Genomic DNA, 215,875 nt, shown 5'->3' with positions numbered 1-215,875 from the left:
ATTATTATTTTTTTATGCCATAGTATACTATGGCATTTTTTATGATGTTCTTTATTGGCATAGAAGATGTTAACCAAGATGATGAAGATGATTTGGACGACGAGCAGCTGGATGAGATGGTACTGATCTCGGACTGAAACTGAGGCTCTTCATATTTGACTGTAGCTCAAAGCTCCAGTCGTCCATTCAGATCAACTGACTGTGGAGCTGAACATCAGACTGACTTCAGCAAATGCTTTTTACGGAAAAAGTGTATTTTTGTGTCCGTGTGGGAAAGATGCTGCTGCTCCATGACTGTCCAGAAGATGGTGCTAAACTCTCAAAGATGGAAACTTTGATATTTTATGGCACATTATATTATGACATTGATTTTTTTTTTTTGCATACTGTACTAAGACATTTTTATGACATACTATCTTACTTTTTATAACATGACATCATTGGGTGCTATACTATGACATTTTATGGCATTCTATAATATATTTTTATGACATACTATATTATCCTTGTTTTTATGGCATACTATACTATGACATTTTTATGGCATACTATGACATGCATATTATGACTTTTATAACGTTTTTATGACACTGAATTATTACTAAAACTTTTAATATTTTTTTATTTTCCATGACTTTTTTATGACATACTATGAATAAAGACGTCGTGGTATAGTATGTCTAAAATGTCATACTATAGGATGTTTTAAAAAGTCACAGTAAAGTAAGTCGAAAAAAAGATATAAAAAGGTCAAAGTATAGCTTATCAACAAAAGTTTAAAAAAGTCATAATCTAACGAAAAAATGAATGAATGAACGACAACAAAAAAATGTTTTATTTACTTTGAATGTACAATTATTTTGCACTAACCACATAACGGTTGTCTGTGTTTGCATTAGGTACATTCTTGGAATACAATTTGCAATGTGCAAATACTCTTGGCACTTTATTCTATTCTAATTATTTATTTATTCCGTTATTCTTTTATCTCCTCTCGTTTTTATTCTTGTATTCATTGTTTTTATTGCGAAGATTTTTAATTTTTAATCTTGTACTTTTATTGTTCTGCACCTCCCCATATGCCACCTACTGTGTTCCCTCTGTCAATGATGATTGTGCAGTATGAATGTGTGTATATGTTTCGGTGGACTGCAGAAACTGAATTGCCCTTCGGGGATAAATAAAGCTCTCTGTATCTGTATCTGTATAAAAAATGCAACAAAAAAAAAGTCTAGTATTTTAAAAAAAAATATAGTTATAGGAAAAAAGTTAAAGTACAGTATGTCGAACAGTGAAAGAGGCATACAATTTAAAGTCATAGTATAGTATGTAGAAAAAATAAAAAAAGTCATGATATGTCGAAAAAGTAAAAAAGAAAGTCATAGTATAGTATTTTGTAAAAAGTCATAAAAAGTCATAGTTTAGCATGTCAAAATTAAAAGTCATAATCTGTTCAAAAAGAGAAAAGAAGTCTTATTATTTTATGTAAAAAAAGAAGCATAGAACGGCCATAGTAAAGTATCATATGTTGAAAAACGTTTTAAAAAGTCATAGTATGGTATGTCGAAAAGTCAAAAAAGTAATAGTATAGTAAATTGAAAAAAAAATCTAAAAAGTATAGTATGTTGAAGTAAGTCAGAGTATGTTGAGAAAAAAAAACAGTCATAAAAAGTCATAGTATAATATGTAAAAAAAAAAAAAAAAAAGAAGTCTTAGTATAGTATACCGAGTATAACGAGTCATAAAAAAAGAGTCATAGTAAAGTATGTAAAATGTGCATTATATTCCATTATATTTATATATTTTGAATTGTCACCTCAATTATGTTTTTCTCTATATAAATAAAGACATTTCCACCATAAATTGGTGCATAAAAATTCACCAGAATGCGGGAAATGAAGTGTTTGATGCTCAAAATCCCCCCCAATGCTGAAATGACTATTGCACTATTGCAACTTGTGCACTGGAGAAGAAATGACAACGTGTAGGCCTATTCACCTGCAAGATGTCTTGCAAAGTTCTTGGTCTCAATTATTTTATAACCAAATTGAAGTGATCCTTATCGGAAATGTTGATTACTGTTTTTTCCAAACTCAAATTGATATCGGCCTCAAACCTCCAGTATCAGTCGGGCTCTGCTTGTAAAAGGCCTGCTAAATTATTGTGTTTAAATGTCCCTTTAAAAATCATATAATTTGGCCTCTCCATCCACAACACACTTTACATGAAGCATTCTCCTTTATTTATTTTTCATGCAATCACTCTTAATTTAATTTCTGTTCATTCTTGGTACCAGGACTCCTCAGTTTTATAACAGTCTCATCTCATCATTAATTCTCAGTTGCATTCTGTGACCCTGAGTTAAAAAGCGTGTTGATGTTTGTATACATCTGACTGCAGAGAGATGTGGATTATTGATTACAAGTATACTCCATTGCATATATTAATTATAAAATATATATTATTTCTGTCATTTAACTATCCTCAAACTTAAATAATCAATTATCATATAAAATGCTGGCAGACATGGTTCACATAGATCAGGGGTCAGCAACCTTTACTGTCAAAAGAGCCATGTTAGGCAAAAAATAAAAATAAAAATCTGTCTGGAGCCACAAAACATTTGTGATGAAGGTAACACAGTTTATAGTCTAAGTATATAGTATATAAGTCTAATGCAGTGAGGGCCAAAGTGCAATGTACTACGGAGTATTAGGGCCACATTGAGGGAAAAAAACATCTGAGATTTACAGAATAAAGTCACAATATTACAAGAAAAAAGTCATAACATTCCGAGAATAAAGTCATAACTTAAAGGGACTGTTTGTAACTTTTTACACGTATAAATCTACCGGGTCGGTGTCCCATGCGCGCTCCCATATGCGCGCTCGCATGTGGCTGCGCTGTTCAGACTGCTTGCCTTCACTCACACAATGCGTGTGTTCTCGCTCCACCTCACGTTCATGGGCGCACACTACACACTGCAGGAGAGTTAGTTTAGCTCTGAGAATATCTAGTGAATGTACAGTGGACGTTTGTGCAGAATTAAATGCTGCAGCTCCTCCAGACCAACAGAGGTTTCCCGTGTCTTGTAAAGTGACGGGGCTCCGCAGCGATAAACGTTATCGTCTCCGACCGGGTGCCGGTGTCTCCCCTGTTCCCTCCGGCCGAGGTCAGGAGGCTGAAGCAGGAAAAGCCAACACTAGGATCAGCAGTGATTCATGGAGAGACCTTCGTCTGGTCAGCTAACATTACTGCCAAGCAGGTGAAATATAGAGTGATATTGTGGTTTTTAGCTGACGTGTGTCGCCTCACTGTTTTGAGCGATGCTCGTTCATGTCTATGTAGAGCGAGCACAAGCGCGAGCCCGATGCTGACTTTCGTTGACTTAACGGCCACAGGTGTCGCTGTTAACAAGCATTTCTGATTTTACAAATAGTCCCTTTAACGAGAAAAAAAGTCGTAATATTACGAAAATAAAGTCAACTTTACGAGGAAAAAAGAAAATAACACATAAAATTACTACTTTATAATATTATGACTTTATTCACTAAATCTCAAATTTATTTTTTTCCCTCAATGTGGCCCTAATACTTCGTAGACCTACAACAATGATAAATAAAAATGAAAATGTAAACAAAAAACAGTTATTCATTTCCATTTTTAAAAATCCACAGGGAGCCAGTGGAGAGGGGCTAAAGAGCCGCAGGTTGCTGTAACCCCTGGTCTATAGATCATGAGTTCAGAGTCTCCATCCTGCAGACATGGTTCACACAGATCATCATGGACTCAGAGTCTCCATCCTGGACCTGCGGACCACCGTGGACACCCTCCTCCTCCTCACAGTCGCCCTCAAGGTGACGCCCTCGTTCACTTTAAACCTCGCGATGCCTCCCGTCTCGTCCAGCTTCTTGGCGCTGCAGCAGGGCGTCGGCACCTTCACAGTGTTGCCGAACTTGGAGTAGTCCACCGCGTACATGCCGTCCTCCTCTGACACCGTGGGCACGAAGCGCTGCCCCCACAGGATCTCCTCCGACACGTAGGAGGTCCTGGCCTGCATGGTGATGCCCGTGGTCTCCACGACCCCCTCCAGCACCGCGATCACCTCAATATCGTCATGCTGCAGATCAAACGCAGACAGCTCATACAGAGGACTGTCTTTATCCATCACATGGCAGATGATGAGAGGAGACACTAAGAAGACCCCATTAGTCCCCACTGGATTATCCATGTGTACATCGACCTGATCCAGAGGCACCACCTCGCCCTCCTCCGTGGTGGACTTCCTCACCACCTGCAGCCTCACGGTGGCGCTGATGATCATGCTCTTCCTCAGATCCCCGAGGCGCATCATGAAGCACAGCTTGTTGTTGCGCACGGAGATCACCGCGTGCTTGCTGAAGATGAGCGTCTCCGCGCGCCGATTGGCCTGCGCCGTCTTCATGAAGATGCACCCGAGCATGATGGCGTTGATGACCAAACCCACAATGTTCTGCACGATCAGGATGATGATGGCGGAGACGCACTCCTCCGTGATCATGCGAGCCCCGAAACCGATGGTCACCTGGACCTCTATAGAGAAGAGGAAGGCCGAGGAGAAGGAGTGGATGTCGGTTACGCACGGGATGAAGTCGTCGTTTCCTCTCTGGTCCAGGTCTCCGTGCGCAAACGCAACGAGCCACCAGATCATGCCGAAGAGGAGCCAGCTGCATAAGAAGGACATGGTGAAGATGATGAGCGTGTGGAGCCATTTTAAGTCCACCAGAGTGGTGAAGACGTCCTGCAGGAATCGACCCTGTTCTCGGATGTTTGTGTGCGCAACGTTGCAGGTGCCGTTTTTGGAGACGAAGCGAGCTTTCCTCGGTTTGGCCTTGAACAGCTTCGGCTGCAGGACACCTTCAGCCAGACGTGTGAGCAGGTAATCCTCAGGAATGAGTCCTTTCCTGGACAACATAGCGCTCCCATGCTATGGATCCTTTGCAGGTATACTGAGTCGTCTCTGTGCCTCTGCTGGAAGATGATTTTCCTCTTTTCCCGGTGTCTTTTTTCCTCACCGATCGGTCAGCTCTCCTCTCATCAGCAGCTGCAGGATAGAAGAGTCTTGTTGTGCGTTTTCTGGAGGTATGTGCGCTCCTCACGTTGCCTCCAGATCAGGCGCTCAACACAACCACCAAGTCCTAGGAGAGGAAATTCTTCTTCCAGCTCCGCAGCTGCTGCAGTCACTCAAACAAACCACCCACCGACCGACCGATCCACCCGGCATTAGATGCACCACACCGACCAGTCCCATGAATAGTGAATCGTGAAATTCAGTGAGATGTAAAAATGTTGATGCAAGAGCATAATGCACCTCTGAGCTGAGTTTTTTTTTATCACCTTTGGATGCAGTGGCACCGCCCCCACCCTGAGCCAGACAGACACACACAAAAACATTACTACTACTATTACTATTAATAATAAATTATACAAATTGTCAATATTTGTGTGTTTATAATATGGAATGCACCCAGTAATATGTGTACAATATGATAGAAAATCATCTGTGCAAAATATATTACAGTTAGAGTAATATAACAATATATTATAGTTACAGTTTTACCGAACAGTTTCTTTCCCTGGGCCATACGGACACTGAACAAACAATAAATCTGTGCAATATTAATACACTGAATGTGAATACATTTGTCTGTGCAATATATCCATGATGCAATATACACCTCAAGTGCAACTACCTTTGTTTACATTTTATTTATTACATCTACCCTACCTATTTTACAAGTGCAATTACCTCTGTTTACATTACATCTATTTTTTATATTTTATATTTCTAGTGTAACACTTCTGTTTATATTTATTTATTACATCTACTTTACCTGTTTTATTTGCTTTATAACTGTGTGTGTGTTTTACCTGTTATATTTTGTATCTGCCTCGTTTTGTCTTGTCAAGTATTTGTTTTAAAGCACTGACCAGAAGTGGCAACTGTGAATCTCGTTGTATTTAATACAATGACAATACAACTTTCTATTCTTTCTATTCTATATGGTTTTCCTGCACATCCCCTGTCTCTCCTCAGAACATGGAAATACTCAAAGTACAAGTACCTCAAAATTGTACTTAAGTACAGTATTTGAGTAAATGTACTTAGTTACTTTCCACCACTGAGTACATGTTATACTGTTGTGTTTTTCTAAGCACTGCTCCTGTTGGAATAAAATAATTGTTTATTATTTTAATAATTAATAACTATAATAATTATTTAACTGAAAAGTAGTCATGTGTTTTTGTTACCTTCACTTTTTTGCATTAAATCATACCGGGATGTTTGCTGAAATTGATTGAATGTGGCACCACAGCCCTATAGAAACATTTCCACCAGCTGCCACTGTTTGGATGAGAAGGTAGGCTTTAGTGGTGCAGTTGGCTCTGCTCTGCTGACTCCAGCACTTCACTAGAGCTCAGTAACGTGAGATGGAGACGTTGTGAGGTGGAGAGGTAGTTCTCCTCCTCCCTCCCTACACTATCTCTGTGGTGCCCTTCCTGGGATTTTCAATGAGAATGCAGGAGTGGGTCTATTATACACATTAAGCCTAAAGGCCACAGGCAGCTGAATATATACTGTAATGTGTTAAATATAGGGCACTCTACAGTAAATCATCTCCAGGCTGTTTGCTATAAACTTCACTTTACATGATTAAAGAGAGGGCATATATACATTTATATATATATGTATATGCAGGTATGTAAGTATGTATATATTTAACTTATTTATTTAATTATTTTCCCCATTATTTAGACAGATTGTGCGCAGCTAAATGTGACCCTGATTTGATTGATTTTTTAATTTCATTTAATCTTTATTTATTTTCTCTTTTCTTTGAATGCAGGAGTGGGCCCATTACGCATTAAGCCTAAAAGGCTACAGGCAGCTGAATATATAATGGGTTAAATATAGGGCACTTTACAGTAAATCATCTCCAGGCTGTTTGCTATAAACTTCACTTTACATGATTAAAGAGAGGGCCCCTTTTCATTTACACACAGTCCTGGGATTTAACATTCGCTGGGCTCCTTCTCATTTCCATACCACCCATGGAAACTTTATTTTATTGCTCCTCTGGTCTCCATATAACTTTCTAATGTCACATGTCAGTTCTGGCTGCAGCAGGCACAGACGCGCATCTCACTGTGACACCCCTGAGTTTATGATTATCACTATGCTGTGTTTCTGGCTCTTTGCCTCGTCTTTCTGGACAGCATCATGTATTCCTCAGCTCGTTTTAAACCTGCAATCCCCTGATGACTCATTTGTTTGGAACAGGTCATAAAGTCTCACTCACACAAGCACATCCCAGTCCTTATATTCCCACCCAAACAAACCCCAACAACACATGTTAATGATAATTTATGTTTTTATTAACAAAGAATTAACTATTTGTATGTACAAATATTATACATTCGTGATTAAAAAATAAAAGGAATATATCTTCCAAGGGACAATTGCACTTTGAATGTCTTCCTTTAATGCTTCCTGTCTTCTTGTGCTACTTGTCTGCTCGCACGAAGGAGGTGAAGACGCTGTCCTCCTTTTCCAGCAGAGCCTGGGGTCTGTCGTACTCCAGGATGATCCCCCGCTTCATCACAATCACCAGGTCTGCATTCAGGATGGTGTGGACGCGATGCTGTGTGGCGGAGGGGAAGAAAAGCAGTCACTACATTGACACTAAATGAGTCTTTCGAAACAAATATCAATGCTTTATCACACAAATGTAATTTTTACACGGATAAGTACAATATACATGTAATAAAACTGTTGAGTTAAAGTAGGAGATGAAATAACAGGTTCTGGGTCAGGAAAATGTTCCTCCACAGTAAAAATACCAGAGCCTTTTCAAGTCATCACAGGCTTCTGGCTGTTCTTCCTTTTTCTTGATTCAGTTCACCTGAGATGTCTGAAGTGAATTCCTAATATTCATCCATGAATATTAAAATGTCATAACATTTTAAATGTCATAACAAGTTAATATTCATGGATGATCTTTTCGATTACTTTATCATAAAATAAGAATAAGAATCCAGAGGCAAAATTGTCCTGAAATGTGGCATCTGCTCTGATTTCCCGTCACCTACTTTTCTTTCTTACCTTTTTAATTTTTCAGCATAATGCTTCAGATATATTTTTTTGTCCACGCTGCATCTGTTTGCTGCTTTGCATCACTTTACAAGAACTGCATCAGCAGTGTAGGACGAAGGTCAGCGCTCTCAAGGGGGAAATGGGAGAGCTGCGTGCTTTACTGTAATAGGCCTGGCACGGTGTGGGGGAGATACTCACTGCTATAGTAACTACTGTTCGGTCAGCAAAAGCCGTCATCACCACTTTCTGCAGGATGCTCTCCTGTAAGGACAGAGGCAAGGGGAGAGGAGGAGGTTGACTTACTTTCATGTTGACCGAGAATCAAGGACAAAAACAGAAGTACACGTGGGAGACAAAGTCAAATAAAGAGTCATTTTAACAGTTAACATGTTCCTTTGTACTGTTCGACCCCGTTGAGGCTTATTTTTCAAACTGTCACCTCTCTTGTTCCTCATCTTGGTGACCCTGATTAAACGCTCGACCGTGTTTCCCTCGAGGGCAGTGCAGCTACGTTATTGTAAGCTAGAAATGTCGCTCTTTGTGACCGATCATTCAGGAGAGGGGCTTAAGTATAAGAACACTGATTGCTCTCAGGCTCAGAGTATTTTTTTCTGCGTCACGCACAAGTCCTCCACTCCAGCTTTCTTTTTATCCTCCTCTTATTTAAAAAGGCATCAGTTAAAGGTGCAAACCCATGACCCAAACCCACCATCACTGCCATAATGACAGATTTAAACAACTACATCTAAATTATTATATCAAAATTTGAGAGACACAAAATGCCGATTTTCTACCTAGAACTTTCAACTCTTCAATTACATGTCAAGACATCTTTCGATTTTAAAAGGTCAAAAACACAGACTGGGTCTTTGGGCTAAGTGGTTTTCTCTTTGTTTCAGGCCTACAGATGAAAACGACCTCGTGAACTTTGCTTCACCCCTCACACTGAGTAAACCTCTTGTCTTCACCATCTCCTCCATTTCAGTTTCTGTAATTTTCTTCACAAAAAGGGGAAATATGAAGGGATCATATTTCCCCTTTTTCTGCTAATTCCCTCTGCATGCCTTTCTACCACCTTACAGTGATCTGGTAACCAAAACACACTGACCGTTGCCATGTCGATGGACGCAGTGGCTTCGTCCATGATGAGGATGCTGCTCTTCCTGACGAAGGCTCTGGCCAGACAGAACAGCTGTCTCTGACCCTGACTGAAGTTTTCTCCTCCCTCCGTCACCATGGCATCTGAAAAAATATATATAAAAAGAATACATCAAATAAAATGCGTAAATGCGTAGTTTTCATATTTATGTACATTCATATACAGTAAACAGATTTTAAATCAGAGGCTTTTTTATACATAACATTACAATGTCACTACACTATTATTTTAGCTAAATGAGAGGGCAAAGTAAATTGGCCATTAACTCTTGGCTTACAGATCAATATTTTATTGATTTCCCATTCACAGCCCCGTGTTACAAATGAGGTCAAGTCATAAAATGACATCTGAAAAACTAAACTGCTCTCCAGTGATCTACAGTTTGTAGATAGTTTTAAATATTTGTCTCTTATTCTACCAGAGTAGTGAGTGGTTTCTCTGTTGTTTTATAAAGAAGTGTAGAGGATGACGGAGTCATAAAGAACTGAGAGATAAACTGCAAACCAGCAGCAGCTAAAGTAAGATACGGTGCAGAGAGGAGGCCCCATGGCATGCATCAGCATACCACACATTCATCATGTATGTAGGTTACGTCTGTTGAAGTGGAACACGGCTCTCAGCTAATATCTGATCTGATGCTGAGTCCGCTGCAGTCTGCAACTGTCGTCGACTGAATCTGTGTCCGGTGTTCTGAAGTAAGTAAGTAAGTAAGTGGTCTGTTAAGTTTCGTTGCCCGTTTTAAATGATACGTATCCTCAATATGAAAGATGTTAAAATGTGCCCACTCTGTGCTGCAGGAAAGGGGCTCATGTGTTTGTGATTTTCTCACCCAGGCCTCCTGGGAGGGTTTTAACAACAGGCTTTAGCTGAGCGATATCCAGAGCCTCCCAGAGCATCTCATCTGTAGCCTTCATCTCTGGATCCAGGTTGAACCTACACACACACACACACAAAAACATGCATAAACACAGATATAAGCACATACACACATATTAATACACTTTTGGGGGACTTTATTAGATACATAATGTATCCTCAACCTAAACCCTCAATAAACCTCCTTCTCTTTATTCAACACTAAAATGTCATCATGATCTCGATCTATTTGAAGTAGTGTCGCTTTATGAAATTGACGCTTATTACTCCCCAATCTCTCTCTTTCCAAATATGTAAATAAACTTTACACTTAAGAACTTTTATGTTATTTGTCTTACAGAAATACCCCAAACTACAGTCGGACAGCATGACACAGCTTCTCTAAATGTATCCTCATCTGTTCTTCTCCAGCATGACAACATGAAGCTTTTATGGTCACTGCCGCTGAAGTCTAAAAATAAGCCCCTCCTGTGGAGTTTTCAGAGGAATGTCCTCTTATCTACAAACCCTCAGCTCTACTCATGCTTCAGATAAGTGTCTTTGAAGTGTGTCACAGTTTGCCAGCTGGCCCTGTTACTGGAATCGCTCTGTATTTTCTCCCTTCTCCTAAAACTCGATTATGACCAAATCTAAACCTCTACGACGAGTCGCCCTGCTGGGAAAACTAATGGTGAAGTGAAGTTCATCGTACCGGATGGCGCCGCTGAACAGGATGGGATCTTGAAGGATGATGGACAAGCGAGACCGGAGGGTTTGCAGAGGCAGCTTGGCGATGTCGATGTCATCGATCACAATCCTCCCTGTGAAGGAGAAAAAAAATAATGAACCGCATGCAAACACACATCACACATTACTTTACAAAGTGCAGTGAAGTATTTTCTTGCTAGTGTTGCATGTAGAAACCGTCTCATAGTTTTTGAATAGTTATTTTAATGAACTACAATTCACATTACAATGAGTTCAATGTAAGCGTTGATGTTTTACTGTACCCTCAAACATGTCCACCATGCGGAAGAAGGCCAAGGAGAAAGAGGATTTGCCGCTGCCCGTCCTGCCACAGATCCCCACCTGGAAACAACAAACAAGTCCAAATCATCATTATTCATTTATCATATTTTCTGGCATTTGCGTTTTGTTTCGCAGGTTTCCTCAGTTTGGCTACCTTCTGCCCATGGTTGATGTGTGCGTTGACATTTTTGAGGACGGGCTTCAGCGTGGTGTCGTATCGGACACTCAGATTCTGGATCTTGATCTCTCCCTCTCGAGGCCAGCCATCAGGGACCTGAGAGTCAGCTGAGACAGACACAGAAACATCCATGGATTTTAGCTTTCACCTTTTTAACCCGTCGATATAATAGTGTATAATTTTCATCTCCAAATTTGTGATCATTGGTATCGGATTAAGATTCTTTAAATTATGTTTAAATTGATTAGTAATGCATTCTAATGCTAAAAAGCCACTGGCCTCTTTGCAAAATCCTTTTTGGCTGAAAGGAAACCTGCATGTGAGATAGATTACTTGGGGATATAAAGGCATCAACTGATAAAAGTGGGATAAAGATACATTACTCGTGAGCATTATGATACCTTAGTTTGACAATGATGAATGTGGAGTAAATGTAACTTTAAACTTCATCCTGAGTGAGGAAGAAATCACAACAAGACTAGCTCGAAACCTAGAACGTGGCTGGACCGTGTACACCGTGACAGTTAGTAGTACTATACTGAAGGCCTTTCCTTTCCTAAGGGGAGTCTCTTTACAGCCAGCTGAGGCAGCAGGTATCTGTTCTATCTGCCGTCTCTAACCGGAGAGATGATGTCACTGTAGAGCCACTATTACGCAGAGCAGATTCGCTGCTCCACATTTTTAATTATATGTCTGTGATGAGCGACATGATGTGATAGAGATTGTTCGGGTTCAAAACTAAACTTTAAATCATAATTTCAGCCTCAAGTCCCAGACGACAATACGTTTTCTCTGAGGTAAAATTTCGACAGGATTCCCAAACTGTCAGTGTATCATGACGGGGATAGCCCTGTGATTAAAGGGGGTGAAAGTAATAGATGTGATTGGCCATGATTGTCACAATCTCCAATGCACCCACCTATAATAATAGAGTCTTTCTGATCCCACCTTGTGTGCCACGGGAACCTGGCCACAAAATAACCAAAAGTACACACTCCTGACCCACTTGGCAGGGTGCACCTGCTGTAATCTGGCCGCACCGCTGGGTTCATGAAAATAGAGGCCGCGGTGTCCTCTTGTGTGCACAGAGCGACAACTATGTGGAGGTAAAGAGATAAAAACAAACTCTGTGCAGAGAAAGTACTGACAGCTGCTGATTCAGGACAGAGAGTATGAACATCTGGAACATGAGGCATAATTAATAAAATGTTGAATAAAACACCACACACTAAGTGGTAGACTAATCATTTTCAGATATGTCAGCTATTTACTCTGAACATTAATATGTACGTATCCAGGGTGAAAAGTTGAAATTGCTTGAGTCTCACGCAGCAGCAACAACAACCACTTATGTATTGATCAGTGGATCAGATGATTAATGGTGGAGGCAAAGATGCAGCTGAAACACCGTCGGGCCTATTTATTTTGAAAGCGCCCAATGGGGAAACTCCAACACTCGACTGACCAATTGTGTAACTTCATCACTCACTCAGTGACTCAGTCAGTCAGTCAATGACAGACGTTCTTATTTACGAAGCAAGTCTGTCCCGCCTTGCTGCGGTCCAGCCAAAAACCTCAGACAAGAAACCAGATCTGATTTTTGTTGTGCACCTGTTGAATCGCTGAAAGGCAGTTTAAATTAAGAAGGAACTGTGAGTGTGTTGCTGCACTCACTGAGCAGTCCCTCGTAATTCTCTGGTTCAGTCTTGAGCAGGCCGTTAATTCTCTTCACTGAGCCAAGCTGTACCTCGATGTCTGCCAGGTTACGCACCATCCAGTTCATGTAGTTGGATACCTGATACATGGAGGGGGGAGGAGGAGGAGGAGGAGAGGGAAGTTGGGTAAATGTCACTGTAGCCACACACTTCATTAGCTTTATGACACATCTAGAAGAATTTTCTCAACGTTGAATTCTTCAGATTATCTGATAATGTTAATTCACCAAATTTGAGGACACATTGTTTTTACTGGACAGAAACGATATATTTAGAAACAACCAAGTTTTACAATCATCTTGTATTGTATAGTTTATATTAATTCGTTACCATTTTTTTAAATAAGCAGAACTTTTTAAACAGATTTCAGTTGTTTTTTACATTATGACACACATTATTTAAAAGTTGTTGTATTTTCTGTTGCAAGAAAAGAAAATCCAAATTAGTCGTTCTCTTTATAAATCTCTCCATCTGTCTCCCACCAAAGAGTGTTTGTGTTGTAAGTGGTATTTTTAAAACGTATGATTTTTTTTTTTATATTCAATATAATCAGAAAAAGTCTTCTTTATAATTAAAACCCAAAGTAATGAGTTGTGAATATAGTAAAACGTGAAAAATATAGTTAAAGGGCAGAACAAAACACTTTATTCTATATTGGCAAATGATTATAAAGTTTGGAAAAGTTTGGTGATCACATAGAATATGCAAAATTTGCAGCTAAAATGTGTAAAATCACCTGTATTGTCCTTAAAGAGTGCAGGTAAACAAGCAACAAAACACACACACACACACACACACACACACACACACACACACACAGTCTCACCATGAGTGCATACGTCAGTCCCAGACCCACCAGACCGGGAGACAGGTTGTCGTAGAGAGAGTTAGCGATGGAGGCTACAGCTGCCACCAACACCACACAGGCTCCAATATACTCCTACAGAGAGAGAGACAATGTCAACTTACAACAGGAGGTTAATACATCGCTGAATAATTAAAAAAGGTAAATAAAATAAAAGCAGATCCATTATTTTAGATCAGTTTATTGTCAACACACATAAGAAAGACAGACATGTTGCCCAAAAGCCCTGTGTGTTTTCTTATGCATCTGTGCACATGAACCCATAAATATCTGAAGGTTAACTCCTCTGCTGCTGTGAAACACGAGAAGCCAGATGAGCTGCGAGCCGCATGCAGTCGATACATAAAACATCACATGAACACAGAGTGTGAGGTTAATAAAGCAATGAAAAATTTCAGTTTTTCAGGATCCCAACAGAGGGAGCCAGCAACATCAACAAAAATGTGAACCAGCTGCTGTCTGACAAACAGTCAAACAGTAAACAGGACTGATCTGAATGTTAAAGCAGTAAACAGGGGACGGATCATTACCATGCGGACTTCCAGCCAACGGTTGGCTGCTGTGAGGAAGAGAGAGGCGATGTTGTTGGCGTCTGTGAACTGCAGTAGCCTCTGTCTGAACCTGGGCTCATACCTGCCGATGGAAAAAGACACGTCTCATTTCCATTTGTGCTCTTATGTCCCGAGACCCGACCTGCCTGACTGGCTCACAGTCAGCCTTAACTAATGCTAATATATTTCATGAATTATTAAACTTTTGGACTTTTGAATGATAGATATATTATTATCATTATAGGAAGTTAAATAGTATTTAAATAATATATTTATAATAAAAGTCTTTATGGAAATGATCATTTGAAAAGAAAATTAGTCTAAATTGCTCTGAAAATATCAGGTTTTTGAAATAAGTTAAGCATTTCAACAATATCTGACTACGCAGACAACATATTAAACATATTAAACTCCAGACAGGTTGGAAGACAATGAATGTGAAAACAGCCTTCTAGTGTCGAACTCTGCACATACATCATTCTGCACAGTGAAGCTCCAACATCCAAGCGAAGTAACAAGAAGCACATTTTTGAGAGTTTATATCCCTCTTAATGTTGAGCATTAATCCTCTACTTATATTGCTATAGTGGTGCTGTAATGCTATAATTGGATCTGTTAGTAATTATTACCTGAGGGCCCTTATAGTGGTGAGACCTTCCACTGTCTCAGAGAAGTGGCAGAGTAAAGGGAGTTGGGTGCTGTCCTCCAGCTGCTGCAGGTCCCTGACCGGAAGACAGAGGACACAGTGGAGAGGGAAATATCAACTGAAGCAAAGTTCAAATAATATCAAAGGTCGTAAGGTTGGCATGGAGAGGACAGCATAACTATGCGGTTGAACAGTGGTACAGACACAGAGAACAGTTGAATCAAATGAAATATCACTTCACTGGCTTCACTGGGACACACATCCCACTCTCAGCCACGTTCATTGGTTTGGGTTTATGCATTTCAGCATGTGTTCAATATTTATGGGAAATTAAAGCAATAGAGCGCTGGTGAAAACAGGGACCTAAAAGACAAATCTCACATCCAGTAAATAAATAAATCTAATTTAATTCACCAAAAACTCTGTGCCTTGTGGGGAATCTGTTAACTCTAATAGGGGACTCTGGCCCTGTTCAGACCTGGCATGATTAACAAACATCCAGGTAGACAGTAGACAGCTCTAGGTACAGGTGTGAACGCACTCAAGATGCATTGAGGACGCATTGAGATCCAATCACTCAGACATCATTTGGAGGTGGTCTGGGCCACATATGGCCACACAGTTTGTACGAAAACTCAACTGACGTCCTGCTTAGATCCGCGGGTCTCTGCACTCCTCATGTGAATAGACAGGCAGACATGAGCCTCGCAGCATGGAAACACATTAATATAATGTACCCAAATTCATGAATAGGTAGGACATCACTACTGACATTCCTGTAATATTACGTTGCGACGTCTGCTGTATTAGCCATATATTTACTACTACTATTTTCAGATAGAGCGGGGAAGTGAGATCCGATCACAAGTGGTCACTCAAGACGCATTCTAATGCCAGGTGTGAACAGACGTACTTAGATTTGTCCAGTTGTGATCGGATCACCCAAGACGCAGGGCCTCTGTCTCAAATATCAAATCATTTTTCCCACCATTTTATTTATTTAACTGTTCTATTATATTTCCGTTTAATGATTTAAATGCCATTTCAAAGCCTTCTCCACACTCCCAGGTATATAATTATGGTGGAGAAACACATACTACCTCTTACTTCAATGAAATGTTAAAATATTTTTGGGCCGAAAAAGTCAAATTCAAATATGTTGAGTCATAAAATAATACCAGAATCAGCATTTAAAACCCTCTCCTGTGTTATTTGTGTGTAACTGTAGAACGTAAACTCCTCTTCCATCGCAAAAACCCCCACGTTCCCACCGAGAACATGACCTTGGTGTGATGATGAAAACATACAGTGAACAACACGTCTCTGATATCCGTCCCTTCTACTCACCTGGAGGCCACACGGAAGTATTTCTGGATGAAGTAGCAGGCGACAGCCAGCGGCAGGAGGGCGATGAGGAAGACGGGGGTCACGTAGCAGATGACGCCCAGAGCGGACACACACAGCAGGGTGGAGCGGGAGAGGCACTCCAGGGTGGTGGGGATGTGCTGGTCGATTGTGTTTGTGTCTGTGGAAAACCTGTTGAGGATGCTGCCGAGCGGAGTCGTCTCAAACAGCCTGGAGGGATGACAACATTTAATTTACCCTCAGAATCCAGTTTACTGTATATCCAATAATTTCATTTAAAAAAAGTTTTATTTTCCAAGCTTACATTCTTCCTATAATATACTAAATCCTTAAAGACCATCATTATATTTTAGAGATTTCCACATCTTGACAACAAGACAATAATATTCAACATGAATCTGCTCAGACGTGCTGTGCAGTCAGCTGGTTGAATTCATTATTTCATGTGAGATACATCTGTTTATTCAGCTGTGCACGTGAGTGTATATATAGTACATGCAGGTGTGTCATGTGCATGTGAGCGTCTTAATGTAAGTGATGTCGCCATGGTTTTGCGTAAGGAAAGCAGATGGTGCTCTGAGTAATGGGGCGAAAAAAGGTGCTTTTAACCGTGTTACCTTGTTTAAATGATCTGTTTCAGCACACACACACAGTATCAGCGAGCAAACATCTCTCTGTCTCCTTCACACGTCACAAGGCAGACACACACACACAAACACACACTGAGTGTCAAACCTCATGGGGGCCAGAATGATCTTGTTGAGCAGGTCGTGGTGGAGCTCCTTAGCCACTTTGAGGCCGGTCCACTCCACAGCTACGGAGGTGGCCAGACACAGGACGATACCCAGGCAGCACAGCACGCTGAACACCGACAGATACCACGAGTGACTGAAGACACAGCCCTACAGAGAAAGAGAGAGAGACAGGGTTAATAAAGACATGACTGCAGCTTTGTGTGAGTGTGTGTGTTTGAGAAAGTGAGAGTAAGCAGGGTTTGCTTGCACTGTAATTATAAGCATAATTAAACTCTGAGGCTGTTAAAAACAATCTATCTAATGTGACAAAAGCCAGTGAAGCTTAAAGGCCCTGACACACCAGACGGTAGTCCAATTTTGGGCCGTCGGTGAGCGTCTGTCCGCCTAGGTTTTGCAGTGTGTCCCGCACCATCGGCTCTAGTCTGCCCGTGTCAGAGGCTTTTTGGCCAATTCAGCATATAGAATCGGCCACGAAGCCCATCGGTGAGAGAAATCACTCTGATTGGCTGTTCAGCTTAAGAGAATCAGTGCACGAGAAGAGAAACGGAAGTGAGGAAAGCAAGCAAATGAGTAAAGTCAAGAGGAAAAACACAGAAGGCTCTTCTCATTTTTTATCTTCATCTCATCTTCTCGTTCCAATACACGGATAGTTTCACAACAACATGGCCATCTGGAATGAAGTGGTGAGTGAGAGTGGTGTAGGCAAACTCATGTACGTATCATATCGTACGTATGTATATCTGCAGTCCTCGATCTTCTGGTTTCCCTTTTTAAATGACAAATACAGAATACTGCCGCCTGCTGGTAGGGAGAGCTATTTCCTCTCACGAAGGCACAAAACGTATGTGGTAGTCGGCTGTGGTCTTTGCAGTGCGTTCAAGTACAACTTTTTGGCCAAGACACAGGCGACGTGTGGCGATATAACAGTCGGCCTTTGCTGCCGCTACTTATTTGATGTCGGTTTGGTGTGTCTGGGCTGTTACAGTAAAAGCTGATCTGGCAAAGCTTTTGTTTAGAGATGTTGTTCTCTCCTGAGCTCTCTCTATTTTCTCCTCAATTTACCAACTATGTTTTTTTGTGCTTTCATTGATACTGACTCAAACTTTTCTACTGACATTCATGGTGTCAGACATTCAAATACAACCAGTTAAAATCCAATTTGGATTAAATGGGTCCAAATTCAATTAAAAAACGTTTTTCAATCAGGACACTGACGTCAGTTTTAACCATCTATGACAGCATGAAAGGCATTTTATTTTGGCGGCGGCTGTGTGACGTTCATGTGATGCTCTGGAACAAATCTGAGCATCCAACATTCAATGAACATGAACCACAGAGAACTCCTCCTGAGGTGGAGGGAGTTAAATCGAAGACGACAGGTGATGTACAAGTGAGGAGCGGTAAGCACCCCACTAGAAACATCAAGAATTAATTTCCACTTGTGTAATCCTCTTTTTGTGCCTTTATTTTCAGACTTTAAGAAAGACAGAAACTCTGCAAATTATCTGTCAACTGTATGTGCCTTTACAGTGAAAATTTGGTTTCAAACCCACTGTCTGTGCTGTCAGGAAGCAGCCTGGCAGTTACATGCAACAGGACATCTGAGTGTCCCCACATGGATTAGTCTACAGGACACCACAGATTAGATAAGTCTGGCAAATGCACACCGAAGCTCAGCCAAACAACGTGTCCTTGGCATTCAATCGACAATCTGCACTTAACTGTACATGTCTGCGTGGGTGTGGAAAAGAAAGAGAGAAGCGAAGGAGAGACTACGGCACTGTTCGTATTGGACAGGAGGTAAAAGTGCACTTCCAACTGCTGTCCCCCAAACCCCAGTTGACTCCGTCTTCAGCCTCTGCATGACTGTGTGAAATGTGATTTGGTGTAACAATTCACAGGACGTGCGCACACAAGCAAAACTAAGACAGACACAAACACACACGACTATTAATAATAGAGCTGCTTCACTGGTCCTGGAACATGATAAGCTGCCAACAGCTGGTGTGGCCCCAACGTGTGACCGACGCAGCTTAACCTTCGCCGGTATAGATATTTTGTCTCTGAGCACGAGTGTGTTTGCAACTCTCTGCTCTCTCTGAATGTGTGTATGCTTTTTGTGTGTGTGAGTGCCAGTTAGACACTATATTGGGGAAGAGGTCGCTGATGAAAGACGAGCTTTAAAGTGAATAGAGGTTAAAGAAGTTCGTGGAGGTGACAAATTTTCTTTCACACTTCAGGATAAGGGTTTATTTCAGGTCGTATCAGTTGTGACTAAAAGCCTCAGAGATCATAGTTATATGATTTCTGCAGGTATTTTGAACAATCTACGTGAATCAAACATCTGCAGCTTTACATTTCCCAGCAGCACTTTCTCTGAGACTCAAACAATGCATCCTTGTCTCTCTCACATGCAGATGAGTCGGAGCTGCGGTTGCTTCAGGGTGCGTTAGCGAACGGTCCATCTGCAGCTGGCAGTGTATGTGTTTGTGTTTTAGGTCAGCTCCGCTCAACTGAGATTCACAGGAGAATTCGTGAGAAAACTGTTATGTAATTTCACTACAGCATGGACACAAAAAAAAGATATGATCAACTGTTTACTACTTCTCTATACATGAGTTTGTTTAAAATAAGGGCGGCAATCATTATTTTCAATATCGATTAAATTGCAGATTATATTTGCAATTTAGCGATAATCGTTTGATCTATAAAATGTCCGAAAATTGTTTAAAAATTACAATTTCCTGAAGCCCACAGTGATTAAATTGCTTGTTTTGTCCGACTAACAGTTTAAAAACCTAAAAATATCCAGTTTACTACCACATAAGACAATGTTTCACATCCTTTTTGACTTGTGACCCCTTCAAAATAGAAGTGTCAGAAGTCCATGAGTCACAAGTTTTGACCTACAAACTTCTTAAATAGTGTCTTTTTCATACATTTTCAAGGCCCACAAATCCAAAACTATCCAACATTTACAAAAAATGCAAAGATAAGAGATAGGAATTCAAATTTGTGTTGTAAAACTTAGCTTCTTTTTCCTTCTTTATCTCGTGGACTCCTCAGATAAGGCACAGAGGAAGAAAAGCAGTAAAGCCTCATTGAGAAGCTACAACTAGAGAATGTGTGGCTATTTTAGGGGAAAAATTACTTAAACTGTTTATCTATGCCCCCGTAAAGGCAGTGACAATAAAGCAGGAAAACACTTCATGACACTAAAACCTGCTGATCAACACAAAAACAAAGAGCATTTTGACAGGACAACAACAAATCATCTAGTCGCTCACCTGGACGACGGTACAGTTCCGAGTTGTCTTGTCCCCGATGACGCGTGATGTCCAGTGTGCCAGCCAGTAGTCGATGGCGACCATGAGGGAGTGTTTGAGGAGCTGTGACAGGAGGAGCACGGTGAGCAGGAGGACCCCGGCGGAGGACAGGTAGGTGCCACAGGAGCGCCAGGGGATGGTGGCACGGTGACGCATTACCTGCGACATGTTGTCGTCATCGTCGCTCTCCAGTGATTCCTCTGGGATCAAAACAAAGACGAGTCAAAGTGATTAAGAGTCTTGGTTCAGTATATTTAAGTGTGAATTATAGATTGATGCATTTTATAATACATGACTGTGCTTAACATAAAAGACTATTTCTGTATTGAACTGTGGTCTCCTCTGCTGTGACTCACTGCTCATATGCTCTCTGACATTTCTGACGTTCCTCTTCCTACCCTCCTTCCTAGATATTTCATTATCTTCGTATTCTCTCTCTGTCCTTTTTCTGTCATCATTTCTAATACATTTCTCAGATGTGTCTGAAGAACCATTACTAGCACAGGACATGAAGAGAAGAGAATAAGAGAGAAAGAGGGCCAAAGGAGAGGAGAAACCACAGAGAAAGTGTGCTACAGGCTACAGCATCCACATTAATGTTCTTAAACACCAAGCAAATTGGTCATTCTCATGAATGGCGTGTTTTTCTGGGTCAACAGAGCAGCCATGACACACTGACTGGGATTGAGGAGCAAATGCTAACGAGCTCCCGCCTCCTCCCATCCCCTGATGTAAATATATCATATCACATCATGCAGCAAGCTTTGGAGCACGAGGCTGCATGTGGGGAGTCTACAAATCGTTGGCAGAGAGGAAGCAGGAAGGTAGAGGAGGGAAGGAAAGTGAGATGATGACTGGCAGGGCAAAACAGACTACTGCTACCATCATCAATCATGCCGGCATTAAGTAGTTCTTGAGGAGCAGGATTGACAGATGTTTGGGGAAAATGATGGATGGTGGGAGAAGCTGCGAGTCGCTTGCAACGTCACGATGCCACAGACGTTTTTTTTCTTTCAGTCCATGCTTTCTGGCCACACCTGCTCGATCGAACATGAGGGCGGCACCTTGTGCTGGAGACATCGCACAAGTCCACTCAGGGGTGCCACCAGCACACGGGAGACAACACAGAAAACAGATAAAGAGTACAGCCACTGCACCTTAGCACCTCCCACTACAGCTGCACATTCAACAGCAGAGATAAAGGATCAGATTCAGTGTTTAGCCACAGCAGGGGGATGCTAGAGAGGAGATGGTGTCAAACTGTATCTGGTTGCTGAGAAAGCCTAAAGAGAAGCCAAGACATGAAACACCAGACCCAGCGAATTCGTATTCATTCAAATCATTGCAGCATGTGTTAGCATTAAAGATAAGCTGATGAGCTTAAGATTTAATGTAATGTAATGTAAGAGGTGCTGCTCCTCAGCAAATAGATGCAACAGGAAAAGGGAAATCATACTCCGCCTTTATTATTATCACACACGTACTCATTATAATAAGACCGAAATCAGTAAAGGACTGACTGCAGTCATACATACGTGTAATCAAGCTGTTGTTTCCTGTGATTGCTCACCTTCCTCGTCCTCTTCAGTCCTGGCGGCGTCTCTGGAGTACATGGCCCTCCGCAGGTTTTTCCTCTCCATATCTGTCATACTCGCTGCATCCGTCTCCTGGAGGAGACATAAAGATAAACACGTGATTCTTCCCAGAATACTAAAGACTACAATCTGGTGAGACATTAAGCAAACATCCAGGTAATTAAACTGTCATTCCAAGCAGCACTGGCTCATTAACACTTTGAATGTGCAGTCATTAATCACCGTCTCAAACTCCTGGTCCTGTCTGTGCATCAGGGTTTTCCACTGCTCAAAGAGGTCCGGCTCAGAGTTCTGGATGTCTTTCAGAGTCCCTTCAGTCTGGATAGTGCCATCTTTCATGGCAATGATCTAATAAAAAACACATACACACAAAGGTGGAGAAGAAAAGAGGAAATACAATATTTTAGTATTAGCTGACACTGGAAATCAATCTTTATGCTCTCCGGGATCTTTCTGAGATAAACTGTCTGCATCCCAAATGAAATGTTTTCATAATGAATAATACAACAGCATCATAAATGGACAATCTTATCTATTACTGTCACTATTAAAGAGAAAACGAGTCTGTAAAGCTGCAGTTTATCCAGAGCCAAGATAAACACTGAAGTGTTACCCAGTCTGCGTGTGGTAGATACTGAAGTTTGTGTGTGACCAACACCACCGTCCTCTTCTCCTTTTTCAGGAGCTTGAGGATGCCGTCCTGCATCAGATGGTCACTCAGATGGATGTCTAAGGCAGAGAATGGGTCATCCTAAAAATATATATAAACAGACATTAATAAGTATTTATTAGGAATACAATTTCTCTATAACATTAAATATGTAGGACTTAATACGCAAAAAAAATCAAAGTTACAGTTTGGAAATAAACATACTTAGTTGTTATTTGTTAAGAGTTTAGTAGTTTAGTAGACAATAACTCAGTGTATTTGCTTCATTAGGACTGTCTGGGTGTGGTTTGATTAGATTTGACTGACAGCTGTCTGATTGGTGCACAGAAGTATATGACTTTGATTGATTGTTTCATTCATATTTCACGCAAGAATGCCCAAAATTTGCTGGTTCCAGCTTTTAAATGTGAGGATTTGCTGTATTTCTTTGTCATATATGACAGTAAATTGAATATCTTACAGCTTCAGACTTTAGTCAGACAGAACAAGCAAATTGACAACATCACTGTGGCCTCTGAGAGATTATGAATAGCATTTCTTCCCACTATTTTTTAAACATTTAATAGACTAAACGATTAATCAAGAATATAATCTGCAGATTCATCAATAATGAGGTCCTAGTTACAACAATTTAATGCAAAGTGATTATTAATAACCGAGAGGCGGTAAAATCCAGCATGAGCTGACATTTTCAATCTGTCAGTTGAAAGTTGCATTGAGCTTCTCGGCCCTGCAGCTGAGCTTAAGAGAGCGTGTTGCTATTTTTGTCACGTAGGAAGGCATCAGAAATAGAATCACTTCAGGAGTCTTCAGGTAAAACTGCACAAACAATGTTTCACTGTGAATACCAATACACTGTCTGCTAACAAGGTTAATTAAAGGTGCAATCCAACAACTGAAATCATACTTTCAATCGAAGATCCGTGCGTGAAGACGAAAACTCACCAGAAAGACCACGTGAGTCTGTTGGTACAAGGCTCTGGCTACGCTGATGCGCTGTTTCTGTCCCCCTGACAGTATGATACCCTGCACCAGAGGGCGGAAAACTTCATTACAAGGTTTTACTACAAAGAGGCCTGAACAACATGATTACATCCACAAATGCATGAGGCACTTGCCCCAAGAGTAACAAAGGAGATTACGGTTTATTTCCCGCATTACTGGTGCATGAATGAAATCCAACATGACAGTGCTGTAGCTGAACAAGGTCAGTCCAACTCCCTATACGCTACACACAAACATCAAATCCTGCACAGTAATGATGACAAATGATTCTGCAATACAGTGAGCCACAGTGGGAGCTATGGCCAGATCTGGAAAATAACAAGACGCCAGAGGAATTCAAAGAAAATCGATGATTTTACTGCGACACTGACCCGCTCCCCAATCTCTGTCTGGTCCCCCTGTGGAAGGATGTCGATGTCAGGCTGAAGAGAGCAGGCCTCGATGACAGCTTGGTACCTGGCGGGCAGTAGAGACAGAGACAGAATACAAATGAGGACAGAGATCAGCTGCTAACACCAGCCAAAAGGAAACTATGGGCATGTTCATTATCAACCTCTTGGCTAATAATATAGACAGTAAATGATACATACTGAATCTCATATATAACTAGCTGTTATCTATGCATAACACAACCCACAAGCGTCTGAACAGAGCCACGGACACTGAAAATGAAAAGAAAAAAATTAGTTTCAGCAGCCTCTTGAAAGATTGTGCCCTGAGCGTTCAATCAGACTCGCTTCAACAGACGGACAGAATAAAGAGATGAGAGGCAGATTCAGAGACCACAGAGACACCCTGGGAACAAAGCTCAGTGCTGCATCAGTCACTCATTCATGTTCAGATTTTAAATGAATCGCATGTTGTTCATTAAAATGTATCATCATTTCTCAAGTTACCCACCACAGTAGAAACAAACACATGACACATGACAGGTTGACGGTTCTGTAATCAATGGAGCTTTGTGAACATTGCAACCTAACATAATAGTGTCATGGCCCAGAAAAAGTGGATTAATCCTGTTTTAAATAGTCTGCATAATTTATCTGATGAGTTTTTAATGAACATATTAATGAAGGGGATGTGACCTACTGTATTCTTAATCTGAATCTAACAAATCACAATGGTCCATGCATAGATTTATGAATCCACAGTGTGTCAAATGATGGTTTTGTTTCAAATATAAGAACCAGTCAAATCTCTTGCAACAACATGGCTACGGTTTACAGTACTGAATGTCTTATAATCAGGACACTAGTGTTGTAGTACTCGAGACCGGTCTCAAGACCACTTTTTGAAGGTCTTGGATTTGTCTCAACCTTATTTTTACTCGGTCTTGTCTCGGTCTCAGGCAAAGAGGACTCAGGATTTTTATTTCAAGACCGGTCAAGACCACGACAGCAGAGATATCACTAAATTGCCTGTGCATTGTCTGATTTATTTGTCAACGTCATTCCTGTGATTGCTCATAGAAAACAAAGGAAAATTCACACACATAAAATTCACCTCTATTTCTCATGGTACACTTATATACACACACACACATATATATCTGTCAATAAAAGTGGAATTTGTCTTTGTTTTCTGTGGGTGATTTTATGGGAATGTGGATCTTTCAGATCCATTTGAGGAGTGCCTAGGACATGTTCCACATTTTATTGTAAGTGTGTTATGCAGTGTGGGACTCGCACTGGTCTGGTCTTGGTCGCAACTCCATCGCGCCCTGCCTTGGTCTTGTCTAGGTCTCGTTACACCCTGGTCTCGGTCATGACTTGGTCTTGGTTTAGGTGGTCTTGACTACAACACTGCAGGACACTGTAAGACACACCTTAAGCCAAAAGTCACTGGAAAATGACAAGTTAATAATAAAGTTAAATATTGTGTTAACAAGAGTTTACAGCCATGCCAGCAGCTGTGTGAGGCTCTACTTTGTGTGCTGTGCTTTGATCTGAATGTTAATGTCAGCATGTTAACATGCTCACAATGACAATGCTAATAATGTTATTTTGAAAGACTGTGGAAAAGCCAAGCTATAAACATGGTCACTCATGAAGGCAGTTGTACCTCCGAAGCCAGAAATGATGCATCATGGCAGGAGCAGACAAAATATACATTATCAACTTTAAAGATTTAAATAACTTAATTTGTGCTAATTAATGAGTGATGCAGCAGCAAACATGGGCGATTAAACAGCTTCGACCCTACAGCATCCTTTTTTTTTAAAACACCTGATGCTGCTGCCCTAAAGTGAGTCAGCTTCTCTGAATATTGCCAGGAATTAAACAGACAGCAGGACTGGACGGGGGTAGAAAGAGAGAAAGGGATGTGTGAAGAGAAAGACAGAGGAGACAGCGTGGAGAGGCGGCGCAGGTTGGGTAAACATCTCCACAGCAACAAACCACAGCGGCCCATTAGATGTAGTATATGAAAACAGTCCATTAGACCCAGAGAGAGCCAGGTCACAACCATAAATCCAAGCAACTGACCGTTCAGAGAGACCATTTGTTGTGAGGATGAAAATTGTGATCGTGTGCGACTGATTTGAGTGTGTCATTAAAAGAGATTGTGTGTGTTTTTGATTTGCTCCCGCAGGCGAAACAAACAGCATATGTTGTTGAGCCAGGCGTGAGTGAAACTGTAGACACTCTGCATAGCGAAAAGACACCTTCAGCCAAGACAAATCCTGGCTCGAGGTGTCTCTGTGTCAAAACAGGTTATTTGGGAAGTCACAAGGTGTTGTTTTGTTTTTTTACTGGACTCAAAGTGTGGACTTAATCAGACGTCAACACATCCAAATTACCACAGTGGCCTCAGGGAGCAGCAAGGTTACTGACTCTATTTTGGCTTAATAGCTTGGCCTGACAACACATTGATTACTGTGTTACAATTAAAGGAGAATGTCCTTAGAGGCTAAACACAGGCTTAGACAGCTAGTTTTAATGTGATTATCACAGTGACAGCACTGAAGCATCAAAATGAAATTCAGTAATCAATGTAGGGAAGACAGCTTTCACACAGTCGCTACTAATACAAGACTACAGTCTGAAAAGTGTTGTCCACAAACATACAAATCAAGAGAAACCTAAAAAGATTAGAACAAGAGTTTGCATTGAAAACAGGATGTTGGAATGCAACCTTGACAAATCAACTAATTACAGGAGCATGTCTGTGTTCCCTAGGATCAGTACCTCCACCGGTACCATGCCATTGTTCCAACGGCCCATTATTATGAAACCCAACGGTCCGAAAAATGTCCAATTGGACTTAAAGCCCATTTGTCCGACAGCCTGTTATCCCGAAAACAAATTTCCATTGTTTCGAAAGCCCATTGCTCCGAAAATACAACAAACAGAAGCGCATGGCTAATTATTAAGCAGAATGGCGTCACCAGACCTTTACATGACCCACCCTACTCTACCTCTGATTGGCTTACCATGATATTCTTACCCTAAACAATCTGATTCCTCATGCCTAAACCTAACCAACCCAACCAACGAAGGCAACAAGTAATAGCCAGACTGTCTGTCCGTTATTGGATATAGTTAGCGCAAAATCTCAAAAAGTTATCAACAGATCTTTACATGGGCCAAGGATGATGCTGAAGGAACATATGCCTGACCTCCCACTACGTTGAGTTGCCAGTTTATCAAGTACACCTAGGTAAAACTAATGCAGTCAGCCAAAAAATCCGTCCTTTGACCTGCCGTTTGTCATCTTTTCTTCAAGGAACATTCAAGAATAGTTGTCTGTAGGCAGCTCGCATTTCTGCATTGATTAAAAACACTTAGTTGAAATGTCTCTTTCCTCCTCTTGCTGCACCTCCATCATCACTTTGCTCACTTTTATGTGTGCATAATGAATTAAATGTATTACTGGTTGTTGTGCCCTGGTGGCCTCTGGGTTTACAGCACCAACAGCCCCTGTTTGAGTCAGCTAAGGACCTTTGATGTATGTTGTTTCCCACCTCTCTCTAATTTCTTGTCATCTCGTTAGTGTCATAAAATAAAATCATAAAATTACCCAGAAAACTTGGACAAAAAATGATCTCTGCTTAAGTCACATCTGTTTCCACTAATTGCAGAGTGCAACACACTCTCATCCTTCATACCATCATTGTTAAACCACTGGTTTGGTGCAGGGATGAGGTCTTACCTTGGTTTGATCATGGGCATCTCAAAGGTGATGTTCTCCACCACTGTCGCATTCAACAGCCAGGGCTTCTGGGAAGCGTAGGCCACAGCGCCTCTCTTCCTACCAGAGGTTTTAAAACACACACAGAAGTGTCAATCAATCAATAATCTGCTCTCTATGTTTCAATTTGACTTCTTAATCAGTCTTTTGTTTCAGACAAAGGTTAAGAAACTGTTTAACCTCTGGATCACGGTGACTCCTCAGCCTCAGAGGCTGGTGATGCATGATAATAACTTCAGTACATAAAGAGCTGGTCCAGAGATCATTAGAGACTGTGGTGTGTTTGTGAAGTCAATATGCAGCTGAGGGTCGGGGGTAAATATGTGAGCAAAGGGAATATCTTGTTCTCTATTATCTTATCAGCGGCTTTCTAGATAAGCATGAGGATTTCTGCTCTGCTGATAATGATGATGCGTTTCCATGAAGACCGCCATACTGTTGTCTGAGCTCACCTGATTTCTCCGTCACCTGCTGCATCTCTGTCTGTGGGACTGCAGAGAAAGTGTCAAACACACACACACAAAAACCCATTAAATAAGCAATACTGTTTCCTCTGAGATAAACTGATTATTCACTCCATCTCCGTCCTGTAATGATTAACAGAAAACAAACACACACACAATAACCCGTATACTCTTCCCTCACTATTGCCATCATGTCACAGGCCAAACACTAACAGGCCACCCACTGCCCTACATGAACACATCTATCATTAGCTGTGATCTTATCCTCCCTAAAAATAACCCCCACCCCCACCCCCTCCCACTCCCAATTTTTCTTCCTGTAATTTGCTGATATGGAAATCAGCATAAACTCGTTTGGACTCTGACGCATTCGGTTCTCACAGGATCTGATTCCTCGGGCTTAGATTAGTACGTCAACACGGGGTCTGTGGCCGCCGGGATGTTTGTTGCTGTTCGCTGGTATCCTGTTCATCTAGTGTATGTCTCTCTCTGTAAGCTGCGCTATAACTGTAAAGGCAGGGTGTTTGAGGTGAGAAGAGAATGATTTGTGCATACTTGCTGAAACTGTATACACACTAAACTTCCCAAAAATATGTAAATGTTTTTCTATTTTTAGAAACTTGCAGACTTATCAAATAACCAGAAAGACTGATCTGACTTTCTGTTTTGTAGAGAGGAACTGGGGCTTGTAAATAATTAAAAGGGACTGCTGAGGCCTTCTAATGCCACGCTGATTGTCCAGGGAAATAAAGGGAAGTTCAATGAAATTACTTGATTCCTTCACTCTCCATTTTCACTGGCTAGTATGTTTGGTGACACACATACGTGCCATTCTGCCTTCCTGACTAGACAGCGGTGTCTAACCCTGATTTTGTCCGAAGCTTTTCTCGCCGCCAGTCACAAAGCAAAGAGACAGGGTGGGCTAAAAATACTCAAGTCACCAGAAAAAAATCCCAGTGAGCTGAGGATTTGTTTTCTAGATTTCAATCACGTAGATGATAAATACTGTGGATGAATAATTTTATAATTTATTGTGAGTGACGAGTAATACATAGCTGGAAATGATTGAGGGAGTAGGCTTTTACTTTAGGCTTTTTATGTTATGGAGCCCTGAAAGTTGCATGTGGGCAAGACCACTATAATAAATACTATATATTATGTTAAGTTTTAAAGTTTTCATCCCATGTCATGTTTCAGTTATATTTATTATATTTTGATTTAGTTTCATGCATCATTCATCATTTATTGTTTTGTTTTTTTGTACTGGGTATATATATAGTATTTGGAAGTATGTTAGTATGATAAAATAAAACCAACCCTGAACAGTGCTATTATTTATCAAATCTGAGCTCTGAAATGACTTAAGTGCAAAAATTAAAATAATTATTCCAAGTAACATGACATTGTTTATGGGATGATGATGTACTTGAGAAAACTGTTTTATTAAATTAATTGACATAGCAGTATTCTGTTTACACTGCACACTGTCTTTATTCACTGTGTCCCGACTATAGAAACAAACATATGTGCCGTCCTATACTGTTATTTCAGCAGACAGTTCTTGGTTCTGTGGACACACCCTTATAGAATAATGCTATCAATAGACAAGGAGCTAAAAGTTTCCTATTTTATCTGTCTAGTTAGACAGAAAGAGCCAGTGACAAGACACCAGCTGTCAAATGCTCGGTTGACATACTGTTGCCATACGCAGGGCGACATGGATGCCTTAGTGTGTGTGTGTTTAATTCCAGAGTGAAAAAAACAGTGAATGACAAGGCCAGTTGAGTTACAAATAGAAACAATAAATCACAATTAATCCAATGCGCTAAAATAACCCCACTATTTGCGTTGACTTAACCAGTGATGATTATGAACTGTCAACGGAGCTTTATTTATAACAAGGATTTATAGTGTCTGTCCACTATCCTTTGTGTGAAACAGCTGAATCAAATGTCTTTCCTCTCATCAAAAATAGTGTACTGCAGTATGTTTGCACTTCCAAGCTGCAAGTATCTTTTAATGTATTTGACTTTTGTCTCAGATCTTCAAGCGTGAAATTGTCCTTTAAGGCACGATTAAAATATATATGATGGTACTGGTTTATTTTAAGGTTTGGGTGCTTGGGCTTTTTTCGTCTTCACTCATTTTTCATTTAATGTATATACCTGTATGTATATGATAAATCCAATAAAAAAGTTTAAGTTTACTCTGACTTACCTTTCATCTCCCTCAGAGTCAAAGTTTGGCAGGCTGCAGAAAATGGAAACAAAATATATAAATGGAAGTTTATTTAACAATTCTGCAATTGTTCCTCATCAAAAGTTGTAAAAATACAATGTAAACTCCCAGATGCCAGGGGATATTTATGAAGGCTGGTTATGTCATTTGAAAAGGCCTTAAAAAACAAATAAACTCTTATTTTTAGAATTAAATGTGTCAAAGTGTACACACATACAATACATCCACACACACATGCACATAACCATTCACATTCAGACTCCTACATCTAAAATTCATTAAGATCTGATTGGCTGTTTTGAGCTTTGCACATGCTCAGTAGAAGCTGCGGTGTATTTTTAGTTTTGCTAAGTTGACACCTCTTTCATCCTGAGAAGGTGACTCCCAGAGAGCAAGAGCTGATTTACAGCAGTTTAGTGCAGCAGCTGTTAGAAAGTGAACTGGTGGCTGACATTCAAGAAGCTCTGACATGCCACATACATACATGCAAACACCCGTGTGTACTGACTGTGTTAAAGACATTGCAGTGAACGGTGTCAGCAACTCTATACAGCAGGTGTTAAACTGAAAAGATCTATAAAACAAGCAATTAAGAATAAGTGAAAATTAAAAAAAATGATGTAACATATTAAAACATAATGTACATTTTTGTATTTAGCTGTATGTTTATTTATTTATTTTATTTTATTTATTTATTGTTTTACATATATTCAATATTTGTTATAAAGTAAAATAAAGAAACTTACGTGATTACTTGCAAAATTATAACACAAATTTTTAAGTAAATTGTTTTTCTTTGTAATTTTATTTTTAATTTAAACAACATGGGGGGAAAAAAGAAGTGAACAGATAAGACAAGTGAGGCTAATAAGCCATATACTGTAAGCTCATGTAGTGGACCTCTTCCTAAATTAAGTAAAATAAAAATCCATTTAAATAAAAAGGAAAACAAGAGATTAAAAAAATAATTATATATAGTTTGAAATTATAGCGAGCTGTTAATAATATGTACGTTGGCTTTCCATATCCGTTCACCAAGATATCTCAAGGAATACCGGCTGTGCCTGGTTTTCTACAAAGGAAGGATCTGTCTTGTATTAAAAAAATAAATTTGAGAATTAAGCTTGAAGAAGTTAGAAGTTACGAAGATGATAAGATGGCAAGTGGCAAGAGTATAAATACATAATATGGGCAATTTGGAAAACGAATGCTTTTTCAAGAAGTTCTGAAGTGAGAAATGTGGTGAGATTACAACATAAAAATCAACATGTCAAATATCAGTTTTCTTGTAAATGTTATCAGGGCTAAACTGAGCAGTTTCTAACAACACACAACGGAAAACACCCCTTGAGAAAATGACCTCATCAGCCCTCATGACCTAATGACACTCGAAAAACACTGAAGACTGAATGGACGACTGATTGTTTTTATCATGCAGCCATCGTAAAACAGAGTAATCATGCTCATAGCTTTCATCTCTGACTGAAGCACCGAGGACTATTTCCCCCTTCACGTCAATCAACACCTCAAGGTCACGTTAGAGGAGAATTCATGAGGGAGTCGTACAAGAACGAGTTTCTATCTGCAGCGAAAAAAACTCAAGTCTAATCATCAAAGCCAGGCTGAGGAACTTCCCACAGTTTCTAACTGTCCTTTAATTGACTTAAACGTCCATTTAAAACTTCAAGTCCCACAATGATGACCGGGAGTAATGGTGCATGTTCATTGTGATGACCACGCCTGATAGTGACTGATAATGATGCTGTCAACAAACATTAATTTTAGTCTCTTAAAGAAGGTCTTTTCTTCACTTGTTTTTCTTGTTTTTTAGTTCAATAACTGAAACCCAGCTACAAACAATATAAAGTAAAGTGCTCGTTTCCCACTCTGGTTTGGGACACAGGGTCAACCAGTTGATGTGTTGCAGTTAATCACTTCAGCAGGTACAGTTTATGTGCCAACCCCGCTATTCAACTGGCTACAGTATGCTGGCAAGTTTTGAGACTCGGGACCTTTCTGCACACAAGACATCCAACCTGCACTGCTTTGACTGGATACTGAGGTCAAGCTACAAATAGTCATCCACTTTAATGAGAGAGACGCTCCCTGCTCTATGCCATATTTGGAGTGAGAGAGCAGGTGGGTGAGGAAGAGTGGTGGTTGGGGGGTCCCATCGATGGAAATGACGGATTGTGTTTGGAAAATACAGCGTTGGTAAACACGTCACCCCACCAAAAAGGAAGATGCCGTCCATCATGAGCTGTAATTTAACCCACTAACAAGTTTTATCTCATCAAAAACGAATCAAAAGCCAGCGACTAACACAGCGAATAGAGACACTAACAGCATAAAGCACAACTTGTTCCTGATGATGTTGTCATACTGCTGTGGTATGGTATCAATGTTACATACTGCCCTAAAGTTCAAGGAAAAGCAAAGAAAAGAAGTGACTACACTGACGAAAAACTTGATCTTGATCTTGGAAACATTAGTTGACCGAACAGTGGACCTTGTGGTGAGATTGTTTTGTCAACTGCTGTTTCCAAAAGGTCAATTTCAACGTTAAAGACCAACTTCGACAAGAAGTCCTTAAAGTGCTCAGAAAAATGGAAGGTCCTCGAAAACTGGGCAATTCAATCTGCTGAGATCATATGATATGTGTCAAGTAACCAAAATAGTTCTCATTACTTGATTATGACGACATGAACAGCTGATCAGTGACAGCTGAACCACAAATCATTGTTAAACGAATCAAACACTCTTCTGATTAGTCATGCTGCTGTTTACTTCTGTCAGGCACATACAAGCCTCATTGATCCTCTATTTGCTTTATGTGCATTTCTTATCTCAGTGATTTGTATCTGCTGGTTTTTGTTCTGCGCTGAATCTGTTGCACACTTGCAGACCCTCCCAGATACAACGTTTCATCCATGTGTAGCTCTAAATGATCCTGACTGAAACACAGCACAACGATAACAACAACTTACATAGTGGGAACATAAAGACAAACTCCTCTTAATGTGTCTGAGTGCTTCAGGAGGGTACAGTCTAAATGACAAGTCCTCCTTAGTCTCTCCCCGGGACACATGATAAGTGAGAGGGTTCAGCACCCAGCAGGGTCTACAGTCCAGCCTGATATCAGAGGGCGTGCCAGCCCGGCCCTGGCATCAGGACAGAAGGAGGAACTGTGTGTGTGTGTGTGTGTTTGACTGCCAGGGACACCACGAGAAACAAGTAGGGGGTTACTAAACTTTGTTGACATATGGAGACTGATATCGGCGCTATGCTGGGGAGGTGATGAGATACTCAGATGCAGGAGATAGAGGCTAATGACTCCCAGAATGCATTGGGTGTGATATGTGTATTCAGTTTCCGCTGAGCTATTTCAAATGTGCTCTGCAGAGGTTACATCAGAGCAGAGAAATTATTTAGTACAACAGTCCACACACAAATAATCACTATCATAATCACAAAATGTACTGAACTATCCACATTACGTTGATAATTAATATAAATTAAAATGTAAATTCAAGTATCAATGCACAATTAATCATAACACCCATAGACAATCATGCACCTTGCTACCATAGCAATATCCACCTGACTTGCTCTAATGTACAGTGAACTACACTGTAGTATATTAACATTTTTTGGGGCATTTCTGCTAAATTTTGATAGTGAGAGAGACAGACAGGAAAGGCATGGGAGAAAGAGGGGATGACATGGGCTGGACTCAAACCCAGGCCACTGCGGTACCAACTCAGCCTTAATAGTACGCGCTCTACCCAGTGAGTCATGACATGTGACTAAAGTTGCATATCTAAATCGCATAAACTGAGTGGAAGAAAAGCCGCTTGGCAAAAGCTCTGAAACAAACTGTAAGTTACCTTTCAGAATAGAATATACTGTATAAATACAGTATATATATATATAAAACTGCTCGTAACTCAGAAATTTACCACCTGTTACAAGAGGTCCAAAGTAGAGATTGCTTTGCTTTGAGGAGTTTCCAGCTATAAAGGTGTGAAATCACTGATTTGGCAAGCACTTTTGTCCAAAGTGACTTACAACAAGTGCATTCAACCTCTACAGAAATATGAACTAGATGTAGTCCAAAACTTTAGGAGAGTTTCTTAATGGAAATGAGACGTTTGAAGTTAGCGTGGCGTGCTTAGGTGTCTTCTGTAAACGGTGGGTTTCTGGCCTGCAGCCACAGCAAGTCTGTTGGGATGTTTCCCCATCTGCATTTGACTAAATTTGGGTCAGTGGTGCATGAAAGGATCCTCACCTTCCACCACACTCTATCTATCAGCCATAAAAGCTGCAATATCAGCTCTATTTCACTGACCTACAAATCAATTTGTTATATTGCCATGTCATGTTAAGAGGTCTGATTTTGATGCTAATTGCGATTCCTTGTCAGGGACGTAGAGTTTATCGCTGCAAGAACACATAAATAAAAGCTCCCTGACATACCAATTACCAGAGAGGTTTAAAAAGCATGAGTTAGAGTATGAGGAAGAAAAACCTGCCATGATATTGACCAGGATGGTCCGAGTCTCCATGAGGAGCACCTCTTCAAATTAACCTTTCACCTCTAGATTGAATTTCATTACGAGAATGAACTGTATAACATGCGGTACATGGATTTCTCTGAGGGCACATGCATCTTATTGCTCTGTAATTGAATGGATGGGGAGGTGGTTAATATACTGGGGCGACTGCTGTTTAGATACTGTTATGTTAATAACACCAGCACTTCCCTGTTGAAGGGAAACCCTCAAACACAGAGTGCGTCATTTCATTTAGGCACAGGAGACACTTAATAACACTAAATATCAGATAATTAGGACAAACACTGATTAGCGTCATCCTCCTGCACCATCTAGCAACTTGATGTCTAGAGGATGATCGCAATTATTTTCAAAGAGGACCTTGTTTTCTTAGTTTAATTAGAGCTACATAGAGTACCTCTCAGTCTCTCCGGCTGATGAGACAATCCTCTAAATCTAAAAAGAGATTAAAATGCTTTAACTGAAGTATCAGAGTTGACTGACATAGACAGAAAACAGTGAATGTATAACTGACCTGTTCCAGCTGACTGCTCCTGATACTCTCTGCATCTCTCCCAGCGCTGCCAGCAACAGGGACGATTTTCCGCAACCCACCTGGCCCACAATCATAGTCATCTTACCTGAGAGGTTTGAGAGGCAATGACGTAAACAGGTAAGTAACAGAAGGAGACGAATAAGGAGAGGAATTGAGGAGGCTGATTGTGCATCACACTGCCTGATGCTCACCAAAAGGAATCTTGATGTCCACATTAGAAAGTGTTGGTGGTCCATCAGTCCAGGTGAAATAACCGCTAGTTATCTGAGGAAAGCAGAGCACAGACTCAAACTGAGATTAACACGCTCTTTAACAAGTAAACAGTAAACATGCCATCCATCCAAAATGGTGCAGAGTGAGGCAATAAGAAGTAAATGTGACCTCATTCCTTTTCCCTTAATGCAGGGGAAGGAGAGTACTGGTGCGAATCACTCGTATGATTGACATACAGAGAATTAATTGAGCAGGCGAATCACTGCAGTTTGAAATTGTCCAGAGCTAGAAAGATAATTCTCCTGCATTAATAACAAATGTCGATAGTGCAAGTCAGTGCAACGTTGAAAACAGCAGCGCCAAGAAATTATTCAAATCATTCCAAGTTTTGTCAAAATGTGATCTGCGATTCGGCGGTATGACGTACAGACTGTGTTGTGATGATGAAACCTCAGGCCAATTATTTCAAATCTGAAAAGGCTGTTGAAGAGCAATCAGTCTCCATTCAGAAAAGTCAGAGATACTGTGGATGGGATTTATCTGTTACGTAAAAATAGGCACAGTATGTACTGTATACACTACAGTATATATATAACACTATGTAGATGTAGGTCTGGGCATTCATCCAAAGTCCAAGCATTGTTCTTCTTTTAACTTGTCAATCTCCATTTCACACCCATGACTATATATGTATGATATGAGATATGGTTTTAATTTGCTGTCTTTAAATACCAGAAAAGAACTTATTCTGTAGGTTCATATTCATTTTCAAATGCATTCATCTTAAATAACCAATTTACCTGAAGCCTTTTTACAGCCATAAACCTCAGTGTATTTATTAACACTCTCTGACCAGCTTTGCCTTTCTGTTCCCTCAGGCTCCACAGAGAGGCGTAAAAAGCTCTGTGTTTTCAGGCTCCCTTTTGATTGGAATAATTTACAATTACACTTTTAATCTATAACATCTTTTGGATTATTCCAAACCAGCAGAGGGTGGAAAACGTAACAGGAAAACTATAAAACATCATTCACTGATTTTTGTTCTTCATAGCATAGAAATCTCTAAAGGTCATAACAAAACCTGGAGAGAGAGTCTGTTTGTCCCCATTAACTCAGTCTGTGTAATTTGAAAAGATTGACCTTTAACAAAAGGTAAAATGTTCACAATTGTGAAGACCATTCTAACTGCTACATCACCACATCAGCTTTGATAAAACCTGGAGGAATATTGCATCTTGTTTCTGACCAGATGGCATCTGGTGGAGGATGACACACTCTGTCCGTCTGTCTCTCTCTCACCTTGATACAGATGTCTTGGTCCACGTCCTGGAAGGGTATGTCGCCCTCATGGTCCCCCTGTGAGCTGTAGTTGTTCCAGTCATCCCTCGGGGGGCGCTTCCGGTTCACCACCTTCAGGGGCTTGAGGTGTCGGGACAAAGACGAGGAAGAGGAGGAGGATGAAGGGAAAGGTTTAGAGGATGACTAGAGGAGGGTTGTATAACATCACGCACAAAGGGGTAAATGGGGATATTAATAGGAAGACAATAAGGTGGAGGAAGAAAACAACATTCACAGCAAAGTGAGACAGTCTGGACGCAGAGGCAGGGGAGATAGTCAGGTTGCGATTGGCGGAGGGGGGGGGGTCTATATATCCCTGTACTTTGCTGAATTATTTTAACCCCCTGTGGGATAAAAAGGTATCACAGTTATTAATGCTACTTCATCAATAGACCTAAAGCTAAAATAAAAATGTATATAAGTAAAGCGCTGCATCTGAGAACTGTCTATAGTGCAAACAACAGTAACATCAGAAATGGACTTTCACTGTCAGCGCTCGTGCTTGTGTGTCAAGAGAAGACACCACGTCTAGGCTACATGATGAACGTCTCAACGCTGAAAAGTCTACTGTTCATCTCAGTCAATGGACCAGGGGTTGGTCCAGAGATTTGCAGAGATGTGGGTAAAAGACGGGGCGACACATGATGAACCCTCCACAGGAAAGCAGAAAAGGAAGACAGAAGTCGTCATCAAAGCAGACTGACAAGTACGCATATACTGTAGCCTATTTATTTTATGTTGATGGCACGGTGTGCTATTCCTTTTAGTGATTATTTTCTAAATATTGAAGTTCATAAACGTTTTGGTACACCTGGCTGAGTGGTGCTATCCATGGTACTGAAAAGGGAATTTCAATCTGCCATGTTAAATTAGCATTTAACCTTTTTTGTTGTTGTTGTGTATGATCACATCCCCTATGTGTCCACATTAGGAAAGGACAAGGCAAGAGAGTGAAAACATTGCGCTACTTGATTACTTATATTTTAAAAATAGATTGAAATAGCATGTTTTATATCTATATAGGCCCACTGTGGTTTATGATTAATTGTCATGAATAAAAACGTTTCAAAAACATCCCTGGAAACAGACGTTGTCTACCTTGTTGCCTAAATCAAGCCAACCCCAAAAAACGTGTGCACATGTACTTACCACAGCCTGGTATCTATTTTGGTTGTGATTGCTGGAGCCAGAGGTTAACATCGCTCTGGGCTCCTGTTCCTCTCCAATCTCATCACTTGAGAAAAACTCGCTGAGCTTCTGAACGCTAAAGATTAAACAGAAAGAAACAGAGAAATCAAGTCACTAAATGATGAAAACTAAAAATGAATCTGTATAATAAATTCAAAGCATACTAATGGATCATTTATGCTGTATTCAACTACCACAGTAAACACACACAAGCAACACAGACTTTGAATGAGATCACTTTAATTCATGTAGCATCCCTGCTGTTTGCTGTCACATCGTTCATTCAGTGAAACAAATTGGAAAATCTATGGGACATGGTTCACTAACAACAAGCTTTCAATTTCTCTCCCTGTCACAGACGCTCACATAACTCTACATCTCTGAGCTAAATCACCTAATTTCTACTTCACTACCCAAATGAGAACAAATGCTCCCCTGATACAGGTAATCTAAATCTGATTACTAAATCTGTGCTAAATGTCAGATCTGACACTGGGACTCCTTTCCTTCAGTTTACTATCCATAAGTCTCATGGATTAAGACATCCAGTATACAGTAGAGAAGTACAGGTAACATGTCACAGTAAATCCTGTGTGTTAGAGCATATACACTGCTGTGACATCACTATGATGGATATTATCACAAGAGCATTATGAAATGAGAATGAGTTTTGAAACATGAAAAGTTTCAGTCCAAGAAGAATAACTGATACTTATTCACCACCAAATGACAACTCTAAATATATTTAAAGTTGCACAATGACTTTGCATTTACAACATTGCCTAATTAGCCTCTTCTCCCACAACAGAGACATTTTCTCATGTTGAGGTGTGAAGATAAACTGAATATAAACTGTAAGCTTTTTTTATTCCTGGTGTCTAACAAAGTGTGTCAGATCACAGAGTCCCAAAATAGACATCTCAAAGGATCACAGGCAGCTTCCGCATTCAAGAAAGAAAAGCCACTCTAGTTAAAATCAGGTGCTTATTGTACACCAGCACAGTTGTATTAGCTGGCCTCCTAAAGGCCCATACAGAAAATGTGTGATGTCAGTTTAATCATCCCCACTCATTACACTCCTGACCTGTGATCATTTTCACAGACGTAAAGACGGAGATGATGGGATTTAAAGTGACATGCTCTCATTGCCTGTACAGTCAAAGGAAAAGAGTTCTGCTTCATTGACTATGAGACATCCTTCGAAGACAGTTTTTTTTAAGCAGTGAATTAATTTATAATTGATTTTGTTAATAATCCACATGTAGAGATTATACATCTAGAAGCCTTAATAACCACCTCAGGTTATTCACCAAACAGCCAAATGTTGAAAATTACTTTTTTTTTCTTCTTTGTCTCATTTTCCTGTCAAATTATATATGGAAAGCGAATACTTAAATTCTTTTGCGCTTGTATACTCACTCGTAGCTCAGGGGAACCATTTCAATGTTCAGTACAGTATGTTGTGTTTTTCATTTTCTATTGTGCCTTTTTATGAACACTTAACCTTTAAGAGTGGTGAAAGTTTACCTTAGAAAACTAGGTCTGCTGTACGCTGGATACCTGGCCGTCATTCTCAAGTTACTTGTTTTCTACCTAAAATGTATCAAGACATCTTGTGCAGTTTAGCACTCCTCTCTGCAGATATAAGCAGTGATGTAGTGGTCGTTGATGGGGTGTAATACATGTAGGTACATAAGTAGGTTACCGAAGAGGATATGGTTATATTCTCCTATATATTCCAATGGCTTTTTGGCCGATAGGTGGGTATACTGTACTGTAAACCGCCAGAAAAAGGAGTGCGTATACCCCATATACCTACATATACCCTCCACTACACTGTGCATCAACTTCACCACATGGAGAGTTCTTGACTTGTGCATCCTCAGTAACGGAGGGAGAGAGATCTGTAACTCTGCAGCAGCCTAATCACAACAGATGTCTTGACTGCCAAGCTTATTGAAAATAAACAGGCACAACGTTCCAGTGCCAGAGACAAGTGCACTAAAACAACAGAGAAATGAAGCACTTCGTTACATGAAGAAAGGTCGATCCAATAATGGCTGCAAGAAAAGGTCAAGCATTTCATCTAATAATGTGACTTTTCACTACTCTATTTATTGTCAGTAGTGTTTCTGTTATCGTAGTTAACATCTCCTTCCGCAAGACTATTTCATAACCAATAAACATTCAAAAACAAAAACAAACCAGTCTTTCCTAGTTCAGATAATGAAACTGCATTCTTTGTCATTTATTTAAAAAAAAAAATCTGCATGAAGATAATAAATCGGACATTGCACTATTTTAGTTTCTCACCTAACGAGAGCCTTGACGGTTGAGCGCACCACGCTGGAGAGCAGGAAGAGCGGCGTGACCAGGATGTGGAAAAGGGACAGAGAGGCAAAGGCCACAGCTGGGGACAGATCAGCGTCCTCAGAGATGTGAACATGAACCACAAACGTCTGCAGAATGAGAGGGAGGACAGAATGACTGAGGTTAGTCTCATGGATTTAGATACTTAAACCGTTGAACTGTTTGAGTGGCTGATAGTCTCTCGAGGCCCGTTCAAGGAGAAACAGAAATCCCTCTCTGGTTGTCAGCATCAAGATGCTGTTGAACTTGAGATGTCCTATTAAGTTTGAGGAGCACGATAACATCGAATCAAAGACGAATCACTTGTCTACGTCTGTCGTTTAGAATCGCCCCTCTCCTTGGTATCTGTCGGACTTTTTTAATTTGTCACCGCTCAAGTCTACAACCATGAAGGACTTCTATAAATACAGACAGGATTTAGTGTGATGCTGTCAGAGTGTCACTGTGAAATGTCACCGGACGCTGGCACTGTCTCTGCTCTGTCTTTCACACAGTGGGAAGTCAACAGGATGCTCTCCGCTCAGTAGTTATCGGCTCGGTTTTTAACTAGACACAACTATAAGCATCTTCGAGCATATTGGATAATTTACATTTAGGTGAATTAATGGTAGAGCTAATATAAACTCACCGTCAACACAGCTGCGATAGGAATAGCTGCATTCATGAAAACTGAAAGCAGAAAAGAAACAGACAGGAGAATGTGAAGGCATGTTATAGGACTTCAACCAGTGAAAATAAACAATGTAAAGTAGAGAAGAACTATTTTTTTCTATTGCTACGGTACATTCTCACAAAAAAGCAGTAGTTCATCCACGTCAACTCAGATATTCTGTTAACATTTTGTTTTGTTTTCTAAGGTTCATTTAAATTGAATGATTACATATGGGATGAGAATATTCAACATTTTTCGATTTCATAAACCTTTTTGTAACCAATTAGACAGACTCATAAATACAAGACTTGTTTCTCCTGTTAGATCAGCAGTCTGCAAGTTCATACCAGGGCTGCAACTAACCATTATTTTCTAGATTAATCAAGGAATCGTTTGGTCTATAAAATGTCTGAAAAATACTGAAAAATATCCATCCCAGTTTCTCAAAGTCCACGGTGATGTCTTTAAATGTCTTGTTTTGTCAGGCCAAAACCCAAAGATATTCTGTTTAATATGATATAAAACAGAGAAAAGCAGGAACTCTCCATGTTTGAGAGGCCAAAAACATGATTTTCTGCCATTTTTGAATGAAAAATGACGTCAAAGGATTAGTTTGTAGGATTTAGTGACATCTAGTAGTGAGGTTACAGATTGCAATCAACTGAATACCCCTCTGCTCACCCATTCCTTTTCAAGCGTGTCATAGAACTACGGTGGCCTGCAGGTAATGTAAAAATGTGATAGGCTCTCTCTAGAGCCAGTGTTTGGTTTGTCCGTTCTGTGCTACTGTAGAAACATGGTGGAGCGACATGGCGGACTCCGTGAAGAGGACCCGCTCCCTATGTAGATATGAAGGGCTCATTCTAAGCTAACGAACACACAACAAATCTCACATGATTATACACTAATGAAAACATATGAACATTATATTCCATTTCTGCCAATAAATCCACCTAAATCCTACACACTGGACCTTTAACAATGAATTATTTATTTACAGAGATTATTTTTTCAGTCGATAAGTTGTAGCTCTAGAGCATACTAGGTAATAACAACAGACCCGTGTAAGGACAATTTTCCTTTTTTCTTCCAATTATTTTCTGTGATTCCGCCATTGTCGACTATGCAGTTAATTCAAAATGTCATGAAATATTATCTAAGAAATGAATGGATGTCAAGATAAAAACAAGCTGTTCCTGCAGTGACAGTTTAGTCTCAGCTTTGAATTATTGGTGAATAAATCTTGGCTCCTATTACTGTCATGAAATTGTTTTGTTCCATTATTCCCTCTCGGCAGGGAGGAAATTATGATCGCTTGACGCTTACTCCTCTTAAATCTGCAATTATTGAATTTAGATCGGACACAGTCTATTACAGGACTGGAGCCATGCAGACTGTAGCAGCTGTTCACCTGGAAGAAGATAAGGTAGCAATCTTTAGAAAACAAATAAGTATTGAGTGACCATTGTGCAGCTACATCTTTGGTAGTGTAAATGGGAAATTTTAGCCGTAAATAATTAATTAGTTACCTTTACATCCAGTTATTTTTACACTTATGTGTTGAATTATAAATGTTGACTGGAAATTGTGGGGTTCAATAAAGTTGGAACTACAATAGAAACACACTGGTCAAGTAAATAGTGAAGTAGCGTAAAGCTATGTGCCTTCCTGTGGATGTTTTTTCTGAGGAAGAAACATTTAATTTTGTGCATTATTTCATGAAGTTCAAATGTGAAGGAGCAAAGTTCAGTGTGTGTAGAGGAAGCAAAATGCCTTACTGGATATGGATGAGTAAAGAGCGAAGGCCTTCAGGCTGGTGAGCTCTTTGCCCCTGGTCCCCTCCACACTGTCACAGAAGATGTGTTCCCAGGCGTACAGCTTCAGCAGCTTGATGCCCCGCAGCAGCTCGTTGGTCTTCTTTAGACGTTCACTGGAGTATTCCTGCAAGTGGAAAAAAAAAGACTTTGATTAAACAGCCATGAAGAGGAGCAGCCAGAGGGCAACATGAGCGTAATCACCTCTACTTCCTGGGTTCAATTGCCGATTCAAACATCTAAGCTATCAAAAAAAAGTGTTTTTCTCTGGTATAACATCATGCTCTATCAAGGACTGAAGGAAACAGTGTCATTACGTTTAACTGGGCTTATTGAATAGCTGCTTTGTAGCAGTGGGCTTGAGGCAAACTGAGTATACCTTGTGTGATATCTTGTGTCAAGGAGATAAATAATTATGTTTTGAGGTGTTTGTGTGTGTGTGTGTGTGTGTGTGTGTGTGTGTGTGTGTGTGTGTGTGTGTGTGTGTGTGTGTGTGTGTGTGTGTGTGTGTGTGTGTGTGTGTGTGTGTGCGCGCGCGTGCGTGCGTGTGTGCGTGTGTGAGAGATAGAGAGACAAAATGAGAGAGCGAGAGAGAGAGAGAGACAGAGAGAGAGAGAGAGAAGCATGTAATGTCACGATTCAACACCATCATTACATCCACTTCATTACCTGGTAAGATGTGGACAAACCAATATTGACCAAATCTGTTTGCAAAGTTTCTGCATGATCTCTTTGAAACAGACGCAGCTCAGAGCCCACACACATTGAAGACACTGTTTGCATTTCATTTCAACATCTGAATAGATTGTTGGTAACCACACACGGTGGAATAACATGTTTCTGTTAATGCTCATTGCAAAGTAAACCAAAGTATTGTACAAATTGAAGTTTTGACCTGATGACGGTGTAGCAAATTGCATGGTATTCCATCCTATAGAAATTTCACTCTGAACAACAAATGTCAACCTCATCGTGGTACTAGATGAAAAGTCAGGGATTACCAAAGTCCAATTTCATACTCAGGGGCTCATGAATGTCTGTACCAAAAAATGTGTCAATCCATTCAGTAGATGTTGAGCTATTTTATAAGAAAACTGAAAAATCGGACCTGCCGGTGGTAGCTGAAAATTCAGGAGAATCAAGCAAGCAAGCAACAAGCAAAGTCATTAGGATACATCCTCTGGTCACCCTGATTGTATGTACAAAATTTCTTACAAATCCATGCGATATTTTTCTAAAAAACATCTTGGCGTTAGTAAGTGGGTGACCAAAGTCAGCGGGCTTCATCCTCTAGGGACCGTGAATGTCTGTACAACAGTTCATGGCAATGCATTCAATAGTTATTGAGATATTTCAGTCTGGACCAAAGTGGTGGACTGACCGCACAACTGCCTGCTGTTGGATTTATTATGTACAAGAAAGCTTACAATAACCTGACTGTTGGATTTGTTATGAATAGAGTGATTGTGAGGAAAAGGGAGGTGGCAGGTGCTGTTTTCTTTTGCAAGGTCAAGGAGAGGACGGAGCCAGAAGGAGATAACGAAGAAGAAGACATGCAGCAGAAACATCACGTGCCATAACTCATGAATATTAATATTGTGTAAACCATAAAACGCTGGATCAGGGATAGCTCGGGGTTCAGACTTCACGAACTGACCCATGCACTGTATGTTGTCAGGGACACGTAGACTGGATCCAGATATCTGTATACTCTTTTATTTTACTTATGCAACATTGATTGTTCGGAATAAATTGTATTATTATGCTTTAACCCGTCTGTTTGGAAAATCTCTTTGTCACACAAGATTAACCAGCACGTAACTGGGCCTTGACCTCTCGGAGGTAGGAGGCCAGTTCCTTCACTGCCCGGCCAGCAGACATTGCCATCCAAAGCCGCTAGCAAAGAGCCAATAAATGTTACTCACCAGGGTGGTCTTTTGTGTTTGGGAAAGCTTTGTGGCCACAAAGTATTGTACAGGAGCTAACACAGCGATGACGGTCGCTCCAATCAAGGCACTGATTCCCAAGAGGTAGTAGAGCAGGATCACTCCCACAATTATCTGAGAGTTGAGGATAAAAAAGAAAGAAAATATATATATTAACCTTGTGGAGAGAAAAATAAGAAATACAAGGTTTCCAAAGAGGCGGTCTTCAGTTACACAACGCTCCCCACTGACCGTCTGAAAACCATACCACCACAGTGCACCGCTTTGTGAGAAGCAGTGACCTTGAGCATACATGCAAGAATACGTCACGCAAGGGACATACAGCTTAAAACCCTCATTTCTGCAGCCTTTGAAGAGACATTATTTAACTGGATGTACACACTGACATTCATAATAAATAATAATAATACATTTTATTTAGTGGCGCCTTTCTGGACACCCAAGGACACCTTACAAGAATCAATTAAAACATAGACAGATAAAACAATATAAAAACAACAGGACATGACAGAGACATATTTGTACAGACACATATGATGGGTGCGGATGAGTACTAGAGAGAGTATGCCAGTTTAAACAGGTGGGTTTTGAGGAGGGATTTGAATGATGTGATATTGTCAGACTCCAATCAAGGCACTGACATACATGCTTACATGTGAAGGAAAAAGCAAAGCAGCACATCTTTTACAAGGTTCTGGATTTCAAATACACAACTCTTTAATCCAACATCACTAAATTGAACAATGAATTACGAATGATCAAATTGAAAGCTTTTTTCATCCTCTACATATATTAACTCTCTCTCTCTTCTCTCTCTGTCCAACAACAGAGATGAGTCACGTCTCCACCTGTCCTTGGCTCCTAGCCAGCCAACCCACCGTCTTTGGCATCACACTGAACACATGCCTGATTCAGGAATCCCCAGGACACAGAGAACCAGATGGAGATGGATGACATTTCACACACCCTCTCTCTCCTTCATCTGTCACAGTATAATGCATGCCACTGGGGACGAGGTGAGTGATGGATTGAAGAACAGCAGGATGTGATTTCAGTTCCTTTTTAATAACTCTATTAAAACTAACACCTTTTTACAGAGGCTGGCTGCCTCTTAGGTATGAGTCTTATGTAACCATGGCATTTACATGGCAATGTTAAGTTATGGAGCCACCAACCCCCATGCGGTTTCAGTCAGCTTCTCACATAAATCACACCTGACTTAAGCGTGTGGTTGTAAAACTAGAATAGAATGATTTTATTGTCATTGCAAACATTTTTCTGTACAATAAAATTTGCTGTGCAGCTCTCAAAACGGTGCATGCAACATTCGTCACGTGCATAAACGTTCACACGCACGCACGCCTGCCATAGTAATACAAAGAAAGCTTCAAACTGCATACAGTAACATACAGTATCTTCACTCTCTCTAATTTGCCATACTGCTTCCTAACTGCAGTATTTCCCTCAGCACCTCATGTCTAAAAAACAATGCTAGCGGCTATATTTAGGCAGAGTTGTGCTTTGAGTTAAATGTTAACAATGTTTCTGTAATTGGTGATTATCTCACCTACAAGCGATTCCATAAGCAGCTTTAAACCCTTTATTTCCTGATTAACTGCAGCAGATTAAAATGTAAAGAATGCCTAAACCTGACAGGCTTGGGAAATTGGAGACACTGAAATAAATTTGAGCAAAAGAGTCGTGTGTTTCGTTTACACAGTATGTGAGCTAAATAAGCTGGTAGCTCCAGTCTACTGAGCCTTTGATACATAAAAGACCTTTTTCACAGCAGACAGATTGGCTTGTCATAGCAGGAAAAAAAGAAGTGGAAGAGACAACATTAGAAACAGCTGCATTACATTTAGGTGAGCTAGTTCCAGGATCCTGGTATTGCGCATGTTGCCTCACTGGCTTACTGTGACACTTGATGGAATTTAGCCATCGTTAATGAAATTTGTTTTACCTGTGCTGCTGTGACAAAAAAAAGATCTGTTTACTTCACTAATGAAGAAGATTTGCTTTAACAGGTTCTAAATCAGCAGGTCACCTGATATACATTATGCCAACATTGAATTACAAAAGCGTTGTACGACTATTTGCCGTCAAAAATATCATGTGACTGATTGTGTTTCTATGTCTAAATCATCTCCATTTCCCTCTCTAAATGACAACAACATGAAATGAACGTGTTCTTAAAAGTCTTGCGGTCAATCAGTATTCAAAAGGTTTCAAAATCCTCATATTCTCAGTCATCTTTGCCACAGTTACGGTTGTTGTTCTTCCGAGTCGTGCCAGCTATCTCTGGTTTCTCTGAGCTTTGATTTCCATGCACCTCCACTGACATGAAGTGTAAATAAATGAACAATATGCAGCAGCAGCAGGTAAACGTAAATGTGGCAATGTGTGTAACAAATGTATTTCTATTTCAGGCAAAATTGGTTTCACATTTGATATGGATGAAATGATAGAGGCCAGAGGGAAGAAAGAAACAGCGGGTAAATATGACAAGAGAATATCTCGAATAGAGCAGAAGGAATAGAGAAAAAGGAACAAAATAAACTCCAGTTTCAAAGACAAAGCTGTATATCCAGCAGGTTTCCTGGGACGCTGCATTTCCTTGAGAAACTAACTGACCTCCAGGGTTTGCTGAAATATTATTTTTATGATTTACAGGGATGTCTGGTTTCACCTCTAAATTCTCCTGAGGACTTAATACTAAATGAATAATAACATTGCTTATACAGTACTACTGTGTGCTATGAATTACACAATCCATTTATAGGACAGCTTTACGAAGCCGGAAGGTCACAGGCGTGCAATCGACTGCACACATTTGCAGTGTATCTTTTCTAACTCCCACAGGGGCTATAACACCTGACGCTTCTTTCTCAGCCTTCACATCTCTGTGTACAATCCTTTATTCCCCACATGATCGTAAAGTGAGCTTTGCTTCATGAGGCTGATGCATGCCATGATATACAGTATATGCAGCACAACACAACACAACAATCCAGTGTAAAAAATGCAGAGCAACAAACACCTTTGAAAACACAAAAATAAAATAGTAGGGCTGCAACTAACAATTATTTTCACTGTCAATTAATCAGTGGATTATTTTCTTGATTAATCGATTCGTTGTTTGGTTGATAAAATGTCAGAAAATGGTGAAACATGTTGATCAGTGTTTCCCAAAGCCCAAGACTGACCACAACTCAAAGAAGTTTACTGTCATAGAGGAATAAAGAAACCAAAAATATTCACATTTAAGAAGCTGGAATCAGAGAATTTTGACTTTTTCTTCTTTAAAAAAATTACTCAAACTGATCAATCAATTAACAAAATAGTTGGCCATTAATTTAATAATTGACAACTAATCCATTAATTGTTGCAGCTATATAAAATACATAAACAAGACATAGAATCAACATAAAAACAGGGATAGAACACCATAGTTAATGTAAAAAAATAATAATAAATAAGATTAAAAAAATTAAAAATAAGATAGAATAGAATACATAACATAAGATAGAAAATAAAACCCACTGAATAATAATAATATAAAAATAAATAATAAATATTTGCAGCATGCACATATACATCAATAAACACTGCAGCAAAATACAACAAAAGAGCAATGCAATAACAGAAAGACAGCAAATGGGAAAAATAACAAAATTATACTACACAATGCATTGTAACGCAATGTAAACTTGATTCATAGTTGTGCGTTAAGGGATTACGGCGTAGCTACGAAGCCTACGCATGTTGCTGACGTGCGCTGCCTACTTGAAAAGGTAACTACAAGTCGGGGCTACAGCTCTTACAGAGATAACACATGAGAACGCAAGATTACTTAATAGAGTAAACAAACATGTTTCTTACCTGTACTGGCATTGCCCACAGGTTGGGACAGAGGAAGAAGAACCACATGAGCTGGTTGGTATCTATGGCAACCAGGTTGCAGATCTGAGCAACAGTTAACTCGCCCATTGACATGTTGGAGGTGCACAGACGCATGACCTTGTTGTAGATTTTGGTCTGGTGAGAAGACAACCACATTCACCACCATGTGGACAAACAGTAGAGAGTCAATAATAATGTTTTGGTAAAAAGTCATGTGTTACATGGAGTATGTGCTGTACCTGTATGGCCCCGCGCAGGTTGATGCCTGTTTCAATAGCCACATAGTAGGAGGCCTGGAGGAAGGTCCTCTGCAGGAGCAGGGCGAAGAAGAGCAGCACAGCCAGCACGTACGCGTTCTCTAGAAACTCCTTGGAGGAAATGAAATAGATCCCCAGCAACCTCATCTGGAAGCACAGACAGGTAGGGAGAGGGAAGGTAGAGGTATCGATCAGTTTATCATTGTTAGATGGGAAGGGACCTTGGCAAGGTCAGTCACACAAGCTGAACTCTGCAGGATTGGATTCAGCTCTGTCAGTGACGACTTTCAACTAAGATTGTTCCTGTTCACTTCAAAAGTCGAGGGTATCCATTTAAAATGCATCATTTCCATTTCACAGCAGGCGACAACATCGCATGTGAAACTCAATAAAACTGAAGCGAAGTGGAGCCCTCAGAGTATCACACAGCAGCAGATATGTGGAGTCTAAGCTGGAAACCAAATGTGAATGTGTTTCAGCTACAAGACACGGCTAAGGTATCTCCTGCAAAGATTAATTAATTCTGCATCAGGGAGAGATCATTCACTCAGGAGAGATTACAAATTATTGATTAGAAATGTGCCTCAACTCCACTCATCCTTGAAATGTATCTGGTCTCTTTCTTATCCTACTGCCGAAAGCAGAATTCTGAGTCTATCTATAAGACCCAGAAACAGTATCCTGCTACCAATTGCTGTCACTAATAGGCCTATTTTCAGTCTTCTCTCCAAACTGACACCGTCGAGAGTCTTTACTTTGAATGCTTGGCAAGTCTTTTAACCATTTTCCAATTAACTTTTAATATTCCACTGGCTCGCGTGGATGGGAATTTCAAACGAATAATGGAAGAGTTATTCTTACAGAAGGATGCCTGAGTGGCCGTCTGATACGGCCGTCTGGGCTGTGTGGAATCTAAGAAACCGAGACAGCCCCGCCAGCAATAAGCCTCATTAATATTTGATGAGGATTAAATTAGTACACCATTGGGGGCAGGTGTACCTGGGAGAGAGGGCATCATAAACGTCTCTCGGGACCTTTGAGAGGCAGGTGGAAGCCACGTGACGTGTCTGTCAGGTCTACTGAAGCTGTGTTTGTTTCTGAATCCTTATCCTTGTTTATTTCTGACAACATCTACATGCTTTCTCAGGAAGAGTTAACCTTCCCCCAGAATTTCAGTCTGTGCTCATCTCACTGGTTTGAAGTGGACGTTTGCTTATACCGTCAGCACTCTCAGTCAAATCTGATCAAACCACACACAGTTCGGATGAAGCTCTGAATAGATAATAACTCAAATTAACCTTTTTACCCAAACTTTGCTTTTAGTGCTGCCTATTTAGTCATAAGTGTAATGTTATACACAAAAGATTTGAAACCAAGTTTTTAGGGTCTTTAAGACAGAACGTAGGGATCCATTAATGGGGCAAAAAGACTGAAGACTGGTTTATCTTTGCAAAGAAAACAATATAAAGATTGACTGCAAGATTTCGGTGAAACATCCTAAACTTAACCAGAAAATGAATCAAAGATGAGACAGAGTTGTTTCATTTTTCAACTTTAAAACATGGTGTGATATGGCAGCACAAACAAAATGTAAAATCTGTATTTCACTTCTCTATTACAATGTGTTCAAATATTCCAAACTCAAGTTTTACTTACTAGCTCTGGAGCTTATGACTGTATCTCACAGCCTTCTTCAGGGAATGGGGTGTATTTCAGATGTTACCACAAATCACAAGCAATAAAGAAGGTGATGATGTTGATGATGATGTTGTGACGAGTGAAAATAAGTAACCAATTCAACAGCCACATTTGCTCATGAACCATAGAGTTTTATTCCCTCTGTTATGTTATTCTATGCTACCCTATTGTGTGCATGGCAGTGTGGTTGACCCCTCACCGGCTGCTGACTGGTGCGGTTGTCCTTGCTGATGTGGTGGACGATGCCGGAGATGCAGAGAGGGCCGGCGAAGCCCAGCAGGTCGGCCAGGAAGCGGAATGTGATGCTGAGGATGAGAGGTCGGCCGAATGCTTTCCTCAAAGCCTGCCAGATCAACTTTGGGCTCTGGGGTGTTGTCCCTTGAGGCCTCTGGGGGAAGATAAAAAGAGAGGGGACAGATGTGGAAATATATCAGCATGCTGAGTGAATACGTTGAGGAGGATTTGCTGAATACAGCTAATCAGCAGTGACTGAATAAGGATGTCGTCTACTTTAAAGGATTTAGACTCTTAAAATCTAAATCACAAACATAAATCATCAGCTATCAGAACATTCACACTGTTCACACATTAGTGTAATGAAGAAGGCTGCTGTTGAAGCGAGGAGTAAACTGGTTTGTTACCAACATATTATGAACAGTCATTTCTCTGTGGAGCTGTACTGGCAGCACAACAAAAGAAAAGGAAGCAAGGTTAGACAATACAGGCTGCTAATAGAGCAAGAGAAAGTGATTTCTTGAACATAAAAGCTGAATCGACACCATTAACTCAAGAGTCGCTCCACCACTGCAACAGAAACCGGCAAAATTAGGTCAAGTTAGGGCTGCCATCCTCCCCGCTGCTGCTGCATCATTGGATGTGGTGATTAATGGTGAGTTTCACAGTGGAGCTCAGTCAGGCATGTTTAACTGCTCTATAACTAATGATGCCGGATGAGGATTAAACAGCAAATGAAAACAAGCTTTTAAAATGACTTGAAATGACAAAAGAAAATGTCAAGTCATTAGAAATCACTTTGAGAATTCAATTGATATTTTTCAAGGCAGACTGGAGGAGCTACTGATCTTAATTTATATTGATTTATAACATTCAAAATATATTAATTTCACAAACAACCCAACAGCCTGGTTCAGTGAGTTAGCAATGATCAGAGGAAAACATCTGGACTGTCACGGTGCAGTAAACACTCCCAGAACATTTCCACTGTGTGTGTGTGAGATTCACAGAACTGTGAGAACAGACGTGACTGTCGTCATGTGTCTCTATATTTCCATTAGAGCTCATGTTGAACCTTCATACGAAACATGTGTCACTGCGCGCGTCACACACAAACAAACACACACCCACACATCCTTTCTTTCTACCTTGGGTTCAAACGAGAAGGAAGGAGGACGTTTCTTCTCACACACGCAGAGTGAAACTAGCTTCCCATGAAGTGCAGTGCTTTCACCCCCACAGGGGTCGGGATGTCGCCTCGTTCACAGTAAAATAGGAATGACCCGCCGCCTCCGGGCTCTCCTCTTAATGCCCGACCCCCACCACCACCCCCCCCACCTCTCCACTGGGATCTCTCAATCCCTCTCATCCCTCGCTTCTGCCGGAAGGAAGTGGGGTTGCGTTCACACCGGACGCACATGCAGCAGTGACGAATCTCTGTGACCTCCCAAACACTGGAAAACAATGACCCTGTACAGTAGGCCCTTCACCTCCGACCCCTGACACGTGCTCCAAAAGTGAGACGGAGAGGGAGATAGGCAAAAAGAGGGAGAGAGGAAAGAAGGAGAAACGATATGTAGCACGGCAACATCCCCAGTTCAGACTGAATTAATAAGACTGGAGCAACACACCGTCTTGGGACGAGAGCAGTGTGGAAATAGACAGAAGGGACAAAAGCAGTTTCATGTTCAATTCTCTACCAAACATCTACATTATTTATGAATTTTGAAGAGCTGTACTGCAAACTAGCCCATGTATCAATTTTGCAAAAGAAGAGGAGGAACTGAAAATTGTAAATACTTAATCTTATAGGAGGAAGCGTTGTTTGATTGTCAAAATAGTAGCTATTATATTGGTACATTTATAAATGAGTATATGCTTATGAGAGCATATGGGGATACACTCAGTGAAAAACCTTTTTTTAAGTCTTTTTTATTGTGCTGCATTGTATCACTTTTGTCCAAAGCGACTTAGATTTCATTTCATTTCATCAAACCATCAAATCCTTGTTGCTTCCATCCATCCACCCACTTTCTACTATATACCAGCTTAGAGTCGTAGGGGGCTCAAGTATTCCAGCATGCAATGGCTGAGAGCCTGAGGTAATCCCAAAATGGGAAGTCTATCATGATTTACAGTGTCCAGTTCACTAAATCTACATGTCTTTTAACTGTAAGAGGAAACCCACAAAGACACAGCGACAACATCCAAACACCACCCAGAAAGGCCCGAACTGGCCGGGCAGCTGTGCTAACCACTGACCCACTGTGGCACAAAAGGTGTCTAATATTTTTCTCCACCTCCATTACATTCATGGAGGGCAAACATATTAAAAACATCTCATAGCATACAGTAAAACAAACCAAAACACCACCACCAAAAACAGCAGCCTTACAAATCATAAGCGTAAAGTTTAATCAGCACCTCTCTGACACAGCACCAACAAAAATGTTTCACAAAAGTAGTTTTAAAGGTATGAAGTGGAGGAACCATATTCAATTTGTGAAGTGGAAATGTGTTTTTCCAAATAACAGACATCTTAATAGAACTGAGATGTGTGCATGTTTGAAGGCACGTGACATTTCAGTGTTTACACTACTGACTAATCATCTCTGTGACGTCTGGATACGTTTTAATGGTCCCAGTGCAGGGCTGCGTCATCACAGGACAGAGATCAGCGTCTTTTATGAGAACAGCTGTATCAAAAAACCTACTGTAAGATTCCCATATCACTTCATGCACATATAGGACTGACCAACAAATAGCAAATTCAACATTACAAACAACATTTATTAAGACAGTTAAACTATCAACTGGGCTCAAAGTGAAGTGAAGTGAAGTGGGGCACAACAAGGCTTGAGCTGCACTCTAAGCTCTTACATAAATACTTACTGTATATTCTTATTTGTGTCTGTGAGTGGGAGATCCAAGTTGATTTATTGATGAATCACCACATTCAGAACGAGACAGCACTTTTCTCCTATTTCGTAATCTGGTTTGCCCGTTGCTTAAAATAACACCAGGACCCTTCACATGCAGACATTTGCTTTGTCATTTGTGTACAAAATAATTTACCATTTCACTTCTCACAGAAAATAGAAGTCATGGGAGGAACAGCCCAATATTATCGCTCACTTTCTCCAGATTTTCTTTCCAACATACAGACCATCTTCTACCACTTTCTGTTGCTATCTGCACCAGTGCCTGATACATCCACGATTATTTATTCAGCACCAATGACGCAAGAAGCAGAGTGAAGCCTTTGATTTCTACCACATCAGTTACAGGATCTCAGATCTAAAATTACTCCCACATTTAAAATGATCTGAAGAAAATGTTATAATGGCTGTTTTTATACATTCTGTATATTACAGACTGAAGAGGAGCCCTTCAGTTTCTTTGCAAATGCACATGGTGGAAAATGGCACAGCATAGTCAAGAAACATTTAGTGATGTGATATGTCTAATATACATTGTATTGGTTGAGCTGTGTGTTCTATGAGGCCTTTTCACACTGGTCTATGGGCTAAAATGATTCAAGCACTAAGCGGTAATCCCATGTTGCCCAAGAAGAAGAGATTACCAACACTAAACCAGTCAGTCGATGCACTAACCTTTTGGTTTTCGAAGGCCTTGCGTAGCTTTATGTAGTTGGTGAGGGCTCTCATGGCGATGGGCAGCTTGCCGATGACCTTGAGGTCGATGGGTCGTCTGTGAGCGGCGGTGATGAAGGTGTTCATCCACCAGTAGGTGGCTTTGGACAACAGGTTGACGAAGGGCTGCAGGAAACGAACACCCAGGTCCTGGAGGTCCTCGGGGGGCTTCACCTCTGTGGGATTGGCGAAACACATGTAGCGCTGTGAGAAAAGGAAGGACAGAAAGACAAGTTTGATTTAGTATTCGACTCACTGTGTCGTCTGCAGTGGCCTGAAAATAAAGGCTGAATATAAACACATGCAAACGCTGATTAGACATCCAGTGAAACAGAAACATCAGCTCAACTGTGACAACATCTAGAGATAATAATTATAATGTCCTCCATAACTGCATATTAGAGCTACAACACAGTGGATATGACAGTTGAACACACTCTTATTAGTAGGATTAATTAAAGCTGCTGAAAGATAAATTGTCTCTAGTGTGTATTAATTACAGGTTGTCTGGTGTCACTGTGGCAATTGCTGAATCACGGCAAAGCTTGACATTACATATGTTCTCCTTTCACAACCATTAGGCTGAACAGAATAGAAATAACAACAGAATAGAAGAAATAGAAAATAATAGATGTGGTGCAGTGAAATTAAGCTTCACAAAATATCATATGAAGACAGTGAAACAGAGTCGACGCTTGTTTTTAAGCTTTATGGAAACTAGGTCAGTGACTGGCAGATGAATCAAAGAACACGTCCAAATACTGGTTACTATTTATACACACAAACACAAATTATATTTATTTCATTATACTGTAAGCCTCATAATATTCTGTTTCTGTGGTTTTGTTTTAAAATGGGTCCAGATAAGAATAATATACACCAATTATGTTTTGCAAATTCATGTTTTGAAGTGTATTAATTAGTTAAATTTGATTGAACAATTGAAGGATTAGCAGTTTGCAGCAATGTCAAGAGAGGATTATTGAAATCCACTTAAGTGACATTGAATTATAACAATGCATTTACAAAGCAAAACATTTTTTGATCATATAACCAAAGAAATCCTATGAAAGAGCTAATTTAAAATGTACTGCTCAAAGAATTACACATCCAGTAAAAAAGGTTTAGAGCGTGTGCCTCAACAGACTGAGTGCAGGGCATGATGGGAGAACCCCTTTCTTTGCTGTTCACCCAGGGGAGTCAGATCCAATGACAGACGCGTGCTCAGTGCAGAGGTTAACCGTGACAAAAGACACTCTAAATTGCCCAGAGGAAAAGAGGAAAAAAAGAGTCTGAAATTTTCTCGTTCCTGTTCAGAAAGGGTTAGATGACAAAAATGTCAAAAACTGAATAATCAAAAGATGTGGCCGTGATTGGTTTGTTCTGCAATCAATAGAATACAGCCAGATAAATGAAAAGTTTCCTCAGCTCTCAAAATCAGTTTTAAAGATAGTGTTGATCACATTTCAGCCGCAGTTTAGCGTGGCAGCAAGCTGGCACACCTTTGAACCACGTACAGTATGAGCCAGATGGCAGCCTGAGGCTCTTATTGTCGGTTTCATAAAGCTGAGAGGATCTGGCTTTCATGTTGTTATCTTTATTTTTTATTCTGTCCTTCCTTTTTATGTTTTTTTCTATTTTTCTTGCCTTATTTTTGCCTTTAACATAAAAATTATGCTCAAATTATAACATGACAAACTGCAGCCCAACAGGCAACAACAGCTGTCAGTGTGTCAGTGTGCTGACTTGACTATGACTTGCCCCAAACTACATGTGATTATCATAAAGTGGGCATGTCTGTAAAGGGGAAACTCGTGGGTACTCATAGAACCCATTTTCATTCACAGATCTTGAGGTCAGAGGTCAAGGGACCCCTTTGAAAATAATGTAAAGTGGTCACGCACATAAAAGTCTGTTCATTGTAGCTCCCTTTAAGTGCAATTTATTGGCACATCTTAATAGGTGAAGTTTCAAGCACAAGCTCTTCTTCAGATTAAGGTCTGACGTTTTCTTCTACGTTTTTCACCCCTCTGAAAATAGCCATGACAGTTTTCATCGCCAAAATTTTGCATACGTTTTTAGCGTTATTGAGCCTCCTTCACGACAAGCGAGTATGCCAATGGATTCCTTAGGTTTTCAAGTTTTATATCATACCAGTATCTTCACTCTAGCTTTAAATCTGAGACGCGCTACAACCTAAAAATTGCAAGTTGCATTAATGTTTTAAAGAAATTAGTGGCATTAAAACGAATTTGCGTTAACGGGTTATTCCTTCACTATGAATTGCTACATTCACCACTATGACACGCACCAACATAAACATTAATTTCCAAACAATTCAACATGTGTGACAAGGAAAAATAAACATGTAGTTTCATTGCATCCAACCTATTTTTATCTTACCCTGGGCAGCTTTACTGATCCCTGACCACTGGAGCCATTTGGATTTCAGAATAAAAGAAGAAAGAGGTGACTAAAGCTAAAAACCTTCAACAATCAGATGGCTACACACAACTTCACACATGAAACAAAACACACACACACACAGACTCACCCTTCCCAGGATGACTCTGATCTCCACAGCTAGTAGGAGTCCATACAGCAGCACCAGCAGTCCGGTGAGGCAGTAGCGTAGCTGCCTTGGGCCGATGCCATGCTCGGTGTACTTGGCAAACTTAGTGGTCTTCATGATGAAGGCCAGCACCCAGTAGATCAGCAGGGCTGAGGAAATTTAGCAGGGATCGGAAAAAGACAGTAAATCACTGGACAAGCCAAAAGGATAAATAACCCGACTGCGGACATGTTATTTTAGAGCTGGCGTTTAATAATGTTTGTCAGTTTGTTTGAAACTATATAGCCATGGCTTAATTCATGTTTTTTACTGAGTAATATTTTCTGTGTAGGCATCATTTCATTTCCTGTTTTAGACCTTTTAACTATACTGTGTGCTCTCTATTAATTATACAGTAAGTGCTTTCCTCTTCTACTCCTTTTCTTTCCGTTTTTCATCCTCCTCTTCTCCCTTTCCTCCTCTCCTCAGATGTCAACAGCAACACCTCAGCGATGTGTGTCTAACAGCTTTCAAGGTCAACTTTAATCCAGTAAATAGCAAGTAAGTCAATTGTCTTCACTCCATGTAGATCTTTTGATCTTTAGTCAGTTTAAGATGTTTAATGGGGCAAATATTGAGAGATTGATTGTGATAAAAGATGAGAAAGCTGTCAGGGAACGATTACACTGCAGGGTAATAAGATCATCCACTCGGACTGTTATACAGAGTTTACTTCTTTATTATGAAGAGCATCTATACCGTGACAATAGTGGCAGCGTGCAGGTCAATGGTAGAGTCTCGATACATAAGATTAATTTCTGTTCATGCAATGATGAGCCCAGCGCCGCTCCACCAACTTCCATCAAGAAACTGACTGTGATATGGCTCAGCGCCGTGATGGGAGTAGCGAGTAAAGCATTGACAGCTGAACTCTAGATGAGTTAATGATGCGTGCGGAGAGTATTAACAGTCGAAGAGAAGCAACCGGGTGATCATTACAGGGGCAAACATGGGATGGAAGCTAATGGACTAAGGTGAAGGGTGATATTGATGTGAAATAATGTTAACTGATGCATTTCACAATAATTGGGTGAGATACAGAACTATAAAGAGATATCACTGGTTAACAGCTGAATAAGAAGAATACAGTGTATGTCCTAATGTATCTCTTAATTAACATGAAAACACTATATTGTTGCTATGGGGATGTTTTATTATAGTGTATTAATTATCACAGGTCGTAAAGGGTTACGATGAAAATAATCACAAGCAAGGAATTTATTTTTGTTGAAAATACAGAAAACTGTGCAGATCTTTCACCAGAAACTAATTTTCCTAATGAAAAGGGATAATTAATATCCACCCACAGCAGAACAATTACACTAGATGATAATGCCCTCAATCATTTTACAATCTTGTCTGATTGTAATGAACCATTCATCTGTAAACGGTTGCACTGACTCAATTAATAATTATATCATCCTTAAGGGGCTTATGTAATTTGAATCTGCTGTTGTTCTGACACTACGAGGTAAAATAGATGACAAGGGTCAGTTTTATATTACATAGTTTGGAGGGCTGTGCCAAATAGTTTGAAGCTTCATTCATAACGTTGACGGTAAAATTCTAAATCAACATTTAAATGCTGCGCAGCTTTGTTTTGTTTTTTGTATTGTTTTTTTGTATGTCTGTTCATTCTGTTTAAACTTTAAACACGGTATTTCTGAACAGTTGCTAATAAAGATTGGGTTACACTAATATTATTAGCATTATACTATTTGTAGAATTAGATTACAGTGATGGTTGCATAGGATTGTTTCCGACTTGTGTGATCCAGACATTTCCAATCACTCCAGAGTGCTGTAAAGTCCAAAACTCAAAATGTCTTGAAAAAAGATAGATGTATTCATTTCCAAAACTCACAACATTTCTTTATGTAATTAAACGTAATTTGGCATTTAGCATTTAAAAAACAACATTTTCACTGCGGTCAAAAAACTGTTTGCTAAAACCTTAATAAAATATAAATCATTAAAAAACAAAACTGTTTGCTCTCCTGCTTGCCGCACACAAAGGGAGTTATGTAACTGTTTTAACGGAGTGGTCTAGCAGCAATGTAACAGCACCATAATTTACATTTGTATAACCACAATAGCAAAAGATCTATTTTCTCCAGCTTTTTTTTCGGGTTATCATGTCATAAAATATAACAACAGACATAAAAGCTTCTTTTGAAAACCTCAATAGAAAAATGACATTCGGTACAGACCTAATAGTTTGCTTCATCCAGGCTTTGCAAGCCCTGATCACTATCCAGCAATGTTTTCACAAGACTTAATCAAATTTTGATGCAACAATAAGGGGGAGTGTGAATGATTAATAAACAAAGAATAGCTGAATTTAAGAATACTGTACCTATTAGTAGTTTGGGGAAGTTGGAGGTCTCGATGTTGTGATAGTAGACAATAGAGGTGATGCCAGCCATGAAGGCCAGAGCTGCGGGCATGTACAGGTGAAGATGGAGGGACTGACTGAACCTGCAAATGAAAACCAGATAAAAGAAGAAAAGGCTTAGAGTCAGCACAAAATTATTCTCACAACTGTGAAAGGCTCTTTCAGCAACAGCGCTGAAGTCAGTGTGAAAAGACCAGTGAAGTGGAGAGCAGATGGAGAGCTCCTCTATTCACTTCAGTAACAATTACTCACATGCAGTTACCCTCCACAGTCTGCAGAAACGGCTGATAAACAGTAATCCTGAGTGTTTACTGGATCCTGTTATATGCATCACTACATTAGACAACAACAGGACTTGTAGCCCAGGCAGAGAGAAGGAGAGGGTAACAGATAACAAGGAGATGGGAGATTTAAAGAGAGAAAGGGCAGAGATGGATTATCTGTCAAGCCGTGTCTCTCTGGGTTTCTTCATGCCTAAAACCTGTGATTGGCAGGTGAACTCTCTGACATTTACCTCAGTGACAAAAGGTTTATAAACTGCTGCTGAGTTAGAAGGTAGAGGAGGATAAAACATATTGGAAAATATATATATAATAATAACATATTTAGTAAAGAATATGGTCGGAAAACCGCTGTAACAACATTATAACATAACAGATGCCTGCACAACAAAAAAACATACTTGCTTTCCTTTTTTTTTGCTTCTATGTTAATTTTTTACGTCAATATAAAGTAAATCAATTATAAACTAACTGTGCATATACTATAGAAAAAAAACAAATATATATATATTTAGTCCTGTTTGAAATTGGGTTAATCTGAAGAGCCTGGTTGCATGGTAGTTGGAGATGAAGGTGAGAAATAGTGAAGTGTTAATTGCAATTAATTGTAATCCCCTGCCATCCCAGGTGTCAAATAGTGTTAGATTAGGTGGCTAGTAAACCACCGTCACCCAACAATGAAGCAGCACACTCCAAATAACACCAAATAAAATGCAGTATGGCTCATTATTACATTGTAGCATAAATACACTCTCAAAGTTATTGTAAAGTGTTTTACATAAAACTTTTAAAGGTGAGTAAATAATAATAATATTTGAACAATTAAATCATCAGCGTCAGAGGACAAAGACATCCCCTACACTTGCAGGTTAGATTAGTTAGTGTGTCAAACATACCCATCGGAGACAATGCCCTCTGCAATCTCACAGACGAGGACGAAGAGCAAGACGAAGGTGAGGAGCCAGCGCAGGTTGTGACCAGGGAAGTGAAGCCAGGTGCTGTGGTGGATGTGGACCTTTGAACTCTGGCTGCCCCAGCCTCAAACAGGAGACAGGAAATACAAGTTTTAAATAAAAAACGCATCAGAGGTGTATTACTTTGACCATACAGTCAGAGACAGTAAAATAAAAGAAGGACTTCAGTAGACCAGTCAGAAATGTAAAGTTGTTTTTTTCTTGACTCAGTTATCAGCGAGTAGCTGTACATTTGCACTAAAAAAACAACTCAAAAACAGTCTTGATTTAGTGCTTTCTACTCCCAGTGCCACCTTGAACATCATGAGCGACATGACAGTGCTCTCATAATCACTTTCATCACATCGCTCGATGCTTGGCAGGTAAGCCAATGACAGTGGCCAGATGGCTGCTGTTCTTAAAACCTCAAGTCAATTATTTTAGCTCTTATTGTGTCTACAGCTTCTTTGTCCTTTGTTCTTTGTCCCTTCCCTTCACTTTGCCAGGTGTTTGTCTCAACTCAGACTATAATATAACAATGATTCAGTCATCAAAGTGCAATTTATGTCATTAATGTAAGTCATAAAACACATCTCTGCAAACAAGATTATGTTAATGACTCCTCTCTTGTTGGCACCTTAGCTGTTGGACCGTTTGTCTCTCTGAGAAGCGTTGGCACAGGCTGGAAATCGCACACACACAACACACACACACACACACACACACACACACACACACACACACACACACACACTCATATTCATTTGGCCAACAGCAGCTTATTAGGAAAGTGGGATGTTCAGGGTTGTTGGTTTGACAGTACAGAAGACTGAGGTTAGAGCTGAAATGATTAGTCGATTGACAGAAAATGAATTGGCAACTACTTTGAATAGGCAATTAATTGTTGTCAAGTGTCATTTTTTTGGCAAAATGCCGAGGATTTGCTGGTTCCAGCTTCTCACATGTGAAGATTTTATGGTTTTCTTTGTCTTATGTGATATTAAATTAAACATCTGTGGGTTCTGGACTGCTGGCTGGACAAAAACAGACATTTGAATACGTCAACTTGTGCTCTGGGAAGCTGTGATGGACATTTTTCACCATTTTCTCACATTTTATAGGTTGAATAATTAATTGATTAATTGAAAAAAAAAATTAACAGATCAATTGATAGTGAAAATAATTATCAGTTGCAACCCTAAGTGAGGTACAATAATCCTCTTCTCTGACTGTAAAGCAAACTGCCGTATGAAGGTGTTGTGGTGCATGAATCCACAGAATCCTGGTTACCTTGATGTGACTATTATTCATGAGCCAGCACTGTAAAGAGCAACACATTACAGTATATAGCTGCAGGGCAGAATGGGGCGCAGAATACAATTTGTAAAGGTGGACAGACCCCTGAGGTTTTTTCTTTGGTGACAAAGTTGTTAGTGAAAGCAGTGCAGCTCAAGGTGACAGAAGAGAGAGAGAAATCACTGTAGCTTCCAGCTTCCAGCTTCCAGCTTCCAGCCAGATCATCTTGGGTTATCCTCTAACAACAGACTCACACTGCCTATTAGTGAGGGCTTTTGCCTTTCCACTTTCAGTCTGCTAATTAGCATAATTTAATTGAATTTCTTTGCTATTGTTAAAGAAGGAAAATGTTTTAAAAATGAGAAACATTTATGGAGGCAACGTCAACAGGGTTTCTAGGAACATCTCACCTTGTGAATGAGACAAAATAAGAGTAATAGTCTGCAGCCATAGCGTTTCTGTGAACTATGTTAAAGGGACTATTTGTAACTTTCAGAAATGCTTCTTAACAGCGACACCTGTGGCCGTGAAATCAACGAAAGTCAGCGTCGAGCTCGCGCTTGCTCGCTCTAAATATACCTGGACGAGCATCGCTCAAAACAGTGAGGCGACACACGTCAGCTAAAACCACAATATCACTCTATATTTCAGCTGCTCGGCAGTAATGTTAGCTGACCAGACGAAAGTCTCTCCATGAACATGATTTAGATCTGATCTTAGTGTTGGCTTTTCCTGCATCAGCGCAGGCTGAGGCAGCGGGGCTCTGCAGCGTGTCTCCCTGCTCTCTCCGCCCGCAGCCGGAGAGAGCAGGGAGACACCGGCACCCGGTCGGTAACGAGACGATAACGTTACTAGCTGAGGAGCCCCGTCACTTCACAAGACACGGAAAACCTCTGTTGGTCTGGAGGAGCTGCAGCATTTATTTCTGCTCAAACGTCCACTGTACATTCACTAGATATTCTCAGAGCTAAACTAACTCTTCTGCAGTGAGGAGTGAGCGCGCGTTCACGTCTAGAGGTGGAGCGAGCTGAGAACGCGCGCGCTCTCTGAGTGAAGGCAGGCAGGCAGAGGAGGAAAGGCAGCGGCCACACGCAAACGCGCATATGCGAGCGCGCATGTGTGGCGACCCGCTACATTTATACGCTTAAAAAGTTAGAAATAGTCCCTTTAACATGCTGATGGTTAGCAGGTATAATGTTTACCATGTTTATTATCTTAGTTTAGTGTCTTAGCATGCTAACATTTGCTAATTAGCAATACACACAGAGAACAGCGGCTGATGGGAAAGTCATTTAGCAGATATTTGGTCAAAAAAACAAAGTATTGGGCCAATAGAAAGTATGACCTGATGACAGCACTAAAAAAGTAAAAGTTAAGGAAGTTGCGAAAATTCACGCTAAGGGAAACATGAATGTCTGTACCAAACTGCATGGCAATCCATCTGATGTTGTTGAGATATTTCAGTCTGGACAGACCGACACTGCCATCCACAGAGCCAAGCCGCTAGCATGGCTAAAGAGTCATCTAACGTCATCTAACATAATATATATAACACATAACATAGTGACAGAAATAACACTGAAATTTGAAGTGTGGGAGAATATCCTACTACAAGTTAGTTAGTTAATGCCTCTGTGTGTTAAATATAATCAGATATATAGGTTGCATATTCAATGAACAACAGAGCCACTGTCAAACCAGTTGTATGAAGTGACAATGTGTTGCTCCTGCTTGAAAAAAGGCACACATGGTGAGTGCATACACCGTGACGTGAGAGGGTAGATGATGAAGTCGGAGCATGTGTGACTGTAAGCAGCAGCAGCAGTGTGTGCTGGTCTGATATACACCGATGATGACACTAATGGAATGGCCAGCAGCCAGGAAGGAGAGCGACGTTGGTGTAACCTAATATCAGCGTAATGGCATCTGGTTGCCTCTGTACATTCATCAGAGGAGTCACATTTGCTTGCAGCTCAAGAAATATGTCCTGCCTTACCTCGACCTACTTTACTCAAGAGACTCATAATTCTAATATTGTCTATGGGATAGCCAGCGCTTGCAGAGAACGTGTTTTAACTCAGTCGAACTAGCTCATTCATAAAATAAAAGTTAAGTGTATTAAAGTGTGTAGGGCAGATAGAGAGCATGTTGAAGCCCATCAGTCTTACAACAGATCCTCAGAGAGTTGTGCTGATATATCATCTCTGTGTGTGTGTGTGTGTGTGTGTGTGTGTGTGTGTGTGTGTGTGTGTGTATGTGTGCGTGTGTGTGTGTGTGTGTGTGGGCAGGGAGGTGTGTTGCGAAGAGGCTGAGCATCTCACCTCCCAGCGACACTCACCGATGAAGAGGATGGGGAAGGTGATGAAGAGGAGGAAGACATGTGGCACCACATTGAGCGCGTCCAGGAAACAGCCATTGTTCAGAACCCCCCCATCTACGTTGTAGGCCACCGACTTGTTCTCGTTCCCACAGAACGCCAAGGGCATGGTGGAACCGGGACTCTGCAGGGAACCGGCCGGAGGAAGAGGAGGAGGAGAAGGAGGAGGAGGAGGGGAGGAGGACCAGAGACAAAGGAGAGACAGAGAGATTTTAAATAGAGACTCTCAGAGCATGTCGTCTGTTTCAAAGGGAGCACTGATGGCGTCTTCAGTAGAGATAATTCCCAAAGTGATCTCCTTCCTGCTCTCTCTCGAATCTCAAATCCAGCTCCCAAATATCGGATCCAATGAAAAAGAGAGAGGGAGGGAAGGAAGGAGGGAGATGGGGGTCAGAGGCAGTCACGGTCCAGAACAGCGGTAACAGCTCTCTCTTCTCTCCGGCAGACTAAGCTGCCATGCTGGTGAGAAACATCTGCATCCCGTCTGCCCGCAGCCCTCAGACATCCTCTAAAACTGAAGCTTCCCTCGGCGCTGCACAGCTCCACTGGAATGCATTCACACACACACACACCAAGCACACACACACAGCTAGAGCAGCGGTTGCATTCTGCAGTGCGCCTGCTATTCCTGTCTCTTTGAAAACCAGAGCTCGAAGTCGACCTTGGAGAACAAGAGCAGACGGGGAAGAGTGTGCAGGCGAGCTGGAGGACTGAGAGCCACTGACTGAAGGTAGGGGGGCGAAGGCAGGAGGGAGCAGTGAATGATGAAGAAAGAGAGCGAGAGAGAGAGAGGAGAGAGGAGAGAGGAGAGAGGAGAGAGATGGGGGGGGTATAGCTGCTGAATGAGCAGTACAAACGTCATGAAGAAGGTACGTGTGAAGCATGAGCAAGCGCTCTAATCTAAATCCCAACACCACGTTTTCAGGAATTACATAACTCTACCCCTCAGTTGTTTATTACTTGAGTTCACATTATACCTACAAGAGAAAGAGCACACCGGTGACAGAATATGCTGCACACATAAAAAAAAAAGAAAATAGACATAAAATATTAACAGATTCCTGGAGCGGATGCATTGTGCGTCCGTCCGGTCCTGCAGGGAGTGATACAGCTGCAGCCAATGGCAGCTGTTTTGCTCAGAGGGATCAGCAAAGAGCCACATGGGAGCAGATTTTGATAATCCATGTATCAACAGGAACAGACTCGTGGCCTTTTTCTCACTGGTTGAAATGATTTATGTTTAATGTAATCCACGCCACGGTGACCTTTACATAATAACAACAGGGAGATACGCTTAAATGTAAAGGAGCAGTTTACATGATTGTTTACACACACAGATATGTGCTGAGGTAACATAAGAATACAGTAAAAGATAATGTATTCAACACTTCTTGTTGTAAGTGGTTATCAAAATGTGATCCTGTGCTTGCAATACCACACTTATAAGAGCAATAAAAATGCTCTTGATGGGGACCAACTTTAAAGAGACATTCATTTTTTTCCCCCATTTAAATGCCTGTTTGACTGCAGGTTTGCATTCTGCATTAGACGTAATGTCTCAGAGAGACATGCTGCTGTCATAGCTCCTGATATGATATAATGTTATGTAGTATGTTTATTTCATTTTTTCCTAAAAATGACTAGCGATGCTGTTTACTTTTCCATTACAGTCCACTGTAGTAGTCTGACTTTATCTTCATGTTAGGAAAAACATGAAATGTTGGATTGTTCGTGTGAATGCTGCCATATGTCTTTGCAAGCTTTTTCTCGGTGGGGTTTGCAAACCTGCAGACAGATTAAGCTTTTCACTGCATGCACATAGCTTTGTCCAGATTTCTCTTTTAGGGTTGAAGGAGTAGCCTACTGAGGGAAAAGAAAAACACAATTGTTATCTTTTGACAGGCCGTCGTAGAGAAAATAAGCAGTTCTGATATACATTGAAGGTCAATGTACACCCATGTCCTCTCACTTCCTGTCACACGTTAATTATCTTCTTACTCTGAAGACCATACTGACACCAGCTGACAGTAAACAGATATGGGATTTTTAATAAATGAAGCCAATAAGAGGGGTGATTCCAAAAACAACTGGAATCTGCTTATCCAAATGGCACAGCATAGCACGACTAACCAGATGTGTTGTCAGCAGGGGTTTCACCAACATAAATGAGAATGGATTTCATCTTGGAATCAGCATCTCAACTACAGGTAACAGCTCTATCATGCACTGTGTCTGTTCTACTATCTTTTTATTACAGCTGGGAAAACTGGCTGAGCTATAGTCCTGTGGTGGCCTACATCACAGATAAGCACTGTCCATCAGTGGATTGCCTGGGGAGAGTTGAAGCTTCAGTGTGTGTGTAGAAACAAAGAAAGAGGAAAAGCAGCGGCCTCTCACAGAGACCCTCAGAAAGGGAAGAGGTTAGTATAGCTGAGGGGCTTACAGCAAAGATGAAGAACAATGCATTCTTAAAATCGATAAATGTCAGAACAGACTCTGCCATTGTAGCACAGATGCAGACAGATGTCAGCTAAATATAACAGGCTTGGCTATGTATGTGTGTGTTATGCACTGTGGTGATTTTGTTTGTGGGAGTAAAGTGAGGGAAAGAGGTGAATGATTATATGCCGGCTTAATCACTCTGAGAATGACATAATCTTGCGGTTGTCTAACATCAGATTTAGCACTACACGGTACCAATCACAGCTGTGGAGGCACTGGTCTTTATATGTAAGGCATTGATGTATGTATATACTTATATTAATATTAATATTTTTAATATCTTTTAATCATGACTTTTATAGTGCTTCCTGTATTGTAATGTATTATATGTAATGTGTTGTTGCTGTTTTTTCTTTTTTCTTATCTGGACCTAGAGTCTGCAATAAAGTTTGAATTGAATTGAATTGAATTGAATGATGTATCATGCATTGATCTATGTAAATCCAGGTATCTCTCGGCCTATTCAAAGAATGAAAATGCCCTCCATCTGGCTGTGACAATGTGTTACCACACTGTACTTTAACAGCGCAATATTTCACACTCTCCCATAACTCGCCCCTAAGAAATGCATGAATCCCAGTAATGCATGATCCCATTACAGCACACACACAGGGATTCCTTAACTAACTGTGACCTAAAATGACTTGTAACATCATTAGATAGGATAGGCCTTAATCTGCATCCAGCTTAGATCTGTAAAATGATGTATGCAAATGAAAACATCTATGTCTATGTATCATTAAACATTTTTAAATATAAAATGAAAGCTTTAGGAGCAGACTCTATGGCATGCCAATGTTTTTAGCCCCCTTGTTGTACAGCTGACTCCCAGAAAAGTTCCTTTTTGACCCCCCATTTGTTTTAAGATAGTTGTTTTAATGCAAATTTGAGTGCTTTAGTGTTTGTGAATTGTATTTTATCTCTATTTGTGTCTGCGTCTGCAACTTTGTGTTCTTGCTGCTGACCGTCTTGGCCAGGTCTCCCTTGGAAAAGAGGTTCTTAATCTCAATGGGACTAACCTGATTAAATAAAGGTTAAATAAAATTAAAAACAATTAAATTAAAAAAATTAAAATGTCCTCAGTTGGTATTTATATACAATTATGTGTGCGTAATTGAGAAATACTTCCAAGATGTCAACACCTTATAATGCTGTGCATGTGCAGGAAATGCAAAGCAGTTCATGTCTTTTCCAAAGTGAGAGTATCGATCATGAATCCCAGTGATGTATAATCCCATTACAGCACACACAGGGATTCCTTAACTAACTGTGACCTAAAAATTACTTGTAACATCATTAGATATAGGATAGGCCTTAATCTGCGTGCAGCTTAGATCTGCAAAATGATGTATGCAAATGAAAACATTTATGTCCTCGGTGGGTATTTATATATATATTATGTGTATGTGTAATTGAGAAATACTTCAAAATGTCAACACCTTATAATGCTGTGCATGAAATGCAAAGCAGTGCACAGTGAGAGTATCGATCAGTGTGAGACACCAGGTGACACAACCAACCAACCACCAGCAGCACCAGCAGCACTTACCGGTTTATATCGTGAGATCATCTCTTCAATACTGTCACATCCGTCGCTCGGATGTTAAGAACAGAAAGGTGGTAAAAATCTCCCAGACTGCAGGTCTCTCATGTGTCCACAGAGCAGCCGACTTCTTGATGTCCCACTTTGTGTTTGAGCGTCTAACAGCAGGCGGTGTTGTAAGGGTGGAGGAGGAAGAGGAGCTGTCCACGGTGCTGAACCGAGTACCGAGGAGGAGGAGGAGGAGGAAGAGGAGGGCAGATGTTCCACCCATGGCCACCTTTGGTGTCTGTCATGAACCGTCGACCGGCGGGTCACAGTATCAACCAAACACACCAACAGCTGGTCGATGCGACGTTGAAACGCGCAGCAGACAGCAGTCACGTACATGTCATCATGTAAAGCGGTTATATAACACAGATGTGGTGGGATGCTGCACAGCAGAGCAACACACGTGTAACATTACATGATGGATTTCTTTTTTTTTATTTAAGATTAACTAAAATGTACATTTATCACAATTCACTCCAGATTATAAATCTAATTTAAGCCTATTTACTGACATTCAGGTTTATTCAAAGTAGAATTCTAAACACAGCTGGACTCTCTCTAGCTTGGTATTCAAAAACTAGCAAACTTGCAAGTCTAGTATAGCTTCCCTTCTAAACCTGGACAGGTAATGCAAGTATGTGTAATTATTATTGTTAGATTTGACTTAATTGTTGTTATAATGCTAGTTTTAAGATATCTGTGTAACCTAATTCACAATGGTAAATTTACATTTACCACAATTCACTCCTGCACTCTGATTATAAATCTAATTTAAGCATATATTTACTGAGATTCAGGTTTATTAAAAGCAGAATTATAAACACAGCTGGACTCTCTCTAGCTTGGTATTCAAGAAGGAGCACTGTATTGCCCCCTGTGGACATTTAATTACAAAACTGTATGGCTCCCCAACATAAAGAATGGAGTTCTACTCTCTATGTACAGTATTTGTTTATGGCAATGCTCAGCAAAAAAACAAAAGAGACTTATAATATACCCTTCTGGAGTTATTAACCATGGATGGTAGGCTATATCTTATAAAGAATGCTGCTCCAGAATAGTTCACACAATTATTTATGTTCTTTAGGGAAACAAACTGGAAATAACCAATTAACAAGGACCTATTATGCTTCCCCTCTTTCCTTTAGTGCGTTATATAGTTTTTTTTTGTGTGCATGTAAAAGGTCTGCAAAGTTACAAAGCCCAAAGTCCACGCCAAAGGGAGTTACTCAGCCCCACAGAAACACTGCTCCTGAACTGCCTGAAACACCTCGCTTGAAGTCTTGCTTTTTCTTCCGTAACGTGGTGATGTCACCAAGTAACACATTTGCATAATATCCGCCTGGCGGCTGTTTCGGCACACTTCCTAAGACAAAGCTAGTTAGAGCGGAGCTGGAGCGCAGTCTGAAGAGTTTGATTCGGTTGATCAATCACAACAGTGGGCCAGCTGACCAATCAGGAGCTAAAACAGAGCGTTTCAGACAGAGGGTGAAAAGAGGTGCTGTAGCACAGCCGGTTTGAGAAAAATAAAGCGTTTTTTGAACATTAAAGGATGTAAACATGTTCTAGTAGAAACCTACAATACACATACGTATGCAACTGAAAATAAGCATATAGGTCCTCTTTAAAAATAAAAGCCAAATTGACAATAGTCTATTTCTATTTCACTAGCTAGCTACCAGAAGTTAGCTTATTTAGCTATTAACAAACTTGCAAGTCTAGCTAACTTCCCTTCTGAGCCTGGACAGTTAATGCAATAATGTGTGATTATTATTGTTATATTTTACTTATTTGTTGTTATAATGCTAGTTTTAAGGTATCTCTGTAACCTAATTCACGATGGTAAATTTACATTTACCACAATTCACGCATGAACTCTGATTATACATCTGATTTAAGCCTATTTACTGAGATTCTGGTTCATTATAAGCAGAATTATAAACACAGCTGGGACTCCCTCACTCAGTATAGCTTGGTATTCAAGAAGGAGCTCTATTGCCCCCTGTGGACATTTAATTACAAAACTACATGGCTCCCCTTGGCTCCAGTGAATGAGCAGATGCAGAGCAGGTGAAAACAGCAGATAGAGAAGGTGAAGGACGTGATGCATGTGAGCAACATTATTACCTCAAGCTCCTTGATTTAAAACAATTAGAAAAAATCCTATGGCAGAGCCTGGCTGCCAAACTAGAGAGTAAATGAGGACCTATAAAAGCACACAAATCTACACATTAACTTATATCTTGTCTTTCAAGATGAAAAAAAGCAAAGCAGAGGGAGCAGACAATCTGTATGCACAACAGAATCTCAAATCTGTGATCATGAGCAGTCCTTTATTGGGGCTTTGAAAATTCAGATTGCAGAGCTGCTATTGATTACAGTTTGCTTGTTTTAATTTGCCCTTCATTGTTATACTGACAGATGAGACACATATCTGAAGGAACAATCAGCGTGGCCGTGCGGATCTAAATGAGGTCAACCTCATACGGGCTTGACAGAGGTGAGGAAGATTACTGGAGACAACTGAATATTGACCGGATTAACAAAAGAAGACAGTGGGGATACGTGTCGACTGTAAGGTGTCAATATCTTGATACATGACACAGAGGTTATAGTAATGCTGAGTAAAAACAAAAGACCATCTTCAGTGTGACGGTGAATCCTGAAGGAATCATCAACAATAAAAAGCTTCTTCATTAGTGTGGTTTTCTTGGCGGGCTGTTGATGAGACTAGAAGAACGTTCTGCAGGAGGAGAAAAAATAATTAATAAGCAACATGTAAGATAACCATGGCAGTAGCACCAAATAAAAGATGTTAAACCTGCATGAGGAAACGATTTTTTTATACCGTGCTTACTTCAGTCACTGCACATTAAACACAACAGACCAAGACACATGCAGGTGAGTTTTAGAAACATAAGATAATTAGGGCTTAAAGGGGAAATACGCCCATTTTAAAAATTCATACATGTTATTCTTATGGTCTAAGACAGTCCAAAAAATATTAGTAAACATGAACAACTGTCTCCCAAATCCAAAAACTAGAGTCTGACTGAGAGCACCCAGGGAAATGTTCTCAGTATATATATTTTCTGTTTCACAACTGACAACACTAAAGTGAATAAAGCTCATTTGGATATAAAAAAGAAAACAAACATTCAGTGGGTCCACAAAATCAGTCTCCATTCATTGTCTATGGAGCAGCTCCACATTTTATACCCTATGACATCACACATTTGAGACTTACTTCTCTGGTTTCTGGCTTTGAGAGAGAGCAGCTCATGTTCACAAATATTGATCGAACTTTCCTAGGCCATGGAAATAACTTATTTAAACTTTATCATGTCAACTTAGAGAATAACCCTGATCAAACACTGGGTTCATGTGAATTTTTACTGTAGCAGAGGAGGAATCCTCCCTACAGACCACCCGCTGTCACTTAGTGCCTATGTATGTCAGAATATCTAACAGTCCTGAGGAACAACATCAATCAGACCAACTGCTGAAGGCTGACAGGAGTCCTAGGAAGCCTGCTTCTATCAGCGGCCATGACCTGACGACCCAGAACAATACCACAGAGGCCACACCTGTACATATGTGTTTATATACGGCTCACTGGGTCAGGACTTGGCAGATATATGGTGGGAAGGGTCACTGATTGCATTAGCTGTAAATGTCTTCACTAGAATAGCATGGCTGTTTAGTTGTAGAGCATGTGTTTCAGCAATAAAGAAACATCGCCTCGAGGCATTTTTCAAACAGAAAAACTGCATACTGTATATGCTACATACATTAACTAACACACTAGCTTTTCTTTTAATAACCAAGCTGTAACAGCAATGCATAAATCTGACAGTTTGACAAAGATGAGGGGAAACAAATACCAAAATGCTCTGCTTGTTTCTTCTGATTGACAGGGAGACTGTCACATGTGCTCAAGAACAGAGAACGGGGCCAAACAAAAACAAATGCCACACCAAACATCCCCTCTGAGACGTGCAGTGAGGAGGAGGAGGTTTGAAGACTAAGTTGATTACCGGGACGAGGGTGAGGTAGGAGGAGAGGGAGCGCTAGTGCTGAAGTAGGTAGCCGTGTCTGTACAGTGTTGCATTGCCTTCAAACACCTTTCTGTTCACAGTGGGACTGACTGATGCTGACTTAGGGCTGCATACATGCACACACAGACACACAAGCCACACAGTCACAATACTGTACACTACTGGGCCAGTTAAATTAGATTATGGCCAAAATTATCACAAAAATGCACCAGATGTGCATTTGAATAACAGTATATATGAAAAATACATTATTATATACACGTTTGGACTAGAACATAAATAATGATCAGGAATGCTTACACTTCATCTTCATAGTCTTTCGGAGGGGAAACAGTAATCACAACATCGATCCAGTCCTAAAGGTAAAAACAAAATTACTTTCATTTTGCACTTGACTGAAACAATAAAAAATATGAAGCCTGACTGGATCTGCAAATTAGAGTGTGAAGCACAATCAATCAATCAAGGTGGATGGGATTTAAGTACAATCAATTAAACACCCTGCTATTGTAGCTACTAGTGTAAACAATAATGTATGTAATGTGTGTAAAGTATGGCATTTAGTTTTCCTCTGATCTGTGTCCTACCCCTCCACTATTCCAGGCCCGAGCCAGAGAGTTTTGTCCCTCAGTCAATGTGGCATCAATCAGGATCTTCCCATTCACAGCCATTAGTTCATCTCCGGGTACAACGCCACCTATAAACAGACACATCAGAGATGGTTCACTGTCAAACATGTTTATTCACAACAGTGACACACAGAGAGCAAGTGCCAACTGCAGAGATAAATATAGACTGCGTGAAGAGGCACACAAAAATCTCTCCATCGACTAAAGTAAACAAGTAAACCATGAACATGTTGTCCCCCACAGTGATGCAGTGTTGTAGTGGGGAAATTCATCTAAACGGCTACATCTGTCTCAATGGTATGCACTAGAGGGAAAGTCAACAAGCATGTGTCATTCATTGGCACATTCATATATAAAATGTTTTCACTAATATTTGATTTGCAGTGTTCATCTAACTAAAATGGAAGGAGTCTCACTGTCTGTCTCACTGTCTGTCTCACTGTCTGTCTGTCTGCCTGTCGTTCGATTTTCTCGACAACAGTTCTTCCGATCGACTTCACCCTTGGCGGGTTTAGTGATCGAGGACCCTTTTTTTCTGTATGATGTCACCGCTGTGTACAAGCACGCTGGCTGGGCCAGAGGCATGATGGGATTCACATCACTGCGCATATTCAGTCGGTCCCATAAACCTGTAAGTAACCCGAAAGCTAGAAAACATTATTGGCGTATGCGCCAGGCGAGCAATTCTGATTGGACTGAATAGGCGCCATCTTGGAGTCCGGTATCCAGTTCTATAATACATCCATAGGTAGTACAGCTCGCTCTGCGTCGCTCACTACATTAACTGTTACACCGCCGAACTGCATGCTGGGTACAGCTCGCTCTCTGTTGATGTTCGTGTGAGCTTTTGCACCCAAATGACGTGTATACTCTAGCACTGCTAGGGGACGCAACTATGTCATGGCAGGTGTATTGCTCAGGACCCAAGGAAGCAAAGTATCGAGTATGAAGTTGTTTGGATGAGCGGTTCTCGAGAAAGCTGCAAGCAGCAATACCGGAGGCCAAGCATTCAGCTTGTTCTGAACAGGCACGTTTGGAACGGGCACTGATTTAGTGGATATAATTTTTCTGGCAACAAGTAACAAACAGACCGGATCAAGCAAAATATAAGAAAAACATTGTATTTCTCTTCAGGGTCCTTTCCATAATGTTGTCAGACACTTATAATAACAATCTGGAAACACAAGCACTTTTAGTGGATTGTATTATATTGACGGTGTGGAACTGCCCTGAGCGATTACATTACAGCTTGTTTAGCAGCTGCCGTCTGCAGCGTTCTCACTCAATACTGGACCACTTTAAAAAATTGCTTTCCCCATTAGTCACTTAGACAAAATAACATGGTAAAATAAAAGGAAAATCCAGGTTTAAAAAAATACCAAAGTTACCCTTTAAGTAAATATTTGAAAATAAAAAATGAACTGACCGTGCTTATCAGCAGCGCCACCTTCATACACAGAAGATATCACCAACTTTCCCAAGGGAGAGTCTGCACCTCCCTCCAGAACAATGTCAAGCTGCCCAATCTTAAGAACAATGAACAAAAGCATCAACACCATCAGTCATGTTTTAGAAATCTAATTTAAAAGTGATATGTGAGATTCCTCTTGTCAATAAGTGAGTTATCTGAAGTGAAGGCAGAAGATGCAGTCAGTACCTTTTTGATTCTCAGCAGTCTCACATCTCGCCCGTCAATCTGGTCCGAGGAGAACTATTAACAAAGAAAGGATTGAAGAGGAGGAAAACAAAAAACAACACTGCAGTTGCTAAGTAAGTAGTAAAACAATAAACAGAGATACCAACATAAAGAATGTCTGTCTACTCCCTGAAAATGTGCTCAGCAAAAAACAAGAGACGTATAATATACCCTTTGGGAGTTATTAACCATGGTAAGCTATAACTTATAAAGAGAGGCTGCTCCAGAATAGTTTACCTCAGGAGAGTTCTTCATGTTCTTTAGGTAAACAAACTGGAAATAGACAATTAAAGGGGACCTATTGTGCTTTTGTGCTTTTACCCTTTCCTTAAATGTGTTATATAGGTTTTTGTGCATGTAAAAAGTCTGCAAAGTCACAAAGCGGACAGCAAAGGGAGTTACTCTCCCCCACAGAAACACTGCTCCTGAACTACCTGAAACGCCTCGCTTGAAGTCCTGGCTTTTGTTCTGTAACGTGGTGATGTCACCAAGTAACACATCTGCATAATACCTACCTAGCGGTTTATTTGGCACATACTCAAAAAAAAACTGAAAGGGGTGGGGGGGCGGGGGGACATCAAAAGTTCTAGTAGAAACCCAAAATACATGTACAGTATGCACCTGAAAATAAGCATTATAGGTCCTCTTAATTGACTAGTTTGACTCACTAGCTAGCTACCAGAAGTTAGCTTGTTTAGCTATCAATAAACACGCAAGTCTAGCTAACTTCCCTTCTGAACCCTGAGAGTTAATGCAATTATGTGTAATTATTTTGTATTGTTTTAACTCTTAAAGTTGTCTTGCAATGCTAGTTTTAAGGTATCCCTGGTGTAACATAATTCACAATGGCTGCCATGGGAATAACATATTTTGTAACCTTTAGAAACATTAGCTGTTTTGGTTCATTGATCCTAGCATTTCTAGTTAGCAGGAGCTAAGACCTGTTAGCTAAATACTACTTTCTATTCCATTATCTTAAACTGCCAAATATGTGTTGCATGTTCTGCATTGTTGTAGTGCTAAGAAGAACAGGCATACAATACCATGGAGTAGGGATCAAAACCTTCCTCGTATTTCTGAAATCCCTGAAAGAGAATCAACATGCAGTTCATTAAAACTGATCAATACATCAATGGTGGACACAATGAAACAAAAGAAAATCTCTAAGAAATCTCTGTGAATGTCAGCGGTGTATCAAGATTTCCTTTGACAACCAGTTCTATGTTAAAGTTTTAATACCGTCCTGAACAAACGGAAACCATGGAGACCCCAGAGCCAATTATTAAAAAAGCACAGTGGCTTTCAAAGCCTCACACTTTAATTCAATAATGACAAGAATAATTAAAGGGAACAAGCGCACGCACAGAAAATCATTCCTAATCATTCCTACAAAAGTCGACAGCCATTTAATTTCAGGGGAAGGAAACAGAACAAAGGACGTCGCATTTATCCAGCTACCATGACTCAGAGAGACATTTTCTCCCTGCAGAATAAACACACATTAATCTAACTCTTCGTTTCCTGTTGTTTTGCTCAACATTGGACATAAAGAATGAACCCAATTGTAATATACGTTTTTATTTGTTGTGTCTGGAGGCAGCAGTTGAAATCAGCCCAAACAAATCTTACTGATGCGCTATTTGGAATAATAGATACAGTAAATCTAATGAGACTGATGTTCTCGGTCTCTAAGCAAAGTGCAGAAACAAGAAAAGGTAAAATAGCCACCTTCTTTTCTTTTAGTAATGCACGCTGGACCAACCAACATAGAGAGAGACAGATTACAACCACTTAGAGGACAATCCTTTACGTACAAACCATCTGTTGCCAGTAAAGATCAAAACCAATAACAGTAGACTGTAACATACATTCCCACACTGCATGTTCACAGTACTGTTGTGTGCTCCAAATCAATAAAAGTGCACTCATGCAAAAGCTATACCTAAAGGAAGTGATGCAGCCAGAAAGAGACAAAATAAAGGAAGACAACCATGAGGAAACCTGGTGTGTGAGAACACGGAGGCAAAGTACTTTCTGTACTTTGCCTCCATGTTCATGAGAACATGAGAAAAAAGCACTCAGGATTATAACAATAAATCAATAGAGGTGGCGATAGGTATGGATTACTTGTCGTCTGCTGTTTGATTTAAAAGACGAGTTGAAAGGCACCATTCGTTTCAGCATTTCCTGAGGCTGAAACACAAAACCAGGTAGCAGCTTTTAACGAACAAATAAAAACAAAAACAACCCTCACTCCTATGCTGTAATTATTTTCTATATACATACCATACATGTTAAAGAGTAACTAGCAGTGTTTTACAACCCTCTCTGGTTGAACGTTTAAAGTGTGCTTTGCCTCTGAACACACCCAGCAACAGTGATGGCCGTGGTCAGAAGTGTGCTCTATTGCACCTGCTGTAACCACAGTGATGCCACGGTGTACTGACGCACCATGGAGTACACCTATACAACACTGCAGCAAGGTGAGAAGTTAAACCACTGGAGGGTGAGTCAACCACGCTATACAACTGTAGGCAAAGACAATTCTTTCTAACAATATATAAAAAGTCATATATATCATAAAAATGTGAAGAATTTTGGTCCAATTGACAAAGTTACAAAACTAAGATCAATATTGTGATTAAATGTTGAGACTGGCTACTATATTTTTTATCATTGTCAAGACATCCCATGAAAAGACCAAAACCAATAATGTAGTAGTCCAGTAGTTTCATTTTTAAAAAAGGCTAAAAAATGTTCTTTAACAGCTGGACACTAGTTTTTAACAAACATTACTCAAACAATAGAAAATAGTGCATTTGTTGGAGAGTATTTTCAGTCCGTGTTTAAATTATTTTTCAACCAGGACCCATGTTTTTGTGTCTAAGTGACGATTGGGACAACACCTTTTGAAACTGGTCCAATATTGAGAGAGAGCACTGCAGCCGTTAAACAAGCTGTAATGGAATCATTTGGGGCAACCTGGTACCGTCCTTTTACGTCCACTAAAAGTGATTGTTTTTGCCACTGACAGGCTTGGATTGTTATTATAAGTATCTGACGACAGACAACAGTGGAAACATGAGTGAGAGTGGAGAGAGGAGTGCCACAGGACATCGGTGATGTCAGAGTTTGTTGTGTTGGACTAGAGAAAGCTAAGTGTTATCTAAAAGATTTTCAATGTCATAGCTGAGCAAGACTTCTCAGAGCGACACACACAACACACAACAAACAGATCGGAACAAGCAAAAGGTAAGAATTTCATTTCTTTGTAGGTTCCTTTCCATAATGTTGTCAGACACTAATAATAACAATCTGAACCTGTCAGTGGCAAAAACAAGCACTTTTAGTGGATGTAAACTGACGGTACCAGGTTGCCCCAAATGATTACATTACAGCTTGTTTAGCGGCTGCAGCATTCTCCCTCAATACTGGACCAATTCCAAAAAGTGTTGTCTCCATTAGTCACTTAGACATAATGGGATAATAGGATAACAGGATGATGTATTGACTCAAATGCTCATGTTGATTGTCACGAAGGAACATGTCTGCATCTGTTTAATAGTTTTTGCACAACATATGGAAGTCCAATAGAGGAATAAGTTATGTCAGGCTTGTTAGTAGATCAGTTCAATGTTGGTTTTGGTCTTTTCATGGAATTTGTTGACAATAAGAAAACTAAATACTATTAACAGCCTTATCCTTTAAGTTCTTTGGCCCTTTTCTCCAGGCCGATGAAAAACAATGACCAACAGAAATCCTTTGTAAATACTACAGCATATGGTACACCACAGTCTCTGGGAAAATAAAGCATTTAGCAGCATTTTTTTATGTTAATTTTTCAATTCAGCTTATGAAAAACAACATGTAATATTGTATTTATAAACATCAATAGCATAGCTGTGTGCTGCAGCAGTGTAGTCCACTCTGACGATTAGGGTAAAACATGTCAGGGGAAAGTGAATGATTTATGGCGCCCCCTGCTTCAGCTATTACAGTCAAGGTGCCTCTCAGCGGAGCATTTCTCCTCCAGCTGCAGAAGTGCTGCCGAACTGAAAGTAGAAGTGTGTGGTTGTGCTCTCAGGTGCTATTAATGTGATGCAGAGGGTTACTGGAACTGGAAAGGGTTTCTCTAAAGTAAATGCTGTTTGAAAAATAGTCAATATGCCCAGTTTCATTGGAGCTTTTTGACAAGAAGGGGAAATGGCTCCCCTGTGTGATCTAATAACTGCAGATTGGCTTTCTGCGAAACAGCTGGAGAGTCTGGAAGACTTGAAAAAAGAGGCAGAGATGAGTCTCTCACCCAGATGATGGCTTCCTGTGTCAGGTGTCTGAATCCTTTAGGACCCTATTACGCTGAATGAGGGAGGATTTATACAGGGAGCTGGTGATTGCAGTGTGGTGTGTTTCATACCAGGACATCAGAACGGAGTGCAGATCTGAGTGGATCTGGTCGGTGGGTCTGGGACTGCGGCAGCATGACAGGTTTAGACATGACGGGGGCCATCTGACGCCTCTGGTTGGGGGGACTAGGAGCTAGTTGCTATTGGGGAAAGACCATGTTTCCATGCAACAGCTGAGCATAGGTTTGGATTTATACAGTATGTCCCATTCAATAAGTCATTTTACAACAAAAAGCATCTTATTTTGATAAGATTTCACAAAATGTATAAAGCTCATCATTTTTACGAAAAATGGAAGGGGTGTTTGTAAAACTTGAAATCAGATTTTTACAGAAATACACTCACCAATGGGGTGCTTGAGGTGGAAATATGGCTGGCATGGGAGGTATTTCTCATTACCTGAACCACAGTGAAATAAAATTAATCTTTCAGCCCCCTGGCACATACGGAGCAGAGAGCACTGCAGGAATATCACCCAATATCACCCAGACTCACTCCTATCTCCTCAGATATCAAAGCATGGCATGAGGTTTCAAACGCATTCAATGCATAACCCATTGGATGAAATGCAAATGTTCAAACAAACGCGAGCACATGCATTCTTCTTAAAAAATCAGCTCCTCTCATGAGCAATCCACATGCTGCTTTCATCAGCACCCCACACAATGCAACACTCCTTTCAGTATAACAATCCACACAGCTACAAGGCAAAGCACACATCAATAACAAGAAACTGCATCTCTGCATGCCATTCCCTCAGCGAGAAGTAAATTGGAAATCAATGACTGCACAAGTCAGTCATGCTAATGCGGAGTCTCGCTCTCTCTTCATGCATAAAACATACTAATACATAAAACAGAACATGCACATAAACATAAGCATTACAGAGAGTCCTGCCGCCTTGAAAATGCAAAACTCTCTGAGCGCTCTACATATTTCTTTAAACTGCTGATGCAACGTTTTATAGATGGAAAAAAAGAATCGTTGCCATCTATCAGATCAACAAAGCAATTATACAAAGAGGAAAAGCCAATCCAACACATCATCTCTCTAACCTTTGGACTAGAGGGGTAGGACATTTCACTGGTGTTGGACGAGTAAAGCCCTCCTCTTGGCAGGTAGCCGCCTGTCTCCCACTCGCTCCTGTGCTCTGGTGGACTGGGAGGGTGTTGGAGGTGATGGTGCTGATGCTGGCGGTACCCGCTGAGGGCTCCTACTCGGTCTCCTGAGTGTTGTGGGGGTGGGGGCGGAGGGGGAGGCGGAGGAGGTGGTGGAGGAGGGGGTGGTGGTGGAGGAGGCCGCGGAGCAGGCTGAGGGGAGGATGGAGGCCTCGACGACTGATGCGGAGGAGGATAGTGGGAGGAAGGTGAGCGAGGGGGTTGTGGTTGGGTAGGCTGAGGGTGAGGCCTGCGCCCCTTGTTGGTCAAGGTAGACGGGGCAGAGGGAGGTTTTCTAGCGTTGGGTTGTGAAGGTGGCCGCCGCTGAGGGGGCGCTCGAGAGGGGGGAGGGGTGTAGTTTGGTATCGTGGGGTTCATCTTGGGCAAGGGTGGAGGGAGAGGCAAGGGAGGGGGAGGCTGGCTAGTGCTGGCCTGGGTGGGGGCCAGTCTCTTCAGAGGGCCCCTCAGGCTCTGATCCACATCATCCAGGTTAATGTCATCCAGATCAGTGGTGGCCAGGTGGAGGCCGCCAGCGAAACGCTTCACCTTGGGCGCCAAAGCAGGAGAGCGCGGCGGGGAGAGCTTAAAGTCACAATGACATGAAAAATTATTTGTTTCATCTCGTGTCAATTCTTCTGTTGACCTTTTAAACAATTCAGGAGGCAATCCATAAATTCTTTCATGCAGATTATTGTCTCATTCCCTGTTGGTCTTTTATTCTACATGGACATGTTGTCGCTTTATGACAAATGATCTGCGGCTACCTGATGAAGATCATTTGTGCCAAAACATTGTCATGTCCATGAATAAAAATGGGAATGGGATAATAGAGCATGGGTATTTTTTGTCTATTTGTGGTATTTCACAATTTATATTCAAAAATTCATAATTTTACACCCCTCTTGTACTTTCCTACTAATTTCTTGCTGAAAAATAAGTTATTTTTAGTGGTATGAGCAGATGAAAATAAAATGTCCAACTACGCACTCACCACATGCTTCATATAAATCATGCAACTTAACATTTGAAGTGAAAAAGTAACAAAATGGCATTCATAGTGGTGTGAACCCCACCTTGCTGAATTCTAATGGCTTGGAAGAAATGCTTTCTGAACTGTCACCAGCTAAAAATTGCGGGAAGGAGTTGCCTCAATGCTATTATCATCAATGCAATGCTACTTATTAGAGCCCTATTCATCTCTCGCAACAGTAAAAAAAATGGCTTATAACATAGCTCTCTGAGTGCAGAGAGGTTTGGACAGAGGAGGTCTCACTCTGTACCTCTGGGGATTCATTCTCCACACTGGATATCTGCTCCAACCGAGTCTGACAAAGACGCTCCACCCAGTGTTGCACTTTCTCCGACTCCTCGAGGTCTTCCCTCTCCGTCTCTGAGACCTGGCACAGAGGCAGAGCCGGGCAGCGTCAGACAAAAGGAATTAGCCCTTTACACACATTCACATGCTCAGCTTGACACCCTGAAAGTTAACGCTGCCATAAAGTACATTATAAATATCAAATGGTTGGATCCACATTGTCACTTTGTTCAGTATTTAAGAACCACTCCCCTTTTCGTACCTCCTGAACCAGCCGATTGATCTTCAGTTGCTTCTCTCGTTCATGCATCTCTTCCTTCTCCTTGGCGAGTTTCAGCTCAAACTCCATCTCCTTCTTGTTCTTTCTCTGCTCCTGCAGTGTGTCCGTGTTGGACACTTTCTTCTTTTTCCTCTTCTTTTCTCCTTTCTGATGTATCATCGGTTAGTCAAAATAATAAAAGCAGGGGACAGACAAATCTGCCACTCCAAACCACACGGCATGACATGCAGAACTAGCTAGTGACACCAGGCTGTGTATGATGGATAAAAGCCCAGCAAACAACAAGAAGTTTTATAAATATTTCTAAGAACAAAAGCTCTGATCTTGAATATGTAACAGCCACTTTGTTATGATGACATAAGGTTATCTTTCCTTTATAGCCACTCTTACACCACACTGTACTCAGGCAGCTGACAGTACCTTGCGGAGTGACGGCAGTTTTCCCTCATATCGATAAAACCAGCCAAATGCTGAGGACGGAGATGAACACAGGTGACTCTCACAAGTTTGTTAAATAAGATCCAATGTCTAACACAGTCTCAGCAAACTCCAAGCAGTGCATCTATTTAAATAAAACAAATACAACATCACACTAAAGAACCACAACACAGCACTCAAAGAGAAAAATGAGAAAAAAAGATTAAGCCTGCTCCATTCAGGCACTCTGAATAACTACATTGAAAACCAAAGATGCTAACTGCGTTTTAGTGATGCAAAACAGACAACTTTCAAAAACTTGTTTTTGGTTGTGTATCATTAATTTTCAGCAGCATCTTACAAAGAAATGCAACTGATTGAAATGATACTGAGCGCTCTCTAATGGTTACATTTTGGTTGTCAAAGGAAATCTAGCACCAGTCTGTGTGTACGCCAGTTTGCACGAACATCCTCCCGACAACAGCTGTGACAATGGCAGCTGAGGTGCCAGACTCACTTGTCTATCCTGTTCTTCCTCCTTGTCTTCCTCTGTGAGGGAGCTGGCTTCATCAGCTTTAGAAGAGGCCATAAAAAGCAGCACAGCACACAGAAGTGACAGGAAGAGACACAAAGAGCGTGCGGAAGAGAGGAGGAGAGATGAGGTGAAACCCAGGCAAGAGTAACTTCTACAACTCTATAGTTTCAGAGGAAAAGTAAATACGTAGGTTCAGGAGTAAATAGAGTGTTCATGCATTTGAAGACGAAGACGCTTTCAGGTATCCTTACGAGAACTCTTGGCCTTGGAGGTTTTTGTGTCATGTGGGCCGGGTGATGGGCTCTTTGGGGTGCGGGGGCTCTTAGGGCTCTTGGGCCTGTCTTTGGCTCCCCAGTCCTCCTCCCACTCTCTGCTGTGCTTCTTCTCCACCGCCTCAATCCTACAGAGGACGACAAAACACATGAGAGATGTCAGATATTTTATACGTGCCAAAACAATACTGAATTTGCACTTTATGGACATTAAAGAGAGGACCTATTATGCTTATTTTCAGGTGCATACTTCCAAACACTTTACTTTTCTCATACAGGCTGTGCTGCAGCACTTCTTTTCACCCTCTGTCTGAAACGCTCTGTTTGAAGAAAGGGCGGGCTTCAATTAATGTGTTTCAGGCAGTTCAGGAGCAGTGTTTCTGTGGGGGAGAGTAACTCCCTTTGGTGTGGACTTTGGGCTTTGTAACTTTGCAGATCTTTTACATGCACAAACAAACTATATTACACACTAAAGGAAAGGGGAAAAGCACAAAAGCATAATAAGTCCTCTTTAAAAATGCAATATTAGTTGTATACTTCTCCATCTCCTTTTTATAGCGCTCCTCTTCCTCTGCAGCTTTCTGAGAGATCTCCATCTTTCTCCTGTTAAACACATAATAAATATACAAAATAAATCTCTGTCCACTCAACATGCTATAGCACGGGGCTATAAATATCCAGTTTATGGCTGCAATTGAGAGTGTCAGCCCTGCAACATGTAATATGCAATCCCATTATTCATCCCCAGATATTGCTAGCATCAAAGCACTGAGAAAACGAAAAGAAGAGTCTGTCCTCTCAATTTACAAACGCCTGTGAACATAAATCTATAAAGTGATGTAACAACACAACAATATAAGGTCCTCAGTGAGATGGAAAAATCAATGTAAATCCTGTTTACTTTCTTCACACCAAATATATGTATGTTCATGAAATATATGCCTAGTTGACAGGGAAATTATCTTCACACATGTAGAGTACTCGGTTTGTCTATTGTGTTGTGTTGTAAGGACGTCATGCAATGACCTGGATGCATTTGAGGCTTTTGAATTTGGGGTGACAGGAAAGGTTTGATCTACAAAGGTAAAGGAAAGAACCAGGCTATTGTAAATCCAGAATATGGCACTGACTGACTAAACACGTTGGAGGCTGCCTCTAAAATGCACAGTCGGATTTCTGTAAAACATCAAAGTAATGTCAGTCAAAGCCTTTGATATTGGGTGAGGACTTGCTATTCGCCAAGTTAATTAGACAAACTGAGTCTTGCAGCTGAAATTGGATTTTTATGTTGAGCTTTGTCAAAATGTCAGCTAATTTCCAAGAACTTGCTTCTAGTCAGTAAAGCAATTTTTTATCAGTTAGTGTTCTCAATTTCAGGGTGAGGATTTAGTTATTTGTTGGGCAGCCAGAGTTGAAGCTACTTCACTTGCAGAGCTTCTTTGGAGAAGTAGAGCATGAATTCTAATTGTGCAAGTGTGTGTGTGTGTGTGTGTGTGTGTGTGTGTGTGTGTGTGTGTGTGTGTGTGTGTGTGTGTGTGTGTGTGTGTGTGTGTGTGTGTGTGTGTGTGTGTGTGTGTGTGTGTGTGTGTGTGTGTATACATCAAATGATTTCCTAACTGGTCAAAAATGAAAGAAAACTGTCGTTGAAATAAATATGGTTTCTCTTTTTATATTATTTTGTAATTGTGCTATGATTTAGGATTGTGTGACAATAATTTTAAAAACTGAATTAGATCAAAATTGCACTACCATGGAGACTACTTCTTACATTTCAAGATTAGATAGACGATATACCTCACATACATCACGACACAAACACTAAAACATCTGTCTCGTGTACAGGTACAACAAGACAGCTGTCATTCTTCTGCCATACAACAAGAACAGCTTGTTGTACGCCTCCGCCAGCCAGTCAAGTTGCAGTTTGCATCCATGTCTGTCCAAAATGTCATCACTTCATTATTATATCAGACATTTGTGTGAAATCGTCAAAATTAGCATATGAGTTCTTGAGTTATGGCCAAAAACGTGTTTTGTGAGGTCACAGTGATCTTGACCTTTACCCTTTTACCACCAAAATCTAATCAGGTCATCCTCAAATCAAATTTGAAGAAATTCCCTCCAAGCGTTCCTGAGATATCGCATTCAGGAGAATGGGATGGACGGACAGACGTATGGATGGACAGAAAAAGAAGGGTAGATTTCAAGAAGAGGAAAGTTTTGTGCTGTTCACTCACTGCTTCTCCTTCTCCTGCTGCTCTTTAATGATTTTGTTGGTCTCCAGTGCCACCCTCTTCTGGTGCATCAGCTCCTGCCTGTCCAGCTCCCTGCGGGCCTCCACTGCCAGACGCTCCTCGTCTGTCATGAACAGATCTTTGCCCTGAGAGGGTGACAACAGCCAGAGACGACAATCAGAGAAAGACTTTGTGTACAGCAGGGGTCCAAAAACTTTTTTGGGCTCTGGACACCAACAGGCATGCCCAAATAAGTCTCCGTCCCCAACCAGGGAGAGAGGAGACATGTCTGTTTTTGTCCTCTTTGAAGCCTCGTTCGCAACCTAAGAATAATTGATCGACAGTGGGTGAGCATTTCTATAATTAGTACATAATTACTATATATATGCAGGTACAAAAACATATAAAAAAGATACTAGAAAAGAAATACTGTACTGTAGATAGTCCCAAATATTTTCTGTTGCAGGGCTCCCTGTTTATGTAGATGCACATAAATAAATGCATCAGACAGCCATCAAGGAAAACAGTAAATAAGAGGGGACTGCTTGTCTCGGTTACACAGTCTCGCCGTCACTGAGTCCCGAGGGCAAACAACCTGCCGAGTGACTTGATGGATGATAAATGTTGCTCCTGCAGGCACAGGCTCGTGATGTGATGTCTCCAAAATAAAACACACATTAATCTATGGGGTGCAGGAATGCACCCAAAAAGGGTTTGTGTTCCCACATCCATAACAGATAAATCCCTTCACTGATTTACCTTCTGAGAGAAATACATTTCCTCATAAGTGGATTCAAAGGTAATGGCGCAGATTTTATCTGTGTCTCAGGTTTTTCCTCATCTACATATTATCATGTGATCCCGATCACAATATGCAAAACAATTCAAGGCATTTTATATATTCCATTTTGTTTGCCTATCACCACTATGTCATGATTATAACTTAACTTTACTATGCATTTCTTCTTGACTCATTAAGAGACATTTTATCTCCCAGAGACTTGGAAATCTCTGGGAATCCCTTTAAATGTAAATACTCTACCTGTTGAAACACATAGGTGTCACTTTATCTAGGATTATTAATTTTAAAGGGTTGAGTGTCTCATATACAGATGTGATCATATATACTGTATCTTAAAGTCAGTGATGCATTATGTTGTGTCTTTGAGTGAATTCAACAATATTCACAAGAGTTATATGAGAAAAAAGCACAAGAATTATGAGTTGAACTGCAAAAGACAATGTAGTATTGATTATAGTATTATCTATAATATATTATTATTTTTCATTAAACATAATGCAGCTAGAGTGTACTTACAGCTCCGGTCAGAACAGTAATCGTCAGACTCCTGCTGCTCTTCAGGACTCTCACAGCCTGGGAATGTGATAACAGAAAACTTCAAATAATGCCCCTTTATTTTCAAAGATATATTTCATGAATAAAATTAAGGGCGATACAACAACAGTCTCTTAGAAAGACAAGGCCTGTGTGACGTATGTGTTATGTGTATTTATCAGGGTGTCATATTACAACCAAATCCTGGTAAATACTGCAGGCTTTGTTTTCTCCATCAGACACACAGGCAAAAGAAAAACAACAGTCCATGAGGGATTTCTTTTCTACTGCAAAACCATTTGGCTGGTTAAACGCTAATTTGGCGGTGGATCTGCAGCTCAGTGAGCTGAGCGTAGAACAAACACTGCCAGTGGCACAGTTAAAACAGATGGCGCTGTGGGTGCTTTGGATAAAAAGGACAAAATGTATAAAATTGTAAATCTATGTTTAAATAAAAATGACTTTAGACTCTAGCTGCCATTATTGCAAGTGGACAATTAATTAAAAATTCACCTCTTTGTGGTCTGCATTGGTGAAATCCACCCCGTTCACCTCCACAATCTGGTCTCCAATCTACATTTTGGGATAAGACATAGATGTAGTTCACAGCAGTACATGAGTATACGAGTGTCACACTTTCATAGAGGTGTTCTGGTCATTCTGAGCACCTCAAGTCCAACTTCTGCAGAAAGGGAGCCTGGCTTGACGTTACTGATATAGATACCAGGTTTCTGGGTTGGACCACTGGAGATGCTGATGCCCATACCCTTGGTACCCACGAGGCTGAGGAAAACCTTCTTCTCCTTGATTTCTTTGCCTCCAATGGACGCCAAGCCTGCAATGCTGCTTTTTTTCTCCTGCAGCAGTTACAGAAAGTTCATAAGCTGTCTGCTGATGTGATGCAACCTTTGAAACTGAAAAACAACTTGAAGCAAAACAACTAAATCTGTCTCCTACCCCTGACTCAGACACAAACTGGTCGACAAACTGCCACTTGAGAGGTTCATCTGATGAGCTGGAGAAACGAAAGGAAGCGAATGAGAATACAGAGATCTATGCAATGTCATCTCAGCACATTAACTCTCCATTTCACCATTCAATCAGGAGCTAGAAACTATATTACCAAATTACAATTATCTTACCTTTTCACTGGGATCATCCCCACATCTGCACATATGGAAAAACAACAAATAAAATCAAATGAATGATGCCATTGATGATAAACAATATTAATTTTGATGCACATCAATCATACTACTGGAAAATGAGTGTGTGTGTGTGACGTACGCCTGACTTTGAGTGACACAATCTTCTTGGTCTTGATGAGACTGATGACCTCCTCGTGGATACAGGAGGAGATGGAGTATCCATTGATGCGCACAATCTCATCGCCAACCTGTGAATCAAGACAGGATGGGATGTTATGGATGACACCTTCACTTTCAATATGTCAAGTGCACATACACATCATCAAGAGATGGAGTTATTGCTACACTAACAATTTACATCCCTGTCTGTTGAATATACAAGCCACAAAATGACTTATTGATCTGATCTGTCATCTATTTACATTTGGATGTTTTAGCCGTTTAAATAACTGAGCTTAGCTATCACAGGTATATGCCAATGTCTCCTGTCATGTACAATACACACACAGAAATAGACATATGCATTATATACACATGTCAGTTTTATCTGTTCTGTTGTTTTTTATCCTGATTCAGTTTTATCAATTCATTTGTTTGGCTGTTTTAAACTAGATTTAAAAGCCTGCCCACGGGCGGGGACGCAAATTAGCCTCAGCTAGACACCCTACTTACAGTACATCTGTTGCATTGCTTATCTATATGTAGCAATGTTCATCTGTATAAATAAAATAAATAATAACTAAGGAAATACATTTTAAGCTAACCTACTCAATATGTCTTTTAGCAGGTAATAATGCTTTGTACTACAATATTCCTTTGAATGTAGAATCATTTTAATAAAAGTATTTATTTTCCCCCTAACATTTCCATAAGTACCAGTAGTAATGCTGCCATGTTTTACATTGACTGCGTCTCTCTGTGTTTTGTCCAGATATCAGACAGGACACTAACCTCACCTTGGATGTAGTTACAAAGTGTATTGCACATCTGTCATAATACACAATGAATCACAGTGTCTGTATCTGTATTAATACATACTAAACCGGACATTAACTTTTTCTTTCATGACAGAAGTTGTTAATTGTATTTAATGTCCATCTGGGTGAAACTGGACCATCAGTGACAGACATGCAAGCTCTGTGAGAGTTTAAAAACATGGTGCTTTACCCCACCTAGTGGATTATTGCATTATGACTGACATATAAGACACATGGCCTTAGAAAATGAATTTGACCCACTCCACAGACACAACAATGGGTCCCTTGCCTTCATATTAATAAATACACTGGTTGGTATGGCATGTTATATACAAAAACACACTAATGAAATACAATATATATGTATGCACATTTATACCATGTAACTGAATAAAAACAGTGTTGGTATACTTTAAACAAAACTAATATGATTAAAAGAACTACTGCTACTATCATGGCAAATAATTATTCTACATACGAATAGCTCTTTATTTGGTACTTTAACTAAATAAAGGTTAAATAATTTTTTTTTTTAAATAATACAAATCAGCATTTCGTGTTTTAGGAGTGTAAACACACACAGCAATATAAAAAGAAATGAAAAAAAAAAATGGAAACATCACAGTTAAATCATACGAATATACCTGAAGGCCGACATTCCCGGCCTGACCGTCTTTGACAATCTGAGATATATAGAGACCGCTGCCAAACTCCAGCCCTCCTCTGACACTCAGACCCAGTCCATCACGGTGTGTCCGATCCAAACGCACCTCTTTCAGCTTCCTGCACAATCAGGAGAGAGAGGAAGATATAAAAACAGGATGTATGAGCCAGGTAACATTTAAAAAGGGAGAAGGGGGATGGTTTCAGTATGGAAACCAGGAGACTACAGAGAGCATGGGGATGCTCAGGGATATTATGGTATAGAATCATCTTTGTAGGGTGTTTACATTAGGTAGGTACATACGTATGTGATACAGACCAGATATACACCAGTACCAGGACATGAGTCTATGCTGTACTCACCGTGACCTCTTTGGGGTGAGCAGGTCGTACTCCACCTGGTGTTTGAGTGGGATGAGAGGTCGGATGGCATCAAACAAGGGCAAGCGCCTTGGTTCGTTGATGACCAGCTTCAGGTCCCCCACCAACACTATCAAATCCATCGACCTGAAAGAGGAGAGGGCCACAACTATGTTGTTATGTTTTGTATGTTTTTTATTAAATACAATGACTTTACCTTATGGGAAGATACTATATAATATAAGGTCCCCTGGTCAAGTCCAAGTGACTACAAGAAATAGGGTTTGTAGTAGAAATACAGTTTGTACTGCAGTTTACTATAACAAGAATAAGGAAATGAAAATGTTTTGTTATCTGCCAATAAATGCCAGTATGATAACCTAGAATTGAGAATGAATTGAACATGGGGTAGACAAAAACCTGACAATATAATGAAATCCGATATAACACTGGAAATTTTCTTTGCTCGTTTTATTCATTTGTTTATTACTATCTGATGATGTTTTTCTGTAAATGAAGTCAAATCAACACATCACAAGAGCACTGCACTATAGAGTTTTAGGTTCCCAAAGGTGCTGTTTCAGAGGCTTTTCTACCCTGACGAGAATGTAATTCTGGAGGAAAAATTCAATACTTGCATTGTTTTTAGTATGCACATAGCCAGGCTTTATGATACCGACTGGTCAGATTTAGAGATACTGAATGTGATATTAACTGTAGTCTAAAGTACAAGTAATAATAATGGCCTTCAGAAGATCTTATCAGAGTACTCCACTGATTTAGCATTGCACTCCTATAACCGGACTTATGGTGGACATTTTTTTTGTGTGTGTCAAAATTGATGCAACAGAACCAGACATATTGTCTTTTTTATCCCATACATTCTTCTTCCTTGTCAAAACCTGGTGTCTACATTACCCACAATGCAACTCAACCACTGACAGTTTGGTCAGGTATGTTAAGTTAGCCTCAAGCAGAGATGAGGAGCGGGCTCCTGCGGTCTGGTAACTTCTTTCTAACTCCACAGCCCCAAGTGTTTTACTTTTTCTAATTTGTAGTCTTCAGACTAGGCTTGCTGTGGTTACACAGTGTTCGGGCATACACCGATTACATGACTTGCCCACCGTCCCCACTGTCGTTTTGCTTATTTTTATAGAAATAAAACCCATTTAGTTAATTTTCACATATCAGCGCTGTGTTATCAACACAAAGTCGGACGACAGACGCTACAAACTGAAAGCGAAGTGAAATCACACACGGGATAAGAGAGAGTTGACAGACAAGGCGATGGCGGAGGATTTGGTGTCAAAGCGAAAAGCAAAAGCGCTTATTTGGCAACATTTCGGATTTAATACCCAATGCTATAAGGGAACCATAACGTTAATGAGGCAAGCGCTGTGAGGAGGATGGAGCGGTCACAGCCAGTGTGCAGGTCGCAGCAGCGCCGGGTGGAAACCTGCGACCCCACAGGGAAAGTTCGACCAGAAGATCAAAGTAAGCACTCTATAGATGTTGAGCGTCGTCTTTTCTTGTAAAATGTCCAGTATAATCAGTAACACCGGTATTGTCACAAGTTTATTAACCGGTGGGAAAATGTCCTCACCGTGACATCTCAAGTGACTCAAGTGACTCATGCTGACTCAAGTGACATCATTTGTTGAGGCAATTTATCAGACTTCCCACAGCTTCCTGTGGAGCCACAAAAGGCTTTATACAACTTTTTTCACATATACAATAGTACTCCCCAAGACCTGTAAACAGACTTTGATGTGTCAAATTTGATGGAGTTCCCCTTTAATATTCAATTCTAAACTACAGTAAAGTATATAACTATAATATCTAAATGCTGATGGAAAAAAACAAACCAATCATCTTTCTTTCACAATTCATAAGGAAGTCAAAAGGCAACTAGAACAGCAATTAAAGCAGCAAATTAAAAGCTACTGTGTAAAATCTGTCCACCTGGCCTCCTCTTTAAATTATTAACAAGTGTCTTTCAGCCCTGTTTGGACGATGGACATAAAAAGAGCTTTTGTGGATAACTGGCCAGGCTTGTCGGAGCACAGTGGAAACTGATCAGAGGCTTAACCGGTGGAGCCACAGAGATCTGGCTTTGTACAAAGATTAATTGAAACCTAGACTTGCAGCCCCCCCGACCTAGACCCTCTGAGACCAGTCTGTTATCAGAAACCCTGACGGAGCACACAGTTTAAACTGGAGGTCTGTATGAATCAGAAATGGGTGTGAAAAGATAAGGAGCTTTTGAAAACTAATCATGAACATTTTAAAAGTTGGTGAGGTGTTAGTAGAAGTTAAAAGACATCATTTCACCTGCAGCTAACATGGAACAAGAAGACATTGCAGCAAATGAGAGCAAAAGTAGCCGTTTATCTACCGTCTTTTTCATATTTGTATATGCTGAATACCACATATTGAAACACGGGCTTCATTAATAGCACTTTATCAGTTCTGGTTCAAAGTGTAGTTATTTAAGGACACAATGTATTCAATAACCATCAACATTTTATTCATATAGGAACATAGAGGTGTGAATATGCAGATGCGTGCATGACAGAGACAATTCAAAAATGCAACTTTCTCACAGACACACGCACACTTAAACCACAGTGAACAGTGACAGATGGTACTCACTGGTGATACATGCGGAGGACGTCATACAGGTAATCCTTCTCTGCTTCATTTTCAATCAGCAACTCCACCTACAAGAAAGGACAAACATCTGGTGTCATCCTTCGTCTCACCGCTGAATCAGAAGAGATGTCAGGCAACGAGCACACACTGTACCTCTCTCCTGTGGTCCTGTCAACACCACAGGGGGGTGAGCCATCAGTGTGTGCCTGTGTGTGTTTAGGAGTTATACAAACCTGATGGTGGCTCAGCTGCAGCAGAAGGGTTTTGAGGAAACGCTTAGGCCAATCGCTGATATAACACATTTCACTCTTCGTCTGACTAAATCTGTCTTAAACTAAAAGCTGCGCGCTTCAAATCCAACCTGAGTTGCTTTTTTTTTTTATCAGATTGGTAGTTCAAAGAACGCTTTGGGGATGATGAGGCTCCTTGGACTAAAGCAGGTATAATGGGCAACCCTACCCTAACCATCACACCACTGGGAGGGAATAATGGCAGTACAGCTGAAGAGAGGCTGCAGTAGGAAGGTCAGCAGTGTCATCTTACATCTCAGACACAAAACAGAGGTGAACATTCACACCCAACATTCACGCACGCACACGCACACACACACACACACACACACACACACACACACACACACACACACACACACACACACACACACACACACACACACACACACACACACACCTCTTCTAAAGCAGTGGGTACTCAAGTCTTATAGAGAGCAAAAACTCATATGAACATGCACATTCAGACACTTCTGTACCATATTATGTAGGGATTAAAGCATTGGTAGATTGTTTAAGACTCACTATAGTTATCATAAATGTAAGACTGCACTACATGGACTCTGCTGTGAGGTCGCTGTGGGTGTGTGTGTGTGACGTGGTCTTTATGACTGTCATAAATGTCTCTAGCGAAGCACAGTCAGCCACTCCCGCAGCCTGAACTGCATGCAGACTTTGGCACCATAAACCAATAAGGTAAGAGATCATTGGTCAGTCAGATAGCCATTTTAAAAGTGTACGGTCTAGTTTAGAAGTTCAGATTGTTTTCACAGAATAAAATATATAACTTTGTACATAGATTGCAGCACATACAATAAACCCCCAGAGGAAAAAAAACACCTGATATAAATTGACAAAACCGATAATAATGCAATTCTTCTGTGAATGTACAATGAAACTACGCACACACTCAACCATACAGAGATACAGTGACTATGATAATGTCCCAAAAAGAAACAAAGCCTGATTGTGCCCTGTTGGCCCCTCAGCCTCTAATTAAACTCGCAAATTGTCCCATCTCTTCCGCTCAGCTGCTCATCTCTGACACGGTCTACATTATCTTATGCTAAGATGCCCTTTGAGAGGAGCCAGCAATATGTGACACTGCCTGCCTGTCTGCCTGCCTGTCTGCCTCCATGCAGCACAGATGGCTGTGTGATGATCCCTACATGCTCTGTGGGCTGAAACAGCCTGAACATATCATGTTCCCTTCCACTCTTATTGTTTCACTCATAGTTACCTATTCAGGCTGTTATGTGCCAACACCAAGCACAAAACATAGTATAATGTGTGCTTAATTTATGGAGCTACATACCATGGATTCAAATTATTTAACTCAGCTGTATGGTGTTTACCTGAGCCAGAGCAGTCATGGGACAGATACAGAAAGGATGTCCTCTATTAGAACAGACTTTAGCTTTAAAAGGACAATAGATAGTCCAAATTATGCTCATAAAACACCATCTAACAGAACAGTTGTGGGAACTTTAAGACCAAAAACACTATGAAATTAATTTCATCCTAGACAATCCAAGAAAATAAGTTATTTCAGTTGAATGAAAACTCATCCATTAGCAACTCTAATAGTTTTGTCTATTATAGTTTTAGCTACAGTTCATGATAGGCTTATTTGTTTATTTTATTTTTGTTTTGCACAATTTAAGACTATACAACATAACAAAAAATAAATTAATAATATACAGTGCAGGAAGAGGCTAAAAAAAAACACTGGGCTTATCTGAAGCCTCCACCTAGAGACAAGATTAATATAAAGAAATAATATGACTACATAATAGTGATAACAAAACAATTAGGACAAGATATATAGGCTAGTTATGAAAGGTTACATTATACTTTAACCCTGAAGCCAGCCTACAACTGCCATACAACTTCTAATTTGTGTTAAACTTGCTTTTTGATTTACTCTTAAATTACATTTTGAGTGATTTTAGCAAACTGTTTCTTTATCATGAGGCCTAACTAGCTGTTAACTGTTATGTCACTGAAAGAGACACCTGAGACAGGTAGGTGACAACCAGGTAGGAACACAAAGGTTTTTAAAACGCTATTTAATATAAATTTAAATCAATATAAGAAGAAAACAATGTTTGTTTCTTACCTTGTGCCTGAATTCCCGAGCAACTTTGCGCTCCATCGCTGAGAGACAGTAGAGAGATAGTAGCAGACGCACCAACGTGAGATCTCAGGTTGACTGGAGACTGGACTGACGTCAGCACGTCAAGCTAGTCCTAGTACAATTACAGCTTCCAGTTAAGATTTTCAGATTAAGACCACAATTAACGAGGATAAAATAGGTTGGGTAATGAATACGACTAAGCTGAATATTTACAAAAACTATTCTACTCTCAAGTAAATATGCCATTTTTTTTATATAACGATACTTCTTGTTTCCCACACATTTCAAATTCAGACTTTTATTTTGAAGGGATAAACACTTACTTTCTGTTTTTCAGCAAACTTGTCCCACTAAATCAGGGGTTCTCAGCCTTTTCGTAACTTGAGGCCCACGTCTGATTGTTAAAATAATTTCAAGGACCACTTTCCCCAATAAATGACAAACTGGGCTATAAGTATGTGTTATATGCCACAGTCAGGTGTAATGACCCACATAAATATTCAGCTTACCCTCACACATCACTGCCTGACATTATGAATCCAAACTATTCAGGGGCATATTTCCTCTCGACACGCTTTGGAGCTTTTACTGATGCAGGGTTGTCTCCAACATCACTTTTCGTTTAAAAAAACGCTCCATTTTGTGTCACTGTATCCGAGACATTTATGTCTGTAAAGGGGAGACTTGTGGGTACCATAGAACCCATTTTCATTCACATATCTTGAGGTCATTAGTCAAGGGACCCCTTTGAAAATGGCCATGACCGGTTTTCCTCACCAAAATTTAGCGTAACTTTGAAGTGTTATTTAGCCTCCTTCCCGAAAAGCTAGCATGGCATGGTTGGGACCGATGGATTCCTTAGGATTTTTAGTTTCATATCATTCCAGTATCCTTTACTCTACAGTAGCTTTAAAACCCGCCCGCTACAACCTCTGAAAAAACAGAACAGCGGCCGTCGGATTTTGAAGAGGTTGATCTAACCATTTGGCAGTACCTCCCGGCCCACTAGGTGGGGCTCTGAGGCCCAGCAGTGGGTCCCGGACCAGTGGTTGAGAATAGCTGCACTAAATGATGTGTTACCCATCATTCATTGGGACACTTGAATAGAACAGATCACACCTGTGCTTTTCCTGCTATGACAATTCAAGATGTCTGCTGTGAAGAAGCCTGTTTGCAGAATTCATTCTGTAAATAACTGTGGGTGCTCGTTCATTTAAAATCATTGTAGCAAAACATATTTATTAGTCCAAAAGTACAAAATAGAAATAACATTCACTCTAAGTTTCAGTAATAAGCACAGTAGCACAAACATATGGGATAAATCTCATATAGATCGTCCTCTATAGGCAGACAGGAGACACCACAGTCCAGTCCTCAGCTAAACCTCAGCTCGTTTTCCAGTCCATAGATCTTTGCCTTCAGCGCCAGCAGCTCACCCTGAACCTTCTTTGTCCTGCTGTTGGTCTGGCGTACCTCATGCAGGATGGCTAAGTCCTGGTTGGGCCCAATATTCAGAGTAGCCTGAAACAGTGGATACATATACACCTGGTTAAACAATTTAAATGTTAACTATGATATCAACGGTATGCAAGGCTGGAGGCGACAATTGTGAAACTATTTATTTAGTTTTCTTTAATAAAAGGTAATAATTTATGATCTGTTCACATCACATATTTTCTTTGAAAGAGCTCAAAACATGCGTGTTGTGTTGAAATCACAATATAATATATATTCTCCTGATCAAGACAAACAAAAATCAAGACATTAGTAGACTATTCAGAAAGTCTTTTTACCTTAAGGAGTTGTTTTTCGACATCTTTGAATTTCTGTCTGAGGTGCTTCAGGTCCGTCTTGAAGCCCTCCACCTCCATGGCCCTCCTCTTCTCCAGCGCCTCGTAGCGCTGAGTCATCAGCTGGAGACGCCTGGCCATTTTGTCCGAACGGTCCTGCACACAAACGGATTTGGTACGATGAAAAACATCAGTAACAAGAAACTTGGGGATCGCTATAAAATATGAACAATCAACCAGAGATGTGCATGAGTATAGTCCAACCATAGTACCTTAAATAATTCCCTGCCCACATCCCCTTCCTCTCTGATTTGGGACAGTTCTGTCTCCAGCGTAATGCACTGCTCTCTGTACATCTCTGCCAGACGGTGGGCTTGCTTCAGATCCTCCTGCATTGCCTGATGATGATTCATTTAAAGAAAAAGGTAAATTAAAAAAACTCCAACAAACACCTCAAAGCAATAAGAGCTTGTTTAAAAAGGGATAATTTAGCAGGAACGATTTCTTTTAAGTTTTTAGTTCTTCTTTTGGGATATAAAAAAAAAAATATATATATAAATTATGTTACTTTTAGTTCCTCCTTGTGTGTCTGCTGTAACTCTGGCTGAGGCCGGGTGAGGAGCAGGGCTGTGCTGCTGCTGGGCTGCCACGTTGGGCCCGTCTTCCTCAGACGGTTGTGGCAAGAGTCCAGCTCCTTCAGCAGCCGGTCTTTCTCCACCATCCAACCTTTCTCATTAGCCCGTGTGGCAAACTTTAGCTGTAAGAAATCTCTGGTGCTCTCATACAAAAGGTTCTGGGTTCGCTGGAGCCTGAGGTGTCAAATGTGAGAGAAAGGGCGAGTTATACATTGAGATGAGGCTGAAGACTGTACTTATTAACATTTAAAGTGATGAGTATGATTCCAGAAAGAAGAAAAACAAGTCACGATCCGCCTTTCACAACGTGAAAAAGGGTTGAAAGAGCATCATTCCTACAATACAGTCAGCTGTAGCACAGTAGTCGTGAACGACTAAGAACGCAGACTCACTTGTCAGTCAGAACTGTGACTCGCTCCTGATCTCTCTGTCGTTGTGCCTGTCCCTCTTCTGTTTGAATCCTTCGATCCTCCAGCAGAGACTCTACCTGCTCTTTAACCAGACGGGTTTGTTCCCCCATCTGAGCCTGCAGAGCCTCCACCTGCAAACATGAGCCACAAAAATAATAGCTTGGTGCCATAGACTGTATATAAAGATGGAAGACATGACAGCTCCCCAAAAGTGAAGTCAAATCATCTGGATCTCCCCCTGGTGGCTGGCTGCAGTATAGGTCATAAATCCCACCCCCTCCATGTTAGAGTGTGGGACATGAGACAAACTAAAAGTCAAAGTACACATCAAATAACATTTTCCCAAATACGGTTTCTGTAATTTTAGGTAGTTCTTATCACACTGATGTATGTTCAAGTGTTCATTTTTCTGATAAGTTTGGTTTTAATTAGTAATTTGATGCTATAAAAAGGGGGTGAGACGTCATGATTGACAGCTGCTCTGGGTGAAGTAGTTGCGGAGCCGGAGGCTCGGGAATTGTAAAGAGAGGAGATGTAACTTTAACTTTCCATAACCGTCACAAGTCTGTGTAATAGAACACGTGTCAATTTGATCATGAATGTAGTTATAGAGATATTATGGTTAGTTGTTGTGTCTTTCAAACTAAACGGCTACCGTGGTGCTAATGTAGCAGTTGGGTGGCTCAGGCGAACAAGCTGCGGCCATGCTCGGCTCGTGATTGGCCCGGGCGGATGTGTGGGCGGGACCTTGATACCTACTGCGCAGACTCTGGCTCCAATATATATATATATACAGTCTATGGTTGGTACACTCATCAGCAAAGCCATGGAGACAGGAGAAGGGGGAAAAAAATTCAGTCCCTTGTTAAACATATGCATTCAGAAAGTGGACACCTAGACCTACCTGTAGTAACAACGTCCGTTTGTCGTTCTTGTATTGTTCCAGGCTCTCTCCATTTACCCCGTCTGCTGATTTTGTTTTCCTGCTGCTCTCTGCTTAAACAGACATAAAATCAGAATGGCACAGTCTGTCTGGAGCAACTAAGCTTACTGTGCTTGAGTTTGACTAAACAGAAAACATTACCAGATCAGATACTGTCATTATTCAGGTTTGCTTAAACACGTTAACAGTGTTGACATCTTGATTAAAGAACACAACAAACAACAAATAATCATATTCACATCTTTCTTAAGTCATTTGACACAATTCAAATAATATTAAATGTGGAAAAGACATTTGCAAACCTTTCCTGGTCGCAACAGGTCTTAACTTTGTTGGCCTGAGATTGAGATTTTCTTCCGAACAGGATTCAGCCTTCTTCTGTCTGACAGTAACCTGAAATACGGTCAACACATCACATATAGCCGTCTTCAAAACATTGATTTTTTTTCTTCGCCTTTTTTTGCAGTCACAGACTTAATCACAGTGGAATAAAACTGTTTTTTTGTCATCCCACAAAAAAGACGAAAAAAAACTTATAGTATTTATATGTCACTGTGTCATTCAAATATGCAGGCAAAAGCTTGTGGAGACATCTGGAGCCGCTGTTAGAGGTGTAGCTAAGTCATGTGGTCAAGTAAGCAGCCAGAAAACATAAAATCTCAATTTATGTAAATAGAGATTTAACATGCCAATTTACATGCCCTCTTACAGCACAAGTTATTGTTAGAAATAACAAGCGATGAGCATTCCTTCGTCAGTTTGCTTATACATGTAAGTGGAACAAAATTGAGTAATGACCCTCACTGAAAATTGTGTTTGAAAATGTAGGAAATGACATTGTAATTATGTTATGGTTAGTCAAACTTTTTCACTGCAGATATTTTGGAAAAATACAGGTGGAAATAATCAACAATGGCTCTGTTCCATTTAGGCGTGCCATCCAATGCAGTATTTATTAAGGCACCTGTGTTTGACAGGTCAAGACGTCTGCTGTGAGAAAGGTCTATGATGAAATAAACATGTGTACCTTGTGAGGAGGTTCCCGATGGAAATATGTGATCTCTTCTACATCAGGACCCACCAGGGCAAGAAGGTGCTGGATTTTCTTCCTGTCCTCCAACTCTCTGTACAACAGTGAATTAGGTTAGATCGCTCGTATGTACAGAAGTGCAAAGAAAAAAAGAATAATGGTAATACAATACTGAAGAGTGAGACAGATATTAAAGGCCCTGCGCACCAACACTAGTGTTTTCTTTTACTCTGGCTGATTACACCTCGGTCAATCAAGAACAGTTTGTATATGCCTACGCAGTCTGTAAGGGCTTTAAATCATCAGAAATAATATGCAGCAGTATGTCCAATGGCAGCCAATCATATAGCCCAGTAACCTATTAACATCTAATAGGCCTTTTTTATATGACAGGCATTTACACTTGTCATATCAGGAAAAGCACAGGTATAACTACTATGGTTGCAAAATTTCAGGAATATTCAAGGTGGAACTAATAACTACTAACATTAATGTTACATTTAAGTGTCCCAGTAAGCCCTGTCAGTGATCAAACCCTAATTATTAATGATATTAATAACACCTGTGCTTTTCCTGCTATCACATGTTAAAATATCTGCTGGATTCATTATCAACCGTGCACCCACCTGATCTTTAGTCGGTCATTTTCTGCATACAGCCGAAGAGACTGTTCTCTCTCTTGGAAAAGGTAGACCTGCATGTCACTCAGAGCGTTTTGCAGCTCCGTAATCTCTCCCTCACGCTGTCGTACCTCCCAGTGTAGTTTATGCTGAGGTATAATAATTCCAGGACGGAGAGAAGATCAGTTAAAAAAAAAAAAGGTGAATATACTCCGTCATACCTGAAAAGCAGCATCACATACAAAGCAATCACATACGACTCCTGGCTTTGTCTCACCTGGTCCTCTGCGATGCTTTTGTACTTTTCCAGCATCTGCAGCAGCTCCTCATGTTCTCCGTCAAACTGGGCGATCTTCTGTCTGTAGAACTCCAGTAGCTCCCTTGAGGGGCGCAGGTACGCCAGCCGCTCATTGATGGGGGGAAGTGGGGAGTCAGGTTCTCGACCAGGGGTACGCATGTTGGCTCTGTGGTAAGAAAAGAAAAGACTTTACTAAGACTCAACTATAAGGCCTGTGGTATCTTTTAACATATAACATTATATTCTGTGCATGTACAGTACATGTCTGCAGCGAATTTTAGAAACAGCAAACAATTTAAATGAATGATTACCCAGGCATTAAAACCCACTTAAGGAGTGAGACTAAATCCATGTGGGATAAGACTTAGGACTTTAACAGTGGGGGACCAGACTGAGAAAATAAGTCTAAGCATCATTCAGGGAGATTAGTTAAAAGCTTTAGCATCTTTCTCACAATGGACACTCTCAGTGCTACAGTAACATTTCCCTGTTGATTATGTGGTCCTACCTGTGTGGTGTAGCATCTTTTGTTGGCGATCCCATCCCAGCACACAACACTGAAAACAAAAGTGGAAAAAAATAGTGTCGCTCAGCAATATTGCAAAATGGTTTGTTGTTGCAGGTCCAACACTCACCGATTTCCTACGGCCAACTCTGTAACAAGAAGCCAGCAGATAAAGCTTTGCAAATTCAATAAGAGATGGAATATACATGTTAATACAGAGATGTCAGCTTGGGGAGCACCTGTGAGAAATCATTATTAACTGAATACGGAGATATTTACAGCAAAACCTCTGTCCAAGACTGTTGTCAAACATGCCAATACTCAAGAGGTGTTGGGATACGGGTTAGGATATCCAAGGTAACAGAAAGTTAGTAAAAATGTAAAAGGAAAATGTGATACACACTGTCTTGAATTTCCCTCGGGATCAATAATCTATGTAAGAATATATACAATATAATATATATATAATAAATATTGTTATTTCTAAACCGAAACTAAAAACCCATCTATTTAGTCTGGCTTTTATGTAGTGTTTTATAATTTTATGGTTTTATTGTTTATACTTATTTTATTTATCATCATCGTTATAGTGTTTATTTTACTATATTTTCTTTAATCAACATAATATTGTTGATCATTATCTCTTTTATTCTATTTTATTAAAATTTCATTATTTTTATAAAATCTGCTTATTTTGTGTAGTTCCATAATTTTGTATTTATTTATTTATATTGTTATTTTTATTTTCCTTGTATTTTTATTTATCTTTTATTATCTTAAATACCCATCTTTTATTGCTCTCTTATTCAATGAACTTTTATATTGGTTGTTTTGGTGTTGCATTAGTCTCTAAATCCACTTTTAACATTCTACATTTTTGTCTGTACAGAACTTTGAATTGCATTTGACTTGTTTGAAAGGTTCTATATACATAAAGCTTGATTGATTGATTGATTGATATCTATAAGGAAAGTATCCACTTTGTATTTCAGTTGCCATGGGTTATCTACTATTAAGTAATAAGTCTACTATTCTTATAAGTATAACACACTTTAACTCTGACACATGTTCAGCTAAAAGACTGTTCTCAGTTGTAGCAGAATGAAGTTGTACTTCACGAGTAAAACAAATTCACAATGTCCATTATTATCGTTGCAAAGCAGATATGCTCCACCAGACTGTCTGTCTCTCATGATATGTATATTTACAGATGTAACTTCAGATTCTGCGAAAATAAAGGAAGCACATGAATAAATACAACAACGTGGCTATAGTAAATGTATCTCTGGCGTTTTCTGGCTGACATATTAATACATGTTACATACCCAGAGTCTGTAAGCCCTGAACTCCTCGGGGTCTGGGCAGCTTGTTGTTGATGATGTGATCGTTGCTATCACGCTTTTGAACCCCGGACGTTACCGCCTCTTCTTCTTCTTCGTGGTAAGTTGTTGTTGTTATTTTCCGTTGTTGTGCCCTCCAGCGGCCGGCCGGGCTGCTGTACTGTGTGAGTGGTGAAGTGTCATGAAAACATTAATAACACAGGCAAATATAAGATGGTAAGGGATAATTATTTATATTATATTATATATATTAGGGTTAGGGTTATATATATATATTATATTATTATATTATATTAGTATACTGCAGTTATTAATGTATTATGATTATTGTTACCCGGACATGACCCTCTTCGTTCTTGTTCACAAATGTAGTAACATGTTTATTGTATTTATCAACTATATATTTTATTTTTTATCAACAATTTTATTATTGTTTTTATTATGTATTAACTAATAAATATTTTTTTATTTTATTGTTGTTTTATTATTATTTATTAATATCACCTCATTGCTTTACACTGAAAATATACTGTATTATGACATTCAATTCAAACTTTATTGCAGACTCAAGGGCCAGATAAGAAAAAAAGAAAAAAACAACAACAACAATGCATTACATACATTACAATACAGGAAGCACTATAAAAAGTCATGATTAAAAGATATTAAAAATATTAATATTAATATAAATATATACATACATCAATGCCATACATCTTACAGAAAGTCTAAATTGTGTTTTTGTGAAAATGAAAATGAAAATTAAATTTTTTTCTAAAAAACTAAAAAATTAAAATTTAAGTTTCAGTTAAGAGAGGATTAGGTTTCATTTCTATATATACTCCCATCATAAACAAACCTACAGTGTTTCCGGTAGATAACCGGCTCTGAAATATAAAACAGAAAGGACAAAGGCAATGAAGGAGAAAATTAGTAAATAAATGAATTCATTAAAAAATTAAATGAAATGAAGGCAGATTAAATTAAGTATATTCACAAATGTAGTAACATTTGTTTTTATAAAAAAAATAGTTTATATTATTTATCAACTATATATTTTATTTTTTATCAACAATTGAATTATTGTTTTTATTATGTATTAACTAATACATTATTGTTATTGTTGTTGTTATTATTATTATCGTTGTTTTATTATTATTTATTAATATCACCTCATTACTTTACACTGAAAATATACTGTATTATGACATTCAATTCAAACTTTATTGCAGACTCAAGGTCCACATAATAAAAAGGAAAAATAAAACCAATACATTACATATAATACATAACAATACAGGAAGCTCTATAAAAAGTCATGATTAAATATTAATATTAATATATACATACATCAATGCCATACATCTTACAGAAAGTCTAAATTGTGTTTATAATGTTGAAAATTAAAATTTAAGTTTCAGTTAAGAGAGGATTAGGTTTCATTTCTATATAAATCCCATCATAAACAAACCTACAGTGATTCCGGTAGATAACCGGCTCTGAAATATAAAACAGAAAGGACAAAGGCAATGAAGGAGAAAATGAGTAAATAAATGAATTCATTAAAAAATGAAATGAAATGAAGGCAGATTAAATTAAGTATGTTCACAAATGTAGTAACATTTGTTTTTATAAAAAAATATTGTATATATCAACTTTATATTATACTTTTTACTAACAATGTTATTATTGTTTTTATTATATATTAACTAATACATTATTATTATTGTTGTCTTATTATTATTTATTAATATCACATCATTACTTTATACTGAAAATATACTGTATTATGACATCTTACAGAAAGACTAAATTGTGTTTATAATGTTGAAAATGAAAATGTAAGTTCCAGTTAAGAGAGGTTATATATATTTATTATATATTATAGGTTTCATTTCTACATAAACTCCCATCATAAACAAACCTACAGTGTTTCCGGTAGAGAACCGGCTCTGCGCATGCGCGTTCACCAGAGGTTGCAGACTGTCGGTCAGTGTGTAACGTTACTGAATAATGGCAGCAGCTACTCTAACTACACTATCAGCCATGAGGAGATAACGCTGAGCCCATTTCACTCTCACTGTTACCATGACCCATTTCTACAGTCGCAGGTAGCCGGTTACCGTTAACTCAGCTTCAAGTAGCTCAGCTCTGAGCTTTTACTGTCTCTTGTTTACCAGCCCGGCTTTTACTCACAAAGTGCCCGCAGACATGCAGAGAATAAGGTCTCTGAAAACCGCCTGGCAGCTGCTGAAATCCAGCTGTGAGGAAGCAGCAAAACAAGTCAACATCTCGCCTTCGACCTCACGAAATTACAGCCATGTAAGTACATGCAAACTTTATTTACATTAAGATAGAGGTGAATGAAGACAAAGTTAAAGGTCCCATAGCATGCTCATTTTCAGGTTCATACTTGTATTTTGTGTTTCTCCTAGAACATGTTTACATGCTGTAATGTTAAAAAAAACAACTTTATTTTCCTCATACTGTCTGCCTGAATATGCCTGTATTTACCCTCTTTCTGAAACGCTCTGTTTGACGGAATTGCAACAGAATTGCGTTGCTAGGCAACAGCTTGGGTCCATGTGTACTTCCTGTCAGCCGATGACATTCACATACACTGCAACAGGAAATAAACTGGGACACATTTAGTATGTTTACATTTAAAACTGTGTAAAGGGTCTAAATATTGTATATTCGTGACATCACGAATGGGCAGAAATCCTGACAGCTCATTTCAAATGTAGAGTTTCTGAATACGGGCTGTGTGTATTTCCCTGTGGATTGAGTGTTTCGATACTTTCACAGTGTTTATATAACACTTAAACCTGCTTCAAAATAATAAAAAAACATGAAAATCTCAGTTTTTTTATAATATGGGACCTTTAAGAAAAAGACATGCGCTTTTCATCTGTTGTGCTTATTTGTTTGCCAATTGCAAAGCTAAAATGGAAAGAAAACACATTGAACACCATGTTGAAGCTAATTACAGCACACACACACGGATGATGATTACTGTGGTGTTAAGCACATCTCACATTTACAACACCAGTTATTACTATCATCATCAATGAGTTCTCTGCTCCAATAAAACTGTGGTGGTGTGTAATTTATATACTCTGAGGACAAAGTCTCACGCAGTTCCCTGTGTGTGAAGTGACGAGATTATGACGAGAACTCAGTCTGTAGTGTCACAGCAAGTTAATGAACAACCGCATGTTTTCACACTGCACATGCCACCACTCTCTGGCTCCCAGCTCCCTCCTCAGGGCTCCAGCTCCTTCGGGCTCCTCTTTGACATTGATGGGGTGCTGGTTCGAGGCAGGACGCCGATCCCTGCAGCCAAGCAGTGCTTCAAGAACCTGGTGGACCGCCATGGGAAATACAAGGTGCCTGTGGTGTTCGTCACCAACGCTGGGAACTGCATGAGGCAGACCAAAGCTGAGTTTCTGTCACATCTGCTTGAGGTGGAGGTAAAATGAATGAACACTCAATATCTTTTTGTAAATGTCCTCAGCGTGCTTTGTCTTGTGTTTTTTTTCTTCTTCTTCTCTGACATCAACCTTTAATTCTCAGGTGTCTCCAGACCAGGTGATGCTGTCCCACAGTCCTTTGCGAATGTTCACCCAGTTCCACAAAATGCGCGTGCTGGTGTCGGGACAGGGTCCCGTGGAGGAGGTCGCACACAAGTATCCTGTCTTAAATCTGGGACTCCCTCTGGATGTTGACCTCAAAAGTGTGCACGTTCTGTTTATTCAGTGTATTTCTGTTCATGTGCCACGTAGTTATCAGTATGTAATCTTTGTACCCTTTGATGTCTGACTGTCTCCGTGAGGCCCTTTCACCGATTTCTTTCTTTTTTTTAGGGATTGGAGTGAGTTTCTTTTTCTTTTTCTCCTGTGGGGTTTGTCATTAGTTCAAATTCAACACCAAATCTCAGAATAACCTAGTGGTTAACACCTGAACATATAAAGAAATATAGTAAGGAAACAAATTATAGAATGAAAAATCCCCATTGCAAGCAGGTGGTATCTGTGATTCTTTAGTTAGACAGAAGTGTTTCCTTCATATGTGTTTTTTGGCTCATAACTCATCTGTTTGACTTTAACACACCAAACTTCAGCCTGGGCTTTCAGGATGTCGTTACAATAGATATGCTCAGGGAGGCATATCCTCTTCTAGATGTCGTTGATCACAACAGAAGACCCAAAGATAGTGTAAGCAGTATCAATATTGAAGCCAGTTCTTGTTCAGTTACGGATGAGCGAGACATCTAATCAATTGTGTGTATTGTCCTACAGATTCCCTCCACCAAAGGCTTACCGCCAATAGACGGTATGTTTCCACACAGTGTTTATATTTGTATTGAACACAGGTATGGCTGTCTTTTTATGTTATTTCCTTCTTCGCATGTTTGTTCCTCCAGCTGTCATCCTATTTGGTGAGCCAATCAGATGGGAGACCAACCTTCAGCTCATCGTCGACGTGCTCCTGACAAACGGGAAACAAGACAGCGCCTGGAGTTCGATGCGGTACCCTCACATCCCGGTCTTGGCCTGTAATATGGACCTGCTGTGGATGGCCGAGGCGAAGAATCCCAGGTACTGTGTGCGTGCGTGCGTGCGTGCGTGCGTGCGTGTCAAAAATACACACCCTGAAACATTATTAAAAGTGTTAATATTATACTAAATGTCCCTGTGTCACAGGTTTGGTCACGGTATGTTCCTGGTGTGCCTAGAGAGCCTGTACAAGAAGGTCACCGGCAATGAGCTGAAGTACGAGGCTCTGATCGGTAAACCCAGCGTGGTGACGTATAACTACGCTGAGCTGCTGATTAGACAGCAGGCTGAGAGACTTGGCTGGACCACACCTGTGAAAACGCTGTATGCTATAGGGTGAGTCACTCAGTCGTCTCTTGACTTTCGACCCACATTTGACACTTCAAGACACACAAGAATCATGCTGTTTTGTCCCTTTGTCTGACACAATAACTTTAATTTGAAGAAAGAGCTCCTTTTAATGTGCCGTCACTGACTCCATCTCCTTTTACAGCGATAACCCCATGGCTGACATATACGGTGCCAACCTGTACAACCACTACCTGCGGGCTTCTCACCGCACCAAGGCCCAGATGCAGGCTAAGAGCGGCGGAGTAGGAGTAGATGCCTTGCCAGAAACTGTTGATGATGGCCCAAAAATGACATCAGCGGAACTAGGTGGAGCGTCAGGTGTGTACGGGGCGGAGGAGGACCTCCCCGAGGGCTGCAGCTCCATCCTGGTGTGCACAGGAGTGTACAGCAGAGAGCAGCAGGAGCTGCCCGCGGACCCGGCGCATACCGTCTCAGAGCAGCGCATCTTCCACGGCCACAGGGACTTCCGCTTTGACCCCAGCCTCACGCAGCCGTCCTTCGTGGTGGAGGACGTGAAGGAGGCGGTGGAGCTGGTGTTTCAGCAGGAAGGCTGGCCTCTGGAGTAGGATGAGTGGTTCGCAAACTCACAGCCGTCCAGTAAACAGCTCTAACTGGTAGCAGCAGAAGCTTTATGAGCGTTTGTTTTTTTACTAATATATGGCCCTGATTATCACAGAGGAGATGTAGCTGTTTCACGTCAAAGTGCCATAGAATCAGCTGCAAAAAGCAACAATATGCAGTTTTAACACCCAATGGAAAGTTACACCCATTTTAAGTCAGTCATGCATGGTAATGTCTTACAGACTGCTGCAGTATTTTTTTCATTTAATGAACACACATCAGTTTCTAATCGCCCTACAGTACCTACTACTTCCTCTTTACTGTATGTCAAGGACTCAAGTTCTTTTTTTCATGGATTGTTAAAAAGTCTACATGTTGAGTTACATGCATTTTTTCTGCACTCAGACTTTTATCTAGTATCTGTAAGTTCAGGGATGACAGACATAGTTCAAACATAGTTACACCTTAAACTGGATCAGATTGATTCAGAAAGAATGAGCCCTGTATAAAGACACATCTTCTGGTTCATCTGTGACACAGCGTATTGTCTAGAGACAAAGATGGATTTGATTCTTTGCACAACCGTCTACCTAACTGGGTCATCTTGCCTTTCCAAAATATACACCCCAACCCCCAGCGGGTCTTAACTAGACCAGTCCTGCTGTTTGTTTTTACTGCTATCATATTTCAGCTTGATTTGTTTTTAAGATAGGGTGAATGCGTAACCACTAATGCTGATGAGATTAAGTTGCCAGGTTTCAGTTTAGTACCTCATTTGGTCTCAAACAAGAGCACGGTACTGTTATTTTAGTATTGTTTTGTAGAATTGAAAAGTCCCAGTTTCAACAGAAATGAAAAAGGTGCTATTTTTCTGTCAAATGGTTAAAGTAATTAGAACTTTATGAATGGTTAATGTGAATGTTTGTAATCAAAGACTTTTGTGGCAGAAAAAGGTACCTAAAGTTGCAGCACCACTGAAATGTTCACACTGTCCTGGTGTGTTATATATTTGTAGCAGATATGACAAAGAAGGATTTGCAAGTGAATAAATTGTAGGTTAAAACTGTGGAAATGTGCTGAAAGAGCCGTACTGAATGAAAGAACAATTAAAAAGGACGAAAGACACACAAAGTTGCTTGTCGAGTGAAATCATTCTGTATGCTGTATCACATTCAGCAGCAGTTATCCTCAGATGAAAATATAACAAAAAACGTTTGATAAGCAACCACCATTTATACCTGTGTTACTGATACTACAAACTATAAATATTAAATGTCAAAATATGTACAAAACGTTCACACACACAATGCAATGTAGTTTCTCCTAAACAAGTCTTAAACAACACATCATCCCTGCTTCAGTCCGCTCAGCAGCCACACCTTTTATCTGAAGACGAACCGCCATGGACCGGGTGGGAGCTGCTATTCAACATAAATTGAGGTGAGTCTTCAGAAATCTCGTCTACGATGGTCATGCCGTTGCGTGCCAGCAGCTCCCGGGCCATGAGGACGAAGGCCGCCTCCACGTTCTGGGCCTCCTTGGCCGAGGTTTCCAGAGCGGCCAGCGCACCTTTGTTTTCTGCCAGAGTGCACGCGTCCTCGAACAACACCTGCCTCTGAGCCTGAAGGTCTGACTTATTACCTGCAAGGTTGAACAGAGCAGGAAGTGAAATAAGTTGTCAATCTCTATCATTGTAATCTGACATTTTCTCTATTTAATGTTTTGTCGATCAAATGAGAGAAAATTGTGGAAATTATTTCTCAATCTACCACAATTTTTCACAATTACCCAGATCCCAATGTCTTGTATTGATATTGCTTGTTTTCTCCGACCAACAGTACAAACCCCAAAAGATTGCTATCATATATGACAAAGAAAAGTATCAAATCCTCACATTTGAGAAGCTGGAATCAGATAATGTTCAGCATTTTTGCTTGAAAAATTACTTAAAGGGGAATTACACCCATTTTCAAAATTCATACTTGTTACTCCTGTGGTCTAAGACAGTCCAAAAATATCAATAAACATGAACAACTCTCTCATATCCCAAAACTAGAGCGCTAAAACTCAAACTTGTGATGTCATAGTCTGGAGCTGCTCCATAGACAATAAATGGGGAGAGATGTTCTAGATGACACTGAGAGCATCCAGGGAAATGTTCTGGGTACATTTTGTTTTTCACAACTGACAACACTACAATAGAATAAAGATCATTTGGGTATAAAAAAGAAAAACATTTTGTGGGTCCACAAAATCAGTCTCTCATTCTTTGTCTATGGAGCAGCTCCAGACTTTATACTCTATGACATCACAAGATTGCGACTTACTTCTCTGGTGTCTGGCTTTGAAAGAGAGCAGCTCATGTTAAAAAATATTGATTGAACTTTCCTAGCCCATGGAAATAACATATTGGAATTCTTAATTTAGGTGGTGTTCCCCTTGAAATGATTGTTTATCAAAACGGTATATTGTTCTGTCGATTGACATCATTTAATCCACTGATTGTTTCAGCTCATCAAACCAACAGTCCAACACCCCAAGATATTCAGTTTACTAATCATATAAAAGCTGAAACCAGAGAATGATTGGAGTTTTTGGTTGACAAATTATCAAAATAGTTGTACATTATCAGATGAAAAAAGGTTGGGAATCACTGGTGTATTGTGTCCTACAGTCTAGGAATATGTTTTGGGGTTTACTGACCAATATAAAACCAACTTATTCTCACTCTACTACTCACCAATGAGGATCAGGACCACGCTGGCCGCCCCAAACTGCTCCACCTCCCTGATCCAGTGAGTGACGGATTCAAACGTGGTGCGGCGTGTGATGTCATAGGCCACTATGGCCCCGTGGGCACTGCGGTAATAGCTTTGAGTTATGGTGCGGAAACGCTCCTGTCCTGCTGTGTCCCACACCTGCATCTGCAATGACAACACAAAACTCAATCCAATGTGACTTAAATGATTGTTCTTTTGCTTCAAAAACACTCTTCAGAAGTTATTCAGACGTGCTGTGAACTCTGAGTCATTGTGCCAAAACTCATTAGCATAACAAAACATCCATGCAGTTAACGAATTAACACACCCAGAAAGCTAACACATAGATGATGTCATCTGAAGGAGGCAGTCAGCCACTCTTTAGAGGAAAAAAATACTGATCAACTGAAGCAAGCAAAGGGAGTATTTACTTTGAGATAAGAGACACATCTCACATCAAAATATACCCATGATCAAATTAAGTGATCCCTAATGTATGTGGGAATGATTGTGCATCATAAGCTGTGATCCAGGAATGTGTTTGAGCAAAACTCAACTTCTAAAAGCATGAAAAGAGCAGAGTGCATGTCACCTACCTTCACTTTCTTGCCATCGATGTCCAGGGTGCGAACAGTGAAGTCGACCCCGATGGTGTTTTGCTGTTTCTCGATGAATATGCCGGACTTGAACCTCTGGACCACGCAGGTCTTCCCCACATCTGAGTCCCCAACCAGGATGATTTTGAAAAGAAAGTCGAAAGAGTCCTCAATCTCCGGCCCTGCAGACTGCATGGTGAAGGGAGGAATATATACACAGAAAAAACAACACACACACACACACACACACTGATGCTGAAACACTAGATCCAAGATCTCTGTGCCTCTATGCAACAGAACTGGTTCCTTCCAAGTTGTGTCAATAAAAACGCAGACTATTTACAGACACAGCAGTCACATCCTTGTCAGAAAAAAAAGGGGCTAATCAGGTTTATACCAGCAGTATATAAGAGTTCATGTGGCTCCAGCTGAATATGTGATCCACAGGTGAAGTTGTCCCAGTCAGATTAAAAAAAAAACACTAAATATATGAATAATCTCACTGTTGAATCCAGTTTTTACTCCAACAGCTTGCCTCTTCTGTCATTTTTAACCTCATTCACAAACTCTACTCAGGATTCAAATTCCCTTTTTCCTGTAAGTATGTCAGCATCCAAAAGTTGTGTTTCTTCATCCTGTGCTTGTTTCCATGTCTATCGGACACATTCTTGAAGTCTTAAACACACGTTTACTCTGCACTGCTGCCCTTTAGACTGTCACTCTCTCTGCCCTCTACACCGCTCCCCCCTCACTTTCAGTCTGAGATATTATAGACACGCCTCCTACCTGTCTTGGTAGGTGTGACCTCCAACTGCCGGCCCACCTGCACCACTGCATCTTGGGATGTGAGTTTTCTATTCAGGCTCTGCAGTAGGACACAATACCTGGAAGAGGCAGAAATAAAACTCAATGACCTGAAACATCGCTTATTAACAAAAGTAATGGCTCAGGCATGTGGATGGGATAGATTTAGACATACTGAGCTCTCTGGTTTTATAACTAACTGGTTATGACTTACCATTTTAGTTAGAGGTACACAGAGAGCCGAAGTGCTGGAGGCTGACTTTGAACAGAATAGCATATCTTTATGAAGACAGGTTCTGCTTACAAGGCTCAGTGTGCAAATATCCCTGAGCAAACACTTAAACCACTCCTGCAAATTTCACATCTCCTGACAGAAAGTAAACACTTGACATGTGTCTTAACAGCTGTCCTTTGGACCCCAGAATGTTTTTTGTACATTTTAAAAACGCCCTACACTGTTATCCCCCTGGCTGACTACTGTCAACTAACACATTCCACAGCACTCAACAACAGACGGGGGGTTAAGCATAGCGTAAGCACTGACAAAACACGACAGACACATTGAAAGGATGCAGTTAAAGACAGGATAATCTAACATAATTAAAATCATTTTACCTCAGGCTGCATACATTGATATCACAGTGAGATGTTAACACAGAATGAGGATACTGCTCTGAATCTGAATCAGTCTCTCTCTTTCTCTCTCCACCCCCTCACTTGTTCTGTCGTCATCTCAGCCCATAGAAGAACAAGGCACAGCTGGACACAGAACAATGTGTGAGTGTGAGGGGCACTTTACCAAGCTGGGTCTATCTTTGGCCGTGACCACCAGCCACCTTCTTTCTGCTGTGTGGTTGTGTGTGGTTGATGCCTTATTGAATGTAATGAATGAAATGTGGTTTTGTTGACCATATAGTGATGGCACAAATAAGACAATAATAACAGGGAAAAATAACTTTGACAATGTCCCTTTTATCCAAATAGAAAATTGATTAAATTTACAGGATAAAACATAAATAATCTCCAGGGTCCAATCCCAATGTCCCCCCTAAAGCCTTCAGCCCTGAACCCTCAGGGACTTGACTGATGTCACCTGGTAAATGGTTGAGTGTGAGACGCTACAAGAGCTTGAAATAGTATAAATATGAATGGGACAGCTGTTTGTGACATATCATGTTACCTTGACGATGGCAATGATGGGTTTTTATTTTACGTTTTTTAAAGCCAAATTTGAACGTCTTCCAGGCTCTTGCCTTACGAGACGAGAGGTAGCCTAATTGTCAAATATTCAATTTACTTGTTTTTGCCAAAGTCAAAATTTTAAAAATGGTTGATTAATAAACCAGGTGTGTAATGATGATACGATGATAGTCTACTGCTTTCATTCCTCTGATTTCATGTGTTTTTTATGTACCAACTTAAATCCTAAATGTTACTATTTTTGTGTAGGCTAATTTATTGTGCCATGTTGAACACCTGTGTGCCGTCCTCTTTTTCACCCTTTTTTTAACAGCCTCCGGGCTTCCCCTGGTAACCCTGTGTTTAAATGTCACAAAGCTAAGAATTGTGGGTAATTCTCTCAGGCAAAGTCTGCAGAAATGCAGACTTACGGAAAGTGTTCATAAAGGGCTCAAACTGTCTGCGTGAGAGCCCTCATGCAACTGACGATTTGACAGTGGGACAGCCCTTAACCCTCACAGACTTTGGGGGAACGCTCCTCAAAGTCTGTGAGTCTGAGTGAGGATATTGGGATTGGGCCCAGTTTTTTTAAATGTCTAGCTTTGACAACATTTATGCTAGACATTATTATGGTATGAAAGCTGACATAAGCATCAGGATAAATTATAAACATCTTTGTAAAATCATGTACAATTCCCAAACATCAGACATCCTTACGTACAAACTAATTTGTGCTTGTGCATTATTACAAAAATCGCTCCAGTGTACAACAGTATAACAAACCAAAATAAAGATATGGTAGCTTAATTACCACATCCATAATAGTGAACAGAAATACTTATGTGATTCAGTAGAGTCTCAGTTCAGGATCTGTGGTGGAGTGGATGAGTGGTGATGAAATCATATTAGAGCCGTAACTAAGCTACCGTGTCAGTCACAGACGTCGGTCTGCCGTGTCATCTCCTCTGCAGCAACTGTGAGTTTCTCAGTCTAAACGCGGTGCTGGGGCTTTGTTGGCATTTCCTTTGTTTCTGAGATTTCTTGCCAGCTGTCTTATTCAGTGGCGTTTCTGGAGGAGGGACGTGAATCGGCTTCCATGGGACTGGATTGCAGAAGCTGGGTGATGGGTAGGAATTGTCGTAGGGACCTGGAAGTAATCAAAGCAATACAATACTGATATATAACAAATACAGTGTATATCAGCTGGGCAAATAAAACTAATAAGCTACAATCACATTTGGTGCAGTCTGAAACTAACATAAACACAGTTATATTGCTACTATTATAGATTTTATCAATTATATGGTGTCAAAAATTGATAAGCCTAGTTAATAATTCCCATATGACCTTACTTGTTGGGTAGCACGGTGATTTGGGACTCGCTCTGCTTTTTTCATTGGCATTTGCCAGCCAGTCCTTAAACTTCTCCTGTGCCCTCTTGTGGCGCTCTTTCTCCTGCTCCTCCTTCAGGGCAGCTTCCTCCTATCAAAATAAAAGTCTCTATCAGAATCTCTCCAGTTCTGTTTGTCAATAATAACATTTAACTTTAAAATATTATCATTAAAAGCAGAAAAATAAAAAAAGATGCACACTTTCTCCTTCTTTTCCATTTCTATTTTTTCTTGATTCTTCTTTTGTAGCCAGTCTTTGTACTTTTGTTGAGCTCTCTGTTCAGTCACCCTCCGTTTCTCCCGCAGCCTCTGCATCTCCTCCTCCTCTTTGCTCAGTTTCAGAAGTTGCTCTTGCTTCTCCTGGGTTTGTAAGAAGAAAATAAATAACAGACTGTCAGCATTGGATAGGGTAGCATTATTAGTGTAGCAGTACTGTGTACAAAGTTCTGACAAATTACAACTAATCTGCTGTGGTGCTTTGTGTGGTTTCACTGAGTTTAAAGTAACAGTCGTACCTGTTCTCTTTTCACTTTTAGCCATTCTTGGATCTTTTCTTCGATTTTGATCTTTTTCTGTTCCAGCTTCCTTTCTTGTTGTTCTTTTTTTTCCTTCCGTAACCGCTCCTAATTCAAGAGATATAAAATGTTCTACTGTGAGATTCTGATCGCATGCAATAATAAAGTATGTTTGGTAGTAAGAAAATTATATATATATATATATATATATATATATATATATATATACACACGACTTTTGTACGACATAATACATTACATCATACAGTGCATTAACAGGGCAGCATGTTGGTCATGTGTTTGGAATTTAATTGAAGCAACTGCAGCTAGCAGTGACCACTTTCTTTATTCTAAGTTTAAAATCATCAAAAGAGATAAGGGTCTTAAGTTTAAGCTTGGCCTGCAGATCATTCCAGGACAAAGGACCATAGTGGAACAGGCTTGTTTTTTCCAGCTTCTGTACTGGTAGAAGGCACTTTAAACTGAACCCATTTATGTGACCTAAGATTATAACTGTTTTGGAGAAATATAAACTTCCGGCTAATTTAGAATGAAGTGGAAAAACTATGACTAGCCTTATAGAAACATACAAAAAGCAAAAGAAACGTAGGAAAGTAACCACTGCTGTAGTTATACAGTGACATAAATGATAATTAACTTGCCTCCTCTGCTTGTTTTTCCAATTTTAAACGGTCTTCTTTGGCTTTGTTCACCAGCCACAGTTCCCATGCACTGAGAGTAGATGAGCCTGCACGCTCCACAGCTGCATTAAACATCTGCACTGAAGGTGTTCTTGGTAGCTCACATCTATAACAAAAACAAATGTACAATTATACAAGTGCTCCACAAACAGACTCAGGAAATCTTTTGTCCCTCGAGCCATCAAACTGGACAACACCTCTCTAGGGAGGGGGGACAAAGGAGGACGGTCTGCAGGACAGATAATAATGCACTATACTCACTTTTAACAGTCTCTTCTGCACTATATTCACTTTTTTAATAGTCGTGTATCACAGCTGTTACCCTGCACTATATTCAGTTTTAACAGTTTTCTTCATCTCCTTGTATTTTTATATCTGGTATATTTTTTTTTGTACTTTACACTAACTTTTTTACTGCCTTTTTACTAACATGTTTTGCACTATGGAACTGTGATGCTGGAAACTTGAATTTCCCTCGGGCTTAATGAAGTTACTATCTATCTATCTATCTATCTATATTTTGTCTGTCTGAATCATGCAGTCTGTGGTCTTTGACTCAGATCAGAGAGTATCTTCTGCAGTACCTGTCTGGTGAAACGCTGAGTCTGGAGGTGTCGCTCTGCCTGGGTGAAGTCTGCTGAGCTGGACTGGGCTCCAGCAGATCTTCATCGCTGTCAAAGCTGTCATGATAGATGGGAGAAAGCAGAGAGAATGTATCTTCGTCGTCGGATAGGACACCGTTGTCCAAGCCCTTGGATGTGTGCAGGTCTTTCCCTTGGCTCACTTTGACAGGGGTCGAGCTGAAGCCCTTGGACGCAGAGGTAGGACAGTCCGGCATCCTCCCTCCAGACATTACTAGCCGATGTCTGCTTCGACAAACACACAAAGTCCACACATGAGAATGTTTTCCATAAGTTATGTCAGAGTTTTGCTATTGTCAAATACACCTATGAAGCTTTTCAGTGACGAACAATACACAAACATAACGCTAAGATAAGATAGCATAAGATATTCCTTTATTAGTCCCGCAGTTGGGAGATTGCACTGAACAGAATGAACGCTGGAACAAGAGAGTACCTTTTAACAAAACCTCAGGATAAAAAAAACGTTTTCACTCAGAAATGTTTGGTGTGACCAAAATATCTATTAAAATAAGATCAAATAAATGATTTTAAAGAATCTGCAAAAATATTGTAACACCTACAACCCCTAAATAAGTAAAGCTAAATCATCTTCTAAATGTCCATCCTTTAGCATCTTACAAGCTAGTATGACAAAATGAATCAGTGGCCTTGCTTATGACTTTTAATAAGATTGTTTTCTGTAGGCCTAAATATTATTCAGATGTTTAAAAGTGTATAGACCTACTGTATATGATTATAAATCCAATTAAAGTATTCCTAATTGGAGGTAAAATTGTAATCAAGTTGAAATTTAGGAGATTCAAGAGATATTGTCTCTAACAAGAACAATTGCAGCTGCAACACCAATCAGATGCCAAGTCATTCAGATATATAATAAATAACCATTTGAAAGTACCAAACATAAACTACAATATGAACATAAAAGTACCAAAATGTATGACGTTAAATAACTTAATAAATATAATACATAATAAGAAAGACAGCCAATGTAAAAGAAGCAAATAGGCTAAGATAAGATAAGATAAGATATTCCTTTATTAGTCCCGTAGTGGGGAAATTTGCAGTGTACAGCAGCAAAGGGGATAGTGCAAAAAACAAGATGCATCAGCTAACACAGTAAAAAAAGAGCTAAACAAAGTGTAACACAATATGAACCATTTAAATAGAAGGAAGTATAAAAATAGGAGCAGTATATACAGTACTGACAATAAACAGACTATTATCTAAATTGCACAAGTGGAAAATGATATTGCACAGTGAGAATGAAATGAAACTCCACCTGAACATATCAGTAGTAACTCATGCTGATGTCAACAGCTGGCTGTGACGGTTAGCAGAGTGGAGCTAACGTTAGCACTCACAGCTAACAGCAGCTAGCGGTGGTTAGCTTGACTGTTAGCTAACGTGCTACAGAAGTTTAATGCTGAGTATTATGCTAGTTAACTTCACGGTGCATGTGTGCAGTGTCTCTATCTAACTCTGGAAGAACTGTGACCGCTTCGTAACCCACCTTTGTGCGTTTATTTGAAGAAAGGTCGATCTGTTGTGCTCTTCTCTTTAACCAACGCTGGAACTGGTTTGCTAACAACTTCTTTTCCCATGATACACCACGCCCCCACGCTGCAACCAACTGAACGCTGCCTCTGTAACCATGGTGACGCGTGACGCTTTGCCAACATCATTAGTGATTAGATGTTCATGGACATTTATATGGTTATTGAATGTGTACGTCATCTACATCAAAATATATTATTATTATTTTATTTTTTTTAATTATATTTTTTTTTCAAAGAAGATGTCACAAAATGACAGAAAATGTATTTTTTGTAAATATTATATTTGGCCTACTAACTAACATATACATATAAGTGCGATTATCCCTATTCTATTACACTTAGTGGTAGGCTGCTCCACCCAAAGTGTGTGAAGGAGCGTTATCACAGGTCCTTCCTTCCAGCAGCTGTCAGACTCCATAACCAGCACTGCTCCCAGTAGACCACTTACACCACATAGCCTACACACCCAAAACTGACAATAACTGCACTAAACTGTATAATGACTGTGCAATATCATTATCATTATTACTACTCAGGTGTAATTCATTCATACCGTGCAATATTTTCAGGTGGAATTTCATTTCATTCTCACTGTGCAATATCATTTTCCACTTGTGCAATTTTTTAATAGTCTGTTTAGTGTCAATACTGTATATACTGCTCCTATTTTATACTATTTAAATGGTTCATAATTTGTTACACTTTGTTTAGCTCTTTTTTTTTACTGTGTTAGCTGATGCTTCTTGTTTTTTGCACTATCCCCTTTGCTGCTGTACACTGCAAATGTCCCCACTGCGGGACTAATAAAGGAATATCTTATCTTATCTTATCTTATCTTATCTTATCTTATCTTAGCCTACTTGCTTCTTTTACATTGGCTGTCTTTCTTATTATGTATTATATTTATTAAGTTATTTAACATCATACATTTTGGTACTTTTATGTTGTTAGTTTATATTGTAGTTTATGTTTGGTACTTTCAAATGGTTATTTATTATATATCTGAATGACTTGGCATCTGATTGGTGTTGCAGCTGCAATTGTTCTTGTTAGAGACAATATCTCTTGAATCTCTTAATTTTCAACTTGATTACAATTTTACCTCCAATTAGGAATACTTTAATTGGATTTATAATCATATACAGTAGGTCTATACACTTTTAAACATCTGAATAATATTTAGGCCTACAGAAAACAATCTTATTAAAAGTCATAAGCAAGGCCACTGATTCATTTTGTCATACTAGCTTGTAAGATCCTAAAGGATGGACATTTAGAAGATGATTTAGCTTTACTTATTTAAGGGTTGTTGGTGTTACAATATCTATGCAGATTCTTTAAAATCATTTATTTGATCTTATTTTAATAGATATTTTGGTCACACCAAACATTTCTGAGTGAAAAAGTTTTTTTATCCTAGGGTTTTGTGAAAAGGTACTCTTTTATTCCAGCGTTATTCTGTTCAGTGCTTGTCTGGGCTGTGCTTTATGGTTGTGCTTCAGACAATGAGTTTACTCCCTATACTGCAAAAACAGGCAGCTATTGTTTATCTAGCAGCTCTGATCCAGTTGGAGTTAACCTGCCTGTGCACTCTGTCTCACTCCCACTTAACATTATCAGTCTAATTACCAGCAGGCGCTCCAGTATGAGCTCGTACACTGATGGGCTGCTTTCACAAAGGGATGTGGCATTTTGTGAGTGTTTGTAAATACCTGCAGCGTTAAATTAATTTATTGTCTTGTTTTATGTCTTTTCATGCGAAAGCCCACTGATTAGGCAAGATCATGTGTCCCCGAGTTCTTGATTATCATTTAATCTATGACTTTGTTCATTGCAAAGAATTATTGAGTTTCAAATAAACAGGATTTTTTTTAAATAAAAGTTTTAAAACAAGTGCCAACAGTGTACAGCTAGATTACAGTAACTCTGTATCAGTGATGGAAGAAGCTCTCTGATTTTTTACTTGAGTAAAATTAGCAATACCACAGTCTAGGAATACTCAGTTACAAGTAAAAGCCCTGCATTCAAAGCTTTAGTAAAAGAAATATTAGCATCTAACAGACTTAAAGTATCAAAAGTAAAGTACTCATGCAGAATGTCCTATTTCAGAATAATGTATGTTAATTGATTATAATTAATGATGCATTTATGTGTAAGCATTATTTTGATGTTGCAGCTGGTAAAGGTGTTGCGGATTTTAACTACTTTACATACTGCTGGGTAGCTTGATCTATAGATAATAATTTATTTGTTTATTATATTTTGTATTAGTAATTGGAATCTGCAAAGTAACTAGTAACTAAAGTTGTCAAATAAATAAAGCTGAGTAAAAAGTAATTTCCCTCTGAAATGTAGACGTATAAAGTAGCAAAAAATGGAAATACTACCTCAAAATTGCACTACAGTATTTGGAGAAATGTACTTAGTTAGCCTACTCTCCACCACTGCTCTGCATAAGTCATTAATGAAAAAAACAACCACCACATTTCTGTATTTGCCGGTAATATAAATGTTTCTGGGACTCTCTCTACATCCATCATCCCTCCTGGATACAGCTTTGTATGTGTCAGATCTTGCGAGGCGTCCACAGTTCTGGGTAAGATTATGACACAGGAGGATGATCAGCCACCAGCACGTGCAGAATGCAGGTAGGTGTGTCTGGTCCTACGTGTCTCCAGAGTCACACCAGGGTGAGGGATTCCAGCTCTGGCCTCTACTGGTCCTGTCCTCGAAGGTCTGGAGTTCTCATTCAGAGCTCTGCGTGGTCCAGTACTGACTGCATCCAGCCAACCCAGCAGCCCAGCAGCCAGCTCGCTGGCCAGGTGGTATGGTGACAGGAGACCTCCAGAGACTGCCAGAGGGCAGACGCCAATCGCGTCGACTCTCCCAGGCCCCCCGTCCGGACCGTGGACCGCCACCACCAAGGAAGTCCCGCAAGAAGCTCCAAGTTATCATCTGTGTGCTGCTGGTGGAGCTGTTTGAGAGATTCACTTTCTTTGGGATTGTATGCAACACGATTCTCTTCTGCACTGTGAAGCTCGGCTATGATAACTACCTGGCTGCGACAGTCAACCTTTGCTTCGTAGGAGCCAGCACCCTGACCCCGGTTCTGGTCGGGTGGTTTGCAGAGACCTGCCTGGGAAGGACCAAGGTGCTTTACTTGTGTGCTTTCCTTCATTTCTTTGGTAAGACACAATTAAAGCTTTATATGTTGTCTGATGTGATGACATTTGTTATATGGGACTTGTTAAAAGAATGATTCAGTATCTTGGACAGTATATTTCTGCTATAATGTAAGATTAGATGTAATAATGTAATGTGGAGTCAAATCTGAGAGTTTAAAAGACAAGTTATATCTGAATATGTGAAATGAACAAGAAAGGTGCACTAATATATGACACATTATGAATCTTAACCTTTAGTGTGACCTCATTTCAAGAGCGTTAGTAATTCATTATGGTGCTTAGTCACGGCCCTGCTTCCGTGAAGTCACACTCTTGTTCGAAATCTAGCTGCCATGACCTTTGTTTATCACTGTGCTTTCTAGGCACAGCCATGCTGCCCGTGGTGGCATTCCCGTTCGAAGACTTCTACATTGACACTCATCACATGACGCACCAGCTGGAACCTCGGGAGCAGCAGATCTTGTTCTACACCGGCCTCCTGGCTGCTGCGCTGGGCATCGGCGGCATCCGGGCCATCCTCTGTCCCATGGGAGCCTACAGCCTGCAGTGCTACAATCAGCACCAGCTCCTGTCCTTCTTCAACTGGTGGGTGGGGTTGCCATCTGAAATCAGTCATTCTCTTGGTTAGCCAATGATCAAACTCCAAACAGTCCATTGATATTGTTACTATGTTCAGTTTCATCATCATTTAAGAAGTCTTCCTAATGATGTTCTTTAAAGTTACGTTATCAAAGGAGTTAATTTGACATATTAAGTGGTGTGGTTGCAGATTGCAACCAACTGAGTACCCCTCCGTTCACTCCTCCCTTTCCAATACTATGGCAACGTGAGCCGGCGAATGCAAAACCGTGGTAACGCCACTACTTTAGGAAATCAGAAACCACGGTTTTGCACTCTGCGGCTCACGTTAGAAAATGTCAATGTAGAAACATGTCGGAACAACTTGGCAGACTCCTTTAAGAGGTTCCGCTCCCTATGTAGATATGAAGGGCTCATTCTAAGCTAACAAAAACACAACAATTCTTAGTTCCAGATGATTATACACATGAAAACATAGTTATGAATATTATATTCCATTTTTGCTAATTGATACCCGAAATGTTCCATACTGTTCCTTTAAAATGACCTAATGATGGTGCTAGATGAAAGGTCAGAGGGTCACCAAAGTTATTACAATTCATCCTTAGAGGAACATGAATGTTTGTACCAAATTTCATGAGAATCCTTTCAATAGAGATATTTCCTTGAACCATGAATGCCTGTACACAATTTCATGTCAATTCATACAGTAGTTGTTGAGATATTTTAATCTGTATTTAAGTGGCGGACTGACCGTCAAACCAAATTACCATCCCTGGAGGCACGCCGCTAGCGTGGCTAAAAAATAACATGTAGAAGTTAATGGAAATAATGTTTCCATCTACTCATAAGTTATTTGGTGACATCTGCAATCAGTATGCTCATGAAGGAAGTGAGTGTGATATTTGTTTTATTTATGTTTAGGTTCTACTGGTTGGTCAACCTGAATTCCACCGTGGTGTTTCTGGGTATCGCTTACATCCAGCAGTCTGTGGGCAAAAATCTGGGCTTCCTCATCCCCTTCACCTCTGTGCTGCTGGCTCTAATCGCCATTCACATGATGCGGAACAATCTCACCTATAAACCCAAGAAAGGTAAGATACTGTACTTAAAAAAGAGACATAAAATGATTCAGTTATTATAGGCCTAGACACACTACATACAGTACTTGTTTGTACTTGTAAATACACTGTATACACACCACATTATGTATAACGAATCACACCAAATAAACACTTCTGCCTTTGTGTGTCTGTCATGCTACAGGTGGATCATTATTGACCACACTGGGAGTTTTCTTGAACTCTCTCAAAATGTGCTGCCTCCACTCTCGTCACCTGAGTGGAGATGTGGGATCTTGGTTAGACCGGGCCAAGGAGAACAACGGTGGCCGTTACAGCGAAACACATGTAGAAAATGTCAAAGTCCTGGCCAAGCTCTTCCCTCTGTATGGCCTTCAGCTGCTCTACAAAGCCTGCATCACACAGGCAGGTGCAGGTCATTGGGAATATAGTGGGCCTTTATTATAAAGCATGAAAAAAGGACCATGTCCATGTTTTTATCATGTGCAGGGAGGCTAAGAATATGTTTCCCTTACAGATTCCCTCAGGTTACTACATACAGACGATGAACTCAAACCTTCACCTGAACAACCTCCTGTTGCCCATCGGCGCCATGAATGTGATCAGCATCCTGCCTCTGCTGCTCTTAGCCCCGCTGATCGAGTGTGTGACCACTTGCTACCTCTCCATGGAAAAAGTCCCTCTGGCACCTGCAAAAGTCATCAGTGAGTATTTCTATGTTGCACATCCCCACTAGTGCACACATATGATTCTAATGCCTCTCTCATCCTCCCTCTTTCCTCCCGTAATGATTCTGCAGCCCCCTCTCTCATCACCCCTCCCTGTCCATCCTCCCCTTCCAGCTCTGGGCCACGCGTGTGCCACCCTGTCGGTCCTGGTGGCAGGTTTGTCTGAGATGCAGAGGAGATCGTACCCTCTGGTGGAGCAGACCCTGTCCGGAAAAGTTCTGCAGGTGTCGTCCATGCCGTGTTTCCATCTGGCTCCTCAGTACATCCTGCTCGGTCTCGCGGAGGCTCTCGTCACTCCTGCATGTGAGTGTCAGACTTAAGGTCTCCATGATTTTACCTGATGCAGGTCTCATATGGTGCATATTGCCCAAAAATTTCTGATTTATCAAATTAGCACGTACCTGCTGACACAAAAAGCCAAGACAGGGTCACAAATATGCATCAAATATTCAGCAGGAAAGATGATCATACATTCCTACTTTCACTTCCTCGGACAGGTTCCCTTATATCTTTCCAGCTGACCCCGAGCCACATCAGAGGGATCTCCCTGCACTTCCTCACTCTGTCCTACGGAGGGGGCTGCTTTCTGGGAGCCTTCGTCGTTCAGTTGGTGTACTTTCTCTCTGGAGGTAAAATGAGTACAAAAAGTGCATTGCAATGTTTTCTTCCAATAACAAACAATAGTGACACTGGAATCTTATTGAAAAACACACATGATTTTTTGATGCTGACATGACCACATTGACACTTGTTTACAGGTAACTTCTACCCAAACACATTGCACGATGGGAATCTGGAGAGATTCTTCTTCCTCATGGCCACACTGATGGCTGTTAATACCCTCGTGTTTTGGAGAATATCTAACAGGTACAGTATTATCTCTAACCACCTGGACTACAAGGTGGAATACAGGTTACAATTAGATCATTCATTTTGAATAATGAACATTCATTCTCACTCTCACTGATGTTGTCCAGGTACATAGACCTGACTGTGCAGGGTAAAGCACTGACCATCAGCCCGCTGACTGAGAAGCTGCTGCGTTACAAGGCCTGCCTGCGGTTCTACGACACCGTGGATTGCTCCTACACAAACGCCTCCATTGAATCTATTTTATGAGTTTTCATTATTATCTCTACTGTTGGTGGCGCTGGCGCTGCATGTTATTATGTCAAAATCTGTGACTTGGGAAATTGTGGGCTGAACTATATAAATCGAGTATGTGGAAAGTACATAAGTATGCTGTTTTTCATAATATAACAGAATGTGTGACCATCAATTTGACTTATGTCAGTGTGGCCTGTATGTGAGTGAATTATGTTGAGATCAATTTGCAAATTAAAATTAGAATAGAAAATGTAAATGATAGCAGATTAAATCAAATAAATGAGAGATGTATCATTAGCAAAGTCCTTTATTTGAGTCTATCAAGCTTAAGCATAAACACTCTGCTTGATTGTTTTGTTTGATTGTAAAAATACAGAATAAGCGTAGTGATATTTACAATCATCAAGGATTAAAACACAAGAAACCCTTAATGGCTTATTTCCATTGTGGTGCTCCAACATACAACAAGCAACACAACAAAGACATGAAACCCTGACACAAGACAAAACACAGTCTACTGTACATGTCCCAAGCTCGTTTCATTATGTAAATTACATGTTACTGAGAAACTTTGAAATTGTGATTGATTTTAGGCTTGAAAGAAGATTATTCCACTTTACAGCATAAAGAACAGCGGGTTTATATGAAATATGGTTTAACCATCAGAGATTTATGAAACAATATAAAGTCTGTTGAACTACCTGATGTAAAATAGTTGTCTCTTTTATTAGTGAAATTACCGCCTCACGGTTGTATGTCTCCGCCAACCAGTCAAGTTGCAGTTTACATCCATGTCTGTCCAAAATGTCATCACTTCATCATTTTATCCTGTTAGACATTTGTGTGAAATTGTCATAATTAGCATATGAATTCTTGAATTATGGCCAAAAACGTGTTTTGTGAGGTCACAGTGACTTTGACCTTGATCGGCAATATATATATATATTGCGTTCATGAGAATGGACCTACGTGTGGAACGGACTTACATACAGACGGCAATCTGAGAACATAATGCCTCCGGCCACGGCTGTCGCCAGCACGGAGGCATAAAAAGAAAATACAACAATTGAACATGGTAAGTTTTTAGCAACATTTAAGAGAAGCCAAAATATAATAGAAGTAGTTTCCATTTTCCACTCTTTGATTCATAATCAAGATTCTCGGTACAAATGACCCATATATTACATGTTGCCTGATAATGTCTCTCTAAATCATGCACACACAAATATGCATAATTTTGCATATGTTCCTACTCTTGTGCTTTTTTTCCATCCCTGAATCATAAATGACAGGAAGTCCTGCGGCTAACGTTTGTTAATATAGACTGGTTGGGGCGGCTGGGGCTCAGAGGTACAGAGGGTCATCCATCACTCGGGTTCGATCCCCGGCTCCTCCAGTCCACATGTTGAACTGTCCTTGGACAAGATTCTGAACCCCAAATTGCTCCCGAAGGCTGAGCCATCGGTGTGTGAATGAGTATTTAGATTAGATCCTGACGGGCAGGTTGGCACCTTGCCTCTGCCATCAGTGTGTGAATGTGTGTGTGAATGGGTGAATACTGACATGTAGTGTAAAGCACTTTGAGTGGTCGGAAGACTAGAAAGGGGCTATATAAATGCAAGTCCATTTCCCATTGGCTTAGATGTTACGTATTTTCAGTGTTGAACCTAAATCAACAGAAAAGCCAGGATAGAGAGGTTCAGTGAAGGTGGTCTGGATTTGATGCAGCCGTGTCAAACAATCAGAGTCAGAAACACTGTAGAAGCAAAGTGTTCCCGCTTCATAATCCAGGTGTATGCCCACTCTGCGGGAGAGAACCGGAGGAATCTGGCCTCTGTGAAGATTATCGTGCCAAAACGTGCAGCCGGAAGAAGAGCAGGTTAATTTCCAGGAGAGCTCATTGTGGCCAAAGCAGCAACGATTGCCTGTACCCTTCCTTTCAATGCCTTTGTATGACACGGCCAAATCCACAACGCCACCATCCCACTCCACCTCCCAGTAGTGGCTGCCCTGGAGGCCCTCTTTGCACAGAGCCTGGTGATAGAAGGTGAATCTGTCGGGGTGGTCAGGGTGAGCCTGGTCCCTGTCACCCCACGATATCTCACGGTTTCTGTCAGACAAGCAGAGATATGCAGCTACTGTGTTGGGATCCACCTCTAATGTGGAGTCTGCAGGGAAAGATAAAACACTTGTTTAGCTGGTGAAGCTGATATTCGTGCAAAGTGAATTAACATCATGCTTACTCTTATATTCGGTCAAAAAGTATTTCCTTGATGTTTCCTCAAGCCACCTTGGCTTTTTTGACACTGTGATGAAAAGAAACAAAGACTGATCAGTCCATCCATACAATAACAGGAAATAAACAGACCGGACTAATTTTAAGGTTTAGAGATCCCAAACTGGTCATACTTACACAGATTTTTTTCAGAATGACTGAATAATTCTTTCTTTTCTTTGTTGCACATATTTCTCAGTTTATCTGTCTGTTCAGTGGCAAACTCTGTCAGCTGGTCAAGTTTTTGATGGGAGTCTGTGAAGACAGGGAGGCCACCCAGGGCCTGGAAACCCTGCACAGGGCGAACAAATACATTGTGTGACTAAAACCATTTCAAATTTAGCAGCAAAAATGAGATACAAAGTAGTGTATACTTCCCAAAGACTCTAAACATGTCATCACCTGCAGAAACTGAATGGGGTCCTCTGTTAGTGAAAGCTGGTCGAGTTCATCCTCACTCCTCCTCAGCTCCAACACTTCACGCTCCAGCTGCCTGAGATGACTGTTGGTCCAGTCCACTCCGGCTTTCTCTGCTTCTCCAACTTTCTCCCTCATCTCAGAGCGCTTTCTCTCCACAGAGTGGATGAATATACGGACGCTTTCCACGCACTGTTGCTCAAAGTCATCACACGCCTCCCACGCAGCATCCTTGTATAGGAAACATGCACCATTTTTCCTGTTATGACTGATGGCATTTTGAGTTACAGCATATAGTCCAGGGCTACTTTACACTTCCTGCTATCACTCTGCAACATATGATAAGTAATGGATTTTTTAAAAGGGTTTTATACATTTTTAAAACATGTCAAACATTTGAAATTCAACTTTTTTTATAGTCTTTAATACCCCTAACCTGGGGGTCCTGGCCCCCACTAGGGGTCGCCAAAGCTTCACAGGGGGGTTCGCTAGGCCTTATTGACTTTAGGAGGTGTAAGACAACTTCTTAAAAAAATATATAGTTGGCCTACATCTCAACATTTCATTCATTTATGTGAAGAAAAAATTAATAATTAATTTAGTTAAGTTTGGACTATTATTTAAAAGGACTGTTTGTAACTTTAAACGTATAAATGTACCGGGTCGGGACACATGCGTGCTCGCCTATGCGCGCTCGCCTTTGCGCGCTCGCGTGTGCTCCGCTGCCTGCCTGCCTTCACTGACACAGCACGCGCGCGTTCTCACGTACTCGCTCCACCTCTATACGTGAACGCGCGCTCACTACACACTGCAGAAGACTTCGTAGCTCTGAGAATATCTAGTGAATGGACAGTGGATGTTTGTGCAGAAATAAATGCTGCAGCTCCTCCAGACCAACAGAGGTTTTCCGTGTCTTGTGGGATCCGCAGAGAAAAACGTTGTTGTCTCGTTACCGACCGGGTGCCGGTGTCTTCCCTGATCTCTCCGGCTGCGGGCGGAGACGACAACGTTACTCGCTGCGGAGCTCCGCTGCCTCAGCCTGCGCTGAAGCAGGAAAAGTCAACACTAGTATCAGCACTGATTCATGGAGAGACCTTCGTCTGGTCAGCTAACATTACTGCCAAGCAGGTGAAATATAGATTGATATTGTGGTTTTAGCTGACGTGTGTCGCCTCACTGTTTTGAGCGACGCTCGTTCAGGTATATTTAGAGCGAGCAAGCGCGAGCCATACGCTGACTTTCGTTGAATTAACGGCCACAGGTGTCGCTGTTAACAAGCATTTCTGAAAGTTACAAATAGTCCCTTTAACATATACATTTTAAAAAATCTCACAGGACACGGGGAAGACCTGAATATAAGCTTTATTAACTGAGCCTTCCCTCTCTGCTAGACAGCCTCACCCTGCATTCGAAAATTACGCAGTTAAAACAATAACAGAGCTAATAAAACAAAGGCCAAGCATCAGGGAGAAGAAAATACTGAATTTGTCAAAAAAAAAGCTTATATTAATATGAATGATTGTTAAAAACTAAAAAAAAAAAATATATAATACAGACAAATAATTGTGTTAAAAGTTCCTGAAAGTAATAGGAAAAATCATCTCTGATGCTGAAATATTCACAGGAAATAATCTGCTCAAAATTAATCCCAAATTACTCATTATTGTGTTCACTATGTGGATCAATTGAACAGTTTATCAGTTTTTCTGTACTGTTACTGTTAGACATTGAATAAATAAAAAAAAAATAAAAAAAAAAATATATATATATATTTAGATGTTTCCCTCTGTTCCCAGTCTTTAAACTAAGCTAATCTAACCAGCCCCTGTTTGTAGCTTCATATTTAACAGACACATGAGAGTGGTATCAACTTTATTATCTAACTTTTGGCAAGAACACAAGCTCATGTGATTTAAAGAGGACCTATCATGCTTATTTCCAGGTTCATACTTGTATTTAGGGTTTCTACTAAAACATGTTTGCATTCTTCAATGTTAAAAAAATGCTTTATTTTTCTCATACCAGCTGTGCTGCAGCACCACGTTTCACCCTCTGTCTGAAACGCTATGTTTGAGCTCATGACCCGTCCTCTCGGAAAGCCCAGTCTGCTCCGATTGGTCAACCGAACCAAACTCTTCAGACTCCGCTCCAGCTCCACTCTAGTTTGGTTTGAGGGCATGCCAAACCACCCGCTAGGCAGATATTATGCTAATGTGTTACTTGGTGACATCACCACGTTATGGAAGAAAAGGCGTGACTAAGAGCGAGGCGTTTCAGCAGTTCAAGAGCAGTGTTTCTGTGGGGGAGAGGAACTCCTTTTGGCGTGGACTTTGGGCTTTGTAACTTTGCAGACCTTTTACATGCACAAAAAAACTATATAACACACTAATGGAAAGGGAAGAAGCACAAAAGCAGAACAGGTCCTCTTTAAGAAGTCACAAACCAACTACTTTGGGAATCACTGATCAAGATCACCCCAGGCTGTTTTTCTTCATTTCATTTTCAGCATTCCTTTCAGTGTCTGAGGCTAAACATTTTTAGCATTATGTCTTTGCTGTCACACACTTTATGCTCCCTGCATGAAACAACTGTTGCCCAACACAGTTTACACCCTTTTCGTCTTTTCTTCGTTTGTTAACAAACTAGGCACTTTGATTGTCTTGTATCAACATTTTGAAAATAAAGATTGATGAATAATAGAAAAAGTACTTGTATGTGCACTCACTCTTATAGAGCCTGCAGCCTGCCTCAGCTCTGCCATTTTCCTCTCTGAATTCAACACTCGGTCTGATATTTCCTGTTTAGTCCCCTCCAGCCGTTTCTGTTGAAACACAAATCCAGGAGAACCTCAGTGACATTAAAAGGACGGGGGACAAATAACTTCAGCATAGGGGCTGAACTGAATTACCTGCATTTCACACTTCTCTGCTGCCACTGCCACTGCGTCGTGACCTTTGTGCTCATCCACCACACACAGCAGGCATATGAACTGCTGATCAGTGCGACAGTAAATCTCCAGGAGTCTGTTATGACGGCCACAGATGCTGTCTTTGATCCTTGCAGTGGCATGTATCAGATTGTGCTTTTTTAATGGTGGCACCTCAAAGTGAGGCTTCAGGTGAGTCTCACAGTAAGAGGCCAAACACACAAGGCAGAACATGCAAGCTTTTTGTTTTCTCCCTGTGCAGGCGTCACATGGCACATCACCAGGTGCAGCATAGGTGTCTTCAGCAGCAGCAGCAGCAGCAGCATTTAGACTGTTTGTCCTCTTGTGTTCCTCCAACACGGCAGCCAGGAGTGTGTTTCTCTTCAGATCAGGCCTCGGGGTGAAAGTCTGCCTGCACTGAGGGCAGCTGAAACTCCTTCCACTGTCATTATGTACATCCCAGAAGGCATTGATGCATTTGATACAGTAACTGTGTCCACAGGCCGTCGTCCCAGGATCATCCAGTAACTGTAGACAGATGGAGCATTCGAACAATTCATGACTGTCAGCCATTTTCTTCCCACTCAGACTGACGGAGTTAGTTTCATTTTCTCTAAAGGAGGAGGAGGAGGAGGAGTGGCTTGTTGGCAGCTTGTTTTCAGTGGCACAGTCAAACATTGCACAACACTGCAAGTGGAGGTTTCAAATTCTACTTGAGTCTCTTGAGTCAAAGTACTCGACTTTAGTTGAGATTTTTAATCACACATTAGAGTAGACTTAAAAAATGTAAGCTACTCTAATGGATTAAATGAGTTCTGCAATGAGGTCGTACATTGTGAAGAATCCACAGAAAATTATCTTACTCTGTAGCCCCCCCCCTCAGCTCTACAGAGCACTTTGGCGTCTTTCAGCTGATTGTTTTGGTTCAACTGCCTGCAACTTTACTGTTTTGGTTCACTTTCACCGCTCTCATGAGCTTAAACCTGCAGTAGGCAGAATGTTAATAGTAATATAATGATAATAACAATCTTTCAGCATATTGTAATTCAAGTGATCTGAGAGAAAACTAGACTTCTGCACCTCCTCATGGCTCTGTTTTCAGGCTTTAAAAAATCTGGCCCGTGATGGGAGACTTTGGACAATCACAGGTCATTTCAGAGAGAGAGCTTTCCTGCGTTCCTATTGGCTGTGCTCTGGCTGGTGGGCGGTGCTTGGCATTTCCTCAACTGATCTCAACATGGCTGCCAGGTCACAAACGTTCTCATTTTACAGCTACATCAATGCATCCCTACATAAATATATCATAATAATGTCAGAATTAACTAGAGAGATTAGATGTAAAATTTTACAGTGACAACAGTAAACATGAAATGGCATAAACGACTCACTCAGCACACTAAGGAACAAAGGACAAAGGGAAACAGCAGTCATGTGTGACCTCCAGCAGTCATGTGACCTCCACTTTCAATAACATATTACTGCACTTTGTCAGATTGCCACATTGAAGAACTCTGAAAAGCAGCAATATTTTATGTACCATGTAACCCCCAAATAGTTTAATGTATTAATAATTACATTGTGTTTGTTTTGTTTCATCTCAGCCTTTGGTTTGCTGTAGTGAAGGTCATCAGGATTGTTTGGTACTGTGTTTACTGAGGGGATTATACTTGTACTACTTGATCAACATGTCCAGCCTTGGATGAATAACATCCATGCTGTTATCACAGCCGTCTTATTTTCATTGCTAGAAAAAGAGAGAACCACTCCTTAGTTAATGAGAATAGGCACTCCGTTTTTATATGACATTAAACAATAATGTTACACAGTTTTATGGTATACAGATGTGTCTCTGCACAGCAAATCCTGATGTGATTTAGTTTTCAACACTCAGTTGGTCACACAAGGTGGCCATGGCCCCTTTAGCTCCAACTACAGACAAGTTTCAGTATCTTGAAATGAGGCAGGTCACTCTAGTAGTATCCAGAAAACCAGCAGGATTCAGTGTCTCTCCTTGAGGACTGTTAGTTTAGATTCTAGCAGATGTATCACAGACTTTTACATGTGGTCCCTGCTCTTTATGAAAAGTGTTTTCTATACAGATAATGACAAGGTGGGCCCGTGACTAGTTCACTCCTACATGGTGTTATTCTCTCTTCTACCAGCATTGGCTCAACTGGCCAGTGACCTCTACTGGCTCGTCAGGGTATTGATCAACACTCTCTCAATAGGAGCCCTGATTGTTGTGAATTGCACATCCATAATCACTTAGACCCTTTTAAATTACAGCCCAATGTTGAATACACATGTTAAATAGCGAATGCAATCCTGAAATCTATCCAATGCTCATTGTTTTGTATCATCTCAAGGCCATTTTCAATACATTATCAGAAATTAGACTTTATTTTATCAATGATTTCTCTGGTTGTTGTTTTTCCAAATTAAAGTGGAAAAGAAACTAAAGCTGTGACTAAAGCTGTAATGTATATTTTTGCCTTACACTTTACAATACACTTATAATAAAGTACACATTTTCATAAATAAACTGAAATACCATTGTAAGTATTGCAGAATTAGTATGTTTATTTGTATTAGATTAAAAATACATGTTAAATATACATAAATTAAGCACAAAAATACAAGTATACTGGTAATAGCTTTAATACACTGGAGTCATTTTTACATTATACTACTTTTTGACCTGGGCATGTTGTGGCCTCATTTTGGCAAATATCTTCAGGGAGATAACCCTCATCATCTCTGCTAGGAGATCATGTATTCGGTTTTGTGTGTGCATCTCTGTGTCTGTCCACGGCTAATCTCGCATACTGCTGACCCATCAGCCTGATATTTTTGTGTTAATTTATGACTGTATGCTCAAAGAGCGCTCATGGTTGCAGTGATTCAGTTTTTTGTGTACATGACATGTATATCAAGAAAGACAACAGTGACTGAAGCAAAAGATCTTTTTTAATTCAAAATGAATCTTGACATAGTACACCATCAATTCATAATTTGACACTCACCAATAAGAGTCACCAAGAAGGAACCCGCTTTTTGTGACAAGGTACATAAGGCTTGGTCACATTGAAACTCACTGAGAACTAGAGGGGGGAAAAGAAAACGACTGCAAACTGGTAAGACACACATTATTACATCCAAACAATAATCATTTTCCCAGTCCTCATATTGTTGTATATTGCACAGTGCAGTTGCTACATGTCAAACTAGTGTAGCATTTAAGAATAAAATAAAATCAAAGAATTAAAATCATAAAGCCACACAGATCTACACATATTTAGAACAGTAACAGTTTCAATTAGGCAATCATGTCTACATATTTGTGTCTAAATACAATTAATAATTGTCAACCCGATAATTAGATGGTACAAAATCTGCCTAAAATGCGTCTTAGGAGTCAAATTTCGCACAATTTATTTCTCAGCCCAGGACCCAAATGAGATGTTCAGACCCATGCTTGTTGAGTTGGTAACCTTGTCATGCGAGGGCCCTGTACAACTAGGCCTTCATTTTTGAGAGCAGACTATATCCTAAACTCTGAAATATTGATGAACATAGACTGGACCCAATCCTTGTTTATTGCCATATCCCAAAAAAAAATATCCTCCTAATGTTTTAGACGTATTCAAACAGTCGTAAGGCCTGCCTTGTTACTTAAGGCTCTGTGTGCTTGTTGAGCTCTAGATCTGGGATTGTGTGAACTTCTGGTGTCTTCGATGATGCAACTGTCAAGGCTGCATGGTGGCGAGATTATCTATCATAATCAATCTACCCAAAGTGACGGGGGATTACGGCGTGGGTTCATCTCATCACAGGTGCTGAGCTGACAGAAAGAATAGAGCCATATGAGAATCAACGAGAGGCTGCATAACAGGGTTAAAAAAAAAAAAGTTAAATACAGATTACTGTGCCACGACACACACACCTATCAATTATAATTCTAGGCTGTACTGCAAGCTAAACAGTGCATCCTCTCGTTAGTCTTAGCATCGCCAACACAGTAGCATATTAGACGAGTACACAAAATACACCAAAATGCTGAAGCAACATAGCAAAACCATTACAATGTAATACATTAAGTAGAGTAGCACCATGACAAAAAAATATGTGCTCAGTTTCTCGTCTCGTTTCTCAATTTTACTAGATACCAAATTATTTGGCTGGACCGCAGAGGGCCAGCCCTACAAACGCAAAAGTCTGTCGCTGAGTGAAAAAGTGGGTGATGAAGTTACACGATTGGTCGGCCAAGTGTTAGAGTTTCCTCATTGGCCGTTGCTCTTTCAAAATGAAAAGGCGGGACCAGTCCTTTATGCAAATGAGCCCGTCCAGCACGACACAAAACTTGGACTTGAAACTAGGCGATCTAGTTCTAAAATAAAACGAGATTCAGCAGTGGCATTGCCTGTTTCTCTCTTAAAAAGTTTTCAGAAGTAGAATTTGTTGGATTGTTTGACGGATTAAGAGAAAGTTTACGAGCAGGCCACCATTTTGTGTAAACTGTTTGAAACGGCAAGCAGAAAACCAGGAACCAATCAGGTGCTTTCCACGATATGGTACTACAGATGCACCGATACCGGATCGAATATTCGGCCAAAACTGACTCAGATAGCTGGATCAGATATCGGAGACAATGGGGCAGATCTATTAAATTCAGTCCAGCCATACTCGGTTTTGAAAGAGTCTTGTCAGATTTTCCCCCCATAACAAATTGTTATATCATATCGCTTTTTATATCCCAATACGTTCTTATTTCATAAAAATAATGCATCTTGGTTCAACGTTGTTATAGGATCTTGTAAAAAAGGAGAGAAGTTTCTTGTTTTAATTAGCATATGAATTCTTGAATTATGGCCAAAAAGGTGTTTTGTGAGATCACAGTGACTTTGACCTTGACCGCCAAAATATATATATATATATATATATATATATATATATATATATATATTGCGTTCATGAGAATGGACCTACGTGCGGAATGGACTTACATACAGACGGCAATCTAAGAACATAATGCCTCCGGCCACGGCTGTCGCCAGCACGGAGGCATAAAAAGAAAATACAACAATTGAACATGGTAAGTTTTTAGCAACATTTAAGAGAAGCCAAAATATAATAGAAGTAGTTTCCATTTTCCACTCTTTGATTCATAATCAAGATTCTCAGTACAAAATGACCCATATACTACATGTTGCCTAATAATGTCTCTCTAAATCATGCACACACAAATATGCATAACTTTGCATATGTTCCTACTCTTGTGCTTTTTTTCCATCCCCGAATCATAAATGACAGGAAGTCCTGCGGCTAACGTGTGTTAATATAGACTGGCTGGGGCGGCTGTGACAAGAGGTAGAGAGGGTCATCCATCAATCGGGTTCGATCCCCGGCTCCTCCAATCCACATGTTGAACTGTCCTTGGACAAGATACTGAACCCCAAATTGCTCCCGAAGGCTGAGCCATCGGTGTGTGAATGAGTATTTAGATTAGATCCTGATGGGCAGGTTGGCACCTTGTATGGCAGCCTCTGCCATCAGTGTGTGAATGGGTGAATGCTGACATGTAGTGTAAAGCACTTTGAGTGGTCGAAAGACTAGAAAGGGGCTATATAAATGCAAGTCCATTTACCATTGGCTTAGATTTTATGTATTTTCAGTGTTGAACCTAAATCAACAGAAAAGCCAGGATAGAGAGGTTCAGTGAAGGTGGTCTGGATTTGATGCAGCCGTGTCAAATGATCAGAGTCAGAGACACTGTAGAAGCAAAGTGTTCCCGCTTTGTAATCCAGGTGTATGCCCACTCTGCGGGAGAGAACCGAAGGAATCTGGCCTTTGTGAAGATTATTGTGCCAAAACGTGCAGCCGGAAGAAGAGCAGGTTAATTTCCAGGAGAGCTCATTGTGGCCAAAGCAGCAACGTTTACCTGAACCCTTCCTATTAATGCCTTTGTATGACACGGCCAAATCCACAACGCCACCATCCCACTCCACCTCCCAGTAGCGGCTGCCCTTGAGGCCCTCTCTGCACAGAGCCTGGTGATAGAAGGTGAATCTGTCGGGGTGGTCAGGGTGAGCCTGGTCCCTGTCACCCCACGATATCTTATGGTTTCGGTCAGACAAGCAAAGATGTTTAGCTACTGTGTTGGGATCCACCTCCACTCTGAAGTCTGCAGGGAAAGATAAAACACTTGTTTAGCTGGTGAAGCTGATATTTGTGCAAAGTGAATTAACATCATGCTTACTCTTATATTTGGTCAAAAAGTATTTCCTTGATGTTTCTTCACGCAACCTTGGCTTTTTTGACACTGTGATGAAAAGAAACAAACACTGATCATTCCGTCTACACAGTAACTGGAAATACAGTATACAGACCAGACTAATTATAAGGTTTAGAGATCCCAAACTGGTCATACTTACACATATTTTCTTCAGAATGACTGAATAATTCTTTCTTTTCTTTGTTGCACATATTTCGCAGTTTATCTGTCTGTGCAGTGGCAAACTCTGTCAGCTGGTCAAGTCTTTGATGGGAGTCTGTGAAGACAGGGAGGCCACCCAGGGCCTGGAAACCCTGCACAGGGCGAACAAATACATTGTGTGACTAAAACCATTTCAAATTTAGCAGCAAAAATTAGATACAAAGTAGTGTATACTTCCCAAAGACTCTAAACATGTCATCACCTGCAGAAACTGAATGGGGTCCTCTGTTAGTGAAAGCTGGTCGAGTTCATCCTCTCTCCTCCTCAGCTCCAGCACTTCACGCTCCAGCTGCCTGAGATGACTGTTGGTCCAGTCCACTCCGGCTTTCTCTGCTTCTCCAACTTTCTCCCTCATCTCAGAGCGCTTTCTCTTCACAGAGTGGATGAATATAGGGACGCTTTCCACACACTGTTGCTCAAAGTCATCACACGCCTCCCACGCAGCATCCTTGTATAGGAAACATGCACCATTTGTCATGTTATGACCGATGGCATTTTGAGTAAGAGCATATTTACAACAGTCCAGGGCTACTTTACACTTCCTGCTATCACTCTGCAACATATGATAGGTAATGGATTTTTTTAAAGGGTTTTATACATTTTTAAAACATGTCAAACATCTGAAATTCAACTTTTTTTATAGTCTTTGATAGTGGTCTCTAGCACTGGTTCCCAACCTGGGGGTCCTGGGCCCCACTAGGGGTCGCCAAAGCTTCACAGGGGGGGTCGCAAGGCCTTCTTGACTTTAGGAGGTGTAAGACAACTTCTTAAAAAAATATATAGTTGGCCTACATCTCAATGTTTCATTCATTTATGCGAAGAAAACAAAATTAAATTGTTGTTTTTTTAAAGTTTGGACTATTACTTAAGATATAAATTTTCAAAAATCTCACAGGATAAGGACACGGTGAAGACCTAAATATAAACTTTATTAACAGAGCCTTCCCTCTCTGCTAAACAGTCTCATCCTGCATTCGAAAATTACTAAAACAATAACAGAGCTAATAAAACAAGGGAGAAGAAAATACTGAATTTGTCAAAAAAAGAAGCCTATATTAAATATGAATGATTGTTAAAAACTAAAAAAAATAAATATATAATACAGACAAATAATTGTGTTAAAAGTTCCTGAAAGTAATAGGAAAAATCATCTCTGATGCTGAAATATTCACAGGAAATAATCTGCTCAAAATTAATCCAAAATTAGTCATTATTGTGTTCACTATGTGGATCAATTGTACAGTTTATCAGTTTTTCTGTACTGTTACTGTTAGACATTGAATAAATATATATATATATATATATATATATATATATATATATATATTTAGATGTTTCCCTCTGTTCCCAGTCTTTAAGCTAAGCTAATCTAACCAGCCCCTGTTTGTAGCTTCATATTTAACAGAAACACAGGAGAGTGGTATCAACTTTATTATCTAACTTTTGGCAAGAACACAAGCTCATGTGCTTTAAAGAGGACCTATCATGCTTATTTTCAGGTTCATACTTGTATTTAGGGTTTCTACTAAAACATGTTTGCATTCTTCAATGTTAAAAAAACGCTTTATTTTTCTCATACCAGCTGTGCTGCAGCACCACGTTTCACCCTCTGTCTGAAACGCTATGTTTGAGCTCATGACCCGCCCTCTCGGAAAGCCCAGTCTGCTCCGATTGGTCAACCGAACCAAACTCTTCAGACTCCACTCCAGCTCCACTCTAGTTTTGTTTGAGGGTGTGCCAACCTAGCCACTAAGCAGATATTATGCTAATGTGTTACTTGGTGACATCACCACATTACAGAGGAAAAGGCGAGACTTCAAGCAAGGAGTTTCAGCAGTTCAAGAGCAGTGTTTCTGTGGGGGAGAGTAACTCCTTTTGGCATGGACTTTGGGCTTTGTAACTTTGCAGACCTTTTACATGCACAAAAAACTATATATCACACTAAAGGAAAGGGAAGAAGCACAAAAGCATAACAGGTCCTCTTTAAGAAGTCACAAGCCAACTACTTTGGGAATCACTGGTCAAGATTACCCCAGCCTGTTTCCTTCATTTCATTTTCAGCATTCCTTTCAGTGTCTGAGGCTCAACATTTTTAGCATTATGTCTTTGCCGTCAGACACTTTATGCCCACGATGAGACTGGAAACTCCCCTGCAGGAAACAACTACACCCTTTTCCTCTTTTCTTTGTCTGTTAACAAACTAGGCACTTTGATTGTCTTGTATCAACATTTTGAAAATAAAGATTGATGAATAATAGAAAAAGTACTTGTATGTGCACTCACTCTTATAGAGCCTGCAGCCTGCCTCAGCTCTGCCATTTTCCTCTCTGAATTCAGCACTCGGTCTGCTATTTCCTGTTTAGTCCCCTCCAGCCGTTTCTGTTGAAACACAAATCCAGGAGAACCTCAGTGACATTAAAAGGACGGGTGACAAATAACTTCAGCATAGGGGCTGAACTGAATTACCTGCATTTCACACTTCTCTGCTGCCACTGCCACTGCGTCGTGACCTTTGTGCTCATCCACCACACACAGCAGGCATATGAACTGCTGATCAGTGCGACAGTAAATCTCCAGGAGTCTGTTATGACGGCCACAGATGCTGTCTTTGATCCTTGCAGAGGCTTGTATCAGATTGTGTTTTTTTAATGTTGGCACCTCAAAGTGAGGCTTCAGGTGAGTCTCACAGTAAGAGGCCAAACACACGAGGCAGAACATGCAAGCTTTTTTTTTTCTCCCTGTGCAGGCGTCACATGGCACATCACCAGGTACAGCATAGGTGTCTTCAGCAGCAGCAGCAGCAGCAGCAGCATTTAGACTGTTTGTCTTCTTGTGTTCTTCCAACACGGCGGCCAGGAGTGTGTTTCTCTTCAGATCAGGCCTCGGGGTGAAAGTCTGCCTGCACTGAGGGCAGCTGAAACTCCTTCCGCTGTCATTATTTACATCCCAGAAGGCATTGATGCATTTGATACAGTAACTGTGTCCACAGGCCGTCGTCCCAGGATCATCCAGTAAATGTAGACAGATGGAGCAGTCGAACAATTCATGACTGTGAGCCATTTTCTTCCCGCTCAGACTGACGGAGTTAGTTTCATTTTCTCTGAAGGAGGAGGAGGAGGAGGAGTGGCTTGTTGGCAGCTTGTTTTCAGTGGCACAGATGTGCTGACTGGTCTGTGTGAGTTTCAGTGTCCAACAAAGTACTCAACCCCACTATCAGAGTCAAACATTAACTGCAAGTGGAGGTTTCAAATTCTACTTCAGTCAAAGTACTCGACTTTAGTTGAGATTTTTTAATCACAAATTGGAGTAGACTTGCTTAAAAAAATGTAAGCTACTCTAATGGATTAGAAAAGTTCTGCAATGAGCTTGTACATTGTGATGAATCTACAAAACATTATCTAACTCTAAAATCCCCCTCAGCTCCACAGAGCACTTTAGCATCTTTCAGCTGATTGTTTTGATTCAACTGCCTGCAACTTTACTGTTTTGGTTCACTTTCACCGCTCTCATGAGCTTAAACCTGCAGTAGGCAGAATGTTAATAGTAATATAATGATAATAACAATCTTTCAGCATATTGTAATTCAAGTGATCTGAGAGAAAACTAGACTTCTGCACCTCCTCATGGCTCTGTTTTCAGGCTTTAAAAAATCTGGCCCGTGATGGGAGACTTTGGACAATCACAGGTCATTTCAGAGAGAGAGCTTTCCTGCGTTCCTATTGGCTGTGCTCTGGCTGGTGGGCGGTGCTTGGCATTTCCTCAACTGATCTCAACATGGCTGCCAGGTCACAAACGTTCTCATTTTACAGCTACATCAATGCATCCCTACATAAATATATCATAATAATGTCAGAATTAACTAGAGAGATTAGATGTAAAATTTTACAGTGATAACAGTAAACATAAAATGGCATAAACGACTCACTCAGCACACTAAGGAACAAAGGACAAAGGGAAACAGCAGTCATGTGACCTCCACTTTCAACAACATATTACTGCACTTTGTCAGATTGCCACATTGAAGAACACTGAAAAGCAGCAATATTTGATGTACCATCTAACTCCCAAATAGTTTAATGTATTGATAATTACATTGTGTTTGTTTTGTTTCATCTCAGCCTTTGGTTTGCTGTAGTGAAGGTCATCAGGATTGTTTGGTACTGTGTTTACTGAGGGGATTATAATTTTACTACTTGATCAACATGTCCAGCCTTGGATGAATAACATCCATGCTGTTATCACAGCCGTCTTATTTTCATTGCTAGAAAAAGAGAGAACCACTCCTTAGTTAATGAGAATAGGCACTCTGTTTTTATATGACATTAAACAATAATGTTACACAGTTTTATGGTATACAGATGTGTCTCTGCACAGCAAATCCTGATGTGATTCCGTTTTCAACACTCAGTTGGTCACACAAGGTGGCCATGGCCCCTTTAGCTCCAACTACAGACAAGTTTCAGTATCTTGAAATGAGGCAGGTCACTCTAGTAGTATCCAGAAAACCAGCAGGATTCAGTGTCTCTCCTTGAGGACTGTTAGTTTAGATTCTAGCAGATGTATCACAGACTTTTACATATGGTCCCTGCTCTTTATGAAAAGTGTTTTCTATACAGATAATGACAAGGTGGGCGCATGACTAGTTCACTCCTACATGGTGTTATTCTCTCTTCTACCAGCACTGGCTCAACTGTCCAGTGACCTCCACTGGCTTGCCAGGGTATTGATCAACACTCTCTCAATAGGAGCACTGATTGTTGTGAATTGCACATCCATAATCACTTAGCCCTTTTAAATTACAGCCCAATGTTGAATAAACATCTTAAATAGCAAATGCAATCCTGAAATCTATCCAATGCTCATTGTTTTGTATCATATCAAGGCCATTTTCAATACATTATCAGAAATTAGACTTTATTTTATCAATGATTTCTCTGGTTGTTGTTTTTCCAAATTAAAGTGGAAAAGAAACTAGAAAATTTCGCAAGAAATTTTGACCAGTGTGCCTGGTGCTGGGGGGGGGGGGGTCTGAGGACCATAGTGAGGTTATAAGAAGGGGGATGATAGGCCCAATAAAGTCCCAAGTCTTGTGACCTGTTTAAACTTTGAATCATTTTTCTACGTTAAAGTATGGCGACTCCGTATGGCCCTAAAGAGGAGTGTTTTTGAGCTCTCTTCACGTCAATTTGCCATTCATTCCTATGGAGCAAATAAATTGCGCTTTTGCGCGATTTTTTAGGGAGCTGCTACGCCAATCTCTTTGAAAAGTCATAGCACACCATTCCCGATCATTCCGTCACTGGTTGCCATGGTGATTGGGGGGCCGTGATGGGTGTTTAGTTTCCTGTTGTCATACAGTAGGAGTTGAGGGCTTTTATTTTGAAAACTAGGTGAATACCTAGTTTCCTGTTATCATACAATGAGAGTTGGGGGCTTTTAATCACAGGTGTAATTAATAACATTTATTATGGCCCTGATCCATTGAAGCCTGGTTTAGAGCATGCTGGCTCACTGAAATGGCTGATACAGTAAATAGAGTGTATGTGCGTGTGTATGTGTGTGTTAGTCAGCCTGCTCTGAATGGCTAATGTGAATCACCTGGCTAGCAGCAATCAAACGTTGCCGTGGTGATGGCCACTGGTAAGCACCCTCAGTCAGACAACTTAAAATAGGAGTTAACCAGAGACGTACATGTCATAAAAGTACTTCTAAGACAAAAAACGTTGCTCCTATAGCTTAGATCCTTTATGAGACGAGTTACGACTCTCTGATGAACAGATGGTGTGAAATTTGTGTTGGTAGTGTCAAAAATGTGACCTCGGTGGCAGTTTCGAAAAGTAGTAATTTTTTTCTCTGATCCAAAAAATTCTGTGAAATTTAATATTGGCCCCTATGGGAGCGTAGCCTGGAGTTGCTCTCACATTCAGGCATGTTTCGCCAAATGTGTTAGTCCAACTGATTCCATAGCTACATGACTGCGACCGGCACAAAATTTCCTACAAGTTGATGTATTAATTGTGTATGAGGAGTGGAAGTTGTGGGCTAAGGAGCAATTTGTTCGGATCATTTTCAAAAGATTTTAAAGCTGTGCTCCACTCTAGCTCTGACATCACACGCTCTAGCCTTTAACGACCCACGCAATACACACCCATTATAAAATCTGAAATGGTCTGAAAATTTCACAAAACATAAATCGCGATTTCGTGAGAACCGTGGCAGTTATGAAAATGTCCATTTGGCCCGGTAAATTCCCAAGTCTCGTGACCCGTTTAAACTTTTAATCACGTTTCTACGTTAAAGTATGGCGAATCTGTATGGCCCCAAAGATTAGTGTTTTTTGAGCTCTCTTCACGTCGATTTTCCATTCATTCCTATGGAGCCAAAAATCACACTTTCGCGGTTGGGATCGCAAGTAATCAACAACTGCTTCAGTTTGGACTCTTGTTTCCGCTACGGATTACGAATAATTTCTCTCTTGATTTACAATTGTGGTTAGTATTCATTCAATCAAACATTACAGCAGTGGTTGTTGCAGACACACCTGGTGGAGATCTGCACTCCACTGAGGGCACTTTTCCAGTTGATAAATGTTTCAATATTACCAACATACTTGTTGGTTGAGTCCTTGGCCTCTACTGATGCGTTGGTTGCTTGTTGGTTCACAATCAAACAGTAATACCAGTACATGACACGTATATATCAATAAAGACAACAGTGACTGAAGCAAAAGATCTTTTTTAATTCAAAGTGAATCTTGACATAGTACACCATCAATTCATAATTTGACACTCACCAATAAGAGTCACCAAGAAGGAACCCGCTTTTTGTGACAAGGTACATAAGGCTTGGTCACATTGAAACTCACTGAGAACTAGAGGGGGGAAAAGAAAACGACTGCAAACTGGTAAGACACACATTATTACATCCAAACAATAATCATTTTCCCAGTCCTCATATTGTTGTATATTGCACAGTGCAGTTGCTACATGTCAAACTAGTGTAGCATTTAAGAATAAAATAAAATCAAAGAATTAAAATCATAAAGCCACACAGATCTACACATATTTAGAACAGTAACAGTTTCAATTAGGCAATCATGTCTACATATTTGTGTCTAAATACAATTAATAATTGTCAACCCGATAATTAGATGGTACAAAATCTACCTAAAACGTGTCTTAGGAGTCAAATTTCGCACAATTTATTTCGCAGCCCAGGACCCAAATGAGATGTTCAGACCCATGCTTGTTGAGTTGGTAACCTTGTCATGCGAGGGCCCTGTACAACTAGGCCTTCATTTTTGAGAGCAGACTATATCCTAAACTCTGAAATATTGATGAACATAGACTGGACCCAATCCTTGTTTATTGCCATATCCCAAAAAAAAATATCCTCCTAATGTTTTAGACGTATTCAAACAGTCGTAAGGCCTGCTTTGTTACTTAAGGCTCTGTGTGCTTGTTGAGCTCTAGATCTGGGATTGTGTGAACTTCTGGTGTCTTCGATGATGCAACTGTCAAGGCTGCATGGTGGCGAGATTATCTATCATAATCAATCTACCCAAAGTGACGGGGGATTACGGCGTGGGTTCATCTCATCACAGGTGCTGAGCTGACAGAAAGAATAGAGCCATATGAGAATCAACGAGAGGCTGCATAACAGGGTTAAAAAAAAAAAAGTTAAATACAGATTACTGTGCCACGACACACACACCTATCAATTATAATTCTAGGCTGTACTGCAAGCTAAACAGTGCATCCTCTCGTTAGTCTTAGCATCGCCAACACAGTAGCATATTAGACGAGTACACAAAATACACCAAAATGCTTAAGCAACATAGCAAAACCATTACAATGTAATACATTAAGTAGAGTAGCACCATGACAAAAAAATATGTGCTCAGTTTCTCGTCTCGTTTCTCAATTTTACTAGATACCAAATTATTTGGCTGGACCGCAGAGGGCCAGCCCTACAAACGCAAAAGTCTGTTGCTGAGTGAAAAAGTGAGTGATGAAGTTACACGATTGGTCGGCCGAGTGTTAGAGTTTCCTCATTGGCCGTTGCTCTTTCAAAATGAAAAGGCGGGAACAGTCCTTTATGCAAATGAGCCCGTCCAGCACGACACAAAACTTGGACTTGAAACTAGGCGATCTAGTTCTAAAATAAAACAAGATTCAGCAGTGGCATTGCCTGTTTCTCTCTTAAAAAGTTTTCAGAAGTAGAATTTGTTGGATTGTTTGACGGAATAAGAGAAAGTTTACGAGCAGGCCACAATTTTTGTTTAAACTGTTTGAAACGGCAAGCAGAAAACCAGGAACCAATCAGGTGCTTTCCACGATATGGTACTAGAGATGCACCGATACCGGATCTTATATTTGGCCAAAACTGACCCAGATAGCTGGATCGGATATCGGAGACAATGGGGCACATCTATTAAATTCACTCCAGCCATACTCCCCCCATAACAAATTGTTATATCATATAGCTTTTTATATCCCAATACGTTCTTATTTCATAAAAATAATGCATCTTGGTTCAACGCTGTTATAGGATCTTGTAAAAAAGTAGAGAAGTTTCTTGTTCTAACAAGAAACTGAGCACGTTTCTTTGTTATGGTGGCAGCAATACGCTGTCGTAGATGAGGATGGGACAACTTTGGACCTAAACTTTGAATACGATTGCTGAATAAAGCATTTTGAAAGAACCCCTGACCAAAATACACGATGATATCTACCTATGGTAATAGCTGCATACAAAGAACTATCAACATCCCAATCACAAGATGAGAGAAAACGCTGTGTAGCCATCAGAAATGCAACAAATAACTCTTTTGCAAACCAAAAACGGATGTTTCGAGCTCCACAAATACATTCACGTTGTGAGAATAAAGCTTTGCATTTGTGTGTATTCAGGCCCTATGTTTTTGAGTACTGCACGGTGTTCTTGGTGAGCGCAAGATAACCTTCCCTGACTTGTACTTTCTTAGGATTCTGTAAAAAAAAAAAAAAAAGAGATATTGTTTCCAGACCTCATCTTAGTCTAACAAACAAACAAACAACTTTGGGGTTTCGTGGTGTGAAAATAGGAGCTGATCCCCTCAGAGGGAACTAGTCTACAAATGTCCGACTGCTTTGATGTCAATGCAAGACGTCATCTGTCAGCCACGTGTTTGAAGAAAGGCACTAGTTGTACAGTACTAAGAGTTGCAAATACAGTCCGATAACGGAAATAAAAGCCATGTCATCAGAAGAAAAACGATAATACATCAACAACACACCGGTTACAGAATCCAACAGTGAACCCAGCCTACGTCTGAAATACTGATGCTAAATGCACACGCACAAAAACACACACACACACACCAAAAAGCAACAGAATGGAAAAAAAACAACAAAAAACTTCCATTACAGCAGTTTACAATCACTTCAAAACAACAAAGCCAATATACAGAGGCACTAGCATATAGGAATAGCATTCAATATACTACATAAGAAAAACCCACTTCTATTGTATCTAGTCAGCAGAACTACAATACAAAAGAGAGACTGCAGGCTAGAACTATTATTCCTCTAAATTCACAGCTACGAAGTGGCAGATAATCAGTACATAGCAGCTTATTATCTATACATTCCAAATACAATTTGCCAAACATAGCTCAGAAAAATAAAACCTTAACCTCATTATTTTTTTAAAATAGAGATCTCACAATATATTCCAATGTCGATAACTGCAACAGTATGCTGGAGGTGAAAAAGGAGAAATAGTATTGACCGTGCTTCAGAAATGATTAATGAACAGTCTTTGGTGCTGATTGGGAGGAAAATACCAGCTGATATGACGACAGGTAAAGACGCAGCTTCTACTACACACTGGAAATCAAAAACACAAAACCAAAATCAAGGCTATGCATCCACCCTGAAGGAATGTATCAAAACTGACGACAGGCTTCAATACATGGACAAAAAGGTTCGTTTCACACGGATATCTGAAACAATTACCGATACATCTCTAACACTCAATAGCCCAGCAATATTACTGTAAGTTGATAGGTTATCTCAAAACACTGAGAAGCATTTAAAAGTAAAAACAAATTTTTTTTTTTTTAAGTCTATGCCACTCCCAAAACATAAAATGCAAGTCTAGGCTAAATGCAAAAAAATAATAAAAACACAGCAACCCAGAGGCTATCTAGATTGTATTGCAGTTACAGTAAACAGTGACAATACTGTTATGAATTAAGTACTATAGTGAATAGAAATCGATTATCAAAATATCAAATCACTCTTTATGTACATAAAAAGCTCATTCAGTCAAAGCCCTAAATGTGCAGCCTCTAGCTAAAGTAAATCCATACTCGGAGTTAGAAAGCAAAATGAAGTCCGACATTTGCAAAACATAACCACAAGCGGTATTTATCCAATAAGCCCATCATATTCAGAGTCTGAAGGTTAAGTGCTGCAAGCCCATTTAAAATGTACAATCTATAAGCTCCTGAAGTAACGTCGTAGACTCTGGTTTTAAGGCACTAAGCGATGGCAGCAGTAAAGTCTGCCTCGAACAAAGACGGGAGCGTTCGATCCTGGTTAATACGGACTGGGATGGCTTAACAAACAGATCAGACGGGCTAGCACGTGCTACAAGGCAACAGAGATAAAGGGTAGGGGAGGCCGAGCGCCCTGACAGCAACAACAACAAATGATTTCCCGCCTCTAATTAGATCATATTCTCTGAACGCTACTCGAACGACAAACGACAGGAGGTAATTTGCAGAGGACACATTCTTAATTAAAATGTCCTTATCGTCATACTTTGTGAATTCATTCACTCTCTCTCTTATAAAGCTTTGTTGTTTTAATCTATCTCTTGTTTCCTCCGTTGGTGGACATGATTTCGCCGGAAGTCTTTCAGAGCTAAAGTTGCTCTGACAATCAAACACGATCATTGACTTTTGACTTCAGATTACAGAGGCTGTGAATTTCTTTGTCCTAGAAACACCATAAAACATCATCTTCAACATTGTTACTTTTGTTTTTCCTTTCTCAATCCCCATATGATAAATTATTATCCATCCATTTTTCCTCCTCTTCATCATCACAAGTGTCCGTTTTGTGCTCTGCTGCTAGCTCTACCTGCCCAGGTCGCAGCCCCACTCCATTTCCCGTTGGCCTTCCTCACCAGAAGGTACTGCTGAGGCCCCGTCCTGCTCCTCAGATATAAGAGAACTGGGGGTGGTGGCTGAGCTTGGTGGGGCTCAGAGGGAAGCCTGTGTAGGCGGCCGGGGAGGCCATGTAAGGGTGAGGAGGGGGGAAGGGAGGCTTGAACTGGTGGGGGTGGTGGGCGAAGCCAGGCTGATGGTGCGGGTGGACGGTCGGGGAGGGGAGGAGCCTGTGCGGGTGGGGAGCGGGGTGTCCAGGGTGGTGGGGGTGGGTGCTGATGCCCAGGGTCACCTGGTGAACTATAGCGCCTCCTTGGGGGTGGGAGAGACCGTAGGTGTGCTGGAGGAGAGGGGGAGGAGGGGGGCGAGAGGGCAGGATGGGGTGGGGGTGGTGAGCGGCGGAGAGGGGGCCGCTGGGAGGGTAGGACAGCAGGGTATGCGTGGGCAGGCCTTGGTTGTGTGCGTGCTGGGCAGCCGAAGTGTGCGTGGGGCTGCTGTGCGGCAGGTGTGTGAAGGTGTGTGTGTGGACAGTAGGGGGGATGTAGGCGTGCGGTCGCAGCGGCCCATAGTTGCCGTTCCACTCTTTGTTGCTGTGGTTTGAACCGTACGGCTGCACCTGAGAAAGAGAACAGACAAGCTCAATGTTGAACACCCAGGTTCTACACAATCTGTTAAAGGAATAGTTCGACATTTTGGGAAATGCTTATTGGCTTTCTTGCTGAGAGTTAGATGAGAAGATTGATACCACTCATGCATTATAAAGAGAAGGTGAACTGACCTGTCCAAAGCCCAGAGGGTGCTGCTGCCCTGTCAATTTCTGCTGCCGGGACTGGAAGGGGGCGGATGGGAGGAGGGGGAAAGAGGAGTGAGTGCTCTGTTGTCCTACGAAGCTGCAGCGCCCTTTGGACCGGGACCAGGACTCTGAGACTGGAACAGAGAGAAGACAGAAGTGAGTCAGGCAAGTCGGACATATATATTGCAAAAAAAGAGATGACAGGTTTAGTCCATATGGCCTGCAAAACTAAAGACAGTGAAGAAGACCAAAAACTAGAAAGACTTCAAACAACAAACAGGCATGCACAAAAGAGAGGAAATGGATTCAGATACTTTTGTTAAATACAGATAATATGAAAGGTGTTTTGTCAAGACATACATTCCCAGTTTGAACTTAAGTCCAGGATTTGCATGGGAAAATGTTTGTCACCAAGGATTTTACAATTGATCACCATTGACTACTAAAAGAAATACCTCAGCTTACTGGGGAATAAAGATTGTATACGCCCAGGTCACATTTAGTAATATAGACATGGAACTCTTTAAGCAACACTGTATTGTATTACATGACCCTGAAAGTGTAGTTGCTTGAATAAAGCCAATGTGTAGAACTTCACATTGCAAAATGAATTATAAATAGGACAACTTTACTTGGCAGATGAAGGCTAAACGGACTAAAAAGCAGCATTAGATGTGACGGGTCCTAGCTGGTCCCAAAAGTCTGAGCACACTACCTCAAACTAAATATTTGTAGATACTTGAGAAATGTAAATATGAGTTTGAAAAAAAATTTAAAAAAAATACTAGAATTCAGCAAAGATCCAAATTGATCTCCTGAGTGCTGATGAGAGACAATCAATGTAGCGGCACCAATCTACAGCTAAATTGAACATTTCTGAGGGGGCTGTGCAATGCACAGTCGAAAGATTTCCACAAACTAAATTTGCATTCAAAGCAAAAGCAGGTAAACCTGAAGGGACAACAATATCTGAAGACTATCAAGCTAATCTTTATGAGACGCAGCAGCATCTGCATCAAAAATATGAACAAAAACAGCCTGTTTATTTAAGTACAGTTAAAAGATAACTGGAAAAGCTCAGGTTTAGTAGTTAAAGGAGCAATATGTAGCCCTGACAGGTAGCGTTTAAAATGGTTAACAGCGGCCCAAATTCAAAACATTGGAGCCTTTGAGGAGCACTGACTACGACTACGTTGTCGCGGGGGTATAATAATCATCAAACATGTCTTTCACTTATTAAAAGTTCCCATTAAACACAGCATCATAAAAATATCCATATATAAAATCCATAAAGTTGGGAGAAGAGAAAGAAAGATTGTTGGCACTCAGAAAAGGCTCCTGAGGAGCAAAGTTGCTCCGTGGGCTCTGATCTGTATCAGTTTGAAATTCACTCCACCATTTATAAAAATTAACATCCGGGGAGAACAAAAAGGTGAAACTGATATCAGATCAGTTGCCTTCGGGCAACGTTTGCTCCATGGAAAGAACCAGCAGAGAAAGCATAGGCTCTGACTCAACACCAAATCAAATGCATCCACCTTTCCCTCCACTCAGAGGAACCAAGACGTGTTCAGAAAGTATGTTTCCTCTACTGTGGTTGAAGTAAACTCTCCTTCTTCTACTGTATAAAACATCTGGATCACTGATGCAGGCATAACATGCAGGTGTTGTCAAGTAAGGCGGATTTTGTTTTAGATATTCAAGCTGCAGTTAAGGTATTCATTTGAACGGTTGGTGAGTTACTTAAGGGATCACAAGGAAAGAAACCTAAATTATTTCACTCAATGCTCAAAATCCACCATCAGGTAGGGTGACTGTTCAGAGGAGGAGAGCTTCCATCATTTTACATTAACAAATTTCAAATGATGCACATATGTACACATATCTAAAGGACACTGTTTATAACCCTATCTATCTGAGCATGTTAGTAGGTGAGGAACGAACACAGCAGCTTTGCATTTGTCTCTTTATTCCTTAGAAACTTTCCCTGAAGAAATCTACTGCTTCGGTGGAGGGAAAGCCATAAAAGAGGACTCTCAGGCAATGTTAGCTATGTTAGCATTGCCTGCTATGGATGCATCTGTGAGGTATTGGTACAACGTGGCCACTTCTCTGTTGGTGTCTCTTGATCACCTGTTAAAGCCTCTATGACCCACTAGGGGGCGGTAAGCCCCTACTGCTTCCATATGACCTGCAAAGCAGACACCACCAAAGCACAGGTGACAGACCACATGACGGGCGGCAAGATGAGGACATATTTATGAGAATAAAAACTTTGTGGGTGTTAGAACACAAACAACATTTTCATGACAGCATCAATTTGTCTTAGCTTGTAATGAAATAAATTGGTTAAAACCAAACAAACACACTCATTTTCTTCTCACCTACAAAACCCATCGTATGTACAGACCTGCCAAGCCTGGGAAAGTATTTTGAGTACCAAATCGGCGACCTAGATACGTCAGATGCAAATTACTGTAAATAAATTGCATACATCAGTCCCACAGGATTTTATGAGGCTGTGGTGGTTGGGCCTGGGACTCTTCCCGGAAGAAAAGGTTGTACATTTTAAAGTTAAACATCAATCTGGTGCACTTTGATGGCAAAAATAAGAGGCTAGATCTATAAAGAACCAAATTGGGAGGCTTCTTGTAGCAACTTCTAGGTCCACACAGTGTGGCATGACTGACATTAAAAGTTATTGTACGTGGTAAACTGTCATTGGTCCTTTTTTATTAATAGAGATCTTATTGGTAGGAGAAGAAACAAACAATCATCCCATGTCGGTCCATTGGTCCGGCAATATTTTTTATCCATTACTTAGGGGTTTAAAAAAAGGAAGAAAAAAAAGACAACTGGCCTCTTTTTGCGTACCTTAAAGTCATAACTCGCGCCAGCGTACTTTGATGTTAAAATCAAAATGTTTGCTATGCAAAATGCGTACAGGTTGGCAGGTCTGCATGTTTAATAAATAGAAGTCATACAGTACATAAAAACAGGAATATTTGTTTCCTGTTGGAAAGGTAAACATTTCCACTGACCTGTTCTCTGAACACGCTCCTCTGTCCCTTGACTGTTGTTGTTCTGCACTCTCATTGGTGGAACCACCATGGTCCTCACGCCGCGGGGACTCCTGCCCTGCACTGCAGGGGAAGGCAGTGGTGCTACCATGGCAGCCAAAGGTGGGCGGTTGTTGTGGTTATTGTTGTCGAGGTAACGGTAGGGACTGTTGCCACACGGGGAGGTTGATGTGTCAGACGTGGGGGAGCCTTCCACTGTGTCACAGCCACTCTCGTGGCCGTCGTCCTCGGACATGCTGAATACGGAGGAGAAATAACATTAAGATGACTGGAACTTAGGAGTGGATTTGTCTTTGTAGTTATACACTTTCACAAGCGATTACCTGTTGGGTCTCTTGCATGGTGAGACGGAGGGGCTGGACTGAAGTGAGTTGGAGGCAAAAGAACTGGTGCTGAGGCTGCTGTCAGGGCTGCTGAGGGAACACACTCTCTCCATTGACACACTGGTGTTTCTGCATGCCTCACACACACACTCCTCTTTACACCTACGGAGGTCAAAATTAGGGTTAGCATTTCTGAGGCTCATGATAGGAAAATTAACTCACTCGATTAATCCACTCATGGATAACTGAAGTTTTAGATCAATAATCTGTATTCCAGATTTTTCTTAAAGCAGACACTGCCTGTTACTAGGGGTGGGACAATAACAACAAACAAAAAAAAAATCGATTCACCTATGTATTGCAATTATTTTTTTTTACGATTTTGAAATATTTTTTTAATGCCAAAATTGATATACAGTATTTGCTTCATTTGTTTCTATGTGGAGGCAGAAGGAAGTTACCCCTTTTATTATTTTAGTCTGAGTAATGTGACGTCATATCCGTTCCGTATCCGTCAACCAAAACAAACCAGCCAGCCACCATGAGCCGAAACGAAAAGTAGAAAACGTCGGAGGGTCCACGTGGATATGACCTGTACCGTCACATTTTAAATCGAAAATGGTAAACACTACACATCCAGTAAAGTAAGGAAACACTTTGGGTTTTCACACATCATGGTTAAAGTTGCATGCTAACTCTGTCATGGACAGGAAACATTATCATAACGTAACGTGCGGTCAAGCCGGTCGTCACTCGCATCTCTGTGGTCAAATCGGCCGACGCTACAACCCAAAAATCAAAGAATAAAAGACATTTCCCTCACAAATTAGTGGCATTTTCTTTTTAATGTATAAGGGACATGTAATGTTTTATACCTCTGGTGAATATAATCCAATCAATCTTATTTCCATATATGTATTTTGTTTATACGGTTCCCTTTGTTAACACCTTATTTTGAAAACCAGACGTAGTTACACGTGTATATTTCCACTAACTTCGCCAAGTCCGTCGCTAGCTCTCCGTCAGCTCCGTTCCATTTATACATCCATGGTCAGCTCCATCGGGGATGTTTGAATGCATTTAACATAAATGTCAGTATACGGGTGCCCTGCAGTTGTAGTGTCGACCGATTTAAACAGAGATGAGTGACGGCTGGCTTGACCACACGTTACCGCAATACGTTAACGTTTCCTGTCCATGACAGAGTTAGCATGCAGCTTTAGCCATCATGTCTAGCGCTGCTTTTCCTGTCGATGTGTGAAACCCAAAGTGTTTCCATACTTCACTGTATGTGTAGTGTTTACCACTTTGACTTTAAAATGTGAGGGTGCAGATCATATCCAAGTGGACTCTATTTTATCGTTTTGGCTCACTGCGGTTTGTTTTGGTTGACGGATACAGAACACATATGATGTCACATTACTCAGACTACAACAATAAAAGCGGTAACTTCCTTCTACCTCTGCATAGACTCAAATGAAGCAGATATATCGATTCTAGCTTTAAAAAAATCGATTTCAAAAGTGTATAAAAAACAAAACGCAATACATTAGTGAATCCATTTTTTCCTCACCCTTAATGTTGAACAGGTTGATTTTGAAAATCCCATTTCTATTATCTCTGATGCAACTCACCCGCTCAGACGACACCTCGGAGGGTCTTCCTCCTCTTCGTCCTCTCCGTCAGTCAGTTCACTGCGGATGCTGATCACACTGGGAGCAGGGCTTGGTGTGTCACCCATCAGAACCGCCACATCTCGCTGTTGCTGACTGGACAGGTCCAGCTGGCTGTTACCATTTGGCACCGCCTCTTTGAAGCAGCTCACTTCCTCGTCTGCATCATTCTCCTCTTCATCTGTGTTTTGAACTTCCGGTTGCCTGGTTGCCACCGGAGGCACCTCCCTCCGAGGCTGCTCTCTTCGTGCCACTGCCTGTCCAACAACATTGGCCACCATGGGGGTCCGATTTGTTGATATGTAGATGTTGCTGGGGTGGGACAGGTTCCTTTTAACAGAACAGGTGATATATTACATATCAATAAAATGATATAGCAAAACAGTTTAATTTCACTAAGGAGCAGAATCTCACCTGTTGTGACTGTATCTGTTCCTTTTATTGGCTGGCTGGGGCCACACAACATGAGCTATGCCAATGTTGATTGGCTGATGGGCAGAGAGGGCTGGCATCTGATTAGTCAGGAGAGGTTGTTGCATCAGTGAAGTGTAGTGGCTGCTGTGGGGACACAATTGCCTGTTAAAAGCTATCAAAATAAAACACTAAAAAGAAGTGCAAGAGAAACTTCATGCAGCCTTATACTTACTACAAATATGTGATAGGAATAGACGACATGCTATGTTCTGATGGAAGCAAACAAAACTCTCGACTCATAACAAGACTTCTAAAATAGTATTGCAATCACAACTTTATATGAAATGTGCAGTTTTTAGCAGTTTAGCTGTGTTAGGCCCTGATCAGGCAGAGTGCGTTTTAGCAGCTTGGGGCGGCTTTTTGTAATAGTTTTCAATAAGAGTGAAGCGTTTTGCGTGCTGCTTTTGCATTGCTGAGCACCTCACGTTTATTAGATTAGATTAGATTCTTTATAAGCCACATGACCAAAGGCTGGTGGAATTAGTTTTTTCTACAGTATGTCAGAGGTGATGAGTAGGATGTGCGGGGTTGGAGATGATCTTCTTTGCTCGTTTTACAGTTCTGTGAGTACGTAGAAATTTTGGATGCCTTGTTAACAATACGCTGTAGTTTTTTCCGTGTTTGACTGCCCGTGCTGCCGTACCATACTGTGAGAGAGGATGTGATGATGGACTCAACGATGAATGAGTAGAACAGAACAAGACGTTGTTGCTTGACACGGTGTATTCTAAGCGTTTTTTAAAAATGAAGGAAGTATTGTCGTTGTTGGACTTTTGCAATGATGTGTTGCCTGCTCTGTGCACCTCGCGTTTTCACAGGAACGCCCTGAAAGCCTCGGGTTAAAAAAAATTCAACGTCATTACGGGTTTTTTCTCATTGTGGTGACTTTTGCTGGATACCCAGAGCTATTTGATTTCACCAACCGTAGTTATCATGATCTGAACAGAAAACAGAAGGCCTGAAGGCAAATTAATGCAAAGCTGTTTTCATTAATAAAAACTGTACCATTACCTATTAGGTAGCGTACAGTTCAGGGTTTGTGTTAAGGTAATGTTAGTACTTATTTGGTGGTTGTCTAGCAACAATAATAAAAAATAAAAAAGACGCAGCAAACAGCAAAAAAGGCTTTGTCTGATCGGGCAACAAAAAGGCAGTGTGTTGCGCCTCATGTTTTCCACCTGCAAAACGCACTCTGTGTCAGGGCCTTGAAATATTTCTTGGTCAACATTACATCGAAGAAATCTTGTTGCGACAGAAAGCCGACAGTAACCCAGTTACTTTAGTGCACGCACACTGAATGCAACACAAAGAATTCTGACTAGTGGAAGTAAAACAGGGAATTTTCCAGACTTTAAGTTTAGGTGACTCACCCCCAGTTGCTGAGTCTCTGTGGGCAGCCTGTGGTGTCGTTGGTGAGGGAGGACGGGGGTGGAGGAGGGGGGTGAGAGGGAGGAGGACCCACTGGAGTCATCTGTTGCCAGGCAGATGGGACAAGGAGCTGCTGCCCCCGGCTAGACCAGGCCTGCTACAGAGTCAACAGGAAAATCAGGAGTATTATTCAATCATCTGTTGATCCCCATAGCTGTGATCTGTATCAACTCCCCCATAGCTAGGCCTGATACCTGTTAGGGCTCAGAGGTTGACTAGGATACACAAGCTATTCAGAATCCATGTTCGGGTCTTACCTGAGCAATTACACCAGGTCTCACTGGTAAGGGCTGTATGGGAGGGGCCTGAGTTACCATGGGAACAGAATACCCTGCTGGTTGGTTAAGGTTACCTTTGAAAAAAAACACAAAACATCTGTCATTCATGCAGCTCAATAAGGCTGTGTCGAAATGCAATAGAATCTTGGTGAAGCTATTTGCACCACTCATTTACAGTTCAGCACTTTATATTAGAAATGATTGGGTAAAGACCCTTCTCATAACAATGTAAAACATTTTAAATATGCAATCTGTGAAATTAAATTTCTTAAATTACTAAATAAAATGTGTTATGCAATCATTGTAAGCAGTGTGCAGTCTGCATACCTTGCATGGTTGGAGGACAAAGAAGAAGGGCAGGTGGGAAGGAGTCGGTGCACCCAAACTGACCATTCGCAGTTGTTATCGCTATCCCAGGATGCAACACTGAGGGAGCTGACTGGTTTAAAGCCTGCATTAGAAAATAGTTCAAGGAGGCAGTGGCAGAGAGGACAATGAAATGAAAGAAACAGAGATGGAGAGGCAGGCAGAGAAGAGAATATAGAGAAGAAAGGGAAAATGTGAAAAGAGGAGTCAGAAGAAATGAAGCGAATGAAGAGAGAGGAAATGAAAGTACAGACATGGAAAGAAGATTAGCGATAATTCTTGAGCACAATGATGGAGTCACATGTGAAAGAAACACAAAGACCAATATTCTGAGATTATATGTTACAGCACCTTCTCCCCTGAAGAGGGCAACATTAGGTCATCAGTACAGAAACATTAAAGACTGGACATATTTATAGGCATTTATTTATGTTCTCTGTCCTGACAAAAAAAGGGCTGTAACCAAGAAACAACATGTAGTGGCATCATTTTCAACTGAAATGATCCAGCCACTACCATGCTGAATGACAGAGGTGTAATGTTTTTAGAAGCAAAATGGCATTAAAAAGAACTGACTGGTGTCTGTAAATCCAGATCTCAGTCAAACTGATGTTAGGGCTGTCAAATTAAACGAGATAATAACGCGTTGACACAAATTTGTTTGATTTCTTCAGCGAATTAACGCAACAACAGCTAGAGTGAAGATACTGGTACCATATGAAACTACAAAACCGAAGGAATCCAATGGTACCATCCATGTCATACTAGCTTGTCGTGAAGGAGGCTAAATAACGCTCCAAACGTACGCAACATTTTGGCGAGGAAAAACTTGTATGGCCATTTTCAAAGGGGTCCCTTGACCTCTGACCTCAAGATATGTGAATGAAAATGGGTTCTATGGGTACCCACGAGTCTCCCCTTTACAGACATGCCCACTTTATGATAATCACATGCAGTTTGTGGCAAGTCATAGTCAAATCAGCACACTGACAGCTGTTGTTGCCTGTTGGGCTTGAGTTTGCCATGTTATGATTTGAGCATATTTTTTATTCTAAATGCAGTACCTGTGAGGGTTTCTAGACAATATTTGGTAATTGTTTTGTGTTATTAATTGATTTCCAATAATAAATATGTACATACATTTGCATAAAGCAAGCATATTTGCCCACTCCCATGTTGATAAGGGTATTAATCAATTGACAACCCTAACTGATATAAATGATTACTGGTGCAATGGAAAATACAATACAAGAGGTAAAACACGCCCTGGTCCAGTAAGACAGAAAACGTACTACTGTAGCAGCAAGCACACACGGCTACAGTATCTCACCTGAGTGTGGACTGGTATGTTGCTGTAGCCTAGAGGGAGGCCAGAGGAGACAGTGGGGGCTACAGGGGGTCTTGAGAAATGAATGGTGTTCTGATTCAGAGCATCAAAAACTGCATTGGTGGGCCGACTGTGGCACATATCCATGATGCGGAAAGACAACTGCACTCTGGAGAGAACAAGAGGAGATGTAGTGGGGTGAGGAGGAAAATTGTAGGACTGGAGTTCAAACTACAGTCAACAATAATTAATTTATGCCATCCCTTTGTACACTGCTAGTTACTACAGGTGCCTTACTGGTTACTGTGTGGGTAGTCCAGCAGATGAGTCATAGTGAGGAAGGGGTGATTGAGGACGCTGGAGGGAACGGTCCTGTCCTCGGCATCGATCAGCAGCATGCTCTTCAGTAGAGACACAAACTCCCTCCTGTCAGCCTTGTCTGCTTGCATGTCACTGGTATCAGGACTCAGCACCAAGTTCACCTGATAGATGGGAGCAGAGAGAACACATTGCATATGAGAACCACAATCAATTAAAAAAAAAACAGGAGTAATTGAACATATCAGCTGATATGATTGTTATATATATATGTATGGTACGCAGAAGTCATTTGGTCTGGTTGGACTCACGTGTGCTATGTCATCCAGACAGGTGAAGATGTACTTTCTGGCCTCTTTGGATTTAAGTCCCGTCTCTTTCTCGTGCTCTTCTGTTGTCTGGAGGAGGAACAGAAACATTAAGATTAAACAATCTCCAGTATGGAGGTGCAGTGTTTAAAGATTTTTGTATAAACATGTTTTTTGCATCTGTGTTGAAAGCTACCGCTGTTTATATGATAAGGAATGAAAGGTCAAAGTATTACACAAAAAAAACACAGGCAAACCATGTGTTTCCATGTAAATCTGTGTGGTCAGAGTGTTGGGTTTTTGCTGGGAAGTACATGGACAGATAAACATTAGGCTCACATTCATTTCAAATTTATTTAAGAGTGAGCTCAGAAGGTAGTCTAAACACAGTTTCACATGTCCTAGAGGTTTCCTCAGGGCGTGCTGGCTTCATCTTGTTTTGAAAAGCTTATGCATCTGTTTCCCATTGGTAATGTACTACTTCATACTTTTTTTCCTGGCTGCAAGGACTGACTTTCAGCTTACCAGTTAATCTGTGTCCCCACCACCACAGGAAACTGTGAGTGTTGATGATGTGTGGTTGATGGGAGGATGTGGACTTTGTGTTTGCGTGATAACATGCATGTTACATGAGTGTATATTTGTGTGCAGGTACTTTTATTTTCCAGGAGGCGTAGGGAGAGTTGGACTCTTTGGAGAAGAAACGAGAGGTCTTGGTCCCCTTGTTGAGCAGCTGCTCGGCAGGCAAGCCCTGAGTCTGAGAGATGTACCGGATCTGAGCAGAGAGGAAGAGAGAGCAGAAACAGGAGTGGAAAATTAATAGGAAAAATTTAAAAAAAATTCAAGTATAGAGAAATGACAGAGGAAAGTAATGAAAGAATACATGGGACAATGTGGAAAAAGAGAAATGTGTGCTTACTTATGTTATATTCTGCAACTTGGATTTTGTCTGGGCTGGTCTATAAGCTGCTTGTTATCTAATACGACATGGTAACATCCCTGCACTTCAACCTTTACTGCACTGCCAAACTGACATAGATGGAGCACTTCACAGGCTGATGCAGCAAACAAGCCACACACACAGAAGTCAGAGGTTGTTGACACTTGTGTGCAAAATTTTAAAAAAAGTATATCACGCACTGAAGATTCAGTTTATGATAAGAGCTTTCACACCCTGCATTACTTAGAAAAAGTAGTCCTTCCTGAACGCAGCCACAGACACGCCACTTGAGACTAAATTCATGCTTAACCTACACAAGTATACTCAAAGCCTCATCTTCAATTTCTTCTTATTTGAATTTTAAGTGACAGATTAAAATGTGATGGATTGATGTAAATCTTATGACCAGAGAGTAGGGTTGGATGATGGGACGAATATATATCAGCTTTTGGCGATTGGCTGAGTACATCACCAGTTGCTCTTTTTGGGTGATTATTGGGGCGATGTTTGTCATATTATGTTGTTAATTTAGTGGTTTGCCTGTGAGAATGAGAGCCGCTCAGCTCAGCCACTGTTAAGCAGCTCAGTGCGTATAGCCAGTTGTTGGGCTGCCTCAAGAAAACATTCAGAAAATACAAGAATGTAGTAGTAACCCTCAAAGTCATCCATTAATTAAAGGGGTTTGGGATTTTTTTGACCAGTATGAATTTCTCATATGATTATGGGTCATGCCTTTCTTATTTGTCGATATTTAATTTTAATTTTTTTATTATTTCATTGTTTTAAACACTCAGCATTATTACTGATTATTTTCTTTAATATAATATACCTACAAATATGACTCCCCTGCCAAATTAAGCCCAGTTTCCTCCGCAAGAACTTTCTCCCAGAACTAAGAACCTTTTGAGGAAGTCATTGCGTTTCGACCGCAGGGGCCAGGGTCTAAATTAAGTTCCGGGGCCATTTTATGGGGGCCTTTTCACCCCCCTAAAAAGGCCCTGGTCAGGGGGTAGTACTTTTTGAAAGTACCAGAACTTTTGGGGTGGAGTTTGCAGGGATGACCATGAAACACACAAACAGCCCACTGCTTCAACAGCTTCAACTCGTGTACGCTTCATTCATAAACAAGGAAGTACTCTAGTATTTAGGAGTGAACATTTCTCTCGTCACATGTCATGTTGCTTTTTCATACGTCAGCAGACTAATTTGCCTAATCTTCACAGGTCTTTAGAACGCAGACAACAGTGGGCTGAAGGAACCTTTTAGTTCCTTGAAAAGTAGTTTCCGGGACTAAAAGTTCTGGGAACTTTTGGTAGAAACCCGACTTTTGTGTCATGTTTTACATGCAAGATCCACCTTTTACTGCCGTTATTCATCATCTGTGATGTGAAAACATCAGATGTCCACACAGTAAGAGAAATATGTCATGGTTTAATTATAAAATCCTAGCACAGCACGGAGAGTCTCTCATGCCGGGCTGCTGACAGAGCTGTCAGCCAAACACTCAGTCACACCGAACGGCAATAGAAGAAGTTGTACCAGCCTCTGGTTCAAAAGTAGTTTAGCCGACTTCATTAATAGTCAGCACCAGAGCTGAGAGCATCAGAGCAGCCAACAGACACAGGTCGCACTGCCCTGCCTCATGCTGTTCGGCATCGCGCTGCCTTCTGATTCCATCACCCTTCTCTATTTCCATCACAGGGTTGTGGTTGGGTCATTTTGGGATATGACTTGGTTTGTAAAGTCTACAGAGCTTGCCATGTTGTTATTCTGCATTGCTCTGTACAATGAGCAGGGTTGGAAATTAACACCAGCCACCAGCCAAATGCTGGTAAAATATACAAGTGAAAAAAACAATGGTCATCTATGGAGTGGCTGGTAGATTTTGTAATCTACTAGCCACAGTGGCAGGTGGACAAAAAAGTCTATTTCCAACAGTGACAATGACGCAAAAAAGAAGAATGATTAGACAGTCGTTTCGTGGCTTCTTTAGGGGCAGTTATTTTCCCTCACACTCACAACTCTTTTCTTTCTCACCTGACACACAGACAGTAAAATCCATCACACAAAGACAGTTTGTTGTAGTTAACTAAAAAATATGATACAACTGAATCATGCAGATTCATTAGATTCATTGTTTTTACTGGGGGCTCCAAACATGGCTCTGATGTAGAACTACATCATGTGAGTTGGTTTACCTCACTGACCATAAAAAACTTATTTAAACCATTTTGTTTGTTTTTCAGTTCACCAAAGATTTAAAATATGACGCGTTGATGATTAAAAAAGGAGTGGTTTCCAGCACCGTTTGATTTGCAAGTTATAACATATACTTATTCATTTCACAGGACGTACCAGATATGTGCCAACTTTTCGCAAGAATTCATTCAGCTCTCTGGCCTGCCCTGTTTTTATTACCCCTATAAAAAATGTATGATGCCTAACAACATCAGGCAAAGTGACTGCCGATGAAAACTAGCCTTTCAGCTAACTCGGGTACATTTACATTTGTTTGAATGTTGATTAACGTGCATTGTCCTCTTTCAAATAAAAACAGAATTACCACCTTGCGGTTGTATGCCTCCGCCAACCAGTCAAGTTGCAGTTCACATCCATGTTGGTCCAAAATGTAATCACTTCATCATTTTATTTTTATTAGACATTTCTGTGAAATTGTCAAAATTAGCATATGAATTCTTGAGTTATGGCCAAAAATGTGTTTTGTGAGGTCACAGTGACCTTTGACCACCAAAATCTAATCAGGTCATGCTTGAGCCCAAATGGACGTTCGTGCCAAATTTGAAGAAATTCCCCCCAGGCTTTCCATGAGATATCGTGTTCACGAGAATCGAACGGACTTGAGGTCACAGTGACCTTTGACCTCCAAAATCGAATCAATTCATACATGAGTCCAAGTTGACGTTTGTGCCATATTTGAAGACGGACGGTCGGACAACCCAAAAACATAACTCGCTGGCGCGGAGGCATATATATAATAATTTCGTGACACTCAAGAAATCCCATGACCAATGGAAATCCTACAGTGATACAGGATATAGGAGTTTAACAGCCTGTATGTGTGTGTGCATGAGTGCACGTTTCTACGGCCCAGAACAAACACACTGACTGGCCAGAACCTGCTGATGGTGCACTGAACACTCACCACAGTGTGTGTGTGTGTGTGTGTGTGTGTGTGTGTGTGTGTGTGTGTGTGTGTGTGTGTGTGTGTCTACCATCAGGCTTATGCTTATAAATACATTTTGCTGTGTAGAGTGGAACTGCAGTGAGCCTTGGCATAGCACAGCATACTTTTCGGGGCTCGATATGCACGCGTGAGTGTGCGTCCTGGCATGGCCCAGTGGTACAACAGAGCGGTCATTGCTCAGTGAAGCTCTATCAGCCACTATCTCTGACTGATGACTGTCCAAACTGCTAGCTGCTGCTGGATGCACAAGTGACACCTAACTATAAACCCTCCAAAAACATACATACATGCATACGCATTAAACAGGGTCTCACCCGACAAGCCATCAACTCTTTAAAAAATGTAATGAACAAGAATGTTTGGTAATGGCGTGTACTATCGAAGTACAGCCAATCTCAAACATTTGGTTTGGCAAAGAAGCCCAAATAAGTTAGCTTGGAGGACTTTGTAGGTTTCCATAAAAGGTCAAATCTAATTTCCTCCAAACATAATAAATGTTGAGACACGACAATACCAGAGTGTCCAAGTTTTTCTTTTCCCAAATTTCTAAACTCATACACTGTAAACATGATGGGCTTAATTCCAGTCTTCACAGAGTTGCTTATGGTCAAACACAGAGTAATCCTGTACTGGTCTGTGAATGTGTTGTGTGCCTTTTCCCATGCTCCCTCTCCCTCGCCGGGGGACTCCATTTAAAGTCCCAGTTGTGTAGTTTAGACCGCTCGACCCTGTGGGAAGATCATCACACGTTGCCAAGAACAATTTCCTGATTCACTCAGCTCAGATTAGCATTAGGTGGATTTCATGCTGGATTTGTTGGACTTCACTCATACGGCAAGAGAGAGATCAGGGAGCAACAACAAATACAGGTTTAACTAGATAATGAAGATACGGTTGAGTTTTGGCTGCTGGCAAAGCAGAGAGAAGAATTATACACAATAAATGTGTATTCTGTAATCTCTGAAAAATGATATTTCTTTGTTTATTTTGTCCTCTTTACGCCGTTGGTGGGAGAGAGGGATAGATCTTGATCCCTCCTTCCCTCCCTTTGAGAGTGTGAGTGTGTGTGTGTGTGTGTGTGTGTGGGATACAGTAGCTGGTAGCTGTTGCGTGTGAAGAATGTTACCTGGTCGTACTCCAGTGCTCCAGGGTAGAGGGGCCAGCCCAGAAAGAGCTCAGCTATTACACAGCCCAGTGACCACATGTCTATGGCCTCGCAAAATGGCAGGCCCAAAATAATCTCTGGAGCCCTACGGAGAGAAAAGAGAAGCAGAAATAGGTTACTTTTTGGGAGTTGGTCACTAGGGTTTGGTACCGTTCATATTTGGACTGATACGGTACCTTTTTTTGGTACTTTACTCTCTCTATAATAACAAATTTCAGTTGTAAAAAAAATGAGTACAAACTTTTCAATTTCAACATTGTTTTTTTCATTTACAACATTTTTCACACCACACAAAATAACCTCCTCCCTCTTCCCTACCAAAAACCCGTTCCTACAATGTCCAGCCTGTCACCAGGGCATAGCGTGAGAACTAGGGCTGTCAATCGATTAAAATGTTTAATCGCAAGTGATTGTCCATAGTTAATCGCACATATTTTATCTGTTCAAAATGCACCTTAAAGGAAGTTTTGTCAAGTATTTAATACTCTTAACAACATTGTAATGGACAAATATGCTTGCTTCATGCAAATGGATGTATACATTTATTTTTGTAAATTAATTAACAACATAAAACACTGACAACCATTGTCCAGAAACCCTCACAGGTACTGCATTTAGCATAAAAAATATGCTCAAATCAAGAAAAGAAACAAAAAACATATCAAGCCAACAGGCAACAACAGCTGTCAGTGTGTCAGTGTGCTGACTTGACTATGACTTGCCTCAAACTGCATGTGATTATCATAAAGTGGGCATGTCTGTAAAGGGGAGACTCGTGGGTACCCATAGAACCCATTTACATTCACCTATCTTGAGGTCAGAGGTCAAGGGATCTCTTTGAAAATGGCCATGCCAGTTTTTCCTCACCAAAATTTAGCGCAAGTTTGGAGCATTATTTAGCCTCCTTCATGACAAGCTAGTGTGACATGGTTGGTACCACTGGATTCCTTCCTCTAGTTTCATATGATGCCAGTATCTTCACTCTAGCTTTAAAAATGCATTAAAGACATTAGTGGCATTAAAACGAATTTGCGTTAACGCGTTATTATCACGTTAATTTCGACAGCCCTAGTACCAACAGCAGAAGCGTTCCAGGTTGGTACTGGCCTGGGTGAAAATGCATAATACATTTTTCTGGTATTTCAGTGTGCATTTTAAGCACCATACTGACAAAACATCTATTTTAGGTGGCATTCATGCAACAGATTAAATTATCTGTAAAAATTCTTTGTAATATTTATCATATGACTAACTTGAAACCTTGAGAAACCGTTTGTGATTTAAATTAAATCATGTTGATGAAGAAATAACTGTATTTCCCCCCCCATCTATAGAGGTATAAATTTGTCTAGGTCATAGATGGTGCTTTCTGTAGGCAGAGAGGGCAGATGGGGCCTCGTGCATTTATTTTGGAACTGGCATGTTTAATTATATCATGGCTAAGGCATTTTGAAAACTCTGAATAGATGCCACATATTTCCACTAATCTCATCATTTTAGGGTAGGTTTTACATTTTATATGACCCTATTTCACTTCTTAAATTACATTTAGTTTAAAGGAAAGTGAGCTCAGTTCATTTTAAGATTACCACAAAGCACGGCACATAACAGTCTCTAGCCAACACATTACAGTCTCATCAACAACAGGTTTTTCAGGTGTCACAAACTGAACATTACAGCCATATGACGTGCATGCAGTGTTGCTTTAACAAAGAACTAAATCCTTTCCAATGAATGGACTTTGCCACTTGCACAATTCAAATGGGACTAGTAATCTTGCAGCAGTAGTGCAAGGCGACGTATGAAAACAATGGGCTATTAAGCCGGGACACAGCAGCTGAGCAACAGTGCTGCAAATAGTAACCACTGCTGTGACGACCACAGGGGAAATGACTGTTGCCAAGCAACAACCGGACGCAAGACCATAATGTAACAGTATTACAGGGCGATAAATGGGGCCATCGCTCACCGTTCTATGTGTGTGTGTTTCCATGTGTGCATGTATGAATGTGTGTAAACAACACACAATTGCAGATATCAAGTCCATCACATTTACAGCACAGCCCATGCTTTCTGCCCTCCGTGGCCTGGAGGAGGAAATTACACTTTGCCATTTCCTATTGCTCCTTCAAGAGGAAGAAGTCCAGTTATGCAACACCAAACAGTGTCTCAAACATTTACAGAACACTCCTGCAAAGTGGGGAGTAAGAAACTGTTTATGGTGTTCTTACGTTTATATAAATTTTAAGTGTTAGGATAAACAGAGGTGGAATTGCCCAGAGACAAAGATCACAAAAAAAACTTTGTTTGGCAACACAGGAGCCTTAAGCAAGGACTAAGGCCAGTTAAAATACATTTAAACACTCTTATCAAAGGAAAATTATATAAAACAAATTCACAATGAAAGCGCAAAGAAAAAATAAATATAATGGCATGGGTGAACAAACTACACAATGACAATGCAAAATAACAAAATAAGGGGAAACTACAGCCACAGCTGTCAGCTCTGCTTAACTCGCGTTGCACAAACTAAAGATAACCTGGGGCCAAGTTAGTGCTGACTTAAGAAGAGGAAACAGAGATAGGGAGGTTCTGGTTTTAACTGTACTTTGCTTTAACATCCATGGCCTCTGGAATTGCTTAATGTTTGGGATACGAAAACAGAGATATGGGAACAAGAAGTTTTACAGTAACATTTGAGATTCTTCTGTCGAAAACTTTTTTTTTTTTGTAGCTATAAAGTTTGGAGAGTGTTAAAACATTATTTTTGACAGTAAAAACAAATGAAGAATTTTGACTTCACATTGATATTATGGGGGGGAGCTTTCCAGAGAAGTAACAGCTCATCACATACACATATAACACACCCACAGGTGTTTGGCAGCCAGACCAGCTTCCAGAACGAACTGTTCACACTGGAGCGCAGCAGTTACAAACACTGTGGACTGTATGGAACACACGCATGCTGCGTACAGACAATAACTATGGATGCACACACTTCAGGAACGTACATATCTAAGTGTGTGTTCAACATGATGAGATTGGACTCGTTACAGGAGATGTGAACCCAGTGCTTCAACACCTGTGGACACATATGAGACACATCCCACTGCATTACTAGGGCGTGGGACAGCAGATCAAGTTACATGAGAGTGAACACGCATGCTCAACAAAAACAAGAGCAACACAGACTGAAAGCAAAGATCACCGGAAAGACACCACTAGAATATCAAACACAAGTAGGATGCGATTTCTTTCTCTTACATTTTCAAAATGCTCGCACAAAGTCCTTACTTGTTAAAAGGATGGCAACACAAATTAAAAGTAAAATATTTGTTTACAAAATTAAATTCTTATTAGAAGGAAAGACGAGAGAGAGAAGGGGGTTGGATAACTGTGTTTCCTCATGTTAAACTGTGGCTCTGGACAACATCAGTTTCACTTTTTTGTATACCTGCTGGTTTGTACCACAGTAGCAACTACTGTTTCTGTGGTCCGAATCAAGAAAACAATTAAACTGACTGGATGCGTGAACAAAGCATGACAGGCAGTGGTATATCAGAAAAAGAAAAAACTAAGTAAGGTTAAGCCAGGACAAAACTATAAACACCATGCAATTATTTCAGTTGATAAGAAAAAGCCTTTAGGTAAGGAACAGGGAATTTAGCAACATGAATGCACCACTTAATGTGAGTGATCATGTATTATTCATTATGCATGTACAAGTCGAGTATGAGTACGGGGTCCACCGCCATTCATGGCTTCCCTATTGACCTTCAGAACAAACTAGGACAGACAACATTAATCCACAAACATTGGACATGTCTTTTTCACCGTTTTACTTCCCCAAACCAGTGAAAAGGTCACCAGTTGTGTTAAAACCACTCATCTTCTAGAAGTTTTTTTTCAACTGTGGAGTGAAACTGACAGTGTGAGCCGGTCAGCAAAACTCAACATATGGATGCTTTTTAGAGAGGAGGCCCGGGGCTACGTGTCAGGGCCTAGTACTCAGGATTCAAATTTCCTGCTCCTTCCAAAGAGTACTTAGCAAAACACATATCTGAATATCTACCTCACCAGGCTAGTGAGAGTGTAGGGGAATGAGATTGACAGCTTGTTGTCCTGTGGTTGATGAAAAGGAAATGCTTTGCCCTTGGAAACAAGCGTGGGCGTCATTAAACATTGTCACCTGCCACTAACTTCCACATGCCAACAATTCCACAATGTCCACCGCTGCTATGTTTACACAAGCACAGCGCGCTAGCTCAGATATAAACAAATGGTTACATACAAGCTTAAACAAAAGCAGTCTGTATGTAGTCTAACTTTTTAGCTTAGTATAACAATTTTAAGATACGTGGCAAACTAAGTTTAGCTTAGTTTGCCACGTATCTTAAAATTCTTGTAAACTAATCTGCTGGCTGAGACAAAGCAGCCCCTCCTCCCTCTACCAGCGGTACCTGCAAGCAGTGATTCACATCATCAGAGGGAAGATGACAGGACAGGAGGAAGGACTGATGCTTATGATATCTGTGTTCTTCATTCTTTCTTAACTTCACTCAGGAATATTATTTATTTTATCAACATTTTATATTAGTTTCCAGTAAAATATGATTGCGTTTATATAGTGATTTGCTGTTGTAAACATTACTGTTGTTGCTCTGGAAACGCTTAGTTACATTTAAAATATAAATAAATTCTAATCCTGTTGTGAATTTATTATTTTTTTCAGTAATATATTAAGACGTAATTATTTAGTGATGAAAAAGAACCGGTAAGAGTATCGATAAATAACCAAACTCTCAAAAACAGTAGTTGTATCAATAAAATTCTAACGATACCCATCCCTACACAATCCTCTTTGTGTTTCATCGGAATATCTACGTCGAATAGTTGAACAAATGTGTATGTACTATTACAATGCGACTAGTGTAAAACACCTCTGCGACAAAGAAATCACACCACGATGAAGGAAGCCTAACACAACCTGCCCAAATCTGTAAGCATGCTAAGATGATAGCCATCTTTCCTTCCACCTGATCTGCTCAGCTGAATTATTCACATAGCCCAGTGCTCCATTTTCATTGTGGGAGCTGGTTTTACGTCACCAGCCCCCGCAGGACAGCACAGTCACCTCACCAGGCCCCGCTGTGTCATGCTGCCATGGCAACAACACATTAGAGCATGACAAGCATTGAACAGCTTCTGCCAGAGACTTCTATCCACAGAGTTCTGCTTATAAAATCAACAAAGTTCAAGTACGTATTCATTACAAAGCATCATCCCGATGACTAAGCAAGATTTGCTGTAGGTGAATAAAGACACCCAGGGCCCACTATAGCAGAAGTTTAGATTCTGTTTGCATTGCTGTGGACTATCAAGGTCCATTCAGGGCCACGGACAAGTTAGATGGACAAAATTGTTCACGGTTTCATTCGAAGTTATGTGGAATGCATCTTTATATGGATCTATAGAAATATACAACTTATGACGGTACAAAACCCGACTAGCATGAATAAGCATTCACTTGAGGACACTTCAAGCTGCAAACACTACAATTACTGGACATGCTACCACCTAGGGGTGTAAGAAAATAATAATATGAGTATCGTGATATTATTTTCTTACACCCCTAGGTGGTAGCATGTCCAGTAATTGTAGTGTTTGCAACTTTTAATAAATCGCAATGTATCGCCTTGCTTACTGTTTTTTCGCAATACATTGAATCGTTACCCCTGTATCATGATACGTATCGTATCGTCAGATTCTTCAATACTCAGCCACAAATCCAAACCAAATACTGAGTGAACTTGCTTAAAAATGAATGCTGATGCCAAAAGCCCATCTTTTTAGTGAATAGCAACCTCAAATCTTTGTAGAAAAAGTTTAGTGTACTAAACATGCATTCCTTCTTTAAAACATACCAACCAAGCTACTCATTGCAAGTGGCGGTATGCTACAGAATAATACTGAATGGGAATGTACTGTGAGTAACTGAGGCAAGTAGCACTAGCAGCGCTGCACACTGGCTAGGGATGTAAGAAAATATTCTCAAAACCACACTACTTACTGTATATGAGTTTACAAAATATACAAAGCTAAACTGAGTCAATACTTTATTTCATTTGCAAAGATATGCGGCATCTCAGTGTGTGCCCTCTCAAAGTAGTGCTATGATTTTGGATGTTACAGTGATAAATGCAAATCCCACTGTTCTGATTGCGTAATTTTTTTTTACTTTTTTAACTCAGATTCTAAAACATATGGTGGTGTGATCTTTATACTGAGTTTTCCTAAAATTAGATTAAAAAAAAAAAAATCCCAATGCATCACCTTGCTTACAGTATCGCAATATATTCATTAATATATGGCTGTTAAAAATTCCAAGTTTAAATGGACAACATTGGCACAGAAACTATTGAATCATCTGAGTGGGCTATATGCACACCCTTTATTAGTATTCATAATCAAGTCAATGCTAGTGGCGTATGTCTCATCAATGTTTGTTATATGCTAATGGTTAAAAGGCCCAATCTGCTAATTTTTTGAGCATCAGGCAATTAGCATTTTGAGAGTCTCTCGTGTGATCTCCCTTTAAAATATGGGTGTGTTTTATTCTACAAGTTGCCCATGCTGGTAAACAAACCTTTACCAGCATCAGAAAATATTAACAACTTGGATTCTAATGTTGTCTGTGCATTAAAACAAGTTCAGTTACAGTGTGTGTGGGAGTGGATATAAACCTGTATTTATAACCTGTATTTATTGTGCCTTTAATGTAAGCGTTAAGACGACCTCAATTTTACGGCCCTTAGGGTTTTCTTTATGTCTTTAAAAACTGACTTTTGCATTAAAGCCACACTGCTGGCAATGCTACTACCTATGGTTCTGGAAAATCCAGGGAAAACCCCAGAGCTGTAAAAAAAAAACCTCCTCCTACTCACTGTGGTGAGGCCAGCATTTCTTTACAACTTCACCGTGGCAACAATACAGTACAGCCATTATGCAATATGAGCACTGGAGATGAGGAGACACTTTGTCCTGCAAACCACTCTCCTGATAACCTGATGTACAAACAAAACGACACACACACCGCTCTGGGACTCGTATTACATAACCATATAGATAGGAAAAACAGTACAGTGCAGTGAAAAACAGTGTGGTGACATCTCCATATGAATACAGACATTTACCTATCCCGGCCTTCCAACGCATGATGCACTAAGTAAACTATGAATGCGTATACTACCAGCTGTCATCAGGGCTAAACTGACTCCCACACACAAACACACGGTGGAAGGGAGGTAGAATGGCAAGCAAATAAAGATAAAAGGCTGGTGGAAGTGCTCGTGTCCCATTATAAACAAAATAGTCACTGTGTCTGTAATCTTTGAATAACCTTGCAACCCAATGGCCTTCCATTATTTGGCAAAAGGCACAAAATATATTTTTTGCAAAGAAAAACTTCAGAAGAATAGATTGAATCTGTTGCACACTGCTGGTGGCCACAGAAAACTAAGGTTGATGTTATACTACTAGGGCTGTCAAAGTTAATGTGATAATAACGCACAAATTTCTCTAACGCATTAACGCAACTTACGATTTTCAGGTTGTAGTGGGCTCAGTTTTACAGCTAGAGTGACGATATGTGAATGAGGCTAAATAACGCTCCAAACTTGCACAAAATTTTGGCGAGGAAAAACTGTCATGGCCATTTTCAACGGGGTCCCTTGACCTCTGACCTCAAGATATGTGAATGAAAATGGGTTCTATGGGTACCCACGAGTCTCCCCTTTACAGACATCCCCACTTTATGATAATCACATGCAGTTTCAAGTCGTAGTCAAGTCAGCACACTGACACACTGACAGCTGTTGTTGCCTGTTGGGCTTGAGTTTTTTTTGTTTCTTTTCTTGATTTGAGCATATCTTTTATCCTGAATGCAGTACCTGTGAGGGTTTCTGGACGGTATTTGTCATTGTTTTGTGTTGTTAATGGATTTCCAATAATGAATATATACATACATTTGCATAAAGCAAGCATATTTGCTCCACTCCCATGTTGATAAGAGTATTAAATACTTGACAAATCTCCCTTTAAGGTACATTTTGAACAGATTAAAAAAATGTGTGATTAATTTGCATTAATCATTATTAACTATGGACAATCATGCGATTAAATTCTATAATCAACTGACAGCCCTATAAATACTACACAAGCTTTCATGTCGATACAGCTTTGTGGCCCTAGCAGGTAAAGTTAACAATCTCGACACACCAATTTTCATTTCCAAGAATCACATCTGAGTTTAGTTATCGCATAGCATGTTAGGGTACATTGTGTAACCTACATGAAGTATCCAGCCTTGGCAGCTGTTACGTAGACACAAGCACACGTATGAGCACACCCCCCCCCACACACACACACACACAGGAACGTCTGAATGTTTTTTCCTGGATCTAAATGTAGGTTTTCACATACCACATTCTTCCCTGGCCTTCTGTGTCCTGAGTGACCTCCCTAAAATTCAGTGCCAGCCCCGTTTTAACTGCACTATGATCTCAGCGTTGCCGATGCTGCGCTGAGACAAAACGTACACAAGCACACATGAACGCACACTCGTACACACTTAACCAGGTCAACTGCAAAGCCTTTATGTTATGTAACAACTATAGCTCTGCTCTCCTCCTCGTCTCTGTGACGGGGGGGCCTATAGAAAGTGGCTTACTGTTGCAAAAATGGAGAAGTTTCACCCAGGGTTAACACTGGCATTTTGGTGCTCTGAGGCTCTTTTTATATTTTACATTTGGTCTAAAGGAGTTTGCTTCAGGACAGCAAGCCCTCACACTTTTGAGTGATTTATACACCACTAGCAGAAATTATAGATGAAATAACTGAGAAAATGTTAAGTCTTTACAGGGCAATAAAATCAGGACTGCATAGAATGTAACGATGGGTGTGTACAGTGCAGAAATACCCAGTATCTCAACAGTATTTGTCATAAATTGCACAACGAGTTTGCAACACTTTCACCAACTCGATTGGCCTACTTGCTGAAACTTGCTAGTAAGAGCATAGGGGAATGAAATTGATAGCTTGTTGTACAGTGGTTAATAAAAAGGAAATGCCTTGGAAACAAGCATGGACAATAATAAACGTGTCACCTGTCACTAACTTCCACATGCCAACAAGTCCACAATGACTCAACAATTTACAGTACATTTCAAACAGGTTTTGATGTTGAACAGATGTTCTACTATGTACAATCTGTAATTATTTTTTTAAAGTTATTTTTTTGGGGACATTTTCCATTTTTATTGAGAGGACAGTGGATAGTCTTGGAAAGGGGGGAGAGAGAGAGTGGATGCGGAAAGGGCCACAGGCCGGATTCGAACCCGGGCCGCCGCGGTCAGGACCAAGCCACATGTAAACATCTCAGTTCCTCTGCACGTTATGCAAGAGCAGCAGAGTTTAGGGCGTGACGTGCTGAACACGGATCAGACATGCATGCATGCATGCATGCATGCAGGCGTATATGTGCGCCTAAAGAGTGAGGGAGCGGGGCAAACAGAGAGACAGCAGGTGAAGAGGACAAAAAATGAAAGACAGGAACAGAGGGAGGGGGTGGGGGGGGGGCTGTGTATGTTGTGGAGCTCTCAGTGAGAGTGTGCAGGTTAACACAGAGCAATTCACATTACATAAGAGAGAAGGCCTTAACACATAAACCTTGGGCAAGACTTTACTAAGCTCTGTGGGAAACACACTGCGACAAACAACCATTACCCTAGGACTAAGTCAGCTAACTGTGTTGGCATCTCATGATGAAGAATGGCATGACATTTCACTGCATTACATATCTGATCTTCCTAAAAATATTCTATTTTGTGAATTTAAATTTCTGAACATTTTTTACTATTTGAAACCGGCTTCCTTCTGAGGTATGCAACTTTTTCATTCTCGTGGCATTTTTTGGTTTATCTCTTAACAAAGGGAATAAATAACTCAACTATGCAATTCCTCATTAGAAATGTGGCATCTGGGTTGTGAAAAATATCACTGAACACTGAACCTGTAGAAATTTCTATGCTGACAGAAGCCAGTCTAATGCATTTACCCGATTACAGCGAATCATTTTTGCGGGTTTTAAAAACAGCTTTGATAAGTAACAGAAAAGAACCCTAACAAAACAAGTGTTTCAAAAGTATGAACAGGTATGTATGTCAGTCAACTCAAGCCTCACCCACTGCAGGGTGACTCCCTTTCAGTGCTTTCAAGGTGTATGAGAGTAGAAAATAATCCAAAACAAAGTTGGTTCAATTAGTTTTTGAACTTAGTGAATGATAGGGCTGCACGATTATGGACAAAATGATAATCACAATTATTTTGATCAATATTGAGATCACGATTATTTATCACGACTATTCATAGATTTTAGGGAAAAAATATTTTTATATTTTACTATTTGATTAATTGTGCAGCCCTTGTGAATGATGAATCCTACAGAGATTTGACTGAATGTGGAAGTCCTCACCTGTAGTATCTGGACTGCAGGTAAGTGGAGCAGACAGCCTTGGAGACATGGCTGGCTGAGCCAAAGTCAATAACCTTGACTCTGTAGGGCTGCCTGGAGGGGTCCACCAGCATGATGTTCTCTGGCTTCAGGTCCGCATGGATCAAACCCAGACTCTTGAGCTTCTTTAAGGCTGTTGCCACCTGCAAAGATAAAAAAGACGTATTATGAGCAAGTTTGGCACTGAACTAATTCTGGGCCCAAAATTGGATACAAGCATCAACAAAACATTATCTTCTATGAGCACCTGTGTTTGCATCCATGGGTATGGGTATCTATGTGTATGGGTTATATCTGTGGATGTCTGCAACAGATGTCACTTTACCTGCTGCAGAATGGGCCTGATGATTTTCAGTGGCAGGGGACTGAACTTGTTCTGTTTTAGGAAGTCGTAGAGGTTTTGCTCCAGCATCTCGAACACCAAGCAGGTGTGGCTGCGGTGCTGAAAGCACTCCAGAGCACGCACCACATTGTGCTCATCTGCATTTTCGCTGCTCAACCGGGCCAGGATCTCCACCTGGGGGTTCAGGAACGAGACAGAAAATAGCACAGGTTCAGTTCACATCATCAGAGCATAAAAGCAAAATAAAAGCAAGAAGAAAACTGTTCATTTGCATCGAGAAAGAAGAAACACAGTGTCTGTTGTAATCAAAATGGCAATAGAAGCAGTGTTTCTGTCGTCATGTGCTGATGTGACGCCCCAACAAAATTTCAACTAAAACACTGAGAACGACACATTTGCTCTACCCGCACCACAAAAACACACAGATTCTCACCTCAATCTGTCCCTGACGTGCATAGGATGGGTGGTTCTTCAGTATTTTGACAGCCACCACTTCATTCGTTCCCCTCTTCCAGCACTTCACCACCTGGCCAAAGGTGCCCCGACCCAGAAACTCCAAGACCTCATAGCTGTTCTTCAAAGAGCACAGAACCTCGTGCTGAACTAACTGATAGTCACCATCTCCTGATCCAGTTCTGGTCACTGTAGCTCCTGCCACTGCCTCGGCGCTGCCATTACGCCTGATTTCGGTCCCGTCCACCCTAATTCCCATGCCGGTCACTGCCTCAACCCTGCTGTGTTGAGTGGGCAGTGTCCCTCCACCCCCTACTCTGACAGTGTCTGCATTGTTCCCGGTGCTGGTTTGCAACATGGCCACAGGGGGAGGAAGTGAAGGTAGAGCAGATACCTCCTCCACTATTTGCATGGTTCCGACACAGCTGTTCTCCTGCGGATGTTCTCCACCTTCACCTGCCTTCTGTTCACATCTCGGGGTGGCGCCTGTGTCTAGAAGGTTGGCGTATCCTCCTGTCGCTTGCCCCCTTCTGTTTCTGCCCTCTTCCTCCTCTGCTCTGATGCAGGCCCTCCTCAGTAGCCCGCAGTCCAAGCCTCCTCCTGATGGAGTTCCACCACTGTCTCTACGAAGCCTCACTTCCTGTGGGCCTCTGCTCTGGCTAAGAGACTCCTGGATCCCAGCTGGACCTTCTCTTTGTCTCTCCCAGCTCTCTTCTCTCTGTAATCCTGCAGTCTGCAATGCAAACTCCTCCCGCTCTCCAAGCTGTAGTCCCACGTGTGGTCTTCCTGAATCCGCACCGGCTGAGGATGGGATAACGCTGTTGGGATAGGCGATACCGTAGTTGACTCCAATCACATAGGTCTTGGACGTGGGTCGTTGCTGGAAGGCTCTGCTGGTGTTATTACTGTGGTGAGCTTCGTCTTTATGTCTGCTGGTACCACTGCTGCTGGTTCCTAAGGCACTTGTTTGAGCTGAGTGCAGGTGTGATGGGTAGACCAAGACTTGTGAGGCCATACCTAAAGAACAGAGACAAATAAAACACAGGCCACATGTATCATTTAGTCAAGGTTGAAGCAAAGTTGACACAAAATACATTTTCTACATGATTACGTAACATTAGGGGTGGAAAAATTTATTCACCTATGCATCGATATTTTTTTTTTTACGATTTTGAAATAGATTTTTTAATGCCAAAATATAAATCACCACACTCCTGAGCAAGGTTGCAGACTAAATAAAGCAATCATAAAAGCTGTCAAAGCGAATACACATCTAAGCCATCATGTCATCCTTTCTGGAAAGGGGAACTGGCCTACTGTAATGGGAGATGGGGGAAGCCCGTCGCATCTCTTGCCTGTCCCTGCACGCTACACTGGAGTATGACTGGAGGGTCAGTTTCACACAAAGTAGAACAGCAAAGCAAGCAGTACCCTAGGGGGAAATGATACATCATGAAGCATGATGGGTGTTCTGCAACTCTGGGACATTTTACAAATACATCTATGAACTGAAATGACTGTCAACTGATCCCACTGGTTGATTGATAAACTTTTCTGCGTGGGATGCTACTGAAATATTGTTTTATGAACCATGCACATGAGTATTGTTATTGTTCTTTAATGTGATGACCAACAAGCAACATCCTCAATTCTGATCTGCTTCAAATACCCAAATTTGAGTTAATCAAATGCTGAAGTAAATTCAACAAAGGGAGCCCACAGTGAGCTGTGCTGGCTGCTGTTTTATTATATGACCTGTGCACTGATACAGCTGATAGAACTCATCACTTATCACTCTGAATGTAATCAGGCAGGTCTCACTCAACCTCCATATTTTGTGAGATCTTGAAGACCAATGGTGATGTAATTAAATTTAAACAATTCAAAACAGTCTTCAGGATGAAAATTTTGTTTATATCACAAATACTATTTTTGCCAATATTAAATTTCAACCATATCTTTGCATCTACTTTTAAAAAGGGACTGTACTTTTTACATGTATATATTGTTTATTGCCAATGTGTAAGCAGGTTGTAACCTAACCTAAAAAAATTAAACCTTCCACAACTTTCTGTTTTCCTCTATCAGCCTGTAGACTGCTTTTAATGTGAAGACCCGAGCCCATCTTTCCAGGAAAATCCAACGGATGTGACGTCATGCACGCTCGGGAGTGCCTTAGCCATAGCTTACATTTAGTTAGAAATGGAGTCCGCTAACGCCACCAAACGACCAGCCTCCACCACAACTCAGACGCTAACACAAACTCCACGGAAGCACAAAAAAAGTTATATCTAGTGAAGCCCGTCCTGCAAAACAGAAATGTGACCGACGTCGGGCGAAAACTAATGTTGTGGGAGAATAGCAGAGCCAGTGTGAAGAGTGTGTGTGCACGTGGGAAGTAAGTGGTGAAGCAAGAGAGAGAGAGCGGCAGCAAGTGTGTGAGAAAACAAGAGTTATTTTAGCTTTCAGAATATGAAGTGAATGTACAGTGGAAGTTGCAGTTGGTGCAGAAATGTGTCTTGTTTCCCTGCTGCTGAGTGAAGTGAGTAATGTTATCGACTCCGACCCAGGAGACCAAAACTACGGTGTCTCCCCTGTGCCTTGTGACCACGGTCGGGAGGCTGAAGCAGGAAAAGTTAACACTAGTATCAACATCAGTCGGGCCTTCGATTCATGGAGGGACCTTCGTTTGGCATTAACATTTACTGCCAAGCATGTGAAACATATAGTGATATTGTGGTTTTAGCTGCTAATGTTAATCAACATGATGCCTTTCAATTACGTTCAGTCTTGTGTGTGTCGCCTCACTGTTTTGACCGATTCTCGCACGCGTCTACATAGTACGAGCACAAGCGCGAGCAACAGGCCGCTGACTGTCGGTGACTTAACGGCCACAGGTGTCACTGTTAACAAGCAATTTCTGATTCTTACAGAGAGTCCCTTTAAAAGTGACCCATATCTTGCATCTGAGTTTACACTCCAAACTACCCGCATGCATACATGAATAAGGTTCATATGTCTTATAAACACAGTGAAATCTGCAATGGACAAATGAGTGAGAATTCTCCTTTCTCTAGCCCTGGGTAAGGCACTAGTAGTGTTGCTCACCCTCTCTGGTAGTTTGAGACACAAAAGAGGGACTGCAACCAAACTGTAGTGACCAGAAAACTCAGATCTGTGAATTGAAATGAAAGCCGCTTTTGCAAATATCTGATTTGTGATGTATTTAATACCATATGTGCTGTAAATGTTGCCCATAAAAAACCATCCACCCCATGTGTTTCTTCAACAGCTAACATGCAAGTCATGTGTGGCTATAGACACAAGTTTCTTTCATCTGGCTGATAATACTAAGTGGAGTACATCACAGATAGGGTGTCACACATGACACAGAGTATATCAAACTTTCAACAATGTACACATTATTTTCAAATTTCAACAGCATTTTAAAGTTTCTCTTCAAGTTTTTTTAAAGGAACATTCCTCTCCTTGCAGCAAGTTATGACACCATGATAATACGCAGAAAACAGGCGGAGGCCGATCCTCTCAGCCACACTTCCTGAATATTTCCAAACAGAGACATAGATTGTGCCTGACCGGGCTTACACTCAGTCTCAGGTGATTCCAGTTTTAAGGCTACATCACACATGTTACACAAACACACTCAAGAAGCTGGTGGTCTTAAGCATGGTGTGTTTTTTCTACAAGAAAGGCCTGCTGAGAGCCAGTGGCCTTCTTAACTACCAAAGCCGTCACACACAGGCTCAGACAGGCTGAGAGGTGTGCCTCAACGTCAACATGACAATACAACACACTTCATTTCTCACGACTGGTAGGGCTGGTGAGTTTTACCCGATATACTGCTGAGAGAGATTAACAACCACTGTTGCTACCAAACTTCTTTGAAGGAGAGAGGAAAAACTCTCTCTCTCTCTCACTCACTCTAATTAGTAGAAGTAGAAGAATATTACCGGTAGTGCAAAACTGAGCCGACTACTACTGTACTAACTGGTGAATAAATATGAGGTTGTAATTATAATTCCTGCAAGTTTCCAGAAAAATAGCAATGCCATCACTAAGCAGAGATCACTGTATATATGGTAGAAAACACACTTTCTTATTTCACCACCCAGAGCTGCAAGTCTGGTAAATATTGATAATAACTTGCTGATGCAACTGACAAAAGTCACAGGCAATAAAAAGCAACAGAACCACCACCATGAAACTGGAAACTGGAAATCTGATTACTTTTGATGAATTTAAAACATTAATGAAAGACCTAGAAGCAGAGTCAATCGGGAGCTGTCTGTGTTTCTGAATATTTTCACTTTAAAGTTGGCTTCAATTACTTGATTTTAATGTGTTTTGTATATTATGCTATGTATTTATTTTGCATTTGTTTTATGTTGTGGCGTCTGAAACTTTAATGTATGTTTAAATGCTGCTGTCTTGGCCAGGTCGCTCTTGCAAAAGATATTCTTAATGTCAATTAGTACTACCTGGTTAAATAAAAAAATAAATAAAAAATATGACTTTGCATGGTGCAAATATTTCCCCCTGTGTATGCTTGTCAAGTTGCCATACCCATCAGTCATTGATGGATACTGGCATAGACACAGCTATGATACCTCCTGCTCTTATCCTCTCACTGCCAACCGAGGTAGCCTGATATCCCACAGGGCGACAAGACCCAAGCCTGAAATGGAGATGTGTGAGTGTGTCTCTGTGTGTGTGTGTGTGTGTGTGTGTGTGTGTGTGTGTGTTTGATGGTGTGTTTGTGTGTGAGTGTGTTTGGTGGTGGTGGTGTGTTTCAGTGGTAAAAGTATGCCAGCTGTATACGCAATTTGTTGCAGATCAATCTAGGAGACAGTTGACATATGGGAGGGATGGTGTGTGTGTGTGTGTGTGTGTGTGTGTGTGTGTGTGTGTGTGTGTGTGTGTGTGTGTGTGTGTGTGGGGGAAGGGCAACACCAGCCTGTTGAACACCTGTTGAAACTTATGTTGTTAGTGACAGACAAGCTAACTATTGGTTGTATTATACTATGTGTGATAGTTGATAACTGAAATTTAGCTTTACATCTTTGCTTAAAACTTCACTGTTTGCTGCTGCCTTTTATTAAACCAATATTAATGATCTTATATACTGCACTAGAGCTTTTACTCTTGTGTGTTATATTCTATTTTAGCTTTTATTTTTTAACTTGTTAATATTTTCTAATGTTTTTATAACTGTTTTAATTATGTCTTAATATTCTTTTGCACTTGTTCTTGAATGTTTATGTAGAGCACTTTGAATGTCCCTGTTGCTGAAATGTGCTCTACAGATAAAGCTGCCTTGCCTTGATCAACCCAACTGGACAGTTCATACTGACTGCAAGGCAACTGGTGCCTGTTATTTATAAAGTTAAAGTCTATTTCCATTTATTTTCAAGGTTTAACATCTCACAAAAACACAAAAGCTAAAGTAACTTGGACTCAAAACACAAAACAAGTGCACACTATTGACAGATAGAGCCCTGAATAACTACTATTAGCTCCAACTAATTAGCATTAGCTGCTAACACTTAGCCAAGAGGAACCAACTGAAGTTAGCTAACAGGCTAGGAGCGAGCTAAGTAACACCAAACAGATCAAATAGACCAGCTTAACCTTCATACTGAACAACGTGACAACCAGTGTATCTAGATGAGGTGACATACCTTCAGTAAGACCTGTTAATCGTATCGTCCAGAGCGGTTTGGATCAGACTAGCGACCACAGTGAAGCCCTGCAGCCCTGCTGCTGCTGCCATCTTGTTCCACGACGAGGAGGAGACTCAGACTTTTCACACATCTGAAGCTTCAAAATGACGCAATTAACCGGCTACTGTGAAAGCCAGCTACGACCCATGCTGTCGACGGCCGTCTAAGGGTTCGTTGAGTGTTGTTCTCGTCTCTATTCAGGACTGGGAAGCTGTGTTTCTAAACTTTTGCATGTTAATGCGCCGCAGACAGAGAGCTGCTGCTGCTGCTGCTGCTGGTGGTGGTGGTGGTTCAGCAGCTTGTTGCTGCCTCACATGGGAGGAATGTAGGGGAGGAGAGAGAGAGACAGGGAGAGAGACAGAGAGAGAGAGAGAGAGAGGGAGAGAGACAGAGAGAGAGAGAGAGAGAGGGAGAGAGAGAGGAGAGAGAGAGAGAGAGAGGGAGAGAGAGAGAGAAAATTAAATATACAGTGTCATCTGCATAGACAACAAGAACACATAATAGATGTAACTCACACTGTCTTTTATTTACTCCTCTACTTCAAGTTTTTTTTTTTTTTTTTTTTTTACATTTATCCTTTGATATTGCAATATATTGTTATTAATTGTTTTTTATTTGTTTGTTTGTTTTACTGACACAACAAACAAATTATTTCTGTATTGTTTTCTTCCATTGACATGCATGTTCTTTTTAAATATCTATATATTGTAATTTGCTTAATGAATTATATATATGTATATATATGTTTTTGTTTTTATTTTGTTTTTTTATTATTATTATTATTATTATTGAATTGACGCCTTGGCAATATTGTTCACCTAACCGTCATGCCAATAAAGCAAAGTTAATTGAATTGAATTGAAATTGAATTGAGAGAGAAAGAGAGAGAGAGAGAGAGAGAGAAATTAGGAAAACATTAGGAAAAATTCTTTACAAAAATTAAATGTAAACTCCAAGATTTTGATTCCCTTTCTGACCAAAATAAAATACATCTACTTGGAGAATATAGTGTCATCTGCATAGAAGCTGCAGGATACGTCAGTGCACGTCACAGCCTGAGAGACAACCACAACAACAACACATAATAGATGTAACTCACATTGTCTTTTATTTACTCCTCTACTTCATGTTTTTTATTTTTTATTGTAATTTGCTTAATGAATTGTATATATGTAGATATATGTTTTTGTTTTTATTTTGTTCTTTTTTATTATTATTATTATTGAATTGACGCATTGGCAATATTGTTCACTTAACCGTCATGCCAATAAAGCAAATTGAATTGAATTGAATTGAAATTGAATTGAGAGAGAGAGAGAGAGAGAGAGAGAGAGAGGGAGAGAGAGAGAGAGAGAGAGAGAGAGAGAGACAGAGACAGAGAGTCAGTCTATAAATGTCAAACTGTGACAACTGAGTAAAAACATTTGACCTCCATGTTGTTATACTCCATTCGATACATCTAGATATTTTAGGTTTAAAACAGTTTATTGTATTTATTTAATCATCCATTGAAGTGTATTTAATAATTCATATTAATTTACCCCAAATCTGCATACAAATATCCAATTGTTAAACTGTATCTCATCTTAAATTAGAAAAGATAAAATATTCCATTAGAGGGTCAACCCAAAAATTCCATACAACATGGGACCCTTTAGTATCTAATTTCGAAAGGCTTTAAAGGTCCCATATCGTGCTCATTTTCAGGTTCATACTTGTATTTTGTGTTTCTACTAGAACATGTTTACATGCTGTAATGTTCAAAAAACTTTTATTTTCCTCATACTGTCTGCTTGAATATACTTGTATTTACCTGAAACGCTCCGTTTTAGTGCATTTCAATGGAATTGCAACAGAATTGTGTTGCCTGGCAACAGTTTGGGTCCATTTTTACTTCCTGTCAGCTGATGTCATTCACATACACTGCAATCAGGAATAAACTGGGACACATTTAGAACGTTTACATTTAAAACTGTGTAATGGTCTATATATTTTATATTTGGGACATCACAAATGGACAGAAATCCTAACGGCTTGTTTCAAACGCACAATTTCTGAATACGGGCTGTGTGTATTTTTCTGTATATTGAGCACTTCGATACTTTCACAGTATGTATAAAGCAGTTAAACTTGCTTTGTAATATAAAAGACACAAAAATCTTACTTTTTACAATATGGGACCTTTAAGATCCTTCCCCAAAATTAGGCAGGCACTGTAATTTTATTCGTCATGATAAGCCCACCCCAGGAACCGCTCATTGAGCGCTCTACACACTAGAATGTAGAGTTAATAACTGATATTATATAATCTATAATAAATACTATTTAAAAAAAAAACCACTATCTCATCTCATCATACACATGGCTGGATTTTCAACCAAGCAAAGTGGGCTGCTGCCCTGGGTTTTAGGTTGATGTCAGTTGGCTTTGGTAATTTAATCAGGGCTGGCTCTAGCCCTTTTGGTGCCCTCGGCGAAATTTGGATTTGGAACCCCCCCTAAATCACCCTCTGTTTAAAGATATTGGTACTAACATTCAATAACATTGCAAATTTCCCCGCTGTGGGACTAATAAAGAATTATCTTGTGTTATCTTAACATGATTCAAATTGAAATGTCTGTTCACTATCAAACAGGTTGTAAGTATTTAGTTTGAAAAGTTTATAATACAAATAGTTCCAATGGCATCTAAGAGTACAAATGGTAGTACACATTATTGGTGTTAAGATTAAGAGGGGGTTCTTGGGAAATGTTCTCCCCTGTAAGGAGTCCCTGCCCCAAAATGTTTGAGAACCCCCGATCTAGAGAGTAATTTAAACATGTGCTGTTGTGGAGGGAAAGTAACTATTTCCTTTTTGCTTGTTAATGGCTGCTATGCAATTATTGTATATCCTGTCTCTAGTTACTAGAAGAAATACTAGAATATACTAGAATCTATTTTGATGAGAAATGTAAAATTAATTTGGAGTTCTGGCTCCACCTAGTGTCTTAAACAAAACAACATGCTGTTGTTTTCGAGTAGTCAAGAGAACCAGCTAGTAAAGCTGGAGTGAAATGTCAGACTGATGGTTGGTCACCACTAAATGACTGCTGAAAGAAGTGGCAGTTACCTTATAAACCTAGAAGGTCATTAACGTAAAATGATCTTGTCATTTATTTATTTTTTTAAAAGGTGTTTTTTTTAAGAACTGCAATACCCAGTTTCGCCTGGCTCATTAAGATCCCTCTCTAAAAACAAATCTAATACAAGCACACCAACATGAACATAAACATAAACCAACAACATGTAGAGGGATTAAAGGAATGACTCAGCTCTGTGGGACAAACAATGCTTTAATGGCATGTTGGATGAACATTAAAAGACAAATATCAGTGCAATTGGTGTGATCAGTCAATACACATGTGTTATTCATTTGGGGAATCATTCTGCCTTGAGGAGGGAAGAATTGTTACAACCACTGTAAGTATTCTCTGGTAAATTGAGTGCATAAAATATGATGCAAAGTAAACATTCTTAACATCTTATAAACCATCAGAAATGTCATAAATAAGTGAACAAAATTGGAAAAAACTAACAATTAAAAAGAACAAAAGGTAAAATTGGTCCATAACGCCAGTGTAGTTTCCCTCCAGAACACATCAGTTCATCCTAGTCATTTAACGTTTATTAGATACTGCATGAACCTGCTGCATTTCAGAGCCAGTACGGAGATACAGATCCTCAAGCAGGCTGTACATTTCCACAAACAATTTTGACATAAATGGATTGTTCAAAAAGCTTTTAATTTAGGCTGGTAGAGAGAGTCCAAACAGGCTTGGTGAAGACCCTTCCTCTGAGCATCTATTGATGCTTGTGTATATTTTCAATACACTGCAAGAAATGCATATCCAAATATTTGTACTGTTACTCTAACCACGTAAATCTGATGAGCCCGAATAAAAACAATTTGATTTCAAGCACAATATTTAAAGGTGTAACGGGTCTTTGTATCCACTGTATTTCCTTACAATGCGAAGTGTAAAAGCTATATAGTGTAATAGTGTAATAGTTAATAACGCGTGAACGCAAATTCGTTTTAACGGCACAAATGTTTCTAATGCATGAAAACAACTTGCGATTTTTAAGTTGTATCAGATTTAAAGTTAGAGTGAATATACTCGCATCATATGAAACTAAAACCTAAGGAATCCATTGGTACCCACCATGTCGTAGTAGCTTGTTGTGAAGGAGGAAAATAACGCTCCAAACTTACACTAAATTTTGGCGAGGAAAAACCTGTCATGCCCATTTTCAAAGGGGTCCCTTGACCTTTGACCTCTGACCTCAAGATATGTGAATGTAAATGGGTTCTATGGGTATCCACGAGTCTCCCCTTTACAGAGCATATTTTTTATGCTAGATGCAGTACCTGTGGGGGATTCTGGAAAATATTTGACATTGTTTTGTGTCGTTAATTAATTTCCAATAATAAATACATACATACATTTGCATCAAGCAAGCATATTTACCCACTACCATGTTGGAAAGGGTTTTAAATACTTGATAGATCTCCCTTTAGGGTGTTTAAATGTGATTAATCGCGATTAAATATTTTAAAATCGAATGACAGCCCTGTATATTATGTATTATATGATTTATTTGCTGAATACCAAATATTTTAAACTTTGGCCTGGTGCTCCATCCTCTTTACATTTTCATTTGGGCATTCTTAACTTAATTCTCTCTTCAATTTCTGTGTGTGTAAACTTTTCTTAGGACCTTTCTTAAGAACAAATTTAAAAACAAACTTTGGACGATATTGATAAATGAGGCCCGCTGCTCCCAGGCCAAGTAATAGTCCGGCAAATAACCCCCTGTCAAACCACAACGTGTCATTTTTGCACTCAAGACATAGCATGTTAATTTAGAGGTGACGGTAGGCTGATTTTGTAGCCTTTGAACCGAGTGAAGCCTGCTGTTTTTTTCGTTCCCAGTCTTTTAGCTAAGCTAAACTAATTGACTGCTGACTGTAGCCTTATATTTCCAAATTGTGGACCTATTCCCTTAATAGATCTTATTATCATCAAGCATTTTAAAGGGTTCTCTCCTTCCATGGAATGTGACCGCATGTCTCTGCCTGAACGCCGTCTCCTTGCAACTCATAACAGGTTGAGACACATTGAACAGTGATAAAATACTTCTAGGCCTAAATGCGGGACTAAATATGTGTCGATAAATAAATGCCCTGATCCTTTGTTTTGTTGACTTCATCTTTAATTTGATCTTTTAGAATTAATATCATAGTTTTAGTAATTCTATACTGTACTTAGCCATATATTTTTGTGGAAAGAAATGTGTTTATACTCTGCACAGTATGGTAACCATAACACTAAGTATTGTTTTAGTATTGGTTCTAAAACACAGGTATTGTAGTGGTTAGGATATCAAACTATTTGGAATGACACCCGGCTCTGCTAGTAATACTGAACACAACTTAATGCAAGATGGCTGGAGGGTTATGAGGGCTGAGATTGTATCGAATAAGCAACACTGTGAGTTAATGCAACTGAGGGAGCTGGCTTTACCCGCTGAATACAGATAAGCATGCTCTACTCGTTTCTCTAACCGTTACTAGTGAGGGGAAATGGCAAAACTACAGACCACTCTCCACATCGCTCACTCCTTATTTCGGTGTTTACGTCTGACTCTCCCCTGCTGACAGGATTTGATGGAGAATCTTTTGGTAGAACGGGGAGAAGACCAGCTTGTTGAAGTTGACGAGGCGACTGAAACGAACAGCGAGCTCCTTCAGCTCCTTGCTGACTGGAGCCAGACCTCCTGGGAGAGAAGGAGGGGTCTTATGTTGACTGGACTCCAGGGACGCCAGGAGATAGTTCTGGACACGAGACTCTGAGAGGAGAGGAGAAGAAATCTCCGTCACTGCCAAATAAATATGTACATAAAACACGCTGCGAGCTGTTGGCTAAGCTCCTACCCCTGAGAGTCATCGTACATGTCACTGTTCTTACCCATCAGCTTGCGGATCGTGTTGTCTGGCTGGATGGAAGCTGAGATTTGACCCCTCAGAGTGCTCTTCCGGTCAGCTGAGAATGGAGAGTAGCCATGTTGGCTTAGACACTGACTCAGCTCAACACACAGTTTCTCCCCGATGGTTGCTAAGGCCTCCTGTGCACTAAAAGACCTAGGGACAGGCAATGAGGAAGCATTGAAGTAGAGCAACACAACTTGTAAAACCGGTGCTAGCGATGCAAGTGCAACACACATTAAAGCTGCATTCATTGAACCTTTTTTTGGTCAATTGTTGGAGCAGAACAGGCTGAAAGCAAAATGTTTATATTATCACCAGTTTATATGGAAAACGTGTCTATTTACACATCCAGCATTCATTTGGAATCGTGTGTCTACCTGGCAAATGTAATATTCACTCCAACTCCTGAAACCGAAAATATCTGACTCTTTAGCAGCTAAATTCTCATTCTTACCAAATAAGTTTACCAGCTAGTTGCTAACTTTGTTTGTCAGTGGCTAGTAAAAAAATCTACTTTAGCCGATCACAGGTCATTTGAGAGAGAGCGAGCGTTCCTATTGGCTGTTCATTCAACGACGGCAGCTGTCAATCACTACTGAACTCCAATCAAAAGGTCAAACTAGGCAGCGCTGATCAAATATGAATTAATTCTGCTTGGTATTTCCTCAACTTATGTCAACATCGCGGTCGGGTCACAAACTTTCTCATTTTACAGCTAAACAGTACACTACAAGATGCTTCTGAAAACATTTAATGCGAAAAAATAGGCATTACAGTAACAGAATATAGATTCATATTTGATCAACGGCAAGGCTCCAGCTCTGCTCTGATTGGTTGTTTTCCTCCGGTCTGTGAAATCTTGCAGATGCCATTAGGAGCACTGCAGGACACAGAGGCACACGTTTTTTTTTTGTTTAATAAAAATAACATTTCTTCAATCATATTTGCTCCAACCTGCCTACCCCAGCTTTAATATAAAAATACTGATTAGTGTGACTTTAAAGAACATGGACGAAGTTGTCCAGCGTAGCTCTATTACACGTAATGTGTGACAAATAAAGCACTGGTACTCACGGTGTGTGCATGTCTGCAAGCATGACATTGACAGTGTTTTTAAGAGTCTCCATCAGCCCTGGCAAGCCTGAGATAGCCTCCCCTGTGGTAGTGTAGATGATGAGCAGTACGGTAGAGAGCAGGACTAATTGCTCAGCCTCCTGATGCATCTCCTGGAACCGAACATGATCCATCATCACTGTCTACAGAGAGGAGAAGACCAGGAATACGGTTTATGGTGGCAGAAATACAAGAGATGAGACAGAAAAAAGGGACAGAAAGGATTAAAAAAGATATACAACTGACAGGGAGACACAATGACAGGCTTCGGGACCGACTGTGTTTACCTCTGGGAAGGGGTCTGAGGCGTGGTCCCACTTCAGCAGGCGTAGATAGGCATGATTATGGACATCAACGGGGAGGAGTGAGGGAGGGTCAGATGAGGCAGCACTAGAACCATCCGCCCCGGCCTCTCTCAGGCATCTCGCTGTGTCCTCAAGCCACTTCTCAGTGTAGTCTAAGGCATCTAAAGAACGGATTCATTTTATTTGTTTTCAGTTTCACGGGATCGTTTTTTAAGCATGAACAATAGGACTCATTTAATGGAAGAGAGATTCCTTACTGGGTTGTTTCTCCAGAAACTCCTGGAACTTGCTCCTCTCGTACTCAACCGATTGTTGCATCAGATGAGGCCTGATGCTGGTCAGGGCAAAGTTAGCCATGTCCACCTTCATCAGGTCCAGCGCAGAGAATATTGCCCTGGGAGGGAGGACGACAGAGGAAGACAGAGACAGAAACAGAGAATTATATGTCATGAAATTCTATCCTCTCAAAATGTACTGTAGAGGTTTGCAGGTCCAGGTTCAACTAAGCTGGGGTTGAACTTGTTATTCACTTTCATTAAGTTTGCATTAAGTTTGGGGAACTGCTAGCTCATCTCTTATCATCCTCTATCACTGGTGGACTCAGGGAGGGGGGCGGGGCACGATCATGGTGCCTCCGTGTTTGAACAAACTGCAGCAAAAGTGCCCTCTTGGTTGGCCCTATGGAAGACAAACATGATAAAGTTCCCTCTAGGGTGCCCTTCCAGTAGAGAAAACGTAATGAAGTGCCCTCTAGGGTGCCCTTCCAGTAGAGAAAACATGATAAAGAAAAACATGGTAAAGATATCTATTTTTTTCGAGTCCACCACCGTCCTCTATAGTAACATCACTCCAGAACAAGTTGACTTCTGCACTGTAATGGACTGGAATTAAATTACACAATCTAAAGATAAACTAAGGCCTGGAACATGCAGAACTAATAATAGTCTCCTGGCTTACTTGAGCAGAGGCACAATATCGGTGCTCTCCTTTAGCTTATTGATGTCCTCATCTCTGCAGGGGGCGCACAGCGAGCCCATCATCCCAACGATGAACTTGGACAGTTGACTGATGTCAAGTGCTCCGTTCTCAGCCTGCTGCTGGATTAGAGCCAGATCCAGAACCTCGTTGATACGGGTACGCAGACGACCGTGGCCCGGCAGCAAGAAAGACAGCAGTGTCTGGGTGAGCAGGGAAATAGATGATGATTGGAGGCAGGCAGGAGAGGAAAGGAAAGGAAAGACAGAATGGTTTAAAGAATTAACGCCTCCAGTTTGGAGAAACAGACGGGAGTACCGACACGGGAGCAAAGCAATGTACTGCTGTGGACGGGGGCAGCAACAAAGAAGCGTTGTTCCAATACCGATACCTGTATCGGAAATGCATCAGATACTGCCCAAAATTCGGTAATGTGTATCGGCGAGTACACCAATCTATCAACTTGTTTAATCGGAAATCAATTCTTCTTCGTCGCTCCAAAACACTAGCCTTCACTGTGCTGTCGCCCTGGATGTATCATGGCTGCCACTAGCAACTACTGTTTTAGAGCAGCGAAGAAGAACTAATGGCAGATGGTTTGTTTCAGCTGTATAACAATAAAAAAAATATATAATGAGAAGAAGAACTATATATTTTTTATCATGTAGGTATCGGCTCGGTACTTGGTATCTGCAGATACCGCAAGTTCGTCAAGGGTCGTCAGTTAGTGTGGAAAAAACAGATAAATGGCTGAGATTGACAGTAAGTGTCTAGCAACAACTTGGGGAGGGAGAATGCAACATCTAGTGGCTGAATGTTATCAATTTGATCAAGATAGATAGATAGAGATAGATATTGTTGTTTGGTATGGTGTGTCCTTCTCAAATTATGAACAACTGCAGGATCATAACTGAAGAGAGAAGGTAGCAGCTAAAATAACACCTCACATTTGAGGAGTCATCAGGGACAGTTTATTTCCTGAATAAAATAAAAACCCTGCCCCACCTCTTTGATCTCAGCCAGCAGTTTGATGCAATGTCCGTACGTCGGCGGATCCTCCTTCAACTGAGCTTCCAAACAATCCCAGAATGCTTTGTGCATAATCTCCTTCACTTTGCGCTCCAAACTGTACGGGGAGCACAGGAGGGACTGTTACTTCAACAGCAAGAAAGAACTCAGTCAAAGAACAGTTACTGTATGTGATTAAACTCTCACCTCTCTTCAGGAAGCTCTGCAGGTTTGACTTGAAACTCATGGTTGACCATTATTTCATGGGCCAAAGCCATGTTGGTGACTCCTTTAGCTGTCTCCATCAGCTCCTCCACAGAGACAAACCTGGGGGGGCTGGCTGTGAGGGAAATCGACCTTTAAATTATTTATTCCAAACAAAATTACACATCAGCGTGTGCTGTCCTCCCAAAGCTAGTATACAGGACTTTCATTTTGTTGTGAAAAAACAAGAGCCGTTTCACTGCCAACAAACTGCAGTTGAACTAACTGAGTGCTGGGGTTTCATGGTATCTATTAGTTAAAATGTTTACCTTATTAACCTGTAGTGTCTCCCCTTAATCCGTTCTAGTGTACCTGCTGTCAGTGTATCCACAAAGCACTCTGTTCAGCATACCTGCCCTAAAGCAAAGTTTCCATTCTTGCACTTCATTGATAATCCAATTTATAACTGTGAACATGAACAACAAGTTACAAATCCCCACTCATATTTGTCATGTCAAGTGTAGCGCTACGCAAATGGAAATTTGGAAAACATGATAAAAGTCACAGTGGGAACTATCAGATAAATGTAGCATTTTCTAAATCAGAAAAAATGCCTATGGCACTGCTCCCAAATGCTTTTTATTTGTCTGGTTTCTGGCTTTGTGGGACAACTTTTATATTGATATGCTGTATTCCAGGGGTCAGCAACACTTGGCAGATGTGCCACCATGGCCCAAGTCTGACTCACCGGATGTAGACTGTGGGTAAAGTCTGCCATTGGCCATGGCGTTCTCCCCCCCTTCTTGAATCTATTTTGGAAGGGCACCGTCGCTGCATCTTGTACTTAGCGCCACCCAAGATGATTGTGATTGGTTTAAAGAAAAACAAACAAGCCAGAGTGTTTTTCCCCCTATACCAGAATGGTAATGGGTGCAGCCAGACCTTTCTTTAGCGATGACACAGCAAAGTCTGGCTATGCAAGACTACCACAGCTCTTTCAGAGGGTATGTCGTGTACAGTATGTGCTGTGCTTTCCCAACATATTACAGCGTACGCCAAACATCCTGTCTAAAGTCCATTCAATGTGGTGTGTCTGGGTATAACTATCAAGCGACCACTCTGAAAACCATGGCCACTGCTAGAAATGATGCTATCGAAACCAATACTCACTTTACTGTAAACTGCAAAAAAACATTTACCAAAGTTTCCGGGTACTTTTAGTCCACCGTGGTCTAAAGACCTGTGAAGATTAGGCAAATTAGTTTGCTGACATAGCAACATGACGTGACGAGGGCTGCTGGTGGTCACAGCAGTATCTCCGCCTGTTTCATCTAAAAAACACGTCACGACTCTATTTACAGTTGCATATATTTACTGATGAACGGTGGATGTAATGAATGAAATGCAGCAGAGGAAAATTAAACTAAGAGTGTCTGTCTCCACAGTAAATCATCTGTTGAGTGTTTGGCGGTTATTTATTTGGGCTTTAGAACGTTAACGCCGTGAAACAATCAGAAAATAACTTTTCTTTCTCTCATTCACAGCTCCCTCTCTTCTTCCGATCGCCCTCTCAGCTCGCTCGCACGCACGCACAATCTCTTACTCTCTTTTTCTCTTTGTCTTTTTCTAAATGAGTTGGGAGGCAGACAGCCGAGCCTAACTTTACTTTCAATGTTATCAAACAAAGACAAATGCTCTCCCCTCATCCTAAAATGGTCCTAAATCAATACCAGAGTACTTCCTTGTTTTATGAATGAAGTGCTATAGTTGAAGCAGCAGTGCTGTGTGTGTGTGTTTCGTAAATCAGCGACGGTCATCCCTGCAAACTCAACACCGAAGGTTCTGGTACTTTCAGTAAGTACTACCCCATGACCAGGGCCTTTTTGGGGGGTAAAAAAGACCCATAAAATGCCCCCAGAACTTAATTTAGACCCTGGCCCCTGCAGTCGAAACGGGGCTTTAGTGACAGTATGTCAGAGAAACAGCTGTACACCACAGATGTGTGAGATCACAAATTCTGCATTTTCACCTGTGTAGTGAAATTTAGCAGCCTCACAATCACGGCTTTGCTTATAGAAACATGATAGTTGTACATATTGCCTTACCTGTCCTGTGGGTCAGGTTAGAGTGGGACATGCTGAAGTGACGACGAGATGGAAATTAGAGGAGTTGTGCTGTTAAAGAGTTAAGAAACTGTTCTGTTTACCAATTGAATTAAATTGACAGGTAAGCACGACAGGCAGGAAGAGTTGATTTGCCAACTCCTGAAGGAACGTGCTTGTGAGGCCGGTATTTTCCCTCACAAGAACATCGGTTTGTTCCCATTTAAGTCCACATGTTTGTACTAATAAAGAACTGAGGAGAGACTGAGGAACTGAGTTGGGAAGTTACAGTATGCTATAGGGAGCAGACTGGATCCCAACTGAAGCCAAGAACAGGAAAGCTTGGCACCGCATGTCCAGGTTTAAATACACTGAGGCCACTTGCAACAGTAGCTTGGACGACCTGGACCACAGCTGTCTATTGTGTTTATCCAGGATGCTGGTCGGCAGTGTTTCTTCCCCTGCTCAAATGAAACCGATGTAGGATTAGACACACATGGTCCCTGTCTTTAAAGCTTCGGTAGGCAGAATATTTTTGGCATCATTGGGCAAAAATTCCATAATAACCTTTCAGCATATTGTCATTCAAGTATTTTGAGAGAAAACTAGACTTCTGCACCTCCTCTTGGCTTGGCTGATGTTTGAAATGAATGACTAGTACTAGTACAGGCTACTGTTTGAAGGATGATGATTGAAAGGAATGATTAGTACTCGTAAAGGTTACTGTATGAAACGCGGGCACATGCCCTCGCTCGTCTGGTGGGAGGGGCTTAGGATACAGGGAGGAGAGCTGCAGAATGAGGGCTGTATTTCCAAATTTATTTTTTTCCAGAAAACTACCTATCCGGGGCTACCACTTGAATCACAATGTGCTGAAAGGTTATTATAGAACTTTTGCCCAATTATTCCAAAAATAAACTGCCTCCCCCCAGCTTGAACCCCGTCTGTTGCTGTGTGTAGCTGGAGTTCACCTCTGAAATCAACCTGTTTCTCACCTTGAGGAGTGTTCCCCCTGTGCGGGCTCGGGGTATTTGCCCGGATCCTCTTCCTCACTGTGTCCTCGCGAGCATCCTGCGTCCTCTCCTCCTTCGACTCCTTGTCTCCTCCACGCTCGGGGTGGTCTTCCTCCTTTGGCATGCTAAGGTCTGAAAGATAACAGATGCTGTTTAAAGTTGCAATCAGCATATTACAAGGTGAAGAAAGAAAGAAATATACTAAAATGGGTGGCATTTGATAGTAATTTTAAACCAGCTGGATATGATAAACGATTCAAACAGTATTTGGTCTTTATGTTTTGATCTTTTATTGTTGTTTTTATTTTGTCTGTATTTCATTGTGTCTGTGCAATCACTCTATGTTTAGAAAGGTGCTATACAAATAAAGATTATTATTATTATTATTATTATTGTATGTTGTTGATAGAATAGAGACTTTATTGTCATTGTCATTGACAACAACGAAAAACAGTTCAGCAGCTCTTTGCAGTAAAAACAAACATTAAAAGCAACCATAAAAACATTCAAATCCCAAAGTAGACAAATAAATAAGTGGATCATCAACGATACTTGTATAACCTTGAAAAACATCAATAAATACTAAAGTGGAAAAAAAAAGTTGCAATCAGCTGTTATTTCAAATGCAGTAAAAATGATTGCAGGCTACTGTAACAGTAGTGTTAGTGGCTTTTCTAGCTACGCATGCAGTATTGCTACATCAATGTCATTTGTTTTTGTTTGTTTTTAGTTTTTTTTAAAACAATATTTGTATTGAATTTGACACATAGACATATATACACATACAGACAGACTAACAATATTAATAATTAAATTATACAATGAAATGTTTAGTCAGAATTTCAAAGAAAGAGACATGACATGTCACGTCTTTCACATATCTAACAAAGAAAACAAACAATGTGACATGTGTAATGTGATGTGATTTAATGTGACAGTGCAGACAGAAGGATGAGGATCTAGATGATGACATCATACTAGACCAGTAGGGAGACTGGGGGGAGGAGGGGAGTCAGTGCGATGCTAAAAGCTGACTGACTGAGGTGAACACGACAGAGGTAAACACAACAAAGCCTCATGGTGTCATTACAGTCATCACAGTGAGGTTACTGACCTGGTAGTCTGCTGCTCAGAGGAGAGAGATGATGTTAGCTGTGTAGCACGTTTAGCTTTAGTCCCTTTAGTCAACAACAGCTACTCCTTCACAACCATAGCGATAATATCACTGTCTAAGATGTATTCACAACTTCACCACCGACAGACACCGTCTTCAGCAGAAGGAAGGCTTTGTTTCATCTGTAAAACTCCAGCTAAGTGATGTCGCAGCAGTCCTCTCAGTGGTGGGTCGACGCCATTATAACCAGCCAGCGACGCTTCCGGTATGGGGTGGGTCTAACGTGACGTCACAGTCGAGCCCACTCCACCTTTCAATGAGTTTTTATTTTGACTCAATAATCATCACATGTGACAAGAAATGTGTAAAGACCAAGATGACAACATGTTACCAATGTATTATAATTACAATGTCCTGATTATTTTTTTTAAATGTTGCTATGCACATTGCCTACATGGAATAAAATGACAGATCCGTTGGAGATTTAAGTTTTGATCCTAATATAAGTACATTGGAATTCTGAGCAGTTTACACCGAGTCAGCTTTAAGAAAAGAAAAGAAAAAGGTAGAAAAGGCACAAGGTAATTACTTTAAAAAATAAGTAGCACATTAAACTCAACACAATAAATAAATAAATTATTAAAATATAAAACGCCCTCAGTGTAGTCAATAAATAAATAAACTACCCTCTGCATATGAACGATACCCCCAGAATACAAATATACAGTATATATACTCCATGACCATGTTAAAAGAATGTATATATTTTAACTATATATATATATAATTTAAATATTTTAAAATAGAAATAATTAATATATTTCAGACAATAACACAGGCAGCATATTGCACAGCATTTCAGTCCATTCAGTTCAGGTGGACTGTGTGTCAATAATGGTATGGAGGTGAGGTGTGGGGTATTTGTGTCCCTCTTTAACGTCCTTTACCACCAGTCTTATTGTAGCTGGGAAGAAGCTGTTGTGAAAGCAGAGGTGCTCTGTGAGTGGAGTTGCTCTCTGGCCTGTGGTGCCTCAGGTGTGGTGTTATAATTAAAGTTAATGTTAACCTTAATGTTTATATGGGACACTGATTAACAAGAAACATTAAAAATGGCACTTGATATCAAAATGGTTGCCGACCCCTGGTCTAGATGATATTGGAATCCCATTTTTTTGTTGTTTTTTTTGTACAGATTGCAAACGGTGTACCTTTTAGTGCCCGAGGTGAAACTCGGCTTTGATGTAGCCATTAATTAATGAATTAATTAATAAATAAATTTCACATGAATTGATATTTCTGTTTTAATTTGTGTCTTTATTTATCTTTGTATTTAATTCCATTATTTATTTACTCTTCTGTGTAATTTTCCCTTTTATTTATTTATTTATATATCATATTATTTATGATTAATTTTTAAATGTATTTATTTTTGCATTTATATTTTATTTATTTATATTTTTAAATATTTTGAATATTTTTTATTTTAATTAAAGGGACTGTTTATAACTTCTTACACGTATAAATCAATCCGGGTCGGTGTCCCATGCGCGCTCGCATGTGGCTACGCTGTTCAGACTCAGACTGCAGCTTTTGATGTAGCCATTAATTAATTAGTTAATTGATAAAAATTTGACATTAATTGATATTTCTGTTTTAATTTGCGTCTTTATTGATCTTTGTATTAATTACATTATTTATATTATTTTCCCTTTTATTTATTTATGTATCGTATTATTTATGTTACATTTTTAAATGTATTTATTTCTGCATTTATATATATATATATATATATATATATATTTTTTTTTTTTTTAAATATTTTTAATATATATATTTAATATATTATTATATATAATTAAACCAGTTTCACAGTGCACACAGTGATCTGTTCTACTCTGTCTTAAGGTTTATCTTTGTTGAGTTTTATTACCTCCGCCAAGGAAGGAGGTTATGTTTTCACCGGCGTTGGTTTGTTGGTTTGTTTGTTGGTGGGTTTGTTGGTTGGTTTGTCCGTTTGGAGGATTACTCCAAACGTCCGCGATGGATTTGCATGGAATTTTTTTTGAGGGGTGGGGTATGGTACAATGAACAATCCATTAGATTTTGGTGGCGATCCGGATCATGATCCGGCTTCGGGAATTTTTTTTAATAACTCCGCTCAGCCTGTGCGTTAACACCAAAGGCTTTAAGACATGCGCAGTGTAACTGATGACTTGACGTACATGAAACCTGCCTTGACGGAGGTCTGCGCTCTCCGAGTGCACTTCTAGTTAGGTAGGAGAACCATAGAATAATATAATATTTTCCAAAATTTTTGGAAAATCTCACTTCTCACAAACATGCACAGTATCTACATTATAGAGGCGTATGCTTTGCTGTAAACATTTATTTGTTATGGAACATTTCCCCCAAATAACAAACTCTATCACACTCTTTATTACCTGTCTTTGTTACATACTGTAACACTTCTAAAAAGAAATATAATTAAATCACTTAATGAAGTTTTCCCTGCAACATATACAGTATATATACACACATGTACAAATTTACTATCTAAATCAATGTTTGGCATTTTTTGATATACATCCCCAACACATATCATCATCGTCATAAAGATTTTTAAACCCTTCATGTTTGCTAATACACAGGTTCAGTAGCGGTAGCTCCAAAGGCTGCTCCTTGGTCAGCCATTTACAAAGTGCTCTATTACAACGTTGAGTCCTCTGTTCAGTACAGATTCAGTCATGGCGCAGTTCCATCACTTGAAGTTTTTTCTATTGTTTCTCAGGGCCTCTGTCAGCTTGGTTTGCATGATCTCCTTGGTTGAGTATAAGGGCAGCTCCAGCATTGAGAAACATGTCTGTGTCTCAGGGTAGTGCTGGTCGTAGGAGAGGTGCTCGACTTGTTGAACTCTGACTTTCATCTTGATGTTTTCCATGCCAATAGGAACCCTTTCAAAACCAGTCACAAACCCTAGTGGAGGGAGAAAGTGGTAATCAGTGAGTTTCTTGCCTTTTCATTTATTATTGTGACACCCTAAGTGTTAAGCTTTGCACTGCCCTTCCTTAAGGTCAGACTGTTGATTCAGACTAGAGCTGTCAATCGATTAAAATATTTAATCACGTTTAATCACATGATTGTCCATAGTTAATCGCGATTAATCGCAAATTAATCACACATTTTTATCTGTTCAAAATGTACCTTAAAGAGAGATTTTGTCAAGTATACAATACTCAAATATGCTTGCTTCATGCAAATTAATACACATTTATTATTGGAAATCAATTAACAACACAAAACAATGACAAATATTGTCTAGAAACCCTCACAGGTACTGCAATTAGCATAACAAATATGCTCAAATCATAACATGACAAATTCAAGTCCAACAGGCAACAACAGCTGTCAGTGTGTCAGTGTGCTGACTTGACTATGACTTGCCCCAAACTGCATGAGATTATCATAAAGTGGGCATGTCTGTAAAGGGAAGACTCCAGGGTACCCATAGAACCCATTTTCATTCACAGATCTTGAGATCAGAGGTCAAGGGACCCCTTTGAAAATGGCCATGCCATTTTTCCTCGCCAAAATTGAGTCTAAGTTTGGAACGTTATTTAACCTCCTTCTCGACAAGCTAGTATGACATGGTTGGTATAAATGAATTCCTTAGGTTTTCATATGATGCCAGTATCTTCTCTCTAGCTTTAAAACTGAGCCCGCTACAACCTCCGAAAGATCAATTGCGTTAATGCGTTAAAGAAAATAGTGGCGTTAAATGAATTTGCGTTTACACATTGTTATCGTCACAGTTGCTGGGAAATCATCATCTTCTGTGCGAGCCATTATTCCCACAAAAGCCTGGCCAGAAACCAAGTGTACATAATAGTAAATGTAAAAATGTTCATGAACCATCTAGATTGAAATAGCTCTGGGTGATAAATAGTGAGAATTAGATCACAATGATTAGTTGCTTTCCCTTGATTCAGCATGTATATAGCAAGTCTAGTCAAAATGATAAATTGTAATTGTTTGTATGTGTCAAAATCATGTACAATACTTACAAAGGAAAGCCTTCTTCTGATCCTCAGTTAGTTCATCGAAAACTTCCCAAAACATCTGTATGGTGGGGTGTGGTGGTGTGGTATCGTACACCCCCTCATAAACTGTGTTCTAATTACAGTTAAACAGACTGTTGTTATTATTTCTGTTATAGATCATTTGTAATATTCAAATCAAGCAAGATGCAGGGATGAGGATGCCATAAATCAGTTGCAGAGAAAACTAGACCGTGAGGAGCTCTTGTTCTGGACTGTACCTGTTTCAGCTTTTCCCAGTCATGGAAGTCTTGGCCCACCAGCACTTCCTGCAGCTCCTTTGGTCGGAACAGCTTCACCAGATCCCGGTCACACACTTGGAAGAAGCCTCGCTTGAACGCCTGAAACACACCCTCCACTGATGTGTTGAAGGCATGATCCACATAGGCATCCACAAACTCCTTCCTATTTTGCAGATTCAAGTTTCATGTCAACAAAAAGGTCTGCACAGTGAGTGTGTGATTGAAATCTGCAGGCATTTTCCTGTGGAACTGTAGTAGGTTAATTTCCTCGTCTACAGAACTTACAGGTGGTGTACCTCAAGGACTGATTCTGGGCCTCATTCTTTTCTCTTTTACATGCCTCCCCTTGGTAGACATCATATATCTTCAATTTCTATGCAGATGATACACATTTGTAACCTCTAGGCAACTCTACTGATAGTATCAGTTTGGTTGCCCTAAATGATTGCTTTGAGGATATTAGGTGTCACATCACTTTTTTCAGCTTAAACCTTCAGTAGGCAGTATATTTCTTTGCATCATTGGGCAAGAATTCCATAATAACCTTTCAGCATATTGTAATTCAAGTGTTCTGAGAGAAAACTTCTGCATCTCCTCATGGCTCTGTTTTCAGGCCTTAAAAAATCTAGGCCGTGACAGGAGACTTTGGCCAATCACAGGTCATTTCAGAGAGAGAGCGTTCCTATTTGCTGTTCATTCAACGGAGGCAGCTGTAAATCACTCGCAAACATCACTCAAATGGTCAAACTAGGCAGCGCTGATCAAATATGAATCAATATTCTGTTACTGTGATGCCTTAAATGTTTTCAGAAACATCTTGTTGTGTTTAGTGTAATGTTTAAAATGGGAAAGTTTGCTCCGGTTGGTGGGTGGTGCTTGGTATTTCCTCAACTGATCTCAACATGGCTGCCGCGTTGCAACCTTTCTCATTTTACTGCTAAACAGTACACTACAAGATGTTTCTGAATGTTTCTGTTTCTGCTCAGAGACGGCAGGCTCCATCTCGGCTCTAATTGGTTGTTTTCCTCCGGTCTGTGAAATCTTGCAGATTAGGAGCACCGGAGGACACAGAGGCACATGATTTTTTTCAGATTACCTGTCTCATGCATCACTTTTTTTAATCATATTTTCTCCAACCTGCCTACCCCAGCTTTAATGTTTTCTTTAGATTATTGTCAAATAACAAAACACAAAAGAAAGTCACAAAAATGCGTTCATGGTCCTTACTTATTTTGGCCTGTCACTGGCTTCTCAGGATTTTCAGGATCAAGGTCAACCTCTGTCCCATCCCAGTTGATCTGTTGATCAGTTATAAGAAAGAAGAAGATAGTGATATCACTGCTTTGGGAAACGATGATAGATATCAAAAAGAGGATAAATGAAATACTGTGTTATGGACTTGATTTGTAAAACACATACTAAAAAGTCCATGTAGAGGTTTTCTATGACATCATCTTCGTAGTCTTCCAGGATGTTCAGCAGACTCCTTGAAACACAGTAAAAGGAACAATATTTAGGATATTTAAGAGGCTTTATGATGTTTACAGTTTTTTCTGACCAGAAATCAGCACCTAAAACCTAAAATGTGTGTGATATATATTAATTTCCTCTTACTCTCCAAGACATGGGCTGAATTCTGTCATGTCCCCCAGTGAAGGCTTTACACCGAGCAGCTTCTTGAACAGAGCCAGTGGGAAGGGTAAGTGTATGATGCACTGGTTGTACAAAGCCAATCCACACAGGACCCCAAACTGGAAGTATTTCTGGTTCTTCTGTGTGGCCTGGTGTTGATGGAAGAGACAATTTATATCAGAAAAATTTTCAAAGGGGTCCCTTGACCTCTGACCTCCAGATATGTGAATGAAAATGGGTTCTATGGGTACCCACAAGTCTCCCCTTTACAGACATGCCCACTTTATAATAATCACATGCAATTTGGGGCAAGTCATAGTCAAGTCAGCACACTGACACACTGACAGCTGTGGTTGCCTGTTGGGCTTGAGTTGACCATGTTATGATTTGAGCATATTTTTTATGTAAATTGTAGTACCTGTGATGGTTTCTGGACAATATTTGTCATTGATTTGTGTTGTTAATTGATTTCCAATATTAAATATTTACATACATTTGCATAAAGCAAGCATATTTGTCCACTCCCATGTGGATAAGAGTATTAAATACTTGACTAGTCTCCCTTTAAGGTACATTTTGAACAGTTAAAAAATGTGCAATTAATTTGCGATAATCACAATTAGCTATGGATAATCATATGATTAATTGCGATTAACTATTTGAATCGATAACAGCCCTAATTATTACATATTACCATCATAAAGGAATCCATTAAATACAGTGATTTTTCAAAAAAAATATTTTCCTGTATGAGGATCTCAAGTCTTACTTTGGAGGGGAACCATGCCAGTGTTTTGGAGTCGTTGAACATGAACATCCCAGATTCAGCTGACACCATCTCATGAAACACTTCATAAAAGAAGTCTTTTTTGTAGACCTGATCCAATATGAAGTTTTCATCAAAGTAAACCTGGAAGACAAAAGGGCACAAACAAAGTTTTCCTCCTGGTACAGTAGCTTACCATACATACATTCAAGAGTAACTATACAATAATGCAAGATTTTTTAGTGTGACTTTGATCAGATCAAAACTATATGTTTACCACAAGTGGTAACTTGTAGAAGCTGTGAGAAGCAGCAGCCAGTTCTTCAAAGGTGTCTTCCAAAACCGATGTCCGCCTCAGGTTCAGTTCAAAGAGCAGGTCCTGAGGCATCGGGAAAATGCATCCTCCAAATAACCAAAACTCTTGCAACATAATGCGCTGAATGGCTTCCACCTGGAATACAGTTCAAGGTTTAATTTTTCATTGCTTATTATAGCACTTTTGTGTTGTGTAACAGACATCTAACTGCAACCTGTTCTCAATCCCAACTCGTCAAACACCGCCCATCGGCATCGGAAACTGATGCACGGAGTCACCCTTTAGCAACAGTATATGACAAACTGAGCTTCCAACTAACTCCAATGTAAACCCATCCACAGCGTTATTTGACGGTTTAGCAAGTGACGTAGTATTAATAGCGTTAGAGTCCATTCAGGGCAGTCGGTAGGGGTGGTGGATGGGTCAAACAAACAAAACACTTTCAACCAGGAGACCGGTGTTAATGTCCCGTGTAAAACGAAAAGTAACGTCAACCACAGCCGTTTCCTAACCCTACCTAAGTGGTTGTGTTGCCTAAACATAACTTCCAGTGAAAACGGAAGTTTATCTTGAAAGGACTCTGTGCATGTAATGAGCGTACTGTATATTGACACGGCGTCCCTGGGCCGTCCAAAAGTAACGCAAGAAGGGTACCCCATGCGTCGGTCTCCGATGCCGAGGGGCACTGACCAAGCAGCGGTATTTGAGGAGTTGGGAGTGAGAATGTGTTGCAAACTTCAGTTTGTTTCTCACATGGAGAACATTCTATCATACTGCATGACACACACTGAAAAAACAGCATTTCCTGACCCTGACAGTATTGTGTGTAAAGGCTAGTTCTCATGGGGCACCGTTTAAGGCTTTAGCTACCTTGGTGTATTCAGCATTCAGGTAAAAAACCAAACGCTTTGACTCCAGATCCATCAGAGTTGGAAAGCTACAAAGGATAAGTGGCTCAGCATGCCTATTCTGAAAGAGAAAAAAAAAACTACGTTTAAAAATACATGTATATGATAAACACTGAAAATTAAAATACATTTTTAAATGTGTTTTTTAAATGTTTCTTTGAAAGAGACTGTATGTTACTTTTTACATGTATAAATCGTTTTTTATTGGCAATGTGTAAACAGGTTGTAACCTAACATGAAAAATGAGACCTTTCGCGACCCTCTATTTTCCTCTATCGTGACGTCATGCGCGCTCGCAAGTGCCTTAATGCCAACAAACAACCAGCTCCCACCACAACTCAGACTCCAACACAAACTCCACGGAAGCACAAAAAAAACATCATCAGTTATATCTAGTGAAGCCCGTCTTGCAAAACAGGAATGTGACCGACGTTGGGGGGAAAACTAGTGTTGTGGGAGAAAAGCAGAACCAGTGCGAAGAGTGTGTGTGCATGTGGGAAGTGAATGGTGAAGCAAGAGAGAGAGAGAACGGCGCTGAGTGTATGAGAAAAGGAGCGAGAAGCGGAGCAGAAGAGAGTTAGTTTAGCCTCGAGAATATCAAGTGAATGTACAGTGGAAGTTGCAGTTTGTGCAAAAATGTGTCTTGTTTCCTGCTGCTGAGTGAAGGGTATGGGGTTAACTCCAGAGCGAGTAACGCTATCGTCACCAACCCAGGAGACCAAAACTACGGTGTCTCACCTGTGCCTTCTGACCACGGTCGGGAGGCTGAAGCAGGAAAAGTTAACACTAGGATCAACATCGGACGGGCCTTCGATTCATGAAGGGACCTTCGTTTGGTAAACTAACATTACTGCCAAGCATGTGAAACATATAGAGACATTGGTTTTAGTTGGCTAATGTTGCTAACGTTAATCAACATGATGCTTGTCAATCACGTTCAGTCTCGTGTGTATCGCCTCACTGTTTTGACCGATGCTCGCTCGCGTCTACGTAGTGCGAGCACAAGCGCGAGCAACAGGACGCTGACTGTCGTTGACCTAACGGCCACAGGTGTCACTGTTTACGAGCAATTTCTGATTCTTGCATTGAGCCCCTTCAAATGAATGGGCAGTGTCTGAAAAGTGACAGAAACAAAGAGAGACAGAAGGAGGGACAGTGATCATGGCTTTAGCTCACAAACTATTTAACTGTGTGTTTTTTTTTTTACCTTGCGTTGTGACTGTAAACGCCAAAGCTGCAGATCCTCATGAAGAAAGTCTTTGTCAATCAACAAACAGAAATCGCTTTCTGGCATCCTTCGAGGTTCTTCAGTCCTGCTGTTGGCCTTTAAACAAGAGTTACATTGATTAGGTAAAAAGCTTTATTTTGTAGTAAGAAGAGTGATTAGGATTACTAGTTTAGGAATATGCCGGGTGACATTCGTAGAATTTACGGCCTATAACTGATACTAACGTTGTACATATACTGGAGGACTAGCAGCAGGTTTCTGACTCCAGAGTTGCGAGGAACAGGCTTAGAGGACAGGGTCACTGAGAGGGCCCGCTTCCACACCTTCACATGTTTAACCATGGTGGAGGATGACAGTGAGGACCACCAGTCCGCTGAAGAAGACAACAGATATTAATGTCAGTGAGCATTTACTGAGTGGATGTCAAGGGCATACCTTAACACTAGTAAAGTTATAATCCTTGAAGTTTCAGTCCTGGTTGATTTGGTGACACCCTGTGGTTACCAACGTTACAGCAAGTGTGGTTTAATAACACTCGCTTCTGATTGGTCAATCACGGCGTTCTGCGGTCTGTAATTTCTCTATAACAGACCGTTGCTATGTATAACAGACCATAGCTATGGGCGCAGCTCTGATGTCGGACTCTGGTGGACCGTTTTTGTGTCAAATTATTGATTTCTTAAGTAAGTAGCCATGTAGTAAGCGGGAGAATGTACAGCGGCGGGTCTGTAGAGAGGTAATTGTTGAATGTAAATACATTGAATGACTATTGTAGAAAGTAAACAGTATCAAAAATAGGGTCTGATTTCATGAAAATATCCAGGATTATAACTTTAATGTATTATTAAACAACAATAAGATAAAAATGAAGATATTTTGCTGATGTTACATGTGTGGTGGTGACAGTACCTATGACCCGGAGGCTGTCAGCAGACAAGTTTAGTACTGCAGCAGCGACCGCCTCAGCGAGCTTTGTGCTTGTTTGTTGTCCCTTGTGTCTCTGGATCACATGCAGGAGCTCATTGAGAAGCAGGTAGATCCTCAACCCTTCCACTCCCACTGGCTTCTTATCAAGAGAGGGAAGCATGTGCAGGACATCAGCCTCAACCTGTTAGTTTGAAAAGGACGGCAAGGGAAAATATCTGGACAAGTTAGCAAGTTTTGAGAGTAATTATAGAGTAAATCTTAAAATGCTGTTTTTAACAGTAACACATACGGGATATTCAAAGTAGATAACTTTGAGAGGACAAAACTTTTCATACACATTACAAACATTTCAGTAACATACCTCAGCGAAAACATCGTCATTCTTGACCAGTTTCTTGAAAGCACGTCTTGCAAGCGACAAGTTCAAGCCGGAGTACTTTGGTGAAGTCCGGAAATGTTTATCTTTGCTAAAAACACAAAGAAAAAAGCCGAAGCTCACATCCATACCAGCTTGACAATGCTAACATGCTGATGTTTAGCAGGTATAATGTTGATCATAATCAACCTCTTCGGTAAGTGTTTTGCTAATTAGTACTACACACAAAGTATAGCTGAGGCTGATGGGAAGGTCATTAGTTTTGCAGGTATTTGGTCATAAATAAAAGTATTGGCCTATGATGGTGCTAATAAGAGGTCAGGGGATCCCCAAAGTCATTGAAATGTATCATCTGGGAACCATGAATGTCTCTGCCAAATAAAAATAAAAACAAATAAGTTTGGGGAAATAAATAGGGGGTGAAATTCTAAGGGGAAAATCATGCATGCATAAATAAATAAATGCTTTAACGCATGAATAAATAAATATATTTATAAATTAATATAAAATAAATAAAAAAGGAAACGCAAAAATAAATGAATACATTTTTAAAAAATCATAAAAATAAATACATAAATAAATAAAAGTGGAAATTAAACAGAAGAGTAAATAAATAACTGAATTAATACAAAGTTATATAAATGAAAAGTAAATAAAAACAGAAATATCAATTTATGTCACATGTTATCAACTAATTAATGACATTTATTTTTAATATTACTTTTTCTACTTTTAATCGTATACTCATTCATTTATTTATTCATTGATTTTTGATTTTGGCAGGTTCTGGCCTCCATATCTCAGATGGTTCTGTGTAACAAACCATCTGGCGCCTCAGGTTACCAAAGTGGTCTGCTACGTTCACACTACGGGCGACAAAAGCAACAAAATGGCCAGCGTGGCCAGCTACATTGTCCATGAGTCGCCGTTCAAGTGTTCTTGTGTTCTTCTCAAGCGTAGTAATGTCGTTAAATAGCATTGGGAACTGGCTAACGTCATTGTTTTGGATGGAACGGAACAGGGTGAAACAAAAACATATGATTGGTTGATGCCTAACTGTGTCATTGGAGCACTGGAAAAAGCTCAACTTTATTTGTAGTGTGTCACGCCCGTCACACAGCGACAAGTGTTGGGGGTCAGGTTGTAGCTTCATATCACCAGCTTCCACTGAAAATTACTTGTAGATTGTTGCTGTGTTGCTCGTAATGTGAACACAGCTTAACCGACAGACCGTGCTAGAGCCATGTCGCTAGCACGGTTAAGAAGTAAATGTTATAATTCATCAGATTAAAAGAGGTGATGATCATGCACAAAGATACTGTGTTTACCTTTTCTCAAGGAAGCTTGTATTCATACAGGATGCGGAGGAAAACATCCTGTGAATTTCCCTGGGAAGATTTAACATTTTTAGTCCATTGCACTAAGAAAACATTGTTAAAAGCTTTGGATCCAAATTAATAATTTCAGTCATGACAGTCATAAAACATCAGACTATTCAACAAAGTAATTACATATAGACCCCTTTTCTGTTAGTAAACATGATGACGTATTTTGTGGGCGGAGCGTTAAGTGGAGGCAGAAAAATTCCCTGAACACGTTCCCACTGCTAGTGTTTGCCTCCAGTCTTTCCTTTGTTTTGCCTCCAGCTAACACTGTGACGTAATCATGACGCTGACACGAAAAGGGTCTATAGAAAACTGCTAATATATACTTACTGTTTTATCTTTTTCCATGACTTTGAATCACATTCAGAGGTCCATTTGTCAATCATTTCATCAAGACAATGTGGTGTGACATTGTTGACACTGGCAATGTTTGACTCCTCTTGAACGCCCTGTGAATAAACAAGCTGAGTTGATGTTCACATCATTATACCCCCCGCCATCATGGTCTGTACTGTATGTATTTGTGTTGGTACCTCATTAGAAGTGCACGTTGCAAACGAACAATTTCCTCCTGCGAAGATGTTTCTAACTTTAGGATCATCAGGGGTGTCTGGAATAATAACAGAATAAAAGTGTAATCTCCTTCATGAAGCCATTCACTGCAGTCACATTATTAAATTTGCTTGTTTTAAAAATATAGCTACCCTGTGGAAGTTGGACAGGTAGCGGCACCGACGGATGACTTTCCTCTCCATGTCCCAGCTGCTCCTGCTCTCCGCACCCAAAAGAGTAGACCCTCTTGGAGTCTGTCAACACTAATGTGTGATGTCTGAATAGGGAGGTAGATATATTACAAACAACAATTTAATGTCATCAGAGATGTAAATACACTTTGATTGGCTACTTTTTCATATAGTTTCATTGGAGCAGCTTCCAGGCCTCTTGCAACATTTGATAAAGTAAAATTCTGTATTATTGCATTATGAAAGGTGATATACTGTACCGTCCACATGCAATCTTGGTGACCTTTGCCCTCCAGAGCTCTGCAACAAGCCGAGGTCGTAGTTCATCGCTGAAGGAGTTGTGCCCAAGCTGTCCATATTGACCAGAGCCAAATGTAAACACTGGACCGTTCTGTGGAAGAAACCAAACTATTAAGTCCCACTCATTGTTTACTGTTACTTATTAACAAGTCTGTTGGAATTTAAGAAGTTAGTATGTTTTTTTTTCTCAGAAAAAGCATCAATTAATAAACATAATATTATTTTTTTATTTTGGCTATAAAACTCACTGTAAATTTAATCTTCTCAATTGAAACTGTACTAATACATATTTTTATTAGGGCTGTCAAAGTTAACGCGTTAATTATGTGTTAACGCAAATTCGTTTGACCTCTGACCTCAAGATATGTGAATGAAAATGGGTTCTATGGGTCCCCACGAGTCTCCCCTTTACAGACATGCCCACTTTATGATAATCACATGCAGTTTGGGGCAAGTCATAGTGAAGTCAGCACACTGACACACTGACAGCTGTTGTTGCCTGTTGGGCTGCAGTTTGCCATGTTATGATTTGAGCATATTTTCTATGCTAAATGCAGTACCTGTGAGGGTTTCTGGACAATATTTGATATTGTTTTGTGTTGGAAATTGATTTCCAATAATAAATATATACATACATTTACATAAAGAAAACATATTTGCCCACTCCCATGTTGATAAGAGAATTAAATACTTGACAAATCTCCCTTTAAGGTACATTGTGAACAGATAAAAAATGTGTGATTAATTTGCGAGTAATCCCGATTAACTATAGACAATCATGCAATTAATCGCAATCAAATATTTTAATTGACTGACGGCCCTAATTTTTATATTACCCATGGAGTCAAAGACTACTAGTACATGAAAGGTGTCGCTTGTAGTGCTGTTTAGGTGAAAGAAAGCACTCTGTTTCCAGCAATAAAATGTGTGAGGTTAGTGGTTACAACATCTAGTAACACTTACAATATGGTACACAAAATGATGGGAAGTCACTAAGGAACAAATGGGGAAAGAGTACAAATCAGGAATCTAACCTTTGTCAAAATGGCAGTGTGGTCCTTCCCACAGGAAATGTGAGTAGTTTTCTTCATGTTCAGGTAATGAACAGGAGTTGGTGTATGTCTGTCTATAGAAAAGAAATTAACATTCAAGTTTTCATGTCATGGAAATAGTTTAAGTTTTAAGTGCTACTACGGTATTGTTATTACTTGTAAAATTCATCATTAAAGGAAACGTCGTGCCCCATTCCAGGTTCATACTTTATTACTTTATTTCCAGGAGCCTACTTTGAAAACCACTGTTCTAATGAGCCTGCATGTGACATAGGAAGGGGAGCCAAATCTGAATGGCTTGTTGGATCACATGTTTTCTGATCTAGCCCCCAAAAAACTGACTGTGTTGTCTTATTTCACAGTTTGTGGGTTGGAAGTCACTCTAGATACTCAAATGTATGTGAACAAACACTGAAAACGTGACTTTTTCATGATACTGTATGTCCCCTTTAAAGGTATGTTAAAAGATTAAAGATACAAATTAAAGTGAAGCAAAATAGAAATATCTTGGTTGCTACATTACCTGTTTTGTCTCCCAGGCCGAGCTGTCCACAGTGGTTTCTGCCCCAGCCGAACACACCTCCAGAGACAGAGACGGCGAAGCTCTGCTCTCCCCCTGCAGCGATCTGGACCAGGGGGATCCCTGACAGAGATCGGAGGTGTTGGGGTGAATTGGCACCGGGCTTCCTCTTCCCCAGACCCAGCTGACCCCTGGAGTCCTGGCCCCACGTATACACCTGACCATCTGTGGACAAATCACCAGGACTGTGAGCTTCATACTGCAGTCTACAGCACTGTAATCTACTTCTCAAATACTTACCTGACACTACTGGTGTATAGTGTATTTTCCTCAACACAAAACTTAAGGATTTACAATATCTATATATTTTCACATATGACAATATATTGACTCACTCAATCCTATGCACTGAATGTTGGTAGTATGTGGACACATATGACTGTAAAGGGCCAATGAGCTACTCCTGTGGTGGTAATGAGGATCCTAATAAATCCGTCTCATGCACTACTGTCAGGATATAGTGACAGTTTTATAAAAATAACTTTTTATCATATTTGCTCAAAGTTACCGACTGCAGCTTTAACTCTGGATAATCCTCACACATCTTTGTAATTGTTTTATTCTCTGAGCAACACATAGAATTGTATCCATCCCATTGTTTTGGGATGGAGACAGAAAGATCAGACATAAATATTTCCAAACCATGGCACATAAAACCAAAACTACCCTATCGGCATGGCCGGATACTAGTGCTCGATAAATAAATAAATATGTAATTTAATGTAGCAAAAATAATATTAAAATTAAATGTAGCCATTAATTAATTGATAGAATGTGACATAAACTGATATTTCTGTTTTAATTTGCTTCTTTATTATTTCATCTTTGGGATTAATTACCTTATTTATTTACTCTTCTGTTTAATTTTCACTTTTATTTATTGATGTATTTCATAATTCATAATTCAATTCCTCATTTGCATAATGAGGCAGAAATGCATTAAGAAATGTAAAAAGAAATGTGTAAAGACATTTATAAAGAAAAGAATAAATAAGTTTTGGGGAATAGATAAGCAATGAAATGCAATGGGAAAATCGTGCATAAATAAATAAATATGTACATTTAAAAATAAATAAAAAATAAATAAATGAAAGAAATATTGAATTAATAAATAGATTAAAAAATTAATCAAATAAATACAAAAATAAATAAAAGGGAAATAAAAACATAAAAGTAAATAAATAAGGTGAATTAATACGAATATAAATAAACAAATTAGCAAATTAAAACAGAATTATCAGTTTATGTCACATTCTATCAATCAATTAATGGCTACAATTATTTTTTATATTATTTTTGCTACATTAATGACATATTTATTTATTTATTGAGTCTTTTATTTATTGATTGATATATATTTTTTTTATTTTAGCAGGTTCCGTCCTCCATATTATTCAACTTGTACATTAGTAGCAGTTTACACTTTACTGTACCTTTGGTCAGGGCAACTGAATGCTGGCTCCCACAAGCAACCTGAGATACCGGTATGTTACACAAAGCTTCCAGAGGCCTGAGAGCACCGGAAACACAAAAGAACAGAGCTCAAACACTCAGTTATCAAGATTCAAGAAGATTCAGAGATGATTCAATGATCAAGGTGTTTATTGTCACACCGGTTATACAAGTACAATAGTGTGAAATACTTTTTGCTGGGGAGCTCCATTAAGAAAACAGTAAGCAATAATAATATACAGTATAATAATAAAGGAAGTACTTGGTATATGGTAACAATAGAAGCAAATATATATCAGAGCTGACTAACATGAATCCAAATGAAGATTTTGTAAGAAAAATATGCACCATTTTACACATTGTGTTGCACATTCAGGACATTGATAAACAGCTTAGTGTCTCCTTACCTTGGAATGTTACTGTGAGTTGTGTCCACACAGAGGACTTTTCCTCTGTCAGACAGCAGTGTGACCACATCATCACTACAACTCACAGCCTCTATCTTCTCTTTACACTTCACAAACTCTGAAAGAAACACAGCAGGAGTCAAACAATGTGATGCAGCAGCTGCTTCTACTGTCAGTCTGTCATCATTAAACACAGGTAGAAACACAACATATGACTGATGCTCACTCTGTTTTCCTTTGACTCTTGTCCCATCTTTGCTCTCATTAGTGTGGATGATGAACGCGTTTCCATTAGTTTTGACGAAGGCGAGCACGTTGTGAGCTGCTGACAGATCCGTGATGTGATAACTGAGGTTTAAATGATGAACTCCATCATCACCTGTTGAGGGTCTGCTGTCGTCCTTTAACCAGAAGCCTCTCTGGCTGTCCTCTCCCCATGAAAACATGATGTCTCTGTGCCTCTGCAGACCGACTACAGCTGATATGTACCACTCACAAACGAAACTTAGAAACGAAACTTAAAAACGAAACTTAAAAACAAAACTTAAAGAGGACTCAGACTCAGCTGAGAGAGAAGGAAAACGACACCTAATAAACACAGGAATGAAGAGCATGAAACGAAACGCTCAGTGTCATGCTGCAAGTGAAACTGTGAATGGCTGCTTGAGTGGGTGTTTTTTCATTAAAATCGGAATATTTAGACGGTTATTATCAATAAAAAAAAAATCAATCAATCAAACGATCAAACCAACCAACAATCAATCAATCAATCAATAAATTACTCGATAAATAAATAAATATCTCATTTAATGTAGCAAAAATAATATTAAAAATAAATGTAGCCATTAATCAATTTATAGAATGTGACATACATTTATATTTCAGTTTCAATTTGCTTCTTTATGTATCTATTTATTTTTCTGTTTAATTTTCCCTTTTTGTATTTATTTATATTTGCCTTTAAATGTATTTATTTATTTATTTTTGCATTTATTCTTTATTAATTTATTTATTTTGTATCTATTTTTAAATGTTTGTATTTATTTAGATATTTATGCATTTATTTATTCATTTATTTCAGCACATTTTTTTTTTGCATTTCACCCCTTTCTTATTTCACCAAACAATTTATTTTTTACATTTCTTAATGCATTTCTTAAAGAGACAGGTGCTAAAATGGCGTTTTAGACAGAGGGTGCACACAGGTACATTTAAACAGTATGAGAAAAATAATGTGTTTTTTGAACATTAAAGCATGTAAACATGTTCTAGTAGTAACCCATAACACCAGTATGAACCTGAAAATGAGCATGATATGTCCCCTTTGAACAGGGGTTACTCTTTCTGTCAATAATCAAAATACACAGGTGTAGCAATGAGCTTCTGTCAGGTAGGAACTCAGAGTAGGCTACTCAATCACTAATACAAATGTGCTTAACAGTAATTTTGTCAAGAGTTTGACATTTGCTGGTCCATTTTGATAGATATTTCCCATCTTATTCCACTTGTAGTTCGTCCTGAGGGAGAAGCTGAAACATTAAACAGTGAAAGACCTATTGCTGTCAGTAGACTGAATATTCAACACACTGTACTGAAGGCTACAGTATATCAATCAATCAATCAATCAATGACTCGATAAATAACACCATTTTTTTTTTGCACTATCCCCTTTGCTGCTGTACACTGCAAATTTCCCCACTGCGGGACTAATAAAGGAATATCTTATCTTATCTTATCTTATATTCAGTAGTCCAAAGAAACACTGGATGGTGCTGTTTTGGACACAGATGTACAACTGTAAAACTCATCTATGACTCTTAACAAGAATGTTATTTAGTAGAAATGAGGCAAAATCCGATTTTATTTACGTCAACTTTACCATTAATTTGATAGTTTTCAAAGAATTCCTTTTTGTCCCTGTAGGTTACTTGTATTTCATTTTACCAGGTATTTAAGGCCAATCTTGGTTAACACATCCTCCTTTGAAACCCACAGAGCACATACAATATGTCAGGTCAATCATCTCAGTTGGCACATAACATAATACTCATATGGGTTCTACAATAAATGTCTCAAAACAAAATCCTCTTCAGTAAAATATTGTGGAATTAACTTGATAACTTCAATATGAACTTGATACACATCAAATGCTTATTGTTTACTGTGAAAGACAGCAACACGCATCATGAAATGATGTTAAATTTGAGAAAAAAAAACAAATAAACAGTGTTCTCCACATTGAAACATTTTTTCAAATAAGTAAAAACTGGATATTATATAAATAAACAAATAACAATAGTTGGATTTAATGGAAACACATAACCATAAAGACCTTGAATCAGTATTTTAAAAAAGAATGCCAGAACATAACAAAGAAAATAAAACTGACCTCTCAAATTGTTAACATACTGCATGAGATCAACCACAAGGTGGAGGTAGAGACTTAATCTGTCTGCAGTTTTACTGTCGGGGATTTAGTGTGTCCAGACACACCTGTTATTGAAAGTTAAAGACAAATTACAAGAAAATATTTACTGGCTTTTAACTTGCTGAAACCTGGGGATACTTTTGGAGCATTTTTTTATTTAAATAAAATTTGACATCAAAGTAAAGATAAAGAGAGAAAAACGAAGGTGATGCTTTGATATAAAAACTCAAGATGCGGGAGCTAAAACTTCCAGAGGTTATCTCCAGAACAACGATGTCTTTGCAGCATGGAGACAACAAACATTATTGCAAATGTAGTCTTAATTTTGATGAAATGTTCGCTCTTATAACACCATGGGGAGACCGAGACTACCAGTTGTCTTGCAATTTGTTTACCAATATGTAAGAATCAATTTGACATATTCACTTTTTTAACATCTGCTAAAGATCTTTCCCATGTTTTCCAGAGCAGCCAATGACAGAGAGACAGGAGGGAAAAGAGACGAGTGGGCGGGAATGTAAAATACTGCGTGATAGCATCTCTTCTCTTTCTGTCTGTTGATCACCTTCTCCTCCCTCTTCTGCGCTCTCACACAGCAAAGAAACAAATCACAAGTGAGAGGAAGTGGCAACTAAGAGCAGCTGGCGTGTAGGCATGTCGATCATATGATTTTAAAATGTCTGAATCTGTCCTGACCTCTTTGACCCCTGCAGTGCATCACCCCAGCAAAGTAGACAATCTCTCTTCTTCTTTCTCTCTGTTTGCTTTCTTTTGTCAGAGCACTTTTTAAAACTTGAGGTCACCGGCAGTTTGAATACAAGTACCAGACACACCACCTGTGTGCTTTGTTTATGGGTTGGATTGGACAGAATGTATTTGGTTACAAAGGTCTTTCTTAGTATAATTTGATCTTACCTACTTTTACAATATATTAAACAGATGCACACCCACACAGGGAATTTTAATTAGGGATGCACCAACCTGGCTGTTTCAGTCCTGATACCGAGTACCGATCCGATACCAGTGTTTAATTAATAAGCTGTATGCCTCACTGTGTGGAAGTGACTGGGATCATTCTTTTATGTGTAAGGAAACATCAGGCCTGACTTAAACATTGCTTTCCTAGCTTTGTAAAACAAAATGTAACAAATAATACATAGATATACATTTACTGAAATGTTACTTATTATTAAAATAATAAATCGTACACCAGCAACTTGGTAAAAAAAACACCTTAAAAATTAACAGGAATTACAATTCAAGTGTAAACCTTTTTACTGCAGCAACAAATTGGTCAAATGTGGAATTAAAATTCCAGTGTATAATGTATATAGTATATAAACATAGAATTGAACAGATCGGCCAAATTGTCACCAATACCCCCATCCAGCTATTTGAGTCAGTATCGGCCCGACATCCAATCCAGTAACGGTGTCAGTGCATCCCTAATTTTAATGATTCTTTTCTCATTGTTTTCTTTTTGTCAGGTTTTTCAGGAAAACAGGTTTGGACCCAAATGTAGGTAAAGATGAGGAGACAGCAGGCTGAATTCAATGATTTAATAACAAAAAGAAAACTCAC

General features: G+C 40.2%; 14 protein-coding genes across 19 annotated transcripts; 2 read left to right on the top strand and 12 right to left on the bottom strand.

Moving 5' to 3' along the window:
• Positions 1-2,530: 2,530 nt before the first annotated feature.
• kcnj11 (potassium inwardly rectifying channel subfamily J member 11) lies at positions 2,531-5,298 on the bottom strand. Its single transcript, XM_074632193.1, has one exon. The coding sequence runs from the start codon at positions 4,952-4,954 to the stop codon at positions 3,782-3,784; it is 1,173 nt and encodes a 390-aa protein (XP_074488294.1). The 5' UTR covers positions 4,955-5,298; the 3' UTR covers positions 2,531-3,781.
• Positions 5,299-7,400: 2,102 nt separating this feature from the next.
• Positions 7,401-69,436, bottom strand: abcc8 (ATP-binding cassette, sub-family C (CFTR/MRP), member 8). 2 transcript variants are annotated; one of them, XM_074632190.1, is made up of 39 exons: positions 69,077-69,436; positions 64,987-65,149; positions 61,296-61,437; positions 60,080-60,201; positions 57,668-57,834; positions 55,075-55,317; positions 51,426-51,614; positions 49,511-49,675; positions 49,251-49,406; positions 45,348-45,482; positions 43,387-43,549; positions 41,585-41,625; positions 40,900-41,045; positions 38,548-38,662; positions 37,360-37,542; positions 36,039-36,111; positions 35,827-35,932; positions 30,718-30,750; positions 28,489-28,527; positions 27,998-28,096; positions 24,220-24,304; positions 23,789-23,869; positions 22,787-22,924; positions 22,396-22,521; positions 22,149-22,245; positions 20,540-20,778; positions 17,233-17,399; positions 16,480-16,707; positions 15,116-15,208; positions 14,466-14,568; positions 13,897-14,010; positions 13,030-13,150; positions 11,332-11,462; positions 11,159-11,237; positions 10,861-10,969; positions 10,123-10,226; positions 9,243-9,376; positions 8,333-8,395; positions 7,401-7,682 (listed from the first exon to the last, which is right to left on the bottom strand). In XM_074632190.1, exons 1-39 carry the CDS (start codon positions 69,095-69,097, stop codon positions 7,545-7,547), a joined length of 4,851 nt encoding a protein of 1,616 aa, XP_074488291.1. In that variant the 5' UTR covers positions 69,098-69,436; the 3' UTR covers positions 7,401-7,544. The 2 variants fall into 2 exon arrangements, with proteins under 2 accessions (XP_074488291.1, XP_074488292.1); XM_074632191.1 differs by having other exon boundaries at positions 37,360-37,479; positions 69,077-69,434.
• A 1,995-nt stretch (positions 69,437-71,431) lies between these two features.
• Positions 71,432-95,770, bottom strand: LOC141765905 (harmonin-like). The gene is made up of 20 exons (XM_074632188.1): positions 95,660-95,770; positions 93,251-93,318; positions 90,602-90,745; positions 90,220-90,358; positions 88,738-88,846; positions 88,593-88,617; positions 88,408-88,465; positions 88,119-88,307; positions 87,964-88,023; positions 87,433-87,489; positions 86,118-86,260; positions 84,418-84,483; positions 83,860-84,008; positions 83,591-83,646; positions 76,545-76,586; positions 75,463-75,516; positions 75,232-75,331; positions 73,764-73,873; positions 73,477-73,532; positions 71,432-71,861 (listed from the first exon to the last, which is right to left on the bottom strand). Exons 1-20 carry the CDS (start codon positions 95,693-95,695, stop codon positions 71,849-71,851), a joined length of 1,674 nt encoding a protein of 557 aa, XP_074488289.1. The 5' UTR covers positions 95,696-95,770; the 3' UTR covers positions 71,432-71,848.
• Positions 77,566-82,933, bottom strand: LOC141765906 (uncharacterized). Its single transcript, XM_074632189.1, has 6 exons — positions 82,639-82,933; positions 82,342-82,458; positions 80,960-81,643; positions 80,250-80,303; positions 79,916-80,044; positions 77,566-77,694 (listed from the first exon to the last, which is right to left on the bottom strand). Exons 1-6 carry the CDS (start codon positions 82,813-82,815, stop codon positions 77,599-77,601), a joined length of 1,257 nt encoding a protein of 418 aa, XP_074488290.1. The 5' UTR covers positions 82,816-82,933; the 3' UTR covers positions 77,566-77,598.
• A 1,119-nt stretch (positions 95,771-96,889) lies between the features above and the next one.
• On the bottom strand, positions 96,890-103,407 carry ccdc77 (coiled-coil domain containing 77). Of its 3 annotated transcripts, XM_074632185.1 has the most exons (13): positions 103,234-103,277; positions 102,039-102,057; positions 101,912-101,960; positions 101,383-101,569; positions 101,112-101,254; positions 100,483-100,579; positions 99,758-99,848; positions 99,417-99,508; positions 98,495-98,643; positions 98,036-98,276; positions 97,740-97,865; positions 97,471-97,623; positions 96,890-97,198 (listed from the first exon to the last, which is right to left on the bottom strand). In XM_074632185.1, exons 3-13 carry the CDS (start codon positions 101,944-101,946, stop codon positions 97,052-97,054), a joined length of 1,461 nt encoding a protein of 486 aa, XP_074488286.1. In that variant the 5' UTR covers positions 101,947-101,960; positions 102,039-102,057; positions 103,234-103,277; the 3' UTR covers positions 96,890-97,051. The 3 variants fall into 3 exon arrangements, with proteins under 3 accessions (XP_074488286.1, XP_074488288.1, XP_074488287.1); XM_074632187.1 differs by lacking the exon at positions 102,039-102,057 and having other exon boundaries at positions 103,234-103,407; XM_074632186.1 differs by lacking the exon at positions 102,039-102,057 and having other exon boundaries at positions 99,417-99,505; positions 103,234-103,346.
• Positions 103,408-105,218: 1,811 nt separating this feature from the next.
• Positions 105,219-109,850, top strand: hdhd5 (haloacid dehalogenase like hydrolase domain containing 5). Its single transcript, XM_074632180.1, has 8 exons — positions 105,219-105,570; positions 106,506-106,721; positions 106,825-106,937; positions 107,372-107,465; positions 107,550-107,583; positions 107,675-107,849; positions 107,955-108,143; positions 108,301-109,850. The coding sequence occupies exons 1-8, from the start codon at positions 105,460-105,462 to the stop codon at positions 108,722-108,724; spliced, it is 1,356 nt and encodes a 451-aa protein (XP_074488281.1). The 5' UTR covers positions 105,219-105,459; the 3' UTR covers positions 108,725-109,850.
• A 4-nt stretch (positions 109,851-109,854) lies between these two features.
• rab19 (RAB19, member RAS oncogene family) lies at positions 109,855-113,696 on the bottom strand. Of its 2 annotated transcripts, XM_074632184.1 has the most exons (6): positions 113,494-113,696; positions 113,093-113,137; positions 112,861-112,958; positions 112,075-112,263; positions 111,460-111,643; positions 109,855-110,360 (listed from the first exon to the last, which is right to left on the bottom strand). In XM_074632184.1, exons 3-6 carry the CDS (start codon positions 112,909-112,911, stop codon positions 110,086-110,088), a joined length of 699 nt encoding a protein of 232 aa, XP_074488285.1. In that variant the 5' UTR covers positions 112,912-112,958; positions 113,093-113,137; positions 113,494-113,696; the 3' UTR covers positions 109,855-110,085. The 2 variants fall into 2 exon arrangements, with proteins under 2 accessions (XP_074488285.1, XP_074488283.1); XM_074632182.1 differs by lacking the exon at positions 113,093-113,137.
• A 137-nt stretch (positions 113,697-113,833) lies between these two features.
• Positions 113,834-118,946, bottom strand: ccdc34 (coiled-coil domain containing 34). The gene is made up of 7 exons (XM_074632181.1): positions 118,819-118,946; positions 117,249-117,530; positions 116,626-116,770; positions 115,964-116,071; positions 115,650-115,808; positions 115,410-115,539; positions 113,834-115,204 (listed from the first exon to the last, which is right to left on the bottom strand). Exons 2-7 carry the CDS (start codon positions 117,515-117,517, stop codon positions 115,014-115,016), a joined length of 1,002 nt encoding a protein of 333 aa, XP_074488282.1. The 5' UTR covers positions 117,518-117,530; positions 118,819-118,946; the 3' UTR covers positions 113,834-115,013.
• Positions 118,947-121,691: 2,745 nt separating this feature from the next.
• Positions 121,692-125,805, top strand: slc15a5 (solute carrier family 15 member 5). Its single transcript, XM_074632179.1, has 9 exons — positions 121,692-122,049; positions 122,412-122,634; positions 123,553-123,722; positions 123,895-124,115; positions 124,228-124,414; positions 124,553-124,741; positions 124,936-125,067; positions 125,197-125,305; positions 125,416-125,805. The coding sequence occupies exons 1-9, from the start codon at positions 121,692-121,694 to the stop codon at positions 125,555-125,557; spliced, it is 1,731 nt and encodes a 576-aa protein (XP_074488280.1). The 3' UTR covers positions 125,558-125,805.
• Positions 125,806-125,836: 31 nt separating this feature from the next.
• Positions 125,837-131,771, bottom strand: LOC141765899 (E3 ubiquitin/ISG15 ligase TRIM25-like). Its single transcript, XM_074632178.1, has 6 exons — positions 131,146-131,771; positions 130,963-131,058; positions 128,223-128,468; positions 127,959-128,112; positions 127,789-127,851; positions 125,837-127,713 (listed from the first exon to the last, which is right to left on the bottom strand). Exons 1-6 carry the CDS (start codon positions 131,734-131,736, stop codon positions 127,184-127,186), a joined length of 1,680 nt encoding a protein of 559 aa, XP_074488279.1. The 5' UTR covers positions 131,737-131,771; the 3' UTR covers positions 125,837-127,183.
• A 2,341-nt stretch (positions 131,772-134,112) lies between these two features.
• Positions 134,113-140,728, bottom strand: LOC141765898 (E3 ubiquitin/ISG15 ligase TRIM25-like). The gene is given in 6 exon segments (XM_074632177.1): positions 134,113-137,344; positions 137,420-137,543; positions 137,545-137,748; positions 137,859-138,104; positions 139,940-140,035; positions 140,123-140,728. Coding segments are annotated over 6 exon segments (1,794 nt in total). The 5' UTR covers positions 140,717-140,728; the 3' UTR covers positions 134,113-136,814.
• A 7,019-nt stretch (positions 140,729-147,747) lies between these two features.
• LOC141765897 (homeodomain-interacting protein kinase 3-like) lies at positions 147,748-181,891 on the bottom strand. 2 transcript variants are annotated; one of them, XM_074632174.1, is made up of 18 exons: positions 181,555-181,891; positions 175,836-176,872; positions 175,385-175,576; positions 175,021-175,202; positions 164,451-164,574; positions 159,835-159,954; positions 159,183-159,269; positions 158,851-159,035; positions 158,557-158,722; positions 157,188-157,311; positions 156,840-156,934; positions 156,525-156,679; positions 155,095-155,238; positions 154,642-155,010; positions 153,008-153,169; positions 152,646-152,920; positions 149,590-149,738; positions 147,748-149,427 (listed from the first exon to the last, which is right to left on the bottom strand). In XM_074632174.1, the coding sequence occupies exons 2-18, from the start codon at positions 176,868-176,870 to the stop codon at positions 148,864-148,866; spliced, it is 4,128 nt and encodes a 1,375-aa protein (XP_074488275.1). In that variant the 5' UTR covers positions 176,871-176,872; positions 181,555-181,891; the 3' UTR covers positions 147,748-148,863. The 2 variants fall into 2 exon arrangements, with proteins under 2 accessions (XP_074488275.1, XP_074488277.1); XM_074632176.1 differs by having other exon boundaries at positions 155,095-155,235.
• A 3,019-nt stretch (positions 181,892-184,910) lies between these two features.
• Positions 184,911-195,713, bottom strand: tcp11l1 (t-complex 11, testis-specific-like 1). Its single transcript, XM_074632173.1, has 10 exons — positions 195,459-195,713; positions 194,327-194,476; positions 191,233-191,365; positions 191,023-191,143; positions 190,000-190,220; positions 189,300-189,436; positions 189,025-189,203; positions 188,699-188,880; positions 187,605-187,777; positions 184,911-187,485 (listed from the first exon to the last, which is right to left on the bottom strand). The coding sequence occupies exons 2-10, from the start codon at positions 194,466-194,468 to the stop codon at positions 187,271-187,273; spliced, it is 1,503 nt and encodes a 500-aa protein (XP_074488274.1). The 5' UTR covers positions 194,469-194,476; positions 195,459-195,713; the 3' UTR covers positions 184,911-187,270.
• Positions 195,714-197,832: 2,119 nt separating this feature from the next.
• On the bottom strand, positions 197,833-212,377 carry LOC141765895 (putative E3 ubiquitin-protein ligase HERC3). The gene is made up of 23 exons (XM_074632172.1): positions 212,093-212,377; positions 211,867-211,984; positions 211,441-211,517; positions 209,951-210,172; positions 209,410-209,501; positions 208,336-208,466; positions 208,037-208,161; positions 207,866-207,942; positions 207,663-207,781; positions 207,276-207,335; positions 205,933-206,038; positions 205,554-205,752; positions 204,869-205,017; positions 204,624-204,740; positions 203,379-203,477; positions 202,470-202,643; positions 202,196-202,336; positions 201,409-201,575; positions 201,214-201,280; positions 201,022-201,092; positions 199,774-199,957; positions 199,520-199,628; positions 197,833-198,431 (listed from the first exon to the last, which is right to left on the bottom strand). Exons 1-23 carry the CDS (start codon positions 212,310-212,312, stop codon positions 198,217-198,219), a joined length of 3,039 nt encoding a protein of 1,012 aa, XP_074488273.1. The 5' UTR covers positions 212,313-212,377; the 3' UTR covers positions 197,833-198,216.
• Positions 212,378-215,875: the final 3,498 nt, after the last annotated feature.

This window comes from Sebastes fasciatus, chromosome 4 (assembly GCF_043250625.1).
Source record: "Sebastes fasciatus isolate fSebFas1 chromosome 4, fSebFas1.pri, whole genome shotgun sequence".
Taxonomy (NCBI): domain Eukaryota; kingdom Metazoa; phylum Chordata; class Actinopteri; order Perciformes; family Sebastidae; genus Sebastes; species Sebastes fasciatus.
Note: the sequence above shows the minus strand (reverse complement) of the source record. Positions and strands in the feature narration are given on the sequence as shown.

Coding starts and splice junctions, on each gene's coding strand:
- kcnj11 (XM_074632193.1), bottom strand. CDS start 4,954: ATGTTGTCCAGGAAAGGACTCATTCCTGAGGATTACCTGCTCACACGT.
- LOC141765905 (XM_074632188.1), bottom strand. CDS start 95,695: ATGGAGCGCAAAGTTGCTCGGGAATTCAGGCACAAG. Junction 88,466..88,592: donor GGGATGATCCCAGTGAAAAG/GTAAGATAATTG, acceptor TCGTTTCTCCAG/CTCATCAGATGAACCTCTCA. Junction 75,332..75,462: donor GACTGCTGAGAATCAAAAAG/GTACTGACTGCA, acceptor ATTGTTCTTAAG/ATTGGGCAGCTTGACATTGT.
- rab19 (XM_074632184.1), bottom strand. CDS start 112,911: ATGCAGTGGTGCAGGTGGGCCGGCAGTTGGAGGTCACACCTACCAAGA. Junction 112,264..112,860: donor GGTCACACCTACCAAGACAG/GTAGGAGGCGTG, acceptor TTCACCATGCAG/TCTGCAGGGCCGGAGATTGA. Junction 111,644..112,074: donor TCGATGGCAAGAAAGTGAAG/GTAGGTGACATG, acceptor TTGTCATTGCAG/ATGCAGGTGTGGGACACAGC.
- tcp11l1 (XM_074632173.1), bottom strand. CDS start 194,468: ATGCCAAAGGAGGAAGACCACCCCGAGCGTGGAGGAGACAAGGAGTCG. Junction 191,144..191,232: donor GCAGAGCTTCCTGAAGAGAG/GTGAGAGTTTAA, acceptor CTCCCCGTACAG/TTTGGAGCGCAAAGTGAAGG. Junction 188,881..189,024: donor CCTCAGACCCCTTCCCAGAG/GTAAACACAGTC, acceptor TCCTCTCTGTAG/ACAGTGATGATGGATCATGT.
- abcc8 (XM_074632190.1), bottom strand. CDS start 69,097: ATGATCTCACGATATAAACCG. Junction 35,933..36,038: donor GGACATCAAGATTCCTTTTG/GTGAGCATCAGG, acceptor CAAACCTCTCAG/GTAAGATGACTATGATTGTG. Junction 23,870..24,219: donor AGACAGAGATTGGGGAGCGG/GTCAGTGTCGCA, acceptor CCTCTGGTGCAG/GGTATCATACTGTCAGGGGG.
- slc15a5 (XM_074632179.1), top strand. CDS start 121,692: ATGGTGACAGGAGACCTCCAGAGACTGCCAGAGGGCAGACGCCAATCG. Junction 122,050..122,411: donor TGCTTTCCTTCATTTCTTTG/GTAAGACACAAT, acceptor TGTGCTTTCTAG/GCACAGCCATGCTGCCCGTG. Junction 125,068..125,196: donor GGTGTACTTTCTCTCTGGAG/GTAAAATGAGTA, acceptor ACTTGTTTACAG/GTAACTTCTACCCAAACACA.
- LOC141765899 (XM_074632178.1), bottom strand. CDS start 131,736: ATGGCTGACAGTCATGAATTGTTCGAATGCTCCATCTGTCTACAGTTA. Junction 127,852..127,958: donor TCATTCTGAAAAAAATCTGT/GTAAGTATGACC, acceptor TTTTCATCACAG/TGTCAAAAAAGCCAAGGTGG. Junction 127,714..127,788: donor CTTTTTGACCGAATATAAGA/GTAAGCATGATG, acceptor CTTTCCCTGCAG/ACTCCACATTAGAGGTGGAT.
- ccdc77 (XM_074632187.1), bottom strand. CDS start 101,946: ATGGGATCGCCAACAAAAGATGCTACACCACACAG. Junction 100,580..101,111: donor AATGACCGACTAAAGATCAG/GTGGGTGCACGG, acceptor ACTGTTGTACAG/AGAGTTGGAGGACAGGAAGA. Junction 97,624..97,739: donor TGGGCAGGGAATTATTTAAG/GTACTATGGTTG, acceptor GTTTGTGTGCAG/GACCGTTCGGACAAAATGGC.
- LOC141765895 (XM_074632172.1), bottom strand. CDS start 212,312: ATGTTTTCATGGGGAGAGGACAGCCAGAGAGGCTTCTGGTTAAAGGAC. Junction 208,467..209,409: donor ACACTGCCATTTTGACAAAG/GTTAGATTCCTG, acceptor TTTCTTCCACAG/AACGGTCCAGTGTTTACATT. Junction 199,629..199,773: donor ACTGGGAAAAGCTGAAACAG/GTACAGTCCAGA, acceptor AACTGTAATTAG/AACACAGTTTATGAGGGGGT.
- LOC141765897 (XM_074632174.1), bottom strand. CDS start 176,870: ATGGCCTCACAAGTCTTGGTCTACCCATCACACCTGCACTCAGCTCAA. Junction 175,203..175,384: donor TCAGGCCCATTCTGCAGCAG/GTAAAGTGACAT, acceptor TTATCTTTGCAG/GTGGCAACAGCCTTAAAGAA. Junction 157,312..158,556: donor ACATACCAGTCCACACTCAG/GTGAGATACTGT, acceptor TTTCTAATGCAG/GCTTTAAACCAGTCAGCTCC.
- LOC141765906 (XM_074632189.1), bottom strand. CDS start 82,815: ATGATACATCAGAAAGGAGAAAAGAAGAGGAAAAAGAAGAAAGTGTCC. Junction 82,459..82,638: donor TCAATCGGCTGGTTCAGGAG/GTACGAAAAGGG, acceptor CCTCTGTGCCAG/GTCTCAGAGACGGAGAGGGA. Junction 80,304..80,959: donor CCTACCCCTCTAGTCCAAAG/GTTAGAGAGATG, acceptor ACTGTGGTTCAG/GTAATGAGAAATACCTCCCA.
- hdhd5 (XM_074632180.1), top strand. CDS start 105,460: ATGCAGAGAATAAGGTCTCTGAAAACCGCCTGGCAGCTGCTGAAATCC. Junction 106,938..107,371: donor GTGGAGGAGGTCGCACACAA/GTATCCTGTCTT, acceptor ACCAAACTTCAG/CCTGGGCTTTCAGGATGTCG. Junction 108,144..108,300: donor AAAACGCTGTATGCTATAGG/GTGAGTCACTCA, acceptor CTCCTTTTACAG/CGATAACCCCATGGCTGACA.
- ccdc34 (XM_074632181.1), bottom strand. CDS start 117,517: ATGTCTGGAGGGAGGATGCCGGACTGTCCTACCTCTGCGTCCAAGGGC. Junction 115,809..115,963: donor TAAAAGTGAAAAGAGAACAG/GTACGACTGTTA, acceptor TTACAAACCCAG/GAGAAGCAAGAGCAACTTCT. Junction 115,205..115,409: donor ATCACCGTGCTACCCAACAA/GTAAGGTCATAT, acceptor GATTACTTCCAG/GTCCCTACGACAATTCCTAC.